The following is a 288,358-nucleotide window of genomic DNA, read 5'->3' on the forward strand; positions in this document are numbered from 1 at the left end:
AACACCTCACAAAAGTAGAGAAATAGGGTGAAAATATGCACAAAGGGTACTCAGCACCATCAGCCATCAGAACAATGCTAGTGAAACCACAACATGACAGCAAACACAGCCACAAAACCCCTCAAAATTAAAGAAAATAAAATACCAATGATAACTGGCAAAGCCCAGGGGGAAGGGTTAAACACATGTGGCTAATTCATCTAATGGAGTATTACTTGAATGAATTTAAAATACAACAATATGAATTTCAAAAACATGTTGCATGAAAACAGGCAAACATGAAAGAGCACATGAGGACCTTGACTTTGACCTAACTCTAGTCAGGTTCCTTTAAGCCCTCAAGATCCCAACTTGAGCTCAGTCCTTGGCCCATTAGTCCAGTGTTAGCAAGAATTGTGCTGGATCGGTTTAGAAAAAAAATTCCCCACCATTGATCTCTGATCAAATTCCTCACTCCCATCCTCCATGTCCTATCACCTGTCCTGCCTTCAGTGAGAATCCTGTAGAGTCCCCTCTAAAGCATATCCCAAGCCTTGAGGTTTCCTCTTGGTACTTTTTCATTCACAGAGCTCTGCCCTGCTCTTAGCCATCAATTCTCACTTGTCTTGACTGTGCGCAGAGTTGAATGCAATCTCTGTCCCCTACCTGCAAAACCCCTTTGTAACAGTCCCTTGAATAAAGTCCACCTTACCATCTTCAACAAGTGTCACAAATAATAAGTGTACATGAATACCCAAAAGACTGTGACACAGGTTACTTCAGAGGCACCTGCACACCCATGTTTATTGCAGCACTATTCACAATAGCCAAGTTAAGGAAACAGCCAAGATGCCCCACCACTGACAAATGGATTAAGAAAACGTGGTATCTATACACAATGGAATTTTATACAGCCATAAAGAAGAACGAAATGTTATCATTCACTGGTAAATGGATGGAATTGGAGAACATCATTCTGAGTGAGGTTAGCCTGGCCCAAAAGACCAAAAATCATATGTTCGCCCTCATATGCAGACTTTAGATCAAGGACAAACACAACAAGGGGATTGGACTATGAGCACATGATAAAAGCGAGAGCACACAAGGGAGGGGTGAGGATAGGTAAGACACCTAAAAAACTAGCTAGCATTTGTTGCCCTTAATGCAGAGAAACTAAAGCAGATACCTTAAAGCAACTGAGGCCAATAGGAAAAGGGGACCAGGAACTAGAGAAAAGGTGAGATCAAAAAGAATTAACCTAGAAGGTAACACCCACGCACAGGAAATCAATGTGAGCCAACTCCCTGTATAGCTATCCTTATCTCAACCAGCAAAAACCCTTGTTCCTTCCTATTATTGCTTATACTCTCTCTACAACAAAATTAGAGATAAGGGCAAAATAGTTTCTGCTGGGTATTGAGGGGGTGGGGGGGAGAGGGAGGGGGCGGAGTGGGTGGTAAGGGAGGGGGTGGGGGCAGGGGGGAGAAATGACCCAAGCCTTGTATGCACATACGAATAATAAAACAATAAAAAAAAGTATACATGAGTGTGTCCTCATCAGTGTGGTGGTGATGAGGTGGTGGCCTAATGGAAGGACGCTGGGTCATTGTGAGTGGGGTTCTTGGAAGAGAATAGGGTATTTTTCATGCAACTCCTTGGAAGTTCCCACAGAGAGTTGTTGTAAAGCCTGGACAGGGTTCACCCCAGCTCTCCAGCTTACCGCTGTTTGCTGATGTAATTGCCAACTCTTGCCTATGCTCACAATGTACATGATGTGTTCTAACCAAAGAGGCTCTCAGCAGAGCTGAGAGCAACACTATTCCCTGGGACCTCCAAATTATGAGAAAAATAAACCTCTTTTCTTCCTAAGTAGTCTGCCTTAGGTATTTCATTACAGTAGTGAAAATTTGACTAATAAGACTCTTCCATTACTCCGTGACAGAGTCCCTCTTGCCTGAGTGAGACATATTGCCACAACCCACCAACAGTCCCTGCCCTACAGTGGAAGCACTTTGTAAACTGGGTTATTTCACAAGTGCTGCCATTGTACATCTTGCAACAACTCCTTACACCTTTCTTCTAAAGGCTGCCCATACCGTGCTATCTACCCTTGTACCATTATTTAACCCTTGATTTCATAGGGGTTTTTTTTTTTGAAGAAAATCAATTCACTTTTATTTTTAAAATATTATGTACAGATGCCTTGTACACTATGAGTGTGTATAGTTACTTGTTTTTTAATTTTTTCATTTATTCATATGTGCATACAATGTTTGGGTCACTATAGGGCTTGTGTTTTGTGGTACTAGAGTTTGGACTTGTGAGGTCGGTGTTCTGCAGCCTGAGCCACACCTCCAGCCTGATTTCATAGTGTTTTAGTGTGAAAATATATGCTTCTTGACCTAGCAATCTTAATTTTTTTCCATTTTCATCTCAATATCCAAGTCAGGTGCTACGTTGATGCTTGGTAAATATTTGTTGACAAATGTTCAACATTTAGTCCTGAATCATTCCCAACTCCCATCCTGGATCATGTTAACAGACAGCCGCATGGATGGGCCAAATGGAAAATGAATGCCTTATTGTAGAAGACCTGTTTGTTGGGCTCCATATCCAGGTTGCAAACAGTCTTCATTTTTTAGGAGCCTCAACACAAACTCAAGTTATACCTGGGTCTCTGTGCTTTGCTCTGAACTCATCAAGGGCTGACAAACAAGGAAAGGCCTAAGAACACCATCACTGAATGCTACTCTTTTTTATTACTTTGCTCCTTTCATTGCCACCCACTGGTGTCCTTTATCCAGGACATATTTCCTCTCTAGGAGCTAACAGGGAGACGGTTTGCCTGCAAATGAAAATATCGAAGTTAAAGCTGCAGGGAAATTGGAGGGGGTGGAACTGGAACGGTGAACAAAGATTTAGTGGAAAAAAAACACATGGAGAATAGATGGGTAATTCTATAGGGTGTGATTATTAGTTTTTGATTAACCAGTGTTGTACTGAGGATTTTCACATGTCTAAAAGCAAATATTTTCCTAGTTTCCTTATCTCATATAGGGGTCAACCTTGTTAAACGGGTAGGGGAGCTTTATGACTTCCCATCTTCTTGGAACCAGTGTGTTGTTTGAGGGATGGGAGGGAGGGAATGAAAAGGGAAAGAGTACTTTCAGGGGCATGAATTTGTTCATTATCATGAATGTGGTGATGGTTACAGGGATGTAGACACACACTCAAACACATCAAATTGTACAGCTTAAATATGCAGTTTATTATATGCCAATTATACCTCAGTAAAGGTGTTTTTTTTTTTTTTAAGCCCTCATCTTAGATCTGGGCTCTGCACTAAGGCCCTGAAATGCCTTGGCAGTGCCCTGGGTTCCCATGCCCACTGCACCCTGAGGAGTCACTCAAGCTTTACCACTTGAGAAAAGAACACCAGAAAGAGTGTCCAGAGGTATAACACAAGTATCAGGAAGGACAATCAAGAATAGCTCCCAGGCAAAATGGCAATTTCCAGCCAAAGAGACTGGGTTTTTGTGCTGCTTCAGTGTTTTAGACAGTCCACATATGTTCTAGCTAAAGACTTCACCAGCTGTCTGGAAGGGAAGCATGTTATCACAATGTTTTGTCAACATGTGTTAGGGCACCTTTTGGGGTCATAAGTGCCATATTACAGTTAGCACTAGAAATGACAGTGGCAATGACTTCAAGAAGCTTGTAGGTCCCTTGGGCCTTGAATACACAGCCTGTTAGGACATTTGGGGGCTAAAAAAAAGAGGATCTCACTCCAGCCTTCCTTGGGGTTCTAGATGAATGTGTCATCTTGGACAATATTCCTCTTACGATCTCTAAATGGATCTGAAATCACACCTTCAACATTTTTTAAGAAGGAGCCATGGAAGCCAACCTTAAATCATTTAAAGTAAGAATGAAACTTGAAGCAATAGAGAGAACCCTTACTGGAGCTGACCTGTGACTAGTAGAGTGGAAAAGGACATAAAGTTTATATCACATATGATGGCTGGGGAGGAACTTTTGACTATTGCTACAAGTGCATTTTTAGTGTATATTAATTGTAATATGATGGGTTTCACTGTGGCATTTTCATACATGAACATAATGTACTTTTTGATCATATTATACCCCATTCCCCTTTTTTTCTACAAGTACAATTCTGGAGACATCTTCCCAGTTGGGTAATGTCACTGGACAGATGTCTTACAACCATCAGGAAATAATATTCCCATTGCAAAAAATATAGCAAAAACACAATATACTCCTTCCTCTAGTGTTCAATGTGACCTTCGTAGAAAACTGCTCCACTCTACTAGGACAGCAGGTCAGGAAATCAAGTTGGGTTAAACCACCTCCCAGACTTCACTCTTCAGGATGAGTTTCTTGAAAATATTTCTCTGAAAAAAAAAAAACAAAAAACAGCATCCACACATCAAAGAGGCTCAGAATTAGAAAACAAGGAAAAGAATCTTTTCAGTTTTGTGTTCTCCTATAACCCTACTGTGTAAAGTTGTTATATTTATGAGATCTTGGACTTCCATTTGGCAAAGAATGGCGTTGCTGAGACAACTACAGCCTGTGTCGCTGCGAACACATAGGGACTCCAGAGCTCACCTGAATCTGAAGACAGCCCAGCAGCTGCCAAGATTCTCTGACGAGATGGCGTGGTTGGGGTGCACTAGCAGCCCCTGCAGACCCAAGAGGATGGTGCCCTCCAACTGGACCAACTGATCTGGGACTCCTCCATAGAGGAGACGTGGCAGCAGCCTCCTCTTCTGGGGAGGGGATAGTCTGTCCAACCCCTGATGATAAAAATGACAAAAATCACCCACGTACATACTTTCAATGAATGTGTGTTCATTTTTAAAATGCTTTTTTCCTGTTGTCTTATTCTAATGATTGTTATTTAAAATGCAGTTCCATTGTGCTGTCTGAAACTGATCCTTCGTCTCAGATAATTTGAGAAGCATCAGTTGAGAGGAAAGTTGTTTAACATCTGCTCTTCACACAACTCAGCTCCATGTTCGTTTTGTTTAGGTGAAGTGTTTATCTGTGTGTTTGTTACTAGGCACCTTTCCTTACCCTTTGATCTCAAGAGATATTTATATGTTGTCTTACAGATTAAAAGGGTGACTTAAGGCTCAGAGAAACAGAGCTGTAATAATGAAAGGTTGTTAGTGGAAGTGATTTCTACAACCAGCATATCTCACTGTTGAATTTAAAAGAAATACACTTCAGTATCTTGTTCAAATTAGGAGTTGGTTCTATACTGTCCTAAGAACAACAAAAGAAACATTGGATTTGGGTGCTACAGTGCAGCACTGAGCACATGGGCTCTGGAGTCAGCTTGCATAAGTTCAAGTCTAGATTCTGCTCCTATAGTGTAGACTACAGGACTTGGAGGAAATTACTGATTTCTTTAAGCCTTGTCTTCTCACTTGTACAGTTTGGCTAATCACCATCCACAAGAGTTGGTGAGAGGATCAAATGAGATTGCATATGGAAAGCCCATTAACAGGACTGGGACAGGAGTAAATAATAATCAGTAGTTCTTATCATTATTGTGCAGAGCACTCTCACATCTGCTATTAAATTCCACCTTCTCCACAATTCATAAAGAAGCAGGGAGAATATTCTTATCATTTTAGAAATAAGGAAACCTAAAGCCCAGAGCATTCAGTGACCTTTGCTTCCTCCACTACAAAACCCAGCCTCCCTGAAATGGCCGCCCGTCCCATGAACAGGGGTGGAGGTCCCCACTGTCCCCTCAGCATGAATCCTTACATTCATTTGGTTAAATGTCACTCGGTCTCCTTGGAGCTTCCATCCGATGTCCGGCCATCTCTGCAACAAGAGTAAAGCAGGTGGCTGACATCCTCAAATCCCTTAGAGGCACTAAACGGCAGGCGTGTCCCCCGCCCTTCTAAGAACCGCGGCGCCCACCGAGACTCGGGGCCACGGCAGGTCCGCCATCGGGTCCCCCCGGGACGGGTCCCCCCGTGGTCCCGGGAGCCGCCCCGGCCGACAGCTCTGCCCTCGCTCTCCCCGCGGCCACCGCCCCATCTCCGCCCGGCCCGAACCGGCTCGCTCTACTCGGCTTTGCAGCCGCCAGAGGGGAGCGAGCACCAGAGGGGCCGGCTGGCTGCACTCGGTGCCCCCGCCGGCTCCGCGGCTTCACGCCCGCCTCGCGGCCATCCCTAGACGCGGCAAGCTCCAGCGGCCGCTCACCTCAGCGTGGGGTGACGGCGACCTTCCTTCTACAGCTGTGGACGCATCCTAGAAAGACTGGCCGGGATTCCAAGTCCGAGACCAACCACCCAACCGTCACTCCAACTGCCACCAACCACCAACCACTGGCTCGGACCAGCCCCGCCCCGCCTGGCCGGCTAACGGCTCACGACTCCACCCCTCGACAGGCCCCGCCCATCTCCCCACGCCACGTCCACACCGGGCCCGCCCCCTCTGGACCCTTCCGGGGATTCCAGACCCGCTCTTCTGTGGCAGGCTCACTCCGCCCTCCTTATCCTTAGCCACGCCCATCACTCGCCCAGTCACCTGCCGAGCCCGCTTTCGGAGTGCACCTTTCCACAGCAGGTCGACTCCGCCCACCCCACCACCAGCCACGCCCTCGAGGACCGGCTCCGCCCCCACCTGCCCTCTCCGTCTTCTCCGCCCCGCCCTGCGGCCCCGCCCCTTGGTGCACCGCCCACCGGGCCACGTGGAGCACTGCGGGCTCGCTGAACTTCCTGCGCAGGGAGGTAGTGCTGTGGACAGTCGCTCCTGCAGCGGCACGGACGGCCGTCGGCCATCCCGGGCTCACTCGGGTCGCGCCTAAGCCGGTGACCCGAAATCAGCACGGGCCTGGGTCCGGCCACAGCAGGGTCCTGGGGAGCCCGGGCCGCGGTCACTCCTGGGCTGGCGCCCGTGGCCTCTAGGGCTCGCTGTCCCTGTGCCGGATGCACGACGACCACGGTGTCTGCCCCCCACGTGCGCCGTGCGGTCCACGAGAGTGTAGGGATGCCCACGCCCGCCCCATAAAAATGACCGAATGACTGGCCGAGTGAGGGTCGTTCCCAGCCCTGTTGGTGCCCTGGAAGGTCAGGAGGACGCACTCAGGACAGCTACAGGTGCTTGCAAGCAGGATGGCTCTCCATCGGCCAGAGCAGAGGGCTTATGGAAGCACCCACGTCTGCTCCAGGTCCAGTGCTGAGTTGTGGGAGACCGTGGAGAAGTGACCATTGGTCACTTTTGTCTGAGAATGTCTTTATTTCATCCTTATTCCTGAAAGCTCTTTTGACACTTTCACTGGACATAGATTTCTAGGTGGATAAGCTCTTTTCTCCTAGTACTTTAAACATGTGCTTCTGCTGCCCATTATTGTTTCTGCTGAAAAATTCATCAGTACTGCATCAATAGTTCCCTTTATATAATGTTTCAGTTACTTTTTTCTGTAGCTGCTTTCAAGAATTTTTTAGTTACTTTTGATTCAAAAGTTTGGTTATGTCTGGGATTTTTTTCTTTGAGCTTATTCTGTTTCATGTGCTAAGAGTCTTCTTTATTATTTTATTTTGATTAACGTGTATTAATTCTACAAAGTAATGGGGTTCAGTGTGCTATGCATTCAGCATGCTCTGATGAAATCCAATCTCCCTTTATCCACCATCTAGTAACCACAATTTTATATTTCAGGAACTTTTTAACTTCCATGTGTGAGAACATGTGGTTTTTGCCTTTCTAAGTTTGACTTACTTCACTTATCAGTGTTCTCCAAGTTCCATCTGTTTTGTTGCAAATGGTAGGATTTCATTCTTCTTTGTGTGTATTTCATTGTGTGTATGTACTGCATTTTCTTTATCCATTCATCCATGGATGACCACCTACATTTATTCCATATCTTAACTATCGTGAACAGAACCTTAATAAACATAGGCATATGGGTATCTCTTTGGTGTGCTAATCTAATTTCCTTTGCACATAGAAATGGGATAGCTGGATCATATGGTAGATCTGTTTTTAGTTTTTTGAAGAACCTCTATACTGTTCTCCATGATGACTAGACTAATTGTATTCTCACCAACAGTGTACAAGAGTTCCTTTTTCTCCACATCTTTGCCAGCATTTATTTTTTTGAGGTTTTTTTTTAAATCATAACTCTTCTAACCAGGCTGTCATGTTATCTCACTGTAGTTTTGATTTGCATTTCCTTCATGGCTAATGATATTGAGGGTTTTTTCATGTATTTATTGACCATTTCTATCTCTTTGGAAAAGTATTCAGATCATTTCCCCATTTTTAGTTGGATTTCTTGTTTTTTAGTTGTTAAGTACTTTGAGATCTTTATATATTCAAGGCATTGATCTTTTGTCAGATGAACTGTTGGCATATATTTTCTCCCATTCTGTGTTTCTCCTATGTTTCCTTCTAGTAGTTTCAAATCCTAACACATAGGTCTTTGATCCATTTTGAGTTGATTTTTTTTGTAAAGAGTGAGAGGTGGGGGGTCAATTTCTATCCTCTGCATGTGGATAGCAGTTTTCCCAGCACTACTTACTAAAGAGGCTGTCATTCCTCCCATGTATGTTTTTGGCATCTCTGTTGAGAATTAGTTGGCTCTAGATGGGTGGGTTTATTTCTGGGACCTCTTTGAATCTGTAAAGTGCTTTAGATAATAATATATTTTAACAACATCATTTCTTCTGAGCAGAGAGAGAGAGATCAATTTTTTTTTCTAAAAAATTTTTATTTTTATTTTATTCATATGTGCATACAATGTTTGGGTCATTTCTCCCCTCTTCCCCCACCCTCTCCTTTACTCCGCCCCTACTCCCTCCTTTCCCCCGCCTTACCCCTCACTATGTGGCAGAAACTGTTCTATCCTTAACTCTAATTTTGTTGGAGAGAGAGTATAAGCAAAAATAGGAAGGAACAAATGTTTTTCCTAGTAGAGATAAGGATAGCTACACAGTGAATTGACTCTCATTGATTTCCTGTGCATGTGTGTTACCTTCTAAATTAATTCTTCTTGAACTAACCTTTTCTCTAGTTCCTTGTTCCCCTTCTCCTATTGGCCTAGTTGCTTTAAAGTATCTGCTTTAGTTTCTCTGTGTTGAGGGCAACAAATGCTATCTAGTTTTTTAGGTGTCTTACCTATCCTCACATCTCCCTTGTGTGCTCTTGCTTTATTATGTGATCAAAGTCCAATCCCCTTGTTGTGTTTGCCCTTGATCTAAGGTCTGCATATGAGGGAGAACATACGATGTTCTCAGAATGATGTTCTCCAATTCCATCCATTTACCTGCAAATGATAACATTTTGTTCTTCTTCATGGCTGCATAAAATTCCATTGTGTATAAATACCACATTTTCTTAATCCATTTGTCAGTGGTGGGGCATCTTAGCTGTTTCCATAACATGGCTATTATGAATAGTGCTGCAATAAACATGGGTGTGCAGGTGCCTCTGGAGTAACTTGTGTCACATTCTTTTGGGTATATCCCCAAGAGTGGTATTGCTGGATCATACGGTAGATCAATGTTTAGCTTTTTAAGTAGCCTCCAAATTATTTTCTAGAGTGGTTGTACTAGTTTACATTCCCACCAGCAGTGTAAGAGGGTTCCTTTTTCCCCACATCCTTGCCAACACCTGTTGTTCGTGGTATTGCTAATGATGGCTATTCTAACAGGGGTGAGGTGGAATCTTGGTGTGGTTTTAATTTGCATTTCCTTTATTGCTAGAGATGGTGAGCATTTTTTCATGTGTTTTTTGGCCATTTGAATTTCTTCTTTTGAGAAAGTTCTGTTTAGTTCACTTGCCCATTTCTTTATTGGTTCATTAGTTTTGGGAGAATTTAGTTTTTTAAGTTCCCTCTATATTCTGGTTATCAGTCCTTTGTCTGATGTGTAGCTGGCAAATATTTTCTCCCACAGTTCTCTTCAGTTTAGAGACCATTTCTTTTGTTGAGCAGAAGCTTTTTAGTTTTATGAGGTCCCATTTGTCTATGCTGTCTCTTAGTTGCTGTTCTGCTGGGGTTCCATTGTGAAAGTTCTTGTCTATACCTATTAATTGCAGAGTACTTCCTACTCTTTCCTGTATCAACTTTAGAGTTTGTGGTCTGACATTAAGATCCTTGATCCATTTTGAATTAATCTTGGTATAGGGTGATATACACGGATCTAGTTTCAGTTTTTTGCAGACTGCTAACCAGTTTTCCCAGCAGTTTTTGTTGAAGAAGCTGTCTTTTCTCCATCGTGTACTTTTAGTGCCTTTGTCAAAGACAAGTTGGTTATAGTTGCGTGGCTTCATATCCGGGTCCTCTATTCTGTTCCACTGGTCTTCATGTCTGTTTTTGTGCCAGTAGTACCATGCTGTTTTTATTGTTATTGCTTTGTAATATAGTTTGAAGTCGGGTATTGTGATACCTCCAGCATTGTTCTTTTGACTGAGTATTGCCTTGGCTATTTGTGGCCTCTTGTGTTTCCATATAAATTTCACGGTAGATTTTTTCAATCTCTTTAATGAATGTCATTGGAATTTTGATGGGAATTGCATTACACATGTAGATTACTTTTGGGAGTATAGACATTTTTACTATGTTGATTCTACCAATCCATGAGCATGGGAGATCACTCCACTTTCTATAGTCTTCCTCAATCTCTTTCTTCAGAAGTTTATAGCTTTCCTTGTAGAGGTCATTCACATCTTTTGTTAGGTTTACACCTAGGTATTTGATTTTTTTGAGGCTATAGTAAATGGAATTGCTTTCATATATTCTTTTTCAGTTTGTTCATTAGTAGTGTATAGAAATGCTAATGATTTTTCTATGTTGATTTTATATCCTGCTACCTTGCTGTAGCTATTGATGGTGTCTAGGAGCTTATGAGTAGAGTTTTTTGGGTCTTTAAGGTATAGGATCATGTCGTCTGCAAATAGGGATATTTTGACAGTTTCTTTTCTGATTTTTATTCCTTTTATTCCTTCTTTTTGACTAATTGCTCTGGCTAGGAATTCCAGTACTATGTTGAATAGGAGTGGAGATAGTGGGCATCCTTGTCTAGTTCCTGATTTTAGAGGGAATGGTTTCAGTTTTTCTCCGTTAGGTATAATGCTGGCTGTAGGTTTGTCATATATAGCTTTTATAATGTTGAGGTACTTTCCTTCTATTCCTAGTTTTCTTAGAGCTTTTATCATGAAATGGAGTTAGATCTTATCAAAGGCTGTTTCTGCATCTATTGAGATGATCAAGTGGTTTTTGTCTTTGCTTCTGTTACTGTGGTTTTTTATGTTTATTGATTTTTGTATGTTGAACCACCCTTGCATTCCTGGGATGAAGCCTACTTGGTCGTGGTGAATGATCTTTTTGATGTGTTGTTGAATTTGGTTTGCCATTTTTTTATTGAGTTTTTTTTGCATCAATGTTCATTAAGGAGATTGGCCTATAGTTCTCCTTTTTGGAGGTGTCTTTGCCTGGTTTTGGGATAAGTGTAATACTGGCTTCATAAAATGTGTTAGGAAGTTTCCTTCCCTTTCTGTTTCATGGAACAGTTTAAGGAGGGTTGGTATCAGTTCTTCTTTAAAGGTCTGATAGAATTCAGCAGAGAATCCATGAGGTCCTGGACTTTTCTTTTTTGGGAGACTCTTGATTTCTGCTTCAATTTCATTTTGTGTTATAGATCTTTTCAGGTGATTATTACCCTCTTGGTTCAGTTTTGGATGATCATATGTATCTAGAAATCTGTCCATGTCTTTAAGATTTTTGAATTTATTTGAATATAGGTCCTCAAAGTAGTCTCTGATGTTTTCCTGGACTTCCATGGTGTTTGTTATCTCCCCTTTTGCATTCCTGATTCTACTAATTTGGGTTTTTTCTCTCATTTTAGTCAGGCTTGCCAGGGGTCTGTCAATCTTGTTTATTTTTTCAAAGAACCAACTTTTTGTTTCATTAATTCTTTGTATGGTTTTTTTGGTTTCTATTTCATTGATTTCAGCTCTCATTTTATTATTTCTCTCCTTCTATTTGTTTTGGGATTTGCTTGTTCTTGTTTTTCTAGGAGTTTGAGATGTATCATTAGGTCATTGATTTGGGATCTTTCAGTCTTTTTAATGTATGCACTCATGGCTATAAACTTTCCTCTCAGGACTGCCTTTTCTGTGTCCCATGGGTGTTTTCATTTTCATTGACTTCCAGGAACTTTTTAATTTCCTCTTTTATTTCATCAATGACCCATTGTTCATTAAGGAATGAGTTATTCAGTTTCCAGCTATTTGCATGTTCTTTGTCTTTATTTTTGTTGTTGACTTCTAGTTTTATTACATTGTGATCAGATAGAATGCATGGTATAATTTCTATTTTCTTATATTTGCTGAGGCTTGCTTTGTGCCCTAGGATATGATCTATTTTGGAGAAGGTTCCATAGGCTGCTGAGAAGAATGTATATTGTGTAGAAGTTGGATGAAATGTTCTGTAGACACCAACTAGGTCCACTTGATCTATAGTATGTTTTAGATCTAGGATTTCTTTATTGATTTTTTGTTTGGATGACCTACCTATTGATGATAATGGGGTGTTAGAATCTCCCACGAGCAGTGTGTTGGAATTAATATATGCTTTTAGGTCCTTCAGGGTATGTTTGATGAAATTGGGTGTATTGTTATTGGGTGCATATAGGTTGATAATTGTTATTTCCTTTTGGTCTATTTCCCCTTTTATTAGTATGGAATGTCCTTCTTTATCTCAGTTGATAAATGTAGGTTTGAAGTCTACTTTGTCAGAGATAAGTATTGCTACTCCTGCCTGTTTTCAGGGGCCATTGGCTTGGTAAATCTTCTTCCAGCCTTTCATCCTAAGCCTATGCTTATTTCTGTCAGTGAGATGGGTCTCCTGTAAGCAACAGATTGTTGGATCTTCCTTTTTAATCCAGTTTGTCAAACGGTGCTTTTTGATGGGGGAATTAAGTCCATTAACATTAAGTGTTAGTACTGATAGGTATGTGGTGATTCCTGTCATTTAGTTCTCTCAGTTGTTTGAAGGTTTGATTGTGTGTACCTAAGTTGAGGTTACTCTCTACTTTCTTGCTTTTTCTTTTCCTGTAGTTTGGTGCTGCCTGCCCTTTCATGGTTATGTTGGGTTTCACTTTCTGTGTGCAGAATCCCTTGAAGAATCTTTTGTAGTGGTGGCTTTGTGGTCACATATTGTTTTAGTTTCTGCTTCTCATGGAAGATTCTTATTGCTCCATCTACTTTGAATGATAGTTTTGCTTGGTAGAGTATCCTAGGGTTAAAGTTATTTTCATTCAGTGCCCGGAAGATCTCACTCCAAGCTCTTCTTGCTTTTAATGTTTCTGTTGAGAAGTCTGCTGTGATTTTGATGGGTTTATCTTTGTATGTTATTTGTTTTTTCTCTCTTACAGCCTTCAATATTCTTTCTCAGGTCTCTGTACTTGTTGTTTTAATGATAATATGCATGGGGTAGTTCTATTTTGATCTGGTCTGTTTGGTGTTCTGGAAGCCTCTTGCATCTGTATGGGAATAGATTTCTCTAGATTTGGGAAATTTTCTTTATTATTTTGTTGAATAGATTACGCATTCCCTTTGCTTGCACCTCTTCTCCTTCTTCAATGCCCATGTTTCTCAGGTTTGGTCTTTTGATGGAGTCAGTGAGTTGTTATATTTTCTTTTCACAGGTCTTGAGTTGTTTAATTAATAGTTCTTTGGTTTTTCCTTTAATTACCTTTTCATCTTCGAGTTCTGAGATTCTGTCTTCTGTTTGTTCTATTCTGCTGGATTGGCCTTCCATTTTGTTTTGCAGTTCTGTTTCATTCTTTTTTCTGAGGTTTTCCATATCCTGAGTCACTTCCTCTTTAATGTTGTCTATTTTTGTCCTGAGTTCATTTATCTCTTTATTAATCATGTTCTTTGTTTCACTTTGGTGTTTATACAGTGTTTCTATGGTTTCTTTTATTTCTTCTTGTGCTTTCTCAAATTCTCTATTTTTGTTGTTGTTGGAATTTCTTGAGTGTCTCCTGTACATTTTTGGTTGACCATATCCAGTATCATTTGTATAAAATTCTCTTTGATTACCTGTAGGATTTCTTCTTTTAGATTATTCTTGTGGGCTTCAGTGGGTTCTTTGGCATAGTTTATCTTCATTTTGTTGGAGTCTGGATCTGAGTATTTGTTTTCTTCATTTCCCTCTGGTTCCTGTACTATTTTTTTTGCTGTGTGGAAACTGGTTTTCCTGTCTTTCTGTCATTGCCCTTGGTATTGTTATTGTCCCTGTACTGTGTGCAATTATTTTCTAGCTTGTAATAATAACAATGATGATATTTAGAATGGAAGGGTGAGAGGAGAGGGAAAGAAAAGAGGGTAAAAAGGGAAAAACAAACAAACAGCTAAAAAAAAACCCAAACCAAGCAAACAACAGAGAAAAAAAAAACAAACCAGTGCCAAAGAGAGTTAGTTTACTAATCAACAGAAAGCTAAACAGGCATTAGAGAGACAGAGAGAAGATTGAAAAAAAAACAAACTCCAAGTTCAAATGCAATAAAGTTTCAGGCTTAAAAATTTTGGTGTTCGTCCCTCAGCCTCCAATCCTGGAGATGGTGTCCTAGTAGTACTGTCATTGTCTCATCAAAGGGGAAAACAACAACAACAACAAAAAAACCCCAAAAAAACCCAAAACACCACAGTGTCCTAAATTCAAATGCAATGCAATTTCAGTAAGTTTTTCAGCATGCAGGTGTAGTTCAGTTGTTGTATCACCAAAGGAAGAGAGAAAAAAAAGTCTGGAGACAGCTTTATGAAAGTCTTTCTGAGGCTGTGGCTCACCTGCCCACTGCTGTCAGCCAGCTATTGCTGGAGGCTTTATTTATGCAGATCTCAGGAGTGAGCTTAACACTCACCTAGCCCCTCAGGCTATGTTTATTTAGAATTGTCCTTTACAAGCTTTCCCCTTCCAAGCACACTGGGGGAGCTGACGCTACACCCACTTTCTCAGGCCTGCATGTTTATTTACAGTTCACGTGGGAAGTGGGCCTTCCCCCCTCTCCTGTGTTTTCCTCCCACTGCCACTTTTACAAGCTTTCCCTTCCTGGTTGCTGGGTGTGTGCTGCTGCTCCTGCTGGACGGCGTGTTTGTTTACAGTTCCATGGGAGATTGCCCCTCCCCCACTCTTTGGTGCTCAGGGTGCTCCACCCTCTTTGCTATGTGTCTTTTTTGTTATTGTTGCTTATTATTCCGTTTTTTTTTTCCCCTGGGTGGGAGTCGGTCTGTCCAGGTGGCTATGCTGATCTGGCCCAGGGTTGTCTGTGGGAGTACTGCGTGCTGCTTAGCTCACCTTGTCCGCATCTTCCCAAGTGGTCTGGGTGCTGGCGTCTGGCAGCGCGGGAGCCCTCCTGGTTTCTCCATTTAATGTGGAGTGGGGATGTTATGCACAGGCTGGGGGTGTGGAGGAGTCAAAGTTTTCCCTCTTCTCAGTGGTTTTTCCTGTGATGTGTATCTCCAGCATCTTTCCAAGACTTCACTTCAGGAAGCATGCTTTCTGCTTCCTCCCTCTAATTGCCATCTTGGAATCTCTGTTGTTTACCAAGAGATCAATTTCATCAGTATTTTGTAATTTTCATTGTAGAATCTTTCTTCTACAATGGTCACATTTCTTCATAGGGTTTTTTTTTTTTCTTGGTAACTATTGTGAATGGGATTGCTTTTATAATTCCTTTCTCAGCAATTTTGTTATTGGTGCATAAAAATGCTACTGATCTTTGTTTGCCAATTTGGTATCCTGCAACATGACTGAATCCATTTATGAGTTCTCACAGTGTTTTGGAGGAGTCCTTAGGCTTTTCTGTACAGGGTATCATATGATCTCAAGCAGGGATCATTTGGCTCCCTCCTTTCCTGTTTATATGCTTTTTATTTCTTTCTCTTGCATTACTAATTGCTCTGGCTAAAACTTCCAGTCTGTGAGAGTGGACACCCTAGTCTTGTTCCAGATCTCAGAGGAAGTGCTGTGAGCTTTCCCCCATTTACTGTGGTGTTGGCTGTGGCTTTGTCTTATGCAGCTTGTATTATGTTGAGGCATGATCCTTCTGACCCTTCATCGCTCAGCCTGTAGGGGGGCAATTTTCATTCTTCCATCCTCAAGTTTATTGACCCTTTCCATTATCATCACCATTCTGCTACAGATTCCACCTGGCGACTTTTTTTTCACTTCAAATATTGTACTTTTCAGTTCAACAATTTTCATTTGATTCCTTTTTTGTTTTCAATTTCTCTGTTAATTTCTACCCTTTTATTACAATGCTTCTTATGTTTTTCTTTACCTTATAACACATAGGTAAAATCGCTGTTCTAAAGTCTTTGATAATTCTTCCTTGATATTGGCATTTAGGGATTTTTTTTCCCCTTGAGAATTGGTCCCCCACTTTCCTGGTTGTATGTTGAGGGACTTTGAATTGTGCCGTAGACATTGTGGGCATTACATATTGCAGACTATGGGTCCCATTGTAACCGTCTGAAGAATGTTGGTGTTTTCTCTTTTGGTAAGAAATCAACTAAGCTATGGTCAGACCATAAGTTCTACCTACTTGATATAGTTATAGACATTTAACTACATACACACTAACACACACACACATACCTTTCCACTTAATTTTGAGAATTGCTATAGGATCAGCACTAATACATTGATTTGCTTTTTTTTCATCTCGACAATCTTTCCTTTCTTCCCCACCCCCACCCAGTTCACTCAATTCCAACATAACACCCAATTAAAGGAAGAAAGTGGCCCCCTTTAGGCTAGCCTACTAAGAAATGCTTTCTGTAGTTTACTTCTGAGTCCCCCCACCATCAAAAACTTTCCACTGTCTTCTTCCAGGCCAGCCCACACATAAAGTGAGCTCTTACCTCAAAAGTAACCAATGCAAAAGGGACTGGGGATGTGGCTCAAGTGGTTAGAGCACCTGCCTAGCCAGTGTTCAGTGCAAGACCCTGAGTTCAACCCCTAGTACTGGAACAAAAAAGAAAAAAGATTTAATGAGTTTGAGAGGCCAAGATCAGAAGGATCCTGGTTTGCAGCCAGCCCAAGAAAAAGTTCAGAAAACCCCCATCCCCCATCTCAACCAACAAAAAGCTGGGCTTGTTGGGCACACCTGTTGTTCCAGCTCTGTGGGAAGTGTAAATAGGAGGATCATGGTCATCTTGGCCAGTCTGGGCCATACCAGGAGACCCTGGCTGAAAAATAAAGAAGAAGGGCTGGGGGCGTGGCTCAAGGGGTCCAGTGCCTGCGTGGCAAGTGCAAGGCCTGCCAGGTCATATTCTATTTTTCTTCTGTTTCATGTTTCTTCTTAAATTCCATGGTCAGGGTAATCAGCCCTCATGGGTATCCAATTACCTTTGAAGCACACAGGATTAATCACATTCACAACCTCCTGCCCACACCTAAACCCTGCACACCTTTCCTATCTAGGTGACAAAACTGGGAAGGGAGCTGCTGGGGTTTGTGTATCTGTTCCCCAGAACCTTCTATGTGCCCCCTACCTGATGCTCTTTTCCTAATTATTCTCTTCTGATCACTCGACAGGGACATGATTCAGCATTCTTCAATTTTTATCAAAGCTCTGACATTTTTCCTTCATAATAGCCAATCACACTTGGAATTTGGAACACATGCTAAAATTAAATTATTGGTGAAATGCTTCAGGTACATAATGATTCTGACTACAGCGAGTTGTCATAAATTTTACTCTTTTGTAGCTATGAAATCTAATTATGTAAACAGAGATCACAACTCTTCAATATTCATGCTGGAATCTGTACTTTTATATTTTATAATTAAGCTCTACACACTACATATATCGTGAGAAACAATATCATTTTCAATTGTGTTACTCAGAAGGGAAAAAGCTGAGTTCAATTATGTTCTGATCCAAGTCCTTGCTTCAGACAGCTGTCACAGGTCCCACTGCTGGACACTGAAGCAGTTTGAAAGCAGCACAAGCTATGCCTTTGTTACCCTGTGAAAAGATACTGATAATTTTGACATTTCAGAGTACATTAAGCTGAAATTTTTACTGCATCAGCCTGTATAACTGTTAAGTCTGTGGAACTCATTTTAGAAAAAGTGATGAACTTATAATATTCAATTCAACATCATTTACTAATCACCTCCTCCAGGTCCTCATTATGTTAACTCTGGAAGAAATGCCAAAGATACATCTAAACTAATATCAAGGAGCTATGAAACAAGTAGACATTTTTTTTTCTTTTTTGAGAGAAGGTCTCCACTTAGCCCAGGCTGACCTTGAATTCACTACATTAGCCCACGTTGGTCTCAAACTCCCAATCCTCTTCCCTCCACCTCCTGAGTGCTGGAATTGCAGGCGTGAACCACCATACCTGGTCAGCTAGAGGCTCTTTGAGGAGCACATACAATGTATGAGGGAAGATGAAGATAACTAAGAGCCATTAGGAGCCATTATAGATCCCTGACCAGAGCGGGCATGGTGCCATAGGGCTATCAAAGACAGCAAGATGTGACTGCCCACAGCAAAATAAAGATATGAAACCCCATGTACTTAAAATTAATGTGATAGTTTTGAAATTTTGAAAATTATATATGCTATAGTTTGAGTATGGTTTTTCCGGAACCCACTTTGGAATTTGTCTGCCTTTGTGGAGGTGTTGGGAAGAGAGGTGGGACCCTTAAGAAGTGATTAGGTCAGTAAGAGGGATAAATGCCTTTCTTGAGAGATGGGGTGATTAATTTTTTTGGTACAGATTAATAGGATTTACTGTGATATTTCCAAATATGCATATATCACGCATTGATTGCATCCATCCATCTTCTATATTTGCCTCTTATGCCTCCAGCCCCAGTACACTTCTCAGTCCTAGTAATCCCTCTTCTACCTTCAGGTCAACCCTCGTTTATTTTTCTGTTTTAGTTTCCACATACAAGATAGAACATAGGATACTTACCTCTGTCTGGCTTATGTTGCTTTACATGCTGTCTTGTTCTATCCATTTTGCTGCAATTAACAGGATTTCATTCTGTATGTAGAAACAATACCCTATTGCATAGGTACACCATATTTTCTTTATCCGTTCAAATGTTGATGGGTAACTAAACTGATTCCCTGTGTTCCTATGGGGAGCAGGGCATTCAGGCATCTTGTTGGGATGCTGTTTTCATTTCTTTTGGATACATACTCAAGGTGGAATAGCTAGGTTACATACATAGTTCTGTGTAATCTTAGTTTTTTTTAATGAAACTCCATGCTGTTTTCCAAAGTGTCTATACTAATTTACATTCCCACCAACAGTGTATAAGTGTTCCTGTTCTCCTCATCCTTGCCAGTGTTTGGTAAAAATATTTGGTAAGTATTTGGTCAATGAGATGGTATTTCATTATTGTGTTAACTTGCATGTCTCTGATGGTTAATGACAGTGAACGTTTTCTTATGTATTTATTGGTCATGTGTTTCTTTTCTTTTGAGAAATGTCTCCAGAGTATTTGCCCATCTTTGCACTGGATTCCTTGGCTTGTTCAAAGTTTTCCGATTCTTTGTATATTCTGGATATTAACTCTGTAAGAAGAATGGCTGGCAGATATCTTCACCTCTTCAGTAGGATGTGTCTTCATTCTGTGTTTCCACTTATGCTGTGCAGAAGCCTTTTAGCTTGTTGCAATCCCGTTTATCTGTTTTTGCTTTTGTTCCTGTGCTCCTTTGGACTCCTTTGGAATCTAATCCCCAAAAATTCATTGCCTGTACCAATGTCTTGAAATGTTTTCTATTAGTAGTTTCATAATGTCCAGTCTAAATTTAGGTCCTTGGTCCATTTTGAGTTTATTTTCATACAGGATGAGAGATAGAGGTCCAATTTCATCTTCTGCATGTGGATATCCAGTTATCCTACCATTGTTTATTAGAAAACTATCAGGTCTTCATTGCATGTTTTTGGCACCTCTGTGAGAATCAATGATTGTCAATGTGTAGATTTATTTCTAGGTTCTTTTTTCTGTTCCAGTGCCCTATGTGTCTAGTTTTGTGCCAACACTATGCTGCCATTTTGGTTCCTTTGACTCTATAGCATATATTGAAATCAGACACTGTGAAGCCTCCAGTTTTATTCTTTTTGCTCAGGAAAGCTTTGGCTCTTCAAGTCTTCTGTGCTTCCGTGTGAATTTTAGGATTCGTTTTATAGTTCTATGAAGGAATCATTGGTATTTTGGTTAGTTTGTTTGAACCCTCACCTGCCTCTCTCCATGGGCCCCCCTCTACCTGCAGCACCCCTCCCTTTTCTTTCTCTACAGCTTCTGCACTTCTGACCATACTACAGTAGTTTCATAATTGTGAATGGAATTGCGTTCATGATTTTTCTCAGCAATCTCGTTATTGGTGCATAAAATGCTACTGATCTTTGTACGCTGATTTTATGTCCTGCAACATCACTGAGTTTATTATTCAGTTCCTAATGGCCTTTTGGAGTCTTTAGGTTTTCTGTAGAAAGATAATGGTTTCCTCTCTTCCTGTTTATATGCCCTTTCTTTCTTTCTCTGACTAAAACTTCCAGTACTCTATAAAACAAGAATGATGAGAGTGGATACCCTTGCCTTGTTCCTGATCTTAGAGGAAATGCTTTCAGTTTGTTCCCATTCAGCATAATCTGGTCTTTGGGATGGTCATATATAGCCTTTGTTATGCTGAGGTATGGTCCTTTTATACCTAGCTTGCTCATGACTTTTATTATGAAGCAGTGTTGGATTTTACTAAATGCTTTTTCTGCATCTCCTGAGATGATATGATTAATCTTTGTTCTATTATATGCTATATTACATTTATTGATTTGTATATGTTGCATCCCTGGAATGAAATAAACTTGATCATGATGTATGATTTGATTAATGTGCTGTTGACTTCATTTTCTAGTATTTTGTTGAGGATTTTTGCATCTATGCTCATCATAGGTGGTCTAAAGTTTTCCTTTTTTTGTTGTATCCTCATCCAGTTTGGTAACAGCATAATACTGGCCTCAGAGAATGTGTTTAGATGGTGTTCCCGCCCTTTCAATTCCATGCAATAGTTTGAGAAGCATTAATGTTAGTTCTTCTTTGAGTTTGGCAAAATTTACAGGCAAAGTCATCAAGTTGTTGGCTTTTCCTTGTTGGGAGACTTTTTATGAGTTTCAATCTCATTGCTTGTTATTATATATTGAGATGTTTTATATTCTGTTGGTCCAATTTTTGTAGGCTATAGGTATCTGGAAATTTGTCCATTTCTTCTAGATTTTCAAAATTGGAAAGTTCTCTAATAAGTAACCTAATGATATATCTTGAGGTCTTAGAAAAGCGAGAACAAACCAAACCTAAAATCAGTAGAAGGAAAGAAATAATAAAAATCAGCATATAAATAAATGAAATAGATACTAAAAGAGTAATACAGTCAGGCATGTTGGCACACACCTGTAATCCCAGTACTTGGGGGCTAGAATAAGATCATGAATTTGAGACCAGCCTCGGATACATAGTGAGCGTCTGTCTCAAAAATAAAGAAAGAAAGAAAAAGAAAAAGATTGAAAGAAAAAAACAATATGGTGATTCAATGAAACAGAGTTGGTTCTTTGAAAAAATTAACAAAATTGACAAGCCTTTAGCTAGGCTAACCAATAAATACCCAAATAAGTCAAACTAGCAATGGCATTATAGGTGATACCACAGAAATTAGAAAGGATCACTGGGGATTATTTTGAATAGCTATATGCTAACAAATTGGAAACCTTGAAGAAATGAGTTATTTGTGCAGGACTGGACTAGTTATCCTGACAGCAGGTTGTTGTAAAAGTGAGTTTGTCATACTTGGCTTTCTCTGTGCCCACTTTTGCTTGCCCTTCCATTATAAGGTATTCACCAGAGCAGATGCCAGCACTGTGCCCTGGATGTCACAGTCCCCAAAACAGTAAGACAAATAAACTTCTTTCCTTCATAGATTACCAGTCTTGTTATTTCTACAGAAAATTGATGAAGACAATATTATTAATATGACTCAGAAATATTAAAGCTTCAAGATATACCTTCAGAACTTCAAGAAGAAAAATATGGTTGTGCCAGGTGTGGTGATGCACAACTCTAATCCACCCAGCACTTGAGTAGTGGAGGCAGGAGGATCCTGAGTTCAAGGCTAACCTGGAGTTAGTGAGGCCCTCTCTCGAAATAGCAAAAAAAAATGGTAAGTGGTTATCACCAGATGCCAGAGACATGCTAACATTTGCTTTGTCTTTTGATGCAGTGTAAGCTGGGAAAATGGTTGTTTCCTGCTCAGGCTGTGACTTCTTTCAGACAATTAGAACTGTGCTGGAGAGTTTCTATCCCATTAGGAACAAGTGGTTCTGAGGGTGACAGATAATAAAGTTTGTAGTGTGGAAAGGCTCCTAGGTCGGGTGCAGGGCAAAATCCTGCTGAGGTAGGTACTGGAGGATTGCTCCAACCACAGTGGTAGTTGCAGGCCAGCAGAAAAAGCAGGTAACAGTGTGGAAGAGAGTGATGGTAGCCGAGGAGAAAACAGATGGCTATAATGTGAGATCTGAAAATAGATAATCAGCCATTAAAGAGTTTCTCCCACTGGTGAAGAAAGGATGTCCCAAGGCTCCAAGTAGCACTGACATCATAAAATTTGATGAGAATCCCTTATCTCTGCATTGCTAACCACCTGTTCTCTTAAGAATTATTTCCTTTAGAAAATAAACCATATGGTAGCAGTGCCATTGCCCAATACCAAAGAACTAAAATACTGATGAGCACAGATTCCAGCCACTGAGCCCATAAACTTCTATATGAGCAAGAACCACACCCAGACCTAGAAGAGCTTAGAAAACATCCACAAGCACTACTGCCCAAGGAACATGTCTTTCCAGACTGGCTGCAGTTGTAGCTCTAAGGTCTGTCTTGATGTTTCCTCAGCCAGGGCTTAATGGTGCTTTTCCACTACCCCACTCTGTGGCTTGTCTGACCCCCCCATTCTTTGCCACCAACCAGCTAGGACATCTCTCAAGTTCTCACCATCTTCTCAAACACAACACATTCAAAACTCAGCTCATAATTTGTCTTATTTTCTCTCTCCTATTCACAATTCCACCAATCCCCATGCTCCGTGCTGAGCCTCGCAATCTTACTGCCTGCAGTGCACAGATCCAAGGAGCCTCTCCCATCCATTTTCTTCTTATCCCTCACCACTGCCCTGGCTGTGGGCCACCACCTCACGAGTCCTGCTCAGCCAGCTTGACTTACAGTGCATTTCCAGGCAGTTTATGATCTCAAATGCATCATTTTGTCACAAACACCCTGTGTGGGAAATTCTGCTACCTCACAAAGCATCCTGTCTAGGCTCCTTTCTAACTGCTTGATTAGCTGGCCTCTCTGTGCTCAGCCTGCCCACTGTTCTCTCCGCCCTCACCCTATGACTCCCAACAGTCCTCCTGCTTCCAGCTGGGCATTTGGACGCTTGGGCCTTGCTCCCACCTACTTCCCTTCTCCAGTCTAAACACAGCCGAGCCAACGGAAGCATGTTGTAATTGGGCTGTACCCCCAAAATGCTGCACATTCTGCAAAAAGTATTATAGGTAAGATGTCCCAAACCTACGGAGTCCTTGACTTGGAGTATTCTAAGGTAAAAACACATAGGCTTCCTGGTCCCAGCAGTTCTAACAGCATTTTATATATTTTTATCTCAAATTAAGCACCAAGTTAGTGCTTAATTCATAAGCCTACCAAAATGATTCCTTTTTACACATAAGAAAATTGAGACTTAAAAATGGTGCTGAGCATACAGTCAGAAAATAGTATGATATTCTTCAAAAAATTACAGCTAGATTTACCTGATGATCCAGCAATTCCACTTCTGGGTATATCCAAAAAGAATGGAACACAGGGATTCAAACAGGTATTTGTAGAGCAGTGTGCACAGGAGCACTGTTTACAGTAGCGAAAAACTGAAAGAAACCCAAGTGTCCATTAAGGGATGAATGGTTCATGAAAGTGTGTGTGTGTGTGTGTGTGTGCGTGCACACGTGTGCGTGTGAACAGAAAGCCTGCCTCATTCTCAGATTTATTACATATGGTTTTTTAATTATCATTTTATCATTGTACTGGGGGTACATTGTGACATTTATAAAAGTGCTTATAATATGTCATAAATTTATGCCCCCCATCATTCTCCATTATCTCACCCCCATTTTAGAATAGTGTCAACAGGTCTCATTTTTCTACTTTCATACATGAGTACATGGTATTTCCACCACATTCACCTCCTATATCCTTTCCTTAGATCCTCCCCCCTTCTACTGGCAGTAATCCTCACATAGGACCTGCTTTGCCTTCTTTTCAGTTTTTGAAAAAGAGATTTTTGTTTAAGATAAGGCGTTTCATTATGTTATTTCCATGTATATGTGTGTTATAACCCAAACTGGTTCATCCCCTCCATTTTTCTCCTATCATAGTCCCCTTGTTATGGTAATTTCAACAAGTTTTAAAATTCTATATTCATTCTTATATAGAAAGTACATCAATCAGTACTTTCTTTCTTTTGGGTTTTTCTCCTGTTTTTCATTTTGCCCTATGTTGTGTAGGTGTCTGTGCATTGGTCAGAGGGATTTTTCCCTGTACATGCATTGTGCTTAAGTCAGTGTATCCCCACTCCACTGCACTTCCTCTCCCTATCCCTCCATCCTGTGTTATTTAGCAGTTTTCAGCCTGTTTCCTTGTCTTGTTCCCACGCAGATCTGATGTACTGCATTATTCTTGGCTATCTTCCTTTCCTTCTTTCCTCCTCCCTAGGTCTCCTCTACCAGTCCCACTTTTGCGTACATGCCATATATACATATATAACATTGCTTGTATTTGTATTGCACCTGTATTTCACATGAGAGAAAACATCTGGCCTTTGGCTTTCTGAACCTGACTAATGTCACTTACGATGATTTTTGTCATTTGTACCTGCAAATGATGTAATTTCATTCTTTATGGCTAAAATTCCATTGCATACAAATACCACATTTTCTTAATCCATTCGTCAGTAGTGAGGCATCTTGGCTGTTTGCATAGCTTAGCTATTGTGAATAGTGCTGCAATAAACATGGGTGTGCAGGTGTCTTTATTATAACCTGACTTACATTCCTTCAGGAATATCCATAGGAGATGTATTCCTGGATCCTATGGCAGTTCTATTTTTATTTTTTGAGGAGCCTCCATATTGTTTTCCATAGTGATTGCACTAATTTGCATTCTCACCAGCAGTGTATGAGGGTTCCTTTTTCCCCACATCCTTTGTGTTCTTGATCATAGCCATTCTAATAGGGGTTACATGCAGTTTTGACTGAATGTGGTCAAAAAATTAATAAATAAGAAATCAAAAAGAAATTTCAAAACCCCAAATTAAAAATTCCTTTGTGGGCATTCTGCAGCTCAAAGGCTGCAGAGAAGCTGTCAGTCAGTCCTGCATTACCATCACTTGTGTTGAAATCTCTGTGTGATGTGCTCAGTGTTTCCCTGCCTTCATTTTGTGAAAATCTACCTCCCAGAAGGCAATGATGCCCCAAAAGTAAGGCAAAAGTTATGGGAATCTTTCCAAGCCACAAAAGGTACTCGATGTGTTTAACTGAAGTGATCAAGTGAACTTGGAGATCTGTTGAAAGGCAGTCTGGCTTTAGCAGGAGTTGGGTGGCATCCTGGGAAGAATGAATCAAGCATGGCAGTACAGCACTGAATTATGGGCATCAAGAGTATGTGTATGCATGGAGGTCTCCTTGAAACCAGACAACTGCAGGTGTCGATGGTCTCCTACTGTGTGTGTGTACATACACACACATACACGTAGTACAATATTATTAAGTTTAAAAGGAATTCTGATATATGCTATAACAGATATTATGCTAACTGAAATAAACCAGACACAGAAGGACAGATACTGTATGATTCTACTGATACAAGGTACCTTGGGCAATGAAATTCGGAGAGTAAAAAACTAGAATGGTGGTTGCCAGGGTCTGGAAGAAGCAAATGAGGAGTTAGTGCCTAATGGGTTTCAGTTTTTCAAGGTGAAGTTCTGGAGATGGAGGCTCGTCATAGTTGCTTGTCAGTATGGTTATACGCAATTCCATGGAACAAGACACTTAAAGTGGCTAAAACGGTCACTTTTATGTTATTGGTATTTTGCCACAATTAAAACCTTTTGGATTAATAGGTTGACTAAACAAAGCCTTCGGGCACCCACCCTAGGTTTTGAAAAAAAATTCTTGATCAATCCATGAAAGCATTATGGGTAAAATATGATCTCTAACAAATTTTCTTGCAAGTCCTTTAAGACGTGGATTTGTTTTTAATTTTGACAGTGAAGAAGGGGCACCATAATGTTTTGGGGAGATCTCTAAAGTGGGGTTGCCAGTTTTAGCAAATAGAAACAGGATGCTGTACAGTATTTAGGATATACTGACAATAAAAGTTGTTCATTATTTACCTAAATTCAAATTGAAGTGGGTGTCCTGAATTTTATCTGGCACCCCTACTTTAAGGGCCATAGGGTTAGGGACAGGACTAGGCACAGAAGGGGGACAGGAGCAACCCACAGCGGCCCTTTTTGTTTGTCAAGCTGAAATCCCCACAGACACAGACATGAATCTGTCCTCTTCTATCTGGGAAAAGGTGGTAGAGGCCTCTTGTCCAGTAAGCATTTAAAAAATGAAACCACTTTTCTGAAGCATCTGAAATAGAGTTTTATCACTAGCTGTGGCCACAGAGAAGAAACAAAGTACATCCAGGCCCCAAAGTCCTCAGGAATCTGGACTTGTGGCAGCTTAGTCCATTAAGAGAATACACTGATGTGGCCTTTAAGTTTTTCCTTTTTTAAATTATAAACATTCTCTCAGGTAAAAGTAGCCAATCAAGGTAAACTGTGTTATTATAAGGGGTGAAACTAAAATTAACAATAAAGAAGGAATCTACTTGCTGTGATGCTTTTATTTACCGCTGTCCTGAAAATCGTGCTTCTACATCAGGGCCCCCTAGAACAAGGTCATGTCTCAAGGAGCTCCTTCTCCTTCCCTTTGCCCTTCACCTTCCACAACTTGGTGGGCCCCTGAAAAGGGCTGCATATGTGGTAAACAGTGCCCTCTGCTGGAATGCAACTGATGATCTGGCTTGGCCCAGAAATCAGCTTTAAAATTTTCATAAAGAAATGAAAGTGTCCATACTCTGCTCAGATCTATTATGGGCTATAGTGGTATTTTATTTTTCAAAAGCTCCAAGTGTAAAGCATAAAATACTTTCAAGTCATCAATAGAATATTCAGTGCTTACAAAGCTCCACTAAAAAAGACTTTAAAAAAAGATAGCCGATGAGTTCAATTTACATTTTAGATTATTTAATAGAGGTATTTGTTGTCCGATGTGGTTTTTGTTTAATATAAACACAACACCTCTCTGTGGAAACACTTGACCTGAGTTGAGAATAAAATCCGAATGGAAAAAGACTTGAATGCACAAAAATATTTCTTCTCAAACATTAGCAACAATTCTAACTGAAGATTCTGCCACAAGTTTAGGGCTCAGGCCCAGGACAGGAATGAGGGAAAACTCCTTGTAGGTCGAAGGCTCTGCTGAAGTCGTAGGGCTGCACCTGTGGGCCCTTGGTCAGCGTGAGCCTTCTCAGACACCCCCGGAAGGAGGCCCGGATGCTGAGGCAGTTCTGCTTCACATCAGCTGCTCGGGAAAGAAGAGAAGACAAATGTTGCTGAGGGAGAATGTTAGGAACAAAAATGATCTCAAGTGAATCCTAGATCAAAATTGAGAATAGTTTTCCACATGTGTGGCTTCAGTGAATAGCAGAATTCATAGAAAAATTTAATAGATGATAATTTTAAAGCACAGTGACTTTAAAAACTCATACAACAGGTGTTTATTATTTGTAATAATTTCTGGGACCATCTGAAAGGTATCACTCTAAGGTAAAATCAAAGAGAGAAAATGATTCACAAGTTTGTTTCCTAAAATGATTCCCAACTCTGGGAGTCGTCTAAGGTGACTGACCTCGTAAGATCATCTGGCTGGCTTTAGATCAGAGCCAGTGCTCTCAGTGATTAAATTGTGTGTAGATAATTTTAATTTAGAATAGTATTTGAAAAATAGTATTTTCTAAAATGGTGATGGTTATGTCACCAAACTAACTGTAACTTTCTGGGTCCTATTTCTTGTTCCCCTAAACTCGGACCTCCCAAGTGACTGCGGCTGCCACATTACGTAGGGCAGGTTCTCTTACGTACCAGGATAGCCGCCGACATAAATGGGATTGTTGGTGTCTGCGGAGGTAGACTGTGTGTGAGGACTTTCAGCACCAACAGCATTCCCGTCAACAATTAGAACGAGTCGGTGCTTGCTTTTATTGGCTTGGACTGTGTGCCATTTCCCATCACAGAGAGCCCTGGCAGCTCTAGGCTCGTATGCAGCTGTTATGCGACCAGCACCGTTGTTGACATGAAACAAGAGCTGAACAAAGCAAATAGCTCAGTGAGTCTTTTCATAGTTAAGGAGCACAGTCCATTTGTCCAATGCTTGTAGAGGGCTGAACTCACACCATTCTGTTAAGAAGGATGGCTGACTAGGACAAACAAACACTGGTGGTATAAAATAGCCTCCTAAAGAATCCAGGCACTACTCTCTTCCCCAAAGTTCAGAAGGGGCAACTGGACCCCTCCATGGCAACAAGCCAGTCCAAGTTATCGTCCTTGTATTGGTGCCTTGTTTTCAGGCATTGCAGAACACTTCTAGGCCTACGGATCAGCAGGCTTACCGATCTGTCAGCTGATAGCATCACATCAGGGACGTTTACTTCCTTCTGAAACCGTAGATGTTATCCCACAGTGACCAAACTGCAAAACGTGGCGGTTATGTGCAGCACGGTATCCCTCTGAAATTTATGCTTTAGTCCTAATGCCCAATGTCCCTCAGAATATGGCTGTATTTGGAGATGGGGATTTTAAAGAAGTGATTGGATTAGGGCCACTAAGGTAGGCCCTAATCCAATCTCTGACTGTGTCTTTATAAGAAGAGGGAATTAAGACACAGACACAAACACAGACTAGACTGTGGGAAGCCACAGGCAGAAGGCAGCCATCTATAAGCCAAGCAGAGAGAAGAAACCACTCCTACTGTTCTCAGACTGGATCTCAAGAGTTCCAGTATCCAGAACTGAGAAATTTAAGTCACCCAGTCTGGGGTACTTTGTTCTGGTGGCCAAGTTGACTAAAACAGGAAGGGAGAATTTCAAGTGCACTGTTGTCAGGTTCTTATGCCATCTATGTAACCATTCAGTATTATTTCAACACAGACTAAGATAAATTAAACATATATATTATAGCTGGGTGCCCTGGCTTAAGCCTGTAATCCTAGCTACTAGGCAGGTAGAGATTGGGAGGATTGAGATTCCAGGCTAGCCAGGACAAAAAGTTTTCGAGACCCTCCCATCTCAATTAATAGTTGGGTACACGTGGCACGCACCTGTCATACCAGCTCCTGGGGGAAACACAAAGAGGATGATCAAGGTCCAGGCCAGCCTGGACACAAAGCAAGGCCCTATCTCAAAAATAACCAATGCAAAAAGGACTGGTGGAGTGGCTCAAGTGCTAGAGTGTCTGCCTGGCAAGTGTGAGGCCCTGAGTTCAAACCCCATTACTGAAAAAAATATATATTTATTTTAAATCTTTGGACAACTGCTAAAAAGTTGAAAAACAACAATAAGTAATACTCTAATAGAGAAATAAAACATACAGTGCAACATAAAAGCACAGTTTTTGCAGCTATTATGCTTCTGATAACATTTTTAGATGCCACATAAGAATTTTCAAATGCAATACAAAGTTTTTCAAAATTCTTTTTAAGTACAGATGAAGGGAAAATTTCACTCTAAGCCGTAACATAGAGAGGCAGCAATATGACAGAGGTGGTTTTGTTTCAACATGCAGTTATGCAGTTAGAGAAGGAGAAGGGGCAAAAGGCAGGAAGTCACGCAGGACTTTCCTAGGTCCTCTCTGCCCCCATTCTAGGAAATCATACAGGCCAAAAACCTAGTGGGGGTTAGAAAATACTAGAAACCAAGGGGAACCTTGCCTTCCAGCATCTTGCTTCTGCACAAATACAAATTGGTCACAATGCAGTAGAAATGGTGGCAAAAGGCAGTTGGATAGAGGGAAGATTTAAGAGACCATCGTCCCAGGTTCCCTATGACCTAAGTGTGGCAAAGCAGAAATTCAGAATACTCTGGGGGAAAGATGGATGGTGGCTGAAGATGAAGAGGCAGCAGTGCCCAAGACAACAAAGGATGGGAAGCCTGGTCCCCAAATGATACTGACCAAATGTTCCTTGAGCAGTGGCGATGCTGAGACACCAGGCCGCTCACTATCACTGCTACCTGAAGACCAGGAGCAGGAGCCATGCTTGACTGCTGCAGGGACAGAATGTCACAGAAAAGAGGGCAGTCTGGCTCCCACGTCCAGATGGCCCTGAAAGAGCGAGCAGAGAGGGGGAGCGCTGGGAGCACTCTGGAGGAAGCAGTGGGAGAGCCAAAGACATGAAAGTACTGCAAAGTGTTGAGTTCATTTTGCTCCCCACACAAGAGGGACAGGAGAGGCTGAGAAGAGAAGAGTCATGGAAAGAAGTGTATTTTTTGCATCAAAAAAATCAAGAGAACAAGAAAATCCCAAAAACCAAAAAACAAACAAAAAAATCAAGAGTACAGTCTTTCCATCCCACAGAGTGACCCTCCGCAATAAAAACAAAGAGCCATTGGTACACACAACCTGGATGGATCTCCACGACATCAGACTGAGTATAAAAAGCCAATCTCAAGGGACAACTAACTGCTGCATGAACTCATTCATGTGACACTCATGACACTAACCACCCAGAGGTGGAGAACAGGTTAGTGGCGGTGGGGATTTGGGGTACAGGCCTGGGGTTGTGGATATGAAGGGGCAGCTTGGAGTGAGGTAAAGGTACAATTAAGTGTCTTGATTGTGGTGATGGTTCCATGTGTGTCACAAGCCACACACACACATCCCACACCGGCCATAACTGAACAATCTCCGAGGCTTGTGCAGGTGCCCCTGACCTGGATTTAATGTGGTTCTGGTTTTTTTCATGGTACTACCACTAGGAAGCCTGGGTGAAGGGTGCATGGGGACTTCCCTTTACATTTCACTGCAACTTCCTGTGACTCTACACTCATTTCCAAATGAAAATTTGAAAAATTATTCGAAGGGGCAAGACTCAGATCAGCAGCTTATTGCTGCTAAGGTGAAAAGGGGAAAGTCTTTGCATTACAGCTGCAATTTCATTTAAGCTGAAATCAAATATACAAAAGAAGTTATTTTTAAGTAGCTTTTTAGGATTATCTGGTTTTCAAAGTACCCATGGAACCTTTTCTTGACTCCATTAATGAAGTGGAGGATGGGAAATGAACATCTCGGCTGCTTGATCTCTGACACTGGGCCATTTGGACCACGGAATGAAGCCCCTACCTTGCCATCTACAATCTCTAGGCCAATGGCATCCACTTTGGCACTGCTGATCCCCAGGAGGACGCCGTTCTCTGCAGAGGTCCGAAACTCGAGTGAGATGTTTAAATCCGATCGGACTTTGTAGCCTTCTTTGACTGAAACACACAAGCAGAGCACCAAGTCAGGTGAGCCCTTGCTGGGCCCAGGTTGGCCTGGGTTCAGAGAGGCGCAGACTGGACAGATTATGCATTTGGGCAACCAGTTGAGTTCAGGACCTCCCTCCAGCTCTTCCTCTGGATCCAGCTCCATTGCCACCAGTAAGCTGGTCGCCCTTCCCCACCATCTAGGCCTCAGCTTTCACATCTGTAGGAAGAAACCTTGCTTTTGAAGCAGACACTAAAGATCAGCTGGGACAAGCCAGAATGGAGTAGATGCGGGCACTCCTGTCATCTGTAGCCATGTGGGCAGCTGGCCCCTCGGGCCCAAGGACACGTCCATTTGGGGGCATCCTTCCATGTGCTGCTGAGGTTTGATCCCTACACACCCTCATCTTCCCAGAATCCATGGACCTCGTTATATTGTTATTTCCTGAGGGAACCCCAGTCCATGCCAGGCTTGTTGAAAGTGGGGACTGAACTTTTTTTTTTTTTCCTACTCAAGTGATAAATGGCTGAGAAAGCAAGTTGAGGTGATGAACAATCACAGGCTGCTGTGACCATGCCCAGGCCTGCAGGAAAAGGTAGTTACCAGAGCATGGCAGTAGGGGGTCTCAGAGGAGCTGAGAACACAGAAAGTGACTGGAGTCTGAGCCTCCAGATGACAGGAAGTGAAAAAGTTCCACTTGCTTTCCCTCTCCCTGCTCAATCTTCTGCCAGAGCCCCCCTGGCACAGGCTGTGCTAGACACTTCATGGTGCTGAATTTGAATCCATTGGCTTTTATTAACTTGGACAGTGAATGCACTTTGCATAAATTCAGGGAAAATACAGGTGAAGCTGGAAGTCCATGTCTGCCCTCTGTGAGGAGTAACACCAGTCCTGGTGGAAGAAACCCTCTATCAGGCCACCCAGACAGCACAGAGCCAAGAAGCCTTTTGCACAAACAGGCAAGAAACTAGGAAGAACCCAGAACACCAAACTAAATATTATTCTGCTGCAGCCTTTCCAGCTGCATCCTGTCCTCCTACCTCTTCCTTAGACCCATGTCATGTTGGAGCACACACTAATCTAAGGAGTTCTTTTGAGATGGTGGATGATACCTACCAAGAGCTGCATAGCCACTTCCTTCAAATAAAGTTCCTTCCTGGGCCACTGCATAGCATCTGTCCACTGCAAAGGCAGACACTGGGCTCTCCTTGTCCAGCTGTTTGCCGTTAACTGTCACCTCCCCGATGCAGGCAGGGATGCTGTGGGTGACCTAAACCAAATGACGTGAGAACAGGTGGTGTTTATAAGGAAACCAGGACAAGTTTTTCCTATACTTCATCAAATTTGTCTTAACAAAACACAGAACGATATTATCTCTCAGATTCTAAAATGTGCTTGCCACAATAGCTCACATGAACTTAGAGCTACCATTTGAGTTTCTGCTACTAATGCAGTTGAAGTGGCTTCCAGTGCTTCAGTGAAGTATTATGCAAATCAAGAACACTGCAGCTTACTGATGTACACATACAAGTTCAAGTCTCTTCAGTTTCCTAAATGTTTTGGAGCTAAGGAGCTTTAGAAAGGGAAGTATTCATGAACGGACAGGCAGGTAGGACAAGCTGGTAGGCTCTAAGAGGAACCCTGACACACAATCTCTGAACATGCTTTAAAGATCTGTATTCTGCAGGTGAGGTCCAGGTAATTTAAACATAAACTATGCTTGTCTACAAATAAACACGACCACAACAAAGGTAACAAGAGCCGGTCCAGAAGACACGCTTACATTCCCAATGTTCCTGGCCCTGTACTGGGCGGGGAGGCCTCCCAGATACAGCTTCCCTTCCACATCCAGCATGGTTACATCTCCCACAGTTGTCACCATGGGGGACTCCTGGCCATCAACAGTCATGAAACCTTTTCTCTTAGCATACTCCGTCTTGATCTACACCAAGATAAAAACATTCAGAATTTATAAACAACCTGAGAAAACTTTAACAGATATATCTTTGTGACAGGTGTCTATACCAGCCTAAATGAAGCCCTGAGGGATAGCTCTCATTTGTTGCACTGTTTGGGCTGAGAACAGGCTGAGCTTGGCAGAAGTGAGGCACACCATAAACTAGAGAGTGTTCCAGAGCCCTGGATATCAGAAAGCAAACACCATGGATGGGTAGGTTGGGCCTCTCAGACCATAGATGGGCTTTATTTACTTCTTGTCAGGTTGAGAACATTTCTGGTACCTTCTGCTATTAGTTGCTGAGCATCTATTGGGTGTTGGGCAGTGAAGAAGGCTCTGGAGCCCAGGAAGCAGAAAAAGAGTCCTGCCTCTAAGGACTTGCATCCTCTAGAAGTGATGTCAGACACAAGGCAAGCTGGACCCCAAAAGGCACAGCTTTCATCTGGGAAATGGAGTGAGCACCAGAGATTACTGGAATAAACCTCCTGAGAACATACCGTGTGCCACTTGCCATCGTTGAGCAAGGCAGGGTGAGAGACCCTGGTTCGGCCCTTCCCAAGGTCAAACATGAAATGCAGGCGGCCGTCGTGGAGCTGGAGTGTGGCATAGTCCACTTGGTTCTGATGAGCCATGAGGTAAATGAGACCACTGGAGGCAAAGGTCCGGATGCTCAGCTGAACCCAGAGCCTGGGGAAGAACAAACACTCAGCACCAAGAAGCCGGAACCTCCAGTGTTTGAAGGAATCTCCGAGAGAGCCCAACCATTGCCCTAGCATTTCTAGCTAATGCCTCAAGAAAGAGAAGCAGTGTAGAACTGCTGCAGAAAGTAACTTTGCTTATGGTGTGTGCCATCCAAGATGGAAGATATTACCTGTGAGGGGGAGAACACCATCCCCTTCCCATTTCCCACTGGCTACACTTCTATTTGATGCAGGAACATCTCATCAAGGGAACTGGTCACAGCATACACAGTGTTGTATATGTTGTAACTCTCTTCAGACATGGTCATGTCAAAAAAGTGCCTAACGTACCATTCCAAGGAGGCACTGTGTGGACAATTCTCCAAAGTTATACAGACTCAGAGAGTGAGCAATGAAAGGAGCACGGTAAAAATCTTCTGAGTATTTGGAAGGGTTAACTGTCCGGATAAAATCTGTGACTCCAGGAACGTCTTTATGGTGGTGTACGGAATGGCTCTAACCTGAAATATCTTCTATCGACTATGACAACTCAGGGAACTCATGAGCCAGACTTTCCCTGTCGTTAAGAAATTGCACTAAATGGAGAGGGGGGCAGACCTTCCTTCATGAATACATCCGTTAGGGGGATGGCTACTGTGTTCCTCTGTCTGCCAGGAACTGTTCTAGAATAAAGCAGTGGACAAGGAGGAGGACCTTCCATCATTAAACCAAAGCCAGTATATAAGAGAGTGACAACTGGCTCATGAAATGGCTACATTAAGTAGTCAGAGTGGGCAACTCTGAAAAGATGACATTTTGGCTGAGCTTTGGAAGACAGGCAGTAGGGATCAAGGCCCCACCAAGCTGAGCAGGAAAGCCCCCATCTGTTTTAGGATAATACAGAGACTTTAACCTAAGAGGCTTGACTGTGGCTGATAGTCAGGAATCCCACTCGTGGCCACTGTGGGCGCTGGAACCACAGGGAGTCTGGGGAGGTTGCATTTGAGTAGCTTCCTCAGAGGGACAATGTCACCACATCGCAGACTATCTAGCAATGCGAACCTCATAGGGGCTTTTGGAAATACCTACCTCTTTCTGACAGCTGACTGATTAAAAGGCAACACAAAGTGGCTGCTTTGTGAGAGGCCAAACTGGTGAGCACCGGGAACATGGTCTGGAATGGTGTCCACCACACACCGTTCCTGTAAGAGAAGCACAGGGATGCTCAGTCACCAGCACCAGAATCCCACTAATGGACACATTCTCCATGAAGAAACTGTCTCAGAACCCACTGTGGCAGAACAGCTGCCCTCAGTCATGTCTTTGCTCTAAATGATGTGTTACCAGCCCCTTTTCTTTTTTCATTGTTTTATTATTCATATGTGCATACAAGGCTTGGGTCATTTCTCCCCCCTGCCCCCACCCCCTTCCTTACCACCCACTCCACCCCCTCTCTCTCCCCCGCCTCGATACCCAGCAGAAACTATTTTGCCCTTATTTCTAATTTTGTTGTAGAGAGAGTATAAGCAATAATAGGAAGGAACAAGGGTTTTTGCTGGTTGAGATAAGGATAGCTATACAGGGCATTGACTCACATTGATTTCCTGTGCGTGGGTGTTACCTTCTAGGTTAATTCTTTTTGATCTAACCTTTTCTCTAGTTCCTGGTCCCCTTCTCCTCTTGGCCTCAGTTGCTTTTAAGGTATCTGCTTTAGTTTCTCTGCGTTGAGGGCAACAAATGCTAGCTAGTTTTTTAGGTGTCTTACCTATCCCTCACCCCTCCCTTGTGTGCTCTCGCTTTTATCATGTGCTCATAGTCCAATCCCCTTGTTGTGTTTGCCCTTGATCTAATGTCCGCATATGAGGGAGAACATACGATTTTTGGTCTTTTGGGTCAGGCTAACCTCACTCAGAATGATGTTCTCCAATTCCATCCATTTACCAGCAAATGATAACATTTCGTTCTTCTTCATGGCTGCATAAAATTCCATTGTGTATAGATACCACATTTTCTTAATCCATTCGTCAGTGGTGGGGCATCTTGGCTATTTCCATAACTTGGCTATTGGGAATAATGTACCATCCCCTTTTCTAAGAAGGCAACTAGGGCCTCTGACTCTCACATTCATCCCACTCAAGTTCACCCACATTCACATGAACACTGGAGTCCTTCCCATGAACTTTCATCAGGGCCTAAGGGGCAAAGACCTTCCTTCCTCCATGTTTTGGGAATGTCCGTGAGGACCTGTGACCAAGGAGCAGCTACAGCATAGGCACTGGAAGAGGAAAGTGCCCACAGGTGACAGATCCCAAGAGGCCTTAAGTTTGATGTTTCTAAATTGACATGGACAGGAGCAAGATGCAGACAGGAGAAACAGGACTGGCCTGGCAGGGCTTCTGGACCCCAGGGCTGAGGGTGGGGTGCACAGGGCAGGACAGGGGTAGTGCTGGTGCCCCACAGTGCTTCACACATGGACCTGACCCAAAGGAAGGGCCGAATTTCAGTATTATGGCTTGAGGTGGGCAGTCCTAAGCTCAAAGATGGCCCTTCTTAGAAAATACTGCTTTTGGATGACCAGGCCACCTTCCAAATCATTAAAGGGCACATTTCTAACCAAGGAAACAGAGAAATCAGAAAGGGAGAAAATGAAAAGATCACTGATTGGTATTTTCCAAATGGACCAATTTTGTTTTCCTAAGGATGAGGCACACATGGCGTCCATTATCTACTTATTTTCACATTTTCTGCCTACATTTAAGGTGATAAGGCATTATGGGATGCCTATCATAAAAAGTTTGTGGGATGTCAACACTCAGGGTGCTGAGCATTCTGACCTGCAAGTGGAAAGGCTGGGCTGTGTCACCAACAAGTTGGCTCAAAAAACCATCTCCACCTTGTTCCTGCTTTGCTGTTTATCACAGGGAGGGTGACTCTGTGAGCCACTTTCCCAGGCTCCATGGTCCAATGGCTTCTAGAGGCTCTGCCTGTGGGAGGCCTGGCTGGGGGACTGGAGAGCAGTGCAAGGGGAAGATACAACATTTCTCCCTTCCAGGTTCGGTTGCCTCCTTGGGCTCAGTTCCTGCCAGCTGGTCCTCTCTGCTCCTTGTCCCCTCCCTTGGACTGCCTGGCTTATGGGCGCTGGTGACGCTACCTCTTTCCATTGCTTCACAGCTCCAGTTCCAGCTTAGCCAATGCTTTTATGCCCAGATCCCCTTCCTACTTCTCTTGTCTCCACTATCTTTCTCATTGGACATGACTGAAACCATTAGAAGAAGCTGCTTACAGAATGTGGAAGAGTTGGGGGCGCTGGCAGGAGCTCAGTGTCCTCTCCATGAAGGACCAGCTTGGGCTGTTCTGCAAGCAAACAGGTGTCCAGGTCCACTTGTTCATAGCCAACCGCACTGGTGAAATCCAAAAGTCTACAGATAAAAAAGAGAGTGTCTTCAGAATTAAGGTATTGCAAGCCAGCATAGGAACCCACGTAATTTGATTATTGCACAATTAAAATCCATTAAAATTATTAATATATTTCTCTCTAGAGTACCTAACTTGATCACCCTTCACAGTGATTGAGAGTTATGTATATTTGCTATCTTACTTATCTTCCTGTTTGGCTCTTCTGCCTGAAATGACAACCCACACCCTCAGCCATGCCCAACCCATGTTGGTGATCTGGCCATTCCTGAGCACAGAGTGGGCTCCATGGTGTCACCTCCTCCTGCAGGCTTGGCTGAGTTGCTTCAGGAACAAGCATCTCTGGTTCCCACAGCACTGCAAGTGGCCTCCATTAAATGTTGACCTTTTTTTGGTGGTACGGGGGCTTGAACACAGGGCCTCATACTTGCTGGGCAGGCACTCTACCACTTGAGCCACTCTGCCAGTGCAAACACTGACTTCTTGTTTCTGCTTGTTAGGAGATCACGAGCTGTACTTGTCTTAAGTCATGCCCTGTCCTGTCCAGATTCCATGGGCACTTCCCCAAGTCAGGACTATGAACCACATAGTCTCTGTCCTATTGGATCCATCCCCTCAATGCATAATGGAGAAGCAGCCAGGGGGTGAGTGAATAGAAGACTGCGAACAACTAAACTAAAATTCCATGTGGTAATTGAGTTGGAACCCATGCTAGGTTTTATTCTTGCTAATTTCAGGGAGTCCTAATAGGTAAGTTCACAAAGACACCATGAACATGAGAGATGACCACATTTGCTCCAGGGCACAAGCAGGTCAGCAGCTCAGCCGGGTGGGAGCCTCTGTCCCCTATGCTGAACACACTTTCAGCATCCCCTGGGCAGGTGCTGGCCTGCAGGTCAGGGCACAGCTTCAACCCATGAGCAGCTGACCAAGACAGAGCTGAGTGAAGAGGAATGACCAGCACATGCCCTGAGCTTCACACAGGGAACGGATACTTCCAGTTCATGACTACACATGATTATTTTAGGGTGAACTATTAGCAACATGAAGCAGCGAGTAGTCCAGTCGGGATCCTTCACAGCAGTGCACTCAAAATGGCAGGACACAAAATCTCTGTGAACTGAGAAATGCATGTCTAAAATATGTTTTAACCTCAGCTATGGACAAACACACAGGGCTAATAGTCAGTGATTTTTTAAAAATGAAGTAAAAGATGTTTCCATCATTCTAATCCAATAAAATCTATTCAGGGAGATTTTTGTGAGAGAACAATGATGTTCACTTGTTATTCAAGAACTTGCAGAATGTATGGCCACCTCCAACAGCAAGAATACATTGCAAATAAAAAATGGGAAAATATGCTTGAGAGTCCAGCTACACTTACTCCAGGTTGAAGATCAAGTTTTTGATGCAGCCATGAAACGACTCCCTCATTTTGAGCGTGGGTGTGCCCTTGCCCTCGGGAAGGCCCCCGATATACAGGTTGGATGTGTTTACTGTCTTGTTTTCTGTGAGCAGGCCCAGCTTCATTTCCACAGGATTGCTCTCATCCACCTGGACAGTGACAATTCTAAAAGATCAAAGGAGAAAACAAATCTTTTCACTGTAACTCCATTTGAATACATAATTCCAGCAAGTTCTTGCTGAATAATAAATTTCCTGAAGGATACATTCTGACATGACATTAGATGCAAATAAAAAGGTGAATCTTGAAAATCAAAATGTACAACTGAATATTTTCTAGAAATGAATGGAATGCTTTTAAATACCGAATTTGGTTGCATTTTAGAGAAAAAAAATGTATTTTACCTCTTCACCTAGGATGAAAACATCCAGTATGCTTCTAAAAAATGTGGTTTACACACTGAGATTCCACCTCACCCCATCATCAGCAACACCACTACCAACAGGTGTTGGCGAGGATGTGGGGATAAAGGAACCCTCTTACACTGTTGGCGGGAATGTAGACTAGTACAACCACTCTGGAAAAAAATTTGGAGGCTACTTAAAAAGCTAAACATCGATCTACCATTTGATCCAGCAATACCACTCTTGGGGATATACCCAAAAGACTGGGACACAGGTTACTCCAGAGGCACCTGCACACCCATGTTTATTGCGGCACTATTCACAATAGCCAAGTTATGGAAACAGCCAAGATGCCCCACCACTTAATGGAATAAGAAAATGTATCTATACACAATGGAATTTTATGCAGCCATGAAGAAGAACAAAATGTTATCATTCGCTGGTAAATGGATGGAATTGGAGAACATCATTCTGAGTGAGGTTAGCCTGGCCCAAAAGACCAAAAATCATATGTTCTCCCTCATACGTGGACATTAGATCAAGGGCAAACACAACAAGGGGATTAGACTATGAGCACATGATAAAAGCGAGAGCACACAAGGGAGGGGTGAGGATAGGTAAGACACCTAAAAAACTAGCTAGCATTTGTTGCCCTCAACACAGAGAAACTACAGCAGATACCTTAAAAGCAACTGAGGCCAATAGGAAAAGGGGACCAGGAACTAGAGAAAAGGTTAGATCAAAAAGAATTAATCTAGAAGGTAACACACATGCACAGGAAATCAATGTGAGTCAATGCCCTGTATAGCTATCCTTATCTCAACCAGCAAAAACCCTTGTCCCTTCCTGTTATTGCTTATACTCTCTCTACAACAAAATTAGAAATAAGGGCAAAATAGTTTCTGCTGGGTATTGAGGTGGGGGAGAGGGAGGGGGCGGAGTGGGTGGTAAGGGAGGGGGTGGGGGCAGGGGGGAGAAATGACCCAAGCCTTGTATGCACATATGAATAATAAAAGAAAAAGGAAAAAAAAATAAATGAATTGAACAATGTTTAAAAAAAATGTGGTTTACAGTTTTTAGGAAAATGTACAGGAAGACTGATAGAATGCTATTTACAATCGATATAATACTATCTGTTAATGCTGTCGTATTATTTACCACTGAATTAATCCAATGTAAATATAATTTATGTTGAGTCCCAGTAAAGGGCGGTGTTATGGTTGCTCTGAAAAGCTGACAAACATCTTACCACAAAGTAGATAAAATTGACTCCCAAGGAGGTATTCTAGCAAGTCTCTAGAATTATTTTGAAATGACAAGAACTTGTCATACTAATTATTCCAATCACTTAAGTATCCTCAAGGTTTTCCTGAGGTCACCCTATTCTCCTGACACGAACACCCACCCAAGTGCTGCGGTACCTCTGATTCCGAACCAACGAGATGGAATGCTCTTGTCCGTCGCCATATGTCCCCGTGGGAGCGTGCAGGAGGGCCTTCCTCAGGCTGGTCCCATCCCCAGGGCTGACGTGCACTTCAATGTGGCCATCAATCAACATGATGGAAAAGAAGGGCTGGGAGGAGGCAGAGAGCAATTCCCATACAAAACTCATTAGTCAGTGGTTTTTAATTTTTCATCTTATATAGGTAAAATAGGCATATTAACACAAAGCAAGCAGTTTCTTAAGGATTTCACCATCTGTCACAACTATTTTAAATTTTGTGTATTACTTTCTAATCTCTGTTCATATAATTTACATTCCACATTACGTTGTCATCAATAACTGTATCAAAGATTCCCATTTCTCATAACCTCATGTACACGGTTTACTGCTGCAAGATGTTCCAACAAATAGCTATAATGTAATTTGTTTTTTAAGGAAATTTCTATTTTGGGTTTTGAGACAGGTCTCTCTATGTAGCTCAAGTTGGCCTCAAACTTGAGAGAGATCCTCCTGCCTAAACTTCCCAAGTGCTGGAACTGCAAGTGTGTGTCACCACGCTCAGCTTATTAATGAAATTGTAAGATGTTTATAATATTCTAACATCATACATGTGACCACTTAATTACAATTTTTTTGACCCATGACACTGTTTCTAATGTTTCTAAAAGCATGATTAAGAACCTGGAAGGGTTTGAACCAGGTGTGGGGCACACGCCTGTAATCTCAGTTACTTGGAAGGATGACAAGCTGAAGGCCAGCCAGGCAAAGTTAGCAAGACCCTGTCTTGCTAAAACACAAACAAAAGGGCTGGGGGCATAGCTCAAGTGGGAAGCAAATGAGAGGCCCTGAGCTTAATCCCCAGCATCACAAAAAAATTTTAAAAAGTTTGAAGTTCTTAAAACTTTTTTTGTTACACTGAAAAGAGTCAGTGATTTACAAAGCCCCAGCAGAACTGGAGTGGGACTGTTTCAAGACACCCTTGCTAACACTGGATGATCTCATTGCTTTTTCCTGGCTTAGTAAGAAATCCTTGATTCACAAGTAATTGATGAAGGAACACAGTTGTCAGCTCCTCAAAAAGGAAAACAGAATTACCACATGACCAGAAATTCTACTCCTGGATATAGACTGGAAGAATTAGAAACAGACTTAAACAAACACACATATACACATAAGAGCCAAAAGGCAGAAATAACCCAATATCCATCAGTGGGTGAATTAATAAACTGTGGTATGCACATACAGTAAAATATTCAGCCATAAAAAGGACGACGCACTGATACATGCTACATAGGAGACGAACCTTGAAAACGTGCGAAATAAAAACCACAAAAGATCACATCTCATATGATTCCATTTACATGAAATATACAGAAAAGGTAAATCCATCCACAGACAGAGACAGTAGACTGGTGGTTGCCTGGGGTGGGGAGAGAGGGGATAGGAAGTGACAAGTGACTCCTTATTGGTCACAGACTGTTAATTTGGGGTGATAAAAATGTTTGGAACTGCAGAGAGGAAGTGGCTTCACAGCACTGCAAAAACACTAGACGTTATTCTATCATTCACTTTAAAATGGCTAATTTTATGTTACATGAATTTCACTATCAGTGAAGCCCACAAAAAATTCTCAGTTATCATTAGTCCTTTGCTAAGTGGCTCATGTCATATTTGGGGTCTGCAGACTGGTGTTCCAGTCCCGGCTGTGTGACCTTGGTTAGGTTAACCAGCTCTCTGGATGATTTCTTGCTAACAACATAGAGGAAGCAGCATCTACCTGGAGTGTCCTACACCACAGAGCATACTACTGCATAAATAGTGGGCATGTGGACTGCACTTCAGTACGTCAACACACTGGTCTTCAGTGTTTTTCCCAATTAGGTGACAGACACAAGTTTAAGCAGAGCGTAGAGAAATATCTCCAACGCTCTTGAAATAGAGTAAGAACAACACGGAAAACCATCATCATTGCTCCCCTCTCCTACTGCTGGTCTGCTGTCCTTATGACAGGCTGCATTTCCCTTTCTGTTCCTTTTAAGGAAGTCCTGACCCAAACAGGATTAGTCTTAGGATGAAGAGTAACAGATACAAGGCATGGAAGAGAACCCCAGATGTGCCATCGAAGGAGCTTTAGTGAGAGACAAGAGAGCAAACAGCTTTTTCCTCAGCCACCAGGCACAGAAGATGGATTAGTTGCAAATGGAACATCAGTGAATCACCAGAAAAAAACATTCAGCAGTAATAGCTCTCACTTATTAAAAAATGCATAGCCATAAACAACTGGGGACACAACCACAACAAATGTTCATGAGTCAGAAATTTACTGCTCGGTGTTTCCAGAAGTTATTTCCCTCCAGAGAGCTACAAGTACTCACCACGTGTGCTTGCCGCCGGCCCTGCTTCTCTGAATCCTTGCCGAAGGCAGCCAGGATGATGCCACTGCTGTTCTTGGTGACAAATGTGGCCAGCAATTCAGATTCTGGTGACAAAGACTTGGGTGGTAACTCCACGTAGCCACCTCTCAGGAAGCTAACACTTCGGATAGGCTGGATATGGGGGAGAGAGTGTGGTGAGGTCCCACCTGCAGGTGGAGGGGACTGCTTGTTCCCTCCCTTTTCTTTTCCACCGCACCCTGGTTGAGATCTTGTCATATCGAATTATGTGGATAAACCAATGGGCATTTAAAGACACTCATTCCAATATCCAGAAGAACGATCCTCACCTCTAGAACACAGCCTTTCCTCACTCCATAGGAGTTTCGAAGCAAATCAAAGGTAGATCTGGATATTTCCAGGTTCCTGATGCAGCCCACATAGCTTTTGCTGGAGATGCCTTTCCTGTAGGGAAGACATGAGAACAGCCTCAAGGGGATTTGGGTTGTATAATTCCATTTTTGAAAGAAAAAAAAAAGCACCTGCACATATGGAAAATCTATTCCCATGGATTACTTGGCAGGAATGTCTAGGCCTCCCTAAGTAAACAGCATTGGTGAGAACTTCAGAACAAACAAATATCTCCTCCAAGCTAGAGAAAGGGATTAACTTGTTGAGTGTAGCTCTGTGATGGCTACCTATGTACAAATATGTTTCCTTTTTAAAAGAGAACTCTTACAGCCATTATAATCTAAGTACACTCATTAGAACACAGGCCGGTTATAAGAAAAGAAGTGACTGTCACAAGTCACTATAATCACAGAGATCACAATGCAGTCCCCATGCAGAGTAGAACATTCACCTCCCACGGGAGCACGTGCAGGTGACATCATTTCCTTGGACAGGTAGCTAGAATTCATTGGCTGTTATCTTTACTGCATAGTCACAAACTTCGTCCCAAAGGAAATAACTGGTGAAGTCTGGGATTATCCACAGCCCTATTAATTATTCTCCAAGTCCATTCCATATTTGTCTTCCCTACTCCTGACTGGGATCAGGCTGCAATGTGGTTAGGCTCTCATTGCCAAAATATGGGGACCAAGCACCTCTGCACTGTTCTCCCATGCATCAGTGCATGACAGGAGCACTGTGAGGTCACACAGCTTCTTGGTACAGTCACCCTACCTGGTTACTCTGTGTTGAAAAAGAGTTGTGGACCATTTAGTGGCTACATGATTAGGCAAATGTCTCCCTTCTAGATCTGTTTCTGGTGATATAAATGTGGGTGTTGGCCTGGATGGCACCCAAGTCCTTTGTACCACGAATGTTTGTCACTTGGGCTTGTCCTTTCCTCCAGGATCTATATTGTGTGCCAGTTAGGCAAAGTGCAGATAAACTATGTCACAGCTGTGGCTGTTGGGACACACTGGTCCCATAGTGGCAGGGAATGCTATTGGTGGAGACACTGTCTTAGCAGAAAGGTAACACATAACAAGTGACAGACTTCCTTGAGGTTAAATGGAACTTTTAGAGATTTCTAACAAAGAGAAAGGTGGAAGATATGGGCTACTCCTCCACTGCATATGCAAAGGCTGTGCTTCTGTGCCACAAATGAAGACACTGTAGAAAGAACTTGGCCTAAAGACAGGGCACAGCTCTAATGCACATTTGAGGTCCTCTGGGGCTTGGGGGGCCCAGTGGACACTTGATGTCCACTCTTTAGACTCTGTCTTGCCTTCACTCCTGGCCTTTCGTATATGACTGTTCTTTAAAGTGTGAAAGAAACTTCGAACTTAATTTATCCAAACTAAGATCACAAAACTGAGGACAATAAACCATGACAAGTTTATGTAAGTCATTAAAGTCACAAAGCTAAGCATCAATCAGTGCTATAAAAGCATCCATGGCTTCCCTCCTCCACCACCTCTCATCAGACTGCCTGGTGGTGGTCTTTCAACTTTCACATACATTATTCATTGCAGTCACATGAAGGGGGAGGCAGAGAAGTCTATAGAAAGCATGAACATGATTCTACCACATTAAATTATCTAGAGAGGAGAATGGAGTGTGTCAGGAAGAAGAATCTCCAAATATCACACAGTAAGAGTTTTTAAATGTTCTAAATGTAATAAATACAAAACCAAGAATCTTTCTGCAGAAGGCTTGCTTTACTTCTCAACAAACATGCATATAGTACTTAGAATAAAGGTAACAGTATGAGTTGTCACCCTAAAAGACCTTGCCATCCTAACCACCAGCACCCCTGAATGTGACCTTACTTGAAAACAGGGTCCCTGCAGAGATAATCCAGCTACAATGAGGTCATTGGATGGGCCTATCACCAGTATGACTAGTGTAAGGACAAATTTGAACACAGCATGGTGGCAAGGGCACGGAAGAAAGACAACATGAAGCCATAGGGGAGAGACACCATCTACAAAGTACAGAATGCCTGAAGCTATCAGAAGCTGGAGTTTGGAAGAGATTCACTCCACAGCCCTCACAAGGAAACAACCCTGCCCACACCTCAGTTTTGGACTCAGAGCCTCGTAATGGGAAAGAACACATTTCTGTTGTTTGCGGTGCTTGTTAACAGCAGCCCTAGCAAACTGATACAGTTAATAACTGAGACGTGAAAATCCTGCGTGATTTCATGCAACTCTCTCATCCCTGCCCCCCGACCTTTTTGGCGGTGCTGGTGACCAGAGCTGGAGACTTGCACATGCTAGGCACATCCCGGCCCTACCTTATGACTCTTGACGGGGGCAAGCCACCCACGTAAATCGGGTCCTTATCTAGTCGATTGAGGTCAGAGGCAGCTCCTGGTGTCTCGCCTTGCTTGGTCTCTTTGTCACTAGTGTCATATGCATCAATAACAGCCAGGAGTCCTAAAAGGAAGAGAGAAAGTAAGAATCACTTTCTGTGTTACAGAAAACACAAAACTTCTGCCAACAAAGTTCATTTGCAAAGACATATTGTTTTAAATTTTGACCAGCTGATGCTCGTCACTATTACAGGACATGTGGAAATCCTCACAAGTCAGTAAATCCAGAATACACATTGCTAAGTGATAGCAGCAGGTGTGCCAAAGAAAAGAAAATTCTTGGTTCCAACCTACATTTAATGTGAAATACAATTGTAGCATTCCTTCTACAGAACAAGAACCCCACGGCTTCCTATTCTAAGGACAGTGGTGGCTTTCAATTTGAAACTTGTTCAAAAGGTCAAAGGTCATTGTGGCTAAGTAGTGAAGGTGGTGGACTAGAATATCATCCAAGAACACCCAGAAAGCTACAGTTGGAATTAAGGCTTCTGATTTTGGAGGGATATCTGTTCTGATGAGGGCAACTGATATCAGGAGAGTCCATCATGCACCTACCCTGCTTCCGGTTTCTCTGGAAGGCGATTTTGTACCAGGTTCCATTGTTGTACCGTCTATCCGTAATGAGAGTGAGAGGGCCTGAGCCCAGGTCAACCATCACTTTAACTCTGCCATGGATCAGCTCGATAGACAAAAAGTCTTTCTGAAAAGAAGAGAACGGAGATCCTTTACCCATGGCTTCTTTTCCCTTAGGCAGGGATGGTAGAACCTTCTAAAGTCAGCCTGGGAGAACTGGGTCTGGCCCGATACAGGGCTGCTCTATGGTGGTGTTTTAGAGCACTACCTGGATATAAATGAGCTGCTGTTCACTACCACGAAATCCACAATTCAGTAAGATGACTGGAATCAACTTGTATCTTTTTCATTTTGACTGAGAAGGGGGCCAGTCCCAACAAACAAAACTTGAAGATTGAGAGACAGACATGATCAACATAGACCGGGTGTGGTGGAGCGTGTCTGTAATGCCGGCTACGTGAGCAGTGGAGATGGGAGGATTGCAGTTTGCGGCCAGCTGGGGCAAAAGTTAGTGAGATCTACCTCCAAAACAAGCTGGGCACAATGGTGCATGTCTACAATCCCAGCTATGTGGGAGGGAGAAGTAAGAGGATCACAGTCCCAGGCTGACCTGAGCAAAACCTCAATTTGAGACCCTATTCAAAAAAATAGCTAAAGCAAAGAGTGCTGGGGGTGTGGCTCAAATGGTACAGTGCTTGCCTAGCAAGCAAGAGGCCCTGAGTTCTAACCTCAGTACTGTAAAAAATAAAGAAAGAAGGAAAGAAAAAGAAATGACCAGCAATGAAATGGTCATTGTGAACTGGTGCTTGTGACTCACTCCTGTAATCCTAGCTACTCAGGAGGCAGAGATCAGGAGGATCGCAGTTCAAAGGCAGCCCAGACAAATAGTCTGCAAGACTACATCTCAAAAATACCCTTCACAAAAAAGGGCTGGTGGAATGGTTCAAGGTGTAGACCTGAGTTCAAACCTCAGTACTGCAAAAAGAAAAAAGAAAATCAAGACAATATTTGGACTAAAACTAGTAACAAGAGTTTGACATCTATAGTGGCAGTACATTTCTACTTGGTGCCATTCTGGATTCCCAAAGGTTCTTCATGGATTTGTACTGATACAACAAGTAACTGGTGTTTGGTGGGAAACCATATGGTGTTCCCAGACGAACCACACAGCACACAAGTGCACACGTCCTATCAGCAAATGCACACAAGCCACAGCCTCCCCACCGCGATGTAAATGGCCCCGCAGAGGCTCGGGCCCATCCAATTCTTACGGTGCCATTTGAAGCCAGGTAGAGAAGCAGCCCGTTGGGCGAGAAGGTGCTGAACAGCAGGGTTATCTGCGTCACAGTGGCCCGCAGTGTCTTCTCCACCACTGAGTACCCGCTCCCGTCGAAGTGGAAGGAAGAGTCTTCATTCTGGGGGCTGCAAAGCAGAAGTTGGAACCCATCAGCTCTGGGAAAGTAAGGGGAGTGACAGCCGACCATCTGCTGAGCTCTCCTCCCCAGCATGGCACAGCGTCACTCCCATCACCTGGTGATGCGGCTGAGTGTCCTTCCTCTGAACACCTGAAATCCCAATGCTCTACTGTCTCATGAACCACAGGTGGACAACTCCACACTGTGAAACCACACACGATCATTAAGAATATTGTGTACAAGAGTCTTAAGGTGTATAAGAAACAAAAGTTTGTTGCCCTTAACGCAGAGAAACTAAAGCAGATACCTTAAAAGCAACTGAGGCCAATAGGAAAAGGGGACCAGGAACTAGAGAAAAGGTTAGATCAAAAAGAATTAACCTAGAAGGTAACACAAACACACAGGAAATTAATGTGAGTCAACTCCCTGTATAGCTATCCTTATCTCAACCAGCAAAAACCCTTGTTCCTTCCTATTATTGCTTATACTCTCTCTACAACAAAATTAGAAATAAGGGCAAAATAGTTTCTGCTGGGTATTGAGGGGGTAGGGGGGAGAGGGAGGGGGCGGAGTGGGTGGTAAGGGAGGGGGTTGGGGGTAGGGGGGAGAAATGACCCAAGCCTTGTATGCACATATGAATAATAAAATTAAAAAAAAAAAAGAAACAAAAGTGAGCCAGGCACAGGTGGCTTACGCCTGTAATCCTAGTTATTCAATAAGCAGCGATCAGGAAGATCGTGGTTCAAAACCAGCCTGGGCAAATAGCTCTTAAGACCCTATCTCAAAAAAACACCTCTTCACAAAACAGGGCTGGTGGAGTGGCTCAAGGTGTAGGCCCTGAGTTCAAACCCTAGTACCACCAAAACCAACAACAACAGAAAAATCCAAAAAAACAAAAGGGAATTCATGTTTCAATTCGGACACCATTATGGGTTTCTCATTATGTATGTGCAAATATTCCAAAATCCAAAACCATCTTAAATCTGAAACAGGTCTGATCCTAAGCATTTCAAATAATGGATGATGCTCAACCTGTACTGGAAAATAACCTAGCCATGAGAATATGAGGACAAACGCCTGCCTGCTTCATGAAGAAAAGTTAATACAGGCGGAGTTATGGCAGTAAGATGAAATTTCTTCACAGGAAGATAACCACTATAAACATTCCTACTGAGCCAGCAGAAAACTTCTTCTTTACTTGTTTTAATTTCCTTTCTTTTTTTTGAGACATGGTCTCCCCCATACTATGTAGTCCAGGCTGACCTGGAACTTGGGATTCCCTGCCTCTGCCTCCTGGGTGCTGGGATTACAGGTGTGTGATGCTATCCGTAGCTGTTCTAGTTTCTTTAATGTAACTCCTTTCTAACTTCCAATGCTTTCAGAGGAAAGCTTTTATGTCAGAATGTTGTATTCTCTTCTGAGTTACAATGGAAAATAAGTATGTGTCCATATACTGGAAGGGCCATTTTATATATTAAAAAAAATCAGTGACATCCTCAGAAACCCGCTGATTGAGTGTAGGGAGTGTCACATCCAGGGCGGGTGTACGGCTTTCGGCAGAGTCCCATAACATGAGCTACAGCACTTTTAAGATAAGTGGGTTTCCTGCGTTTCTCCCCACAAACCTTAAAAGTCAGACCGGACTCACGATTCAATTATGAAATAATTCATCTGTAACATGATGTTACATGTTACATGTTACTCATGGAACATGGGTGATCTCTCAAAAACACCTCCCTAGGGTATAGTAGGCCTACACAGTGAAACGTGGAGGGGGGTGGTTGGGGTAGGAATTGGAACTTTTCCCAGTTGAAAGTGTCACAATCAAACTCAGTTTCACACCTTCAGTGAAACTGTTCCCAGTGACACAAAACCAAAACCAAACAAAAACCAGCACAGTTTTGTGGAGCAGCAGCTCTCATTTCCTGCATTTCAAAAACTGCCATTTTGCCATTTCTTTAGGAAGCACGGCTTAAAGGAAATGCATATGTTCTTAAAAGTCCCTGGTTTCATTCTTACGTCCTGAATTAAGCCTTTAAGTGTGTGGTTGTGTAGAAGCATGTCCCTTCCATGGCTCTGACTCTTGGCCAATCAGCATCAGTGGTAGATTACCAGGGTTCAAATCCTAGCTCCCCAGCTTACTAGCTGTGTGAACTTGGACAAGTTATCTAACTTCTCTGTGCTCCATTCCCTTCATCCATCAGACAGGGACAGTGGCAGAGACTTTCTGTTTCTCTGCAGGTGTTTTTTTCTAGACGATGGGATATTTGAGGCGATAAACTTGTGTGGCCATGCTGATATCACCAGTACCCAGGATGGGGACCAGGACAGGTGAGCTCACCAAAAGTCAGCTGTCTAGTAATAAAATGCAAGGTTTCCCACATTTATTTCAGTGAGAACTGTTAGAATCAGTGGTTAAATCTGTAATAGCCTTTAAAAGCTTAAGGGATTACTGTTTATAATTATAAACACATGCACACTGTGTAAGGCAGTCTAGTAATATATTCATAGAGGAATAAACAATTTCAATTTATTTGCTTGGTAAGATACAAGTGAATGTAAGTATCAACATTCACTTTTTTAAAAACCTGCTGGACATCAACAAACCACATCAATGACCTAATACACACAAAATTAAAAAGCACATTGAGTTCCAAGGTTTGCTAAAATGGATTGTGTGAAGCATTAGTTATTAACTCTCTGAGCAAAAGGTTTTGTTTAGTAGTAGGGGCTACCTAAAATGAAGTCAGTTTGTAAACACAGACATGGGTACCAGTTAGTGTGTATACTGTCCATGCAACATAAGCAGTTCCCAATGAACTCTTCAAAAGTGAGTCAGGAACTGGGGCAGGGGTTAATTAAAATCTGTGACCATCTCACACCAAAGAAACATGTTTGATTTTGTAGCAGCATTTTCCAAACATACCTTCTACTGCTGCTTCAAAAAAAAAAAAAGAGTATCTAGTCATATCCTACTGAGCTGGTCTTCACCACCATGCATTCTTGGAAGCCTTGGTCCATACAGTACAAGAATGGCCAGCTGATCTGTTTGGTGCCAAACAAAACATACTGGGTTTACCCTAGGCTGACTGAATCAGTGAGTCCATTTGGCCCACAGCCCAGCTGGATGGCCAGTCCTCAGCAGAAAAGCCAGACCCTGACCTCCTCATTCTTCACCTGGTGGGAGGGCAGGTGTGTCAGAGAGAACAAAACCAGAAGTCACAGAGAAAATGGACTTTGTCACCCCAATGGAAGGAGAAGAGTCAGCACTCATGGTTAAACTCGTTAAAGTGGAGGAGAAAGACTCTAAAGGTTAGAGCCTTTTCATGTTAGAATTACACGATTGCTGGGAAGACTTCCTTGCTACACTCATGACATAAGGAAAAAGTGAGAGATCACAGAGCAGAGCACATGCGGTCACTCTGCTCAAGTTCTGGAAGCAAGTGCATTACCTCAAATGGTTACAGCATTTTAGAAACTGTATTTATAATGTCAAAACCTAGGTTTCACCCCACATTTACTGTACAGACAGTAATCCTGAAACGTTTATCTAGAAGCAATACATCACCGCTAAAGACCAGAAATGCATATCACAGCAGTGTTTCACGTTTATATTTTCACGTACATCACAATTATTTTGGGAGGTGGCTAAGACAAGAATGATTAGCATTTTATTTTTCTGGAAGAAGAAATCAGACCATAGTGAGGTAAGGAGACAAATCAATCTAAGTCACCCCAAAAATGTGGTAGAAGACCTGGGCTAGGAGCCTAAAAAACTTTTATTTCAAACCAATCTTCTTTTAAGCCCTGAGGCTGCAATAACCAAGATTCTTTTGGTCATGAATTTTTTTTCCTCTATTTTATTTTTTGGCAGTACTGAGGTTTGAACTCAGGGCAGGTACTCTACTGCTTCAGCTGCACCTCCAGGCCTTTTTTCTGTAGTTATTTTTGAGATAGAGTTTCGATTTTGTTTTGGCCTGGGCTGGCCTTGAACTGCAATCCTCCTGATCTCAGTTTCCTAAGTAGCTAGGATTACAGGTACACGCTGGCTTCTGCCTCTGGGTATAACTTTCTGAGCAAACTAAGAGAGGGGAAAGCAGCAGACAAAAAATTTAAATTATAAAATCCCAAAGCAGGCCAGACAATGAAAACTCACCCACGAGTTTCTAAATTTAAGAGGTGCTTCTAACTGATCTTGTCACACTCATTGTTAATTACAGATTTGTATCTGGACACAGCAACCCTTATGTAGGATAATATATATCAGGTGTTACAGTTTTCTAATGGAAAAGGCAATATATTGTCTTTTTTCTTGGCAGCACTGGGGTTTGAACTCAGGGCTTCACGCTCGCTGGGCAGGCACTTTTACTGCTTGACCTACTCTACCAGCCCTTTTATCGTCTATATATTAGGTGATGTAGTTATTTTGTTCCAAAGGAGGTGTGGGGCTCAGTGAGATGAAACTATTAAATTCCTTTTATTACATCAATAAATGCAAAAAGATGTCAGCTGTCTCCATTTCCAGAAATACAGAATTTGGTTAGAAATAGGAAAGTACTTATCTATAAAAATCAACATACACCAAAATTCTCATTGTTGAAGAGATTTTCAGAATAAAATGTATAGTGATTTGCCTAGGACTTATAACTGTCTAGATTTTATGATCCATAATCAAAGAATACAACACAAGACAAAGCAAGAAAAAGGGAACATCCCATTCAAGGTTCAAAAATAACTCAAAAGCCAGGCATGGGTGGCTCATGCCTATAATCCCAGCTACTTGGCATATAGAGATTGGGAGGATGGAAGATTGAGGCAGCCCAGGAAAAAAGTTAGCAAGACTCCATCTCTACCAATGAGCTAAGTGTAGTGGTGCATACCTGTGATCCCAGCTATGCGGGAGGCATAAATAAGAGAAGTGGAGTCCAGGTCAATCCTGGTTTAGAAAAAAAAAAAAAAAAAAAAAAAACTCGAGACCCTATCCAAAAACAACTAAAGCAAAAAGGGCTGGAGCCTGGCTCTAGTGATAGAGCACCTGTCTAGTAAGTACAAGTCTCTGAGTTCAAACCCCAGTACCACCAAAAAACAAAAAAACCCAAACACCAAGCTTCTATTAGTAAATAATCTTTATCACTTATATTGCTTTATGATGCAATATCATAAACTATCCCTGTTGTGCAATAATTCTTTAACAGTTCTTGGATGTTAACGGAATAACGTTTTAAGTCACAAGGGTGCGTTACCTTCCAAAGCAGCCACGGCACGGGCCTTCCCTTTCAATGTAATTCCACAGGCCGATGGATCTGCCATTCAAGAAGGCCTCTCCCATGCAGCCTTTAAAATGGGTTACCTTCACAGCAGGAGATTTCTAAGGCGAAAACCAAACAGATACCCACATGTAGTTGGCATACAGGAATAAATTCTCTAAGTGCGGGGGACTTTGCCCACGTCAAGTGGTGTGGATCCAAATATTAAGAAAACAGTATTCAAGAAAACAGCTGATTTGTAACAACTGGATTTCCTTTCAGTTAAGAGCAGAATGAGTGACTAACACACAGGATCTTACAGATCATCTCCACTGCTAGGGTGGCTGGACAGAGGCCCCTTTAAAGAAGTTAGTAGTAGGGGCTAAGCTGGAACAGAAGCCTTTCACTTCAGAGCACTGAACCAAGTCCAAATAACTCCACCTTATTTGGCAAGAACATTACTGATACAGTAAAATAAACATGATGCACTGTTTTTTTTGCAGTACTAGGGACTGAACCCAGGGCCTCATGCATGCTAGGAAACACTCTACCACTAAGCTACATCTCCAGCCCAAACATGATGCCCTCTTTTGCTAAACACGATCTAGTATTTCTAGCACTAGAGTTAGGATAGAGATAAAAAAGCTTTACAGAAATATAGAATATTGAACTTCCTATGGCATCACTGGAAAAGAATTTCAAATAGCAAACTGAGCCCTTCGCTCCTTCTCCATTTATACCAGTGATTAAACAGGATCCTGTAGCCTTCAAAGCCAGCCCAGCTCTTCAGGTGAGCTGCCATAACCCGAAACAATAAAAAGAGAAAATTCTTCATTTTCCTAGAGTATATTTAACACTTTCAGCATATCATTTTACATACAGATGAGATCAGCCAATCAGTTCTGTTCCTCAACCAGTTACCCACCTTGATTTGCCCTCCGAGTCCCCCGACAAACACGAGTGTTGAATTGTTGATGTCCAGAACATTGGCTGTCCCAGGAGATCTACTTGTTTCCCTTGGTGGCTTTTGAGTTGAACCCATTTCCTTTACACTCAGTGAACCAGTGTTTCCAAACCTTATGCCACAAGAAATTGCAAATGGACTTTCAGGGTGGGATACCATCACGCACGTACACATGCATGTCTTACGCATAATCCCCTCTGCTTCTCCCATGTCTCCTGCGACAGCCCCCACCTGGCCTCCTTGCTTCCAGCCTTGCCCACGTCACCTCTCATTTACTTCTACAAAATCCTGTAGAGTAGATTTTGGGAAACATCCATTTCATCATCTTATTGTGATGCTTAAAGTAGTTATTCTACTTAAAGATAACCTACTACCTTGAATATTGCACCATTTTTGTAAATAATGAAGAAGAAAATTCTCATCAACATCTGTAATATTCCAGAAAAGTGAAAAGAATGATATACCTAAGGCTGGTGACAAGTGGTTACTTCTGGAGAAGGGGATTTGAAAGGAGGAATTTGGCTTTGTGTCTAAATTTTGAGAACATGCATTTCTCACTTGCACCCTCATCTGTCCTCGTCTACTTGCAGGCCCGAGAACTCCTCCCAGGCACTTCTCCTCTTCACTGGGAGGAGTAAGTTACCAGGCTGGTGCCTTGGGCTTATACCTCCTAAAACAACTTTATAAAAGTCATCGAAACTTTTAATATTACGATTCTTTCTACTGTTGATTTTGATAACAAAAGTTACTTCTTCTGTCATAAGAAAAACAGCCTTATTCCCTTAGTCAATGTAAACCAAGGATTCTTTGATTAGAATCCAACTTTCCAGAAGCTTCGAAGCCTACTCATTAGCTGATGCTACAGCCACGCATAAAGACACAAAGACAAGAGCGACGCTCTGAGGCGTTTTCTCTGCTACCTGGTGACGTGGATGCTGTGCCATCTGTTGTCATCAATGGAGACGTCTGAGAATTCCAGCCGTGTGGACCCAGATCCCAGATCCCAGAGGACGGCCACTTTTCCCCGTTGCATCTCCACCGCCATGAAATCAGACTGGAGGCGAGGACATGAGTGGAGAAGGGTTTACACACTGTTATTTACATGGTCACCAAAACACTTTAAAGTGTTTTAAAGAAAAAAAAAAAGCAGAAACTAAAAGGCCATCGTCTTTTCTTTTTCTTCCCTGAGCTGGGGATTGAATACAGGGCCTTCTGCTGGGCAAGCTCTCTGCCACTAAGATACATCTCCAGCCCCAAAGACCTTCTTCTTGTGTCCATAAATGTCCCCTTCCCTGGGACTGAAGCACAGGCTGGAGTCCTGAGACCAGAGGCCAGCTCAGGCACTAGTGCCTTACCACCCTCAGCTGCCCCGGTCCTCCATGCGTTCCCAGGAACACTGGACAGGGGCCACACAGCCCCAGAAGCCTGAGGGAAAGCCCTGCCTTGTTTGCTTGCCTGGTGTCAGAAGGTAATAACCGGATGTGAAATACATAGCAAGACAGGTGTCACAACATCCCACAGCATGGCACCTGCTTTCTACCCTAACATCCTCAAGGGTTCTGACCCCTTCTCCCTGATAAAGTCAAAGGGTTGATGGTCTTCTGTGGGGAACTCGCCCCCTGGGAGCCATGGGAATTCCGGTGACGGGAAAAGCAGGGGTGATGCTTGATGCCTGACAAGTCTGGTACTCGTCACCTCAGGGTCACTGGACATCAGGTGAAGTGCCACTCCTGCAACTAGCAATGAAGAGGGCAGAAGCGAGGCATTATTTAGAAATGTCACTTTTGTAGCTTATTTTCAATCTAATGCTACCACCATTTTGGCAAAGGTTGTTCCCTGCAGAGGAATTAGAGATTTCACAAAACCCTACAAAAAAATGTTGACTGTGGAACTACCTCTGTTCATACACACTTGTGCTCACTCTCACTTACGCCGGTGCCACCCAGGTAGAAGAGAAGGTTGTCAGGTTCCTGTGTCTTGACATTGAGTGTCAACGTGTTGTAGTTGGTGGAAGAAATCTGAGGCTGGTAGGCCCGGATACAGTCTCTGTCTGCAGCCACCGCAACTTTAATCTGAGAAGGAACAGAAAAGTGTCATCATTTAGTGACACACAGTGGCAGCTCCCAGAAGGTTGAAGATGCTACTCCAACTTCCACTGTGAGGCAAAGTTTCCTCTCTTGCCATATACAAGGTTTTGGGTTTCATAAAGTGGGAAATCCAGCTCTGACGAAAATGACTGCACTTGGTAAAGAGCTTAAATACAGGAAAGTTAGTTAAATTAGTTTTTAAAAGGTATTTTATTTAGGAAGCTGTCTCAGTTACATGAGACTTAATTCCCTAAAGACAAGGACCTTATCACCTAGGAATCTGTCCATCTAACCCACAAAGGATATTTGGTGATCATTTGTCAAAGTTATATACTCGCTCAGTAAATATTTATAGAGTAATTACTCACTTATGACATATTTCTTTGGTTAATAATAATATCATATATGTCTTAAATTAACCTTAATGATTCTGAGATTGTATTAACCATGGCATTTGGACCTGTCCCTTGGACTTCCATTTACTTAGTGACTGTAACTATAACAGGTAAAAGCCAGAGGTCATGTAAACCTGCATCATTTTCCAATTGTGAAGACTCTTGGGCAGAAAATGGAGAACCCAGACCTCCTGCTCTTGCCTACAAAGCTTCAGGAGGATTAACGTAAGACAGAGGTCACATTCATCTCTCCAGGGCCTGCTAGCATGATGACCCTACATTATTTTGAAACTCTTACCATTTGCTTGAAACCCCTCTCTTTACAGCAAAGCCAGAGTCACATGCCATGAGTGGCTCGAAAGCATTTTCTCCAATTTGCTTTTTGTATTTTTTGGTGTTACTGGGGTTTGAACTCAAGCCCTTGCACTTGCTAGGCAGGTGCTCTGCCACTTGAGCCACTTTGCCAGTCCTTTTGCATTGGTTATTTTGAGATGGGGTCTTGCTTTATGCCCTCTTGTCCTGACTACAATCCTATTTGCGCTTCCCCACCTAGCTGGGATGACAGATGCATACCACTGTGCCTAGTCATTGGTTAAAGTGGAGTCTCACAGATTTTTTGCCTGGGCTGGCCTCAAACCATGATCCTCCTGATCTCTGCCTCCTGAGTAACTAGGATTACAGGCTTGAGCAACTGCACTAGGCTCACATTTTCTCAGCTTTGAACTTCTCTGGGTGTCAATGTTCTACGCATTTGGTGATGAGGATTTGTGTAGACACCTGTGCAGACTCTCGGAGGGCGAGACCCAAACGCACATCCTCCAGAGGACTTACATGTATTAGTAAAATCAAACTGGTAAAATGGAGAACCAGAACCCCATGCAACAATGAACGCAGAGTGATACTAACACTTAGACTTCATGTCTTCTCCACTGTCTAGGCTAACGTTAGGCTCTAATTATAAATCTCCAGAAACATGCAGAGCAACTTGCTTTCAGAAACGTGTTTAATACAAGCAGAACTCAAAGAAAACGAGGTTACTTATTGGCTTTAGATACACAAAGACAAGGCCAGGAGGAAGCAGGGATATTTGAGGTGTGGGCCTGCAGAAGTCCTTGGGGAGCCTGTGTTGTCACAGTGTGCCAATTCCGGAGGAATTCTCTGCAGCCTGGGTCACTGAGAAACCAGGCTGTTGGCATGTGGGTGTTGCCTGGCCACGAGCCCCCACTCACCGAGGCTGCCTGCTTCCGAGCCTGGCTGATCAGCAGTTTAATTTCTGATAAGTTTCTGCTCAGGTTTTCTTCCAGTGTCTTCAAAGGCTTCAATCGGTCAAATAAAAGGTTGGCTTGAGTTTCCATGTCTTTAACTTTTCTTCCTGCCAACAGAGCTAACAAAGGCAAGAAGGCAAGAGAGTTAGGGAAGAGGAAAAGATGAATAAATCATTCATTACTAATGCACTGGATAAAACCGGACATCCTAGTAATCTGACCCTTGAACCATGAGAAATACATGGAAAATGCACCGGCAAGGTGGTCCTCAGTGCCTTCTCTTTTTTCATAAATGCTAATCCAGGATGGGTGCATGCTTGTTTTGTGCAAGGCACCATCGTGCACGCAGCAGGCTCCTAATCTGCACGGTGCAGACATCTGTAACTGGAAGGGAGCCCACTGACGTACTGGTTGCTGTGGAGTCGCGCAGAAGTTCATTTGTCTCTCGTAATGTAGCGTTCATTCTGGACAGGTCAGCAGATGTGTTAAACAGCTTCTGGCTCAGTCCCACCACGTCTCTCAGCGTTCTCACTGCACTCTGGTTGGCAGACATGGCCAGCTCTTTGGTTTTGCTTTTCTTGTCTCTTCCACCTAAAATAAACGTGTACACAAGCATGCATCCTGGAGAGACCCTCTGACAGGAGTGTACAAGTACAATAAATGTAATGTTACACAGAAACATGTTACGGTAATCTTCACTGCTGGCCACCAAGTGGGGGTTCTTGTTTTTCAATGGCAAATAGGAATCCTGCATGTTATATGCTCTGCTGACCCCGTCAAGAAAAGTGAAGTCACGGGGCAAAACGGTAATACTGGAAGACATTGAACAAAGGTATACAAGTGTCCTTTTCACTCTTCTTGCACCTTTTCTATAAGTTTAAAATACTTCTAAACAAAAGCTTAAGCATTTTATCAAAGTACACCAAATTATCCTTGAAAAAAAAAAGGAAGAAGAAACTTCCAGAACATAAAATACTCACTGATTCAAGTTAAGACGTAAGCCCACTGCACCCTAAGTGTTGCTTCCCTGTGTAATGTCTACACTGCAGACTTTGAGCTTCTGGGACCATGTGTAAGGAGTGTGTCTGAAGAACAATGGAGAAGTCTGAGGTGATGTAAATAGCACACCTCAGCACAATTCTTTTGTATCATACTTTAAAAACTATCCTATTGAAGGCTGGGCACAGTGACTCAGACCTATAATCACAGCTACTCAGGAGGTGGAGAGAGGAGGATCCCACTTTAAGGCCAGCCCACACAAAAAATTAGTGAGATCCTATCTCAAAGAATAAGCCAGGTGTGGTGGTGCTTACCTGTCATCCTAGCTATGCAGGAGGCCAGAGGTAGGAGGACTGAGGAGGATCAAGGTTCAAGGCTAAGACCCTATCTGAAAAACAACTAAAGCAAAAAAAAAAAAAAAAAAAGGCTGGGGTGTGGCTTAAGTGGAAGAGCACTTGCCTAGCAAGCATGAGGTCCTGAGTTCAAATTACAGTACTACCAAGAAATAAAAAATAAAATAAAAATTACCCTATTTAAAATTTAATGAATAGTGCATTTCCAAGCCATCAATATTAAAGTGATCAGCTTCCTTGCCTCAGGAAGGAAGATTACCAAACAATAATTCTCTAATTTTTCACATCTATATAATGGATCTGGCATTCTCCCTGAAGCAGGCAAAACATATTCAATCTTCTCAACTCCTCCACGTCTTTGATCAGCCCTTCTTTAGTCTAAGAGAGGTGTCAAGACCATCTTTAAAGTAAGTAATTAAGAAGATGGGGTGAAGTCTCAATGGAGTTTTCTGCATTGTTTGGTCTAGGGATTGAATCCAGGAGCCCATGCCTGCTACGCAAGTGCTCTGGCACTTGAGCTATGGACCTAGCCCAAGGCACTTCTTTTTTTTTTCTTTTTTTGCAGGACTGGGGCTTGAACTCAGGGCCTTCACCTTGAGTCACTGCAGCAGCCCCATTTTTGTGAAGGGATTTTCGAGATAGGGTCTCGAAGAACTATTTGCCTGGGCTGGCTTCGAACCTCGATCCTCTTGATCTCTGCCTCCTGAGTAGCTAGGATTACAGGCGTGAGCCACTGGCATCTGGCTACGGCACTTGTTCTTAAGAGTTGTTCTTAGGAGTTGTTCTGAAGTTATTCCTCAGGGATCTTCAATTCCAAATCATGTCCCATTGCTTGATCAAAGTCAGTTCATCATTGAGCAAGCGCTCCTAGTTAGACTCCAGGCAGGATTTCCTCATGTTCTTGTGTAATACTTACACAATGAGAAGACATGAATTAAATCCAGAACAGCCTTTCTACTTACCTTCAGGAGTCTCTCTAAGTATCAGGAAGGACTCATTGGTCTGCCTGATCATTTTATCTGCATTCTCTTGAAATCTGTTTGTCGAGTTTTTCAATATATTCAGCTTCAGTGTAACACCTGGTTAAATGGGAAAAGTGTTCCCTTTCAGGTTAGCTTGCTGACATGTTCTCTAGGCAACAGTTTTCTTTATCATTCCTCAGTCATCTGAGAATTCAGAGCTTTCTACAGACATCCCAGTATTGAAGGTTTTTCCAGGAAAGCTTAGCACTATTCATTACAGAAATTAGGAGAGTGTTTTCAGTTTGATCAATAGTGTTTTCTACTTTGCTTCTTGCTTTTTTCACTACTATTTCTTCTTGAAGTTCATGAGCAAATTTATTAGAACTCAAGGGTAAAGAAATGTTTAAATCACTCAGTCTCAATCAGACTCTCTAGCTTCCAAACCACACTGGAATCTTGGCCACCTTTTTCTACAGGTTCTCAAACCCCCAATGTGGGCTCCTTCCTGGGAATCTTCCTTCGGGTTCCCTGTCCAACTTTCCATCCCTTTCTGTTCCCTTCTGAACACCCTACAGGGACTCCACTCAACTTCCTTCAAGTCTAATCAATGCTAATCAATTGAAGCTTTGACTTTTAAATTTTCTGTTCATAATATACAACTATGTCTGGATTTTGAACACATACTTCAACTATGACATTTTAATTGCCGGGAAATTTACAATTTCATACCTTACAAAGTACCTTTACTTGTGTAAACTGAAACCAAAGCCCACCAGCATTGATCCTGGAGTTTGTAATTGAGCCTGATATTTAGCTACACTGTTGGATGACAACAAAAATTCTAAATTGTCATTCATAAAAAAATAATGCACACATTCAAGCCTTTGGTTCAGATAGCAATGGAAGGAGCCAGTACTAGTTCTGGACATAGTTTAAAGGGAAATGGGCATTAACCACGTCCACTATTACTCTTGTAGGGGAAGTCTTGATGTTTTTGATATGTTACTGTGAAAATCACACTGTATACTATGAAAAATGGTATGCCTATGTGGTTTCTTTTACAACAGATTTCTGGTGCATCTTGTGTTATGCTTACTGAATAGCTCTTAACACATGCTCAGTAACTGCTTCTTGAAAGTTTTAAGACACATTATACTATATAGGTATTTTTTGAAAAGTTCATGAATCAATTTTGAAAAAGTCTAACTTGGTACTCACCCTGGGAGAAAGATAAAAGAAGCATCAAATGTATTTCTTTAAGGAACTTGAAATCATGAGACAAAGAGAAGAGCATCTGCAATCAAAGATATCCCAGCACACACCAGTTTGACAGAGACAGCTCCAAGCTCAGGCAACAAGTGGGGCACTTGACCATCAAGGAAGGCTTAAAGATGGAGGGGCATGCACACCCAAGTAAGTGATGCCCCTAGATAACATTCAAAACTGTACTGGGTGACAGGAAACTAGAATGTAATGTAACAAAGACAAGTGAGGCTTCCAGTTGCTCCAAGAAAGGGGACAGTCCTCTGAGGTGCTCAGGGCTTTGCTTGCATCCATGCATATGGACCCAGACTATGTGCATACTGACCTTGCCACCTTCTGCCCAGGCTGCTGCTCTCCTTTAGAAATCTGGAACTACGCTGCAGAGCTGCTTTGCCTCGAGAAGCGAGGGATTCTGAGAGCTGAAAAGTAGAAGGATTTCCATGTGGTGACTGAGGAGAGAAAGCAGCCCCATCACAACAGCCTCGAGCCCAGCTCCAAGCTTGTCACTCCCAACAGTCAATCAAGAATGGGAGGGGAAAATTCAAAAAGTCTGAGGACCTAGCGTGCAAAGCCATTTTTTTTTTGTATTATACATTTTTTTGGACTGGGATTTGAACTCAGGGCCTACCCTTTAAGCCACTCCACCAACCCATTTTTGTGATTTTTTTTCAAGATAGGGTCTCACAAACTTCCAACTGTGATCCTCCTGCTCTCACCTCCTGAGTTGCTAGGATTACAGATATGAGTGACTGGCACCTGACTTAGTTACACTTTTTTAAAGCATAAATTAACTGTACAAAGGGGTTTTGTTGTGGTATTTCCATACATGCATGCAATGTGCTTTGATTAAATTCACCCCCTTTACTACTCTTCCTTACCCCCCTTTTTAATGGGTTTAATTATTCTATTTTCACGCATGTGCATGAAGTACTTTGATAATATTCTCCCTCCCACAAAGGCATGTTTAGTGCCATTACAAAGCTTTTCAACACTAGCAAACAAAAATGTCTCAAGAAGACAGCATTAGGCCAAGTGCCAGGTGACTCACGCCTGTAATTCTAGCTACTCAGGAGGCTGAGAGCAGGAGGATCACAGTTCAAAACCAGCCTGGGTAAATACTCCACGAGACCCTATCTTGAACAAACCCATCAGAAAAAAGGGCTGATGGAGTGGCTCAAGGTGTAGGCCCTCTGCCAAAAAAAAAAAAAAAATTACTACTGTCATTTTTATCATAAGAATTGTGAGATTTTCCTCATATTTAATACTAGTCTTTAGTCTTCATAAAGAAGTATTTACAGGGATGGCGGAGTGGCTCAAGTGGTAAGTGTTCCTACCTAGCAAGCGTGAGGCTTTGAGTTCAAAATCCAGTTCTGCAAAAAAAGAGAAGTATTTATGATTTAAAAAGAATTAAAACAAAGCCAGGCACAGTGGTATATAGTCCCAGCTACTTAGGAGGCTTGCTTGAGCCTAGGAGTTTGGGTCCAGCTGGGACAACACAGTGAACTAGACACTATCTCTTTGAAAAAAAAAAAGTTAAAAAAAAAAAGTAACCATCAATTGACTCCACTAGAAAAGAATGTTGAAGGGCGTGGATTTGAGCCATGGAATCTATGCTCAAGAACCTTCTGGAATAATCTTCCATAGTGCCCAGAAAAGGAAGGTGCACACGGCAGGCTCCCCACATTGCTTACCAGGCTCGTCTTATTCCCAGTCCTGAGAGCATCACCAGCCAGCTTCTCTGATTGTTCCACCAGGCTCTGAATGTCAGAATGGACATGGGCCGCACTGGTCGCATCCAGAGGCAAGTGGGTGACATTTTCAAGGGCACTATCAAATCAGCATATTTCGAGAAGAAAAACAAAGTCAAATTTGTGGATTCACTCACAAAAATGAAAAGCGCTTGCTATTCTTGAAAGCCTTCTAGTTTCTTTCTTTTGAGGAAAAAAGAGGCTGGTGGAGTGGCTCAAGTGGTAGAGCACCTGCCTATCAAGTGTGAGGACCCGAGTTCAAATCCCAGTGCTGAAGAAAAAAGAGCAAGGAAGAATAACCTGTGGATCTCACTCTATAGCTAAAGGTAATTGCTGAGAGGTGGCAGCCACATTGTCACCAAGGTAACACTCAGAATTGCTATTTAATTAACACAGAAAGGAGAGATGATTGCTGCCCCCCTTCCCCAGCCCATCACTTCCACCGGCTGTTCAGCATATTCCCTGGTTCCCTGCACATTTGGGGCACCACTGCTCGTTTGCCTTGGCCGTTATCTCCTGCATCACACTTGTGAATGCTCAGAAAGCTTTCCCTCACACACTCAGGATGCTGATCTCATCTCCTTCCAAGTTGATGAAATTCACTAGAGATTTTGCAGAAGGATCAGATAATATTTCAATCCACTGAACTTCATTCAAACAAGTGGGAAAATCACTTAGGAACTTGTCACCTGGTCCTGGTGCAATTCCACCCAGCTCTCTCTGCCAGGAAAATGAATCTGACAATTGGCACATCTTTGTCTGTGGAGTAACTCACTTTATTTTCTCCCCAAGGTTATTTATCTGGGCGATTCCTCAACCAGACATCAGCAGATATTGTCTGCTAGTATTTGATTGGCAAAATTCAGTGATTCATAAATAAAAGATGATAATGTTATCTAACCTTGCAGATCATACCAATTTGCATTTACTGCTCTGCTACTAAGCAACAGATTTGGGTCTTGCTATGAATAGAGTTCAAACATGTTTTTTTCTTTTGGGAAATGAAGGAAGATGATAGAAATAAAGTGAGAATAGAATTCTCACTCTAGGAATTGCTGCTTCCTAGATGTGTGAGGACAGAAGCTGTCCTGAACACACAACATATGCAGCAGACAATCCTAACATTTTAATTAGTTTTGGTGTGTGAACTAATCTTTGATGGCAGCACTTCTCAAATGGGGAGGAATTTATTTTTCCCCTTCCACCAAACATATCCCCACCAACACACACACACACACACACATACACACACACGTTCCCAGTGTGTTTGGACTTCTCCAACAATTATTTATAAAAAATTTTAAAGAAATGAATTTACTAATTTTAATGCCCAGGATTGGGAAAATCACAGATAAGACCTAAAATCCCAGTTACCACATTTGCTTCACCTTAGAATCACCTGAGCACTTATAAACATTCACAAAACCCAGGCTACATTCCAGAGCACTTAAGTAACAATCTTGGGGGAGGACGGACAAAGGACAAAGACATCAATATTTTAGAATGCCTCAGGTTAGTACAACCTGCATTGAGTTTGGGAATCACTGGCCTGATGTTTGCTTCATGTTTTAAGGCATTTTTAACAAGGTGAGGTCATATTTAACAAATAATCCAAGTATATAAGTTAAAATAATTGTGTTACCATGGTAGACCTCCAGGCAGTAGAAAATAATCTGGGGTGGTATCTCTGGGGCCTGGAAAAGAGACTTCCAGCACTTCTAAAGGTACAGCATGGGCAACTATATCCTCCACTCAAATCACAGACTCCAAAAAGGCAAGATCTATAGAAAAATTACAATCCTCTACAACCCACAGGCAGCCAACCCAACAAGGCACTGAGGATCTGGTAAGAGCTCAACAAAACCTCATAGCTTCTATGGTTTCCATTCCTGTCCAGTTCCATTTGCAGTTTTCCATCATCGTTTCGCCAATGGCAAGCTACATTAGCAGACGTGGAAGGAAGTCTGACTTGCCACACAAAACAGAACAGGAGTCCTCATTTTTACACAAAGAAATAAAAGTGATTCAACACTGCAGTTATCATAGTCATCCTTATTCCGATCAAGGGATCACATCTCTTGAATTCCTGGCCTCACCTGACCAGAGCCCCTGCCTGTCTCTGGAGCTCAGTGGCATGATCCTCCGCTCTGTGCACAAGGTCAAGGGCTCTCCTTTTGGACATCTGCATGACCAGCTCATCGACATGGTGCCTGATTTTGGCAGCCCACAGAAGTAGCTCATCTCGGTGATGCTCCAGCTGCTACATGGGGAAATTAACTGAGTAAATATATACGTGCATCTACTGAGTGATATACGTGCATGCATATCAATGAAGTACACGATTACTCTTTGGTTTTGACTAGGAACTTACTGCTAGAGCACTTGGTGCAGCTTCTGCATGAGCAACGGCAGCATCTACCAATCCTCTTCCCTCGGCAATTAGCTCTGAGATCAGGTTTTGTTTTTCTTGGACACGCAGCTTTCCATCCTGCAGCAAAAACCACCTTTTAAGGATGCTTCATAAAAGCAAGTCAGCGACTGACTTTGTGCCTAATGCCACATGACGAAGCCAAGTAACGTGGGGCTCACTTTGTAAGAAGCTGAAAATGACTCTGTCCACACAGATGGTGTGGTTACCGGCCCTCACTGAGAAGGAGGGGTAGTAAGACTCACACTGAATTCTCTCAGGTTGGCCTTGACAGCAAGCAGGAGGTGGCTGCTCTCCTGGGTCTTGGCCTCCACTTCCTTCAGGAGCTCTTTTGCGGCCTGGAGTTCACGGCTGTGCTCTGAGAGGAGGCAGCTGGCTGACTTTGTTAACACCTCCAACTCTTCCTGTGGCTTCTGGAAATTTTTCTGAATTTCTGACAGTAAATCCTCAGCAGCCCTGAGAAATATAAATAGTTCCCACAGTAAGGAAATGAGTAACGAGGTGCTATCTCTGAACTGTTAGTGAACGACTTTTACATATTCACACTCGGTTTCTTCTTGAAATCTTAAGTGCTTCATAAGAACTTTTATTTTTGAGATGAGGTCTCGATATTTGGCCAGGCTTGCGCTGAGCTCACAATTCTCCCCTTTCAGCCTCCTGAGTCTCTGGAATTATAGTTCATACCACCATGTCAGGTATATAATCATAGCTTCTTAAGAGGGGAGTAAGGGTTTTAAGACAGGTGTTAAGTATGGCAGACTTATACTTTGTCCTTAAAAAACTATCTTTACTCACAAACTTCCTAACACATTTGAGTCATGGAATCAAGAGAAATCATGTCATTGAATCTGGACTCAGAAGATTGGAACTACCTGCTGTGTTAATGATGGAAACTGCAATAAAGCAGCTCTTGAGTGATTCGCTATGAATCTACCAGTTTATATAACTGCAGCCAGTTAGGAAATGGATTGTAAAAAAACTTTTCAGTTCAAAGTCTTTCTTTAAAAAAGATGTAATTTATACCATTAATAAAGGCAAGCTTCAGGAAGCCAAAAGATCTCTTTCCCACCCTTGATAAATGTCAAATTGCTTGTTTAAATCAACTGTGAATTAATAATTACACAGAATAAAATTCCATACTACAATCCTTCCAGTGGTCAAATCTATCTCATTAATTCATTGGTTTCATTCCAGATGAACTTTGAAAATTTTCATGGAAAATGCTTTGTAAAATACTCTCAGCTTTCACAGGTCACGGGGTTTTGAGAGGACAGAAAACACTTTCCAAGCACTTACATTTGATCTGTGATATCATTAGAGTCACATCAGGAGTGACTTGAACATAATTACGGTTTTAATTATAATAAAGATGTATTATGGAACAGTCAACAGGAACTAAAGCAGAGTTCATTGATAACCCACAAGTAAACTGAATATATCTAATGTCTGGTCATGATTCTATCATTCTTTATTATTAAATCTCTAAGAAAGTTTAAGATAGTGTCACATTTCATCTATGAGATGACCTGATTCTGATGCAATGACTTGGAACAAGATTAACAACAAAACACTCTGCATGCTTCATTAGATTCTTCTGGCAAAATTTGTCGGATTAATTGAATTAACCAATGTTTCCCCAAGTACATTTCTTCACAATTCCAGTGTCCCATTAATCATTATGCAAATATCATGAGAAAAAGTCCTGAGGTGAAAGAAGCCTAGGTCTATATCCCAGGACCCTGTGACAATTTTAGTGCACTAAGAACTTTCCGAAGACTTGCAATAAAGAACCTGTCTCTCCTTAGTAGACAATGCATTTCCCAAACTTGTCTGATCATGGAACACATTTCTTTAGTGAGATGTCTCTCAATAGCCCTGGGAAACCAGTAGAGTAGAAAACAATTTGGAAACATAGCTACAAGCCACACTCCTCCTCAGTGTGCAGAAAGGAGTTAACATGGCAGCTGAGAAAGGCTACCTGGCAAGGCAAGAAGGATTGTCACTGTTCTCTAACTGATCACAGTGCCTGGATCTCACTAGCGGGACTGTTTGTGCAAGCAAGGCGGTTTATGCTGAACACCTGCTTCTCTTCTGGGAATCTGGCATTTTGGTGCAATGCTAGGTGTACCCAGCTCCCTGCAAAAACCATGGATGCTGAATCTCTAGAATTCCCTGGACAGAAACATCACACACACTGTGTCTTTGCTGTTGGGAGATAGTGTGCTTGGTGACTTCCATGGGCTTCTTCCCATGGATTCCTCCACTCTCACATCCTTTTCCTGGTCAATCTCTGCACCCTTAAAAAACATCTTGGCTATAAATTCAGTCGTATGCTACATCTTGAGTGCCCTAGAGAAACACTGAATGTAGTGGTGGTGACAGAAGCATGTGAAACTGGGACATGTGTCCAATCTGCTTACCTATGGGACTGGCAACCTCGAGCACAAACCCCAATTTTCTAATAACTATAATTAAAGATCTGATGATAAATGATTCCTAAAATAATCCACGTAGTTTGACATAGGGATTATCTATGGAAAATAGGAAAGTGGATACATTTTGAACTCTTAATTGTTTTAATAAGATTTTCTTTAGTCGTAGTTTCACTTACATATGAAAGAGAAAAGTCAGTAATCTAATTAGTAACTTTATTCTAAATAGTAACAGAAGAGCTGCAGTGACAGAGAAAGAGGCACAAGAGGACCTAGCCAGTAGGGGAGGCCATGGGCAACCTAGGGAACTGGGCAGAGAGAGGGGCTGACCCTGCCTTCCCCACTTCACATTCAGGAAATTAACTTTTCCTGACAGGACTAGGAGCTACTAGTTGGTAAAAAGGCTCTATTGCTCTTTGGGCCCCTAGTTCCTGGCACCATGGTTGCCACATGGGGCTCTACTTATTCTCTAAGTGAATGAACAAACTGACCATGAGAGGATGGAGGGAAGGGACAGCCCCACAAGGTGACTTCCAAGGACCTCCAGAGCAGGCCTGGGAATCTCCTTCCCCAACAAGCTTAACAGGTCAGGGGTTCTGCCCTTCCTGGGAAGGTGGCCCAGATGGCTCCTGACATAGCATAAAAGGTGAAGGGTGACATGCACCCTCACATGGGAGGGGTGCTCTGTACACTGTCTCCTGGGCTTTATCCTCCTCTCATCTCCTCCAGGGGCATTCAGTTCACAGTTCTCTCAGGGCCCCCTCCAGGCTCTGACTCACGTTCCAGTAATCAGATTACTAGTCTTATCTCTGAACCCCCTCCAGCTTCAAGCCCTTCAATTTGGTTCACATAGTGAATCAACAAACATGCCAAAAATTATGTTCAATGACAAACATTGTAGAGCTAGCCCTCTTGTGTGTTGACAAGGAAAGTATACTTTGCTTTAAAAGAAGATATTTTAGAAAATAGTTTGAAAATGCACATTGGTAATCCTCAAAAAGCAAATTCTTTGAGTAAATGATTCTAATTCTAAATATCTCCTCTGAAAAAATTAGAAATATGTATATAACATAAATATGTAAGTATTTAATATACAGAAATATAGAAAAACACAGAAAGATACCCATTACAAGATAATTTAAAATAGCAAAAAAATTACAAATAGTTTGAAAATGCTAGTAGAAAGAACAGAGCTTTGATGGAATACTATACAGTTATTTAAAACAGTCCTTAAGACATTGGTCACAAACTGGCTGGAAGACAAGTTGCATTGCTGCATCAAGTCACAGCTTTGTGAAAACACACAGAAAAAAGCCCTGTGATTGTGCAATAATTCTTTGGGACCTCTGTGTCATTTCACGTGGTGGTTTGCAATGAGGGTTGGAAAACTGAGTTCAATTATTCTGGTAGTGTCTGTCCATCAGACTTAGTTGATGCTCAGGTATCTTTCTCTTTTTTCTTTTTCTTGGCTGTACTGGTGGTTGATCTCAGGGCCTCATGTTTGCTATGCAGGCCCTCTACCACTTAAGCCATGTTCCCATCCCTTTTTTGCTTTGGTTATTTTGGTGGTAGAGTCCTGCTTTACGCCTGGGACTGGTCTAAATCTTGATCCTTCTACTTATGCTTCCCATATGACTAGGATGTCAGGCACGTACCACCACACTGGTTGAAATGGGTGGGGGTGGGGTCTCACAAACTTTTTGCCTGGGCTATTCTCAAACCCAGATTCTCCTGATTTCTACCTCCCAAGTAGTAGGATTACAGCTGTGAGCAACTGCAGCCTCACAGACCGTGTTTTCTATGACAGACTGGCTTGTACTTGATCTACAGTAAATACAGTGTCCCAAGGTTCTTCTTTGTGGTAGGTGAAATGTAATTCCAGAGTCACAGAAAAAGCCAGAACCTACTGTACAAATACATAAAGATGGACTGCACCGATTGTGTTGATTACACTTTGTGTATTTGGAGGGGCTGGAGAACTGGGAGACCTCACATCTCTCACAATATTCGTCCCCAGTGAGCACTGTTTTCCATTATTCCTCCTTCTCCCCCAGCAACCACATCCCCACCTCTCCATGGTGCTGTTGAATGGAGCTAGGAACTTACTTGAGTTCAAGGGTGGCGTTTTGGTACAACTGTGTGAAATTCCTTTTCTGTATAATTTCTAGCAAAGATGAAATGTGCTGCTGCATATTCTGAAGAGTAGAATTGGGAAGCTGGAAATCTTCATCCATGGTCCGATTTAAAGTGACTGCCTTTTCAAGGACTTCTGTGGGAAAAATTAATCATTTAATAAGTTTCTTCAAGATAGACAGTACTAAATAGAAGAATGTAGATCATTCTTTAGTGAGTTCTGCTCCATTCACCTGGACTGGGCTGGACCTCCAGGCCAGGCCAGGGAGAGCACCTGAGCATCCCGTGCACTCTGGGCCTTCCCAACAAAACACTGCTGAACTTGGGAGTCCTGGCTTACTTAATGCCAGTCTTCCTCAGGTTCCACAAACTCTCACAAAAGAGGGGACTGTGCTCATCTCAGCCTTTCCTTGAACCTGGAGCAGATACAGAAGCTTCTCAGTAAGTATTTTCTACATGAATAAACCACTGACACTCGATACTACTCTTTAATAAAGGATTTTTCCTAATCTTTTACTTCCTTTTTGCTCTTTCAGGTATGCTTTGCATTGAATTCTATACTTCTTAAGCCCTCACATTATCACCCCAAAAGGACTGCAACAGCATGTTTCTGGTAGCCAGAAAACTGAAAACAGCACACTTAAAGCCATATGAGGCTCAACTGCAGGGTGGCTGAAGTACTGCAATAGGGTGGATGAACTCTCGCACCAAACTGAAGCCCCAAATCCTGTCAGCTTCCTGTGCTGAGCAACTTTCCTGTGATGGGAGTTAAGAATTAGAATCCAAGTGTAATGTATAAGATATCACAGAACTAAGAAAGCAAACATGCATTGTTTAAAAGAGAAAACTATCAGCAAAAGACCACAGCCTGGAATATTCCAGTCCTTTTGGTCTAGGAAGCCTAGTGCAAGTCACAGATATCTGTTCGTAAGTTTAATAAAGTGACGGTGACACTTCTTACTGAATAAGTAGAGTCCTCAGATGCGACCCTGCACACGCTACCTTTGACATTTATCTGAAGTCGCTCAAGGAACTTGGCCAGGTCTTGACTCTCGTTGAGAATTCTCTCCGTTGCTGTATTTACCCGTCGGCTACTTGCTAACACTCTAGTGAGCTGACAGAAAAACAGTCTTGGGTTAGTGCGACTCTAAATAAAATGTAAGCTGCAGTATTCCAACTGATGCCTCTTTTAAGTCATAAAATATATCCCAAAATATACAGTAAAGATGTATACGATCATGTAAACCAAGGTTTACATTACCAACTTCTGGGTTGGAAGTCAATTAAGTAGTTAATGAAATAATTTACTACTTATTAGCATGAGAAAGGATTTTGCATATATATGTGTGTGTATATTTGATGCAATTATATGACGTGTGTATATGCATGTATAATACACATATATGTACATATATAACGTGTATCTTATACACATGTATATACAATATGTATAATGCATGTATAATATGTATGTGTGTGCATATAAGTACACACACACATACACACACACATACATATATGTTCATTTTTTGAGACAGGGCCTCTATGTAGCTCAGGCTGGCCTCAAACTCACTGGGTAGCCCAGGCTCGCCTCAAACTTATGATCCTCTTGCCTCACCCTCCCTCACCCAACCCAGTACTAGGGATTGAACTCAGGGCCTCCTGCTTACGAGGCAAGCCCTCTACCACGTGACTCATTCCCTCAGCTTTTAGTTTTTTTCTCAGATAGCATCTTGTGCCTCCCCTATCTCTGCTTCCTGAGTAGCTGGGTATACAGGCAGGTACCATCACGCCTAGCCCAAGATGGCATATTTTTATAAGCAGCCTAACTGACTATCAAACCCTGGATTTTCCACGTCTATACTGTGAAGACCCTCTTTTCACTTTAGAATCCCAGGACAGCCACTGAACAATGGGGATGTGTTCTGAGAAATGCACCTTCAGGAGCTACTTCACCACTGTGCAAACATCACAGAGTATTTATGCACACCTGGGTGGTATATAAGCTATATGGTATAGCTTATTGTTCCTACGGAAAGACAAGCAAGAGACTCAGTAGACATGGGGTGAGTACAGCTGTTGGCATAGCAGTACCCTGTAATAAGGAGAAAAGTGTAGTATTGCAAATTCATTGACCAGCTCCGTAGCCATGTGTCCTCACTATCAAGTATCACGCACTAAACGTCACTGTGTGTGCTGTACTTTTAGACACTGACAGCACTGCAGGTCATTTATGTTAGCACACTACCATGAACACATGAGTAATGCCTTTTGACACAATGTTAGGATAAGGACAAGGTGACTAGACTAGCTAATTAGCATTCATCAGCTCCGTTGTAATCTTGAGATTACTGTCATATATGCAGTCCATTGTTGACTAAAACACCATTATGCAGGGCAGATAAAATGTGGAAAGTCAAATATTAATGATCTGTGTGACCTATGAGAATTTAGTCCTTAGGAGCTATGAACAAAAAGCCAGACAAATGGGTTTTTATACCTGCTTCTGCCATGGCGTAGACCTGGACATCTCTCAGTTATCTATATAACTGGGTTTGGATCAGCACGTCCCTCATGTGGCTGTTACGAGGGTGAAGTGAGCCAATGTCAGCAAAGCTGAGAGAGTAAGACTTAGCTGTGCTCTGCTGCTACTTTTATTAAGGATTTAATAATTTGTAGCTGGGCACGGTGGCTCACACCTGTAATCCTAGCTACTCATGAGGCAGCGATCAGGAGCCTGGGCAAATAGTTCCCCGACACCCTACCTCAAAAAAACCCTTCACAAAAAAGTTCTGGTGGAGCGGCTCAAGGTGTAGGCCCTGAGTTTGAGCCCCAGTATCACCACAACAAAAAAAAAAGAAAAGAAAAAAAAAAAAACAATTTTGTAATTTGTAAAAGAAAGGTTTTTTTTTGTAATTTCAAAGAATGTTATATAACTCATAGTGGGCCTAAAAGTGTTTTCTTATCAAGATCAAAGAGAATCTTCTTTAATGGTTAGGGAGGGTTTATTTTAATCAGCTTATCACTTCCTGCCAGATGTTTGCCTGCTGAGGTACCCATACTTAAACCCTAAAACTCTTCCCAAATCATATTAATTCTAAATTAACAGCAGCCAAGCTGGTACTCTTTTAGGGTGCATGACCATGTATGTGTATGCACGTTGAGGAATTCCTAAGTGACAAGTTACAAATATGATCACAGGCCTCCTCCCCATCTGAAAAGAGGATTACCAAAGCCCATTCATCTGGCCTGAGCTAAACCAAATAAACAGTTCCCTGCTGACATGAAGATAAGCTTACTTGGTATCCCAAGTCCTAAAATCAGAATCAGCCCAGCCTAAAGGCTGTGCATCACAGGGACAAGGCGTTCTGAGTCCCTGCTGTTGTTCTCCATCTGCCTGGTGAGTTACTGGTTCAGCAATGGCCTCTTGCTCACCAGGCAGAGGAGGAAAAAAACCTCAGCAATCTTTAACTCCACCTTCCCACTCTGGCCCAGAGAAGACAAGGGTCAGACAGCAAAGCAAGCACCCAACTCTCCTCCTCAGCAGGGGTGGCAACAGAAATTAAGTCAGGGTCCATTTCCCACTAAACCATGGAGACTGGCAGGCTGAGAACCAATCTGATGAATGCAATTCCTGGGAAAAGGAGGCTGGTCTAACCTACTCAGAACCTTCCAGACAGCCCCAAGGCAATCACTTGAGCTAGTTCTTCAGGCAAAGAATTTACCTCCTTTTGCAGACTGGTTGTTTGTTCTGCAACACCTTCAAGGTGAATTTCTGCCTGATTCTTTTGGATTTTTTCTTTTAATAAAGATTCCTAAGAAGAACAAAGGAAACATTACAAACGCGCCAAAGTAAAATGTTCCAGTTCTTAACAAACAATCACTTAATTCTCTTTTGTTCACAGAAAGAAATTCCACTTTATTTGAAAATGTCATGTAAAAATAAAACAGTTCACATTTACTTATAACTGTCAATCATAGCTACATGAATCGGAGACTGCTGGGTTTCTTAGATAAAAGTCTGGCTTTATTTCAATATTGGAGTTATAAATTTTAACTATAATTTCTTACTAGGCTAAAATAAAAAGTATTCAATAAAGAAAAGCCTTCAGAATTGTTAACAATTAAGTGCTTAATTTATGCCAGCACTTTAGTTTCTTGTTTGATTTAAGCCTTAACAACACTATGAAGTAGTTCATTTACTGTTTGGGGGGAGATGGAGTAATTTGCCCAAGATCTCTGTGTTTGTAAATAATGACAGATCATATACTTACACTCCTAACCTCACTGAATACTTTATGTAAATATAAAAAAGTTACTTAAGGGAATGGACAAATGGTTTAAATTAGAGCAAATTATTCAAAGTTAGTCAAAATTTAAATCAGGCATTTACTTCACTTGATAAATTCAAGATATAGTTACATTCCTGGCAGAAAACAGAATTTATTGATTGTCTATGTAGTGGTTGGGAAAAAATTAAGTATTTCTTCCTTTTGTTTTTTTAGAATTTTTTAATGGATGCAGAAGTTTTCACCTTTCAAAAACACTTTTTGCTATTTGAGAAAAATAACATAAAAACATCTCTTGGGGTCTTTAATCTTTCTTTGTTACAATTGTAGAGAAAGGACTATGGTAAAGAAGAATAGATCATAAAACCAGCCCCTCCCAACACACACTCAGGCCTGAGCACACAAAAATGCTGTCATCTACAGAAAGTCATTTAGGAAAGATGATCCTTTTTATTACCATCTGACCTGGTGAACAGATGATCTCATAAGGGATAAAGCATAATTTAAGAGTTGTATTTTTTCCAATTAGAATTAAAGTGTCAGAAAAGGATGGGACCAAGTCAATTTCTTAACTTCTCATCCTTTCTGGGCAGACCTTGATGACAAAACTTAAACCTAGCATTTACCCATTGAGACTTTTTGGATTTTTTGGGTATTACTGGAGTTTGAACTCAGGGCCTCAAACTTGTTACTCACACTTGCTACCTCACACTTAGGCCACTCTACCGGCTATTTTTTGTGTTGAGTCTCATGAATTATTTCCCCGGTCTGGCTTCAAACCATGAACCTCCTGATCCATCTCCTGAGTAGCTAAGATTACAGGCATGAGCCAACCGTGCCTGGCAATCTGCTGAGGTTTTAGCCACCTTCTTAGGAGGAAGACTTCTGTGTAACATAATTCTAGTTAACAAGAGAAAATGTTTTGTCTTTGGTATAATCCAACCTTAAAAAAGATACTATCCAGATTTATTTCTGTATTTATATTAAGACAGTTTTCAAATACCCAAAGGGAGGCCTGAAGAGGATGGAGGGGCTGTTGTCTTATTTGAGTGCAGAACAAGGACCATGGGGCAGAGTTGCAAGGAGTGACTCCTAACCATCAGAGTCAGGGACACCAGTCCCTCAGGGACACCAGTTAGGTGTGAGATGATGAGGTCCCTGTCACTGGTCACCTTTAAGTAATGCTGAAACCTCCCAGTGGTGGATGGTAGAAGTAAGACTCCTACACTGTGTGCACATGGGGGATGCCCTGACTTTGTGTAGGGGCACAGTCAGACTGACTCTTACCACCTCCTCTGATGCTCTCTCTCTCTGAATGATACATGTGCCTATCCATCTCTGTATTCCCAGTACTTACCTGGAAATACTTAGTTTGATTTTCCAGGTTTGACAAAATCCCATAGGGGGCAGGGAAAACACCAGAGAGGTTCACAGACAGAATGGCATGAGTACCACCATCCAGGCCATCCAGCAGCACGCCCACACACTCATCGTCACAGGCTAGAAGAGAAGGAAAACAGAGAAAAAGGGAAGGTGATGCTAGGTGGCTGGCCTGTTGTCCCATGGACCTGCATGAGCCATTTGGTGGTGAGAACCTCGGTGGGCAGAGAACATGCCCACAGACCACAGCTGTTCTCCTTCTCTCTTTAGCTGTGGCTGGTGGGTATAGAAGGAAGTGCTAAGCTGATACTCTCAAGTGATCTCAGATCATCAGTGACATCTCTGGGGCCACACAAGTGCAAAGTCTCTCAGAATTTCCTCCTAAAACCCAGTCTGTTGCTTCCTCAAACAGTTTGCAGACGCTCACTCAGCGAGGACAAATGAAGGGCCATGGAGAAGACAACAGGGGTGTTTTTGCTTATAACAAACACAAGCAAAAGGGAAAAACCTCCTCAACATCATGATCGTCTTTCCTTCCTAAGGCCACCATGAGCCACTGAGAAGATATTCTAAGGTGACCATGGCTTGCACTCACTGGTAACATAAGTCAAGGAAAAACAACAAAAAAGAGCTGAAGCCATAATGAAATTTGATCATAGCAGTGTCAACCAATGACGACCCCACTGTGGCATTTCTTCTCCTGTACTGTGGCTTCCACTAAAGGGAATACCAACACAGCCAAACCATGAAGTCGAAATGATCGTGCTGTACTGGGTGCCAGAGGAATAAATGCCACTCCACAGCTGCTGCAGGAGCAGTCTGCGCTCAGTAAATAACAAAATCATGATGAAATAATAAAACAAAGCAGAAAGTGTAAGAAGACTGCAGTGTCCTGCTGACCCAGTAGGGCACTGTAACCACTTCTCCCCTCACCCAGTTTTAAGCATGCAGGGGAGAAGCACTCACAAACACAGTTGCTCTCCACCAGCATGTGCCTCGGTTGACACTCCTCGCATCTGAGCCCTGTGGCCCCTGGCTTGCAGACGCATTGCCCGGATGTGCGGTCACAGTCACTGTGAACAGAGCCTTGCATGCTGCAGTCACACTTCTGACAGCTGCCACCCAGCGTTTGAGGGTGGCCATGGTAACCTGCAGAGCACCTATGAAAGGAAGAGAATTGGTACAGATGGTGCAATCAACACCAGTAGTAAATACACACGCCTGCCCCTGGCCAGGGAAGATCATCATTTCTGCTGAATGAAATACAATGCACACATTCACCTCGAGAGACTTGTTTTGGAATAGCAATGAGGTCCCACAGCAACTATGCATTTACAAATTGATAAAGACTCCCAAGTCACATTGGTAAATATGTCCCCATATTGATTACCATATGCTTGTTCAGCAGCTTACCTCTCACAGTACTGTCCTTCATAGCCCAGGAGGCAAGCATTGCAATGGAAATCACTGTCACCTTCCATGACACAAGTGGGACTGAAACTGGAAGAAAAGATTTTTTTAATTGAATTTTCAGATATTTCCCTTCAAATCTTTCTTAAGATACTTTTTCATCATGGTTAAGGTTCAGCACACTGGTCTAAAAGTTAATCAATTACATTGGACAATTAGACAAGCTTCTTAGAGTTGAAACCTGATGGGCAGAAAGAAGGAAAATAAACATGCAAGCAATGTTAATTATGCACTTCTTGTATCCAGAAGGGATTTAAGAGGCCAGTTCTGGAATGTGACAGACATGTGAGTGCTAAGTAGAAGACCTGATCTTAACGAGTCATGCAAGAAAGTTTCCCACATAAAAGAGGATCTTGCTCAGAGACTAAGGTGGTAAGAGTTGAACTGTCTATGAGCAAGCATGAAAAATAGCAGGGAGAAGGCTGAACCATTGCTGAAAAATGAAACATCATTGCCTGTAATGAGAGGCGAAGAGGACAGCCAGAGGAAAGAAAAGTCTGAGTCTGGGAGAACTTGAAAATGAATGATCTACAGTAGGGAGGGAGTCACGCAGTAGACTAGCAGAAGCAGAATGACAGACAGAGCCCTTCAAGGTTTAACAATCTACTCAGATGTTGATCTTTACAGAGTAGCTTTTGGCTCATGCCTTCCTCTTCTAGGCGCCACCTACAGACTAAGCTAGGGACCTATAAATTATTGAAACCCAACCAAACCCAATCCAACCTAACCCAGGTGGAATCAAGTCTGGATCCTTACTGGCTACTGAGATGAAATATCTAGCAAGAATTATCAGCCTCACACCAATTCTGACTTCTTTCTCCTCCTTAAATAAGGGGACAGACTTTCATGGAAACGCAAAATATGCAGAGAGTAAGACATGTGCTTTGGGGCCTATCAGATTCAGAGCACACATAGAATGCTGACATCCTCACACTCTCTTTTAGTTCTAATAATATGAGTTTGGGGGATAAACATTTTTACAGAAGAAGTAAAATGCAGTACTCATACAGCACAGCAATTACAAAGTAGAAAGGCGAAGCATCCATTTAAATATAGCCAAGTGGCCATGGATGTGGATATACACATGGAAATGAATTATTTCCCAAATGTCACCACAGTACATATTCAATTACACACTTCCATTTGTCCTGGTCCCAAAAATTCTTTACTGTTTTCTCTGTGTTTGCATGATAGCTTACTCTAGGAAATGTATCATAAAGTATGTATTCAACCCCCTATAGGTAGATATTTCATTTTATTCCCAATTTCTTATGATGATGAGCAATATAAAACACACCCACCTTTACATACATATGCAAGTATTTCTATAGAACAAACTATGGAAATGGAGTTGATGAGTCAAATTTTACATACAGATTTAATACCAAAAACAACAAAAGTTTTAGAATGCTTGACAGTTTACAAGGTAAGTGTATATAGTGCATGCATCATCAAACATCACTTACTTGGAGATAGTAAAAGAAAATTCCAACAAATACTAAAAAGCAAACTTCAGTTTAATATATCAAAAGTTGGCATTTGATCCTTTTATGTTCAATGCCTTGCCAAATAATCTAAGTGATAATAAAATGTTATCTATGAATTATAATTTCAATTTAAACCAAAGAAAATCCATTGATATCTCAATTCCCACTCAAGTCTCTAGTTCTTTTGGCATGCTGGTTAATTCTTTGCAAATATCATGAATATGAGGTAAACTCATTCTGATTTTATCACCAGTAGATTTTAGTACTTTATCAAGCACTAGCACATACAAATTCTAAGCCTATTCCCTTAAATGAAATAAGAATTGCATTCTTTTGTATCATTATTCATAATATACATAGCTGGACATATAACTGAGGGGTAAAGTTAGTCTTAAAATAATCCTACAAAGTTCTATTCTAACACCCAAGAGCAACACGGATGCTGTTTTTGAAAAGATCTTGTTCAAATTCTTATGAAAATGAATGCTGTTTCTTAAAATTGGGTCATGTCACCACATGGAGAAAATGAATACAGAGTGCTAGAGACCCTGTAAGGCGAGGCTGGGTGTGGAGCCCATGGGCAGGTTGCACCTGTGCAGGCTCACCTGGCAGGGGGGCGGTGAGGACAGGCACACGGAGAACAGTCTTGGGCCGAGCCTGTCACCTTCCCATAGTAGCCTGGAGCACACACATCACAGTGGTCACCAGCTGTGTTGTCACTGCAGTTCTGGAGTCCCACATTTGGAAAGAAGTGGAAAACAACAGAAAGGATTAGACATCATTCTTATTGCAATAGCTAAGAGCTACCATGTTCCATGTCAGCTAGCTTTTCTTTTTTAATTCTTAAGGAAGGGGCAGCATTTTGTATACCATTTTGAAAATCCTGGAACCTCTCCAGCTCTGTGGCCTTCACTCATCATAAGACTGCATTTATCTAAGACAGCCTAGACATTACTAGCCCATTCTTCTGAAGGGAAACATTCCAGACCCCTAAAAGCACCAGCTTTTAGAATCTTACAATGGGGATCTAAAATATACAGTGACCCCAAAATAATTTCAAGCCCCAGTTGGGCCTCCATGACCATGTATAGGAAGTTGAGACAGCAGAAGTGAATGGATCTATGAATCCGGGAGCAGACAACAACAGGAGACAAAAACTCAGAGTCTTAGAGCCCCACCAATCGCTTCCTGCAATAACCAAGTGAACTCCACTAACTCTGATGTCATCAGTGGGACTTATTAAAGAAGAGTACACCTATTTTTTTTTACACTAAAAGCACAAGAAATTCTTATCTTCTGATGCTAATTTCAAGCCTGTTTTTGCTCAGTTCATCACTGCTCAGCCCCAGTGTGCAGGTCTCCACATCTGAAGCAGCTGAGATGGAAAGACAACAAGAGCAAGCTCTCACAATGACTCTGCCTTTCATCCTTGGCAGTCAGAAATTATATAGAAAGAAATGTTTCAAAAAGCCATTTTGGTAAACCCTTTTCAATTAAAAAGCATTCCAGTATTTTTCTACTTAAAATTATATTCCTATTTCAGTTGACGAAAATCAACTTTACTGGGACCCACTTGGATCCTCAAAGGAATCTTTCTTTACAAGTAAAATTTGCAATCACTTAAAAACAGAAGTGATAAATACTTGTTTTCCTAACATAGCATGATGCTGACAAGAAATAATTATTAGATGAAGAGAGATGGTGGAAGCAGCTGATCAGGAGTTCCACTACTAACACCAATTCCAGCACGAAAATCTCCCTTCAACATACAATGAGTCATGGCCTTTCTGCTGCCATGAGTCTAGGGAATTGGAGATGACTGCCCAGAAGGGTGGCAGAGAAGAAGGACCTTCTGACGAGAACTGAAGCATGGCTTCTGTTGGTGTAGGAGTTGTAGAGAATGCCTGCCAACTTTTCTGGAATGTAAAGAGATTCAATGTCTCCAGACGGGGATGGTGGGCATAGTTAAGGGATAAGGGACTTCTCGCCCTTCCACATCATTCTTCTGACCAATCACTTTTTTGGTAATACCAAAAGCCCAGCAGCATGAAGCAGGGGAGAATACAAAGTCAGATCCATAAAGGTCTTGACACCCAAGCCTAGGACAGCAGGGCAGACAGAGTGCTTAGGAGACTGTGCTAAAGGGAAGCGAATTACTGTGTCAAACCACCAAAGTAATCTAATGAGGTGACGACAAGGAGGACAGGTAGGGTCCCCAGCTCAAAGAGGAAGGTAGAAATGATAAGGAGCTGTGTGGGTGGGAGGAATGCATGTGCTTAGTGTGTGGTCAAGAGTGGGAAGCAGAACTGAGAAGGCCAACAATACTCAGGCGTCGTCGTGGGGATTCAGCCCCCCCAGTTGGAGGATGTCCTACTCCCCACCCTTGGATAAAGGGGTTAGGCTCTGGCATGATGTGAAAGGTGGATGGCTACCTGGGTGGTGAATGGACCACAAAAAAAACTACTCCCTATGACCACCAGGTATACAAGGTAAGAGGAAGTAAGCCTGGACGGCTGGAGATTTGGGATCTTTGGGTATATGAAAGACAGATTGGACCAAGGAGTTTTGCAAGTTAGTTAAGATACTGCCAATTTGCACAAATAAACCAGAACTAGGCGCTTATCTCAATGGCTCCACAAAATTAAACTGTATCACCAGGTCACGACCCAAGGGCACTGGTTCCAGGACTAATCAGAGCTGCCAGAAGGTAAGTGAGCTCCCAAACAGGTGGAGGTGTGGAAATGGACCATACATAGCCACTTAGCATGGAAGCTGTGGTTCAGAGTTCATGACAGGACTCTGTCAGACTACAAGGATCACCATAACCAGAAATTCTGCATTCTAAGCCCAGACACTACTTGCTGTACAGAATGATTTTGGTGATAGTAATTGGTAAACAGTGGTAACCAGACCTGAGAAAAGGAGGAAAAACCAAAACCAAAATGTGTTCTGCTGAATGCCATGGGGTTGCAACAGAGTCATCCAAATTTAGAACCTGTGTCCAGTCTTGCAGTAGCAGGCACAGCCATTGTTGTGTACTGCAAAATTCAACTAATAGGGTCAGGTGAGGTCTCCATGGACTCCAGGTAATATCCAGGTAGCAGCTAGAAAATCACTGCCCCTGGAAAGTGACAGCAATCAATCATTGTTTACTCTACAAAGATTTTTTTTGCCATGGACTAAGATGGTCTTTCATACACTGGCATAAGTAGGCTGAGTTATTTCTACCCTACAAATCATAGACCAGCTGGTAATCTTATAATTTTGTTCTGACAGACTTGGGCCAAGAGAGACAGAGCAGGAACTGAAGACCCTATGAATGCATCATCTTGTTAAAATAGTTGGCTGCACCAAGGAAAGATGTAGCATGAAAGAACCAATCAATTTAACAGCTTACTCTATTTGCCTGAAATCAATTCTCCTTAAATCCTTGAATGAGATCTTCCCATTTTCTTTATTAGGCCATTGCTTTGCCTGGAGCATAATCTAATTAGAGGGAACCATTTTTTAATAGTGATGTAGCTATGTCATCTTTATTAAGACCAATTTACCTTGTGTGACTGAAATAACTGATTCCTCACATACCATGGAGCTGGCAAAGGTTAACAACAGTCTTTGTCATACAGAAATGTGGTACTTCTTTTCCTAACTTCACCTGCTACTACTAAGTACTCCTATCATGTAAGACTCTTCCCAAAGGAAATTGCCTTAAAATTCCTTGTATAAGCACCCACTGATTGGAAAAGGAAGATGGTAGGGTGTGGCTGATGGCCAGTTGGGACCCAAAATTCAGTCCTTGTTTCCTTGTGATCAGGCCCCACCCATGATGTCTGGGGTTCTTGTCTTTATTGGTGAGGACTTCCCTTTCCTTTCATTAGATAACTCTACCTGAGCAATTTGGTCTTGGCACAATTTATACAAGTAACCAACGTTTCCACGTGAGGTACCGTGATAAATGAGATTTCATCAAACCTTGAATTGTAGACACTTAGGAGGCAAAGATTGGGAGGATCTCAGTTCCAGGCCAGCCTGGGCAAAAAGTTTGCAAGACCCCATCCCAACCAATGACTGGGCATGGTGGCATCTGTTATCCCCAGCTATGAAGGGAAGCACAAGTAAGAGGACTGCTGTCCATACTGGCCCCAGGCATAAAGCAGGACACCATCTCAAAACAACCACAGCAAAAAGATTGGAAGTATGGCTCAACCAGTAGAGCACCTGTCTAGCAAGCACAAGGCCCTGAGTACAAACCCCAGTACCACCAAAACAAAAAAGAAAGAAAAAAAAGAATGAGATTTCAGAAGTAGTGAACAGATATTAGATTATTTTGTGTTATCAGTAAGTCCTGGTTGGCCTAAGAAAATCACAGATACATGGCTGCTGTGTGGTTTTTTTTCCTTGTGCCTTCAATACCAATCTGGTATAGGGAAAGTGCATATTAAGAGATGAATATTTGATTGGGTTATCCCCTAGTTGAAAACGCATTTTTTAAAATGTAATGCAAGGGCCCTACTCTCCACAGAAAAACACATTTTCACCATAGACAGTAAGTTATTTTAGACCTCCAGGTGAGTCTTCAAACACTTTGAACAATGCTCTCATCTACTTTGACTATGGCCACCAGTATTGCAAATTAGAACAAGACACATTGAACTAATTGTCAGTTGATGCCCACCAACAAATTCCTCAAGGAAGTAAGATTTATAAAATAATTTCCACTGGCAATGGCAAATTACTGAGTTATGCCTTTCTTATTTGATATTTATGTAAATGTAACCTCCCATTAAACCAAGGAACTGGTCTATAGTCAGAAGTACAGACCAGACATTCAAACACTCAAGCATCCACCCTGACTCTAAACTTCAGTCCAGTGCCCACGCAAGCAAGCATACCAGACACTTTCCAGTTTCAGGGTCACAGGTGTCACTGTGATTGTTGCAACTGCAAGGTACACAAGGAGCAAGTAGAGGATGGGGTCCCCTGCCACCATGTTCCGGGAGCTTCCCTCTGTGGTACCCAGCGGCACAGTCCTGAAGGGATGAAAAGAAACAAAAAATGAACAATCTGTTTAAAAACTAGATAAAGGACTTGAATACATTTGGCTGGTGAAAACATACAAACAGCCAACAAAGAAAGTGGTTCAACATCTCTGCCACTAGGGAAACGCATATCAAAGCCACCATGATACAACGTCTCACACCCACAAGGCGTCTCCTAGCAAAATGACAGAGTAACCAGCACTGGTGAGGCTGGGAGAAGTTGGGACTCTTGTGTACTGCTGGTGGGAATGTGAAATGGTGCAGCTGCTGTGGACAACAGTATGGAGGCTCCTCCAAAATTAAAAACTGAATTCCCACGTGACCCATCAATCCCACCTCAGGTATATCCAAAAGAATTGAATGCAGAGATATGAATGCGTATTTTCACTCCCCTGTTCATAGAAGTATTCATAAATCAAACGGTGGGAGCCCTCCAAGTGCCCACAGAAGGACGAGTAGGTAAGTAAAATAAGTACATCCATATAATGGAATATTACTCAGCCTTAAAAAGGAGGTCCTGTCACATGTTAACACATGGATGAACTTGAGGACATTATGGAAAATAAGAAATGTCACTTAAAAAACTACAAATACCTATGGCTCCACTCCTCTGGGGGACTAAGAGTGATCAAATTCACAGAGATAGTTACTCGAACTGTGGCCAGAGGGGCTGGGGACAGGGGGAACGGGGAGTTTTTGAGTTGGGAGTAGTTTCAGACTTGAACATTGAGAAGCATGCTGGAGAATGTACAACAATGTGAACACACTTAGGACCTCTGATTGCTATGCTTAAGAACGGTTAGGACGGTAAATCTGACATTATGTATATTTTAGTAAATTTTTTTAAAAACTCCATCAATTCATGAAGAGATAAAAATTGGTACTACAGATTCACACATGTTCTGTTCCTCACTTGGAGTTGCCATAAACAAATCCATTTCAACTTGAAATAAGGAAACAGATTTTAACTAAAGTTGTCCTACCTGACAGGAGAAGCCAGCTGTGCCAGGAGGACAGAGACAGTTCTCTAACAGAGATGCCACCTCTCCCTCGGGATGCAGCTCAACTGCCTTTCTGCCAACCTCCATCGAAATATTTGAGATTCTGTGCACACAGTGTGTGAAGAAGTGAGGGGGAAAAGTTAACAGTTGATAAATTCCTTGGAACACTCCATGTGACATAATATTTGCATATATATTAACCCAGAGATCCCCTCCCAGCTTGGATTACTTATGATTACAAACAAAATACATTAAATTGCATTAGCATATCATTACACAGTGAAGGTCCTCAGACAACACTTTAGAGCTTAAAAATGTTACAGAAAGTGCACCCAAAAGCCCTCTTCAAGTACTGGATTGCTCTATTAACTTCTATGGGCCAAAGAATAAAATGAGTATGACATTATTCTTTATACATCATTACAAAAAAATGGACATTGTAGCTTTCAAGGGCAGAAAAGAGTAATGTCTCTTATTTTTTACATTAGATCTTCATCTAAGATTCCACCATGATGGACTTACAGTTTATATACACACTAGCATGGTAGGTGGGTAATTTGTAATTCACACATTCCATTCTGTAAGGACATTGTCATACTTTGGATCTGAAATGCACAGAAAGGTGCATGGATTCTAAGCATGGTCCTCAGCTGACAGTGCTATTGGAAGATGGTGGAAACTCTAGGGGTAGGACCTAGGTCACTGGGGCTGTGCCTTTGAAGGGCTTATTCTGTGCTCAGACCCTGGATCACTCTCTCTCTCTGCTTCCTTGCTGCCACTAGGTGAGCAGTTTTTTTCTGCTTTGCCCTTCCGCCATGATACTTCTGTCTTGTCACAGGCCTAAAAGCAACGGAGCCAGCTGACCATGGACTGAAACCTCTGATGCTGTGAGCCAAAATGAGCCTTTCCTCCTTTTGAACTGTTTCTCTCAGGTGTTCTGTCACAGTGACGAAAAGCTGACTAACACAGATATTAATACTTAACCAAGTTCAGATAAGAAATAGATAACAAATTAATGAAGATGTAGGTAATGGAAGTGAAGTGAATCAAATCCTTTTGGTTCCATGTCAAATGGAACAACCAAAGTTCTAGAAGCTTCCAAGTACCTGCTTTGCTGTAATCCTTGACCATACGATGCCTTGATAAGAATGTACTCAATATTGCTGAGGACAGACATAAAATCTGAGTGTGTGACTGGTTTCTCAGAGACAGAGTTAAAATACTTCCAAAAATCCTGTGGATGAGAGATATACTAAATCAAATTCAGAGCACAAACTTTCCTTGGCATCTGACCTCACAGCACGCATGCCTAGTTCACTAATTTCTTCAGAAATCAGCTCTATGCTGGGCATGCCATTAAGTTTAACTGACAAAGAGCTGCACTTTTCAATAGACAGATACCCATGGCCCAAGCCAGGGCCAGCCACTCAGTGAACACTCAACAAACATCTGCTTAAGAACAGACACTTTCCAAATTTAGCAAGTCTGAAGACTTCTCTGCCATTAGATAGACACAAGTTGAAGCTAGCATACCAAGATCAGATGCGACTCCCACTAAATCAACCAAGTCCCCCCTGAATCTGGGGGGCACATTCTGAGATCCCCAGTGGATGTCTGAAAACTCACCTAGTACCAAATAGTATGTTTTTTTCCCCTATGACACAGTTTAATTTATAAACTAGGCACACTAAGAATTAACAATAAGTAATAGAGCAGTTCTCTTGTTGACATAGAACGTCGCTGAAGTGTGTTGGTTGGATTTGCTTCCTCCTAATTTTACTAAGTCACACTTTACTAGATTGACCTGGTAAAATTGTTAAAAGAGTAGGTAAGCCTACTCTTTTGCTTTGGGGCCATTATTAAGAAAAATAAGAGTTACTCAAACACTGGCACAGTGATTCTGTGACGGCTGATCTGGCATTGTTACTAGGTGACTAATGGGCAGGTAGTCCACACAGGGCGAACACACTGGATAAGTACAACTCCCGCAGGACAGAGCAGAATGGCATGAGATTTCATCAGGTTCCTCAGCATGGTGTGCCATTTAGAACATCAATTGGTTATTTCTCGATTTTCCCAGTTAATATATTTGGACCTCAGCTGACCGGAGTGACTAAAACTCCGGAAAGCAAAATCAATTGCAATTGCATCACACTGACAGCACAGTTCACATCTTTAAGGAACCCATGTGAAGAGACCACATCATCACCTCTTTCATTCCCACTTCTTGATCCTTTCTCACTCCGTTGTCTGGGGCTGGAGCATCCATGTAAATGACTTGCTTCCTGGTCCGGCCTCCTTTGATGAGAACTTGAGGCTCGTAATTAGAGGTGCCAATGCCATCAGAAGAGTAGAAGGCCACACTGTACCTTAGTTTGCCACCATAGGCCAGGAGCTAACAAATAATAAACACTTTGTTTATTTCTCTGGCACTGCCTTGGTTTAAAAACATTTTAAAGAAAGCCTGGAAGCTAAAAATACATCCTCCAGCTACTTGGGAGGTGGAGATAGGAGGACTGCCACTTGAGGTCAGCCTGGGCAAAAAGTTAGAGACCATTATCTCAAAAACAAAGTGTGGTGGCACACGTCTGTACTTCAGCTACTTAGGAGGCATAGGTAAGAGGATCATGGTCCGAGGCTAGCCCTGGGCAAAAGCATGAGGTGCTAGCTAAAAGGAAAAGGACTATGAGTGTGGTCCAAGTGCAAGGCCCTGAGTTCAAACCCTGATACAGAAAAAAAAGTACAATGGGTGAAATGTGTTGTTTGAATTTGCTTCCTTTTAATTTTACTTAGTCACACTTTACTAGATTAGCCTAAACTGTACTTCTTTTTTTTTTATTCTTATTTTTTTATGAAACTGGGGTTTGAACTCAAGGCTTCAACTGGCAAAACAGGGGCTCTACCACTCGAGCCACACCTCCAGCCCATTTTACTCTGGTTATTTTGGAGGTAGGTGTTGAAGAACTATTTGCCACGGTTGGCCTCAAACCATAATCCTCCTGATCTCAGCCTCCCAAGTAGCTAGGATTACAAGCATGAGCCACCAGTGCCTGGCTGCTATACTTCTGCTTGATATAACACAGGTGAGCTCCAAAATGACCCAATGCAGGAATGATTCTAGGTATTTTCAAGGTCTTTTGAATTCAAAATCATCTATATTTTAAATATTTTTGAGATATATTTGCAAATTTTAAAGATCATGGTGAATTCACACATAGGCTCTGATGTCTGTATAAAGAAAAAATGCACACTCTGACTTTCATGACTTTTTTCAATATACGTATATGGAAATCATGACTGTTTTATAGTAAGCCCCTCCCCCTGCACATACAGCACCTTCGCTTGCACTGAGCTAGCAAATCTGTGTTTGTTTAATGTCTGCTTTAGGATGGAGAAAAACAGTCTGATTCAAACTTTTGCAAATACTTGAGAAATTGATGAAAAATGTAAAGATCCATGCACATGTAGAGACTGTTGTAAGTGTTGAACACCTCCTCCTCGCTTAGAAGAAGAATCAGTGGACTCAAGAACAGAATGGCAGTCTTGTGACTGCAAATGGCATCTATTAACCCCTAGGAGGGGGGCAGCTCTGGGCCAGGTGTGTGCTCACCTGGTCTCCCTGGAACTGCTCTGGCAACCGCCAATAAAACGGCTCTGCGTGGACGTGCTGATGGACAGTCTCAGCATCCAGCAAGATGTCAGGGGCCTGGAAATACACCCCCTCGGTGGTGCCCCTCAGGTCACTCAGTGACACCACATGCAGAAGAGGCCCATCAGGAGCCAGTGTCACCTAGTTGTCAAGAGAAGAAAGATACACTTCTGATTAGGAATGCAGCACCTGTGCTGGAGCTGTTGGATTCCCCCAGCCTTCCTCAGACACAAGAGATCACGACTCACACAGGGACAGGAAGGGCTTGCCTTTAAACTAGCCATCTGTACTAATATATCTGAAAGAGCTCCGCACTTCTGCAGTTAGGGCCCAGCTCTTGCTGCCCACAGTGGATGTGCTAGAGTTTTATCTTCTCACCCAGGGAAGCCTCTGAATAGATCAGTAAGGAGCAGCATGGAACATCCTCAGTTCCAGCCCGTTTATCTCCCTGGACAGCAGAGAGGAGCTCTGACTCACATCCTGACCCAAATCTGCAGCCCAGAATTAATAACTTACCTGACCCTCAAGGGCGAGAGGTTAATAGGACACTGCAACTGCGTGACTCACCGGGGTTCTCACGTAACCCTCCAGTTCTGAGCAGAGCTGTGACAGCCCAAAGCAGAAGCAGGGGCTGCACCCCAGAGGATCATCTGCACGCAGGGCGAAGGTGCCAACTCGACACTGGTGGCACTGGGGACCAAAGACATTCTCCTGAAGACGGACAGAAAACAGACTCCAATGACTCAGACAGAGTGGGACGGACAGACAGAGAGAAACTAGAGAGAGAGTGAGAGAGAGAGAGAGAGAGAGACAAATTTCTATACACACAGAGATAAACCACAAAAATAATTTTATTGATTTATTTATCTATCTAATACTCACTAAACAATTGCTCCACTACTTGAGCCACACTCATAGTCCTTTCGATTTTAGTTTGTTTATCAAGGAAGGTCTTGAGCTTTTGCCTGGGTCAGGCTCAGACTGATTCTTCTATCTCTGCCTCCTGAGTAGTTGGGATTACAGGCATGTACCACCATGCCTGGCCTACAAAAATAATTTCAGATCCTCAAACATCAAGAAACTCCCTGCTTCCTGAGGCAAGGTCCCCATCTCACCTCTGTAAGCATCAGCTCTCTCGAAGACTCAACCAGTGATTCCCAAAGATGACTGACTATCAAAATCATATCGTCTCGGAAGCATGGAAATAGAGATTTCACAAGAGAAGCTCCTGGGATGGCCTGAAATCCACCTCGATTCCTGAGGGTCACTGGTTGGGAGACCCCTGACCAGATGATTGCTGAGCCAGGCCCCTACTTCTCTTTTTTGTAATGATGTCTGTTGGCGTGAGACGTGGAAGCCAGCAGACATAACACATCGCTGCTTCCAGCCACGGCATCTGCATGACTTTCCTGTAATCTCCTGTCCCTCGTCAGCCCGTCACCCTCTGGTGGCAGCTCTCCTTTCTTGCAGAGAGCCCCAGAGAAGGTGGCAATGACTTCTAGTCACAAAGCACCATGGGAAAACCAATGAACACATGGGAGATTGAAAATGTCAGTGAAGTCTTGCCTCCTGAGGAAATAAGACACACGCATTTCCTTTACTCTGACTGGCCTATAATTACATGGCCAAGAGCACAATTACCTCATAGCTACAAAATCACAAATCTTCTTGAAACCCTCTTATCAATTTTATCCATTTATTCAAGACAGACTGGCTACTCAGCCCACTGGAACACATGTTAAAAAACTCACGTGTTAGGCTGCATGTGGTGGCATAGACTATAATCCCAGTTACTTGGGAGACCTAGATAGAAAGATATCAGTTCAGGGCTAGCACAGGCAAAAAAGTTAATGGGGCCCCTATCTCAATAAATAAGCCAGGTATGGTGGTGCACATTTATAATTCCATTTATGAGGGATCGTGGTCCAAAGCTGGCCAGGTGTCAAAAAGCATGAGGCCCTATTTGAAAAACAATTAAAGCAAAAAGGGCTGGAGGTGTGCCTCAAGCGGTAGGAACACCTGCCTAGAAGGCATGAGACCCTGAGTTCAACCCCCAGTACTGCCCCTCAAAAAGGGAAAACAAGTCAGTGTTTAAGTAGCTCTATCACCAGACACTTGCAATAAACAGTAAAAAAAAAATCCATCTTAAGAATCTTCCATCATGTCAGAAGAGCATACACGGATTTCAAAAGGCATAGGAGTGTGAACCCATCAGAAGAAATATTTAAAACCTCTCTGCTTACTTAAACAGCCCGAACCCACGATGGCAAGGAAGACAAAAGCCGAGGGTCCAGGACACACACCTTGCAAGAGCAGGCACCCGTGTCCTCTGCACAGCTGCAGACACCCTGTTCCAGGTCACAGGTGTCAGCCTGAGTGCCCCTGGGGTCGCAGTCACAGGATACACAGTCAGGAAAGCCTCTGTGACCCAAGGAGCACTGCTCGCAGTGCCACCCGCCAAACTCAGCCTTGCACTGGCACTGGCCAGAGAGCAGGTCACACTGGGGACTGGCGGAGCCCTTGTGGCTGCAGTTGCAGGCCTGGGAGAAAGACAAAACAAGTAAATGGAAAGGTGGCTCTGTGGTTTTTATAACTCTTGGATTCCAGGAAAGTAACAATGGTTGGATGTGGCACTGTCACTCTATGGGTTCACTTCTTCATGTGCTAATGGGGGACAGAGACTACATTCTGGGACATCTGTGCACCTTCATGACACCTGCACACTGGGCCAAAACTGTGAGCCAGAATTAAATCTAATAGGTCCGAACAGCATAGCAAAATTATTTCAGAGGCCAAGTAATTTCCCCACTGTTTTAAAACACAAACAATGCCTATATCTAAAGAAGAAAATGACTCATGGAAAACCAGAGCTCTCACCTATGTCACGTGGTCCCCTGTAAAGGGACTTTCTCTTGGGAAATATGACCCACAAAGACATATTTAAAGGGTAATAAAAAGTTTACATCTTTATACTTAAAGAAAACCCAAAATAAGGGATCTGAAGGGTGTTGTGTGTTTTATGTTTATTCCTACAATCTCTCTTGAGTTCTGTTTTATTTTTTCATTCATTTTCTTTAGATGGTGTCTCGTTACGTTGCCCAGACTGGCTGGGAACTTCGAGGTTCAAGTGATCCTCCTGTCTTTAACCTCCCAAGTAGCTGAGACTGCAGACATGTAGTCTACCTAGTTGTGCTGAGTTTTAAATATAAACCACTCAACTACTCCACAGGTTAAAATCAAGTGAGTGGATAGAAGAAAAGGAGAGGAAGTTGCTTTAGCAAGGCGACTCTCTGGCTGCACCCACCTGGCAGCCCCGCTCCGGGTCCCGGCCCCAGTGTGCCTCTTCGCACTCCTCACATTGCAGGCCCTGAGTATGAGGTGGGCAGAGGCACTCTCCAGACTCGGGGTCACAGTTATTGTGAGTATGAGCACAGTCACAGGCTAAAACAAAGATAAGCATCATTACAGATCTGGAGGATGTCGGCAATTAAAGGGGAAGAGCACTGACTTTTAAGTTATTTCCTTTTATTAATAATCTAAACCATTCTTCTGGCTCCTAAAACAGACTTCCTAATTCCCAAGATCCCTCTGTGTCTCATGGAGGATGCTGGTCCTCTCTGCTAGCACATCTTCTGGAAGAGTGGGACTGAGGGCAGAGAGGGAGAAATGGAGAAAAGATCCCAATGGCTGGCAGGACAGATGGAGCTAAGAATGCCATATGCCAAGGCCCATGTTAAGGACTGGCACACAGCCCTTACAATACCCACTCGAGGCAGGTTATAATGAGCACTGCCATGTTACCCGTGAGGAAACTAAGACTAAGTGAAATTTAGTAATTAATCCTTGCTCACACAGCGGGTCACAGAGCCAGGACCAACGTTTACTCTTGTACCCTGAAAAGGACCAGAAACGGCCAAACGGTGTAAAACCCTACATGCAAAGAAGAGAAAAAGTAAAGAACTTCATAGAAGTTAATCTGAAGTCAAGGAGGTGTCAAGAAAAGTCTGGGACAAGAAACAGACAGGGGACTCGAGACTTACGTGTACAGCCACCATCCTGGTAGGCATAGAAGCCATGTGAACACCTGTTGCACTTTTTCCCAGCTACACCTGGCATGCAGTGACATTGACCTTCATCGGTGCAGTTGTCTGATGTGGAGCCGGCAACGCTGCAGTTACAGGGCAGGCAGCCAGGCCCTGTGTCCAACCCATAATAGCCAGGCTACGTCACAAGAGGGAAAGAATCATATAAGCCAACATAGAACTGAGTAAATGACCACATGCACTAGGATGTTTTCTAAATCACACACAGGAAGTCCCCTAGAATCATAAAATACTCATGACAAGACACTTCTCCTTCGCCTGGTGAGCATGTGCTATCTAGGCGAGAAAGGATGCCAAGCAGCAGCCATGACCATGAAGTCAACTGCCTCTCGACCCAAGCTAAGGCACCAATCACATGTTCCCGACCAACACTCTCAAAGCACACACGATCAGTGAGCATCTTACCAGGCACTGGTCACACTGCCGTCCGGTCACGTAGGGTTTGCAGTCACAGAGTCCAGTGTCAAGATGGCACATGTAAGAAAGGGAGCCATTTTCATGGCACTCACAGGCTAAGGAACATGCAAGTGACAATTAATGATCATTTCTAGGTATGGTTATAGTAAGAGCCTTTAATTCCCAAAGAAAGAATTTTAAACATGAAAATGAAAACTACTGCAGGAATGGGGGGAGGAGGGTTAAAGGAGAATGATGGAGGGATAAATTCAACTATGATATATTGTAAGAACTTTTGTAAATGTCACAATGTATCCCTAGTAGAATAATAATAATAATAAAAACAAAGTACCAAATCACATAACATATATATGTGTATGTATATATAATTTTGTGATAACTAAAATTTTTGCACTTTTTAGATGAATAAACCAAAATAGGGTTGGTGGAAGTTATTAACATAATAGTTTACATAGATAATAACACTAAAGATAGTAAGATAATTACCTAATGTATCAATTTCATGAATATCATGGAATTTTTAAACTGACCTATAGATGTATATCAGAAAATTTCTATTATAAGATTTCTATTACAAAATTAATTTAGGACCCAGGCATGGTGCATGCCTATAAAGCCAGTACTTGGGAGGCTGCAAAAGTACTGAGAGTTCAAGGCCAGCCTGGGTCACACAGGGAAATCCTGTCTCAAAAAACACCAGCAAATAATAATTTAGCCATTCATTCTATTTCCAATTATACAACATACAGTTAATATCTTAAAGTGGAGCTACACCATAAGCTACGTAGTGTATAAATGAATACTATATTTTATAATTTAATAAGAACATCTCCTTATAGTAAATCCTATAGTTTCAGGCTAGACATTTCAGTTTTATCCTGTTATATCATGAATATTTGAAGTTACAAAGTCCCCCAACTTTTCAGCAAAGCCTGGTAATACCAGCTGTGTGTATGAAATAATTTTTCTGTGTTACTGGCACCCTCTTGTGTCTCCAGGTTGTAATGTTATATTAACATCAGCATTTATATAACATTATCAACATTTATAATTGCTACTTTTATTCACCCACTTCTTTAAGGCTAGGCCAAAAAGCAGTTCTGAGATCTGAAATATCATCCCCATGGCTAGCTCATCTCAAGATGTGACGACTGACTTCTCAATGAGCAGTTCAAAATGCTCTGTAATTTCAAGACTCCAAGAAGACCTAAGCAAAGTGACATGGGGGTGGTAGTTCGTCTGTGGACCACCAAGATGTGCCAACACATCTTTAGTGACTTAGTGATTTTAGGGTAATAGTTTAGTGATTTTAGGGTAATAGTCTCACCACTTTCCACTCTCCATCGTGAAATCTCAACTGCCTCATGCAACCACAGAGCATCTCCTCACAAATGTGATCATGGTTCACCCCTTATTTCAGTCACTGGGAGCAGAGCTGGGACCCTGGAAAGAAACCCTTCTCCTCTAATGGACAGGTGTGTCTTTCTAGACCTCTGGCCTTCATGGACAGTAACTAGTCAAACTACCGTGAAGAATTAGATCTTAGATCCGTGTCTGATCAGAGACCAGCATGAACACAAGCAGCACTCAAGGTTCCCTCGCAGGCTGAGCCCATCTTGATGCATGTAAGTAGATGGATGCAGACTCCTAGTGTGACAGATAATGGCCTTGACCTCCCAGCCCATTCACTTACCATGGCAGTTTTTGGCAGTCACAGCATCTCCATAGAAGCCATCTGCGCACCTTTCACAGTGGGCACCGTCTGTGTTCCCCAAGCACTTCAGGCATTCCCCGGTGACAGAGTCACAGTGGCCAGCCTCAGAGGGGTTGACGTTGCCACTACAGTCACACGGTACACAGGATTCCCCAGGCACCGTGGGGTTTCCATAGTAACCATCTGCACATCTGTATCCAAGATGGAGAGTAGGATCAAATCACTGCAATTGCTCAAGACCTTACCCTATCTCCAGGGCCTCCCTGGATGGCTAATAAATCAGACTGGCTCTTTTCCAGATGATTTTCTGTGGAAAGAATGCAACTCCATGGAGAGGCCATCACAGACCTCCTTCACCCATTGCAATGATGGAGCATGTCCAAAATGAGCCATAAATCCAGTGTATGCGCATCTGGCTCTGGAGACAACTCCAACCCAATTCTGCTACTGGGGATGTCACCAGCCATCAACAGGCTGAGCCAGAGCTGAGCACTGAGATTTATGCCTGAGAAAAGCTGCCACAGGCTCTCAGAAGCAGAGCAAGACTACTGAATAAGACGCCTACTACCTTCACTACTACACACTGCAACGGACATGAAAATGTGTGAGCCCTAATCAGTGGCTTCCCTTTGCTTCCTACTGTTATTGAAAACTTGGACAAACTCCAGGAGACATATGCTCCTGGGTTCTCAAGATCCCAACCAAGTTTCAACATTAATATTTTCCAAAATTTATGCAGTCTTCTCTCTATGATTCTCTAAACTAATAATACACCAACACTTCAAAACTATACTTAATTACATATTTAAAAAGTTTGATCATTGTGCATTGTATACAGATATTGAATGATCGCACTGAATATGGAGAATTATTATGTGTCAATTAAAATTAAAAAGATTTAACAAAAAGCACATTAAATTTATATTGAATTAGAAGCTGATGTCAATGCTGCCTTCTGAAGTCAGCAGGGAGACACAGAGTACCTCTCGCACCAAGCTCCCGAGTAGCCCAGAGCGCACTGGTCACACACCACTTCGTCTCCATCTGTGAGGTGGCAGGTGGGGCTGAAACTGTGAAAAGATTAGAAATGAGTGTAGTTTTCCGGTGGACACTGTCAATTTCTAAATATTTAAAATGTTTACTTTCTTCTGCTGATACTCCTGTCCTTAAAACTTTCAACGAATTCTCAGTCCACAGCCCAGAATCCAGTCCTCTGCCACGCAGCCCACCCCGTGGGTCTCAGCTGTCCATCATCCCATGTTCCAGGCAAGGGATATTCATTGCTTCCTGCTCCTCTGTCCCTCAGCCAACAGTGCGCTTGCTCCTCCTGTCTCTGCCTCAGTCAAGGGGCTCATCCACATTGCTCAGCTCAGCCACTGCCTCCTATGGAAGGACTGCTCGGCTGCCTCCGGTATGCTAGGTTCCTCTGTCTTGGGAGGGTTTCCAGGCACCATCTGTTTCTCCTTTGCAGAGCTAGCCCACACAAGGGAAGGGGTGAGCTTGCTCAGACACAATGCAATAATGATTGGGTTTTCTGTGCCTCCCGAAGGACCCTGTGACTAACAACAAAGTCCACTGCCGAGCGTCAGGGACATGTGCGTGGGGACAGTAGACAGCACCCTACCACCTCATCATGAGTGTCCTGCTATCATTTGAGTATGGTGACTGGGTGCCCCAAAGTTCCATGTGTTGGAAGGCTGGTCCCTAGTGTGACAATGTTGACAAACGGTGGCCTTTAGGAGGTGGGGCCTGATGAGAGTTGGTGAGGTAATTCGGGGGCCCTCTGGAATGGAGTAAGGTAGTTCTCATGTACCCTGAGTTGTTATATGAGAGTGAACCTGACCCCTGAACCTCTGCTTCCCATGCTGCCACAGGGTCTCCCTCTGACACAAGTTCCCACCGCTGTGACACCATCCACCATGAAGTCCTCGGCAGAAGTCAGCACCATGCCCTTGAGTGTCCACAATGGTGAACTATATAAACCCATTTTCCTCATAAGATTTCCTGGGTAACTTATAGGAATACTGGTCTTTCATGATAGCAACAGTAAATGGTCTGACACAGCATTTGTGTTATATACTGGGGTTTCAAAAATACCTTCCCGTGGGGAGCTCACCAGGAGAGGGTGGAGGAGGAGTGCCAATGGTTAATCAAAGAAGAGAGAGAGAGAAGTTTCACACCACCGGCCTGCAGGGCACACATGCCCCAGCAGGACGTAATGGCCTTGCTGCCACCTCCCTGCCTGCTTTCTGTCATACAGTCATCTGCAGCACCTCAAACGGGCATGCATGTCCGTGCGATCCTGCCACAGCGCCCTCAGTTTCTCCTTCCTGGGATGCCCTTCCTCAGTCATCCTTGGACGCCCCCAGATAGGCTTGCCACTGTCCCCTCCACACCACTGCCTGGTGGACCAGCCTCCATCACAGTCCTGACTGCTCTGTGACTCCCCAGGGTCAGCAGCCATGGACAAACAGAAAGCTACTCAGACCATCGGCTCTGACACAGTGGACATGTAATAAATATTTGCCGGATCCATGAAAGAACTCACACCTCTCTCATTTAGCCTCATATTTTTGCTCATTAGATCAAAAACTTGCTAAAACCAAGGACAACATGGTAGTACTTATCTCTGTATCCAGTTTACCTCCTGGCCTGGTGGTAGATGCCAAATGTCCATTTGCAAAAGAAATTATGAAACATTAGAGAAGAACAAAGTAGGCACCTCTCCTTGCTATCACACTCCTTTCCTTACATAATTCAACACAACAAACTTCTTTAAAGAAGATAACTCACCCCCTCCTTCTCCAATCCTAATCAGATACCACTGGGGAAGATTCACACTCATAGCACACCCAGTCTGGCTCTGGGGACACTTGAACACATCTCACTGGGAACCCCAGCCCTGCCAGGCAGGACCCTCCAGTGGAAGAACGAGGGCTTACTTGTTGGAGGCTGTGGAGAGAGGGCAGGCGCAAGGCTGGCAGTCCCCAGGTGTGCCTCTTGAAGGCATTCCATAGAAGCCAGGCAGACACTGCTCACAGTGGTCCCCGCTGGTATTGTGTGCACACGCCTAGGACATGAGCAAGAAAAGAGCAGTGAGCTCAGGGTTCCTTAAAGGATTTTCAGATGCATCTACAAAGAATCTCGAGTCCGAGTTAAAAAAAAAAAAAAGACACAAGACTAAAACAAGTTGCCACTTTAAGTGAGGAGGTAAGGTTACTTGTTTTCAGATGGACTCATTGTTTTAAAATGTAGTAATTGAGTATTTTATGGGAACTTGTGTTTTCACTCTATGTCAAAGCATCTGGTAGCCGACTTGTCTATCCTTAGGAAACAACTAGAAAATGGAGTCAAATAGAGCAACACTGGCTTCAGATGGGGGACAATAGCTAGCAGGTGTGTGATGACAAAAGTGTCTTTCTACATGAAGACACCTGCTGGGTGGGGAGCCCAGGCAGAGCATAGAGGCCAGGCTGAGTGGAGGAGATGGAAATAGAGGAACAGAGGTCAGAGTTTGAAGGGGCTGGCTTTGGGGGATGGGGACAGAGTGCAGGGGCTTTTTAGAATAAGAGCTCCAGAATTCTGCACAGGGAATTCCTTCAAATAGTTAAGATGCTTTGAAAAGAATGAAACTACACATTGCCAAAGAAATACAGGTGAGCTATAAAGAGGAAAACTCAGAACTCGCATGGGGCCAAGGGACATCAGAATCTGACCAGCCAGGGTGGAGAGGCCCTGAGAAATAACCCATGGAGACACCAAGAAAAAGTGGTGTCTAAACCTCCTACAGAACCCACCACAACAAAGCTTACAAGCAGTCCTTGAAACAACGGAGCTGCCTTCGAAACCATTTCGCTGCCTGTCAAAACAAACTACCACGTTCTTTAAAGGAAAACAACAAAATCCAGAAACTCAGCAAGGCAACAGTAGTCACTAGACAATATTCATCAGGCCATGAAAACGAGTGGATCTACTCCCAGTGGCCAGTTCCGGATTGACGAGCAGCAGGGAAGTAAAGGAGCATGGGAGAGGGTGGTGGGAAAGGATTCTGCCACAGTGATGCTGCAGGCCACTGTGAAGCATGGGGGAAAGGCTCAATTTGGAGAGTTGTCCTTTTGCAGCTCTGATGTAAATACCAAGCAGGCAAGACTCACCAGACTGCTAAGTGCAAAGGAAAATTCTGGTAAGGAACAGCACATTTGCACGTGCTTAAAGTGTCTCCCTCAGATTGTCTGCTAATTGCAAAAAGGAAGAAATAGAGCTAGCACCTCAGTGAGGGGGAGGACACCATGGACTTCCCTGGAGGAGGAGGGTGTGCTCTGGGAAAGACTCATCAGGAACGAAGCATTCTGACCTGAAATGCACTCTGACTCTACCCATAGGAAAACAAAAGGAAGCAAAGTGAAGGGCTTCATTCTTCAAGGTGCCAGTGTCATAAAACACCAAGGCTAGGGAAATAGTTCAGATTCAAGAGGCCAAAAGAGACATGATGATAAAATGCAGAACCTGATCTGCCTGGAGGCTATCCTGGAGGGACAAAGGCTACACAGGACACACTGCTTAACAGACAAAAATGAAAAATGGATGGTAGATTAGAAAGAGAGCACCAATGTGAAATTTACTTAAGAGTTGATAACTATATGATAGCTATGTAAGAGAACACGCTGGAGTACTTAGAGATAAATGGACTTGGTGTTTGCGGCTTACTCTCAAGTAGTTTTCAAAACAGATCTGATTAGATGGATGGACAGATGGATGGACAGACAAATAATGAAAATGATAGTTTGAATTAGGGCAATGTTAACCATAGGGGACTCTGGGTAAAATGTAGGTGTTCTAATTCTATTCTTACTCTTTTTCTTTGGAAGTACTGGGGTCTGAACTCAGGGCCTTGCTAAACAGGCTCTTCACCACTTAAGCCACTCTGCCAGCAATATTATTCTTAAAACCTCTGAGTCAAATTAAAATTATTTTCAAGGACAAGGTTTTTAAAAATGGGGAACAAAATCTACAAACCCACAAATTCTAGAGGCTCAACAAACACAAGCAGACTAAGTAATAATAATAATAATAATAAATGCCCCAAAGCACATAATCAAATTGTTCAAAACCAGGGACAAGGAGAGAATCTTAAAAACAGGCAGGGGAAAACAAACAGTATAACACTGAGAATGATGGGTCATTTCTCATCTGAAATAAGCCAAGCCAATGTCAGCAGAATGACTTTAAAGTACTGGGGGAAAATTCTGCAAAGATAGTTTTCAAAATCGAAGGCAAAACAAAGCTTTTTCGAGATAAAAGAGAAGAGAATTTGTCAGACCTACCTAGAGAAAGCTAAGGACAGTTGCTCAGGTTGCAGAAAGATTACACATATTGAGTATCACTTATCTGAAATGCACAGGATCCTCGTGTTTCAGACAGCAGGTCTTTTCAGGATTTTGAGGTATTTGCATATATGAAATAAGATGTATTGGGGATGGGATCCAATTCTAAACAACAAATTCACTTATGTTTCAAGTATGCTTTGTACACATAGCACAAGGTAATTTTATACAATATTTTTAGTAACTTCATGCATGAAACAAAGTTTCATGGTGTGGAATTTTTCACCGTCAGTAGGATATGGACAGAGGAGAGGAGAAAGGCGATGGCCAGGTGTGAGGGCCAAGTGTAGGGCAACCCTAACCACCTCACAGCTGCCTGGCTCAAGGCAATGCTAGGCCTATTCTCACATGCTTCTAGGTCCCACTTTGCCGTGGCTCAGTTTCCCCAGGTCCATTGCCTGTATTGACTTTACCTATCATCTCTGCATACTCTGCCTGTACCCAGTCTTGAGCCCCCACCTACAAGGCCTCCCTTCTTGGTGGCTCCTCTGAGTCACACATTTTATATACTTTGGTTATTTCTCATCTATCAATTTAAATAGTATGTCCAGTTTCTAAACTATTTATGTTTCTCTAATTCCTGAGGTGGAGAGATGTTTTCCCCTATATTAAATTTAATTTTGTACAATAAATAGCTGGTATTATATCCATTTATACCAGGGTTTTCCCAGTTTTATTTAGGGTCATCCTACACCACAGCTTCTGAACTCAAATATGGACACAAACTGCCTGGGTAACCTATAGATTCCAAATCAGAGATGGGCCCTGAAATGCTGCATTTCTTATTTCTTTTTTCTTTCTTTCTTCTTTTTTTGGGGGGCAGTAAGAATGAGACCTGAGGCCTCATACTTACTAACAAAGCACTCTTCCACTTGATCCCCAGTTCCTTTGTTTTGTATTTTGGTGTTGAGATAAGGTCTTGCTAACTTTGCCTAGACTGACCTCAAACTCGTATCCTGCCTCCCAAGTATGTGCCACCATACTTGCCAAGACTAAATTCCTAACAAGTTTCCAGGTGATACCCTCATGGAGGAAGCAACATTTTAGCCTTTTTTCCTCTCCACACCCCCATATGACCTTGGCTTTGATCATTAACCCACATTTATTTAAAATGCAATCAGCTTTGGGAAATGACGACATGGTTGAGCGAAGAGTATTATGCAAAATAACTGCAATTTTGTTTTAAAAATACCTCATCATTCATTTATAACCTGCACATAGGATGTTGTCTGATCAAAGAGGGAGACTGGGCCTTCCTTCTCTTGTAGTAAACTCTAGGCAATCCTTCTGAAAAACCCTCAGAGTCCCAGGCTCAGTGTGTTCTCAGGCCTGTGCTGCCATCCACTGACATTGTCAGTGGATCTGTGGTAAGCAAAGTTATAAAAATGATCAGCTGTCTGGGAGGAGAAATGGCTTTTCTCCACTGGAAAAGGAGACACGGGCCCAAGACACGTGTGATACGTGGCACTGCTTGATTTTCTTGAGTGCTGCACCACACGGGAGCAAAATCAGGTTCTCCAAACCCGAGTGAGAGCTTGGGAGCAACAGGACCTTCTTTCTAGAAGATGATGAGAAAGAGTTAAGTCCTGAAGCCGGATACCATGCATGAGGCCCTGGGCTGTGAACAGTTCTTTTCCAAAGAAAATAATAGAAAGAAAGTTGAATTAAACAGGTAAACGATACTACTGCTTTTATAGTCCCTTAAATTCTCATCTAAGTTTTTCTTGTTACCTCCTCTCCCCACTGCAAAAAAAATTGTTTAAAAGGAAAAAATAGTAACTTGATGGTGGAAAGTGCCAGTGTCACGAAAGGCAAGGAAAGATGGAGCAGCTGTCCCAGAGCAGAGGAGACATGGCCACAAAATGCCCAGTGGGGTCCTGGGTTCGATCCTAGAGAGGAAGAGGGACAGGAGCGACAACACTGGTGAAATGGGAGCAAAGCGTGGGATCAGTCAGTCACCTGGTGCCAACACGAATGTCTTAGTTTTACAGTGACCCTGCTGCAGTTATGCATGACATTGACAGAGGACCACTGGTATAGGGGACTGCTGGTAACGATGACCCAGAAGCTCTCTGTATTATCTCTGTATTATGCCTGCAGCTACCCTCTAAGTCAAAAGTTGTTTCCAAAACAATGCTTAAAACTCTAAAAATTACTTATTATAAGTAGAGCTTTAAGAGCATCTGCTATTTATACTAAATATATACCTCCCATTGAACAAGAGTTCAACTATTATCTAATGTTAGGTATATACCATCTGTATACTCAGTACATATTTTATGTTCTTAGCATATACTTCTGTAAATACACATCGATAGAAGACGAGAAATCCACCCTTTCAGACCCAACTGTAACTAAACCACCAGGGACACAGTCCCAAGATCAAGATGCTGACCAAGAAATGTTGGCTGGAGACCTGGAAGTCTGGCTTGCCAACTCAAGTGGCAAAGTAAAACACAAAACCAAACAAAATGCAAAAAGAAAAAAAAACAACCTCCCCAGTCACTGGGAGCTATACCCCAGAGGAAGCCCGTCCTTGAGGAACCAAGTCACCTGCAAACCAGCCCAGCACTGAATTTCTACAGAGGCCTCATTTCCATTCTGGAGAGAGGAACACAGAACAAAGTGAAGCTTTACTTACAGGAGAAAGAAAAACTGGGCTCTAACAAGATAAGTCTTCCAGGGCCTCAGGCCTCAGATCCTTTCTATGGGTCTGGTAATTAACTTTCCCTAGCACTGTGACTCAATCATTCGCTTTCCCAAGGAGCATGAATGCTCCCCTGCCTGGAGAGTACAGCACACAGCTTATTACCATATGCATTCACTCCATCTCTGTGGAGCGAATCCATTAGAACCCACAGGGTGGCCAGGCTTCAAGCAGAAAGGCCTGTAAGAATTCCTGATTGAGGATAAAAAAACAAGTCTTGCCCTTACCTGCTCCCAAGTTTATTCTCAAGATAAACTACATATTTGTTGAGTCCTGTTTCAGCTCCTGTTGCTTAGAAAGAGGTGCTTGTTTGAGGAGTTTTTCTGAACTATCTGTAAAGCGTCATATATTTTACATAATTTGTAGTTACTAGATATTTTACTATTCCTCTTGAAATTTACGATGTACTATGTGATGTTAAAAATACTAACACATTCATTGAAAAGATCAATCCTTTGTAATAATTGGTGGGCAACTTTTGTACCTTTATACTGCTTTGTAATTCTGCTAAGTAGGTAACTATTTTTCATGGCACTAATGATTAAAAAAAAACAATATTACATACACCTTTTCCCCTGTAGGTTGTGCCTCCCTTAACCACAAGTGCTTTGGATTTGTTTGCTTGTTCATTTGTTTTTCCTGGGATGAGGGTTGGGAAGTATTTGCAAATGCACAAAGTGTCATTTTGGGGATGGGATCAAAGTCTAAATATGAAATTAATTTATGTTTCATGTACACCTTATAAACACAGCCTGAAGGAAATATTACAGGATAATTTTCCTCTGGCTGCATTTTGACTCTGATTTTTCACACAAAGCCAGGCATGGAATTTCCTACTTGTGGCATCATGTCATTCCTCTCAAGGTTTCAGATTTTGGAGCTTCTCAGATTCTGGATTTTCAGAATACAGATTTCAATTTGTTCTAGTAAAGTAGCTTTTTTTTTTTTTTCCAAAAAAACCAAAAAAGGTTAAAGAAAAAGCAGGAGAGGTTTTAAGATACAACCTTGAATCTGCAAATTTCCTTTGGAGTCTCCAAATTCACTTCTGCACCCCAAGTGATCTGGAGTGGGTGGGAGGGGGGAACCTGAGGTTTCAGCAATAAACTCACAAAGCAAATGCCGTGAATGTCGCACTCTGAGGCATGGCCATGGCACTGACACGGCTGACAGATTCCTCCAAACAGTATTCCATCTACTCGATAATAGCCGGGGAGGCAGGACTGCAAGAGAAGGGAAGGAGGCGATGTGTTCGTGAGTCTGACAATGTACACTGTACCATGAAAAAACATGCCACTCCACTTCCCATGAGCACAGAAACATTTGTTTCTATTTTTTAAGCATCTTCATTGAGATGTCACTTTCACGTCGTAAAGTTCTTCCATTGTAATAGCAATTCAGTGATTTTTCGGTGAACTTACAGAACTGCACAGCCAGCACTCTAATCCAGTTCCATTTCATTTTAAGGGTGGAAACACACACACACAAAACTTAGTGGCCATGCCATGTGACAGCATGCTCCTTAGTGGCACCTCACTGTCACACTCCTAACTAGAAATGACATAACACTGTCCGGCCAGTGTCTCCTTCAGAAGTCTTTCCTTTTTCTCTCTCAACTGCATTTTTGTCCCCTTTGCCTGCAATTCATTAAAGGTCACCAACAAACTATAATATACATGTTTAACAGCAGGTCTAGGTCAGGCTGCATCCGTTTAATTGAGCAAAGGCTGCAGGTGTGATTTCCACGGGATCAACCCAGAGAGGCAGGTGGGCATCCAAGGCCTGCCTTTCAGGAGTGGGAAGCCAGGCACACACTGCAAGGCATTAACTCCCATGACACCTCTGCAAATCAGCATCTCTGCTTTATAAATAGGGAGTGTGGCACACAGATAGTTACACAGTGCCCAGTGTGTCCATGGATAATTCAGTCAGGTGAGTATACCTTGAAGGTCATGTCCATAGCTGCTAAGGGCTAAGGCTCCAGCAGACACAAAACACCTTTACAGAGCAGGCGTGGGAAGGATTTATGTGGAAGTCAGTACCCTGCCCGGGAGGAGTGGCAGGAGGGGGTTGAATTTGCTTTTTGTTTTCTTTAGGAACTCTTAAAGAATATTTTAATTATACAAATATCATTTAAATACATTCATTCTCACAGACACTATGAAAGTTCCCACACTTCTTGGCCCTGTTGTGCACCCCTTGGGAAGGGGGCTCACTGCTTGGGAGGCAGTGCCTTGGGGTCTACGTGGTGGCTCCCAGTGGAGAATTTCCTCCCCCAGCAAAGCTGCCTGGTTCTTGAAGTCAGCTTCTGAGTAACAGTTTGATTAAAGAATGGGTTCTTCTGACAGACAAAAATGCTCACAGATGGGTACAATCCACCCACCATAATCCCAGGACCCTGTCCAGGGAGACTCCTCCCCAGACAACCATAGGAACGCCTTGTCTGCACTGAGCACGTAGACTTTCTTTTCTTGTCACTATTTCCTAAGCAATAAAGTAGAACAACTATTTACACAGCATTTCCTTCCATAGGCATTTTATGGAACCTAGAGGTGGCATAAAGTGTATCAGGAGGAAAAGTATAGGATCTGTGCTCAGGAATGTAACTTTGTGAGTGTGTAGGTTATATGTAAATGTTACACCTCTTGCAAATTATCTATAAATGCATTTAAATTGTTTGGACATAGTGTTGATAATAACTCTCTCTGACGGAGAATACCCTATTTTATTTGGCAGTGTTCGAAGGTCTATCCACACGTCACCTCATTAAATTCTAACAACCATGTCTGCTAAGTACTCTAGATACACAGCCTCCTATATTTTTTAAATAGTCTCTCAATGACCTCTACTACCTACTACAATGTAAATGCCAAGTAAATAGTTTTTGTACTATATTGTTACAAAATGATGACAAGAAAGTCTGTACATGTTTAGTACAGACAAAGTTTTTTTTGGAATGTCTTTAATCCATGGTTGGTTCAATTCATGGATGCAGAACTTGTGCTACATATGTGAAGTGGAGCCCACCAGAGTAAATAGCCAGGGACTATAAAAAAGTCTCAAAATAGGCCTGGCTTGCTTGAAGCTGTCCTTGTCTTGCACAAATTATAAATGTTCAGATAAGCAAATTCAATCCTCCTTAGAAATGCAAAATCTGGGCCGGATGTGGTGGCACACAGCTATAATCCCAGTCACTCAGGAGGGAGAGTTAGGAGGATCATGGTTTGAGGTCAGGCCAAGCAAAAGTGTGCGATCCAATCTGGAAAAATAAACTAAAAGGACAAGGACTGGGGTGAGGCTTAAGTGGTGAGCACTTGTCTAGCAACCACGAGGCTCTGTGCACTGCAGAAAAAATAGACAAACATGCAAAATCCAGCACAGGGATTGCAAGTTTCCGATGGACTGAGGCAAGAATGCTGCACAAAGTCAGGTAATTCCAGTTACTCCAATGCACCCCTGGCAGAGAAATCTGATTGCTTTAAATAATGCGATGCCCAGTATTCCTGTAATCCGATACAGTCTAAAGCACACACTGTTTTCTAAAGTTAAAATTCCAAAGTGCATCATTAAATCAACTTCTGTATACTCTTTCCACTTGGGAAAGAACAAAACAAAAGGAAGGAGACAGGCAGGGAGGCAAAGTCATACCTCACAGGAGGTCCCTGTGTGGCCATGGGGACATTCACAGTGCTCCACGTCAGTGGCTACTGCCAGGTCGATAGCATTGGGGCTCGCCGTGTCCACAGAGACAGAATCCAGCCTACAAACAAATAGGCAAGAGTCCTATGTGACTCACACACTGCAAATGACATCTCTCATCTCAGTGAACTGAGACTCCTAAAAGATTTAGTTTAAACAAAATGGTCATGGGATTTTTGTAAGTCCCTAAAGATTGCCACAACAATTCACCCTGGGGAATACATCATTGTTCTCAGGAAACACTTTCAACGTTTATTGCAAAATGTGCTACTGCCAGTACACTGCTGGGAGAAAGGTCTGATGTCGTCTGTTTGGAGCTAAATCATTTCACAGAAATTCATCCATTCCATCACTTTTTCATGAATACAGAGAGGAGCCTGAAGTGAGATATCCCATGTTTGCTTTAGTGGCATCTGACTTTTATGCTTCGCTAGGAATTGTGAGAAACTGACCTCTTCAAAGTAATAAAATGACCAAAGATGGACACATTAGCTTAAATAACTGTACAAAACTAAGACCCTTAGCACCAGGAGAGAGAATGAGATGCAACACAGTCCAGGCAACGTCAGCTCATCAGGCATTCACTGGAAACACACTGAAAATCTCTGAACCTAAAATCAAGTCTGTTTCCTGCTAGATACATTTGCCATCACACTTAGTCTTATGTATTCAATGCAATTGCATTTCTAAAAATAACAATACAGCTGGTTCCTTTAACTGTGCCCTTATGATAAGCTCAAAATATATAACAATAGAGACAAGATTGTAGTCCTTCCCCTTAACGTCCCTTCCCATTTCAGTACCTACCTGTAAAGAGCCATTTTCGCAGAATTGTAGTTGGCTCTGATCAAGAGATGTGTCACATTGGCAAGGAGGGTCATGAACTGATCGCGATCAACCTCCTTTTTGGTGTTAAAGTCTCGGAAGTTCTCAGGCACAAGTCTAACCATGTTGAAGTACTCTTCATAGGGTTGCAGTGAGAGGCCTTCAGCCTGGGTGCTCAAAGTGAGTCCATTTCCCTAGCATTTAAGGACAAGAGGAAAGACACCTATAATGCAGCTGGGCACCAGTGGCCCATGCCTATAATCCTAGCTACTTGAAAGACTGAGATGAGGAGGATTGAGGCTTGAGGCCAGCTAGGACAAATCATTCTCAAGATTCCATTCCAAACTAACCAGAGTAAAATGGGCCGGAGGTGTGGTAAAGTACCTGCTTTCAAGAGTGAAGCCCTGAGTTCAAACTCTGATTCCACAAAAAAAAAAAAAGACATCTGTAATTCAGTTTAATGACCCAAAATAAACTTTTTATCTAGCAACGTGGTTTCCATGATTCTTGTGGCAAACCCTCAAATCCTGAGTCCAGAATGACTTAAGAAAAGGTGCTTGATTGCATTCCTTGCAGACAATCCCAACAACCAATCTGAAGACAGTATACGAAGCCGGAATCGTGGAAGACACGAAGTCATGCATTTGCCTATAGTTTTCAACAAAGCAGCCATCTCACATCCTTAATCCTTACAACAGAAACAGAGAAAACTATGGACAATAACTCTAGCTCCAATTTTTCATAAATTTTCTGTTAACTAAAGTGATTTACCAGCTGGGTGTGGTGGCTCAGGCCTGTAATCACAGCTATTCAGCAGGTGGAGACTGGGAGGAGTGCGCTTCGAGTTCAGCATGGGCAAAGTTTGTGAGACCCCATCTCAGCCAATAAGTGGTGCATGCTTGACATCCTAACTATGTGAGTAGCATAAATGGGATAATCACAGTCCGGAGGGGCCAGGGTACAAATCTGAGACCTTATTTGAAAAATAACTAAAGCAAAAAAGGGCTGGAGGTGTGGCTCAAGAGATAGCAAGGCTGAGTTCAAACTCCAGTACCACCAAAAAAAAAGTGATTTACCTTTCCCAGTTTCCAGCTGTTCAGGTTGGCACTACTGAATGGTCACCTGACCACACTGACCTTGCTGGGACCTCCTGTCTCACCATTTGCAGTCATCAAACTATCACCCATCCTGAGCTCTACCACAAAAGCAGTGGTAATAGTCACCTTGATGATGACGTCGGTGTGAGACATGAGGTCACTGTCCACTGTCTCCACTGGAATGTCGTAAGACACAGTGTATTTCAGGAAGCCACCAAATGCAGTCAGCTGGAACAGTTAAATGAGAGTGAACACCAAGGAGTACAATGGTCATAGCTCCGAGTCAGAGCAAGTGTTGAAAGGACACACCTGGATACAGCTAGGCTGCAAGCTAGCCCAGTGGCCAGCACAGCCAAAAGCAGATGATACAAAATTTCATTTAACTGATATTACTATGTTGCAGGATATAAAAATGGTCTCCTGCTTTTTATGCAGGAAATGACTACACATCTTTGTTAATGTGCAACAGACATCTACTCTACTTAAATGATTTGGGGTGGATTTGACCCATGACTACAATCTCAGCATTTTGATTTCATTGCCAGCCTTGCAGGAAAGTAACATCCTAGATCTGCTATTTAAATGAAGGACTGAAAGCATTTCTTCCAAATCAGATGTCCTTCCATGTAAACAGAGACTTTTTTCTTGATGGATGTGTCACAGTGAGATAATGTTCAGAATCCAATTTTATAGTCACATAAACTTTCAAGAGAAAAAAAAAAAGCAATGAACCTTGGTTATAAGATCATATTATAAAAAGAGCATAGATCTCCACTATATGATGGAAAAATAATCATTTTCAAAAATAAATACTCCTTAAAAATACACGTTAGAAAATATAATAATCAAATTAACTAGAAACTTATAAAACTGTAAGACTACACTATTAGGAAAGTATAACATTGTCTTAAAACAAATTAAACTCCCAAGGGAGTGGGGAGCTACAGTTACTAAGATAGGTTCTCCCAAATATCTCTCCCAATCAATCAGAACCTAGAGAGGAGGGGACAGGGACACATCGTTGTAGGGAAAGTTTAATCTCCAACTTTGTAGGTGATCAGCATCATAGATCATCATCTTGCACTCTTACAATTAGGACAGACAGCACTCCATCTGTTTCTATCTGGACTTTTATGTGAGTAACAGCCTGTCCTGGGACTGAAACAGAGGGAGCAGAGCAAAAAGACCCATTGCAGGAAGCTTCCCTGAGTGTTTTCTGTGCACCAGCCCCTCCACTAAGCCATGGGGTACTAGGCTGAGTGTACCACTAACTGTACAAAGTGGGAACACAATGAGCACTTCATAAAGCCCCAAGTGACCCAAGGACATAGAGGAAGAAAGTCGGCCATGGCAAGAAGGTTGCCCACCAAGTACAAGGTCCAGTGCTCAATCCCCAGTACCAAAAAAAAAAAAAAAAAAAAAAAAGTCAAGAAAGATCAAAAAGATCCTATATATCAGATATAAATAAAGACTATGACACGCTGTCCCCAAACTCAAGTGACCCATAGGACTACTTAAAATGCAAACAGGTTCTCTGACCTTTACCACAAAGGTGATGGCATGCAGATACATACCTTATTTCCCAGGTAGGCCTCGGGGGCTGACCAGTAGGACTTGGAAGCCAGCCTCTGCATGACCACTGTGTTGTTGATACTGATCTGATGGCGCCCACCCCGCGTATCCTGCTGAGACTGGATCCTATTTGGACTGATCAAGTCAGTGACCAGCCACCCAGACATATCGCTCACCTTAAAATAAAATTTAAAAACCTAAAAGTTTTAGATTACGAAGTACAGGTCAACTTATATTTCACATAGTCCAGTGCAAATATCTTCACAATGAAGAGACAGACTCAAAGCCTAACTAGGGATGAAATTAACCAAACTTGCTATTGAACCACATGGCATGTGACCTTTCCTCTTGTCAAAGAACCCAGAAAAGCTGAGAACAAGTCACACATACAAAGCCAGATCAATATGAGCAAAAATAAAGGGACAAGATCATAAAAGCTGTAGGTATATATTTTTAGATATTTTTTAAATATCAAAGACTTCATTATAGGCTGAGCATCCTTAATCTGAAAGTCTACAATCAAAAACTTTTTGACCCAGGGTAGAAAATGTCACACATGACTCCCTACGATGGGTCACAGTCAAAATGCAGGTGCACCATGATAAACAGGTGATAAATCAAAGCTGTTGTAATGTTCAATGAAGGAAATCAGGAATCAAATGATACAAACAGCCTATCCATAACCAACAGTGTACTTTTTTGTTTTTTAAAGCTGGTGCCAAACAGCAATTGAAAAAAAAATGCAGTTGCACTAAAAATAGTATAAAATTACCTTCAAGCTATGTGTATGTTACATGAAACAAATGAGCGTCATGTTTAGACTGGGGCTCCTCCCAGAAAAATATCAGATTATATATATGCAAATATTCCAAACATTTGAAAAAGTCCCGAACCCAAAACACTTCTGGTCCTTGGTATCTTAGGTAAGGGATACTTAAGCTGGAAATGCACTGAATAAAATGTCTTTTGAGAATTCTGACTCTCCTTCCTCGTTGCCCAAATGCTGGAAAACATGTAACAACCATCTTCAGATCCTACACTCCCAGTTTTTCATTTACACAGAGATGGCAAATGCTCTGCTCAGGGTGGTGGCCACTGTAGTCAGTGAACCAGACAGCTCCTCCCTCATCTCTAGCCATCATATGCTGTCCCCTCTCCTTATCACCATTTGTCACCCTGATCTCATCCCCTCCAGAACTCCCCAGTCCCAAAACAACCTACCTACCTTCATAACCCCCTTCAAAAATCTCTCCAGCCTTCATAAACCCCTCCTACCATCATAGACCCTGTGCCACCTGCTATTGTTCCCACCCTTACCTCTGGAGTGCCTCCCCCCCCACCAGCTCTTTAAGGCCCCAGGTCCCAGTGGCCCGAGACTGGTGTGGGGGGGTGAGACCTGACCTTCCCTCTGGGCACAATTTCCCACAGAAGGAATGCAAACAGGACACATCTACTGTGTCACAGCATCCTATTATTTTGATAGGAATATGCATGTGGGAATAAACACAACTTAGAAAATACAGGGACACTTTTAGGAGTGGATAGCCTTTGATCTAGGCCAGTGTCGTTCCAAAATGGAGGACAGTGGTATTTCAGGGCAAGTCAGCTTTAAGGCAATGTAACACAGCCATAAGAGCTCATGAGGCCACCTGCTAATTAACCCACTGTGCCCAGTGCCTCCCACCTGACCGATGGGCCAAGAAAGGCTGTCACAGACATCAGAGACGCCGAAGCAGAAGCACTCAGAACAGCCCTGGGGATTTCTTTCCTTCAGGTTATAGAATCCTGGCTTACAGCGATCACAGTTTTTCCCCTCGACATTGTCCTGCAAGTTATAATAAAACATGAGCTGGTGAAACCGATGTGCCCAGATAGACAGAAGAAAACATCATTCATATGACGTGACTGAGAAGCAGTTTGGCAATGCACGGAAACGAACGAATAAATAAATAAATGCACACATGAAGCCTCAGGAAGTCACTATTTCCAGAACAGATATTTGGAAATAACTCTCATTTGATTTTGTAATCAAGAATAAGGCTGGGAATCTTACAGCCTGGTCTTTACATTTAAATGGATTGTTTGTTTTAAAGCTTTCATTTTCGCTGATTTACAGATTTTTTTATTTGCATGCTTGTTTCTTTTTTGAGACAAGGTCTTGCTATGCAACCAAGACTGGCATCATATTGTCCAGTGTCCGTCCTCAGCCTCCCATGAGCTGAGATTATACCACCATGCCCAGCTGGAAGAGAGGTTTTAAAATCTGAAGATGGCTATATACTTTTTGTCCTGCTCCTACATACTCAAGATTATTTTTAGCCACATAAAAATGTGCCTGAGACTACTTCCATGGGAATAAGCACATAGGTAAGGGGGAATCCTAGGAATTTCGGGGAAGTTGTTATTAATATCATATGACAATGACTGGGACCATACGAAAGCACTTCTTATGATTATACAATTCCTTTTTAGCAGGAATCCAAGATGACAGACCTGCATTTAATTAGTGTTCTTGGAAATTTAGTATTTACCTGGATCTCCTCCAAACACAAAGCTGGAAAAGAATGTCATAGAAGAATTAAGGCAAGGCCAAAGAAATGGTATTCAGTGTTGGATTTCACCTAAGAAGTTACAGAAATGCCTCGGGAATATATGGCCACTACCCTGAGGTACCAAACAAAGAAAACCAGGTGACAACCCAAGTTCAAGTACATACAACGAGCCAGCTCACTATGACATGGTACACTTAGGATGGGGAAATTTCTGCTTAAACCTTTCTGCTTTGCACAAGACCTGATCATCCCAGTTAGTGGAACATACTGTGTTTTCAGAGAACCACAGAAAACACTCAGGGGCATCTTTGACCTTCAAACTTACCTTACAAAGACACGGCTCTATGCAGGGATCCTCGTTCACACTGCCAGCTGGACTGCAGTCACAGCGGATGCAGCTTGGGTAACCCCGATAGCCAAACTGGCAGCGGTCACATTTTTCTCCTGCATAACCTTCCTTACATGGACACTGGCCCGGCCACTTCCCTGGGGAGAAAACAAAGGCAAGGACCCAACATGAAAGTAAAAGAGTTTAAGGCAGGGGTCAGCAAGCTTTCTCTGTATATTTTAGGCTTTTGGCCTAAATAGAGGCTCTGTTGCAACTATTCAACCCAGCCATTATTGCTCTAACACAGCCATAGACAATACATATGCAAATAGCCCCAGCTCTGTTCTAATAAAACCTTATTCATAGCAAGCAGAGTGTGAATTTGACCCATGGACCATTATTTGCCAATTCCTGATTTAAAGAAAGAAAACAGAAAACCCAGAGATGCTGGTGGCCATGCAGAAAAATATAGCAACCTTAGAAAACCCCTTGGTGCTTCTTCAAAACATTATAGAGCAATTATAGAATTACCACAGGATATAGTAATTCTACTGCTAAGACGTATAGCCACAAAAAAACTTGTAAATAAATGTTTATAGAAGCCTTATTTAGGGGGTTTGTACCAGTGGGAGGGGGGAAGATATAAGGAAAGGGTGTAGGGAGGTGAATATGGTGGAATATTATGTACTCATGTATGAAAATGGAAAAATGAGACCTGTTGAAACTATTCCAGGAATGCAGGGAGGAGGGATAAAGGGGAATGATGGAGGGGTGAATTCAACTGTGATATATTTTAAGAACTTTTGTAAATGTCACAATGAACCCCCAGTACAACAATAATAGTAAAAAAAAGAAGCCTTATTCATAATAGCCAAAAGGTAGGAATAACCCAAGTATGTACCAAGTGATGAGTGGATATGGAAATGTGACACACCCATACAGTGGGACATTGTTCAGCAATAAGAAGGAATGAGCTCTGATGCATGCCACAGCATGGATGACCCTTAAAATATTATACTAAGTGAGTGACATCAGTCACAAAGAACCATCCATAAGATGGTTCCACTCGCATGAAAATCCCAGAATAAACAAATCCATATGGAGAAAGGAGATGAGTGTGGGAGTTCTGCCCACACTGGAGAGGGTGGGGACAGAAAGTAGGAGTGAGGGTTAATGGGTAAAGACTGTCTTCGTGGGGTGAAGACAACATTCTAAGATTGTGGTGATGAACATCAAAAGCACTGAACTGCTGCTTGAAGTAAGTAAGTGATAGAAACAGTTTTTTAAATAAAGCACAGAGGCAAAAAAAAAAAAAACAAGAAAAGAAAAAAATCAGCACCATTAGCACCTCTCTGAATCTCAGCTGTATAACCTTGGGTGAGTGTCTTACTGCTCTGAGCTACTTTCCTTGCCTGGGAGACAGGTGAAATCATTTCTGTATGCTATGGTTGAAAAGCTTAGGTGACATTTTTTTTAATAAACCCAATCAGGGTAACTGTCACCACCACCACCATCATTATCATCACCATCCTAACAGCAGTGACACAGAAGAATCAATTCAGCGTGCAACACGCCCTCCACTATTCTGACAGGCCCATCCTTTCCTGTTGGTCAGCAGTCACTTTAACTGCCAGTGGCTGAGAACCGGAGGGGGTCACAGAAGGCTTTGGAAAGATGCAACCCCTTCAGGGCGCTGTGGCATTTGCAGGTCCATTTACTAGTTTTTGAAGGGAAGGAACACTGACATGGACAACATTAACTGGAGGGTTTGCTTGCTTTGTGAGATGATGGATGAAGAAGCCCTAGAGCATCTTCTAAGAGCTAAAGACAGCAACTGCTACTTCCTGCGCTCCACATATGGCTTAGGCTGTGCCCTTCCTCTTTCATCAGGTGCTCAGTTATCTGCTCAAATGTCATGTCATCACCCCAACACTGGCATCTCCACACCCTATCTCCTTCCAGCCACTTAGTCCCAAGTTTGCTTTTCACCTACAGCCCCATCCCTGCCTGGCATTACATTGTTCTGGCACTTTTTGGTTAGTGTTGCCTGTGAGCAGGGGCCTTGATCACCATCTTCTTCAGACACACCCACACACAGAAACACACACACACACACACACCACCCACACACACACACAGAAACACACACATACCACACCCCTACACACAGAAACACACACACAAAAACACACTCAGACACACAGAGAAACAAATACACACACAGACACACACACAGAAAAACACATACAGACATGCACCACCCACCCCCCCCCCACACACACAGAGAAACAAACACACACACAGAAAAACACACACACAGACACAAGTTCTAGAAAACTCCCTGGCATGCAGTAGATGCTTAATAAATGTCTGGTGAACAGAGTCTGTAAAGAATCACACCAAACTGTACCACCAAACCGGTACACAGTGGTAATCATTCCACCAGACACCAATCTTCCGCGGTCACAAAATGAGCCAAGTGTTTACCATTGTGGAAGTCAGAATGTTGGTCGTCCTTGACACAGACAGGACCAAGGGAGCCCACAGGGTCACAGTCACAGGGATGGCAAGGCTCATCTTCATAAGGAGACACCTGAAAGGCAGGGCTGGCCTATGTTATCCTGCTAGAGACACCAGCAGTATTAGCAATGATCCCATGATAACATCGACAGGATGTCAGCGTCCCGTTCAAGACGGACTCTTGCAGTGATTTTGTGTAACAAGGGGATGTAGGTATCAGGAGGATAAAGTGATCTCAAGCAGGAAGCTACAAAGTATTTTTTTTGACATACACGTTTTTTTTTCGAGGTACTGGGGTACATGCTTGCTAGGCAGGTGCTCCACCACTTGAGGCAGTCCCCAGTCCTTGTGTATTCGGTTGTTTTTCAGATAGGGTCTTGCTTTTTGCCATGAACTATTGTCCTCCCACCTCTGCCTCCCATGTAGCTGGGATTACAGGTGCATGCCAACATGCTCAACTTGCTGGTTGAGGTGGGGAGGATTAGGTCTTGCTCACTTTTTGCCTGGGCTGTCCTTGAATCATGAGCCTCCCAATCTCTGCCTCCTGAATAGCTGTGTTTATAGGTATGTGTCACAGGCCTAGCCTGCCACAAACATCTTTTTGATGGTGACAGGAGTTAGCAGCATTAGCAGAGTATCATTCTTTCCCTCTTCCCCACCACCACCACTACCGCTACCTTGTCCCTCTGCTATCTCTCAGAGCAATATTTTAAGCATTACCTATAAATAAGCCACCCAAGGACCCATGACACAGCTATATATCAGGTCAATTGAGGACTGATTGAACACATCCTATGGGAAAGACACAGCTACTTTAGTCACTGACTGATTCTTCACGCCTACACTTATTATTACCCCAGATTCCTCAGCTAACAGGACCCTGAATCCAAGTTAAGCAACAAGCCACGCAGGCACATTTTACTTGGAGCAAGAAAACCCAATGAAGTAGGAGACAGGAATCTAAGGAACACTAGAAGCAACACAAGAACCCGCAGGAAGTATTACGAAAGGAAACAAGGCTCCCATGTAGAGGCCGAGACTTGGTGGAGGCCCTCTGCCCCGTGGAAGACAGTGGAGCTGAGCTACAGGGCGAAAGGATGCTCACTTTGTGTGGCCGGTAGTACCCATCAATGCAGGTCTCACAGTTGATCCCCGTGGTGTTCTGCAGGCAATTGATGCAGACGCCTCCTCCCTGGAACTGCCCTGCCGTGTTCAAGCTTCTCTGCTGACTCGCGACACTTTCATCATAGTAACAGTCTTTGGCTTTGTTGTGACAATTACATTCTAGGAGCATAATTTAACATCTTAATTAATACACGTAGTATGTCCTATGGAAAGCAGGTCCTGATTTCCCAAAGTAAGTTTTTAGGATTAGACGTTAGATTAAAATTTTAGAATAAATGATTTTAATAAGGTATAGACAGTATCACAGAAGTCAATTGGGAAGCACTATCAAAATAACAAGTGTGCAGGCTGGGCATGGTAGTGCCTGCCTGGAATCCTAGCACTCAGAAGCAGGAGGATCACCAATTCCAGATAGCATGAACTACATAGTGAACCCCTGCCTCAAAAAAACAAGGTCTGAGAATGTAGCTCAGTAGGAGAGTGTTTGCCTAGCATGCACAGGGCCCTGGTTCACTCCCTGCACCACCCAATAACAGTAAAACAGCAAATATGCGTGCCATCTGCTCCAGCAATCCATTTGTGGGATTACACTGTGCATAAGTGCTGACATACTTGTGGACGATAGGCACAGGCTAATCATTGCAGCACTGTTTGTAGTATCAGACTGGTAGCAACTAAAATATCCTTACAGTGGAATTCCATGCTGTTGCTTTTAAAAACAGCATTTCGCATTGTTAATATGGAAACTTTTAAAGATATTTTGTTAAGCATTAAAAAGCAATGTGGGTTGGCACGGTGGACTGTAGCTGTAATCCCAGCACTGTGGAGGCTAAGTCAGGAGGATGGAAAGGTCAAAGCTAGCCTGAATTACATAGAAAGCAGGTCAAGCTACAGAAGAGACCTCGTGGTGAAAAACAAATAAACTGTACAGGGCCGGGGTGTAACTCAGCAGGAAAGCAAATGTTAGCATAGTATGCCAGACCCTGGTTTCAATTCCTAACACCAAAACCAACAGAAGTCAAGTACAGAGAATGGCGTGTGTAGACTGTCACCTGCGTAAGAACTCCATGGGGAGTGGCATGTCACTATATGCTTTACATTTGTGTACAGTTTTAGGAAGAACACGGTAGGAAATAATAAAAAAGTGACAAGATGGTGATGAACTGGAAGTAATACTTTTTGCTCCACACTTTCACATACTGCCAGATGCTGGGATCTTGTCATATACTCCCATTTAGAAGTTAACTCCAAATTCATAAATCATCAACGTTCACATGGGAAGGAGTCCTTAGATAAAACAGCAGTCACAAGGAGACATTTACTCCTCAGTAGTTTGAACTTTATTAAGTTAAACCACAGCTGTAGGAACTATTTGACTATGTGAAAAAAAAATAAGTCTTACTATTCATTATAAAAGTGATTAAGAACCCAGAAGCTTAAAATTACATTCATTATATTGTAAGTGTTTTTACCTTCACACGTGTTGCCAGAGGAAATGGTTCCAGGCCTCCAGGGCTGCTGATGGTACCCAGGACAGCACCTGTCACAGCTCTCCCCACAGGTGTTGTGTTCACACTGACACTGGAGTTGCTAAACAAAAAGGGATGCTCATCATCAGAAGAGTTTACTTGCATAGACTCCCTAATCGTGCTTAAGAGAAGAATCCATCATGGTCAAATAGGTGGCAAGATTTCCCACTGGGAGATACGTGACTGTATCAGAAACGCTGGCATTTGACGTTCAGAGAAGAATAATACCTACAACCTGCCAAAGTGTCAGTTAATTAGCAAAAATGGTCTTAAGAAGATACATGGACTTTACAGGTTTGAAAGCAACTGTTAACAATTTTCTTAATTATTAAGAGATTTTTCTCATTATTTTCTGAAGTTCACTAATGTATTTTTCTGCATAAAAATAGAGTAATCCAGACTGGGGATGAAGCTCAGTAGGAGAGCACTTGCCTAGCATGCATGAAGTCCTGGGTTCCATCCCCAGCACCACAAAAATAAGTAAGTAAATAGAAATAGCCCTACAAGAAGTACTGACTTGATGAGATTGAGAGAAAACAAGAAGTAACTTCCTGTGTTTTGAAAGGTGACAATGCCATATTATTCACTTAATATTATTCTAAAACAGGTAAACTTTATTCTCATTTAGTACCACAGAAATGGAGGAGAAAACAGAAGTGGACAACTTTCTTTTAAAAAAATGTAAACATAATTTATAACAGCACATGGTTTTGGTTTGTGCTCTTTTTGTGTTTTTTATTCATTTATTCATATGTGCATACATTGTTCGGGCTGTTTCTCTCCCCTGCCGCTCGCCCCGTCCCTCTCTCCCCCACTGCCCTCACTTCCAGGCACACTCTTATTCAGAACAGAGCTTCAAAATACACAAGACCACAGAACTGTACATCTTATTATGGTAACTTTTATGTTGTGGATATTTTACCACAAAAATCATGGGCAGGACTTAATTATAAATATATCCTCCAAACAAAGCAAAATGATGAGATTCTTTTAAAAAATGAAACCAGATAAATTATCTGAAAATGTTTTTTTTATTTTTAGCATGATTTTATACCCTTCAATGTCTTCTTTGAATAAGAAGAGTAATGAAAACCTTCTGGCTGAAACTTCTGTGTTGAAGTTTCAGTAAATTGCAAACTCCCAGGGCTCACCTTTGTGGTTTCATCCCATGGACAGCTACGAGCATGGCCATAGCAAATACACATTCCTCCAACAGAAATGTCTTTTATCGAATAGAAATACTAAAGAAAAAGAAAGTTACAAACAAGTTAAAAATCTCTTATCTGAGTGAAAAGAAATGCTGGCTCTCCTCAAAAATTTCCAGTGGTTTAAGAGTCATTGTTGGTAATTAAAATATAATTTGATGTGCATTTTGAAATAGTATGTCATGCCCAAAGAATCTTTGTGTTCAATTAAAATCAATAATGCTCAGCTTAGCCCACCAGCAGAACCCAAAATTCTAGAAGAATTTTCTAATTTGGCTACATTTTTAAACCAGAACAGCCAACTTTGAAATGCCTAAAAATACAAGTAAGGTTAATATACCTTTATATAAAAAGGTTAACACATCACCAACAAGCAATATGTATCCCCAAATGCAAAGTTTGCCTAACACAAAAATCAGCAGATGGGAATCACCACATTAGCAGAATGAAGTCTTCCACTTAAGCCTGCTCACCCACTTCTTGCTTCTGCATGTTAGCATCAACAGACTCTTTTAGATTTTATTTCCCTTTGTTCATTGATAGTAGATAGAAATGTGATTCATTTTTGTAAATTGCAAATTTTGTATACTGCTAAATTCACTTATTAGTTCTAGTCGTTGTTTTGTAGATTTTCTATGCACACAATTGTCATCTACAATGAAGCCAGTTGACTCTTACTCAACACTTTGTTTGCCTTTGATTCCTTGTTTTTGCATTATTGGACAACAGCTTTACCAACCAACAAAATATTGCCAACAGGAATTAAAGAAGACCTAAGTAAGTAGAGAAAGCAGCATGTTCATGGATTGATGATTCAATATTGTTAAAATCTCTTCCTAAATGGATCTAAAGAATCAATGCAATCCCAATGGAAAGCTTGGCAGGCATTTTTTTTCCTTAGGTAGAAATTAACAAACAGATTCTAACATTTATAAGGAAACACAAGGAATTTAAAATAGCCAAAATGATCTTTAAAAAGAAGGAACCATTTAATGGGGGAAACAAAGTATTTTAAACAAATGGTGCCGGATTACACATGTATACGGGGGGAGAAAAGGGCCCTGAGTCCTACCTCTCAGCAAACACAAAAACTGATTTGAGATTGGTTATAGACACAAAAGCTAAACTATAAAATTGCTAGAGGAGCAAATAGGATAACAACATTGTGAACCTGGGATAAGCAGATAGTTTTCCCAAAGGACAGAGACAGCACTAACCATAAAGGAAAAATGGCAAGCTGGAGATCATGAAAATTGAAAGTTCTGCTCATCAAAAGTTATAGTTAGAAACGTGAATAAGCAAACTCCAGACAGAGAGAAGCTATCTGTAACATACACAAATCTGATAAAAGACTTATACGTAAAACACATGAAGATCTTTTGTAACTCAGCAACAAGGAGATGGGTAGTCCGACTAGAAAATGGACAAAAACATGTGATCCGATATGAACAAGTTCAAAGTCAACACGGGTAATCAGAGGAACACAAGTTAACTTCACCAGATGACAAGACATGCACATGCATCAGGTGACACCAAAATGAATGCTAACATTACATGTTTGGAAATGTGTGACAGAACCAGAGCTCTGACATGTTGCTGTTTTGGCTGCAAAACCTACAACAACTTTTGATCATGTTTGGCATATAATGTGAGAGCTGGCAGAGGAAAAGGCCAACCTGGAAGAACAACTGAAAAGAAAAGAAGAAACAATTATGTCCCTGAAGCACTTTTCACAATGGCCAAGGTGCCACCTTGTACTCACACGTCTTGTGACTATAGGGTCGAGGTCTTTGGGGTCCCTGTGGCTGAGGGTCATGAGGTCTGCATTAAGCGTGCGGATGCGCTGCAGGCGAAGGCGGATGTAACGTGCAGAGGTGAATTCCAGCAACCTGGGTGACAGATCATCAGCACTTGGTCTGCCATTGATGAGGGACGTGTGAATCTGGAGACAGCAAGATAAAATGCCAATTTTAAGCATGCAACAACGCAGCCCTGGTGGTTTCACTCCAGGACATAATATTTACAAAGACACTATCTAAAATCAAAACCCCATTAGGTTCTTGTAAAAAATCTGTCTAACATGTTAACTGCTCATGAATCACCTGCCTCACTGCATGTTCAATGCATGGAAGCTGGTCATTTCAGTGTAGCGTTGGCTGGAAAATACTTTAACAGGATACTTCTCCCACAGTGGAGAGAGTATTTTAACACCTATCATTAGGCTCTGGCTTCAGAAGCAAATTCTGAACAGGCTGGGGAGGGCAAGCAAATGGCCTGCCAAAGGGGCTTTAAAAATTCAGCTCTCTTCTTTAATCTCTGCACTTGAAGCAATGAGGAGCTTTCTGCAGAGTTCCTGGGTGAAGGGCACTTCCCAGAGTTTCGGCAGCTTTCTCTCATCAAGCCAGGTGCTTCCAAAGAGTGGGCTGTTTTCAGCCCATCTGCCTCTCCTGAGGTGTGTGCTGAGCACCCAAGCTGTCATACTTTGTGGGCACCTCCAAGTCCTCCACACCCTCCAAGGAAGGACAACATGGAGAAAACTAGGAACTCTATCTTTTAGAAGCAGTTAATTTCTCTCTTTAATATTTCAACAGACGTTCTTGCCCTGGTGTTCTGGAGAGCTGCTCTGACAGGGATGATGGAGTCATTCAGTCACAGCAGTGAAGTCTGAGGGCCCTCCAGGAAGGAAGGAAATCAATATGGTAAAATGATCTGTAGTGGAATTAATCACAACAGACACACTCAAGGCTACCTTAAACAGAGCGAGGGAGCTATATGGCAGATCTTTGTACTGAGAGTCACCAATTTTGAGTGTTCAATGTTGACTCCTACAATGGCTGTTTTGGGCTGCTGATGAGCAAAGGGCATCACCGTGGTGGGTACAGTACCTCTCCATGTTCCAGTGGCACCAGTCTGGAGTAATAGGAGGTGCAGATCACTTCATCATCAGCTCTGTAGGTGGGTGGCCCCCGTCTTGGAGTTATGTTATAGCGTGTCAAACACTCTGTGTCACTGACTGCGTAGTACTGCCAGGGGCTGAACGTGGTGCCATCCACAGAACGCTCCAAAATCCAGTTTCCGGGTCGTGGGGCATTGGCAGCTTTAATGATCACATACGCAACTTGAAAGACCTGAAACAAAGGCACTGGCAAATAACATGGGAAGACAAATACTGCACAAGCTCATTGGCATGTGGAATCTAAAATGGCCCAACTCACAGGAGCAGAGAATGGGGGTTAACAGGGATCCCTTGCCTCCCCAGGAAAGCACAATGGGGAGATGTAAGTGAAAGGTGAAAAATTTCAGTTATGCACCAGAACTAAGCTCTGGGGATCTCAGGTACAACAACAGGATGTGGGTGACAAGACTGTACTGTGTGCTAGAAATTTACTAAGAGGAGAGTCCTTATGTGTTATCACACACACACCACGCAGGTGACTCTGTGAAGAGTTAATTTTCTTGATTGTGCTTATTATTTCACAAATCATCAAGCTGTACAGGAAGTGTATGAAATTGAAAATAACAGATTCAGCAGCAATGAGCAAAAACCAAAATGCTTCTTGAGAGAATTGCTCTGCAATGATTGCCAATGTCTTTCTATGCTCTGGAGAATAATGGCTAACACATGTCAATCAGAAGTGTGTCTCCTCAGATGCTCCTGATTGCTTCTGTTTTCAAAACAAACTCAAAAGGCACTCACAAGTCAATTTGTATTATTACTACTAATACATTCAGCACTCAGATTATTTTAAGAGCTTCTCCTAACCTGTTTCCAGTACCTTCCTCTATCTGGATTCTGATAACAGTAGTGTTATATTAAATTAATAGGCATGCTAGATGTATTTCTCATAGTGGTTTGGAGATCACACATCTGAATATGAGAAAAGTCGGTCACTCACGTGCCTAATAGAAGGGCTAAAAATCAAGAAGTCAGGGCTGGTGAAGTGGCTCAAGTGGTAAAGCACCTGCCTAGCAAGCATGAGACCCTGAGTTCAAACCCCAATACCACCACAAAAAAAAAAAAAAAAAAAAGAAGAGCTAAAATCTAAAACACTAATAACACCAAATGCTGGCAAGGATGTAAAGAGAAGAGTCATTCATTGCAGTGGGAATGCCCAATGGGGTGGCTGCTTTCGAATGGGGTTTGTCAGTTTTTTATAAAACTAAACACACTCCCTAGATGATCCAGCAATCGTGCTTCTCGGTATTTACCTAACAGAAAATTTGCACGTGGATGTTGACAGACGCTTTGTTCATAATGTCTCACACGTGGAAGCACCCAAAAGTCCCTCAATAGGTGGATGGAGACACAAAGTATTTTGTACCCAGACAATGAAACACTACTCAATAATAAAAAAGAATTGTTAAGCCACAAACAGAGCTGGAGGACTAACTGAAAAGAGGCCAATCTGAAGAGGTCCCTTCCAGGGACAGCAGATTCACTGGCTCCTAAGTTGGCCCTTCTGTCTTCTGACCACTCCCCTGTTAAAGGACCTGGTTTTACACTGATTTAAAGTCTCCAATAAATTCTACAGTCTGGTGCTACAGAAAGGATGTGGAATTCCATTTTCACGTAACTGGCTTCAAATACTGAAATATTACACACTTTCATGTTTGGCTTCCACATTCTGGTTTCCTGAAAACTGTCATCATTTAACAAGCTGTCATTACCTCACACTCCACTGCATTTGTGAAACTACATGTTACAAAATGGAAGTGCCAAGCAGACGCAAGGCAAACGGGCAGCCCACTGGACAGGGACACAGACCTCTAAGATAGGAAGCATTTGCCATCTGTCATCCAGTTTCACTTCTGGAAATGTAAAGTGCCAACAGCCTCATCGAGTGCATGTTACTCAATCCCAGGCAGTCCCAATACAATTTTCTGCCCATTTTACCGATTTGGAAACTGATGTAAAGAGACGTCAAAGCACAAACTACCGAGTTGCAGGTCCCAATCAGAAACCTGGTGCTCTCTCCTCATTGTCTGCGGCCACTCACTGTGCTCAGTGTACTCTACACCCACCCTCACCCCAGAACTTTCTTTTGGTAATAACAACAAAAAGACTCCTATGTTCTCTTGGAACTGGGTTCTTATCTAAAAATACCACAGTGGCTGGTGGTTGTTACACTTACTTCTGCGGTTTGTCATGACAGTTCAGGATGAGGGGTGGGAGAGGGTGGAGAATGTGCAAGAAAGACAATTAATAAGTACTAGTTTGCCAGGAGCTGGTCACTCAAACCCATAATCCTAGCTACTCAGGAGGCAGAGATAGGGAGGATCTTGATTCAAAGTTAATCTGGGCAAATAGTCCACAAGACCCTATCTCCAAAAACACTTCACAAAAATAGGGCTGGTGAAGTGGCTCAAGGTGAAGGCCCTGAGTTCAAGCCCCAGTACCACAAAAAAGTACTAGTGTAATAAATACTAATAATTGCTAATTACAGGGCACTTACTGTGCCCCATACAAGGCTAAATGTTTCATTAGAATTAGTAACTCAGAATCCTCACAATTATGGATTTCTTATGACATACCATTTCCCCACACTTTACAAATGAGGAAACTGAGGCACAAAAAGGTTAAGTAACCTTCTGAGGATCTCACAAGCACAACATGGCTTGAGCCAGGCACTCATCACCATTACGCCATGCTACTTCTACAGATCATAAGGGAAAGGGAGACAGAAACACGACTTATCAACCCAGTTTCTGTAACCTCTCACTTCCACCAGCAGCAACTGTCTCAGTGTCACATTCTAGTGCCTTGTCAAACCCTTGCAGCTTTTATACTGAGAGTCAAATGGAAGGACAGACATCGAGGGAGAGGTTCAAGAGGAGGCCTCCAAGGAGAAGCTGGTTGACACTTACCTAGATCAAAGTCTTTTGTTAAGAAGGTGGCTACTGTTCTCATAATCTCTCCCTGGTCCTCAAGGTCCCCACACTGGGGGCTAGGAAACAAATTAAAAAGGAACTGAAGTCTGACAAAGAGGGAAAGGATACTATGAAAGATCTAAATACAACCTGTCTTCAATTTAAGCTTTATGGCTCAATTATGTCTGTCCTCTCCAGTTTCCTATGTTTAAGTCCAATCCCCAGTGTCTCTGAAAATGACTATATTTGGAGATGAGGCCTTTTAAAGAATGATTCAAGTAAAAACAAATGATGAAACCTACTATTTTGTACAATTAATATATGCTATTGAGAAGAAAAATGAAGTGAAATGAGACCTAGTCAACATGACTAGTCCTTATAAGAACATAAGGCACAGACGTACAGTGTGGAGACACAGGGAGAAGAAAGCCATCTGGAAGCCAAGGAGACAGGCCTCAGGGAAAAAACAACACCTACCCACACCTTCATGTTGCACTTCCAGTCTCTGAAGTATGAGAAGTAAATTTTTCTGGTTTAAGCTGCACAGTCTGTGCTCTTTGTTACAGCAGCTGAGCTGACCGATACAAGCCCAATCACCCTGTTTGACAAGCAGGTTTTACACATGAGGTAGCAAAAGTGAGGGAGTCTCTGCTAGTACATATAATTTTAAACCTTGGTCCAAATGAAATCCATGGCATCTCTGTTTCCCTTTTTTGGCCTAGCTGACTAAACTGCCTTTTCTCTCCACATAAGGTTGGATGAGCACAAATAGTTGATGCAGGGATTTTTGCCAGACTCGGAGGAGTGACAGTTTTGCCAAACCTGCAGCTGATGCAGCCATTTTTAAATCCACTTTCTTCACCGGGTTTCCACCCAGTAGCCTTCGTTAATGATCACTGGAATGCACGTAACAGTGCCACATAAATAACATAGGCACACATCAAACACCACTTTCTACAAAGGAATCCAGACAGGAATTTTCATGTGAGCCTCAATCTTAAACACAGTAAATCCGTTTCAGACATCTGTGTCAGACACAGATGTCTGAAATGGAAATACAGATAGCCTAATTTTCCAAGGTCAGCTTCCCACGTGCAGGAAGAGGTATAGTTTCCTTATCTCATAGAAATGCAGGGACTGATGGCAGGCATGAGTCCCTCCTGGAAATTCTCCCTGGAAGAACCCACCTGCCACCAAGGTGGTGACCAAACAGGGAAAGCGGGAGTGTTTCTGCTCTTACATGAGGGAAATGAACTTCTCACAGATGATGAGTTTAGTGTAACGATAGTTAAGTGTATTTGATAAATAATATTGCTTGATGACCTCTACAAAAGCAGTGCTTTACAATTTCAAACAACTATTAGAATTAATATTTATTACTCAAGAATAAAGAAGCAATTATTTAATAGGAGGCTCATCGACAAAGCAAATATGAATCACTTCTGGTTTTATAGAGTATCCATCATTAAAACACCTAGTAGACTGATTGGTGAATGAAGAAGCTGACAAGTTTGCTGGGGAAGGACATGCACAGTACACATTTCAGAAAAATCTCTTATGGGCACTTAGCTTAAATTTTTAGTTGACTGTTTTATTGTTGTCTGTTCATTTAAGACCAATACACACAATTAAAGACAAAACAAATAACTTTGGGGCTCAGGCTGAAGCTCAGCTCAGTGGTAAGAGCACTTCTTACCATGTGTGAGGCCATGGGTTTGATCCCCACCAGCACCAGAAAAAAAAAATTTTAAAGCCTCATGAATGAGAAGAGAATGTTGGAATACAGGATTTGTCTTCTTTAAATTTGGTGCTGACACTAAACATGCAAAGCAAACGTCAAAGTCCAGTAACTTCTCCCCCTTCCTGTCTTCTTTTTGTTTTTTCTTTTCCTTGGGGAAGAGGAGGAACTGGCTGCCAGTAGTGATAGATAAACTCAGATCAAGGTTTCTTTCCTTAAAATTTGAGCCTCAGAACATCAAGGAAGGTTCACTTTTGATCTGAGCTGAGTAGTTGAGCAGACATTGAGGAAAAGCCAAAGGTGATTACCAAGAAGACAGCATAGAGATAGAAGCCCATTTCAAAAGCAGACATCACCCTTTAATCAGTAATCCAAAGACGGGAAAGGAATTTTTAAGACACCTGTCAGAGTGGTTCTGTTTTCCATCACCTGCAAAAGCTGTTTCAGAAGGAGCCCAAGAAACTGTCCTGTGGTCTAGGCACCACTCTTTCCATGTAAACTAACACTACTTGTGTTATTTCCAAACAAAAATGTTGAGTCACTTTATCTAAAAAGTTGCACCCCATTCCTAATCTCAATGTGTTTCTTCATATATACTGACCAATTTCACAAAGTGTTCTGCATGATTTCGCTAAATTTGTGGAAAATGGGTCAGAATTACCTCAAAAACCCTATTAGACATGTTACCAAATTCATGGTGAAAGAGGTAAAATTATAGTGTCTCTTTCTTCCCCTGCTGACTACAGACATAAAAAAAAAAAAAGAAAGAAAGAAAAGCCAGTGTTTCAGAAAAAAATCAGAGGTAATGACACAACCGGATGTAGACAAGGCTGGCTGGCACACTTTCTTCGGTGCCACTGGGGCATAAGCTGATCTCTGCCCTGAGTTTCAGGGACCTGTGCACTCAGAAAGCAACCTGCCCAGAGAAAGGAGGGCACACATGAGCCCTGGCTGGCAGGGTCCCCTCTCCCCAGCCAGGAAAATGACTTGCTCCTCTGTGAGGAGATGAGAAGGACCCCACGTGAACACATGAGGCTATGAACTAATCAACTTTCCAATGCAGCAAGTACCTGAGACAAATCGACTTTAAAAGAGAAAAGGTTTACTTTGGCTTACAGTTTTAGAAATCTCAGTTCATGGTCACCTGGCTCTATGGTGACACCTTATGGCAGGAGTGCCTGGTGGAGGAGGCCTGTTCACGTCATGGTGCCCAGGAATAAAAGAGAAACAGGAAAGGTCCAAGGCTTCTAATGTCTCCTTCAAGGCCACACCCCAATGTCCTAACTTCCTTCCACTAGGCTCTGTCTCCTAAAGGTCCCACCACCTCCCAATAGCACCACAGGCTGGTAACTAAGCCCTTAGTACAGGGGACTTTAGGGGATAACCCAGATCCAAATTAGAGCCAACTGGAAACAAGGGATGTCCCTTAACAACTTTTTTATTTAACCCTCATCCAACAAACACTGATTAAACACCTGCTTTGCTACAGGTGCTGCAAACACAGCAGTGAAATGGGGCAGGGTCTGTGGTCTGTGTGGACTGAGCACTCTAAGAGAAAGACGGGGTTGCCCTAGTCACTGGGGAGAAAGACAGGGGCTGGGTTGACAGGGAGGCCAGTCCAGACTACAGAAGGTGCAGTGGTCAGACAAGGTTTCTCCACAGCAAGTATGAAGAGAGTACGGTAAGCCTTGTAGAGATGTCTAGGTAATGGAAGGACAGGGAGGGACACACCAAGGGTACCAGAGTAGAGATACTAGCAAGCAAGTCCTAAAGACTTTTCTGAAAGGTCAAAATGTGAGTGGGAAAGAAAAACAAACTGGCCAACACGGCTTCAAATTGGCATTGCTCCCCTTCTGCCCAGTGGTCTCCCTTGTATCAGGAGGGGGCTTCCCTGACAAGGCCCCCTTTTATTCTTGGTTGCAGAGGATTTTGGGTTGGAAACTCAACATCTTTTCCCTCCATCTCCCAGTCCACATGTGAGCTTATGGCCTCACATTTCTTCTCACCCCTCATCACGAGGAAACACTAGCATCACACCTAGTGAAAGCAAAAGGGGTCCTTAATCATTAAGCCTCAAAAATCCAACAGGGGACACATCTAGAGAAGCTGAGAAAATCTGTACTGAACCAACACCATGAAACATTAACCCATCGGTTATACATTTACGACTCCCAGAAACAACGACAGGTTTTCTTTCCTTTGGCCATTGGCTGAATCATTTACAGTTTTTGCACTGGAGGGATCAGAAAGCGCCCTTTCATGCAGCAGACTTCACTCTAGATGTGGACCCTTGGTCCATATACTCTTCAAAGACTCTCCTTTTTCTTCTGAAACATTCGACTTCATTGAGTATCTACTATTTGCCAGATGTTGAACTGATAAGTCATTACATTTAAAGCTTATTAAGAAATAATACTCAAAGGTACATAATATGCAGGAAAGTTTTTGATTATTAAAAAAATATGTGGTGGGAATAGAAAAGTTCTGTAAACACAGAACTACTGTATGGCCCATCAGTTCTACTTATGGGCATATACCCAAATGAAGCAAAAGCAGGGATTCGGTTATTTATACACCAGTGTTTTTAGCAGTGTTATTCACTCTACACAAAAATCGGAAACAACCCAAATATCCATCAATGAATGACCAGCTAAACAAAAATTGGGATATACTACACAGTAGGATGTTATTCATCCTTAAAAACAATGAATTTTTGATACATGCTATAACATGGGCAAACATTGAAGGCACTGTAAAATAAGCCAGACACAGAAGGACAAATGAATATCATTCCACTATATAGAGTGGTCAAATTCATAGACAGTAGACAGCTGTTTCCAGGAAATGTGGAGTTGGTGTTTAGTAATTACAAAGTTTCAGTGTGGGAAGATGAAAGAGTTTTGGGGATAGATGGTACTGAGGTAGTGATGGTTGTAATACATTGAAATGGTTAAAAATCTTACATTATGTTTCTTTTATAAGAACAACTAATAAAAACAAATAGGGAGAGAAAAGTGAATGATAAGAAGACTCAACTTTTCGTGGAAAACTGACATACGCCTACATTGAAAATAAGTAGGAATGCTGGATTCCAAGCAGGGGCCAACTCTAGAGAAGCCAGCGAGCTTGGAGATCAAGCAAACAGCTCAGGGGGATGCTTGCAATCTTATCTTTCCCATGACCCTATTTCTGTAGCGCTCTTAGTAAGTTCTGGCAAGGCCTGATGACACGTCACAAAATACACACTCAGAGCCCCAAACTGCTAGAGTCTGTAAGTGGGCGGAAGGAAGTCCCAGAGAAGATCTGGTTGAAGCCCCACAGCTCAGACACAGTGCTTGCCTCCTGGTGCCATTTCCTAAGTCAGAAGCTGATAGGGCCATGCGATAGTAAGGCCAGATGGTGCCAAAAGTCAGCCATCTTGATGAAGACCTACTAAGTGCTTATTTAACTTGCTTTTTTGTACTATCACATGGAAAACAAAGGTAAATATCTTGATTCCATGCATCTCTAACTAGAAGGGAAAACAATTTTTAAATTATAGGACTAATAGTTTTCATGATTACCTTCTAAATACATTGGGGAAAGAGTTTAGAAACTCTCGAAACTGCACAAGATCAGTCTGTGATGATTTACTTCTAACAGGATGATTAAAAATAGTCTAAATTTGACCCAAAAGCTATGATAGAGGGAAGATACATATGGGAAGGAACTTTTCCTATTTTCCACCCGATTTTCCTACAAACGTCTCTAAAAAATAAAGTCTATTAAATTTTAAAGAACAAACAAAATTATTATACACAGATTCTTATAATTATCAACTGATAAGAATACTTAAGATACCCTGTTGGGGATTTTATAAGCTACAGGGGTTTTAAAGCCTCACCAAGTTTCTCAGGATCTCTTGGTTTATACAGCTGTGCCACCCAGCTAATTATCTGCAGGTTTTAATTTGATCTCACAAGTTTCCCAGGCTCCATTTCCGCTGTACCTTATTCAAGATGAAGGGGAGGCTACAGCTAGTCAGTGACGCATCGCTTAACATTGGGGACATGTCCTGAGAATGCGTCATTAGGCAATTCTGTCACTGCATGAACATCACAGAATACTTATGCACACCTATGTGGTGTAGCCCTCCGCACACCTAGGCCATATGGTCTAGCCTCGTGCTTGTAGGTGACTTGTGTGTCAGCATGTTATTGGACTGAATACTGAACACTGCAGGCAGCTCAAACGCAATGGTATAGGAATTTGTGCTTCAAACAAAACTGTGATAGAAAAGTTAGAGTAGAAATACTGGGTAATAGGAACAAATGGGACCAAAATGCGTGCTTGGTTGAAATGTCATTTCATGGCACACGACAGCCTCTGTGTACAGATTTCAAAGGGACTACAGGTCTGAGGAGATGCCCTGGCATCAACAGGCAGCTGTCCCATTCACCAGCGACCTTGTGCCTCTGTTATCATGTTGGCAGTTTTATCAGTTAACCAAAAGTAGCACAGAGTTAGACTTCCACTGTGACTCGTGAAGTCCTCCAAAAAGTAGTAAATGACAGGTGATTAATGATTTCCTACAATCCAAGGAATTATAGACCTCCACTTGGTGTTTTTCCCTGAGTCAGCCTTGAAATGATAAATGCAAAAGGTATCTTCTCTACTTCTTTTGCATTATTCACAAAGAGCTGTGAATGTGACTTTCATGCCGCCAGCGGAAGCTGAAATGACGGGCAGCACGTCCCCAATGTGCCACACAGAGGCAAGGGACCAGATTTGAACCCCTCTCCCCAAGTTCTGCACTTATTTGGTAACTGGTGCTTCTCAAAATGATGACACAGAGTTAATTCCATTTCTCCCTTTTGGAAATCCTATCCAGTCTCTGACACTGATATTCAACCTCTAAAAGTGTTGTCATCTTGTAAGAAAGCAGTAATCATGACACAATTTACACACGTGAAGATAATGAACAGACAGACCAAAGTGGAGAAGCATCCAAAGTCAACCCAGTGCTCCCAAAGGAATGTCCAGAGGATTCAGACGATGTAATAGCTCAAAATTAACTGTCTGCTATTCAATTAGCAGAGAACAAAAGAAAAAATTCTAATCTCCATGATGCCAAGAAATTGTGAGACACGCTTTGAGTCACTGTTCAGTGAGCAAATACACTGAACAATATTTTGGAAAAAAATAAAGCCATAAGATCATTGAAAAATGTTTTAAATGTTTAACTCAGTAATCCTATTTCTTAGAATTTACACTAAAACTCATGTGGTTGGGCTCAATCCTATAATCCTAGCTACTTGGGAGGAGGATCTTGGTTTGAGATCATCCCCAGCAAAAAAAATTGAGAACCCATGTCAACCAACAGCTGGTCATTGTGGTGCACATCTGTTGTCCCAGCTATGGCAGAAAGCACAAACAGGAGGACTGAGGTCAGGCTGGCCTGGATAAACAAGACCTTATCTCAAAGATAACCAAAGCAAAAAGGGCTGGGGGCATGACTCAAGTGGTAGAGCACCTGCCTAGCAACTGGAAGGCCCTGTTCAAAGCCCACCCCCTAGGATCACAGCAAGGGAAAAAACCACCATGGCAGACACAAAAATATTCAAATATTTGTTGTAGCATGATTTATAATGGCCCCAAGCTGTCCAACATTGGAAGTAAGTTAAATAAATTATTGTGTACCCAGATAATGAAATATTGTTCAATCATTAAAAACTATTTCAGAAAAAAATTCTTTCAGAAATTTATCTGCTGGCCATGAAGATTAAACCAGTACTGCTTTGCCCTCCTGCAGATACTAACTAGGGAATGGAAAAGTTAAGAAGAATACCTTCAAACACTGCACTTGCAGGTACAGTGATTCCTGACTGAAGGGCCCCAGGACCAGGCTGCTTTCTGACGGGAAGAACTTTCCAGATGGGTTTGTCAATGTCTTATAAAGTTAAATACACATACCCTTTGGATAAGTCCCCTCTTAAAGAAACAAAAACATACACCCAGCAACAGACTTTTATGAGTGTTCACAGCAACTTCTTCACAATAGACAAAAGCTGGAAACCACCCAGCAAGAGAAAGGATAAACAAGTTTCAGTATACTCCTAAGTGAAGGGCTACTCAGAAAGAAAGAGACCAAACCAGTAACCCACAAATGCCAGCTCAATCTCATGGACAGTCAATACTCAGAGAAAGAAGTCAGACACAGACAGGGACACTTGCATGATTCCATTTCTAGGAAGTTAGATAACAGGCAATATCATCTAACATGAAAATTTTCCAGCAGTGGCTGGTCTGGCCATTGGGAGGGAGGGGGGCGGCAGGGGGACATCTGGGGTGATAGAAATATTCTGAAGTTTGATTAGAGAGTGGCTTACACATGTATATTTACCAAAATTCATCCAATGGTACAGGTGGTGTTCACACCTGAGCCTAGCACTGTGCTGCATCCATCTCAATGGTGATGCACAGGCTACCGAGTCACCACCACCACCAAGTCCCAGGTCCTCCATCTCTCCAGCACTGACTGTTGAGCATCGGTTCTCCTGCGTCTTGCTCACGCATTCTGTAGTTAGCCCTATAATGGCTGGGTCTTTTTGGATCATACGGAGGCTTTTCTTGGCATTATGCCCTCGACGACCATGTACACAGCATAGACATTGGGTTAGGTGCTGTGTTTAATCTAGAGGTGATCTGAAGTAGATGAGAGGATTGCAGCTTACAAACAATAGCACACTGTTCATGTAAAGGCACTGGGAATCTGTGGACTGAAGTGTCTGTCATGGAATCGATAGCCTATGGATATCAAGGGATGACTGTCTATCTCAGGATGTGGGAGAAAATAAAAAAAAGCCCTATCGTAAGACGGAACATACTATTTGAGTTCCACACACGTCAGGCTTTCTCTTCTGTAGGCCTTTCCTGACCCAAGCGTCCTCCCTCCTTCAGCAGGCCCTCGGTGGGTTGCTCCCTGAACCCCAAGTGGCCTTCCTGGGGGCTTTCCACACATCCTCAGTCCCCACACAGCAGAAGCTGTCTGCCTAGTTGCCTATTGCCAGCTAGACCAAAAGCCCCTGAGGGCCCATGTCTGCCTTAAACTAACCTTAGAGGTGACACTGCCTTGGTGGTTACAGGTGATAAGGAACCACCGCCTTGCCTTGTGCATTATAAATCCTGAGATCCCAGCCTCCAACAAACAGAGTCCATGACTTGCTAAATATATAGAGAATTCTCTAATGTAAGAGAATGGAGCAAAAGTAATTCCTGGTTGTCAGAATCACAGGTTTTTCTTTTAGTAACTTTTGTCTTTATTTTTCTACATTTCAAGTTTTTTCTGATACTGTTACTTCTACATCAGAATTTTAAAATTTCTATATGAAGGTCAATTTAAACCCCTTGAGATCTTTTGACACAGGGTATTCCTAAACCACACTGTTGGTTTTTTTTTTAATTTGTTACAGTTTTCTTTTTAAAGATGGAAATGTTATGGTCTGAGTAGAAGTCTACACATAAAAAGATTTAAAAAAAAAATGAATTAGAATGAATTCCACACTGCTCTGATGTGTCTCAAAAAAAATTTCTTCAGAAATTAAACTTGTCTCTTTTTTTCCAGCCTCAATATAACAGGAAGAAATAATAATTTCAGAACGGATTTCCCTTTCTTTCCATAAATATACAAGAGGCTTTATTTTGATGCCAAAATAGTTGGGGATATGAAAAGCACATTGTGACAGAATCTTACTGGATGATCCCCACTCTTTTCCCAGAATCCTCCCCAGGTCCTAGCCAGAGCAGGAGACATTGAGACAAACAGAATGGCCAGGTCCTGTCCGTCAAAACCAAAAAGGGAAAAGAAGGTTTGGTGAACTCCGCCAAAAGGCAATATGGTATCCCTGACTGTTTGGCAAACCACCACCGCCAATACACAAATAAGACAGTTTGCAAATAAATCTTGTCAAGAGATGAAACTTCATGTAATTCTTGAAGCCTGGCCCTGATTGTGCTCATTTAAACAGCTCACTTGCTGTTAACCTTGACGAGATGAAAGTAGAATATTTAGGTCCCCATTTGAATAGTACTCCTCACTTTACTTGAAGATAAGGGACCCTGAAAGAAAAGACAGGCAAGTCTGCATAGCTTGGACCCCCTCCCAGAGAGAGCCCCCCCTTCAGCAGTCACCCCCCCCAGAGAGAGCCCCACCTTCAGCAGCCAGGCCATCTTAGTTTTCATACAGGTCTCAGATCCTCCACTTCTCCTCCCTCTCTCCCCTCCTGAATCTCTTGCCCATCTTAGTGACTTGGAGGATCCGCTGAACACAGAGGAATTACATCGTGTGACAGTGGAGACCAGGTCTAAAAGGGAAAAACTTTCTGTGGAACACTTGCACTGAAGCTCTGAAGTGTCCTGGGAGCAAGCTGCCTAGAGGCCATGCTGTGAGTTAGCCCTACCCGCCCATGTGAAGAGAGCACAGAGATGCTCTGAGACCCAGAAGACAGATGTCCCTGGGACTGCCTCCCAGGTGCCCCAAGGCTCCCTCCCCGGTGGCCCCAGTGCCCTTCTCCCTGTTTCTCCTCCTTCAGCCCCAGGATCTGAAGCCTCAGACACACTCAGCTAAGCCCATCTTGAAGTCTTGATCCACAGAAGCAAGAACAGGTATAAAATGAATGTTGCTGCTTTAAGCCAGAGTTTATCAGTGATTTCTTACACAACAACAGGTAACCAGAAGAGAAGCTGCGTATGAAAAAAAAATGAGACAGTAAAAATGTGAAAACACACAACATATTTCCAAGAACAGCAATTTCACAGGGAACATGAGGAAGAAGAAAGGCAATGCTGACGGTCAGGAATTGAGTATGGCTTACTTCCAAATCATAATGAAGAACCAAACACTTCTTTCTCATCCATATTTTTGCCAAGCAAATTCCAGAAAAAACTTAATATCCAAAATTGGTGGAGACCAATATGAAGTAGGAGAAAATGAAAATAGGATCATATTAACAAAATATGAGTGCACAGGACTGGTGATTTCTATCAGAGAGTCTCCAGGAAGGGTCTCACATAACTTTTTTTAATGAAGGGCCAGACTCATTTAAATAAGGAACTCAATTCAATTCTTGTCTTAAAAGCCTTTAACAATGTCTTAGGAATGTGCAATTTGCCTGTTTTCTTGACCTTGTCAATGTGCTAGGCAAACCCTGCATACCTGGATAACGCAATAGCAAATCTCAACTAGTTCCGGTTAATTTTTCAGAAATTTTTTTCGGGGGGAACCCAACCAGACATCTGAATTAGTGAGGTTTTTACAAAATCCAGGAAACAACTAGATCTTGTCTGAAGGTTTGCATACAACAATGCCCATCTGTGATTGTGTTCCCTCAACAAAGAGCCACTTCCTAATTAAAGCCACACAGAAAAAAAGAGTGCAACTCCAATTGCCAGCCTGATTGTCAGCGCCACAGGAAACATGTCCTTTTTTGAGAAACAGATGTTATCTTCTGAAGGATTTTTACTCATAAATCTGATCATCTTAGTAAAATTTTTGCCTAGGTTACAAAACATTGATTTATTTTACTGCTTCTCAGCTAAAAAAACACATGGGTAGGCAGTACCCGGTTCTATCAGTCAGGGTCACAGGAAGAAGGAAACGCTGGGGCTCTGGCATCTACAGGCCTGAGATCTCCACTGAGCTGCTGGGAGGCAAATGGAGCAAGCTGGGAGAGAACAGGAGCCCAGCCCCCAACATTAGGAAGAAACTGAAGAGCTCCTGGCAACCGCCCACACAACTGGAGTTGTGACTCCAGTGACTGGAGACCAGGGTCCTAGCAGTGAGTTGGGGCTGCACAGGGTAGGAAGGATCTAGAAGTGTTGGTTTCCAATCCTTGCTTTACCCCACACAGCCATGTGACCTGGACAAGAGAGTAAGCCATGGGCTCTGTGCTGCCATTTTCCTTCCTACAAAGAAGAGACAGTCTGTCTTCCAGGACTGTTGGAGAGAGAGGAAGAAACCTACACATATATGTGTATAACCTACACATGCAAATTCCTATACATATTCCAGGCACATGTCCCTGGGGTTTGAACTCAGGGCTTCATACTTGCCAGGCAGAGCTCTGCTGGTTGAGCCACATCTCCAGCCCTTTTTGTTCTGGTTATTTTGGAGACAGGGTCCTGCTTTTTGCCCCTGCTGGCCAGGACTGCTATGGTAGGCCATCCTACCATAAGGATATCCTCCCATGGTAGGCTTCCCACCATCGCTGAGAATACAACCATGCACCATGGCACCCAGCTTTTTTCCACTGAAATGGGGTCTTATGAACTTTTTTGCCCAGGCTGGCCTGGAACCTTGATCCTCCCAATCTCAGCCTCCCAAGTAGCTAGGGTTGCAGATGTGAGCTACTGGTGCCAGCTGCAAATGTTCCTTTTTAAAGGATAGTCAAAAGAAAACTGATCGCAAATTTGCAGTGCTAGCCTTGAAAATGATTTCTGTTCATTATATTTCTTCAATACATTTTTACTGCAAGTTCAAGTTATTATCCACAAACACAAAACAACCAAAATGTCAGGCCTGGAAGTTACTATGCAAATGATGGGTAAACCATATAGAAGACTATTAATGCAGCTTTAATAGTTATTAATACTGAATTTTAGTTATATTGAGAAATGCTCATGCTAAAACGTTAGCCAAAACATGAGGACTCAAACCTATCTATGATATTATCTCAGCTGGAGGGCCAAGCGTGCAGAGCACAGGCTCTTGACTGTCAGGAGTCCCACCCTTAGGCAACTTACTGAACCTTCCAAGTCTTGGTTTCCTTATCTGTCAAAGGGGATATGGTGACAGGGCCAGGCTCCTAAGCTGACGAGGATTCAGTGATGCAATCCTGATCAAGTGCATGCATAGCACAAGGGTGTGGTCCAGGAAGTATGTAATAACTGACGGCATTCTCTATGCTATCAATGCCAGTATCTAATGAATGTGGCATCAGTAAATGCATCATACTGCAGTCACAAACACTAAAAGGAGGGCTGGGGGCACGGCTCAAGTGGTAGAGCACCTGCTTAGCAAGCACGAAACTCTTAGTTCAAACCCCAAAACTGCAAAAAAAACCCTAAAAATAAAGATGACAAAATATTATCAGAGTGAAGGGATTGTAAATTTTTCCGCCTCTTTACACTCTTTTTCTTTATTTATTTTTCCTTTATTGTTGGGTTGGGTGGGGAACACTGTAGCATTTACATAAGTTCTTATAATGTATCAAATATATCATACTTGAATTCACTCCTCCACCATTCTCCTTTATCCCCCCTTCCCTGATTCCTGGAACAGTTTCAACAGGTATCATTTTTGCATTTGCATACATGTGTACACCGTATTCACCCTCCTATCCCCTTCCCCTACCACCTCCCCCCTCCCACTAATGCCACCTCCGCCCAGGACCTGTTCCGTACTCCTGCTCTCCAATTTTGTAGAAAAAAAAAAAAGATAAAAGAAAAACATGACTTCTGCACCTTGGATTTTTCTATGAAGATCTCAATATTATTTTCCCAACCAGAAAAAATAATTAGTTTTTGAGTATTGGCTAAAAAGGACACAGTTGCACTTCTTAATCAATCCTATTAGCTAACGCTAATTAGATTATGCTAAGGTCTGGGGCTGGGTGTGATGTCACATGCCTGTGCTGTGATCCCAGCACTTAGGAGGCTGAGGCAGAATGGTCAAAAGTTTGAATTTAACCTGGGCTAAACAGGGAGACCTGGTTGGGAGGAAGGGAGAGCGGGAGAGGGGAAAGGGAAAGATGGCATTAAGGAAAATTTCCCTTGGTGATACCTGAAGCTCTTGGGGAATCTAAAGTAATTTGTGGATTAGAAACAGAAGGGAAAGAAAACTCACATTTATTGAGGATGAAGAATTTGTTAAGTGCTCTGTATCATTCTTTGTTGTATTTATTTGAAATGGAGTCTTGCTATTTAGCCCACACTGGCTTTGAACTCTCAATCCTCCTGCCTCAGCCTCCCAAAATGCTGGAATTACAGGCATGTGCCACCACACTTGGCTTTATGTCATTCTTTTTATTACTATATATAATTATACAATATAAATATATTATGATAATTCCATACATGCATATAAGGAACTTTGATCAAATTCAGCCCCTCAATTCTTTTTTTACCCCTCCCCCCAATTTTTAGTGGGTTTAATTTTTCTGTTTTCCTACATGCATATAAAAGCCCTTAATGCTATCACTCTACTTATTAAGTTGCATTAAAGTATATCATGATATCCGACTGTATGCATCTCCACCACACAGCGAAATATATAAATAGAACTACTGTCTTCCACGTGTGTCCTGAGAATCACACTAAGACCACCCGGTCTGAGAATGTACTAGAAGGCAGGCCATCTATTAACCGGGAGAATTCTCAAATTTGCATTTTCCTTCCAAAGTTAATTTAAAGAATCTTGACATGAGCATATTCGGGATCTGGCTGAGGGCCGTGATAACAAAGCACTGTCACAGGAGGTCAAGGGCTGGTTATGTCACTGCATTGGGGAGAGTGACCACCTACCAAGAAGACAGTGCTTGGACTGGACTCTGCAGCAGAAGACTGGAGCTATAGGAGGGAGGCTGGAGGCTGAGGCTGGAACCTGCAAAAGGAGGTGGGGTCGCTCCTGCATGAGCCCTTCCTGAGGGCCTTAGGCCAGGAGCAGCCCTTGTATTTCTGTAGCAGCAGCTGACTCCTGTCTCCAGCTTCCCAGACCCTCAGAAGCCTCCCCATCGCAACTGGTCAGGGTAGGCTCCTCCAAGGCTCTGGGTGCCAAGAATGAGTCCTTCTCCCAGGGTCCCCCCTTGGCCATCTCTGTCGTCAAGAGACCCCACTCTTTACCTGCTCTCCCACCCTACTTAACCAGTCCTCATTAACTGTCCTTCATGTGACTGAATACTACATCCTGAATTCGTCTCTCATATGACCGGTGTGGCCTTTGTGGTCCTGACTGGAGCCTGGCTGGCACAATACACCAGACATTTCACAGCATCTTATTTTCATTTTATTTTTTTAAACTGGGCTAAAAATACATGCAACAAAAAAATCACCACATTAGCATTCTGTGTGCTAATTCAGTGACACTAGTGAAAATTCACACTGTTGTGTGACCACCCCCATCCATCTCCAGAAGTTTTCATCGTCCCAAATTGAAAGTCTCATTAAACTCAAACCTTGTCCCCAGGTCCTCCAGCCCCTGGCAAACACCTTTCTTCTTCCCATCTCATGACATTACTCTAAGCTCTTCGTGTAAGCGGGGTAATACGTTCTCCTTCTGGGTCTTGACATGCTGTTTGCAAGGTCTGCCATGCTGTGGTAGGCGTCAGCTTTGAGCTGTTCCACATTTGGCTACCGTGAAGAATGCTGCTATGAAGATACCTTAAAAGCAACTGAGGCCAATAGGAAAAGGGGACCAGGAACTAGAGAAAAGGTGAGATCAAAAAGAATTAACCTAGAAGGTAACACCCACGCACAGGAAATCAATGTGAGTCAATGCCCTGTATAGCTATCCTTATCTCAACCAGCAAAATCCCTTGTTCCTTCCTATTATTGCTTATACTCTCTCTACAACAAAATTAGAGATAAGGGCAAAATAGTTTCTGCTGGGTATTGAGGGGGTGGGGGGGAGAGGGAGTGGGCGGAGTGGGTGGTAAGGGAGGGGGTGGGGGCAGGGGGGAGAAATGACCCAAGCATTGTATGCACATATGAATAATAAAAAAATTTAAAAAAAAAAGAATGCTGCTATGAAGAGTAGTGTTCAAGAATTTTTTCAGATTTGGGGTACATACCTAGGAATGGAATTTCCGGGTCATATGGTCATTCTTTTTTAAAAATCATTTTTATCAGTATACCTCAATTGTTTAAAGTGAGGGGTTTCACTGTGGTATTTCCACACTTATATACAATGAACTTGGTTCATATCTACTCCTTTTATTACTCTTTCTTATCCTCCTTCCCCAAGTCCCCCAGTTTTAAACTTTCTTACAATTTTTTGGCAGTATTGGGAGTTTGAACTAAGGGCCTTGTGCTTCTAAGGCAGGCACCCTCCCACTTTGCCCCCTGCTCTTTTTTACTTGCTATTGTTCAGATAAGGTCTCATGCTTTTGCCTGGGGAGGCCTCAGACCATGTTCCTCCTACCTACACCTTCTGCATAGCTGGAATTGCAGGCATCAGCTACAGTGCCTGGCTTATTTGTGGAGATACAGTTTCACTAACTTTCTTCTGGTGCTGGCCTTGATCCTCCCCATCTCCATCTCCTAGTAGTTAGGATACGGTCATGAGCCATTATACCCCAACCACAAATCTTTAAAATGGGTGTCTTTATGTCCTTTTCAAGCTTGCATACAATGTATTTCGGCCACATTATCCTCTCATACTCTCCCATTCCCGGTTGCTTCCCCTCTAAATATCCCCCATTTTATGTTCCCGTCCTTTTGTTTTTAGATCCAGATTTTGTATGTGAGGGAAAACATGATTTTTGTCTTTTTGAGTCTGGCTTCCTTCACGTAACATGATTGATCTCTAGTTCCATCCGTCATTTCCAATGTAATCCACTCTTCTACGTGACAATAGTACTCCAGTGGGTATGTATCCCAATTTCCTTTATCCATTCATCTGTTGATGGCACCTGGGCTGATTCCACAGCCTGGCTGTGGTGACCGGTGCTGCAATAATCATGGGTGTGCAGGTGTGCCTACTGCGTGCTGGCTCACGCTCCCTCAGGCAGATCATGGTGCCATCACTCTTTATGAAATTTCTGAGGCACCTCCCATTGTCTGTCGCAGTGGCCACTCCGTTTTACATCCCCCAGTGGCACACTGGGGCTCCAATCTCTCCTCACTCTCGCCAACACTTGGTATTTTCCATTTCTTTCAGAACAGCCATCCCAGCGGGCATGAAGTGGTGTGTCATTACGGTTCTGATTTTCTTCCCTAATGGGTAATGATGTCCAATATCTGTTCATTAACTTTCAGTGTGGTGTTTCTCAAACTGGAAATACTTCTATTCTTCTAATGAAATAATGCTACCCTAGGAGTAGCATTTGATGCAAGCAGTGAGGCCTAAAACAATGTTGATCATCGTGAAATTCAAAGTCCACGTGCCTCAGAATGACTTCCTTTCAACTCCAAGTCATCAGGAAAGTCATCAGGAAAAATCATGAAGTCAGTTCAGTGTCAAGGCTAAGGAACAGCCTCCCCCATGCTGGACCGTGAACAGCATTTTAATAATGCAAGCCACTGTATAAATGTCACTCTTCCATTTGTTACACTTTACTCAGCTTTATTTTACTTAAAACAAGAATACCGTGTACATTTAATTCTCATAAACTTTTTTGAGACAGGGTCTTACTATGTAGCCCAGGTTGGTCTCAAACCTGTGATCCTTGTACATCAGCCTCCCAAGTACTGGGATTCTAGGCATATGCCATCACACCTAACTCTCATGATTTTTTTAATGTAAGATATTACTAAACACTAAGGTAGCTTCTAAACGATCACGAAATCAAGAAAAGAAATGAATAGCCAGGGTTATTTCTAAAAAGTAAAGAAATAAATGCAATCATTCCTCTTGCAATGTTACTAAAACAAATACTCTGTAGTTAAACCTTACTGCAAATCATACATTTACAGACTTTCTGACATTCCTTTTTATCTTTAATTTATTCTCCAGATAACCAAACATTGTACAAAGAAACTAAAGCCACTGTGATTTTAACAGCTGTCATCAACTAGAGAACCAAGAATGAGATCGGTGTCCTTAGAATAAGATTGGTGACAACATGATCAAAGCTAACTTGTAATAAAACCTCAGGGATGGCATCTTTGCTAAGTTACATGAACATAGGCACAAGTTTTGCAACTCCTGGTAATATTAAGGTCTATCAATGACTCTGCTCTAGAAATCTGTGCTTTAGATGTTGTTTTTACAGGACTGAAACAAAGGAATCAAAGGCTTGTTTGTTCATTGCTACATTTTAATCAGGCTTTGAGCAAAAGAAGTAAAAAAAAAAAGAAGAAAAAAAAGCATTGGTTCACCTGATGGTTATTTGCTCCCTGCCTGAAAGGTGTCAATGCAGGAGACAGCAAGCCATTCCTGTCATCCTAGCTAGGCAGGAGGCTGAGATTGGGAAGATCGTGGTTCCAGGCCATCCCAGGCAGAAAAGTTCAAGACCCCATCTCAACAGATGCTCCAGATTGAAGCATCAGCAAGGTCTCAGAAACAGGAGAGACTTGGGAGCAACAGAAGATAATTATGGGACGAGACTATAGACAGCTCCCAGACAGGAAGCCTTGCCTCATCCCCTGACCCAGGGTGCCTGCTAAGGCCAGGAAAAAAGCAGCAAGCCACCATCTCCCATAGTGCTATTGTGCCAAAATATTTAATGGAAATTAATTGGGTATCGGAGGTGTATTCAGTTGGTAAGAAATACAGGTGTTGAGGAACATCTTAGGTAAAACTACCTGAGATCATCCAGCAAAACCAGAACATGGGTGCTCTGCACAACAAACAGCCTGATCTAGTCAAAGATTCAACCTCATTTAAAACAATTCAGAGATAAGAAGAGGTTAAGGAGCATAGCTATGAAATGAAAATGAGTCTTGGCTTGAAAGAAAACAGCTATAGAAGACAGGAGTAGAAAAACTGGATGGATAAGCAGTTATTAGGAAATTACTGTTAGTTTTCTTAAGGGGATGAAAGCATAGTGGGTATTCAGAACAAATGTCTTTATTTGAATAGACAAATGGAAGTGCTGGTGACATGTTCTCATGATTGCAACGTTAAACATGGCACAAGGCTTAAAAATCCCTGGATCTCAATTGTGGGGTATATGGACGTTCACTGGAATAAGCTTTCTACATATTAAAAAATACTCATAATTAAAAGGTTCACTAAATAAATAAACCTGAGAAAGGTTGCCCATATCAAGCACAGTGGAATTTTTGTACTGTGTAAAAAGGTACAGAAATTCTGAGTACCAATTATGTTCTTTTAGAAGCTTACTCCCCATGTTGGAAATTACCCAAAGAGGTTTGTCACAATGCAGCCATCCTTGTTTTTGAAATATGCCTTAAAGATCTAACAGAGATGCTCCCTTCAATTTCTCATGCTGGCTGCATCCAAATCAAAGCAAAGGGGATTCCCTCAGGAGGAAGTCAAGCAGAACCAATGTCAAGACAGACACTCCAGCATGGGTCTGAGGTCTGTATGTAAAACATCCAGTTCTTAATTTAGCCAAGCTCATTGTGATAGCTTTCTGTCTCTGTGACAAGATACCTGAGACCAAAGCCTTCATGACCTTTCATGATCCCTTCAAGGGCATCCCCCAATGACCTAACTCCTTCCATTAGGCCCCACCTTTTAAAAGTTTCACCACCCTGGGGAACAAGCCTCTAACACAGGGGCCTCTGGGAGACACTTATCCCCATTCACTCACACTATAGCATGCTCAATAATGAGCTGGAGTATACTTCCTTTAGAAAAAGAACAGAAAATTAGAAAGGAAATGGGCCTTTCATGAATGAACCACTCTTACCACCATTCTTTCTCTTTTTGTTTGAGAGAAAAACAAAGGTCAAGACAACTAAGGGGGCTCTTTTTTCTTTTAGAGGGATTTGAAAATATTAAGGTATATCATATTAATTCAAATGCTATGGCTGAAAGCTATTAAAAGTGTTATTTTACTTCCATAAACCTGTTAACCTAAGCTTGGAAAACGTCTTATGAGCTTCCAATTTTGCTACTATATTCACTACAATTTTTAGAGCTCGGAAGCTCCTTGCACATGAATAGCCACAGCATCACCCTGTTTTCCACTTAGAATTAACAACTATCACCTATTCAAAGTAATCTGATTATTTACCTCTAAATCGCTAAAACTCCCACTTCAATCCTACAGTGCACACCTGATTCATCCGTCTCTTCCAACCAATCTGTGTTCCATGAAGTCTACGAGTTCCAATGCAAGAGGAACTGAAAGAATGCAAGTAATCATCTCGTGAAATGGCTTTCCTGAGAACTCCAATCAGAAGTTGGGATAACAGTTTCAAAATATGTGCCATCTCTCTCTTTCTTTCCTTCCGCACACTCTTCTTTTCCTTAACCCAAAATATTGGGGGAGCAGGGCCCCTGTCATATTTCTCCTCTATGGGCTTGAGTTCAGTTAGGAGGACACGAGTGGTCAGAGGCAGTTCTACCTGGCTTTTCCTGCTGCAAACAGCCCTGGCAGCATCCACAGCAGGAGTGAGACATGATCAAGAGGTCAGCACTATCACCTTTGGTGTCCCCAGCCTTAGACAGCCCTTATATGACAACTATCATGATGACAACAGCAAGGCAGTAAGGCTGGGCATTTTACCCCTGTCCACTCCCCAGGGCATCTCTGTTCTTCCCCAAAGCTTCTAGCACATGGCCTAGTATAGCATCCTGAGCTACGAGCACACCCTGCTGCACAAGTGCAAAGAGCATCAACCACACAGAAGCAACGTCACTCATCCCCTTGAAGACATGGGGAAGGAGAGATAAGAAATGGCTTCGTGGACTACTTGGTGTGTCACTTACTTCACCTAGTGGAACAGAGTGAGCGTGGAATATAAACAGCCAGGTGTCCCAAGAGTCATTAGAAGACTATGGGTCACTCCAGAGGATGAGGCTTGACCTACCTGTCTCAAGTCCAGAGTGATGGTGACCCAGTGATACTCTCGTCCATTTTGAATACTGGGACTTTGCCACCAGTTATTGGTGCCATCAATCGCATTTGATATTGGGTGGCGTTCTATTAAAAGAAAAAGAAAACATGCATTCCTCTCAGTTAAGGCTTTAAATTCTTGAATTCAGTGCAAATGAACAGCAGTCAAGGTGAACACGGGCTCATGGCCTCCTGACAGACATCTTTAGTTATTTCAGAGGATAAATCCCCAGGAGTAGGGCTGGGAGTATAGCACACAGGTTACCTTGGGCTCAGTGCCTGGCATGCATGCAATAAGCAAATGAACAATAAATAGATAAAATAAAACTAAAAGTGCCCAGAAACAGATGTTTTGCTGAGAACAGGGCGAGGTGCACTTGCCTCTGGGGTTCGCACTGTTGCCATCACAGACCCGGCACTGTGCGTTCCGTGCAGGTCGGCCAGGCACGTGCTCCACGAGTTTGCAGAACATCTCAGGTCCCCTCTCACCACAGGTGGCATTGGTGCTGATGTGAGCACTGCTGGCCAGATTGAGAATGGCAGGGAATAGGCCTGAAAGTAAAAAGTCACCAAATCAGCTGAGCCAACCAACCACCTCATAGGCAAATCCAAAAGAGTTCATAAAAGTAAATCTCTTGACAAGGAAGTCAGTCACAAAGCAGGACGCCCAGAATGGTTCCAGTTTCAGTAACAGGAAATCCTAGGATAAGCAAAATGTCATCAGAAAAACTGGGGACTCTGCTGGCAGGGGTAGAGACTGCAAGAGACACAGGACACTTTCTGGAGTTTGAAGTATTTCTAGATCTTGGTAAATGTTTGCGTTTCCTGTGCACATGTAGTTGTGAATAAAAAAACATATCACAGAATGAGAACAGCTAAGGTTTGGGGGTTTTGTTAGATGTGAATTTTACCTCAAATAACAAAAAGAATAACTATTGAGACCCATGCTGGAATTTTTAGAAGTGATGTGTCTCCTTATGCTTTCAACTCATTATGAAATGCAACAGAAAAGAAGCTGGGTGAACAGAGAGATGGACAGACAGACAGACATGAAGAAAACAGTACAATGTTACAGAACCTAGGTGGAAGGCTAGGTATCCATGGTATGATTCTTTCTACTCTTCTGGCTAAACATTTTCAAATAAAATGTTGGGAAATAGTTGTGTTTTGTTTTTTAAGACACAGTCTTGCTGTTGTCTCACAATCCTCCTGCCTCAGCCTCCAGAGTTCTGGGATTATAGACATGCGGCACTATGTCTGACTTGGGAAATAGGTTTTAAGACAAGTTTCAAATGGACATATTGACCAAAAAAATTCACACGTTTCCCTTAGAAGGCCATTAATTCTGTATTCATTTTGTTCCAGTGTCTTCCTCTGGTAGGGCTTACAAGGCCTTTCCTGTAATTTTCTAGGATTTTTTTTCTTTTCTCTTTAATTGTTGCCCAATTTCTTTGGTGAATAAAGCTTTAGAACACAAAGACCCAATTTTCAAAATTCTCTTCAACTCACTATTAACATTTGCCTTTGTACAGTCTCTTTGTCTGGACTGATTTTTATCTTCGAGCATCTGGGATGAGTACCGGGTCCAAACTATTCAGAAAAGTATTTCTGCACAACTCTGAGAAAAGTCTCTCTACTAGGTTCTTTAGAGACTTCACTTTATCTTGGCAAAAGAGGATAACAGCAGTGAAGAATCTCAAGATCCAGAAATTACAGTCCCCATGAGGTGGAGGAGGTAGTTTATGGTGACAGACATTGTAAACAGGCAGAGTATTGGGAGGGTATTAGCTTAGTGGAGTTTCTCTAATTTACTGGAACTGGATCTTCAAAGATTACAGAATATAATATTTTCTTTGTAAAGAACATTTACAGGCGTGGAGATGTAACTCACAGGCAGAGCGCTTGCCTAGTATTTGCAAGGCCTAAGATTCTATCCCCCATGCTGCAAAACAAACAAACAAAAAACACACACAGTCAATATTATTTCTGAAATGCTTGCTTTCTGGTGACATTTGAAACAGCATAGTATAATTTTAATTCTGTAGAAAAAAGTTCATGTCTTTACTTTTTTTATTTTTAGATACTGCTTAATATACTCAATGATGTTTTCTGTTATAAATATTTGAATCATCTAAATTATAAAACAAATCAGATATTTTTGTAAGAGCTGTCACATTAAAAAACTTAATATGCTCCTTTATTCAGTCATGAAGAATGAAATTTTGTCATTTGCAGGTAAATGGATGGAATTGGAGAGCATCATCTTAATTGAAGTTAGCAGGTCCAGAAAGCCAAAGGCTGCATGCTTCCTCTCATATGTGGAATACAGGCCCCATGCAAACACAAGCAATATTATGAAAAACAGGCCATGCTAAGGTGAGATCACTAACAGGAGAGAAAGGTAAAAGAAGGAAGAAGGTAAATATGACTTATTTATTTTCTATGCAAGAATGAATGTAGAATTTTTAAGCCTGTTGAAATCACCATAAGGAGACTAAGGTACAAAGGAGAAAAATAGAGGAGATGAATCAATTAGGGTTATAATACATGTATGCGTGGAAGTGTCACAATGCAACATCCTGTATAAAACAAAAGTCTTTTTTTTTCAATAACAAGAGAATAGAAAGGTAAAGCAGGTCTTATCTGGGGCGGGGGGGGGGGTTGGTATCAGTGAGAGTAGGAAGGATGTAAGGAAAGGCTGTAGAAGGGTGAATGTGGTAGAAACTGTTCCAGGAATGGGGGAGGAGGGACAAAGGAGAATGATGGAGGGGATGAATTCAACCATGATACATTATAAGAACTTTTGTCAATGTCACAGTTTACCCCCAGTACAACAATTATAAAAAATAAAATAGTAGGCTTATGGGTAAAATAAAAAACAAAAACAAAAACCACAAACAACCATCAGCTGCAAAGAAAAAAAAAGGAGCTCTACCATAAGAGAAGTTCCCTATTCAAGTCATCAGACACTAAGTCTCTGACTAGAAAAGTTATTCAACATTCTAGAGAATCAGTCTTCATTTTGGAACGTGACACAGACAATCAGACATTGTTTAATATGCTTATTGTTGTTCGTAATTTGGAATTGCTTATTTTCATCATATTCCTTTAGAGGCACTTCTTCTAAAAGGGAATCAAAAATGCTTTTTGAGAAATCAAATGAATCACTGTATAATTTTACAGTTCCCCAGATTATTACTGTCACTATCTAGTAGACCTTTTTTTGGTGGTGGTACTGGGGTTTGAACTCAAGGCCTTGGACTTGCTAGGTTGAGTTCCACCATGTGAGCCACAACCCCAGTCCTGCTTGCTCTTACCTTATTTCTCAGACAAGGCCCCAAGCTATTGCCTGGGCTAGCCTCGGACCATGATCCTTCTACCTCTGTCTCCCAGGTAGCTGGGATTACAGATGTGAGCCATACACCCACTTATTTTTTGAGACACACCTTGCTAACTTTTTTTTTTTTTTTTTTTTTGGACAGGACTGGACTTGAACCATAACCTCCTATCTTCACCTCTTTTTTTTTTTTTTTTAATGGCAAAGTTTCAGTATTTTGCTCAGGTTGTTGTTGAACTCCGGGGGCTCAAGCAATCGTCTTGGCTCAGCCTCCTAGGTAGCTGAGATTATAGGCATAAGCCGCTGCACCCAGCCGACCCTTACATTTTATATGCTGAGGTCACTCCTAAAGTGACTTGTGAGTTCCTGGCGTGGTACCTGACTGGTAGCAGCAACTGACATTTATTGATCATAACTGAGACAAATAATGTGTATCTTCTACCTTTTCTGACCATATTGTTCTAGTAACATGGTACAAAACTTTCCTATGAGTTAATAATTTCAGCTGCAGTGTTTTACCCAAATAGCTAAAATGACATTTTCTGGTTCTGTATGCTCTACACAAATTAATATTTTCAGTACAATCTACTATAAGCCCTTCTCTTCACTAGTCAAGACAGGACAAGAAGCCAAGATTACAAAATCTGATTTAACAGTGCATTCCTCTATCAAGAACAAATTATTCACCAGTTAACAGATGTCCCACTTTCTCTTCACTCACCCACTCAGATAGCTGAACATCAAGAGAACGCCCATCTCCTACAGAGAGCTCCCTCCCACTCTGGGAACTGCAAAGGCTTTGCTTTACTGGGGGTGGAAGGGGTGAGAAGATGCCAGGGGGTCATACCTCTGTCCCCACTCGCTTAGTCTTTGTCCTGAGTCATGGAGAAAACACAACTCACACCTCATGCTTGGAAACAGAACATCATTTTGGTGAATAACACCTGACCGTAGTAATCAACCAGGTAGTTCTTTGTGCTAGGTAGATTTTAAAGAAGAGCACTTGCCTAGCATATATGGGAGGGAGGGAGGGAGGGAAAAAGGAAGGAAGGAAGGAAGGAAGGTAGAAAGGAAGGAAGGAAACATTAATTCCCAGTTTTTTCCTTATCATGCTAGTCTTCTACATATCCTTTTAACAAAAAGAAAGATAAATTGTTTTGTTAGCATGACCAAGCAGAAAAACCTGTAAATGATTAATTTCATAAGAAATATCCAGGTTGTCTTTCACTGAAACAAAATCTTCCTTCTCAGAGAAACTAGTATGTGAAAAAAAAATCTTCACTAAAAGTTATGCTATCCATATTACATTTATTGTCACTTCCCAGAGTTATTATTTTTCCTCCATGCGTGGGGCTACATCTGAGAGAAGACCAAAGAGTTGGAGGTAGTGCTGGAGAAGGCATGCTGAAAGAATTGTCATTTCAAAGATGATTGACAAATTTCAATACAGGATACTACATGAGCATGAAGCAGGAGGAGGGACAGGAAATGACAGAGCAGGAGACAGCCTTAGGATCAAAACCCTCCCAAGAAGAAAAGCTTGGTCTTCCATGTAAAACTTCATTGACGGCAGGGGAAGGTTGTATCATGGCACGTGTGTGACACTGTTTTCTCATTACTGAGTCACACACTTAATAGTCTCCACAATACATTTTTGTTGCGATGTTATTTTCTTCAGCTATTATTCTATGATACTAATTTGCACTTTTCTCACATTCAGGCACAGCACAGATCATTCCCCTATCCGTGCATTTAACTAGCAGTAAAGAATTTATTAGTCCAAACCCCACGAAGCATGAAATAAATTCCTTCTCATTCACCAGTTGCTTTTGTTTTTGGCCCCTTTCTTCACATCCTGAGTATACTTGGCCTTCTAAAATGTCTTTCAGGACCTTGTTAATCTTCTGGAAAGTTCTCTTATTAATAGGTGAAAAATTGCCACCAAGCTGACAGACAACAGTGCTACCACAGAATTACCACAGCTTCTTCTGAGAACACTTCCAGAAAGTTTGACAATTCATTTCTAAAGCTATCTGGATTTGTTTGTTTGTTTTCCCAAGGCAATATATTTTCCTGTCATGAAAATAAAGTATCTAAAATGATGACCAAGGCCACAGCTCATTACAACAGCTCTTCATCAATATTTTTCAAATGAGATTTGAAAAGACGGAGGAGAGACCCAGGAACACTGACTGATTTCTCATGAGCCTGAAAGAAAACTTCAGGTTCGAGGTGACAAGGGTAGGGGAACCTGGCTACTCTGCCATGTAAGATTTCACCAACACATAGGCAGACCAAATACATGACAGTTAACCTTTAAATTAACTTTTTATAGCACAAAACAGCCCATAAAAGCCTATGGCTGTCAGCTGCCACACTGGACCACTGGAGAGAAGTTTCTTTTTTAATTTTCCCTTTCTATTCAAAGAGCAAAAAATCAACACAGAGGACTGCACAATGAGTTCTGAAAGCACCTGGGTTGTTCTGGGCCCACCAAGAATAGAGGACACAGAACTTCTGACTGCTGCCTGCAAGCTGAAGCTGGGTCACTGACCTCCAATACCACCGAGGATCTACAACCCATTCAGGTGAGTTGCCACACCTTGCACCATGGAGGAAACCTTGTAGTCCAGTGCACCTTGTGGGCACTGATTGTCCACCTCCTGGACAAAGCTGTTGACCTAATAAACTGAGCAAACTCTCCTGCTCTGCTGGCTGCAGGAGGGGTGGCTCAGCCCAGGACTCTATATATAAAGTGCTTGGCTGATCCGGCCTCTGGGGGAGGGGTGGCCCAAGAGCAGCCTGGGGAAAATAACAACGCATTCGACCACCTTGGAGAAACTGGTAGTGAGCTGAAACTAACAGCCATACCAGAGAAAAACTTTCCACCAAACAGCTCAAGTCCAGCTTCCAGGCTTGCTTTACAGGTGGGATGGGTGGGCCACAGCTCACACATCAGCTCCTCCAGGGAGGACAAAGAAGAACCTGCTTATTCAAACAGGCTAACATGGCTGCCCACCCTTCCCCAACCCCCAAGAAGAGCCTGGGCTTAAACTCCTGAGTAGATCCCCCTACAAATTCCTCTGGGAAAGAGGCACCACTGATTGCCACCCAGCCTGCATATGGACCCAAATAAGGGACAGTACCAGGATTAGAAATCAGAGGAAAGCACCCAGAGCACTCACTGAACTCAGGGGAAACCCGTTCCTCTCCACAAGGAAGAAATCTGGACAACAAATACGTATTTTTAATTGATTTTACTTACTTCTTTTTTTCCATTCTGATGAAATTTAAATATGCTTAGTTCTCTTTAGTTTCATTTTTCTTTTCCCTCCCCCTGCTTTTCTCTTTTCTTCTTTTTTATTCCTTCCTTCTCCTTATCTTCCTCTCCTCCCTCCTCCTTTTCCCTCCAATGTCCCTATGCTCTCCATGTTAACCACTCACCCAGTGGTCTTATTTTGCCAACTTCATACATCACCCCCTCCTTCCTACCCCTCCGCAGTCCCTAACAATAGCAGCCCCCAACAGCTGAACTATTGCTTTACATACTAGTCCCACCCTCACAGCCCATACCTTTTCTGCTCCCTCCCCATTCACCTTCTTCCTTATCTCCTCTTCCACTCCCATTATTCTTACTATAAAGTTTTAATCTCTCTGCACACAGTGTTTATTTCCCTAAAACCCCCATGTTTGTAGAGAATACTGCCAAGAGTTTTATATACTGTGTAAATAACTGGTTCAGCAGTGAATCCATAAACTTGTTATTGACAAGTTATATCTCCAGTTTCTTTTACAGAAAAAATACAACCTACTTAACAATGAAGCTAGACAAAACATAGAAATTAAGTCAAGTGAAAAATAACAGATGATTAAAACTAATCAACTACACATGAAAAAAATCTCCGAATAGAAATATGGGGAATAAAAGGCAGCAGGGAATATGACTTCTCAAATGTCAACAATCACACAATAGAGGATTTGGTGGACAGTGAACGGGATGAATCCTCAGTTGCTGAAATCAGAAGAATGATAACAGGAATGTTTAAGGAGCTTAAAAGAGGACAACAGAGCAACAAAATGAATCCCAAGAGAACATGGATAAACAAATAGAGAAGACACAGAAATAGCTACATAAACTCAAACAGGACCTGAAAAAACATTGGAACAAAAATCAAAGAAATTATTTTTTAAAAAAGACAGAACCTATGGGACACAGCAAAGGCATTGATAAGGGGAAAGTTTACAGTCATGAATGCATACGTTAAAAACACAGAAAGATCTCAAATAAAGGACCAAATGCTACATCTCAAACTCTAGAAAAATAAGAACAAGCTAAACAAAAAACCAGCAGGAGAGAGATAATTAAAAATAAGAGCAACTATTAACAAAAAGAAACCAAAGAAAAACATGCAAAGAATCAAGGAAACAAAAAGTTGATTCTTTGAAAAGATAAATAATATTGATAAACCCCTTGCAGGCCTGACTAACATGAAGAGGGAAAAAGAGTCAAATTAATACAATTAGAAATGAAAAGGGGGAGATCACAACAAACACTAAGGAAATCTAGGTGATCATTAGGGATTACTTTGAAATCTATATTTAAATAAACTGGAAAATCTAGAAGCAATGAACAAACTTCTAAACACACATGACCAATCAAAATTGAACCAAGAGGATATAAATCACCTAAGTGGATCTATAATAAATAATGAAACTGAAGCAGCAATAGTCTCCCAAAAAAGAAAAGTCCAGGACCTGACAGACTCACTGCCAAATCCTACCAGACCTTTAAAGAAGAACTAGTTCCAACACTCCTCAAAATTTTCCACAAAATAGCAAGAGAAGGAACACTGCTTAACCCATTCTATGAAGCCATTTTTACACTCATCCCAAAACCAGACAAAGACACAACAAAAATGAGAATTAATGAACTTAGAGGCAAAAATTCTCAATATAATACAGGCAAACTGAATTCAATAACATATCAACAAGATCATACACCATGATCAGGTTGATTTCAGCCCAAGGATACAGGGATGATTCAACATACGGAAATTAAATGTAATACTGCATATTAACATAAGCAAAGACAAAAACCACATGATCACTTCATTAGATACAGAAAAGCCTTTGACAAAATTCAACATCCCTTCTTGATAAAAGTTCTGATGAAACTAGGAATAGAAGGAATATACCTCAACATAATAAGGGCTATACGTAACACAAGCCTATAGCCAATATCATACTAAATGGGGAAAAACTGAAAGCACCTCCTCTAAAGACAGGAACAAGGCAAGTGTGTATACTCTGTCCACTTTTATTCAACATACCTTGGAATTCCTAGCCAGAGCAATGAGACAGGAAGAAGAAATATACGGAATACAAACAGGAAAGGAAGAAGTCAAACTATCTCTATTTTCAGATGACATGATCTTATACTTAAAAGACCTGGAAAGCTCCGTCAAAGAAAGCTCCTAGACATCATAAATACTTTCAGCAAAATAGCAAGTTACAAAATCAATTTACAAAAAATTGGTAACCTTTCTATGCATCAATAATTAACAGACTAAGAAAGAATATAGGAAAACAATTTCATTCACAAGAGTCCCCCCCAAAAATATACCTAGTAATAAACTTAACAAAGGAAGTGAAAGACCTCTACAATGAAAACTACAAACCAATGAAGAAAGAAATTAAACACTACAGAAGATGGAAATATCTCCCCTGCTCATGGACTGGCAGAATCAATATTGTGGAAATGGCTATGCTACCAAAAGCAATCTACATGTTCAATGCAATCTTCATCAAAATCCCAAAGACATTCACCACAGCAATCGAAAAATCAACCTTAAAGTTCATATGGATTCACAAAAGATTGTGAATAGCCAAAGAAACACTGAGCAAAAAAAGAGAGCAACCCTAGAAGTATCACAATACCCAATCTTCAGAGCCATAGTAATAAAAACTGGATGGTAGACTGACACAAAAGCAGACACTAAGGCCAATGGATCACAATAAAGGAACCAGATATGAATCCATGAGCTGTGCCCACCTGATTTTTGACAAAGATGCCCAAAAACATACACTGGAGAAAAGGCAGCCTCTTCAACAAATGTTGCTGGGAAAACTGGATATCTGCATGTAGAAAACCAAAACTAGATCAATGTTTGTCACACTGTACAAGTATCAACTCCAAGTGGAATAAGTACCTTAATATAAGACATCAACATTTGTACCTAATGTAGGAAAGAGCAGCGACTTCACCGGAACATTTAGGCACAGGCAATAACTAAAAAATAATTCCTAGACAGAAGTCCATTAAAGCCAGGCACGGGTGGCTCCACCTCTAATCCTACCTAATCAGGAGACAGAGATCAGGAGGACTGCAGTTTGAAACCAGCCCCTGGGAAATAGTTCCTAAGACCCTATCTCGGGATCCCCGAGGAGGGGGAGCTGTACAATGGAGTCTGTCTGGAGGAGTGGATGGGGAAACCGAGGTGATTTCTAAAACGTGCAAGTATAGCACCCGCACACATGCCCAGATAGAGCAGTACCTTTGCCCCCCATCTCCCGTCCCTTCCCTCCTACCCCTCCCCGTGACTGCCTGAGGTGGGTGGGGGTTGGGTCAGGGGCTGCTCTGTGCAGCTCCATTGTGACAACATCCATTCCACCTGGCCCAGGGGCAGTTTGCTCCGCCCCCTTTCTCTTTCATCTTTCTCACCAACCAATGGGATGAAAGACTATTGACCACGCCCACATTCCATGACGCCTCCTAATGCCCTGGACACCCCTCTTCTCACACCAGGGCCAGTGCTGACCAAGGCAGCTCGTGCTGACAGCTGAGGGCAACTGTGGTGAGTTTTAGGGATCCTGGAGATGTGGCCCCACACCTTCCCAGCACTGGCATGGCGGAAGAAGTAAGACGGAAAATTGATTGCGGCCAAGAAAATGCTGAGGGAGAACCAGCAAAGGAACAGCCCTGGTGTTCCCCTAGGCGCCAAGAGGAAAAGGAGACCCTGAGACAGCCGCCTCTGGGGGTTGTAGCTCAGCCGAGGATGCACCCCAAGACCGCGGTGCACCCGCACCTCCATCTGCGGATGACACTGGGTTGCCTGCCAGCGTCCCTTCCCCTGACACCAGTATTACCAAGGACGCATCACCTCAGAGACCGGTGCCCGGCCCACCTGCTGCGGCACCTGGCCGCTTAACCAACCACTGACCTCCGACACTGCAGGGGCAGCAGCTGAGGCAGACCCTGCTCCTGGAGCAGCTGCAGCTGGAGGAAGGGCAAGGCAAGATGGCCTTGGAGATGGCCTGCCAGGAGTTGACGACGACCCAGGAGCAGCTGGAAGCCACCAGCCAGCAAAACCAGCAGCTGCAGGCCCAACTGAGCCACCTGGCTGTCCGTGATGAAGGAGATGGAGTTGATAAGATGACAATGATGAGGCTCCTTAGTCCGATCCCACCATCCAGAGGTTAAGGACAGCTCCAAAGCCATGGTGGCATTTCTCAGTGACACTCTCACCCTAGCTGAGGAAGAGAAGGCCCAGCTGCAGAAGGGGCAGCTGAGGAAGCAGAAGGCACCCTTGCCAGTGCCTGGCCCCTGGGAGTGGAGGTGTGTGGGCAGAGCCACCAGGCTCTACAGGTGCCCATGGAGAAGCTGCAGACACACTTCCTGGAGGGCATACAGGAAAAGCTTGAGTTTGGGAAGCAGTTGAAGCTAGAACATCGATATGTCCTCCTGTCTAGATCCACGGACACCATGGCAGAGTCCGGTGCCCTTTGTGAAAAGGAGAGGGCAGTACCAAATGCACAGCAGGGTGACCTTCAAGAGGTGAGCCTCAGAGATGGTGGAGCTCCCACAAGGCAAGGGTGTGGCAGCTTGCCCCCCAGAGAGCCCCACTGATATGCTGCAAGAAATCCAGAAGCCAGAGAAGCTGGAAAGCATCCCCATCTTCTACCAGAATCATGAGGAGGGGGCAAGGCTCATGACGATCTAAAACAGACCCCAATCCTGGAGAAATGGGGCTGGGTCTCTGCCACCCTGTATGTGCCATCCCTGGCCCTGCCACCTCAGGCCCTGCCCTGCCTTTCCAGTCACCCATTAGAGTAGTAATATCAACCCCATTTTAACAGGGTGCACACCCAGCTTACAGACTCTTCACCACCATGGTGAGGGCTGAGTCTTCATTTTTAAACTTCTGTCCCTGGAAAAGAGCCAGCTGCCTCCTCCTTAGACGCCCTTTGGGGCTGGATTAGCCAGGCAGCATTAGGAGCCTCCAGGCAGCCCTGGCTAACCACAGGCCAGGAGAGGGCAGAGTCCACCTGCATCTTCTTGTATAGGAGGTATTTAGCACAGAACTGGAAAGTTTTGAACTAGTAGGTCCTAGTAACGTTTTGTTTTAAAATTGAATTTTTATTTTCTGCTATTTCTTTCTTAGGCACACACTCACACACACATTATACACACATGCACACATAGTGCACACACAATCTACAAACATGCACATACACAATGCACACACGAGGGCACAGAGAAACACACATGCACACATGTTAAGCACACAAACATATGCACTCTCACTCGTGCATATTCAAACACACACGCACACACACATGCACACGCACATAAACCTCTAATGCTTGTTCCTTAAAAGAAAAGTATCTTTATTGCTATTCTCCCATATGTGAAAATATTTTTTCTTTTTTCTCTTGTAACCCAGATATTGTTAGTTTAAGTACAGCTTCCCTTTAACTCCAATATTAGGAACCATAAGTTTAACATAATTCAAGCCTCAATTCAATGAAAAGAATAAAATGTTCTTAACATGGACATAAAGGAAAGGTTGCTACATTCCAAACAGATCAGACCTTAGATGTACAAAAATGAATTCTCCACCCCACATGTTCAAATTAATCTGCATATACCATTGATGTTTTGTTTCAGTGAGTTTTGCTTTGTTCCTGTGGTATGGTGTATATACACCTATGTGGAGGTAGATATGAACATGTGCGGCTCAATCCTATGTATGTTGTTTGTGTACATACCTAAAGAACAAGCCAAATTCTCAGCAAACGTTGCTTGTGATTTTATACAGATCACGTATTTGAGGAGGAGTGTCATCTCTCTCCAAGAATATGTAAAACTGCTGGAATATATAAAACTCAGCCATAAAGAAGTGAGTCAGGCCAGGCACTGGTGGCTCACGCCTGTAATCCTATTTTCTCAGGAGGCCAGGAGACCAGGAGCATAGCATGGTTCAAAGCCATCCCGGACAAATAGTTCAAAAGACCCTACTAGAAAATACCCAACACAAAAATGTCCTGGCAGATTGGATCAACTGGACATCCCAGTTATTCCAAATATAGCTAGGCACACCTGTCAATGTCCCTCACAGGAGACTGGAACCACCACTAGCACCAAGAATAGCCAATAGCACAAAACTGACCTAACCTGGTACAATGACTAACTTTGTCAACATCACTAGGTCATCGAGTGCTCAGGTGTTTGGTTAAACATTACTCTAGCTCTGTCTGTGAGAGTGTTTCAGAATGAGGTTAATGTCTGAATCAGTGGACTGAGTAAAGCAATGGTCCTCACTGTGGAGGTGGGCCTCGTCCAGTGTATGGGAGGCCTGAATAAAAGGGGAGTTGAGGAAAGTGAGATTCTGCTGTCTGACTGCCTGTTTTCCTACTGAAACATCAGCCTTCTGCACTTGGTGTGGAACTTACACCACCAGCTCTTGCATCTCAGGCCTTAGACACAGACTGAAACTGCACCCCTGACTCTCCTGGGCTCTCGTTTGCAAGCAGCACATTGTGGGACTTCTCAGCCTCCATATTTGTGTGAGCCAGTGAGCCAAGTCCATGTCCACGCACAGACACGCACATAGTCATGCACTGCTCGATGACAGAGGCATTCTGAGAAATGTGTTATTAGGTGAGCTTATGTGAGTACATCCTAGATTGAACTTACACAAACTAAGACTGCTGTGACATCGCCAGGTGATATGATCTGTGGAATCACCATCGTCTGTGTGTCCTTTTCTGGCCAAAGCATTAGTATGTAGTACAGGACTGCTTGCATCATTACAGGTACTTAGCATCCTGGCTCTGTTTCCCTGTCTCCCTGACCTCATGTCAGAATCCACCTGAGTGATGAATACAACCTTTTCCAGAAGCATTGAGTCCATTTCCTCTCAGAGTTATTTGGAAGCCTCATCTTTCAAGTGAAGGAAGCAGTCAGATCTTTAATATTTGAGAATGTAAAAGGCAAATATCTTTTACTCCTGTCTTAAAAGGGAATCATGTGAAAGTAGCCCTTGGTGGTGAACTGCTAGGGGTGCCCTGCACGGTGGCAGCCATGAGAGCTGGAGCCCAAACATGGAGCCTTTGGGGTCAAAGTTAGCACCCACAGAATGTGCTTTTGTGTGACAGACACATACAGCTGTTTTGCCAAGATTTGGGCCACAGAATTCTAGTCTTGGGGAAGGACACCTCATTTGTGAGAGGGCAGGAACCACTGGGCAGCAACTGCAGCTGCGTGCTGGCCTGTGTCTCAGCTGGAACGTGGAGGCTGAACTCACTGACAGTGAGACTTCCCCAGCTTCTTAGAGTCAAGATGTGCAATTATCTAAGGAGAACTCTAGGTAAGGAGGTAGGTAAAGGAAACTTTTGAGGGGGTGGGGGCGTAGCTCAGCGGAATTGCATGTGCTTAGCATGCATGAAGCTGTAATTTCTATTCCCGGCCCCACCCCAAGCTCCTAAACAATTAAACCTTTGCATCTTGAGTTTGCAGAGCAGTACATCCAAGCTAACCACAGCAGGCTAACTTGTGTGTTAACCATGACACAAACAAAAGGGCTGGGGTGTGGCTTAATACTAGACTGCCTGCCTAGCGAGTGTAAGACCCTAGAGTTCAAATCCCAGTAACATCACAAAGAAAAGACACAATTAAAAAAGCAACATTTCAGTAATATTTGAAAAAAGTAAGTCATAGCCCAATCATATAATTTTCAAGATCAAAAGCATGTAAGTCAACTGAAATTCCATGTGGTTGAAAATAGTTTTATTAAACACACACACACATTACAAAGTTTTCTCTTTAAGTGATTTTAAATTCTTAAACATTATTCCTACTATGTTTCTCCATATTCATGAAGTGTTTCAATTTTTGACGTGTTTGTATGTAACTCAGAGTTTTCGCATTTCCATGAAACACAAAAATCAAAGGACAATACAAAGAAGAAGGAATTTTAATTGAAAGTTTTTTATTTTAGAGTACCCTCAAGTATTTAATTTGAATGAGGAATTAATGCCAATCTAGCACAAACCTTCCAACAGGTGTTTGACTTTGATTTTATGGATGAAAATTCTAGAACAATCCAAGGCATGGATTACTGACAGTAAACCAGAGTAAGTTAGCTTTTGATACCATATAAATTTTCATGAGCTTATTGGTTGAAATATTGTTCATTTCTAAAATTTTTAAACATGTAACAAGTGGAAACTAAACAACTAACTCTACGACAAAGACAGTCTGGACCACACTTAAATTTCTTTTCTGCTTTCCAGGGGCAAGACAATAAGATTCTATCTTTTATGATTACGATAATTGACAGTGATTATATTTAGTTATATGCTCTATTTGTTTGTTATTTGAGAAATTAAAAAGTACCATGTTCTAGGTATTGTCTAGGGGATAGGTACCAATGGGAAGGGGGAGGATGTAGGAAAAGGGTGTAGGAGGGTGAATATGGAACAAATATTGTGTACACATGTATGCAAATAGAAAAAAGATACCTGGTGAAAGTATTTCAGGAATGGGGGGGAATAAAGGAAAATGATGGAGGGGGCGAATTCAAGTATGATTCGATATATTGTAAGAACTTTTGTAAATGCCACAATGTACTTCCTGTGTAACAAAAAAGAAGTATGTTGTTCTAGATGAGAATTATAAAATAGAATATGTGTATTTTTTCAGAGAAAAAAAGGATAAAGTTACTTTATAAATTTTATACTTTTTTAGCATCCTTGATATATAGATTTATGTATTTGTGTAAGTGCATGTGTATGTGTGTGATTATATATTTGTACTATATGTTATATATGTAAACATATTAAAAATTTTGACATGCTGTGGCCAAGACCTGAAGGCCCAAAGATCTATGAATGCTGCTATAAAAAATAAAACAAGACATTTTATAAAAACCTTCACCACCAGTATGTCTTGGAAAATTCAAATCTAGTAACAGTCTCACATTCTTTACTTAGATTAATTCCATATGATTTTATAACTTTGTTTCTACTGAAGTCATCCTCAATTTTTATTAGAAACACTTGAAACTGCATTTAAAAATGAGTTGGTTTATTTCCAGTGTGCAACCTGTTTTTACTGAGACAGACCCATTTTATTTAGGTTTCAGAAGTATTTATTTATTGGGTTACTGTTAATTTAAGTAGCATTTTAGGAAGTGTTCATCAGAGATTATGGGATATATACAACATGGAGCTGTTAAATCAATTATTCTGTGTCAACAAAACCAACATTTTAACAAAATATTCTTATGTAGATCTTTGTCAGTGTATATTTCTAGCTTGTTAGCATGATATCATTTATATCCACACAATATGTTCATATGTGGATTAGTTTAGAATGGAAAATGGATTACACAAGTACCTATTTGTTTGTGGGGAGACAAACAAAGGTGGCATCTGAGAGTTCTAGAAGAGAGCCTTAGTGTGACAGAGGCAACATAGGAAAGCAGGTAGATTTAACTTGTGCTAAGGAGTTGTGATAAATTGAACATTGGGATTGAATGAATGCTTAAGATGAAAAGGTAGCAGATGTCAAAGATCTCTGGTTTTAAACTTAACAACAGGTTTGATTATGTTCAGTTCGCTGAGACATGCAATAATGGAGGAGCAGATTTGGGGAAGACCATGACATTTTATCAGGTTTTGAGTCTAATTTACCTGTAAAAATTTGCATCTAAAGTCAGGACCAACTACATATTTCTGAGGTCCAAGGAAAAAATGAAAATGTGGGTCCTTGTTCAAAAGTCATTGAGAATTTCAAGACAGTGAACCCAAAGCACCAAACCACGCACCGGGCACTCTGAACACTGGGCCAGCCCAGGTGCCAATCCCTAAGCCTGGTCAGGATTAGAAAAGCATGGAGAGGCCTAAACTCAAATATAAACTTGGAAGTTGCTGAAGAAATGACATTAAATGAACGGTTTCAGGAAAGAATGAATACTAAAAAGAAAAGACAGCCTTGGGTTATGCCTTGAATTGTCTTGATCCCAATTTGAGGTTCTTAACAGGGAGGGAGGAACAAATAGTCGCAACTATAAAAATGAAGAAACATCTGAAGAATCTGATGCTGGAAATGACAAAGGAAGATGTGTTCTAAGGAACAAGGATCATTCAACTCTGCCATTGCGCTCAGAGACATGGGATGGGGGCATGCTTTGACTTAGTAGCAGGGGATCACTGGTGATCTCCAGGCATTTCACTGGTGCTACTGGAGATGAGAATGAAAAAAATTCAAGAACAAGGAGTGAGTTAGAAGTCAAGGAGAGGCCAGCGCCCAGACGGCTTGGGAAGATGCAGACCACAAAGTGAGCTAAGCGGTACGCAGTACTCCCACAGACAACCCTGGGCCAGATCAGCAAAGCCCCATGGACAGACTGACTCCCCACCCAGGAAAAAAAGAGAAACTGAGTAATAAGCAATAAGAACAATAAAGACACGTGGCAAAGAGGGTGGGGCGCCCTGAGCGCCAAAGGTGGGGGGATCCCTCCCGGAACTGTAAATAAACAAGCCAGGCCTGGCCGGAGAGGGCAGGAGCCCAGTAACCTGGAGCAAAAAAGCTTGTAAAAGTGGTGGTGGGAGGAAAACTCCACAGGAGTGGGGGAAGACCTACTTCCCAGGAGAGCTGTAAATAAACACGCAGGCCTGAGAAAGCGGTGCGGTGTCACCTCCCCCAGTGTACTTGAAGAGGGGAAAGCTTGTAGCAGCAGCTGGTGCACAGGAGAACTCTGAGTAAACAAAGCCTGTGGGGCCAGGTGAGTGTTAAGCTTACCCCAGAGATCTGCATAAATAAAAGCCTCCAGCAACAGCAGGCTGATAGCAGTGGGCAGGCAAGCCACAGCCGCAGATAGCCATTCACAGACCTGTCTCCAGACTCTCTTTTTTTCTCTCTCCCGACCTTTGATGAGACAACAACCGAACTACGCCTGCATGCTGAAAAACTTACTGAAACTGTATTGCATTTGAACTTGGGACATTTAGAGGGTTTTTTTTTGTTTTGTGCAGTTTTATTTTATTTTATTATTCCCCTTTGATGAGACAACTACAGAACAACATCTGAGGCACCATCTCCAGGATTGGAGGCTGAGGGGCAAAACCAAAATTATTAAGGCTGAAACTTTATTGCATTTGAACTTCAACATTTTTTATATTTTTTTCTTAACATTTATTTATTTTTTATTTTTATTTTTATTTTTTATTTTCAATCCTCTCTCTGTCTCTCTAATGCCTTTTCAGCTTACAGTTGGTTAGTACACTGTCTCTCCCTGTTTATATCTTTGAAACTTTGTTTGTTTGTTTCTTTGTTTTGTTTTTTTCTACCTGTTTGTTTTTTCCTTTTCCTTTAACTTCTTTGCTTTCCAGCTCCTCTCACCCTTCCATTCTAAATATCAAGTGCTATTACTACAAGCCAGAAAATACTTAATTGCACACAGTACAGGGACAATAACAACACCAAGGGTGATGAAAGGAAGACAGAAAAAACAGGGAAACCTGTTTCCCCACAGCAAAAAATTAGTACAGGAACAAGACGGAAATGAAGAAAACAGATACTAAAACCAAGACTCCAAAAAAATGAAGATGCCAAAGAACCCAATGAAGCCCACAAGAATAATCTAAAAGATGAAATACTAGATGTATTTGATAGAATTTTACAGAGATGATACTACATATGGTCAACCAAAATGTACAGGAGACACTCAAGAAATTCCAAGAAAACAAAAATAGAGAATTTGAAAAAGCAAAAGAATAAATAAAGGAAACCATAGAAGCACTGTATAAACACCAAAGTGAAACAAAGAACACAATTAATGAAGACATAAATGAACTCAGGACAAAAATAGACAACATTAAAGAGGAAACAACTCAGGGTATGGAAAACCACAGAAAAAAGAACGAAACAGATTCGCAAAACACAACGGAAGGCCAATCAAGCCTGGCTGTATGACAAACCTACGGCCAGCATTATAGTTAATGGAGAAAAACTGAAACCATTCCCTCTAAAATCAGGGACTAGACAAGGATGCCCACTATCTCCACTCCTATTCAACATAGTACTGGAATTCCTAGCCAGAGCAATTAGGCAAGAAGAAGGAATAAAAGGAATACAAATAGGTAAAGAAACTGTCAAAAATCCCTATTTGCAGATGACATGATCCTATACCTTAAAGACCCAAAAAACTCTACTCAGAAGCTCCTAGACACCATCAATAGCTACAGCAAGGTAGCAGGATATAAAATCAACATAGAAATATCATTAGCATTTCTATACACTAATAATGAACAAACTGAAAAAAAATGCATGAAAACAATTCCATTTACAATAGCCTCAAAAAAAATAAAATACCTAGGTGTAAACCTAACAAAGGATGTGAACAACCTCTACAAGGAAAAGTATAACCTTCTAAAGAAAGAGATTGAGGAAGACTATAGAAAGTGGAGAGATCTCCCATGCTCATGGATTGGTAGAATCAACATAGTAAAAATGTCTATACTCCCAAAAGTAATCTACATGTTTAATGAAATTCCCATCAAAATTCCAATGACATTCAATAAAGAGATTGAAAAAAAATCTACTGTGAAATTTATATGGAAACACAAGAGGCCACAAATAGCCAAGGCAATACTCAGTCAAAAGAACAATGCTGGAGATATCACGATACCTGACTTCAAACTATATTACAAAGCAATAACAATAAAAGCAGCATGGTACTGGCACAAAAACAGACATGAAGACCAGTGGAACAGAATAGAGGACCCAGAGATGAAGCCACACAAGTATAACCAACTTGTCTTTGACAAAGGAGCTAAAAATATACGATGGAGAAATAGCAGCCTCTTCAAAAAAACTGCTGGGAAAACTGGTTAGCAGTCTGCAAAAAACTGAAACTAGATCCATGTATATCACCCTATACCAAGATTAACTCAAAATGGATCAAGGATCTTAATATCAGACCACAAACTCTAAAGTTGATACAGGAAAGAGTAGGAAGTACTCTGGAGTTAGTAGGTATAGGTAAGAACTTTCTCAACGAAATCCCAGCAGCACAGCAACTGAGAGATAGCATAGATAAATGGGACCTCATAAAACTAAAAAGCTTCTGTTCATCAAAAGAAATGGTCTCTAAACTGAAGAGAACACCCACAGAGTGGGAGAAAATATTTGCCAGCTACACATTGGACAAAGGACTGATAACCAGAATATATAGGGAACTTAAAAAACTAAATTCTCCCAAAACTAATGAACCAATAAAGAAATGGGCAAGTGGGAATTCCAAGATGGCGGCTAGAGGTAGGAAGCAGAAAGCGAGCCTCCTATAGTGAAATCTTGGAGAGAAGCTGGAGACACACTTTGCAGGCATAATCACCAAGAAAAGGCATAACTTTGACTCCTCCACACCTCCAGCCGGCGCAGAGAATCTCCACTTCACGTTAAACGGAGAAACGAGGAGGCCCCCGGGCTGCCAGTGGCCGGCGCCCATACGGCTTGGGAAGACGCGGACCAGGTGAGCTTCGCGGTACCGCGGTTCCCCCCACAGACAAGCCTGGGCCAGAGCAGCACAGCCCCCTGGACAGACTGACCTCCACCCGGGAAAAAAAGAGAAACTGAGTACTAAGCAATAAGAACAGTTAAGACACGCTGGAAAGAGGGTGTGGAGCCCTGAGCGCTGAAGATTGGGGGAAGGGAAGCCTTCCCGGGACTGGAAATAAACGAGCCGGGCGGGCCGGAGAGGCTCTAGCGGGAGCGGGCGCGCCCAGCAACCAGGAGCGGGGACGCTTGTGAGAGGAGGGAAGACCCACTTCCCACGTGAACTGTAAATAAACACGCAGGCCTGAAAACGCGGGGCAGTGTCGCCTTTCCCAGTGCTTGGAAAGGGAAAAGCCTGTAGCAGAGGCCCCCCTCCCCCGCACAGGAGAACTCTGAGCAAACAAAGCCTGTGGGACCAGGTGAGTGCTAAGCTCACCCCAGAGATCTGCATAAATAACGCCGCCAGCTACAGGCGGAGAGCAGCAGGCAGGCAAGCCACAGTTGCAGATACCACTCTCAGAACTGCCTCCAGACGCTTTTTTTTCTTTTTCTCCCTACCTTTGATGAGAGAACAACCGAATTACACCTGCAAGCCGAAAAACTTACTGAAACTGTATTGCATTTGAACTGGGGACACTTGGTGGGGCTTTTTTTTTTTTTTTCTTCTGTGTGTGTGTGAGTGTAGTTTTGTTCTACTTTATGCATCCCCTTTGATGAGACAACTACAGAACAACATCTGAGGCACCAACTCCAGGACTGGAGATTGAAACGGACATCCAAATTATTAAGACTGAAATTGCATTGCATATAAACTTGGAAGTTTTTTGGTTTTTTGGTTTTTTTTTTTTAATTTTCTATTTTCCATTTTATTTTAATTCATTTTTATAAATAGATATTACTTTCATATACTTATTTTTTATTTTTTTTTATCTTTGATTTTCAATCCTCTCTCTGTCACTCTATTGTCTGTTCAGCTTACTGTCGATTAGTACACTAACACTCCCTGTTTATACCTTTGAAACTCTCTTGTCTGATACCTTCTTCTGCTTTCTCCCTCTTGTCTGTATATTTGTTTTCCCCTTTTCTTTAACTTCTTGCTTTCCATCTCAGCTCACTCTTCCATTCTCAATATTACCATTGTTATTATTACAAGCCAGAAAATACTTAATTACACACAGTACAGGGACAGTAACAACACCAAGGACAATGACAGGAAGACAGAAAAAAGAAGGAAACCAGTTTCCCCACAGCAAAAAATTAGTACAGGAACCAGAGGGGAATGAAGAGAACAGAAACTCAGAGCCAGACTCCAACAAAATGAAGATAAACTATGCCAAAGGACCCAATGAAGCCTACAAGAATAATTTAAAAGAAGACATACTACAAGTACTCAATGAGAACTTTATAGAGATGATACTGGATAGGGTCAACCAAAATGTACAGGAGACACTCAAGAAATTCCAAGACAATAAAAATAGAGAATTTGAAAAAGCAAAAGAAGAAATAAAGGAAACCATAGAAGCACTGTATAAACACCAAAGTGAAAGAGAGAACACAATGAATAAATGGATAAATGAACTCAGGACAAAAATAGACAACAATAAAGAAGAAAACAGCCAGGATATGGAAAACCTCAGAAAAAAGAACGAAACAGAACTGCAAAACAAAACGGAAGGCCAATCCAGCAGAATAGAACAAACAGAAGACAGAATCTCAGAACTTGAAGATGAAATGGTAATTAAAGGAAAAACTGAAGAACTACTAATTAAACAACTCAAGACCTGTGAAAAGAAAATGCAAGAACTCACCGACTCCATCAAAAGACCAAACTTGAGAATCATGGGCATCGAAGAAGGAGAAGAGGTGCAAGCGAAGGGAATGCGTATTATATTCAACAAAATAATAACGGAAAATTTCCCAAATCTAGAGAAAGATATTCCCATACAAATGCAAGAGGCCTCCAGGACACCAAACAGACCAGATCAAAATAGAACTACTCCACGACATATCATCATTAAAACAACAAGTTCAGAAACTAAGGAAAGAATATTGAAGGCTGCAAGAGAGAAAAAACAAGTAACATACAAAGGTAAACCCATCAAAATCACAGCAGACTTCTCAACAGAAACATTAAAAGCAAGAAGAGCGTGGGGTGAGATCTTCCGGGCACTGAATGAAAATAACTTCAACCCCAGGATACTCTACCCAGCAAAGCTATCATTCAAAATAGATGGAGCAATAAAAGTCTTCCATGATAAGCAGAAACTAAAACAATATGTGACCACAAAGCCACCATTACAAAAGATTCTGCAAGGGATCCTGCACACAGAAAGTGACACCCAACTTAACCATGAAAAGGCAGGCAGCACCAAACCACAGGATAAGAAAAAGCAAGACAGTAGAGAGTAACATCAAGTTAGGTACACACAATCAAACCTTCAAACAACTAAGATAACTAAATGGCAGGAATCACCACATACCTATCAGTACTAACACTTAATGTTAATGGACTTAATTCACCCATCAAAAGACACCGTTTGACAAAATGGATTAAAAAAGAAGATCCAACAATTTGTTGCTTACAGGAGACTCATCTCACTGACAGAAATAAGCATATGCTTAGGATGAAAGGCTGGAAGAAGATTTACCAAGCCAATGGCCCCCGAAAACAAGCAGGAATAGCAATACTTATCTCTGACAAAGTAGACTTCAAACCTACATTGATCAAACGAGATAAAGAAGGACATTCCATACTAATAAAAGGGGAAATAGACCAAAAGGAAATAATAATCATCAATCTGTACGCACCCAATGTCAACGCACCCAATTTCATCAAACATACCCTGAAAGACCTAAAAGCATATATAAACGCCAACACAGTGGTTGTGGGAGACTTTAACACTCCATTATCATCAATAGATAGGTCATCCAAACAAAAACTCAATAAAGAAATCCAAGATCTAAAATATGCAATAGATCAAGTGGACCTAGTAGATGTCTACAGAACATTTCATCCAACCTCTACACAATATACATTCTTCTCAGCAGCCCATGGAACCTTCTCCAAAATAGATCATATCCTAGGGCACAAAGCAAGCCTCAGCAAATATAAGAAAATAGAAATAATACCATGCATACTATCTGACCACAATGCAGTAAAAGTAGAACTCAACAACAAAAGTAAAGACAAAAAACATGCAAACAGCTGGAAACTAAATAACTCATTACTTAATGAAGAATGGATCATCGATGCAATAAAAGAGGAAATTAAAAAGTTCCTAGAAGTCAATGAAAATGAAAACACAACCTACCGGAACCTATGGGACACAGCTAAGGCAGTCTTGAGAGGAAAGTTTATAGCCATGAGTGCATATATTAAAAAGATTGAAAGATCCCAAATCAATGACCTAATGATACATCTCAAACTCCTAGAAAAACAAGAACAAGCAAATCCCAAAACAAATAGAAGGAGAGAAATAATAAAAATAAGAGCTGAAATCAACGAAATAGAAACCAAAAAAACCATACAAAGAATTAATGAAACAAAAAGTTGGTTCTTTGAAAAAATAAACAAGATCGATAGACCCCTGGCAAACCTGACTAAAATGAGGAGAGAAAAAACCCAAATTAGTAGAATCAGGAATGCAAAAGGGGAGATAACAACAAACACCATGGAAGTCCAGGAAATCATCAGAGACTACTTTGAGAACCTATATTCAAATAAATTTGAAAATCTAAAAGAAATGGACAGATTTCTAGATACATATGATCATCCAAAACTGAACCAAGAGGAAATTAATCACCTGAATAGACCTATAACACAAAATGAAATTGAAGCAGCAATCAAGAGTCTCCCCAAAAAGAAAAGTCCAGGACCTGATGGATTCTCTGCTGAATTCTATCAGACCTTTAAAGAAGAACTGATACCAACCCTCCTTAAACTGTTCCATGAAATAGAAAGGGAAGGAAAACTGCCAAACACATTTTATGAAGCCACTATTACACTTATCCCAAAACCAGGCAAAGACACCTCCAAAAAGGAGAACTATAGGCCAATCTCCTTAATGAACATTGATGCAAAAATCCTCAACAAAATAATGGCAAATCGAATTCAGCAACACATCAAAAAGATTATTCACCACGACCAGGTAGGCTTCATCCCAGGGATGCAGGGGTGGTTCAACATACGAAAATCAATAAACGTAATAAACCACATTAACAGAAGCAAAGACAAAAACCACTTGATCATCTCAATAGATGCAGAAAAAGCCTTTGATAAGATCCAACATCATTTCATGATAAAAGCTCTAAGAAAACTAGGAATAGAAGGAAAGTTCCTCAACATTATAAAAGCTATATATGACAAACCTACAGCCAGCATTATACTTAACGGAGAAAAATTAAAACCATTCCCTCTAAAATCAGGAACCAGACAAGGATGCCCACTATCTCCACTCCTATTCAACATAGTACTGGAATTCCTAGCCAGAGCAATTAGGCAAGAAGAAGGAATAAAAGGAATACAAATAGGTAAAGAAACTGTCAAAATATCCCTATTTGCAGACGACATGATCCTATACCTTAAAGACCCAAAAAACTCTACTCAGAAGCTTCTAGACATCATCAATAGCTATAGCAAGGTAGCAGGATATAAAATCAACATAGAAAAATCATTAGCATTTCTATACACTAACAATGAGCAAACGGAAAAAGAATGTATGAAAACAATTCCATTTACAATAGCCTCAAAAAAAATCAAATACCTAGGTGTAAACCTAACAAAAGATGTGAAAGACCTCTACAAGGAAAACTATACACTTCTGAAGAAAGAGATTGAGGAAGACTATAGAAAGTGGAGAGATCTCCCATGCTCATGGATTGGTAGAATCAACATAGTAAAAATGTCTATACTCCCAAAAGTAATCTACATGTTTAATGCAATTCCCATCAAAATTCCAATGACATTCATCAAAGAGATTGAAAAATCTACTGTTAAATTTATATGGAAACACAAGAGGCCACGAATAGCCAAGGCAATACTCAGTCAAAAGAACAATGCAGGAGGTATCACAATACCTGACTTCAAACTATATTACAAAGCAATAATAATAAAAACAGCATGGTACTGGCACAAAAACAGACATGAAGACCAGTGGAACAGAATAGAGGATCCAGATATGAAGCCACACAACTATAAGCAACTTATCTTTGACAAAGGAGCTAAAAATATACGATGGAGAAATAGCAGCCTCTTCAACAAAAACTGCTGGGAAAACTGGTTAGCAGTCTGCAAAAAACTGAAACTAGATCCATGTATATCACCCTATACCAAGATTAACTCAAAATGGATCAAGGATCTTAATATCAGACCCCAAACTCTTAAGTTGATACAAGAAAGAGTAGGAAATACTCTGGAGTTAGTAGGTATAGGTAAGAACTTTCTCAATGAAACCCCAGCAGCACAGCAACTAAGAGATAGCATAGATAAATGGGACCTCATAAAACTAAAAAGCTTCTGTTCATCAAAAGAAATGGTCTCTAAACTGAAGAGAACACCCACAGAGTGGGAGAAAATATTTGCCAATTATACATCAGACAAAGGACTGATAACCAGAATATACAGGGAACTTAAAAAACTAAATTCTCCCAAAACTAATGAACCAATAAAGAAATGGGCATGTGAACTAAACAGAACTTTCTCAAAAGAAGAAATTCAAATGGCCAGAAAACACATGAAAAAATGCTCACCATCTCTAGCAATAAAGGAAATGCAAATTAAAACCACACTAAGATTCCACCTCACCCCTGTTAGAATAGCCATCATCAGCAACACCACCAACAACAGGTGTTGGCGAGGATGCGGGGAAAAAGGAACCCTCTTACACTGTTGGTGGGAATGTAGACTAGTACAACCACTCTGGAAAAAAATTTGGAGGCTACTTAAAAAGCTGGACATCGATCTACCATTTGATCCAGCAATACCACTCTTGGGGATATACCCAAAAGACTGTTACTCCAGAGGCACCTGCACATCCATGTTTATTGCGGCACTATTCACAATAGCCAAGTTATGGAAACAGCCAAGATGCCCCAGCACTGACGAATGGATTAAGAAAATGTGGTATCTATACACAATGGAATTTTATGCAGCCATGAAGAAGAACGAAATGTTAACATTCGCTGGTAAATGGATGGAATTGGAGAACATCATTCTGAGTGAGGTTAGCCTGGCTCAAAAGACCAAAAATCGTATGTTCTCCCTCATATGTGGACATTAGATCAAGGGCAAACCCAACAAGGGGATTGGACTATGAGCACATGATAAAAGTGAGAGCACACAAGGGAGGGGTGAGGATAGGTAAGACACCTAAAAAACTAGCTAGCATTTGTTGCCCTTAATGCAGAGAAACTAAAGCAGATACCTTAAAGCAACTGAGGCCAATAGGAAAAGGGGAGCAGGTAGTAGAGAAAAGGTTAGATCAAAAAGAATTAACCTAGAAGGTAACACCCACGCACAGGAAATCAATGTGAGTCAATGCCCTGTATAGCTATCCTTATCTCAACCAGCAAAACCCCTTGTTCCTTCCTATTATTGCTTATACTCTCTCTACAACAAAATTAGAGATAAGGGCAAAATAGTTTCTGCTGGGTATTGAGGGGGGGGGAGCGGGAGGGGGTGGAGTGGGTGGTAAGGGAGGGGGTGGGGGCAGGGGGGAGAAATAAACCAAGCCTTGTATGCACATATGAATAATAAAAGAAAAATGAAAAAAAAAAAAAAAGAAATGGGCAAGTGAACTAAACAGAACTTTCTCAAAAGAAGAAATTCAAATGGCCAAAAAACACATGAAAAAATGCTCACCATCTCTAGCAATAAAGGAAATGCAAATTAAAACCACACTAAGATTCCACCTCATCCCTGTTAGAATAGCCATCATTAGCAACACCACCAACAACAGGTATTGGCGAGGATGCGGGGGAAAAAGAAACCCTCTTACACTGTTGGTGGGAATGTAAACTAGTACAACCACTCTGGAAAAAAATTTGGAGGCTACTTAAAAAGTTAAACATTGATCTACCATTTGATCCAGCAATACCACTCTTGGGGATATACCCAAAAGACTGTGACACAGGTTACTCCAGAGGCACCTGCACACCCATGTTTATTGCGGCACTATTCACAATAGCCAAGTTATGGAAACAGCCAAGATGCCCCACCACTGACGAATGGATCAAGAAAATGTGGTATCTATACACAATGGAATTTTATGCAGCCATGAAAAAGAATGAAATGTTATCATTTGCTGGTAAATGGATGGAACTGGAGAACATCATTCTGAGTGAGGTTAGCCTGGCCCAAAAGACCAAAAATCGTATGTTCTCCCTCATATGTGGACATTAGATCAAGGGCAAACACAACAATGGGATTGGACTATGAGCACATGATAAAAGCGAGAGCACACAAGGGAGGGGTGAGGATAGGTAAGACACCTAAAAAATTAGCTAGCATTTGTTGCCCTTAACACAAAGAAACTAAAGCAGATACCTTAAAAGCAACTGAGGCCAATAGGAAAAGGGGACCAAGAACTAGAGAAAAGGTTAGATCAAAAATAATTAACCTAGAAGGTAACACACACGCACAGGAAATTAATGTGAGTCAACTCCCTGTATAGCTATCCTTATCTCAACCAGGAACACTTGTTCCTTCCTATTATTGCTTATACTCTCTCTTCAACAAAATTAGAGATAAGGGCAAAATAGTTTCTGCTGGGTATTGAGGGGGTGGGGGGGACAGGGAGGGGGTGGAGTGGGTGGTAAGGGAGGGGGTGGGGGCAGGGGGGAGAAATGACCCAAGCGCTGTATGCACATATGAATAATAAAACAATAAAAAAATTTAAAAAAAAAGAAATGATGGAAAATTTGCTTCTTTGAACGGATATGAGATAATTTATTAACATGAATAGAGACATTAAGAATAAAATTTCAGGATATTTTGTATGAAACTTTAGGTAAAAGAAAGAAATATTAAAATAATCTTAATTTTAGAGTACTTGTAGATTACAGAAAATCTGGGAAGGCAGTACAGACACTTCCCATTCATGCCACAGCTGATTTCTCCTCTTATTTATAGGGCACATTGTGCTATAGTTTGGATCTGGAATGCCCCCATCTGATGAGTTGACTGCTTGGTCCCTAGGGCAGCAGGGTTCACAGGTGGAGCCACTGAGAGATAACTGGATCATGATGGCTCTAACCTCACCAGTGGGTTAATTCATGGGTGAGTAAGTAGCTTAATGGGCTATTGAGAGGTAGGGCCAAGTTGGAGGAAGTAGGTCACCAGGGGTGTCCCTTTGAGGGGTGTAGTCTGTCCGTGGTTTCTCTCTTTCTCTGCTTTCTGGCCGCCATGAGGTGAGCTGCTTTGCTCCTCCACCTGTTCCCTGCCATGGTGTTCTGCCTCACCAGGCCCCGGAAAAACACAGCCAGAGGCCAATGGACTAAAATCCCTGAAACTGTGAGCCAAAAGAAATCTTTCTTTCAGTTGTTTTCCACAGATATTTCATCACGGTGATGAAAAGGTAACTAGCACAAATTAGTAAAATTACAACATTCGTCATGATTATTGAACCACTATCGATGCATTACTGTTAACTAAAGTAGAGAGTTTATTGAAATGTTCATGTTTTTTCTTTTGTTGTTTTGTGCAGTGCTAGAGATGGAACTCAGGGCCTCACTCACGCTAGGTAAGTCCTCTATCACTGGGCTACATTGCCAGCCCAGATGTCCTTAACTTTTACCCAGTACCCTTTTCCTATTTCAGGATCCCACCCAGGGTACTGCATTACACTACATATTGCTCCTTGGCTGTGACTGATTCTCAGGTTTTCTTGTTCTTTTGAGGAAAAAAAGGTAACTGTGTAAGTGAGCAAGAAGACTAACAGGAAAGAAGAGAAAGTCAAAATTCTAGGCTGAAATAAACAAAACAAAAACCAAACCAGCACCAAAAAATCTAACTACCTTCACTTGAGAATTCCTTGCTTTTGTACTGAGGAACAGCCTATGCATAATCTTAAAAAACTCATTATTGTTTCTTTCCATCATAATGCTGGGAATTCTCCCCTTTTCTTTTGTTCATTGTATTTATAAAGAAAATTCAGACAGAAATCTGAAATTTTTCATGTCAATAGGCAAAAAGCATCCTGTCATGATAAATGAAACATAGCAAAATTTCTACACAGAACTCTCCCCCCCCCCGTGTCAGCTATTGTTCTAACTAAGAATAAAACCAAAGTGTCATACCCTGTTTTATTATTGGAATGAATCACAAGACTTATTTATTTATTTAAATTCATCTAGCCAATGATCTGTTCATGATAATAAATAATTCATGTTTGGCTTACTGAGAAAATATATTTCTAAGCCTTGGTTGCTAAATTTTACGTTACAGACAAACAGTACAATATGGTGTCGTGGAGGCACAGCCTATGGAAAAGCCATGTTAGTTTGTAATTTTACATAAATTTTATGTGATTCAGAACCAGGATATGATAAAGAGAGCCAGTGGCCAAGACTACCTTATAATCATAATTTTTCCAGGAGGAACAGAATTGAAAAGTTATCAACATGCAAACAACAGTTTAATTAGTTTTAGACAGAAAAGAGAGAAGTAACACCTTTCCGATTAAGCTTTATTATAAGTTCATGGTGGAAGAAGATAATAAAGGGGTGAGAATATGGTGTTTGTCAACTGTAATAGAAGTGCTGTCAGAAGAATATACTCATCTTTTGCTTAAGAAGCTGAAGGGGAGAAGAATATGCCATTCCAAAGCATGTCACTTTGATGTAAGGATGATTTTGAGCTGAAGCACCTTGAGAAGCAGATGCAAGGAAAGTTCTCTGCCCTCCTCCATTTGTCTAAAAGCAGTGCATTCATTTCCAAAGGTGTCCCTCGACTCCTATCTGCCACGAAGAACAAGTTAATAAGTGGACACAGACTTTAGAGCAGTCAGACACCACCTGGAGACAACAGCTGAGTATTTCACAGGACAAGCCTGACCAGCTGGCCTGTATCCATTCCCAGAGATCTGCCTTCCCAGAATTTGCTGCCTCAAAGGTCCTTTGCCTTTGTCTTGTTGCTTCTGGAAAAGTGTTCTTTGTTGCAAATGCTACATAAGCAAAATAGTTGCAAACCACCTCTTTGAGAGTTACTCATTCCCTGAGAAACATAGTGCAAACAAGCTTATTTTCTCTTATTTATTCCTCTGTTATAGGAGTCCCAGAAGGGTAAAAGGAAACTTACTTTTCCTCCTCTGCAGCCTACTGGATAGCAATGATATCAACATTTTTAAGATTCTTCTTTCATAAAAAAATAATTTCAGAATTTTTGCCAATTTATATTCAGGGTATCAATCTGCCAATTTTTTTGGTACTCTTATGGGCCTTAGTTGGACATAGTTTTACTCAATTAACAAACAAAAGTCTGCTAATCTGATAAATGAAAATGGAGTATCACGTTCCAGTGTGAATAAGATGGAGTAAGCATGCTTTCTTCCCTCTCTTTCCCTTGATAACAGCTGTACACCATGGACAAAGTAGATTGGGAGACTGTTTGCAGACTCTGAAAAGTCAATGTCAATAAGAAGAAGGGAGAAGAATACCAGAATTTGAAGTATCAGAAAACTAATTGTGAGTTTATCATTTTATTTTCCTCTAGTATTTCCTAATTTAACGTATCCTGAAACATGAAGGAAGCACTTGATGTAGACAGGAGTCCTCTGATTGAGGCCTAAGGAACGGGAAAGCAAGTCCTAACAAGCAGTGTTATTTGTACCTAAACTTGTGAAACAATGCAATATTCTTGCCATTTTACTTAATGGATTCCAATTTCTGAATTAATCACATTTTAGTAATAGCTACATATAGAAACACAAAGCTGGAACTCAGCGTACCTAAGAGATTAAAGAGGATGTGCTGGTAAACTTATTTCTCTGAAGTGTGTCATATCGTTGTTCACTTTTAAGTCCATAAGACATGATCTATGTCACTTACTCATGTTTTGTAAGGTATTTATTGAGGTATCATTGACAGCTACACAAACTGTTATGACACAGGTCTACACACGTGAAACCGACACCACAAACAAGACAACAAATAGATGTACTGCTCCCAAAGCTTTCTAATTGTTTCTCCTATCCCTCCACTCTCTGTGTCCTCCTCATCCTCAGGTGACCATGAATTTCTGCCATTATCCTCTCATTTACATGTCCTTCAATTTTATATAATTATAATTAAGCAGGTTGTGCTCTTGTGTGTGACATCTTTCACTCAGCATGCCCATGGTTCTTCCATGTCCTTGTGTATCATAGTTCATTCCTTTTATTGCTGAGTAGTTTTTTATTGAATGGCTACAGGAAGATTTATCTGTACATTGATCTGATGGACAAACAAATGGATACATTTAGGTTGTGTGCAGTTTTTAGTGACTATATACAATGGTGCTATAAACATTTGCTTTCACATATTTTATGGACATATGTTTCTCTACTCATGAGTGAACACCTAGGGTTGAGATAGAATTGCCTTTAGGAAACTGACAATGTGCTTTTCCCAAATCACTGTACCCACACTCTACATCCTCAACTACAGGGTGTGAGAGTTTAGGGTCTACATCCTCACCAATACCTTAGTATGATGAGCTCTATTAACCAGCTATTCTAATTGGCGTACAGTGGTAGTGAATTATGTATGGTTTAAACCACAGTACCATGAAAAAAAAAGTCAGTTTACATGTGTTTGCACTTTCATAGAACCTAGACCTAAATGGTGATGATGATGACAACTGGACATGAGTATGAGTAGCAGACAATCTGGGGGTGATTAATGGAGGGTAGAGGGGCAAAGGAAAGGAGGGGAAGAAGATCAAAATATGGCACATGTGTATGTGCAAAGGGGAGAACTTGTTTAAAGGTCACTGTACACATGTACAGAATTACCACAAAGACACCCCCTCATATTATTAATGTGGACTAATTCAAACCACTGAGCAAGAAGCCTGGCAACTACTAATCATTTTTGATGCTGAGATGGTCAATGGAATTATACCATGAATCTCCCTTAGAAAGTGGCTTCTCTTACCCAGCGTAATGTCTTTGAGATTCATTTAAGTTTTGGATATATCAATATTCATGATTTTTCATTATTTTTACTCCAGTAATAGTATTGCATTCATTGTTGTAATTTCCATTTTTCAAGTAACTAATGATAAGCACATCTTCACATTTCTGACATCTGCAATATCATTTCTTCCAAATGCCTGCTGAAATCTTCTGCTCGTGTTTTTATTGGCATTTTTTTCTTATTGAGTACTGAGTATTTGTTATGCGTTCTAAATGCAAGTTATTTAATATATATATATATATGCTTGGCAAATACAATCTTAGTGGGTCTTTTTATTCAGTGTCTTTTGAAGGCAAAAAATCTTAAATTGTGATGAAATCCAATTTATCAATGCTTTTTTCTATGGATCATGCCTTTAGTTTCATATGTAAGAAATTTATGCATAACTGAAAGTCACAAAGATTTATGGTTTTAGGATTTACATTTTGGCATATGACCCATTTCGTGTTGATTTTTGTTTAGGCTGGACAGTAGCAATTAAAATTCTAATTGTTCCAGAAAGTCTTTTGGAAGATTGTATATTCTTTCCAATGAATTCCTTGGTACTTCTGTCAGGAATCCATTGTTCATACGTTTGTGGGACAATGTGTGGGCCATTTATTCTGTTATATAATTTACTTGTTTAACTTGATCTTTATTACGTCTTTTCTTATGCAGACATTGAGATTAATTTGTTCTTTTTCTATTTTGAGTTCCAAGAGGCATAAGTTATTTGTTTAAGATTTCCTCCTCCTTCTCCTTTTTTTTCTTCTTATCTTCATCTTCATCCTCCTTTTCATAGACAGGGTCTCACTATGTAGCCCAAGTTGGCATCAAGACTCACGATCCTTTTGCCTCAGCCTCCCAAGTGCTGGGACTACAGGTGTACCCCACACCCCTTGGCAGTGTTTCTTCTTTTTCTAATAGGCATTTATTCGTATAAGCTTCCCTCTTAGGACTATTTTTTGCTGTATCCCATTAGTTCTGGTATGTGGTACAGCCATCTTTCTTTGTCTCAAGGTATTTTTAAATTTCCCTTTAATTTCTTCATTGACTTAGTGGTTGTTAAGGAACATATTCTTTAATTGCCATGTCTTTGTGAATTTTACCAAAATTTCTTCAGTTTTCTAGTCTCACCATCATTGTCGTCAGAAAACATATGTAATATAATTTCAATCTTTTTAAATTTGCTGAGGATCTTCTTGTGGGCTTGTGGATGACCCGTGCTAGGAATGATCCATGTGTACTTGAGAAGAACATGTATTCTGTGGCTGTTGGATGGAATGTTCTGTAGAAGACTATTAGACCCATTGGCCTAAACTAATCTTGAAGTTCAGTGTTTCCTTTTTAATTTTGTGCCTGTATGGTCTTTCCGTTATTGCAAGGGGATATTGAGTTCCCCATTATTGTGATGTTGTAATCTACCTCTCCCTTCAAATATTTTAGCATTTGCTTTTTGTATTTAGGGGATCCAATATTGAGTGCATATGTAATTATAATTGTTATATCCTATTGATGATTGACCCTTTAATCAACATAAAATGTCCTTTTAAATCTCTTTTTACAGTTTTTGAATAAAACACTATCTTGTCTGGTATAAGTGTGACTACTATTGTTCACTTTTGGTTTCCATTGATATGAAATATCTTTTTAAATTCTTTCATTTTTAGTCAACATAATTTTAAAAAGTGAGATAAACCTCTTTAACATAGCATTTATCTAAGTATTACTGCTTAATCCATACATTCACTTGATGTCTTTTCAATGGAGGATTTAATTCATTTATATTCAAGGTAATGATTGATAGGCATGAAGATACTGCAACTGTGCTAGTTGTTTTATGGTTGTTTGGTAGATATTTGTTTCTTTCTTCCTCTCCTACTGTCTTGCTTTGTGGTTTGATGGTTGTCTGTAGTGACATGCTTTGAATCCGTTCTCTTGTGGTTTGGTGTTTTTGCTACAGATTTTCACAGTGTGGCTACCATGAGACCTTCATAGAATGTCTTTTACATTTAATAGTATTGAAACTGACAGCAGCATAACACTCATTACATAAAGCAACTATAAATCTTCCCACATATGTTTTGTTTTGATGTCATAATTTCTATCATTTCTTGGCATCACTGACAATGTATTTCATATAGCGAAATGCTTATGGACAGATGGCTACAGAGTATTCCACCCTACAACAGCACAATATACTTAGCAACTCATGAAACTTTGTCCAACTAGATCATATTTTAGGTCACAAAGCAAGCCTTAACTAATATAAGAAAACTGAAATAATCACCTGCATACTGTCTGCCAACAACAGAATAAAGCTAGATCTCAACAACAAAAGAAACAGCAGAAAATACTCAGACATCTGGAGATGGAACAACAGGTTGCTCCGTGACTAGTGGGTCATTGAAGAAATAAGGGAGGAAATCAAAAAGTTCCTGGAATTTAATGAAAATAAAAGTACAATCTACCAGAATTTATGGAACACAGCAAAGGCAGTGCTAAAGGGAGAATTTATAGCCATGAATACATATGTTAAAAACACAGAAAGATCTCAAATAAATGACCTAATGCTGAATGCCAAAGTCCTAGAAAAACAAGAACAAGCGAAACCCAAAACTAACAGGAGAGAGATAATTAAAAATAGGGGCCAAAATCAAGTAAACAGAAACAAAAACAACCCATACAAAGAGTCAACAAAACAAACAGTTCTTTGAAAAGATAAATAAGATTGATAAACCCTTAGCAAACCTAACTAAAACAAACAGGGAAAAGACCCAAATTAATAAAATTAGAAACCAAAAAAAGAGATTACAACAAACACTAAGGAAATTCAGGGAAACATTAGGGATTACTTGGGAAAACTATATTCAAATAAATTGGAAAATTAGAAGAAACTGACAAATTTCTAGACACATATGACCATCCAAAATTGAACCAAGAGGATCTAAATCAACTCAATAGATCTACAACACATAATGAAATTGAAGTGGAAATAGTCTCTCAAACGAGAGAAGTCCAGAACCTGACATACTCACTGCTGAACTGTCACATAAAGAAAAACTAATATCAACATTCCTCCAACTCTTCCACGAAATAAAAAGGGAAGGAACATTGCCAAAATCATTCTATGAAGCCAGTATTACAATAGCCCCCAAACTGGACAAGGACATAACAAAAAAAGAATTACAGGCCAATCTCTTTAATGAACATAGATGAACAAGACTCAAGGGAAAATGCTGAAAATTGTCTAATAAAAATGGACAGCTGGGCACTGGTAGCTCACACCTGTAATCCTGGCTACTCAGGAGGCAGAGATCAGGAGGACCACAGTTCAAAGCCAGCCCACAGGCAAATAGTTCACGAGACCCTATCTCAAAAAACCCTTCACAAAAATAGGGCTAATGGATTAGCTCAAGGTGAAGGCCCTGAGTTCAAGCCCCAGTACTGGAAAAAAAATGGACAGGGAGAAAAGAGTGAGGAAGTACAGTAGGGTGGGGTTACATTGACTTAAGCACAATGCATCCACAAGCAAGAATTCCACTGACCAAAGAACAGAGGACAAGAACAAAAAACAGGTTACATTAAGGGGAAGGCACTAATGGGAGAGAGTAAAATAAGGAAGTAAAGAAGGTGAGTATGGGTGATCTACTTTCTATACAATAATGAATATAGAATTTTCAAAACTGTTGAACTCATCATAAGAAAAGGACTAAGGTAGAAAGGAAAAAAATAGAGGGGATGAACCAATTCGGGATACAATACATATATACATGGAAATGTCATAATGAAACTCTCTGTATAGATATCTTAAACAAAACTATCTTTTGTTCAAAAACAGAGGCTAGGAGAGCTAAACAGGTCCTGTCTGGGGGTTGGCACCAGTGGGAGGGGGAAGAATATAAGGAGAGAGTGTAGGAGGATAAATATAGTGGAAATATTATACATTCATGTATGAAAATGGAAAAAATGAGACCTGTTGAAACTATTCTAAAAATGGGATGGGGAATAAAGGAGAATGATGGAGGGGATGGATTTAACTAAGACATATTGTAAGCACTTTTGCAAATGTCACAATGTACCCCTAGCACAACAATAATATGATAACAAAAATTAAAAAATAAAATGTATTTTTCAAATGATTCACAGCCAACTATTCAGAGCCTCAATCCACCCATGTGTAAGAGAAGTATGAGGTTTATTTCCACTTACGAAAAATTTAAAGTTTTTTTTTTTTACTTCCACAAACTGTCTTATTTACCTAATCCATACTCAAAATTAATGTGATGGTCTGCAAACAAAATGATCTGAAATTCTTACCTAAAAGATCATGGTCAATATTTTCAGATCATTTTTACACAGAATGAAATAAAGGCTTATAAATGTTTATATGGTGGATTAATGAAACTGGCTTCTGGCAACAGGTACTGATTCAATAGAGAAAGCTGGGGAAAGTAGAAATTAAGTTTGTAATTGAAAATTAAAATCCATTTTGTTCTTCATTTACCCAATGTTCACTTCCTTAATCTTACCCATTTGTCCTATAAACATCTATTGATTGACTCAAGTCAGGTACAAGAAATAAGCTTCCCTGGTCCTCAGCACTTTTTTGGAGACAAGGACACGATCCTCACCTGACTGAACAATAAAATTTACGAAGTACACATGGCTGTATTTAATGAGATCTGGGAGAATAGTATTGAGGTACTGTGATCACATGATATGAAGATGTTCTGATCACATGATATGAAGATGTTCTGATGACCTGAGTTTTACGTGGATGCGTGAGCTCATGTGTAGAACACAACCACAGGTTATACAGGGGTCAGAATGAGGAGCAGGAGACAATGAGACGAATGACCCAACTTCCTGACCCAGGGCTCTCCCAATCAGGAAAGAGAAGCATCCACTCAGGGACCTTGCTAAGTACAACATTTAAGATGCAGACATAATTCAAAAGGGACTGGGGAGAGAACCCAGAGTGAGAACATCAGTTCAGCACAACCAGGCAGAAACACTGTTCCCGTGCCCCAACAACAGAGGCTCATTCTGAGAAGTGTATAGCTGGGCGACTTTTCACTGTGGGATCATCACAGAGCGTGCTCACACACACCAGATGGTGCAGGTCAGCCACTGGGAAAGCCTCTGGAGACGCAGGAGGCTGCTACCAGACACAGCATAGGGGTTTACAGTCAGCTTTAAGTAGATGGAGGATATCAGAAAATAACTATAAAAAGTAAAGTAACTTACATAAGCCAATAACACTTATTACTACCAAGTGTCACATTCTGAGTGTAAGGGCCGGTGCTATACTCTTCTTCTGCTGACAGCACACTAGGCTTATCCACACAAGCATGACCACAAACCCCTCATGTGTGGGGCTGTGACGTCAGGACAGTTGCAATGTCACTGGAAGACAGGAGTTTTTCAGATTTATTAATAACACTGAGGGAATTGTCCTATCCTCAGTCCATCACTGACTAAAGCATGGTTACGTGGTATGTGACTGAGGGCGTGTGCCCAGATGGGGAGGTCTGGGATCCTTTAACAGCTCCTCTCATTGGCTCAGATTGTTTCCAATTTCTTTCCCCTTGCCACCTTTCACATGTCTCCTCATGCCCTACTCATCCTCCAAACCAAGCCCAGAACTTTCTGGAACTCCAGGCCAATGTAAATGTCCTTTCCTGGTCCTACTTTAGGCTAACATGTCCCACCTCTGCACCTGCATTTATACAGAGATCCTTAATGTACTGACCAGTCTCAGGCCAGTGTTTCTCCCCCACTATCCTCCTCCAAAAAATAAAAGCACCTCCTGACTCTCTGTGAGCTCCTTCAGGGTAGGAGCCCGGTCTTCCCTGCCCTAGGTCAGCACCTGGCCCATGAGAATGCCTAAAAATGGCTGAGTGAAAGAATGAACAGATAAAGGAAGGAGCACTGTCTCACTCAGGGGTCATGGGCAAGTGCACAGAAGGGATGTCTAAAATCTAGACACTCATCCTGGTTCCACCACTAACTGACTATACACCTTTTGGGCAAATCGACCTCAGCGCCTCTATCTCCTCAATGATTAAATGAAACTCTCTGTAAGTCTTTTTTCTGAGACATTATGATTCTGGAATTTTACTTTAACAGACTATCAGGAAAATCTGCCCACCCTTCCCTTTCTCCTTGTTTGGAAAATGAGATAAAAGCTTTTCTCCATTCAATGGGCAAAACAGCAAAGAAGAGCAATTTTCTCATTGTTTTATGTCCTTGTATCAAAGAACCAAACAGAAATGTAAAGCAGTATTATTATTCTTTGTTTTTTCTGCTTCACATTGAAATTGACTCTTTTATTTAAAAAAAGTATTCTGTACTCTCTTCAGGAGGACGATGAAAATGCCACTGGGGGGCAGGGGGTTGGTAGGTGTCACAAATTCTGGTTAAGGAACCTCAAGTCAAATTCAAGTTTATCAAGCCTGTAAACTTCCAACTTGTGAAACTGATTTTATCACTGTATTTCCTTCCGCAAATGGATGACTACAGTGTGGAACACAGGAGAAAGTCACTCTTGACAACTCCCACCTCAAGAGAGGGTGGAGCAGAAACAAATGATGATACAGGACGCCATGGCTTACAAAGCTGCAGCTTCTCAGAGCCTAGCTTTGCTCCCAGGGCCTTACTCGACCCCCTCCTAGGAAGCGCTAAAGGCTCCAGCAGGTGCGCTTATTCCCAAACTAGAGGCTCTGCTTAACATGCATCCTTGTGTCTAACCTGCGTGTGTCCAGGCTGATGATGGGAGATGCTGCCTGTAATCACGTGGCTGCTATCAAATCTATCACAAGCCAAGTTCTTTTCTATTTGTCCTCATTAGTGAATATAAACTAATTGTGGAAAGGAGTTTTATAGTGGTATTTCCACACATGTATATAATATACTTTGATCAAAGTCACCCCTCTATTACTCTCCCTCCCCCCTAACACTTTTCAGTGGGTTTCACATGCTATTTTCGTATATATAAAGAACTTCGGTCCAAGTCACTCCCCATCACCCTTTCTTCACTGGTTCCCCTAAATAATCTCCCTTTCACAATCATGCCTAACTACTAGCAGTTGTATCATTATGTCTAGTGAACCCATGTTCTATTAGAGCCCCCAGGGCTTCATGACAAGTGACGTCAGGAGGCATAAGAACATAGGCTTCCCAGTCACACAGCCATGGGCTTAGAATCGAGGTCTATATGACCACAGCTGAGGGGTTTCATCCAAAAAAGGAGGAGCCAGTCATGCAGGGGCAGCACTGGATTTTCACACACTTGGCTTTCCCTGTAATATAGTTATGTATAAAACATGCCTAGAAGAGGTCCACAAGCTTCCTAAAGATATGTCTGCACCAAAACCCCAAAACCCTCTGCTTCTGCTGAAGAGAAGTGAGCAAGAAAAATGGCAGAGGAAGAAGCAAGGAGGTGACAGATGAGAATCCATTAGTCTCCTGTCTCCTGCTCCTTTGTCCAGGGAGAACCTACGCCTCCCTATACTAAGTGGCTAGGAGGCCCACTGCTCTGGGCCCAGGTGAATTATGAAAGGGCAACTGATTGCCCACTACAGGTGTCACATCAGACCTCATGCAAGACATGGTCCTGTATGATTGTAACAGAAGCAGGGTATGGCAGCACACACCTACAATCCCAGCACGCTGGATGCTAAGGCAGGTGGGTCATGATTTCCAGGCCAGCCTATGTTACAAAGTGAGACACACAAAAATAAAAGCCAAGGGTCAGGAATGTAGCTCAGTGGTAGAGAACTTGCCTGGCATGCAGAAGGCCCTACTTCCATCCCCATCATGGCTACTAAATAAATAAATAAATAAAATAGATCTGAGCCTTTCCAGCCACCCAGTGTGGCATCATAACCATTACTCGTGTGTTTGTGGTGATGCTGATGTAAACAAGCTGGCTGTGCTGCCAGTCATACGAAAGCAGAGCACCTGCAATAGTGTATCCTAAGTGGTATTTGATAATCAATGTAAATGACTGTCACTGGTTTATATGCCCACACACTGCACTCCTCATCATCATTTTAGAGTTATCCCATCTACTTAACAAAAAATAAAGCTTACTATGAAGCAGTCCATCGTGGTACACCCGCAGCAGACTTACACTTCTTGTGTTTTCAAGAGGCCTACTAAAGTGACTGACCCTGACCGTGCAGGTGTAAGCACATGCTATGATGTTCACGCGTGATAAGATCATGTGAAGGTGTACTTCTCAGCCTTGCCCCCATCCGTACATAGTGCATGACTGTTATAAGTTAAATTTATTTCTAATCACTACCAAATAAGCTTGTTTTGTATACCAAAGACCAGTATTTTCAAAATGTCTGACTTAGACAACAAAGCTAAGATTTAAATATGTGAAATACATACAAGTCTTGCTTGTTTAATATAAAATGGGCCTTTCATTTCCAAGGACAATCATTCAATTCCAAGAACAATTATTTAAAAGTTAGAGTTAGTTATTTTATTAAATAAGGAAATATCCAATGTTTGAGGGTGTTTTTTTGTTTTGTTTAATGAAGGTAAGCTGATTCTTCTCTAGCATTGACCCTTTCAGCTCGAAACAGACCCACTAGGAAGTGAATGGCTACTGCCTTCCCCCAGAAGCAAATAGTTTGTTTCTGGACTAAATCAATTGAATCACTGATGACTGTTAGTAAAAGAAAGCTTTGAAAAATCCTAGCGACCCCACTGGGTGAGCATCAGATCCTTTCCAGTGTACAGAAAAGGAGGGAGAGAAATGACGAAAGGAAGCTACACAGACTGAAAGAGAAAGAAAGAGAGAGAAGAAAAGGGGAATGAGAGGGAAAAAAAAGTGAGAGAGAGCAGGAAAGAGAGAGCAAGACAGAAAAAGGGAAAAGAGAGTTGGGGGAAAAGGAAGGTAGGCAGAGAGAGAGAGATACACACACACACACACACACACACACACACAGAGGGAAAAGCCAAACCAAACTCACACACACACACACACACACACACACACACACACACACACACAGAGGGAAAAGCCAAACCAAACTCACACACACACACACACACACACACACACACAGAGGGAAAAGCCAAACCAAACTCCTGAAAGTCTGACCTGTAACACTGTTGACTTTTTTCCTTCCTCACGTGGGCTGATGAAGAGAACTTTAATGTCAGAAAACAAGAGGGGTGGTGAGAAAGGCCTTGGCAGGCTTTTGCTCAGTCATATTTCCACAACACTGTGCTCGAGGTGTCCTTGACAAAGACAGGTTTTTGCCGCAATATAAACAAGTGGCACCGACAAGTCAGGCGCAAATGTTGTCTGCAGAAAAACTGTGTTGTTCCTAACTTCCTGCCCCTCCAATATTCTAAAATGATCCCCGCACAAAGGCAAAACACAAAAGCCACACAGCACACATACTTAAAGCCTCAGCTCCTTCCCAATGCCCTGGAGGGCTCACAGCCCTTCCTCTGCCCAAAGCCTTGCAGGTCAGGAAGCAAGTTCAGCCTCAGTTAAACATTGATATCCCTGTTGGATTAAAATACACTTCTTTTACACTGTGCTTGTATCCTTCATGTTTACAATATTTATTTCATTTAATTAATACTTAAAAGTATCAATTAATTCAGCATTTTCTAGCCAGCCCAAACATTTGCAAAAGCCACGAATTTTTCTACAAACCCTTCAAGGTCTTGGTTATTTCTTCCCCTTTCTTCTGCCACGTGTGCACCGATGTATAGATTCTGCTGACCTACACTTAATGGTAGCTTCCCTGCCACACTGTCCCAGGCGTGTGCTGAGGGTGGCTTTCTGAGCCAGCAACACACACATCTGCTCTTGTTACAGAGCTCTGTCCATATAGCTCCACAGAAACTGCCTTCAAGTTTTTAATAATTTAAACAAGGGGCCACCCAATTTCATTTACGCTGGCCTCTCAAACTGTGTGACGATGCAACGTTCCAGGGACCACTCAATGCCCCTGGGCCAGAAGTTCTAATCAAATCATCTGGCATTCAAGATGCCAAATGCACCACCAGTGCAGTCACTTCGAGGTGGCCCAATCCAGGTCCATTTTATTCCACACATCTCATCTGCATCTTTCACCTGATGGATGAACAGTAGCAAACATACTTAATAACCAGAATGAGCGCTCCAATCAGAAGGACAGACTTAGATGACCTTGGTGTCACCCTCGCTGGGATGGGTAGGACATGTTTTCTCAGGTCTAGCACCACACCTCCCACCCCAAAACTGGGCTGGCTCTTTATATAGATACATACACTTAATGGGGTAACTAGATTCCCATTAACTCTTTTCAAAAAGCTGTAACTAGATCAAGCACGTAAGAACTATATTGTATTTGCTGTCTCTAATTCTTTGCCTCATATTCTCTCTTCACTCTGCCCCAATTCTCTTTTTTAAGTACTAAAAATTCCCTTCTCAAGGTTCTGATCACCTTCCAAACCCAACCAGCACTTCACCTTCAGTGTACTTGACTTCCCAGCAGCTTTTGTCAAAAACGACCTTTCTCTGCCAGGCAAAGTGGCTCACACCAGTAATCCCAGCTATGGGAGGTGGAGATTGGGTGGATTAAAAAGGCCATCCCGGGCAGAAGGTCTACAAAGCTCTATCTCAACCAATAAAAGCTGGGAACAGTGGCAGGTGGCTGTCATCCTAGCTATCAGAGCATATAAACAGGAGGATGTAGTCCAGGCTGGCCAGAGAATAAATGTGAGACCCTATTTGAAAAATATTTAAAGCAAAATGGCCTTGTGCATGGCTCAAGTGGTACAGTGCCTGCCTGGCAAATACAAGGCCCTGGGTTCAAACCCCAGCACCACCACAAAATCCAAAGAACCCCTTTCTCTCTTGCTTAAACCCTGCATCTTTTGGTCCCCATTCCACCCACCACATGCATGCATCACAAGTCATAGTACTGGATCCCAGTCCTCCTCTTGTGTCACAATGCCATGCTCTGTCTCTTCTGCAGCTGTCCTAAAGTCATGCTCACAAGAGCTGATCTCCTGGGGAGAGTGAATATCACTCATTCACCAAACAGGCACAGGGGAAGGAGGAGCAGGGGAGCGCTTTCCCAAAACACTATTACTAGACACAAGAGAAGCGATGTGAAGTGTACTGGATTGGGTTTTCCATCCTGTGTGCCCAGCACTTCTTTGCTCAGTATTTTAAATCTTGACTTAGACAATGATATAAAAAAGGCAACAAATGCATGAGAAGTGAATATGGCAGGTCATAGATTCAGTAGATGCCACCAGTGACCAAAGTAACTTCCACTTCTTTTCTGAGATACACCAGCAAGCACAACAGTCTTGGCAAAGGTAGAAAAGATGCCCTGGCTCCTTGTGACAGATGTACAGCAGTCCTCCCTTACCCATGGCCTGGCTCTTCATGGTTTCAGTTAACTGCAGTCAACTGTGGCCCAAAAATATTAAGTGGAAAATTCCAGAAATAATTTGTAAGTTGAAAATAACTTGTACTGCACATGTATTGCTGTAATTGTTCCAGTTTATCATTAGTTATTATTAATCTTTTACAATGCCTAATTTATAAATTAAACTAGCCATACATATGTATGTAGAGGAAAAAAACAGGTACACCTATAGGGTTTGGTATGATCCATAGCATCAGGCACCCTCTGGAGGGTCTTGGAACTTATGGTGTCTGTAGATAAGGGGAGACTTCCGTTCACAGAACTGGACGATGCTGGGTTAATAGTAACCATATTATTAAAGACAGACGAGGACCCTTACGTCCATAAATATGGTCCTGTGACTGAGCTAGGCACAAGGTAGATACCGCTGAGAATCAAGCAAGCCCTAGCTCACAGGGACCTTGTTGAATCAGATTCTGATTCCGCGATCAGGCCGGGGCTGCAAGGCTCCGCGTCTCACCAGCTCCCCCACTGTACCTGGCGACTGTGCTGCTTTGAGTTCAAGACATTGGATTGTCTCTTGGACTTTTTCCAGCTCCAACAATCTGAGTTTAGCCACTCCAGCCAAGCATGGTGCAAATATTACAAGAGATCTTGTCTCCTCCAGCAGTTTTTTTTTTTTAATTCTTCCTCTACCTTTTAAAATTTATTTATTTATTTGGCATACTGGGGGTTGAACTCAGGGCTTCATGCTTACTAGGCAGGCAGTCTACCACCTAAACCACTCCACCAGTTCTTTTTGGGTTGGGTATTTTCCAGATAGGGTCTCTCATACTATTTGCCCTGGGCTGGCTTTGATCCTCCTGACCTCTGCCTCCTGAGTAGCTAGGATTACAGGTATGAGCCACCAGTGCCCAGCCTCCTCCAGCAGTTTTCTGTCGCTATTTAACCAGAACTCCAGAGTCCCCAATTTGCATTCAAGACTGGGAGACCTTTGGTAACTATTATTTAGAGGGGTTGCAGAGATCTCATGAAAAGCAGTTTCTGGTTTATTGATAAGAGGGAAGCACGTCCTGGGTTCCAAAGCAAAGACACGTCTAAGAACAAGGTCCATGACCATCAGCTGAAGAAATTTGCCAGAGCAAAGCTGTGTGGCTCAGGCCTCGTCCACACAGCCAGACCTCACACCTGAAACCATGGATCTCCTGGGCTTTGGAATCCTTCCTTTCTCCCTCCCTCCCGCCCTCCCTTCTTTTCTTTCTTAGTGTTCAAGATCAAACCCAAGGCTATCATATTGTGTGTGTGTGTGTGTGTGTGTGTGTGTGTGTGTGTGTGTGTGTGTTAGAGACAAACAGTTAGAGACAGAAACACAGAGCTAAACTTAGGTTAAACCATGGCCAGTATTAGATACACAGCTAGTATTAAAATCACCTGGCGTTCCACTCAGGAATAGTCCATGTTATCTGTCTCGATCAACATGAACACTTTTTTTATTAGTGTGGAGGACATGTGTCATTTGTCAAATTAGTGGTTTGTTAATAGCATGATGAACAACTTAAACGTATTATTATTGGAGAAATTGGTAGTCAATGAATCTACATCAACGAAGATATTCTAGAGGGATTTCTGTCTATGGCAGAGTAAAGAGGTTGACAGGTCCTCCCACCAGGTATGGAAGTGGATAAATGTTCAAATACACCATTCAGAACTCTGAAAATCAACTGAAAACAAACATGAAATAGGGGAGCTTCTCTTCACAAAAAGTTGCTAGAGTTTCAGGTAAGACCAGTTGGAAGAGAATGGTCACCCAGCTGGGGCCACTACTTCCTCATTCCAGCCACCTGGAATGGTGGCTCACCAGGCACAGGCTGACATGAAAGCTGGAGGGGCTGGCTTCATCTGAGCAGACTGGGCAAACAAAGGTCCAGAGGTGGTGTCAGCAAAAGCCATAAAGTTGGCAGAAAACAAATGAGGAAAGCTCCCAGCTGGGGCCACCTGCAGTACTGGTCTCTGTAGGAGCAAGTGACAAACAGCTGGACCTGCCAAAAATGTAACAAGGACATGTGGGAATAAGCACGGGAGCCCCAGAGGTCTCTGTCCATCCGCAGCTTTTTTATTCAGAAAGAAGAAAATGACAGGAAAGTTAAACAAAAGAAATTCAAGACCAATACACTTCACCTACATTTTGGGGAGAAATGAAAGAAGACCTAATGAAGAGAATTTCCTGTTCACAGACAGGAGGGCAATATTTTTAGACAGCAATTCTCTCCAGCATCATCTATAGAGCCAATCCAGTTGCCATCAAGATCTTGGTTGGCTTTCCAACAGAAACGGACAAGCTGATACTAAAGCAAATGCAAAGGACCAAGAACAGTCAAAGCAAGCGAGAGAAAGGATACGAAGTCAGATGGGTTACAGTACGTACTTGAAAATTACGGTCAACTGATTTTTGGCAAAGGTGTTAAGGCACTCTTACCTGGGATCACCGGATATCCATACACACAAAATGAACTTATACCCTGCCTCCTTTCCAGACACTAACATAACTTAAAATGGATCTCACTCCTACATATAAGAGTCAAACCATAAAACTTATAGGAGAAAATCTCTGTGACCTTGTTAAGTAAAGAATGATATAAAAGAATAATCTATAGAAAGAACACAATTGGCCCAATGGACTTTATCAAAATAAGTTTTTTTTAAAAATTCATTTTCATTAAGAAAATGAAAAGATGAGTCATAAACTGGGAGAAAATATTCTCTAATTACATTTCTGACAAAGCACTCATATACAGAAACTATGAAAATCTCTTATAACTCAATACTACGATTACAAAGAACACAATTAAAAATTTGTAAGTATATTTGAATAGACATCTCCTAAAGGTATATGAATGGCTAAGAGCACATGAAGAGAGACTCATATCATTAGTCATTAGGGAAATGCAAGTTAATAACGTGAGATACATTTCACACCCACTAAAATGTCTATCATCAGAATCATATAATGGTCAAGATGTAGAGAAATTAGAGCACCAACATACTGCTGACAGATATATATAATAGCACATCCAGTTTCAGTTTTTCTAAATAAATTAATTTAACATAAACTTATCTTATTCTACTCCTAAGAATTTCACTAAAGAGAAATGAAACCTGTGCCCAGCCAAAGGTTGGATGCGGATGTTCACAGCATTACTTCTAATATTTCCCAACTGGAGCCCATCAAAATGACCATCAACTGATGAAGAGATAAACAAAAAGGGATGTATGTATACACAATGGAATACTCTTCAGCAGTCACATGGAATGAACTACTAGCATATACATCACACAACACAGATGATCCTAGAAATGTTAAGTGAAAGAACAAGACACAAAAAACTATGTATTACATATGAAGCTTCCAGACAAGGCAAATATTAATGCACAGAAAGTGGACGATTGCTGGGGTAAGGTTGGCAGAAGAGGCTGAGTACAAACAAATACAGGACACGCTTTGGAGTCCTGGAAGATGTCCCACAGTGGATCGTGGTGATGACTATATAACACTGTATATTTACTAAAAAATTACTAAACCATACACTTACAATTGGTAAAAGTTTATGGTATATGAAATCTACTATAATCAAACTGTTAAATTGTGGATACTCTCCTGAGCCTTGCAGTACAAGACATAAATTACAGTTCACAATCTGAAGAAAGACTATGGCAACTGAGGTTGACTTCCAAAACATCCTGCATTCAGCCATGGGATTAGGAAGGCGTCTCACTTCCTGGTGCTGATTTAAGAGCTAAGGCTGAGTACCTAAAAAGATGGAAGCTGCACTCTCTCAAATTGAAGGATATGCTGTTTGCCTTATTTTGGAGCTGTCTGCTAATAAGAGTATGTTGATATGTGTATTGTTTAAGTCTATGTTTGATCCAAGCTATGCTTTAGGGACCATTGTGGTAAGATGGTAGGGAATGAATCAATCTTAATGCACTTCTAACTTCTTCAGTGGGTACCATTATTCACCAAAAAGACCTCAAACTATTTAGTTGCATGATTTAGCTACATGGTGTAACTAAACAGACTTAGGTCTTCTGGCAACATTAGCCAAAAGATTGCTTATAGTCTTTACCAGTTTTGATTTTTGATTCCTTCAAATATTATTTGGGGATTATCTTAATAATGAATTTGAAATTATTTCATTTACAGAAAACTATCTTAGGCAAAAAAATTTCAGTAAAAGTTTGGCCACACAAAATGAAGTCCATTTTAATTCAGCCAATTATAGTAATTAAAACTAAACCAACACAGTTAAGAACTACCAGAGACACAGGAAATACTATGCTCCTATTTCTAAAAAGAATAGGCCATTCTTTCACTCAGTAAAGTGATCTTTATCAAACACAAATCCATCTGTGACATAAATTCTGTATGCCTTTATTCTGTTCCAGAGCAGGAGAGGATGTCTTGGCCCAAAATGCCTGAAGGGGAACAGCTGTTCCCCCACTTAAACAAAGTGCTTTAAAGCCAGGCAGGTAGAGTTCTCAGAAAACTTCCTAGGAAAATAGAGTAATTCAGCAAATGTCAACATGCTGGTCAACCAAGGCCAAGTGTGATGTTACAGTGCACTGAAGTTATGCTCTTTGAGAGCGAAAGAGAGAGGGACCGACTCCATGCAGTGGAATCAGAATGTTTAACCTGAACCCCCTGTGTATAGGAAACACACATGGCAGACGATCAGCATGGCCCCTGTGCAAGGATGGTGCACAAATTCATGACACGTTCCCTATTCTCAGATTGACCAGCATCTGGTAAGAAGCTGAAACCTTCGAAATTCTTGTGGCACACTGATGCTGTCGTGTTGATTTTGCTCCTGGTGGGCCTGTGTCTCCTCTGGGTTGTTTCAGTGTTTGTGATATGAGACAGACAGCACTGTGGGTAATCATCCAAGCAGTGGAGAAGAAAGCTGCCACAACTGGTAAGGTCACCAAGCTGCCCAGACAGCTCAGAAGACTGAATCAATACTGTCCTTCACCCTGCCACCCCAGTCTTCCCCAGCAGTGGTGGAACAGGCTGGGCACTGTTTGCATTCGTGGTCCATTCAAGTTTAATAGTAACACTGGTTAATGACAACAGGGTCTCATAAAACCTTCAGAAGGAGAATAGCGTGTGGACCATTTGTGAGTGTGTGTGTGTGAGTTTTAAGTTTTCAGTTTTTTTTTTTTTCTCGTGCTATTGGCATTTGAACTCGAGGCCTAGCACTTGCTAGGTAGGTGCTCTCTACCACTTCAGCCATACCTCCAGTCCTTTTTTACTTTAGTTTTTTTTCTGATTGAGTCTTGCGTCTTTGCCCAAGGCCTGCCTTGGATTTTAATCCTCCTACCTACACCTCTTGCAGAGTTGCAATTACAAGCATGTACCATCATAACCAGCTTACTTATTAGTTCTTAAATTCGTTACTTTTTAATAGAATATTGAGACCCATTAAAACAAAGTTTAATGGGAAAAAAAAACTTTCTATGGATGATGACATATTCTAGAGCAATGAGTGGAGTTATACGGTGATTAAGACATTCAGAAACAGAAACTGCTACCAAATCTCATGTGATGATCATGTGGAGGAGATTCCTGGATATTTCTCATGCCTGCTTGACTACAATAAGCACTAGGATATAAAAGGGTGCTTGTTACCAGTGTGCAGCACATTCAGGCATCTCAACAGACACTGCAGGCTGCACAAGTTAATGAACTGCTACCTTGAGATGCCCAGAAGTCAGTACTCCAAGTCTAGAAAGAAAGTTTTATTGAATAGAATCTAGAGTTTAAGGATGAATGGAATATTCATTATTGGTAAATAACAATTCAATTACACAAGAAGACTTCATATTTTTCTTTGTATTGAGTTGGTGGATGGGGAAAAACCAGGTTAATAATCTGTGCAAGTCATCAAGGTCCTCCCAGGTGCCCGACTCTAGGCTCTTTCCTGTCCATATCTGGACCGCACTCATGAGCAAAGATTGTTTTGGGACCTTTTATTTCTTGGATCATGTGTTCAAGCTGAGACTTTGGTCTCAAAAACACTTGTCCACCCTCTGCCCTGGTCTGGTTACCTGGATTCTTCCTTCCCTATTTCCAAGTCCTGTCTGGGACACCCACCGAGGTCTCCAGCTTTCCTGAGCTCATCCCTGTCTTCTCCTAGAAAGACTGTCCCTCGGGTCCCTCATCAGTGACTCCCCTAATCCTAACCTCCCGAACTGAGCTAAGTATGAGAAATGCAAGTGAAATCCTCTGCCCTTAAGGAGAGATGGCCAAATGAAGACCTAGACAACCACGTGCTGGCCAGATGCACAGGGACATGCTGGAGACACAGCAAGAGGCATTATGGGTGAACTGGAACAAGTTAGAGTGCCACAGATGAAACAAGGGGCTCATTAAACAAGGCTAGGGAGCAGGGGACCCCACCCACTACAGAGTGGAAGAAGCTGTATAAGGTAAATTGGGTCAGATCCTAGAGGGTCTGTAAGTCCCACTCAGGAGACAGTGAGAAGCCATGAACTAGGACTGAAATAATGTGACTGACTTCGCAGTCCACTCATCCTTGGGAAACTTCCATGCTAGCAGCTTCCTGGGCTCTACAAAAGCTGTGTTCTGGGCAACGTGAGATGCCAGCCCAGCACCTGTAGCTGAGTCAGACCTTGCAGGAATAGCACCTGCCCAACCCCAGCAGCAGGGCAATACCTGGCCAAGAATCTGGGGCAGGGAAGCCAGAGAGATCAAAGTTGCTGTGTGTGCATGTGCATGTGTAGTGTACCAGACAAGTGCAAAGAACAGCTCTTACTGTGCTGGGGACAGCTAGAAGGGAAGTGGCAAACCAAGCTGATGAAGGAAGACCAGGAAAGCAGGCACAGGATGGATTGTCCACTGAAGACAGAGCCAAACTTAAGAACATCAGGTGAATGAGGACACCTGGAGTCACCCAACTTGAGACAGTGCCGGGAAGATGAGCACCAGGTACAGAAGGGGAAGCTCAGATAATCCCACAGTAAAGGCTCCTGTGGCCTTTGTGGTTTAATAAAGATGTTGGAAATGCAATGCAGAATAAGCCTGAATATGAAAGCTATTTGACAAATTTTGTTTGAATGAACACTTCAATCGACTACCCAATCCAGCAACCCCAGATCTTATCTGAAAGCATGAGGGACTCTCTAAGGGTCATGTGTGGTCAGGAGAATTTCTGAAAGAAAAAAGGACGTTGGTGAGTGGCCAAGTCAGCAAAGCAAGACTGTGCTGTGCTCATGGAAACATCAGAGCAACATTTAAGCATCAACCAAGCGTTTGCCAAGTGCAAAACGCTACACCAGGGCCCACAGGAACATGAAGAAGGAAGTGACTTTCCCTGAGAAACTTCTGGCTGGACTTTAATATAGGGATCGCACACAACTGTGAGATGCACATTATCCCCACTTCAGACAGGATGCACCAGAAGAGTGCTCCTTATCTGTGACATGCAAAGCTCTGGACTGTTGGCTGTGGCCACCATGAGACCAATGTCCCAACTTGCACTCAACAGCACAGCAAGGGGCTGCTGCAGGTATTGCCTGCCTGTTCCACACCCTTGTGCTGCTGTGTAATTGCACTGACATCACAGCGGATCCACTGGGTGGCTCTTAACTCCGGCCAACAGAGAGATCAACTAGGGAACACCTTTTAAATGAAAATCACCGGGCCCACCCCAGACCAAATAAATTATAATTCCTGGGGTTAGGACCTAGACACTGCCGTTATTAAAGGCTTATGTGCAGGCTGGAGAGGGAACTTGGTGTAACTGTACGAATGTGCTCTCCTGGCACAAAAAAGAGCTATCCAAGCAGGCAAGCTCTGAGTTCCCCAAGGAAGAAAGGAAGCCTAGGGGACAAGTGGAATTAGCCATCAGCCAACAGTGATGTCTAGTGTAGAAGTTACCCCTCCAAGTCCAGCGTCAAAGCCTATTGGCTACTGAGGCTCTCTGCCTCTCTCCCTGCCCCCTGACTTGGCCTACTCATTTCACTGTAACCTTAAGTGAGCAAAGGCAGGTATTAACTGCCACCATTGAGACATTCATCCTCAATTCCTTTCTTGAGCATTATGTGCTATGGAGAAAACTACTTGACATGTATATACTTCCCAGTTCCTTGGACTTCCAAAACAAATCCATCCAGAACATCAAGGGAAGTCCTTGTGCCTCTGGAGTCACAGTGAGGAAGGCAGCTAAGAACAGAGTCTCCAAGATGCACCACCTTGAACAGATAACAATGTGTGCATGAGTGAATAAATGAACAAAGAGATAGGAAAAAACAAATAGAAACCAGTTCCCCATATGTGAGCTACTGGCCTTAACTATTGGATTTCAAAATACATAAAGTCAAGAATTTAAGGCCAGGCATAGTTGTTCAAGTCTGTAATCCCTAGCTATATGGGGAGCAGAGATCAGGATGTTCACAGTTCGAGGCCAGATCCAGCAAAAAGTTCACAAAACATCACCTCAGTCAATCAAAGCTGAGTTCAGTGGCATGTGCCTGTCACCTCAGCTAGGCAGGAAGCATAAAAAGAAGGATCATGACCCAGGTTGGCCCTGGTATAAAGCAGACTCTATCTCAAAACTAACCAAAGCAAAGAGGGCTGGGGGTGTGGCTCAAGTTATTGAATCCTGAGTTCAACTTCTAATACTGCCACAAACAGAAAACCAATTTGACCAACATTTTGATAGCCCAGGCTGCAACAAAGTGATACCCCTTTCACTCTGTTGGCCGTGGAGTTTTGAAGCCTCACCCCCAACAGCAGCACTGCCCTCCAACATCCTGGGACTTCACATGTCACCGCTATTTCCATTGTGATGGTCAAGACAGCTTTTCCAGAGAGTCACTCACAAAGGTCACCTCAAAGTTAATTTCCAGTGAAGTCTGCTTCATTCTAACTGAGCAATTGGAACTCACTCACTACGTAGCCTCATCTTCCATGTGAGACTCTTCATGTCAGTGTCCCCCTTTTTAAACACTGAGTCTGAGAAATGTTTAATAAATCACGTGATTCGTGACGTCATACTCCGACCATCTCTCTTACCTCCTTATCTCCCCCTTATGGATCAGAGGGAGATGCCACCCTCCCCTTGCCAGGAACCAGGTCCCAGCACCAGGACCAGGCCTTATCCTAAGAAATGCTGAGAACCAAGGTTTTGATCTTTGAAAGAGAAATGTTCCTTCTTTTTGATCCTGGCTGATAACACTTTGGGCAAGGCACCCAAAAGAGGATAAAGGGAGAACTCTGACTGGGTGGGACCCCCAATTTATCAGGAAATCCAGTGCCACTTCAGAAGTGAGGCAGCTAACACAGGCCATAATAACACAGGTTGCTCCTCAGATAATACACTCCAGGCTGTGCATGAGTGGTCTGGTTAGGTTTTAGGTAGGAAATGGGGGTGCATCTCAGGTAGGGAAATTGTGACAAAATCTCAAAGCTGCAAGCCCATCTGCCTCTGCAGTCAGACAGGAAGCAGGCCACTGCAACGGAGCAGAGACTGGGCACAGAGAAAGGTAAGGCTGAGTGCTGGTGGCTGGGAGTGAATCAGGAGGGATGATGGGGGACTGGCAGGTGGACAGGAGGGATGATGGGGGACTGGCAGGTGGACAGGAGGTGGAACCCCTCCAGACAGAGGCCCACATGATCAGTGTGGTATTTCAGTAGGATTAGTCTAACTGCAGTGTGGGACCAGTTAAGCAAAGAACTCTAGCTAGCACCAGAGCCTCTGGCTGACTGTGGTAATTAGCTGCTGATCTGCAGTGTAAGAGAAAAAAAATAGAGGAAAAGTGTGAAAAAAAAAATTCAAAGACAAGTTGACAAGATAGATTAGGATATAAGTTGGACAAAAAGAAAACAAGAAAAGGAAGATGAGACCAAGGTAACTGAAAAAGAAATGTTATAAATAAATACAAACCAGGAGGGGAGCCATCCTGAGAAGGATGTATTCCTTGCCCTGTGCCTGAGACAACATGGTAACCCCTTTCTGAGGGGAAAATTCAGTCATTACCAAAAGGCCGGAGTGTGTACTAATGGGCAGAGTATGTATTCTAATCAACAAAGTGATGGTGGTTGGTTCTTTTTTTTTTTTTGCAATTTGAACTCTGGGCCAACTCCTTCAGTCTCTCCACCAGCCCTTTTTTTGTGATGAGTGTTTGGAGGGTAGGGTCTCACCAATTGTTTGCCCAGGTGTCTTTGAACCTCAATCCTCCTGATCTCTGCCTCCTGAGTAGCTAGGATTACAGGTGTGAGCCACCAGCGCCCAGCACGGTGTGGTTTCTAAATGCTCTCTTTTAACAAAAACTGATCCACTAAATTTAAATATCTTTTTTAACATCTTTATTATTGCAGAGACTCTCCTGAGGCTCTGGCAGGAAATTATGGAGCCATGAAACAAAATGCAGGAAATACTCTCTGGAATAAGAAAAGATGGCACTTTCCATAAATAACCATCTATCTAAATTCGACATTCCCACCAGTAGTATAGGAGGTTGTCTGGCACAAGAATTTAAGGCACACAGCCTGCTGGGTCAACAAATCAGACTTCAAAGATAACTTCTGGAATGAAGAGATTCAAACTTCAAATGACTGATTTTTTAAAATGTGCACGCACACTGAAATCATGCTCGTGACATCAGGGTAGCTGGCATTTCCCCGTCGCCATTACTGAATTAACACTTTGAGATAAATGCTTACCTAGACAAGAATGTCCTCCACCAAGCTCCACACTGCCTCCATTGTCTGCCTCCTCCTCCCCCAAGCAAGGCTGGGAACAAGTTAACCCCATGAAAGCGCTCCTGACCCAGCCTTGAAAAAACAAAGCTGCAAGTGGAAGGATTCTGTGCTATTTATTATGAAATTGTTACTCTGGGCACTGACTGACTGTCACCCTCAGTATAAAGGACACAGAACGCAATGAACCCAGCCATCCCATGGCGTTTCATGCTGAAATAGTTCTTTGGCAGGCGTGCTCCAACAGAACCAAAGTTCACGACCTTAACTAAATTACTTCTATGAAGGATTTGTTCCTCCTCATTAATTTAGCAATGCATTCATTTACCTTATTGTCCTGGGATGCATTATTATTATTTTAGAAATAAAACAAATACAAGAATTATTTGTGATTATGTAGATAAATTGCATACATCTTTTATAGGACACGACAGTTTACCTTGTTCACCCAATCATTTCTCAGGAATGTAAATGAAAACTTCAGGTAATGTCTAAGTTCCAGAGTTCTTACTAGTTGCCTCAAGTTAATTTTTGTATTCAAGGTACAGGCTTAACTTTAATAGGAATTGCATCTTAAAATTAAGTTTTTCGGTGTCTGCCATAGCATTCTAGCAATAAGTCACAGGAATTGATAAAGTTAGTAACACAGTACTCTTAACTTAAAACAAAATTATTCTCAAACTTGATTTCTCTATATCATAAATCTCAAAAATATATTTAAAAAAATTCTTTATGGGCTAAAAATAGCTTACTAGCACGATAGAAAACAGTATCTTTAGGAGTATAAATCAACGATCTAGTTTTCAAATCTGAAAGATCTAAAAACACTGGTCTGATGATACCCTTCTGCCAAAGACCACATGGAAGGGACATGCTGGAAGGTGAAAGGTGACAAGTATGGAAAGTTACTAAGCGATGCACAAACCTGCACAAGGTGTGCTGACGAAGTTAGGATGCCGAGGAACCTTGAAGGCAGGGACACTGTCCCTGTCTCCATGTATGCTATCAAGAAATAACCGGCACTTCCCCCTACAGATTACATGAAGAGCTTGTACAAAAGTTCCATGAAGAAGCATCAGTGGAAGGTGCCCAAGAAATGAAAAGTGGTGGCTGTCTCAAAACTTTTTCTATATACTCTTTATACATTTTGAATCTTGAACCATGGTCATAGATTACCTAGTCAAAATATTTTTACCGTACTCAATCCCTAAATCTAGTTGTTAGTTTCTATTTAGCTCAACAATGCTGAGAGTCAACCAAGTGCCAGGAGCACTGCCAAGCACTTGACACACAGATATGAATAAAACAGTGTGTCCCAGGTCCCAGTTAGCAGATGAGACAGACAAAGAGCCAGGCCAATCACTGACAAACACAGAAACAGATTAAGTGGAGTAGGCTTCGAACCAATAGTGCAGCATCCAGAGGACCGGGAAGGGTTTGCAGAGGTTTAGAACTCAAAGGAGTTACTGTACAGCCATGTACCTGAAAACCACAATTAGCACTCATGTAGGTGTGCAATGAGAAGGACCCTCAGCTCTGGGACAGCAGGCCAGGGAGGGGCCCAGCTTCCTAGTTACCCACAAGACATTTGTTGTGCATCTTATAAAGTGAGAGATTTGGAAACAGTTAAGTTCCTGGGGTGGCCCCAGTGAAAAGGGGGGAGTGAAAAGGGCATACCCAAATCATGCAAGGGGACTGCTGGCATAGACAGGAAGGAAGGAAAGCAAGTCCTAAATTGAACTGGGAACGTGAAGGAAGTTGGTAAGGAAATGGTGAGACGGGAGAGTTTTACACGAGGGTGGGAGTGCTTCTCAAGACAGCCTTTCTAGAACAATCACAGTGGTGGCAAGGCTGAGGAGGGAGAAGAAACAAAAGAATGACATTCACAGAGGTTAAGAAACTGAACCACTGTCACAGCTAATCAAAGTGACACATCTGGGCCTGTGAGCGAGCCCAAGACTATTTGATTCCAAATCTAGGGTCCAAATTTCTAAATGATCATGCATCCTAGAGAATAAAGTTTGGGAAAGGGCCCTCTCCCTCCTAGTTCTGTATAAACAGTAATAATAATAATGTCCATAACTAATGTTTACTGAAGGCTAACCCTATACTAGGCACTGTTTCAATTTTTTTTCCTGCATTAACTCATTTAATCATTAACATTCCTTTCAGGTAGGCCCTGTTATTATCCCCATTTCACAGACGGTAAAACCAAAGCACAGAGATTTAAAATTAACTCATTCAATTTATCACAGCTAGTACAGCCAGAAAATTTAATCATCTGAAGACCGAAGGTACAGCTTTTGTCACTTCCCATAAAAATTGACTGCAGGTGATTGTTATTATCCCTAGGACTCTCTGAATGAACTATTATAAAGTGGTAGGATGGCTCAAGGATCATTCCCTTGAAATGAGATGACGCTGGTTTGTAAAGCAACTCTAAGATGAAACAAGACACTGAAGAACAGTATACGTCCTTGTTGCATTTGAATTCTCAATCACAGCAGATTAACTACAGATGTAGGCTTTATATTTAATGTTCAGAAAACAGGAAAGGGAAGGGGGACAACCCCCAAAGTCTGGGGTACATAAGAGGTGGGCAGAGATGTGTTTATTACACATAGCCTTGTTTCCAACTGTAAATAATCAACATTTTTTATTGACCCTTCCTTGGAGCATAGTTACAGAAAAGAAAAGGTTCCCTTTGAAATCCATCCAGGAACACACGCTTTACTGTGGTGTAATTACATACTTGCTAAATTCTAACACTACACCATGTATGAGAATGAAATGAATATTCTTCTACTCATAGACGGCTTTCTATACTTCGCTTTTTAGTTTAGAAAAACAACAAAGGATGTCTGAAGCAGAAACAAACAAATCGAAGACAAGGCAACCTGTGCAGACTACAATTCAACACATTACTTTTAGAAACCCAACACTCTGTGTATGTGCATGTGTGTGTGCATTGTGCTTCTGCAGACTGAACCCAGGACCTCATACATGCTAGGCAAGTGCCCTACCACCTGTGCTACACCCCAGCCCTGGAAACACAACACCGATTATTCAATACTTAGGAATAGCTCTCTTTTTTTTTTTTTTTGGTGGCACTGGGGTTTGAACTCAGGGCTTATGTGCTTGCTAGGCAGGCACAGGAATAGCTTCTCTTTTAAGAGGTCCCATTTCAACTATTGGGTCATATACTGTGAGTTGGAGAGTTACCCAGCAAGGCTTCACAAATAATAGAGAACTTCTAATAATTTGATTATTAGATAATGATCGGTTTCAAAAATAGAAGCACCATGCCAGGCATGGTAGGTCAACATGTAGTCCCAGCTACTCAGGACACTGAAGCAGAGTAAGTTAAGCCCAGGAATTTGGGACCAGCCTGGGCAACACAGTGGGACCCAGGCTGGCTATAATATATAGCCAAGTGTATATATATATATATATATATATATATATATATATATATATATATTTGATACACACACATATGTGTTATGTATATATAAGTGAATCAGATAGCTAACTCAGAGGATGATTTGCAGGACAGGATTATTTTAGTCTAAGTTGTACCCTTTCACTAACCATACATGCTATATCCAGGAGACAAAAAGGGTTTCTTAAAAAAGGATGCCCATTAGGAAGGGTGATGATTAGTGGTTGTGAACTCACAAATACAATATGGCATGGATGTGAAAGATTCAAAGGCTGCTGCCCTGAGTGGTTTTCCGCAGCATCTCAAAGCAGGAAAGCCCCCGTGGTCCACTCTCTCCAAACATCATTCATAAAAGCCCAGGCCAAGTGCCGAGGCTTGGGGGCCCGGAAAACCCTCAGGACATCTCCTGAGGCTAAGACTTTCAATTTCTTGGAACAATAAACTGAGTGTGAGAAACCGGGATTTGGTCACTTCAGCAACCTGACAGACTGAGCTCCTAGAGTCAAAGGCTTCTCTCCCAAAGGCTGACTGCTTTCTTTCCCTGATCACTATGTAAATTCCCCTTTTGCTGGCCCAGCTCTGCACTGAGCTATTCAAAACTGCATTTCCAACTCGGTCCAGCGCTTTCATCATGAATGCCTGAATGAATGGGATGGTCGCGTTTCTGCACACTTCACAGCTCCGCACAAAATCCAAACAACATTTTTTTTCCCACGGGAGCATTTCGGATTCCCGCCTACTACTTTTGACCTGTACTTTCTAAAAATGAAATTCGTGTTCGTGGGAGTATGCCCGATGTCACGTGTGGCATACATTAAGTTGTTCTCCAAAGATATTTGTGACCGCCTCGCCAACAAGAAGCTGGGGAGACAACTTTGTGGGTGGCGTGGGGACTGGGACTGTCCACAGCAAGGGGAAAAAGACCCTCCTCTCTGTTGGCATGGCCAGAAACTGAAAATTACCTCTCGGTTTCTGTTCTTAAACCTAGAGAGGAGAGCCACTGTCCCCGTGGGGACAGAGCACGCGAAGTGCTCCTTTCCCGCCGCTTCCCCTGACCCACCCACCCACGGTTAAAACATGGGTGGGGAATAAGTCGCTTTGGTCTCTTCGGAGACTGCACAAAGAGCATATCTGTGCCTGAGAGGCTGTGTTTGGGTCCCCGCCGACCTCGACAGTAGCTGGCGAGGGGCGCGCTTCCCACCACGGTCTCCCAGCTAGCCCACCCGAGGGGCCCCAAGAAGCCCGCCTTTCCCGGCCGCGACGATCGCGCTTTCCACCACGGGACAATGAAGGCGACTTCGGAGAACTCCTTTTCCATTCATTCCCCGCCCCGGGCCAGCAGCCAGGTCAGCAGCCAGGCCACCTAGGCCCACTGCAGCAGGGGAAATGAACGCCAGGGACGGCGCAGTAGGGTCAGAGTCTCCCCGCCACCCCAGCACCGCTCGCTTCGAGGGTGCTCCTGCGTCGCCAGATTCCGGTAAAAATGGGTGACCCCGGGGGAGCCAAAGGAAGTTAAAGCCGAAGGCAGCAAAGAGCGGCCAGTGGTGGCGGCCGGGGCCAGCGGGCGCCGGGGCAGACGCTCCCCTGGGGCCGCGCGGGGACCCACGTGTCCAGGGTGAAGCAGGATGCGCGCACCACTCAGCAACCCCTCAGCGCCCTGCTTTGTCCCGTGGCCGCCCCTTCACGTCCGCCCGCGCTCCCGCCCGCCGGGAATGGGGTTCCGGGACGGGGGACTCACCTCTCTGGTGGCAGTGCACAGCCACCCAGAGCAGCGAGGCCAGGAGCGCGCCCACCGCGCCGCCGCCGCGCATCTTGCCGCCGCCGCTCGGTGCGCACCGGGAGGACGCTCGGGACGCGGGCTTGCTCGCTTGCTTGCTCGCTCCAGCAGGGCGCGGGTCTGCGCTCCCTTGCGTGCAGTCGCCTCGAGCGCGCTGGCCCCTCGGACACACCCCCGGCGACCTCCACCGCGGCCCGCCCCTCCCCGCCCCGCCCCGCCCCGTCGGCCGCCGAGACCCCTCCCCCAGGGGGGACGCCGGCTCTGCCCCGGGGACCCGCCGCGCGTGGCCGCGCTGGTACAGTCGGCTGGGGCCCCGCGCTGCCACCTCGCGATCCTGAGCCCCGCGGGGCGGCGAGCTGGCTGGCTGCCACTGCCAGGGTCCCAGTTGGAGTGTGCGGAAAAACCCGCTGGGGAGCGGAGCCCTGCTGCTGAGTCTCCAAAGTCCCCTGGATTCCCAGAAAGTGTCCGCCCTGTTGACCCTGACTTCCCGCGGCGCTCTACACCCAGGCCACGAGCCCCGCGCCAGACTGGCCCCACGCGCCCCAGCACAGACCTGGCCGAGCCCGCTGCCACCCGGGCTCGCGGGACCGCGGTCCTGGCTGCTTGCAGCAAAGGAGGTGGCGTTTGTTCTGAAAATGAGTTATAACTTGTTTTCCACTTTGCCTGTGGAGGCCAAAAGAGTCGCTAGGATTTTATTAACTACGACAGAAAGGTTTCAATGTTTTTTGTTCTTCTTTGGTCCTTGATAAAGAATTTTTATTTTTTTCTAGCAAAAGTATTCGTTGCCTTTTGCAGTTCCCACAGTTTTTACTCTATAAACATGCAAGATAATAAGCCTCTTATCCTAAGCTATTTTGTCTTTTTTTTTTGCATGATAGGGAAATAATTTTATCTCAGTTGTGTGAATCAATATGACAGCTCCAACAATTTCAGTTTTTCTAAGCACACATCCCTAAACACTTGCTCAGTAAAATTCGCTTAGTGATTCTTAACTATTAATTAAATAAAAGATTCAGTACAAGGTTTCAGCATTCACGTATTAAGATATAGAATTATGTGTTTCTGCTCTGAAATAACTGTGCATGCACCCACACTTACACATTAGCTACAAGTATCTTAAGCATCTCTTAGTGTACTCATATACATTACATCATGTGACTTTCACAATTCTGTATGTTGGGCAGATGTTCCTCTTCTTCAGTGACCTCAGGGGCTTAAGGTCCCAGTGTTAGCAAATGTCCAGTCCGGAACTCAGCCCAGATCTGATTTCTAATCAGAAGTCCTCCACCACGCTGAAATCATGGAGGGGATGAGATCAAAGGCAAAAAGGAGGAATTGAAAAGAGTTCAGTTCCCCCATGACCCAGGTTTTCAGAAATCAGTTAGACTTGTCTTTGAACCACAGTCAGGGAAGACAAGCTTGTCATTTCAAGGGCAACTGGCAGTCAGCACATTTGGGGAGAAAATAGGAAGCACCCAAAGTGACAAGTTAAAATTTATCACCGTTCAAAATAAAGCAGAAAGATTTCAGCAAAACGAGAATTTCAGAAGTCAAGATTATGAACAAATTGGAAAACGTGGGTGAAAATGTCACAGTTCTATGTGTTATCAAACCTTACAGTACAAATGTTTCCATTCTTTAGCATGTTTGGAAAATATCTCCATTACCTACAATGCCAGGGGAGTGGGCTAGCCTGTTCATAATGAAAAGAGTAGAATAAGGTTTATGATTCGTGAGGACACAGAAGTCCAGCTCACATGGGCTGAAAATGGCTAGCTTGCTCTAGACACTGCCTCTCTTCTTCTCAGCGTCTGAAAGTCAGGTGTGACTTTGCCTTTAGCTCCACCACCACAGCTAGGGAACAGTCCTGGAGGGTGGGAAAGGAGATGAAAGGAAGGTGCTAAATTTGTGAAAAAGAGCCGCCTTCTGTCTGGACTGCATTACAGCTGAAAGAAATGAAATGCCAACTAAGTTTTGTGTTTTGGAGTCCCTTGTAAAGGCCACCTAGCCTTATCTACCATATACCATACTTTAATGACCAGCTCTCCCTGTGCAAGTAACAAAAGTAAAACAAAGATTCTCTAGCAGATGATTTACTTAAAATTAAAAACAGAAATGTATTAATTAAATAATGAAGTAACTACTCTACAAGATTCAGTTTCAAAAGAAAATGCACATCGAAGCTGAATTTTATCCAAGCCTGAGTTGAATGCTTCTTTCTCATTCATACTGAATTTCTTCCCTTTAAATTAATTTTGATTCCTATATTAGGTCCTCATTTCACTATTTCTTTATCTGGGTGTCCATGGCTTTTCTTTGCCTCACACATTTTGTTTTATGTTGTTTTGAAATCCTTCAAAATCCCATTGTTACCATTTATTTGTAGAGTGCAGAGCTGCACAAGTACAAATAAGATTAGTATTTGGAGGCCTCTGTCCTGCCTGCCCCACAACTGCCTTACCCAATGAGGACCCTTTTCACCATTGCATTCAGGCCTTGCCTTTGACAAACTCTCTTAGAGAATGGTCCCTAAAGGTATTTCTGAGCTTCTCCATTGTACTGGACATCAATGGGTTGGTCTAACCACACATCCACATACTTTCTGACAATTGCCTTAACATGGCTCTGTGGTCAGCAGAAGAATACCCAATTTGTACAACAAGAATCTACTACCACACCCTACTCCCACCCAGGCCACCACCCTCTCTAGCTTGGACAATCAGTCATTAACTGGGCTTTTGTTTAAGACAAGATTACTAAACGTCAGTACCATCTTGGTTTTTCAACTCTTCCTATGTCCAAATGCCAGTGAACTTTCCTCTTTGTTTAGCTATCTCAGGTTGGGTTTTACTTAACTAACTCAGGTTGGGTTTGCGTCAATTGAAGTTGGATCCTAATACACCTTTTATTGATATTAACATATCTACCTTCTATTAATTATCATGAAGAATGTTGGACCATCTGCTTTCTGATGTTTAATTCTCTCTTACTGGGTTTACAGTATTTCATATTTACATATCTGAGTTTCCAGTACATAATGTAAAAAAAAAATTAGAATGTAACAAGAATTTCACACAAGAAAAAATATGGTAAACCGGGCACCAGTGGCTCATGCCTGTTATCTTAGTTACTCAGGAGGATAGTGGTTCAAATCCAGCCTGGGCAAATAGTTCCACACGAGATCCTATCTCGAAAAAACCCTCCATAAAAAAGGGCTGGTGGAGTGGCTCAAGGTGTAGGCCCTGAGTTCAAGCCCCAGTACCACACACACAAAAAAAAAAAGGTAAAAACTTTCAGGAATCAGCCTGCCTATCACAAATACCAGCTCCCACATACACTTGATTGATTGGTCTTTAAAAAATTATTTCATTTCTTGACTTCAGTTTCCTCACCTCTAACATGGGAATAAAAACAAGACCAAAAAGTGAGAGAGGAAGGCCATAATGAACATAAATTTCTTAGCATAATTCCCAGTATCAAGTAAGCATTCAGTAGTTGCTTTCCTCCATTGTGTGCTCAACATCACCAAGACTGGGAAGCAAGGTGGGGCACGGCCGTGAGACAACTGTGGGACGCAAGACCGTGGGACTCGAGACCGAGGGACGCGAGACCGAGACCGAAGGACGAAAGACTGTGGGACGCGGCACTAATACAGGTCGGCAGATTGGGCAGCACAGAGTTTTGAAAGGCATTTGGACGCGTGCAAGGATACAAACTATCCAATCTGCCTCTTTGTTTATGCCTGGAGAGAGGGAAACTGAGAAACAGCATTTCCTCCAAAGCCAAGCAATGCACAGAGGTTGCAGTAAAATATCTGCTAGCTGTATTAAAAACTAAAATGATTTTTTAAGAAAAAATTTTGGCATAGAATTGGTCATTAGGGAAGTTGGCGAGTATGTTTTTCTTTTATAGAGGAAGAGGAAGCCAAATTGGAGGAGGTAGAAGACAGCTGTTCATAGGGACATGAAAACAGCATTTGTCCCCTGGACTCTGCAGGACATCCCTGCCTGCTGGGTGTCTGGAACAATAAAATCCTTCAACAGGAAAGTTAGACTGGGAAATCAAAGCTTTCAATGGGAGCAGTACATGATAAATTTGTACCTGAACACCAATTATCTGAAATGTCAAGGTATACATTCATGAAGATACCTCATCGTTGCTTGTCATGTGTCATTTTGATCTGCTGTGCTTTTGGAGAAGATGCACATTATCAGGACATTATGCTACTTTATTAAGTTCTCCATTAATTCCTGATGGATGTAAATATTCTAGGGTATTCTCCACTTCTGGTTCTTTGAGAGCTTTTTGCCACTTTTGCGCTAACCCTTATGTCAAGAGGCAAACCTAGAGTGAAATAACCTACAAACCTGGCATTGGTCCAATGGCAAAGACAATATTCAAATGTTAGAAGGCACTGCTAAGGATTTATTGGCTGAATAGACAGCATTCTTTTATCAAAATGATTTTAAAGAATACAGAAGTATTTAATCTTGAGAAGCAGCATGGGATACTGGAATGTCACACAACAGAGCAAAATTGTATCTCTAAAATGTATTTGTTTGATTTTTAGAAAGGTCATTTGTCTTCTCTGAGCTTCAGTGTCCCTCTTCTGTAAAATGTGAATAACATCTCTTCCTAGAAAGTAGTAGCTACTACCTCTAATGACAGAAATAGTAACAGCTGTCATATATTGAATCTTAAAATAGTACTTTACATCCATTGTCTCATTTATTCTGCTTAAACCACTAACTCCATGCATCCCAGGACTGATCATGGTGATTGAATATGGTTAGAGAATCATGCTGACCTGTGCCACTTCACTGCCTGCTCACAGTCATTAAGCAGACCTCTAGAATTGCCTGGCACTCTACCTGTTCTAAAGGGTTCACTTTCCCACAGAGCAAGCACATTCTTTCAGAGCCCAGTTGCATCTCTGTGTTGTCCAAACCTTCTTTCTCCACCTTTGGATTCCTAGTTATCCCTTCCCACCCAAACCAAACATCTCCTCCCATAGGCACCCTTCTGATTCCTCCAGAACTCAGGGACCACTTGCTCCTCTGTGCCACCAACATACTTTGTTATGCAATCTCTGTTGTAACAATACTGTTGTGACTGTCCTGTTGATTTCATTAGCATATGTTCCCCATTACAAAGGAACTCACACTCCTTGTTTTGCTGTCATCACTTCCTGAGTGTCTGAAACTTGACAATAATATTATTGGTTGTAGTTGTGTGTTGCTATGTTTCAGGCCATGTTACATAAATTATCTCCAAATGCTATAAAAAATCCCAAGGGCAGATGTAATGTAACCTACAAAGTATAAAGAGTTCTGCGTTACAGTGAACACTGACTCTGGCCACTTTAAACAAAAGCAAGTCTGTGTCAAGGAGATAGGGTTCATGGAATCCACAGGAACCTGGAGGATAAGGCTTAGAAAACACACAGGAACCAAAAGATTTACAGATGCTAAGCGACAGAATCCACAGCCAAGGTCACCAGCTAAAAACAGAATGGCTGAAGCAGACAGCAGTGGTGGGAGCTGTCTGACCTTCAGATGTTCCTGGCATCTTTGTTTCACTTGCTCAAGGTTCAAAGCTTGGGGAACCAGTCACCAATTGGCTGAGCTCACATGGTGAGCATAAGGTGGGTGTAAGAGAAGCATGAACCCCTCCTCTTCATAGGAGGAATGGGAGGTGAGAAAGAGAGAAGTGAGGCTTTACATGATGGGGAATTCTCTCCAGAGAGCAGAGAGCTAGTAGGAGGAGAGTGATGCTGGAAAAAACCAAAATAGTGCCCATCTTCTATTCAAGGTCAGGTAGAGCTTGGCGAAGGAGTGAAACTAACTCTAATCACTGGAGGGTAGGAATGCTGTTGGTGCTCTCTATCTGCCAGTCTCAGATCAGCATGTTCCAACAGCCACAGATGTCAGTGCACTGAGTAGTTAGGCAGATGTTTGCACCTGTACTGAACAGGTACAAATGGTTTTTCTTGTTGTGATTCCCTAAATTCAGTATGGTAACTGTGTACATGGTATTTGCACTGTATTAGGCATTATAAGTCATCCAGAGATGATTTTAAGGACATGGGAGACTGAGTGGCAGTTCCAGGCAAAAACTGAGCCATTCTTTGTGAGGGACTTGGGCATGGTGGACATTGGTATCCACAGGTGGTGGTGGCGGTCCTGGAACTGACCTACTGTGGATACCAGGAATAACTGTAATTTGGAAAGGTGAAATCTAAACGGGAATAGCAAGAGCAAGGACACAGAGGTACCACTGGAAGTGAGACTGTCTGGGACACAAATCGACTGGCCAAATCCTAAGGACTGGACCAAGCAGACCCATACTGAGGCATCCATCAGGCCTTTTCCTGAGGGCTGTGGAGTTTCTCCCCTTCCCCAAAATGCTCAGCTTGGCTGAAACACACACACCTACTCACCTAAGTAAGTTCTTACGTAAGTACTCCAAGTAGCAACTGATCAGAGCCAATTAGAACAGATCATGAACCCAGAGGTGAGGGAAGAATTTTGACCCCTAAGAAGAAGTCTAGACTCTTCACCAAATGGCTGTGTCAGGCCCAGTTTCCCCGATAGCCACCGGGAGAAGTCCAACATGTGGCCATGCCTGCCCAGCCCCCTGGGGTTTCTTCAGGTCTCATCATGAAGCATTCTCAGGGCACAAAGCTGCTTCCTACCTCTTCTTTGCTCCTTTCTTCTTTGTTGTCAGGATTTGCAATTCCAGTACAGCATCAGCAGTTTAATTTTTGCCTCAGAATCTGTTGGGGGAGATGCTGGACTAAGAAAAGACCCTTGTGAATAGAGCAAGGACTGACAAGTGGAAAATAGGTTTAGATACTACAATGATGCTACCAGTGTGGGAAGAAACCCCAGGTGAGGAATTTGAGCTTAAAGCAGAGTCACTGCAAAAGGATGATAAATTCTAAAGCAGAGAAACAAAATGGAAAATCTGTCTGCAGCATTGGAGCAGACAGAGTGGAATCAAAAGAAGTCAAAGGTGGGTTATTGTTCCATTAATGTGGGACGTGGCGGGAGGATTAAGAGATGAGTGACAGCAGGAATGAAGACAGAATGATGCTATCTTACACTGGTCACTAATTGGGTACAGATGATAAAGGAAATTGAGGATTTACATTTTTCTTCCTGAGAATGGAAAAAATTAGATAGGAAGGTGAGCGGACGGGAGAGAAAATCATGAGCTCAGCTTGATTGTTGTGATTTAGATTTTCCCAGATAGCCAGGTGGCCATGTTAGAACAACAGCTGGAAATTCAAGACAGATGGCGATTGAGGCCAGAGCAAGAGTTCATTCTTCCCTGCGTGCTCATGAAGGGAGGCTGCGGCAAGGCACTCTGCTCTGGAATGTGGTAGAAGCTTTCATTAAAGGGCTCCTGGTATGAAGGTGAGAGCTGGATCAGGAAACTCAGAAGGAAGGAGAAAGGACAGAGGAGGAAAGAATGGTCAGGCTCAGAACATCAGAGAACCCAGAGAGGATGATTGACATGTATTTGAGCATTTACGATGCCAGTTGCTGCAGCCCTCATGTGCAAGGTAGATGTTATCCTCATGTTATGGGTAAAACCATAGAGACTTGAAGAGGTTAACTAACTTGCTCAAGTTGCACAGCTAAAAGTGCTGGGCATGGCGATGCATGCCTGTAACCCCAGCATCAGAAGGAGGAGGCAGGAGGATTGCAAGTTTGAGGACAGCTGGGTTACATAGTGAGATCCTTTCTCAAAAAAAAAAAAAAAGCAAAAGTTGTATCAGTGTCATAGTCTATCTTATATTGCTATAACAGAAAACACGAGGTGGGGTAATTTATAAAGGGAAGGTTTATTTGGGCTCATGGTGCTAGCTGGAAGTTGGGGAGCACCGTATCTGTTCATGGAAGAACACAGAGAGCAGACAAAATACACAGGGTGCCCTCGCTTCCTAACAACCCAATCTTTCAAGAATGAACCTCTCCCATGAGAAAGACATCAACCCTTCTTAGTGAACTAATTAGTCACCTCTTCATGGTGCCACCTCTCACCACCACCACAATGACAATCAAGTTTTTCCATTGAGTTTTGGAAAGGGTAAGCCATATTCAAACCATGGCACTCAGTTGTCAGTTTTTGCTATGTCACAAAGCGCCCCAAATGTAGTGACGACAGTAACACTTGTTATTTTCCCTTAAGTTGAGTCTGTGAGTTGGTGGTTGGACAGGTTCAGCTGCGTGATTTTCTGACGCCTTCCTGGGTTCATTCACCTGTCTGCAGTCAACTGCAGGGTAAGGCGGTAGGTGATTTGGGGGGACCCACAATTGGGATGCCTGGAGCTAAAACACAATAGCCCACCAGAACCAAAAGGAGCTAACAGACTGAGAAGTAGACATGAAATTATTAGAATTAAGACAAAATATCCAAAATAACAAGAATGAGAATAAATCTGCAATGCGTGGTAGAAAGCAGTTGTGCTCTCTGGAGGGCCCCCAAGCTAGGAAGCTCTGTCTGTGTTAGGCTGGGGAGGTTCTTTTTCTCCTACTCCAGGGGTTCCCCATGCCTGGCCTGAGACAAAGCCCAAGCAATTCAAGGAGTAGAATGAGCTTTTCTAGGGGCAGGAGAGAGCTTTAAGAAAGAAGTGACTGGAGTCACCTTATCTCTGACCACTTGCCCAGGGCTCGGATGGAGACCATTTTAAAAGCTACACTTATCATTATGATTCTGTGCTAAGTTTAGCTTTTATGTCTTCTGACAACTAAAGCTAAAATGAAAAAGTGCTAATGGCTACATAGTTTTCCTTTTCTAATAAAAAGAAAGCATCTATCTGCAGCATTTAAGTGTAGATAAATTCAAGAATGAATTTATTATCTCAATTACTGGCAGAATGGGCAATATTTTAGATACAGTTTCCAAGACCCAGCACTATTCAGTTCGATTCTCAGAGTCACCTTCTAAGCCCAGGGCAAAGCTACATGTTTACTAGCTCAGGGAGGGCACTCATGAAGGGAAGAGGCAGATAATGAGGCCAGGCTTGTTTGTTTTCTGATTACTTACATTCCTAAGGTTTTTAGGGCTAAAGAATCTCAGAGAAGGCCCTGATCATTGTTCTGTTAGGTTATCTCTCTTAAATGGCAGCTGTTCTGATGAGTGTCTACCAGATATCAGCTCACTTATGCCTAAACTCTTTAACAAGTACCACTAAAGCATCAGGAGTGGCAGAAGAGAAGTTACGCATAGCTCTGTAACTCACCCTTTAAAAGCCACAGTACGAAAATCTAGATAGAAACCAGGGAACATCTGAGGCCCATTGTAATGAGAACCATTGGTATCAGGCAGACTTCTTCAATTTCAGCACAGACATCAGAGAAGGAAGCAAAGCATATGGACTGGGGGAAAAATAAACACTTCAGGAGCAAAGCAGCATGTCTTTCCTCTCTGAGAGTCAGGCCAAGAAAGTCCTTTCTTCAAGGCCAGAAGGGCAAGTCACATAGCCAAGGATGAAAATAAAATAACCCATATGGAAAGGAGGGAAGGGGAAGTTTAAGGAAGGTCACACACCACATGTGCTGGTAGCAATGTCACAACTTCGTCTACTCTTGTGAGTTGGCGCCCTTGGTGCTAGAGGATTTGTTTGGTATGCAGCCTGCAATTGAATATTGCATTAATATTTCTCATTAACCTTCCACTCAGTTCTGGTTATCAGCAATGGTTCAATAGGTAATTATAAGTCATAAAAAGTTGGATTTTAATTATGAAATTATAATATAGCATTAATTTTAATAAGGGCATTTGTGTTCTCCAAAGTCTGAATAGGTATGGCCATGAGCAGAAGACACAATGCTGGTGCAACCCATTTTCCTTTTTTTTTTTTTTTAAATTGTACTGGGGTTTGAATTCAGGGCCTCACACTTGCTAGCTAGGCAGCTGCACTACCGTTTGAACCATACCCTCAGACTATGCCCCCCCTTGCCACCTACCTTCTTGGTAACAAACTCTCATTTAATCCAAGTTCAGATGGACTGTACTTGAGGGAAGGCGGAGTGCTTTCCCACCCAGGGAGAAATTCTGGATGGACTGAAGTTGGTCAGGTGATTCCATTCCATTGGCCCAGGACTGGCTTAGATACAGACTCTGGACCCAATTTTTTTTTTTTTTGTAATCAGCATTATTGAGGTTTATCTTATAAAACAGAAAACTGAGCAATTTTAAGTGTCTGATTTGATAAGTTTGACAAAGGTTATTTAACCAACCCACATTCATGATAACAAGCTTTTTCCTCAAACATTTTAATGTTTTATATATATTTGAAGTCAGTACCCCCACACCTTCTGGAAACCACTGCCCTGCTTTTATTCATCATCATCAATTATTCTCACATATAATCGGCCATCTGTAACCATGCACTCAAACATCCATAGATTGAAAATATTTGTGAAAAACAAATTTGTCTGCTGAACATGTACAGGACATTTTTTTCTGGCCATTATTACCCAAACACACAGTAAAGCAACTATTTACGTCTAATTTGTACTTTGTGAGGTATTATAAGTCATCTAGAGCTGATTTAAAGTATTTGGGAGTATGTTTGTAGGTCATATGCAAATATTCTTAACATTCTACACAAGGAACTTGAGGATCCATGGAGTGGATCAGTTGTGCATCAGCTTTTACTCTATTTATCAAGGTAATCACATAAATCTTCTTTTTAAAGTCTTCCAATGTGTTAAACTGATCTTAGATTCCTTGGAGAAACTCCAGTTACTCATGATGCATTATTCATCTAATGTATTGCTGTATTCAATCTGCTGACATTTTCTAAGGGATATCACTTGGAAGTGTTCATTTATTACAATGTATTTTTATGGTTGTGGTAGCAGGGTACTGCTGAATTGTAATACCCTGGAAGCCTTTGTGTTAAAAAGATGCTCTTATTTCTCATTTAAATGTTTGGTCTAATTCACCAGTGAAGTCATATGAGCAGTTTTCCCAGTGAGAAGGTTTTACACTTTAAGTTTCATTATTAGTGCAGAGTAATGGAGGTTATCTATTTCTTCCATAGGGATGCCTTGTAGGGAATTTGTTCACTTGATTTAAAAGTTCTGAATTTTTCTCATAAAAGTGTTTCACATTAGTTTTCTTATTATCATGTTAACATTGGTAGTTTCTCCACGAATATGGCCTCTTCTCATTTGTGGTAGTAATACTTTATTTTCTCTCTCGGTTTTCCGATCAGTCTGCCTAAAGGTTTTACAAGTTCATTGCTGTTTTCAGGGAAACTGCCTTGGGTCTCATTGATTTTTCTCTACTGTTTCACTGCTTTCTCTCGCACTGATTTCTGCTTTGATAATATTCTCATTCTCTGCTTACCTTGGTTTAATTTGTTTTTCTTTTCTAGTTTCCTTAGGCAGACAGCTAGGTTATTAATTCTCAAGAGTGTTCTTTTCTGGCATAATCTTTTAGCAATAAATTTCAACTTAAGCACTGTTTACAAGTAGCCCACATGTTCTGATCTGTTTTGATTTAGTTTTTGTCCTTGAGCTATTTAGAAGTGTGTCATTTAATTTCCAAATACTTGGTTATTTTCTAGATTTCTGTTGTTAATTTTGAGTTTAGTTCCATTGCATTCAGAGAACATATTTTGTATGACTTCAATTCTTTTAAAATTACTGAGACTCGTTTATGTTCCATGATGCAGCCTAATTTGGTGAAAGCCGTGTGTGCTCCTAAGAGAACATGTGTTCTGTTATCGAGCAGGATATTTAGTAATTAGCAATTAGATCAAATTGTTGATAGTGGTCACATCTCTCATCTTGACTCACTATTCTTGGTAGTTATGAAAAGGGAGCATTGGCATGTCTGACTGGAGTGAAGATTTTTCAAACTTCCTTTCAGTTTAGTCATGTTTTCTTTCAGATACATTGAAACTCATTATTAGGAAAATAGACATAGTCCTAAATAGGTGTTCTGTCCTCTTAATGAACGGACCGCTTTATTATCTTGAAATGTCTCACTTTATCCCTGCTCATATTTCTTATTCTGAAATCCACATTGTTTAATATGAATATAGATGCTACTGCTTTCTATTGGATTCATATTTACATGGCATATCTTATTTGATCCATTTATACAGCCACGTTTGCGTGTTTACCAATAGTTTCTCACAGACAGTGCACAGTTGAACCTAACTTGATTATTCCATCTAATGACCTCTGCCTTTTATTTGGAGTATTTGTATAATGTACAAATGATGTAATTACCAACATAGATGAACTGAATCCTTTCACCTTCCTGCTTCTTTTCTATTTGTCCAATCAATTCTTTGTTCCTCTTTTTCTGACCTCTCTTGGATTAAAAAATAGTTTATTGTTCCATTTTATCTCTAACATTGGCTTAAGTTATTGCTCTAAGATTTACAATACAAAAATCTTTCCTATATACATATCATAAACCTCAAATACATGTTTGTTTTTTGCTTTAAACAAATATCTTTTAAATAAATTTTAAAACAAAGTATTTTATTTTACTCAGAATTTTTCTGTATTTGGTGTTACAATTTTTGTTGCACAAATCTAAATTTTCATCTAGTTTAATTTTTTTCCTCTGGGAGAATTTCTTTCTTATTGGCATATACTGAATTATACATAGCTAAGGGGCTTCATCATGGTATTCTCTGCCTGCATAGCGAGCACGTTCATCATATCACACCTCTGTTTCTGTCTTTTTGTTTTGCTTCCCCTTAACTTCTACAATAAGAGAAAATATGTGACACTTGTTTCTGTGGGAGTGGCTTACTTCTCTTAACATGTTCATCTTGCCTGGAGAGTTTCGTTTACCACATCTTGTCTTGCAGATTTCCTGGTGATAAATTTTCTCAGCTTGTGTTTTCTGGTAAATTTGTTCATTTTTACTATTGAAAGATGATTTCCTTGGGAATAGCATTCTATCCCAAGACTGTCAGCTGTTTTATCTCAATACTTTAAGGATGTTTTCTATTGTCTTCTGATTTGAATATTTTCCATAATTGAATATTTTCTATAATTTTTTGTTCCTCTGTGTGTAATATATCTTACTTTTCTTCTTGCTTTTAAAATTTTCTTTATTGTTGGTTTAGAAAAGTTCATTATGATGTATCTTGATGTGCTTTTCTTTTTTATAAATTTGTGTGGTGCTCATTGAGAGTCTTAGATTTGTGTATAATTTTCATCTGATTGGAAAAATTAGAGTCATTATTTCTTCAAATATTTATATATTCTCCCTAAATTTGTTTTTCTTCTAGGTCTCAAATGACGTGTGCTGCACAGCTTGATGTTATCTTGGAGGTTACTGATACTCTGTCTGTGACCTTCAGTCCTTTTCTCTCAGTTCTTACTTGTGTAAAGTTTCTGTAGCTCTGCCTGTAAGTTAATTGAGCTTTTCTACTGCACTATTTAATCTTCTTAAAATCAATTCCAAGTATACTATGGGTTTTAGATAAAGCAGTTTTCATTGCTAGAAATTCCTCTTGGGTCTTTTTATGTCTTTCATTTATCTTTTCATCACATTCATTCCCCCTCCACTTTTTTGAATACATGAATCATTTTTTTATATATCCTTGCTGCTTTGTCACTTCTGAATCTATTTCTATTGATTGATTCTGTTATAAGTCATGTTTTCCTTTTTGTTTGCATGCCTGGTGTTTTTCTAACACAATCATTGGGTGTTTTATTTTCTTCTGTGCCAGGTTTTGTTCTTTTTCTTCTGATAGTGCTTTGGTTTGTTCTGGCATGCAGTTGAGTTACTCTGGATGAGTTTGACCTGTCAAAATTTGCTTCAAAGTTTTGAATGGTAGTTCCATTGGTAAGAGGCCTTGACCTGGGTTTCCTAAGTTTTAGAAAAGCAGCTGGTGTCTTCTGTCCAGCTTTTAGATCATATGGTGTGAGAATGTGATGCGTAGAACTGTGTAACTATCCTGCAACACAGAGTAGAAGCTGGCACACTGAAAATGGAAAATAGAAATAGCTATCTTTCACTTCTTGGAGTATGTTTCTTTTTTATTTTTGGTGACACTGGGGTTTGAACTTGGGTCCTCACACTTGCTGGGTAGAGCTCCAGCACACACAATGGAGTTTTATTCAACCACAAAGAAGAATGAAACTATGTGGTTTGATGGTAAATGGGTTGGAATTGAAGGATGTGATATTAAGTAAAATAAGCCAGGTTCAGAAAGACAATGTGATGGAGCGAGATCCAAAAGATAATTGTATACACAAAAACAAGCATGACCACACACACACATTTATATGTAGAATATGTTTGTAATAGTGCACTCAAGGGAGGAGGGAGAGGAAAAGAGAATGACAGAGCATCAGCAATCTCGAAGCACATTGCATCTGTGCAGTAGAAGACGTAATGAGATGTACTGAAATGGGGTGGGAGGTAAAGGGGTAAGGGAGAGTAATGGAAGGGGTTGAAGGGACCGAAGTGAAGTATAGATTGAGAAATCCCTTTGGACTTTGGAATTAAAAATGAAGGACAGGACTGTACAATAGATACAGTGTGAGTGGGGGTACTCGTGGGAGGGGGGAGGGTGAATGGAAGAGATTAAGGTGAGGGTATATGATTGATGGGCTTCATACACTTATATGAAATAGAACAAAGAAACCTCTTGCAATTGCTTTAAGTGGGGTGGGGAAGGGGTTGTGGGGAGGAGATGGTGGGGGTAATCTAACCAATGTACAATATAAGCCCATTTGGAATTGTCACAATAAGTCTCCCTGTACAACAAATATATTCTAACAAAAATGAAAAAAATGTGCATATTTAAATGAATGAATAAAATGAAGCAGAAAGCATGACCTTCCCTACTAATAAGGTCAAACTCATAATATGTTTTCACTTCAGATTCTGACATTATTATCAAATACAGCATTTATGTAGGCAAAGGAAGAGATAGATAGTTTTACACATATAGAGATGTAGTCAGAGTCAGATGTGCATTTCCTACTGGTGTTATTATCTGTTTCAATTAATGGAAAAATCCTAAAGACATCCTCTGCTTTTTTGAAACAAGTATAAAAACAATTTTATTTTGGAAGTCATTACTGTATGCTATTGTTTTCCAAATTAGGTTATGGACTAGAATATAATGAATTCCTTTTCAAAAAATCTTGATTCTTTTTTTGGAAAAAAGAATCTGCTTGAAGAAAGCATGAGTGTTGGTCCTTGCTTGTCTCAAGAATCTAATGCTGACAATGCGCCTTCTTTCCTATTACGTGCAACTGGTCAAAACTTGTCTACAGATGGGCTTAGATACTGTGGAAAGTGTAACAGAAAAATTGCTAGAGTCCTAAGTTCAGTGGAACGATTTCCCAACACCCGAGGACAAAGAGAAAGAGTTAGTAACCCAGGAAGGCTTGGAGTGAGGTACAGGAAGCCCTGGTGATGGCAGAAAGCTGGTATTTTGGCAGTGATACCAACAGAACACAGGAAGTAAGTGACCATGAAAAATCAACTCTGACCCAGATAATTGAAATGCAAGGGACAAGACCATCTTCTCACATTTGGCGGAGAGAAGACAAAACCTTTGAGAACAGTATACTCTCCAACAATCCAACCCTCTAAGGCGAACTCAGTCTCAAAAGCCTAGAACTGTTTGCCTTTGAAAAATGGACATGAGAGGTTTGGTCTGGCCTGTATGGTTTTGAGTATGGATTACAAAGACTTCTGACCTGGCCACTGTCCTCTCAGCTCCCACCTTAGTTATAATCTCACACTGCCCCACTCTTGATTGGAAAAAATGAAGGTGCCCAGCCAGCTGGACACAGGTCAAGTACGTGATCAGTCATGTCAGCGAAAATACTTCACAGTTTTCTTTAACCCCCTGTGATCCACAGTTTTCCCACATTGTCTCATTTATACCACACAATGATGCCACGTGGTGTTAGTGTCTCTGTTTTACAGATAAGACCCCTTCAGAGAGTAAGTTATTGTATTAGTGTTTTTCTTCTTGCTGGGCTACAAGTGATTACAAATCTAGTAGCTGAAAATAATATTCAGTTATTAACTCAAGTTCTGTAGGTCCTAAGTCTGAATATGGTTCTCCAGTTAGGGGCTCAAAGGCTGAAACTGAGGTGTCAGCCAGGCTGGGCGCCTACCTAGAAACTAGGGGGAAGCTGCTTTCAGATTCACTCAGCTCATTGGCAGAATTCAGTGCCATGGGCTGTAGGATGAAGGTCCCCTTTCCATGCTGGATGCTGGGTAAAGGTCACTTTCAGCTCTTAGAAGCCACTCTCTCTGGTCCTCCTCTTGGAGGATGGATGCCACCCAGTCCATCTTCAAATCAAACACAGTGCACCTTTCTTACCAGTTGCATCTTCTGACTTCCCTCAGGGCCAACCTGAGGAAGCTCTCTATGTTTAAAGAGTTCACATGCATGCTTGCTATTATATTATTATTGCTATTTTGTTTATTTGAGACAAGGTTTCACTATGTAGCCCTGGGTGGCTTTGAGCTCGCAATCCTCCTGCCTTGACCTCCCAAGTACTGGGATTATATGTTTGTGCCACTATGCTTGGCTGGGTTTATATGATTAAATTGGACCAGTCAGCTAATTTTTCTTTGGCCATGAAACATAGCATAATCCCAGGTGATACTTCATCATATTCTATCTTTACCCACAAGAGCTAGTGTGCCTGACTCTTTTTTAATTTAATTTTTTATTTTCAATTATCATACCACAATTGTACATCTTCATGGGGTAATGTGAGATATTTCAATAGTACTGATTAAATCAGTTACTAGCATTTCTATCTCACTTGGAATAACACCAAACTTCACAGGCCTATAGCCTTCCACCCGATTACCCTCACTTCAGTCACAGTTTGGGGATCCTCAAAGCTGCCCTCATGTTGTGACCAGCTAGCTGCAATTTTGGGGTCCTCATGGATTCCCTCAGGTTTGCTAATTCATGAGAACAACTCACAGAACTCCCAAGAGCTCTACGCTTGTAATTGCCGTTTTAGTATAACAAAAAGGCACAAGTTAGAACTAGCCAAGGAAAGAGATGCATGGACTGTGGTCTGGAAGGGTTCCCAGGGCCAAGCTTCCCTCATCCTCAGGGATGCATTACCCCTCTTCCACCGAGCATAGAGGTGTGTGACCGTTTGGACAGAGTACATGTGCTCCTTGATGTAGGTCAGGTTTACATCTAATAAGTCCACCATAAACTGAAAATAGCATAAGCTGACAATGCATCTAACGCACATAAACTAACCAACCATCCTGGCTTAGCCACGTGGCACACGGCAGAGTGCCAGTTGCTTCCCTCATGATTGTGTGGCTGTCTGGGATACTCACTTGCAGCCACTGCCCAGCAAGCACCAGGAGAGTATCAGGTCACATGTCACTAGTATGGGAAGAGAGCAAAACTTGAAATTTAAAGCCTGGTTTCTATGAATGTGTATTGTTTTCACACCATCACAAAGTTGACCATTGGTACGCAGAACCACCGTAAGTTGGAAAGCACCAGGGAAGCTACCCTGAGCTACCCTTGGCATCCAGATGTGTCTCCTCATGAATCATTACCCATGTGGTTCAGTCTCCCCAAAGGTCAGGCTGATGTCATGCAGCTCAAAGATCCAACCTCCTGATCACATGGTTGGTCTTCCTGACGTGGCCAACCCACATCCCAAGTCATGTGTCCAGCATGAGGTATCAAGAGGCCCACCATCAATCACCTTGTTAGCATAAGCTATCAGGTGTGGCCCCATGGCCTACCAAGAAGGACTAGCAAAGAAAGTTCAGTCACTGAAAATTCCAAGGGTCTAGAAGTTACCTCCCAGGGACTGGGGGAAAAGATTAGCTAAATTCCGTACTACACATATGGTAAGATGCTGAAAAATATCACATTCTGAAGATAAATCAAGAATATGGCTGATTTGTGGTCCATTTTGCCAATGATTTTGCCTCAACAATATCCAAGATGTGTTACTGCTTTGCTGATACTTCACTGACTTTGCGGGCTGATAGAGCGGCTTAAACGGTAAGAGTACCTGCCCAGCAAGTGTGAGGCCATGAGTTAAAACCCCAGTGCTGCCAAAAAAAAAAAGGATTGACTTTAAAAATGTCTTCACAAGTTGCCAATTCTTTACCAATTATATTTGAAATATCACTCAGAACTTTTAATATATATATACATATTGTTTAAAATGTATCAAGCTTTTGTACATATATATATATATACACAAAATATACAATACACATTATGTATCAACAGACGAATACAAATATCACTGGAGATTTTAAATATTAAATTGTTATTAAATTGAATATTAAGCTGTTATCCTGGCAAATAATTTCAGATACATCTTTTATTTCCTTAGAATGACTTTCTGGATGTGGGATGCTTGTGTTAGAAGCCGCACTGTGACGTGGCAGTTACTCAAATAATTAAACAGAATTATAAATGATCTAGTAATTCCAATTCAAGATATATACCCCAAAGAATTGAAAGTAAGATATTTGTACACCAACATTCATAGCAGCATTATTCAGAATAGCCAAAGATGAAAATGACCCAAAGGTCCATTGATGGGTGAATGGATAAACAAATTGTGGTAATATACATCTGATGGAATATTAGTCACCCTTGAAAAGGAGGAAGTTCTGATACATACTACAGTATGGCTGAACTTTGAAGACAAGTGAGTGCTGAAGGCCCAGCAGCAGAAATCTTGCATGATTCTGCTCATATGAGGTCCTAGACTTGTCCATTTCATAGAGACAGAAAGTAGAATGCTGCTTCCAGGAGCTGGGGGCAGGGGAGAATGGGGACTTGTTTAACCAGTGCAGAGTTTCTACTCGAGATTACAAAAATGTTCTGAACATGGCACTTGGAGATGGTCACACGATAATGTGAACATTCTTTTTTGTAGTAAAAGTAATAGTAAAGTTCATTAGGGAAGGAATCTAGTATAACAGGATAAAAATGGGGGGAAATGAGGAAAAGGGGAAAAATTTCTCAATGCAGTTCTGCATTTCCCATGCAGAAAATGGGAGAAAAAGGAGCTGGTCTTGCTTTTCTATAATAGCCTCCTGAGAGTACTAACTGGCTTTACAGGAACTTCCTTAATCCTTGCCAAAGGCAGTGCCTCCAATTGACCTAAGAATCATATCCAAACCACAGCATCATAGAAAACCCTCACTTCTCATTCCATCCTGTGAACCCATGTCCACCTTTGTAAAGCAGTTATGGTCATGGGAAAGCAGAGCGCATGCCAGAGACCTGGTGTCAAGCCAGGAAGGAGCCAGAAAGAAATGTCCTTACTCCTCAACTCTCTCTCTTGCAGGTGACTCTGAAGTCTGAATCCTTGAGATGCAAGCCAGACAGGGAGCTGGGTGAAGCATTCCCAGGGATCAGCCTCCTTCAGCATGGAGCCCATGGGGACCAAGTGGAGAACACTCAACTCGATAGACAATAAGACTGGATTAATTCACATATTTAACTGCTACGTGCTACTTTCCCTTATACCATTACATATAGCAAGAAAGCCATCTGAGCGATCCATTGGAGCATAGAAGTGTATGGTTTCCAGTACAGTAGGCGTTACTGACATTTTGATGTTTGTTGATGTCTGTGTACCAGCAGAAAGAACCAGCACACAGAGGATCACTACATACTTACACTTCCCATTTCTAAAGCTGAGTTTTGGCTAAAGAGTCAAGCACTTGGTCAGAGAGTTGGAGGTTGTCACGCAAAATACTGACCTAGTTACTTGGCCACCTGAAATGAAGTTTTTTTTCCATTGCCATTAGGCAATGGAAGCAGTTTTATTTATTAATATCCAAGAGTGACCTTTAATCAAAGAGCTGTTTTAGTGTCAGGTGAGGGAAACAGATGATTAAACCATGAAGGAGTGAGATTGCTGCATTAAGAACTGTCTTTGAGGGCATTTAGTCTTGCGTTAGAAAAGAAGCCATGTGAGGACTCCCCCTCCATCACTTCCTAGGATTTAATTAAATTAGTGCAGCTGATTACTAAATTGGTACCTTGCAAGGGAGCAAGTCATGAAGCAGGGGGCAAGAAAAGGAGGAGGGAGTTCGAACGCCAGAGGTGCTGACATGTAGCTCTCGAGGGATCTCCAAGGAGCTCAAAGGGATCCTTTGCTGGCCAGGGTCCAAAGAGCCAGTTCTGAGCCCAACCTTGGGACTCTTCCTCCATGTTTCCAGAGTGTTATAAATTACAGTATAGTTGGCTTGGTCTGAAAGTGAGGGGACGTGTGTGTGTGTGTGTGTGTGTGTGTGTGTGTGTGTGTGTGTTAGAGAGAGAGAAAGAGAGAAAGAACCGGAGAGAGAGAGAGAATGATTTTAGTGGCGAGGCCCTTAAGTCTGTACTATGCAGACTTCCCCTCATTTCTAGACAGGGAGACCATCTGCCTGTCCTGAACCCATCAGCCTTAGCAAGGGTGATTCCTCCAACTTCCACAGATGCTGGCTTCCTTCGCTTTTGATAAAGGCCCCAGCAAAGCAAACCAAAGCCCTGCTTTAGGATAAGCAGACAGGCTTTATTGAGACTACTGCCAGGAGCTTGGCTCAGTTCTTACTTCAAGAGGAGGGGCCCTTGGGGCAGGGAGGCCAGAGCAGGGCTTCGTGGTGCTGCTGACTCTTTGAACCACCTTCTGGGAAAAGGTGGTCCAACTCTCTTGTGCACTACTGCCTTCAAACTCTTCCCATCATTTAAAATTAATGATCAGAGCCAGGCATGGTGGCACACACTTGGGAGGCAGAGGCAGCAGGAGGATCACGAGTTTGTGGCCAGCTTGGACTACACAGTGAGACCTTGTCTCAAATCAAATCAAATCAAGTCAACTATCACATATATTTATTACCTTTGACTGATGGAAAAGGTGACCATTTTGGAGAACTCACTCCCAGTACCAAAACTACGTAACCGCTGGGGTGACTGTAGGGAAACAGTGGAGGCTGGAGGGTGTCATCTGAAGGCTGGGATTGGAGTGAACAGGGACAAGGCAGGTGTGGTGTGTGGATCCAAGCCAGGAAGGGATGCAGGTAGCTGAAGGAGCTGGAAATGCAGCTGTGCACGGAGGCAAAGACGTTGGCCTTCCTCATGGCTGTCATGTTTGTCTCCCCCTCTCCTTCCTTCAGACACCAGCTGGAATTTCATGGCTGCACAGAGCATTGGGAAACTCTGGTTCTGGCTTCTCGGACTAGATTATCTGAGGTATTCTCATGATAGAACAGTAAGATGGACCCAGTTAAGTACAGGTCTCGATTACTCAAGCTCAAATCTCAGCCCTGCCACTGGCTGTTACAACTTGCCAAAGTCTTTCATATCTCTGAGCTGCAGTTCTTTTGTTTATAAAATGAGCTTTTCTGGGGGGTGATATTGGGGGTTTTGAACTCAGGACCTTGCTCTTGCTAGGCAGATGCTCTGCCACATAAGCCATGACCCCAGTCTTTTTTTTTTTTTTTGCTTTAGTTATACTTTTGGATAGGGTCTTGCCTTTTGCCCGGACCCATCTCAGACCACATTCCTCCTACTTATGCCTTCCATGTAGTAGGGATTACAGACTCCCCATCATGCTCAGCCTGTTTGTTAAGTTGGGGCCTTGCTAACTTTTTGCCCTGACTGACCTCCAACAGTGATCCTTTAGATCTCTGTCTCTTGAGTAGCTGGGATTACAGGTGTGAGCCACCCAGCCAATAATGTCTGTATTGAAAGTTGTTGCCATTATATGTAATGTAAATAAGTACTTAATATATAGTAAATAATCAGAAAATTGTTTTTATTATTACCTCTTTGTTATGGTATCTATACCTGTGCCTGTTCACCTGTATCTGTACCTTTAACTGTATCCACAAGAATCAATATTATGGAGTAAATCTGTTATTTGCTCAACAGATTTAGTGAGTTATAATTCGTATAAATTAAATTCATTTATTTTAAATACACAGTTCAATGACTTAGTAAATTCAAGTTATGCAACCATACGCACAATCGAATGTCAAAACATTTCCATCATCCCAAAAGGAAACTTTGTGGTCATATGCATTTCAATCTAGTCAATTATTTTGCACAAAATTCAAATGAACCTACCTTGGGTATGATAGTCAGCTTTCTGTTACTCTGATAAATACCCCAGGTAATCACCTTATAAATATAAAAGACTTATTTTGGCTCACAGTTTTGGAAGTTCAGTTCCTGGCTGATTGGCCCCTGGGGTTGGGGACACTGTGACAAGGCAGCATGTCATGCAGGCAGCATAAAGTGGAATGAAGCCATTCACCTTGTGGCAGCCAGGAAACCCAACAGCAAAAGGAAGAGATTGGGGTCCAACCCCACTGGTGGCAAGCCATAACCCCAAACCTTTCTCTAGGCCACTTCTTAAGGTGTCCATCACCTCCCAAGAGTGGCAGAGGCTGGGGACCAAGCCTTCAGCACATTGGCCTTTGGGGACATTCCAGATCAAAACTACAGCAGTAGGAATTACTCCAGCCCTTTGCAAATCTCTTCCAAGTAAAGATACAAAATAATTAAGGTTAGGTTTTACCAAATCAGCCTTGGATTTTATTTTTGTTTCACCTCTTCAAGTTTTGCCAAATACAGGCGTTCCCACAGAGCACTTTTCTGTGAAGTTGGCATTTCCCACCTGCAGAGCTTGTACCGATGCTCACCTGTTCCCACCGTGACCTTGACCTTGGCCTCCAGGAAGAGTTTGCTGAAGAAAAGACTGAATAGTCATGTGATTCTTGTTAAAGCCGTTTAAAAAAAAAAAGAAAACCAAACATCTTTAAGCTGAACGTCGACATGGTCTGAAAGTAATATAAAGTTAGTTCCTCTTAATAAACTTAAGAAACAGTTCTTTTTATGGCTTATAACTCAGAGTGGCACGGGAGGTTCACTTAGTGAACCAGTTCAAATGAGCTTCAGTTGATTCCATAGTTGACTTTAATGATTACAGAAGTAAATTTAGATTTCTGTGCAGCCTAACTAAAGAATCATTCATTGAAAAGTGAGATAGTATTGACTAAAAATAACTATAATTAGGAAAATGTATTTTCTTCTTTTTTTGGTGGTACTGAAGTTTGATCTCAGAACCTTGCACTTGCTAGGCAGGTGTTTTACCACTTGAGCCATGGCCCCAGATCGTTTTGCTTTAGTTATTTTTCAAATAGGGTTCCACATTTATGCCTGGACTGGACTGAACCGTGATCTTCCTATTCTGACTTCCTGCATACCAGGGGTGACAGGTACACCACTGTGCCCAGTTTTATTGTTTAAGATGGGGTCTCTCTAACTTTTTGCCCAGGCTAGCTTCGAACCTTGATCCCGTCAATCTCTGCCTCCAGACTAGCTGGCATTACAGGTGTGAGCCTCCTGTAATGTATTTTATTCTTGAGGAAGATTTTAAAGTAAAGAATTTTAAGTGGAGCCAGCCATTGCGGTGCACACCTGTAACCCCAGCGCTCAAGGCTGAGGAAGGAGGATTGTCTATTCAAGGAGAATGAGTGCTATACAGCAAGACTCTGTCTCAAAAAATTTTTTAACTCTGTTAAAATTGTGTAAGAAAAAAATTTCAAGTGATTATTTATTTGTTTTCTTTTTATAATTAACTTAGTAAGAAAATTCAAAAGGGAAAAGTCAGTGGGAAGTCTCTCCTTGTTGGGGTTGGTTCCCTAGGTTAACACTGCTTGCCTCTGAAAAGGACTGCTTTGAGTGGTGGATGGAGACTTAGACCATTTTTCCCAATTCCCTCTCATTACCCAGAACCCGGCTGTCCCATAAGCTAGCTGCCACCTCTTGCTGCTGGCTGGTGAGCTGCTGAAGAGTGGCTACTGTGATTGGAGCTGAATTTTTTAATTTAATTTGAACTGAACTAAATTTTAAAATTGATAATTCAGCTTTTGGTAATATTGAAGTATGTTTGGAACCTAACTTCTAAATAAATAAATATAGAAGCCTACTTTTCAACTATACATTTCATTATACATAAGTAAAGATTAAGCCTTTCCAGTGAAAATTTAGTGTCTAAATTGAAATGGACCAGGACAGTAAAATATGAATGAGATAGCAAACACTTATTGCAACAAAGTGCACTATCTCATTTATAAATTTTATGTTGGTTATGCAAAAATAATATTTCAAATATATTGGGTAGAATACAAATATATTGTTAAAATTTGTTTTATCAGTTTTCTTTTTGAAAATATGGCTACTAGAAAATGTAGATTTATATTTGTGGCCCATGGTATATATCTACAGGAGACACAGATCTAGAGAAATACTGTATGCTTTTCCTCATTTGATCTATTATTATGTTGAAATGTATTGATTTCTTTTCAAATAACTACTTTTTACATTTCTGGCATAGCCAGTACTTTATCACAGCATTCTGGATAATTTTCCATAATTTTTTATTTAGTTCCATTTGCTTTGATATTCATATGTGAGATTGGTCTTAATTTTCTTTTATTGGGTTATTATCACACATCTGGAAGCTGTCCTTACCTATTTTCAGAATGGCATAAGGAACACAGAAGATGTGGCTCTTTAAAGAGTGGTGGTTTTCTTCTGACTCTCAGGGCTGTGTGCTTTGAGGAGGGTAACTGCCAATTTTGCTTAACATATACAGAATTTCAATGAAGCATAAATTAATGCACAAGAACAAGTAAAGTGTGTTGATATCAAGTGCATAGCTTCATGTATTTTATACACTTTTACACCCATTTAAGTATGGCTGGATTAAAATGTACATTTCCAATACCTCAAAAGTTCTTAGTACCCTTTCCTAGGAAGGATGTCTGCCAGCAGATGACACTGCTATTCTGATATCCATCACTGTTGATTAATCTTCCACATTCTTGAATTCATATAAATGAAGTCACATAGTAACGCTCTTTTGTTTCTGATTTCTTTCACTCAACATACGCTGTGCATATGTAGTTCACTCTTTTTTATTGCTGAGTAGTTTTCCACTGTATGAATATCTGTAACTCATTCATCCACTCTGTGGATGAACAGATTTGTTCATTTGTTAGTCCTCAAGCACTATAATGAAGAGAGCTACTAAGGATATTCTCATATGCATCTTTTCATGGACAGATGCACTTAGGTTTCATGGGCACACCTAGGAGTGCAATTTCAGGGACATGAAGTGGGTGTGTGTTTAGCTGGAGGATCAGGTACTGTCAAGTAGCTTCCCTATTGCTGCTGTGCCAGTGATGTCAGATCTTGCTGCATCTTCACTAGTATTTGCTGTTGTTAGACAGCTTGACTTTAGTCTTTCCTGTGGGCATGTAAAAAATATCACACTGTGATTTTGATTTCATTACTGATGGGTAATCATGATTGCCACCTTCTCATGCATGTATCAATTTTTGAATATTTTCCTTTAATTTTGTCTTTTACTTATGGATTTATGGAAGTTATTTTTTCTGGTTATTCTGATTACATATACATATATGTTGATGGTATGGCTAATGACTGAAATTTAGGAACATTTTGCTTACCTCAAGCTCCTAAACATGCTCCAAGGTTTTATTCTAGAAGCTTTATTGGTTTACTTTCACACATTTAGCTGTAAGATCTATTACATATTTGTAAATGGTGTGAGAGGTCAAAATTCATCACAGATATGCATACATACACAGCAAAGAAACAGACATAGAGTTTTTTGATGGTACTGGGTGTGAACATAGGGCCTTGTACTTATTAGGCAGTGCTCTACCACCCGAGCCCCACCTGTACACCTAGATACAGATGTAGGTCCAGGTAGAGCTATCCAATGCTGCAATACTTATGGAAAAGGCTATCTTTTATCCACTGAGTCACACCATGACCTTTTCTGTAAGTCAAGTGGTTGTGCATGGGTGGATTTGTTTCTGAACTCTGTTCTGCTCTCCGGATCAATTGGTCATCTTTCACCAACACTTCATTTTGATTAATGAAACTTGAGTAATTGTTAGAGTCTAAAAGTGTACATCCTCTGACTTTGTTTTGCTTTTCTTGGTTATTCTAGAACCTTTGTACTTTCATACTCATTTTAGATAAACTTCCCAATTTCCACAACTTTTTATTGGAATTATGATAGGATTGCATTGAATGTATAAATGAATGTGAGAAAACACATATTTTATCAATATTGAAACTTCTGATCTGTCACTCCATTTATTTAAGTTTTTAATTTTTTCTTAGAATATTTCTAGCTTTCAGAGTAGAGACACAGAACATTGTTGTTAGATTTATTACTATATACTTCTTTCTCTCTCTCTTTTTTTTTTTGGTGGGACTGGGGTTTGGACTCAGACTTAGCACTTGTAAAGGCTGCTGTGATCCAGGCTTGGGTCAGGCACAGCTCATGTATCCCTGTCTTCAGGCAATAGGTTGTCAGTGTGAGCCACTTGGGGGTCATAAAGGGCAGGTCACAGCCATTCCACCTCTCCCTCTTCAGGACCCACGGCAGGACAGCCATGTTAGGTGACCAATGAACATAGCAGTAGTTATTTGTGTCACTACTGGGTGGAAGATGTAAGAGGTTGTGTGTGAGTTGCTCTGCCTCCTTATCAGGACTACAGAGGTTTTAAATGCACGTTGATATGGAACCTCCATCAGCCCGGGACTCCACAAGACAGCAGTGAGCTGAGATCCAGCTGACCTGCAGGTACCTGCAGTGGAGTGAATGCAAACCTTAGCCAAGTGTCACTAAGATCTGTCCATCGTTTGTTCTGCAGCATAATGAGTCTACCCAGAACGACAAACTACCTGACCAGGCCTGAAGTTAACGTGGTGGCAGCTACACTTCCTCTGGGATTGGGATGGGGGAGACCCAATTTCATCCTTGTCCCTCACAGCCCCACCACGTGACAGTTGCCATATCATCTCAGGTACACACCAGGCCTCATCCTGCTCTCCTGGCCTCTGCACACCACCATTACTGCATTCCCACACTGCTGTTCTTTGCAGGCTGGCCTCTTCTCCACAGCTACAAGCAGCTAGAAAGGAGCAATGAGTAATTCTATACATTTTATCACATCATCTAATGAACTTTTAATCAAATTTCCTAACAGGTCTGTGCCTCAATTCCTTTATCTATAATAGTCATGCTTAACTTAGAGTGGTGGTGAGGATTTGACTCTATTAAATAAAGCAACACACTTCAGTCGTGGTTAAGGCATCATTAGAACAGTGTCTGCCACACAGAACATTTTATGTAAGAGTTAGCTTGTCCTTCATCATTTCTGTCTTCCTTCTGGGAAGAATTCCTTTGAGTAAGGGTAATACACAGGCTGGGGGATGCTGGTAAATATTTAGCAAGTGACTCCCTAGGGACAAAGCCTTTATTTGTAGTATTTGCCTATTATCATGGTGTAAAAATTCCCACTGTGGCTGATTTCAAGCTATCAACATAATATCACCACATAAAGAATAAGGAAGCAGCATGCAATGACACAGTCCACCTCACGTACACAGCAGACAAACATAACCTTCAGCACACAGATAAAATTGAGATGTAGTGAGCTGGTGGAGTGGCTCAAGTGGTAGAGCACCTTGCCTAGCAGGTGTGAGGCCCTGAATTCAAACCCCAGTGCCACCAAAAAAAAAATAATAATTAGGACACAATAAATTCTGAGTACTTACTATGCTTGTTTTTAATATGTCATAAGTTTATATAATTTAGCTTTTAATAATGGGTGTGTTTAACAACAAGCTTGAAAAATTCATGTCCCAGCTGGCTTCAGCACACCTCTGAATATGTGCTGCCTAATTCCTCCCCATCCCCAAGTGGACAACCCAACCTTCTGAGCTCAGAGGTCAGCCCCAACCCAGAGCCCAGAGCAATGTCCATCAATGTATTCTAGTAGACAACCTAATTGAAACTTCTCTTTTTGTATGTGGCCTCTCACATTAAATATATTGTAAATTTCTATGCTGTAAAAACCTACAAAGTATGTCCTATTATTATTTTAAAATTATCTGGCAACCATTCATTTGCTTGATTTGTGACAGGTTGATTCCAGCATCATCCTACATGCTTAGGTGTTCTTATAAAGAAAATGGAAAGCCAGGTGTAGTGGCACACACCTATAATCCTAGTGCTTAGAGGGCTAAGACAGGAGAATCACAAGCTCAGGGGCAGCCTGGGTTACATAGCAAGACCTTGTCTCAAACAGACAAACAAATAAAAAAGGAAAAGGAATTTCCTGTAATTTTAATGTAATCAAATGTTGATGAATACGAGATACAATTGCTGAAGTTGACATGGTCTCTGTTTGGTAGTCATTTATACATTTATTAATGTCCACCTTGAAATGACTTTTTTCCATAGCAGGTGCACTGGCTGGAACCCTGAGATATGGGTGAAGCCTTTGAGCTCTCCACAGTCCCTGCCCTGTGCCTAGCAAGGAAACAGCTGAGGATGCTAGAGAGAAGCAAGTCAAAGACCAAGGAGCCAGAATTTCTGACTTAGGGAGACCTGGCAGGAGTTTGTTATTAGCCAAGGAAAGAAACAGGCTTATGGGGAGATACTGAATTGAGTTTGGAGGCTGCAGATCATTTAGGTGGAGGAGTCACAGGAATTTGGAGTAATGTTGGGGCAGCAGAGATAATATTGACATTGTATAAACAAACGCAAGGTTCTCTCTTTGTAACTTCTTAGAATGCCTGTTGTGGGCAGCACCTTCTACGCAGTGGAACATGCACAAGCAGCTACCGGCTTCCCTGTCACATGTGCCTGTGCTGTTCCCCTTCCACCAGCCTTGGTGTCTGCTGGGCACTCAAGATTTGTTGATGATAAAATGTTGTAGGACACTGTAGACTCCCTCCCAACAGTTTCAGACGAAAGGCAATATTGCTGTACAGAAAGTCTTTCCTCATTACAGTTTTCTTCTAACCTGGAATAAGTTGTATGAAATACATATTAATGTGGTCATTCTAGTTTGGGTGTGAAGGAAGACTTGGGTCTTTGGTGTGCTGAACCATGACAGTTCACTTGAAGCGCCACTAGATGGCGCTGCTCATCTGTACCTTGGGAGGAGGCAGCCTTAGCTGGTTTCCTGACCTGGTTGTGTGAGAAGTGTGGATTCTTGGGTGGAATCAGAGCGTGATCCTATTAACTCATCTGTCTTTGGCAATAATCTGAATTTCCCAACAACAACAACAACAACAAAAAAAAACACTGTCTCCTGAGAGTAACTAACTTCTGTATTGCGTGTAACATATCAGAACATGCTAGCTAATCTCACCCTACCTAGGGTCTTGCTAACGATTGTAAAGAAAAGTAGGAGCCCAGGCAACACCTCTGCCTTTCCACTGGTAGACACCATGTCCTGCCCTCCTCTTTCCCATTTCTGCCTCTCTCCCTCAACCCTGTTGCTATCCTAACCAGACAGAGCCCTTGACCTCCTTACCTTTCACTCCAGGCTTCCTGGCGGCCAGACCCTACCTGCCAACACCTGGCCTATGCACTGGAAGCTCCCTGCCCACCATGTGGACAGGGCCGTCTTCCTCTGGTCTCAAGTGGAAATATGACACGGCTACTTTTGGATCAACATTGTTTGCCCAGTTGCCAAGTTAGCATTTTACTTCACTGGGTTAGGGGGACTGGCTGAGAAAAGAAACGCTGTTTTGAGACCTCATCACCTGAGGACCCCCAAACATGAAGAGCAGAATTAAAACAGGGCAGGGGCTAGCTAGTGACATTCATACTGCATGCTGAAGATGAGGAAAGGGGAGATCTAAAGACCACGCTGCAGTGGGAGGACTCATCATTCCTTAGGAAAGAAGGCTGAGGGGAGGCGCAGCAGAGAAGGTGACATTGAACTTGAAATATGAAGAGTTTGCACAGCAGACAGAGCAGGGAAGAGAAAGCACAATCCACAAAGCCCCCGTCTGCTGTTCAAGTCCATGGAGCTTGAGGATAAAGCATGTAGGAGGCTGACTGATGAGATGGAATGGAGCTGAGGACAGGCTGTGGGGGGACCTGTCTGTCCCCCAGTATTGAGACTGCTTAAAGCTGGCGGCAGCCAGCAAAGGTCTGTCATGGGTTCAGCGTGTCCCTGAAGAAATGTAGGAAGTCCTAATCCCAGTGCCTTAGACTGTGACCTTATTCGGAAATAGGGCCATTGCGAATGTAATTGAAGGTCAGATGAGGTCATACTGGAGTAAGGTTGGCCCCTAATGTAATATGGCTGGTGTCCTGTATGAGAAAAAAACACACAGGGTGACAGAGGCAGAGATGTGAGTGATGCAGCTGGAGTCAGGGAGTAGCAAAGCTTGCCAGCAGCCACCAGAAGCTGGAGACACCAGAAAGGACCCCCGTGGGCTTCAGAGAGGGCGTGGTTGGGCCACACTTTGATCTTGGCCTCCAACACTGTGCGAAGATAGGTTTCTGTTGTCTAAAAGCTCAGTCTGTGGTTTTTTTGTTATGGCAGCTGCAGAAAAGTAAGACAAGCTCCCTCCCCCGATGCTTGCTTGACTGCTTGAAACTCACAGAGCTCACCTGGAAGACCTGCCCTTCCCCTGGCCTCCTTCTGTGTGCTCTTCCACACCCCCATCACTGCACTCACAGCTAACTCACAGCCCACATCCACCCTAACCTGACAGCAGTCTCAGCCTACTCACCCTTTCTGTGCACAGACACTGCTTTCCCTGTGAGACCTTGGAAGACTTGGGGACCACATGAGGCTAAAGTTTAAGGTAGGGCCCACCTGTTATCGAGTTGGTTGATTCCATTATGTCAAGGTGCTGTGGTGTGAATATGGCTTGAGGGTGTACCCCAAAGTTTCATATGCTGGAAGTGTGGTTCCCAGTGTAGCAAGGCAGTAGAAACTTTCAGGAGGTACTTTAAGGGTACTTAGGTCAGGGAGCATCACCCTTGGAAGGGATTAATGCTGGTCTCTTAAAGTGAGTTAGTTCTTGAGAAAGCAGACTACTGTAACATGAGGCCATTCCCTGGACTTGTCCCCTTCTGCACACTGTCATTTCCTCTTTCCACTTCTCTACCACGTTGTGACACAGTCAAAAGTACCCTTTCTAGAGTCTGAACAGATGAAGTGGCCTGATCTTTTCACATCAAACCTATGAGCTAAATAAACCTCTATTCTTTATAAAGCACCCAGCCTCAGGTATGTTGTTACAACAATAGAGGTCAGACTAATGCAAAGGGATTTAGAAGAATTAGGCAATAGATGACAGCAGTCTCAAGCACTGGTGTTAGTGATACCTTTATAATAATTCACTAAGTCAGAGGACATACAATTGAACGGCCTCAGTCATGCTCTGCACTCCAACCCCAACTCTACCACTTAGAATCTAGGTAACCGTGGGCAAGGCACATGGTGTCCCTGGATCTGTTTCCTCACCTGGAAGATGGTGTGTATTGCTCTGGGTTGTGAGGACTGAATGTCCATAGGATCATTTGTCAACGAGGGGTCTTTCCCACAGGGCCCTATATATGGCATGGTGATCAAAAGCACATACCATTTAGCCTCCCTGTATTTGCAGGAGCCAATGGTATCAGAATAAACCTGCAGAACTTGCCTTCTGTGAATCTGCAAAGACCATCCCCTGGATCATAGCATGAATTTCATAAATCATGGACTTTCTCTGTGGTCCAAGAACTTCAAGTGCAGTCCTCACACTGTGAATGGTGGGTGACCATGTCCCCTGCATTTTAGGAGGTGGTGCTGGGATATTGGAGTGGAAAGCACTACACTGGCCCAGAGCTAATTCTGTAATGTTAATTCACACCCACCTTTATCCACTTTTAGTCTAAAAGAGATGAGAATGACAGGAAGAAAGTGATGAAAAGAGAACTTTTTTAAAACAGTGATCAGTGGAAGAGAACAGACCACATCCACTCCACTTCCAGTGACAGAGAGCAGGCTGCATAGCTCAGATGTCTCTGGAAGGGGAGAATCTCTAGGGCAGGTGGGGAGGGAAACAAAGCAAGGTGAAGGGCTTCCTGGGGACCAGGTGGGGCCAGATGGCACCTGGATGTAAGAGACCTGGGGTTGGCCCAGAAGCAAGGAAGGGGCTATAGTGGGTGGCAACTAAGGGGAAGGGGAAGGTGGGCAGACTTTGAAGACACTTTGCATGAGGCCACCTTCTGGTGTGTAGGGACCCACAGAGAGGAGCTCTGTGGCATGGAGCAGTATGGAAGAGTCCATCCTAAGAAATCACTCAGAGAGAGCATGGCTCCTTCCAGGGAAGGACCGGGTCAAGTGTGCCCAGTTGTGTGTGTCCAGAAAAACAAGTCCAGCATCATGGGACCTCTGCCACACAGAGGACGGCATCAATGCCAGATGCCACAGCTCCATACCCATCTGACCCCACCACACACCAGATATAGGCCTGGTGTGTCCTCAAGTTCTCCGAGCCTGTTCAGCCCTGAGCTGTGGGAAGATTTTGATCCATTGAGAGAGCTCCATTTGAGTCATAATCTAGGTTTCTTAGTCCTTGAAAGTCACAGGGAAAGCCTAGGGACATCTGTAGGACCTTGGGAACGCAGCTTAGATGGTGGTGAGGATGGGGGTGGTCGGGTGAATGGGAGGGGGACACAGTCAGGGGAAGAAAAAAAAGTTCCTTGAGCCTTGTTCCTAACAAGGTCAGTTCATCCAAACCCCTTAAACAGCGAGTTTTCTCCCTGCTGACTTTATTATCTCCATTTTTTGAATTGTTGGCATTTTAAACGATCCTGATGACACCAAATCTATCTTAATTATAACCTTCCCTCTCAGGGCACAGAGTTGTCTATGAAAGAATTTTCTAAATTTCTTAATTAACCTGCAGTGACTTTATTTTGCCAAAGGTTGTGCTCTGAAACGATTATGGGATGTTCTCTATCTGCCACCCCAGAGTAGTTACAAATAATAATCATAAAAACTACACCAGAAAGAAAAAAAAAGAAAAGAAAAACCTGGAACAACAAAGTGCTTCAGTTCAAGGGGTCAGAAAGCCTAAGCAAACAGCCCCTTACAGGATCTGAAGTCACAGGCTCAGAGATGAGTGTTTATTTTCTGCACACATCATTTCCAAGGAGATGTTTGCGGATAAATTGCACTTTTTAAAAAATCTGCCTCAAATCTAACTTTTGATGATGAGATTTTTACAAGCAAGCTCTAACTCATTAGTATGTGGCTTTTTACTATCTACTTTATCTTCTAAAGACAGCAGTTAATCCTTCCTTCCAGAGACCACATCTTGGGTTCATAAATAGAACTGAGCGGGGATGCAGTTGGGAGGACAATGGATTCTCTGGCATATTTTGAGAGTTTAGTCCCTTTCATGGAGGAAGTCTTACCTGGAAACTGATGAATCTTTTCACATAGTCATATATTTGTATCAAATTGGTAGAAGATAATTTCACAGCAACGGTTGAGAGCATCCTTTCTAACATTCTGCCTTGCCCTTTCCAGAACTTTGTTGGGGTTTGATTACATTGGTAGCTTCAGGGAACTTGAGCTAACCTGGTTCAAGAGATGAACGTCTGGGATGTTGTTGGGGAGCCCCTTCTGGGCCAGGTCCTAGGTGTGTGTTGTCCCTAGGGCAGGTGCTGTGGATGCTGAGGACACATGCTCTGTGACCATTTGAGGTTTGCTGAACAGGATTTGGGGGTAGGTGTCCTGGCCTCGGCAGTAACTCCCTCTACCTCCACCTCTCAGGGCCTGAGCCCCTCTCCCCCTGCAGGGCTCCCAGGAACCCTCTGCAGACTCTGCCCAGGTGGGCTATTACACCCCTGTTGGGTATCCTGGGCCTGACCGCCCTGGATTCTTGTCTGGAACAGTCACCATAGTCCTTCCTTCCAGGAAATTGCTACTGCTAGTGCTCTCCTCTATGTGCTTCTGGAACAATCCCCATGGGCACAGTGGCTGGTGGGTGGAGTGCAGTCATCTCTCCTTCGCTGTTGGAGCAACCCTGAAACAGGAAATCAGGAGTCTTTTTGTGCTTGCTTCTTTCTACATGTCTCTCCTCCCGTCTTGTTTACTGACCAACTGTAGACCATCCCCTGCCTCATGACATGATGGGTGACACTTATGAGGGATCTAGCAGGTGTCCAGGAGGGATAGGTACAGTTTAAGTGCTCAACATGCATTAACCCATTTACCCTTCACACGTGTTTCATGAGGTGATCTCATGTGCTCCTCTTCTCTTCATGAAGGGAGACACCAAAATGCAGGGAACCAAAGAGACAGAGTCACAGCCAGGCACCCTGACCAAGCTCCACCTTCCAGCGCCACTCGGAGGTTCCAGGAAGTGTGGGCTTCCTTGCTGGATACTGTTAGGGCAGGGCAGAGGGTGGGGAGGATCCAGCCCCTCGTTCAAGCCCATAGTTGTGCTAAAGGAACAAGAGCTGTCCACACCATCCTGTGACCTGTGTTTTCTTTAATTTAAAAAAAATTAATGTTTTTACATGTATTCATATGTGTATACATTGTTTGGACCATCTCTCCCCCATACCCCCTGAGCCCCTACCCCTACCTCCCTACCCCCTCCCAATTCAGACAGATCCTGTTCTGCCCTCTTCTCCAAATTTGTTGAAGAGAAAACATAAGAGATAAGAAAGACATAGCACTTTTGCTAGTTTGAGATAAGGATAGCTATACAGAGAGATTCCTAGCGTTTCTTCCATGCACGTGTGTATTTCAACCTGAATTGATTCATCTCTACCAGACCTCTTCACTACTTCCTGATCACCAGGCCTCTGCCAGTCTAAGGTGCTATATTTGCTCTTCTACAGTGGGCACATCAACCACATTCAAGTTTTAGGTTTCCTTCCCTTTCCCTATTCCTCCTGTGTGCATTCTCCCCTTAGTGTGTGACCCATGCCCAATAATATTACTACATTTGTTTTAGGTCTATAATCCTCATAAGAGGGAGAACATATGATTTTTGGCCTTCTGAACCTGGCTAACTTCGCTTAAGATGATGTTCTCCAGTTCTATCCATTTACTTGTGAATGACAAAATTTCATTCTTATTTGTGGCTGAATAAAATTTCATTGTGTATAAATATCACATTTTTTAATCCATTCATTGGTAGTGGGGCATCTTGGCTGTTTCCATAACTTGGCTATTGTGAATAAACATGGGTGTGCAGGTGCCTTTGGAATAACCCGAGTTGCATTCCTTCATGTATATCCTTAGGAGTGGTATTGCAGGATCATATGGCAGATCTATGTTTAGATTTTTAAGAAGCCTCCATATTGTTTTCCAGAGTGGTTGTACTAGCTTACATTCCCACCAGCAGTGTATGAGGGTTCCTTTTTCCCCACATCCTCGCCAACATTTGTTGTTGGTGGTGTTTTTGATGATAGCTGTTCTAACAGGGGTAAGGTGGAATTTAGTGTGGTTTTGATTTGCATTTCCTTTATGGCCAGGAATGGTGAGCATTTTTTCATGTGTTTTTGGACATTTGGACTTCTTCCTTAGAAAAGGTTCTGTTTAGTTCAGTTGCCCATTTCTTTATTGGTCCATTGGTTTTGGGGGAGTTTAGTTTTTTGAGTTCCCTGTATATTCTGGTTATCAGTCCTCTCTGATGTATAGCCAGTGAATATTTTCTTCCACTCTGAGGGTGTTCTCTTCAGTTTAGAGACCATTTCTTTTGTTGTGCAGAAGTTTTTAATTTCATGTAGTGCCATTTGTCCATCCTTTCTCTTAGTTGCTGGGCTGCTGGAGTTCTACTAAGGAAGTCCTTGCCTATACCTATTGCTTCCAGAGTATTCCCTGCTCTTTTCTGTACTAACTTCAGAGTTTCAGGTCTGATATTAAGGTCCTTAATCCACTTTGAGTTGACACAGGGTGACACGCATTGATCTAGTTTCAGTTTTCTGCAGGCAGATAACCACTTTTCCCAGCAACATTTGTTGAAGAGGCTGTCTATTCTCTATCATATGTTTTTGGCGCTTTTGTCAAAAATAAGCTGTGTGGATTTATATCTGGGTCCTCTATTCTGTTCCACTGGTCTTCATGTCTGTTTTTGTACCAGTACCATGCTGTTTTTATTGCTATTGCTTTGTAATATAGTTTGAAGTCGGGTATCGTGATACCTCCAGCATTGCTCTTTTTGCTGAGTATTGCTTTGGCTATTTGCTGTCTCTTGTGTTTCCAAATGAACTTTAGGGTAGATTTTTTTTTTTTTGTGATGTAAGTCATTGGGATTTTGATGGGAATTGCGTCGAACATGTAGACTGCTCCATTTTTACCATGTTGATTCTGCCTATCCATGAGCACAGGAGATCTCTCCACCTTCTATAGTCTTCCTTGATTTCTTTCTTCAGGGGTTCATAGTTCTCCTTGTAGAGGTCATTCACATCCTTTGTTAAGTTTACTCCTAGGTATTGGATTTTTTTTTTGAGGCTATTATAAATGGAATTTTTTTCCTATGCTCTTTCTCAGTTTGTTCATTGGTGTATAGAAAGGCTACTGATTTTTGTAAGTTGATTTTGTATCCTGCTACATTGCTGAAGCTGTTTATGGTATCTAGGAGTTTTTGGGCAGAGTTTTTTGGATCCTTGAGGTATACAATCATATCATCTGCAAATAGGGATACTTTGATTATTTCTTTATCTATTTGTATTCCTTTTGTTTCTTCTTCTTGCCTAATTGCTCTGGCTAGGAGTGAGGATAGTAGGCACCCTTGTCTTGTTCCTGATTTTAGGGAAAATGGTTTCAGTTTTTCTCCATTAAGCATGATGTTGACTATAAATTTGTCATATGTAGACTTTATAATGTTGAGGTGCATTTCTTCTATTCCTAGTTTCTTAGAGCTTTTATCATGAAGTGGTGTTGGAGCTTATCAAAGGCTTTTTCTGCATCTATTGAGATGATCAAGTGGTTTTTGTCTTTTCTTCTATTAATGTGCTGTATTACATTTATAGATTTGCGTATGTTGAACCACCCCTGCATCCTTGGGGTGAAGCCGACTTGGTCATGGTGAATGATCTTTTTGATGTGTTGTTGGATTTGGTTTGCCATTACTTTATTGAAGATTTTTGCATCAATGTTCATTAAGGAGATTGGCCTATAATTCTCCTTTTTGAATGTGTCTTTGTCTGATTTTGGACAAACTCATTCTCTGGCTTCACAAAATAAGTTAGGCAGTGTTCCTTCTATTTCACGGAAAAGTTTATGGAGAGTTGGTATTGGTTCTTCTTTAAAAGTCTGGTAGAGCAAAAACCCTTGTTCCTTCCTATTATTGCTTATACTCTCTCTACAACAAAATTAGAAATAAGGGCAAAATAGTTTCTGCTGGGTATTGAGGGGGGAGAGGGAGGGGGCGGAGTGGGTGGTAAGGGAGGGGGTGGGGGCAGGGGGGAGAAATGAACCAAGCCTTGTATGCACATATGAATAATAAAAGAAAAAGGAAAAAAAAAGTTATTCCACATCAGCTGTCACCAAAAGCATCTGAATTCTTTTTTGTTTGACCGGGGCATTTTGCCAAGCAACTAAAAATGTTCTCTCATGGGCAGTTGATTTCCTAATAAAGCTTCTAGTTCATATCCATGAAAAAAAAAAGTCTGGTAGAATTCAGCAGAGAATCAATCAGATCCTGGACTTTTCTTTTTTGGGGGACTCTTTATTGCCGCTTGAATTTTTCTACATGTTATAGATATGTTTAGGTGATTAACATCCTCTTGGTTCAATTTTGGATGGTTATAAGAATCTAGAAATTTGTCCATTTCTTCAAGATTTTCCAATTTATTGGAATATAGTTTCTCAAAGTAGTCTTTGGTGGTTCCCTGGATTTCCTTGGTGTTTGTTATTATCTTCCCTCTTTTTCATTGCTGATTTTACTGATTTAGGTCTTTCCCTCCTCATTTTAGTCAGATTTGCCAGGGGCTTTTCAATCTTGTTAATTTTTTCAAAGGACTAGCTTTTTATTTCATTGATTCTTTGTATTTTTTGTTTTTTGGTCTCTATTTCATAATTTTGGCCCTTATTTTTTATTATTTCTCTTCTTCTGCTTGTTTTGTGTCTTGCTTGTTCTTGTTTTTCTAGGAGTTTGAGATGTAGAATTAGGTTGTTTATTTGAGATCTTTCTGTCCTTTTAATGTATGCACTCATGGCTATAAATTTTCCTCTTAGGACTGCCTTTGTTGTGTCCCACAGGCGCTGGTAGGTTGTGTTTTCATTTTCATTAACTTCCAGGAAACTTTTGATTTCCTCTCTTTTTTCTTCTATGATCCACTGATCATCGAGCAATGTGTTGTTCAGCTTCCAGTTGTTTGCATAGTTTTTGTTGTTGAGTTCTAGTTTTAATGCATTGTGATCAGACAGAATGCAGGGGATTATTTCTATTTTCTTGTATTTGCTGAGGCTTGCTTTGTGCCCTAAGATATGATCTATTTTGGAGAAGGTTCCATGGGCTGCTGAGGAGAATGTATATTGTGTAGAAGTTGGATGAAATGTTCTGTAGACATCAGCTAGGTCCATTTGACCTATGGTGTGATTTAGTTCTAGAATTTCTTTGTTGATTTTTTTTTTTTGGATGACCTATCTATTGGTGATAGAGAGGTATTAAAGTCTCCCACTACCACTGTGCTGGAGTCTATGTGTGCTTTTAGGTCCTTCAGAGTATGTTTGATGACATTGGGTGCACTGACATTGGGTGCATATAGGTTGATAATTGTTATTTCCTTTTGGTCTATTTCCTCTTTGATTAGTATGGAGTGTCCTTCTTTATCTTGTTTGACCAATGTAAGTTTGAAATCTACTTTGTCTGATATAAGTTTTGCTATTCCTGTCTGTTTTCGGGGGCCACTAGCTTGGTAAATCTTCTTCCAGCCTTTCACCCCAAGTCAGTGTTTGTTTCTGTCTATGAGGTGGGTCTCCTGTAAACAACAGATTGTTGGATCTTCCTTTTTAATCCAGTTTGCCAAATGGTGTCTTTTGATGGGGAAGTTGAGTCCATTGACATTTAGTGTTAATATTGATAGGTGTGTGGTGATTCCTGTCATTTAACTGTTTAAGGATTTGATTGTGTACAGCTGAATCAATGCTACTCTCTGATTCCTTGTCTTGTCTTCTTCTGTGGTTTGATACTTCCTGTACTCTTGTGGTTTTGTTTGCTTTCATCTTCTGTGTGTAGAATTCTTTGTAGAATCTTCTCTAGTGGTGGCTTGGTGGTCATATATTGTTTTAGTTTCTGCTTATCATGGAAGATTTTTATTGCTCTGTCTATTTTGAATGATGGCTTTGTTGGGTAGAGTATCCTAGGGGTAAAATTATTTTCATTCGGCGCCCAAAATACCTCACTCTATGCCCTTCTTGCTTTTAAGTTTTCTGTTGAGAAATCTGCAGTGATTTTGATGGGTTTGCCTTCATATGTTATTTATTTTTTCTCTCTTACAGCCTTCAATATTCTTTCTCTGTTCTCTGTGCTTGTTGTTTTAATAATATGCCATGGGGAGGTTCTGTTTTGGTCAAGTCTGTTTGGTGAACTGGAGGTTTCCTGTACCTGAATGGGCAAAACTTTCTTGAGATTTGGGAAATTTTCTGCTATTATTTTACTGAATATGTTTTGATTCCCTTTGCCTTGCACCTCTTCTATTCAATGCCCATGATTCTCAGGTTTGGTTTTTTGAGGGAGTCGCTGAGTTCTTGTATATTCCTTTCATAGCTCTTGAGTTGTTTGACTAAGATTTCCTCTGTTTTTCTTTAATTTCTATTTTATCTTTGAGCTCTGAGATTCTGTCTTCCACTTGTTCTAGTCTGCTGCAGTGGCCTTCCATTGTGTTTTTTATTTCCAGGATTTCTGTTTGATTCTTTTTTTTTTTTTTTGAGGTTTTCCATATCTTTGGTCAACTCTTCTTTTATATTTTTTATTGTCACCTTTAATTCATTTATCTTCTTTTTACAGTGTCATTTATTTCACTTTGGTGTTTGTTTAAGTCATCTCTGAATTCATTTGTTTCTATGTCTTCTCATGTTCTTTATTTTTGGTATCTTGAATTTTCTTGAATGCATCTTGTACATTTTGGATAACCATGTCTAGTATTTTCTCCATGAATTTCTTGGTTGTTTCTTGCAGGATTTCTTCTTTGAGGGTGTTTTTATGGGCATATCTGGGCTCCTTAGTGACAGTTATCATTGTTTTGTTGGGGTCAAGAACTGGGTATCCAATTTATTCATTTCCCACTGAATCCTGTATTGAATTACTTTTTTGAGGAGAGTGGTTTCCATCCCTTCTTCTTCCCATCACTGCACTTGGTGCTGTGCAACTAAATTCTTGATAGGCTAGTTGGTGGTTTTAATTGCCTGCTTTCTTTCCCTTGATTTAATTTTTGTGTTGTGACTGCCTTGGTTATTAGCTAGGTTGGTGTGCTATTTCTGTCCCTGGCCCAGAGGTGAAATTAGCAATAACTAATTCATAGGTTCAATGCCAGGCTAGTTTATATATTATATAGAAAACCCCTTGGTGATATTATCTATAAACAGTGGGAGTTGGGAGGGGGGAACGCTTGTTGGGATAGATACAGAAATTTGGGAAGTTGGTAAAGATGGCACTAAAAGGGAGGGCGGGATGTGAGGTGGATAAGTGAAGGAAGAGCTATAGTGGCTGATGACTTTTGTGGCCACTGTGTGTGTTTGGGTGTATTTCTGCTGTTGTAGTGTATGGAGCTTGTGTCAGGGATTGCTGGGGACTGGGGTTGTGTAAAATTGATGCAGTAGGCTAGTCAGCAAGTGGTGAGTATGTAGGAGGGAGGGGTAGTGTGTTGACATGTTGGGGGAGGGTAGGAGGGAGAAGTAAAGATGGGGGAGATAGTGGATGAGAAGGGGCAGAAAGAGTAATTGGGAGGGAGAACAATGGATTGTAGCATAGGAGAAGGAGGGAGAGTGAAGGGGGTAGAATAAGGATAAGAAGATAGTGATGCTGAAATTGATAATACAGAAAGAAAAAAGAAAATAGAGACAAAAATAAAATAAAATGAAATAAAACCCACAATAAACACACACACACACACACACACACACACAATAGAAAACACCAGGTTCAGGAACAATAGAATTTCAGTCTTTGGTTTAAGCTCTGGAGTTATTCCTCTGGCATCCAGTCCTGGTATTGGCGTACAAGCAGAAGCTCTGACGTGGTCTCTGAGACCACCAGATAACTGGCTTGAGAGTGGTGTTTTGTTCTTCTGTCCACCGGGTTAATTGAAATTGTGAGGTGAGGTGAGTCTGCCAGTTTGTGCAGGGTGGTCAGAGCTGTTGTCTTCACCAGCTGGCAGCTGTGTTATCCTTCAGCTGCAGCTCCTCCCCCAGCAAGGTGGGACAGTTCAGTTTTGAATGCTGTCTCTGGCCCAGGAGATCAGCTCTGGGATCCACTTCCTGCCCTACTTTGGGAAGTGACTTGTCATGCCACCTCCACTCTCAGCCTTTGCTGCCCTTCCTGCGTTTGTTCACTGAGAATTCAGCACTGAGAATTTAGCTCCTTGCCCTACCTCTGTTCTCCAGGGCAGACACAGTGTTCCACCCACACCTCCACTATTGGTGTTAGATTGCAGTTTGCCTTTTACGTTTTTCAGTTTTGTTGGGGGAGTTCAGTCTGCCCAGGGACTGTGCTGGTTTATGTTCCTGGGGGGTGGGTAGGGGAGTCGTGTGTGGTGTGTGATGCTCACCTGTTTGTTCTGCCAATTCACACACAAGCAGGTTTGGAGCTGGCAGCAGTGGGGAAAAATGGCGCCAACTTTTCTCAGTGCAGTACAGCATGGGGAGGCTTTCCATGGGCTAGGGGTTCAGGTTGTCGCAGACTTTGATTCTGGTTGATGCTCTGTCTTCTGCTTGATGGAAGAAGGAGAAGAGAAGTAGAGAGAGAGAGAGAGAGAGAGAGAGAGAGAGAGAATGAAACAGCTGGGGGGGGGGCAGTTTCCCCTGGGCTGGACCAGCCTTGTTAGTTGTGCCATGGGTTGCAGCTGTTAAGTGCAATCAAAGTCTGATTTAAGTGTCAGTTTTTGAATTTTTTCCTGCACCTAATATGATGGCGGTTATTCTTTTGGCCAGAAGCAGTCAGAATTACCCAAGTATAGCTTTAATGTCTCAATGGAGGTTTCTGGAGTCATGGAGCTTAGGCTTTCTGCTTCTGTACCCTGACCACCATCTTGGATCTCAACATGCGTTTTCAGTGAACAGTCTCTTCCTCTCTGATGAACGTTCATCTCATCTACCACATTCTATAGTCAAAGTTCACTGAAAGTTCTCAAAATTCCTTTATCCCAGCCAGTGTCCAATCTGAGCTCACTTGCATGTGCTGAGTCTCTTTTAATCTAGAATATTGCAGAGTCTTGCCCGGGGCTCTGGGGAATGTCCCTCCTGGGTTAGTCTGTGACCACTCCATGAATGGACTTGGTTCTTCTATCCCTGGTTTCCAGCACTGGCTTGTTGGATCTAAAGGCTGGGTAAATTTTAGCCAGGTGTGATGATGCATGCCTATCATCCCAGGTGTGCATGAGGCATAGGTAGGAGGAGTCTGGTCCAGGCTGGCCCCACACAGAAAGTCGAGACCCAACCTGAAAAAATAACCAAAGCACAAAAGGGGCTGGGAAGAATGACTCAGATGGTAGAGCAAGTACAAGGCCCTGGGTTCAAGCCCCAGTACTGCAATAAAAATAAAAAATAAAAAACAAAGTCTGGGTAAATTCCAAGGAGATGTTTTGGTGGAACAGGTGGGTTCTCTCATGTGAACTTGTGCTTAGCATCCCTGACTAACTATGAGATAAAACTTGGTATGGGCCACCCCAGATCCCATACAGGCTCCTGAACGTGGATCCTCTTTCATCTTTTCAGTGTTTTTATGCTTGTATTTTATGCATTTTGGAGCTATTTTTAGCATTTAGTTGGTGCCTTCCTAGATGGTGCTGTGTTTGGTCTGTTTATCCGGGATCACCCCAAATGAGGGAAGTCTGGAGTCAGTGGAACACTATTGAGGAAAGTGAAACCCCCTCCCCGCCACGTGGGAAGTGTCTCAGTGTGTAGGAACCTCCAAGTTCATGATCAGGCAAGTTATCACATTATCACAGAGACAAGGGACAGAGATGCTCTCAAGCTAAACTAAAATTTTTGAACACAGAGTTTTTGCAAAAGAGAAAGAATTTATTTGTGAGGAGATGGGAAGACAAGTTTTCAATCCTGAGGCTCGGGCTTAGGGGTATTTATGGGATGGTCTAAGAGGTGGGGAAGGTGACACAGGTGAGGAAAAGAGAAGCAGTGGTGGTCGCTCAGGTGTAATCACACTCCATGGGTCCTCATAGGTGCATGATCAGAAAACGGGGCATTGGTGACCTGAGGGTGGGGCTTTCACCCAAGATTGGACACTTGTGCAGGTGCAAGTGAATGAACCGGTTTGAGCTAGACAAAAGTGGCCCCCACACTCCTTAGCATCATGACCCTGCATGTTGGAGGTGTTATTTGTGGCAAAGCTCAGGGGAGTCTAATTCATATTGTTTAGCTCTAAATTTGGTAATTTTTAAAGGCAGCTAAAAGCAAGTGAAGCCCATTCAATCCCAAAGGTTTATTCAGGATTTCTTTGGGTTCTAGTTTCATCTACCATCTCTATTTATTTCTCTTACTTTCTCTAACCTAATGGAACATTGTTAAACAACACAGTGAATCCTGCTCCAGCCATTGCACCTGCCCTCCCAGGATGCCCTCAGCTGGATGCCCCTTGCCTATGTGCCCATCTTGGCCAGTGTCCCCTGGACATGCTCTTGCTCCTGGATCTAATTAGCAGCCCCCAATCACCTCTGCCCCAGCACCCCTCCCCACCCAGGCCAGGTCCCACCACAGTCTCTCCATCCTGAAGTCACTATTCCTCCTTTCCTGTGAAGAGTGCCCAGAGGTAGCACTTCTAGTTTCACAACTGATGCCTAAAAAAGGAGTATTTCTGAGCCCTGTCCTCTTACGGTTCCGCTTGGGTCCCTCCTCACCACCAGCCAAAGGAATGAGGCAGGCAGACATCATGGCCTAAGAGCCTGACACAGGGAGAACTGGGCTTGGGAGGAAGCAATTGCACCAGTGAGTTGTTGAATATTCATCAGTCTTCTCTGAGTGTCAACATTTCTTTCTCACATGCCGCTATGAATGTGCCTTTGAAGTCTGGATCCATTGTAAAATAGCTTTCTTACTGTGGAGGAACTGTTGACTGTCTACCCATTGCCCCTCCCCTTCAGCCACAGCAATGGAACCTTTGACGGCTTTGGTGGGGACCACTGTGTTCTCAGGGAAGGGGTCCACCCTACCCTAGCTTTGTGCCTAAGAAAGTCATGTGACCCAGTGATGCACGAGGTGGGGGTTCCTGAGAGTGGCTACTGGAGAAGGCAGGCAGGGTAGTGACTGCTCTTTGGGGAGACATTGCATTCCCTGATAAGAATGGGACTCCCCAGAGTTTCCCAATACATACATGAACAGGACATACATGTATACACATGAAAAATACACACCTCACAATCACATGCACACACAACACAGCAACATATATATGTCCTGCCTGCAACACATACAGCACAACACACACACACACACACACACACACACACACACACACACACACACGCATCGTCCTGCTTTGAATGTTGGCAGTAAGGATGTGTTCGGAAGCTTTGCTGCCACGTTGTGACCATGAGGACACCTTCAAAGGTAGCAAGAAGATGCTGCACCAGAGTCCCCATGTTGTGGGCCTGAATTAGGCATCTCTCGACACACCTGTCTCAGACATTCCATTGTGAAAAGCAACTGTTTCTTGCATACGTTTGAGTTTTGTATTCTGCCCTTTGCAACTGAAATCAGCTTAAGCTACCTCTGAACTAGATTATAAATTTGTAGAGCTGTGTCATGGACAGTTTCGATCTTGTCCTGCTCCCACGGGACCATCTTTCACTGATTAGGTGCCAATGAAACATTGGTTGAATAGGTAAGTGAATAAAAGAGGTGGATACAACAGGGTGGGAAAGGATTGTTTCATATGCGTGATGCCCCAAATTTTAAAAATAACACATGTATAGTCACTGGCATAAATGCTTTACCTTGATAAATTAATTTGATCTTTGCAATTATCTAATGAGACAGGTGCCATACCACTACCTGCACTTCACAACCATGGAAGCTGAGGCACAGGGAGTTTAAGTCACTCAGCAAAGCTCACACTGCTAGGTAAGCAGAGTAAGGCTGGAAGCAAAATTTAAGAGGATGCCAAAGAATTTAGTCATCAAGATAAACAATATTTTAATACAATATTATTAAAATAAAAATCACAAAGTCATGAAGAACAAACTATCGGTTTAGTAAATAAAGGAATTGAGCCTGCATTTGCACACCCTTGCTGATAAGATTTTCTAAAATAGAGCATTAAAATATTGTCTCTCCTGGCCGGGCTTGGTGATACACATCTGTAATCCCAGCACTCAGAAGGCTGAGGCAGGAGGATAAAAAGTTTTAGGCCAGCTTGGTCTACAGAGAGAGACAACCCTGTTGCAAAAATTTTTTAAAGGTGCTTGTCTAGTAAGAATGAGGCCCTGAGTTCAAGCTCCAGTTCAGAGAAAAAAGGGGCAGAGAGGCTAGGGTATAGTTCAGTGGTAGAGCGCTGGCCTAGTAAAGAGAAATCCCTGGGATCAATGTTTCAAAATAAAAAATATAATCTTTATAGCAGCTTTTGGTGCTCCCTAAAATCTTCTACCAGGGGTAGTGCTTCACTCCCAGGCCTTACCTGGTCCTGGCCTGGGTTATGGAGCCAGGATTTGAACACAGACAGCCAGAAGGTTGTTTTCATTGTCCCTACAGATCCACACAGCAGGCACTCTCATTTTTAAAATGTGGAATCAGCCCAAGGTGGCGGTGCTCGCCTGCAATCCCACTGCTTTGGAGGCTGAGGCTGGAGGATTGGTTGGAGATAATAAAGTAAGACCCTCTCTGAAGCAATCAACAAGACAAAATAAAGATGTGGGATGGGATGGTGCCACAGTGAGCCATTTGCCTCAGTCTGCACTATTAGTGTGTGTGTGGACGAGTCTGCTTCAAAGCTGAGATCTTCCCATGAGCCCTTAGAGAGGTTAGGTGCTAAACATATCTAGCGGTGTTCACTGAAACTAGGCAGATGTAGGCCTGTGATGAACAGAAGCCAAAAGTACACTGGATACACAGAAGAGGTAAACAGAGGCACAGGCGAGGTAGAGGGGGAAGCAGAGGATGGGGAGAAGGACGTAAGAGAAAAGATGGGCGTGTGGACAGGGAAGCACTTAGGGATGCTCCAGTTAGCAGAGGACTTCAAAACTGACCCTACAGCTTTCATTTGGTCTCCATAACAACCCTATGTACATATACAGTATGGGGCAGATGGTTCTGTCAGAGCCGTGAGGCTGAATATCCAGTGACTTGTTAGCCCAAGGTCACATGGTGGTCAGCTGTGATGCCCAGACCTGCAGATGGTGAGCTGAGCTTCCGATTTTCTCTCTAGGGAAGGAGCGTGGGTTTGGAAATTTGTGTCCATTGAGGCTCAAAGGTCCCAAATGTCAGGCCATGGAGGAAGGAAAGAAGAAGGCAGACAGCAATGAAATTCCAAATCACTCAGAAGGAAAGACAGCCCTCTCTGTCCCTACCCTTAGCTGTCACCCTCAGCATCTGCCTCAAAGCTCCGCTGATTGCCTGTCCCTTCCTTGGGCTTCTTCTAGAAACCCCAGCTTGGTGACATGTTGGTCACCTTTGTGACTACTGGTTCCCCACCTTGTCTTCAGTGTCACTTTCTTGTGTGCCTACCTGATTTTTCCACAAATGCTGAAGTTCTTTGAGGATTGAGAATAGATTCTGATAAGATGAATGGAAAGAACTTGTATCTTCCAGGAGCTTGTTAGGTAACTAGGCCTGGATCCCACACATATAGGATCTGGGGGAAGGAACCTGGCGAGCATGAGCAGGCTCCAGTGGACTTTCCTTGTCCCGGAGCCACCTGCACTACACAGCTCACTGTCCACACTAATGGGACCTCACACCTCCACTGTCTTTTCAATGTTAAGTCCACTATTCCAGGAGCCTCTTGCACAGAGAGTTGCAAAATAAATATGGTCCCCAACTTCTAATGGTTCAACTTAGGATTTTTGGCCATATGATGGTGCAGAAACAACACACATTTAGCAGAAACTGTACTTGGAGGTTTGAAGTTGGATCCTTCCCCAGACTAATGTTATGCATTCATACTGTCGTCATTTTTCTGGGTGGCAGCAGGGGGCTGCAGTGCCCTGTCAGCCCCAAGATCATCAGGTGAAATGGTCGACCACGCTCAGGACGAGTGGTTACGTGAGGCATTAATCCATTGTTTGAGTACCATATTTTCAATTTGTGATGGTAGCCCCATTGGAAATCAAGCAGCATCTGTGGCATAGTCTTTCTGGAATCCTCCTGAAAAAAGTCTATCAGCTTTTCAGTAGAAAGCACCAGATAGACAGCCCAAGACCCTCATCTCTGCCTCAATTTACTGCCTTGCTGTTCAACATTCCTAACCTATTCCGTCATTGTCCACACTGAATCCTAATCGGTGTCCCTTCAATGAAAGACCTGCCCCAAACCAGACTCCCAAACCTCAGTAAGGAGCTTGTCTTGCCCCTCTCTCTGATTCCTGGCCCTACAGCCAGAGTAAACACAGCTTTGTCTACTTGTCAGCAGATAGTTTTGGTGATGGCTTTGGGGAACTAGCATTTGATAATACAGAAGGAAAAGACAAAAAGAGGTAAAACAAAGAAGGACAAAAGGGACATTTCTCTTCAGATAGGTGATCATGTCATGGTCCAGTAGTGACATTCCAGGGCACGGTGCCTGCACGGTACACGGACGTCTTTGCACGTAAAGCAGGAGAAAAGATAGCCAGGTACATGTAACTCCAGGGTTGCCTTGTGTCACTCATATTGGAAGGTTGCCAACTTAGTGTCCCCTCCCCAGTAGGAGGGATAGTTACACCTGTAAAGAATGGTCTTTCAGGGTTTTCAGTCTCCTCACAGGAGAACACTCACATCTTCAGCATCCCACAGGCACAGTTCCTTCTTATTCCAAGACGGCTCCTGGGCTACAGGAACTTTCTGGGCTCTTCTGGAAGAAGTGGAGCCCAGAAGCCATCAGCTATGCACCCAGGGTCTCTCTGCTGTCCTACAAATTCACAATGAGCAATGGTGTCTCACAATGGCCACTGTTCACCGGTCACTGGTCACTCTGGTGCCAGGTGCTTCTGCTGACCTACTCTCTCAGTTTGGCTGGCCCAGCACCCCTCCCTGCTAGCTGTACAACTTTTGCTCTTCAAGGAACACAGTAACTGACTCCTACATTTTCCTCCAGCTGGTGGAGGGGCCCAATCTCTTATCTTGTCCTACAGAGTCTGTATTGTTCCCTCACAGCAGCCACTGCCTTCTTCAGGCTGTCCTCCGGCATGTGAGTGATGTTCTGCATCCTCCACATGGTTCATGCAAGTGCTGGGGACCTTGCAGCCTTCATGAGTGCTGAGGGCGGTGTGGAAAGAGGAGTTTTTGCTCTTCCTTGACCTACTCTGCTACTAAATGCACACAAAACTGGACACCCCAAATGGATGTTGAGGCGTTTTTTTTCCCTAGAATCCTATGGGACAAAAGACCTGTGCTGTCAGTGTCCCTTCAATCCATTCACATGTCGCCTTTCCTCTAACATGTCAGTCAGGGGAGGGAAGTCAGGCCTGTATCACTTTATCAAGGCTGCCATGACAAAGTATCCCAGACTGGACCTCTTAAACAACAGAAATTGACTTCTTTATGGGTCTGGAAGCTGGAATTCTGGGATGAGGGTGTCAGCAAGGTTGGTTCCTTCCAAAGACTGTCTCCATGGCTTGTAAAAGGTGACCTTCTTCCTGTGCCATTACTCCATCTTCTCTCTGTGTGTGTCTTTGTGTCAGTTTTCCTCTCCTTATAAAGACACCAGTCATATTGGCTTAGAATCAACCTAATGAGCTGTTTTAACCTCAGTCGCCTCCTTAAAGGTCCTGTCTCTAACATCAGTCACATTCTGAGGTACTGGGAGTTTGGATTTTAACATATGAATTTTAGGGGGTCAGCCTAACAGAGCCCTTCCCTACTGTTCCCACATGCTCTACTCAAACCCCTGCATGGAAGCCAGAAGCTCTAATTGTCACCTTCCTTTCCTTCCTAGGCAATCAACCTTCTCCCCTTTCCAAATGGAAAAATGGCTGCCAGAGGATGTGGTTTATAGGGAGAAGAAATGGGAACCGTGTGGAGGTTGTGGATACTTAGGGACAGGCTTAGAAAATGAGGTTGAGGAAAGGAGCTTGATAAAAATTGAGCTCCCAAGAGGAACTGCAGGGCCCCTGGGAGTGAGTATGCCTCAAGAAAAGTGTACATGTCAGGTCTGCAGGGCTTGAGGGAAGCATGGGACTGCTTTCTTTCCTACACTCTGGAGAGAGAGGCTTATGTACTGGCAGAGGAAGGTTGCTCCCTGTGCTGTGTCACCACCTGGACCCCAGCAAAACAGAACCATAGGAGGAGTCTTTATCCCACCAGAGAGATGGCCTGGACACTCAGGGACTCTTCTCCCATGGGGTGGGGTAGGGGTAGGGATAGAGGAATACTTTTGGTGGGGCCATGACTTCTGCAGTTCCCCAGTAGGCTTGTCAAACTAACACACATTATCCGTCAGTGTCAGTATCCCCTCTTTTGCACCTTGAGGCTGATGGGGGTGATGTATAACCAGGATCTTTGAATTGGATTAAACAAAAAAAAAGACTGGTTGATTGACATTTCATGGGCACTTGCACTTTAATAAGCAGTTTTGAGGCCATTCATCTTGCAACTTTACCTACTCTCCCTTTTATCTTTAATGAAAAGTGTTTCTCATGTGGAATTTTTGTAATTACACTTTCTCTAGTAGAGTGAGTGTTAGCATTTGATGGCAAGCCTCAAGGCAGCTGAAATTCATTCTTCAGAAGTGTTTAAGGTATCTCATTGAGTTTATCGGTTTCTTTACTGCCTCTCTGAGATCTTTCATAATTGTGCCAAGCTTGAAGAGATAAGGAGTCATTCTTTTTTTCATTATTTTAATTTTATTTTATCGTTTTTACACTTACTTACATGGTATACATTATTTGGGCCACCCCCTTCCAGGCAGAACCTGTTCTGCCTTCTTGTTTTATGAGTTTGTTGAAGAGAAAACATAAGAGATAATGAGAAAGAATATCATTTTTGCTAGTTGAGATAAAGATAGCTGTACAGAGAGATTCCTAGCGTTGCTTCCATGCACGTGTGTATTTCAACCCACATTGGTTCATCTCTACCAGACCTCTTCACTACTTCCCTTCCCATAGTGACCTCAGCCAGGTTAAGATTACTGTATTTGCTCCTCTACAGTGAGCACATCAACCACATCCAAGTTTTAGGTTTCCTTGCCTTTCCTTATTCCTCCTGTATGCATGTGACCCATGTCCAATAATTTTACTGCATTTGTTTTAGGTCTATAATCTGCATATGAGGGAGAACATGCGACTTTTGGCCTTCTGAGCCTGGCTAACTTCACTTAAGATGATGTGCTCCAGTTCCATCCATTTACTTGCAAGTGACAAGATTTCGTTCTTCTCTGTGGCCTTCACTCTCAGTCAGAAAGCAGCCTTACAGGCTCAGGTGGAGGCCCAGCAGTGTACTGAGAACTGAAGGGCCAACATCGCCCCCTCGTGGCAGATCCGAGATACTAAGTGTTCATCCTTTCTAAGGCAGGAACTCTGGGACCTTGGCACAAATTGGTTTTAACCTCCTTTTTTTGTTTTCAGGGTTTTTTTTGTTGTTGTTTTATTTTTTGGGCCTTTTTTTTGCAGCACTGGGATTTGAACTCAGGGCCTCGCACTTACTAGTCAGGTGCTCTATGTGAGCCAGGCCTCCAGTCCTTAACCTCATTTTTTATTGCAGATTTTTATAAACAGAATAAAAAAGTGATAATTATAACTATCAGTTGTGAAAAACTTAATATATTACATTCTGCTTGCAACCAAAAGACTTTATATCATCATACATGTACCTCAATAGTCATAAATTTGGAAAAAAAACAGATAAAAGTGAGTCTAATTATCTTAGAACGATTACCCATCTTATTATTTGTTTGTTTATTTATCTATTTTGGTGGTGCTGGGGCTTTGAACTCAGGGCTTCACACCTGCTACCACTTGAGTCACTCCGTCAACTCCAACTACCCATCTTAATTTATCAAAGTACCATTACCAGGACTTATTAAAAGAGTATCAGATACTGATTTATTAGTGATAAGTCCAAAATATGTTGACTGGATTTTCATGAGAAATTAATAAACATTATTACAAGTACTTTTGGAAGACAGGATAAAATGCGAAGAAAGGAACACAGATCTGATTTTTCTTTTAAAAATGTCTGCAGGTCTGAACATGCCTAGAAAGAATTTGTGGCATCCATTGCTGTCTTTCCTGGTTATTTCACTCATCTAACTGGGAAATTACTGTGCATAATTCTGAGTTAATATAAGACAAGAGAAAAAACAGATTCCAAGAAGGATGAAAATTGAAGTGAAAGACATTCAAAGTCCAAAATTATATGAAGCCACAAATTGCATGGAGAAGTCAAATCAATAAAGATTTGATAAGTGACTGGAAAATGCTGGCTGGCCTGAAAAGAAATCGCATCTGTAGAGCTTACCACTGGCTGGAAGTGAATGTGTGGGCATTCCCTCGCAGTCTGGTTGTATTCAGGTAACATGTTTAGAGGCAAGCTACCACCAAAGTAAATTTAAAATGTAAGCCAAGGAGAGTAGGCTGACATTTAGTAATCACCTACCTTTTTTTGTGTGTTCCACAAAATGATGAAAGACCAAACAAGCTTTGGGCAGGAAAGTGAAGCATTCAAAGTTGTTTGAATTTGCAAACAGAAATACAAATCCAATAAGCCAGGGTTATCTATAGAGTTTCTGATAGAAATCCCTAGAAAAATGAGTTTTAAAGCAATAGTGTTCATTAACAGAATCTGATGGGTCAAAAAAAAAAAACACTCACACATTAATGTGTGTAATCTCTGGAATGTGATCCAAACTTGGAGTCCTGGCTATATCCACAAATGCTTATTTTGGGATATCTGTCCTGCCTTTCAAACACACCCATCTTGATTCACCATCTCTAGCTCAGGAATTAATTTAAATGAGCCCTATTTGCTCTATTTAACCTTCCAGGTTTCATGGATTACCTTGATTTTTTGATTCTGGGATATGTTTTCCTTTTCGTACATATACTTTAAAAAAACTTTACAATGGGGACAAAAAAAAAAAGGAAGCAAAATTTCCAAAAAAAAAAAAGCCTCTTTTCAATTTCTGAAAATTAGTCTATATTGACATAATAATACGATAATTGTTCAGATGGAGATGAGAGGACAGGAGAAACTCGTGATTCCAACAGTCTGTGTTCTAGACAGCTGCCAGACTAAATGCGATGCGGTACAGAATTAGAATTAGAATGCATTGATAAACCAGCAAGCAAGAAAGGCACCCATAGTGACCCAAACCAAAACGAATGTACACCCTGAGGTAGAAAGTAGAAAGGAGGCCTGGACTTTACTCCAGTTTCATGCGTGGTTCAAGAAGGAGAATGCAGCAGGAGGCCCCCTGGGATGAAGCTGGAGTCTCAGAAGGATGCTTGTTTGGCATCCAGGTGGACCCAGGACCCTGATCCCCTGCTCCAGAGAACTGCAGGCTAATGGCCTGGCTTGAATCCCTGGCAACAGTAGACAATGATCTTGCTTGAAAATCTCCCTTTACCAGGCGGGCAGTCCCATGAAGGTATATGCCTTGAATCTACTCCACGTTAGTGGCCAAAGCTTTCCCAAGCTGCAGTGTAGATTCGAGTGGTCCAGGGTTGGTGGTGCTCTGAGCTAAGTGGCAAAGCAGACCACGTTATCTGTGGAGGCGTCCACCTTCAGTTGAGGCCTGAAAGAATTCCCAGAAAAATGAACTCAGTGTTAAAAATCACAAACACATGAGGAATCAAGGTGCCATGATCAAAAGAGCCAGTAAAAACAAAGTCAGCAGAAGGAGCCCACATAGATCTCAGGTTCTAGAGCTGTCAGATACGAAATATGAAATAAGAATGTCATCTAATAGGTTTTAAAGAGATAACAGAGTTAAAAAGTTTTAAAAGGCATGATGATGGCCACATTAAAACAATTGAAAGGTTGGCAATGGTTTATATATAAGTAAGGAGAATTTGCTAGATGAAAGTTAGATCTGAAGAAATTATTCACGTGCTACCGACTGAAGGGAAATGAGGCAGAGAGGGCAGGAGGACCTGGGCGTGGGCTGGGGAGTGGCTCAAGTGGTAGGGCTCCTGCTCAGCAAGCCTGAGGCCTGAGTTCAAACCCCAAAAGGAGATGTGAATGGGTGGATAAAAGGCCTAACGGGACCAAAGGCAGTATTTTAAGAGATAATAGTCGTGGATAAATGCCATCAAGTCAGAGATTCATTAAACCCAATTTCTAAGTGCAATTAAGAGAAGGAAATCCACATCTAGCTACATTATAAAGAGACAAAGACAAAGAAATCGTTCAAGAAAACTGGTGAGAAAACACAGATTAACAAATGACTGGCATTTATCCTGAAATCTGATCTCTCACTGCAGCAGGGGAAACCCGGATGGTGAAATAGAATTTATTTTCTATGTCCTCAGAGAAAACAGATGTCAACTTGGACTGTATTCTTAGTAAAAAAACAAAATGTGGCTCATAAATGAATGTAAAGTAAAATCATTTTCAAATTAATAAAAACAGAATTTCCCAGTCACCAAATTTTGTTAAGGAAATTCTGAAGGATCTATTTCATGAGAAGGAAAACGAGTTCAACCATGGACACCACAGATGTAAGAAAGAATGCTGAGAAAGCGGGTTTAAGCACCGACTACAGAAAACGTGAATAAACCCTGGAGGATTACACAAAAACAAAGAACACAATTGTGCTACATAGGGAAGAATGATCAAAATTAAAGCATTTCAAATTCCTTGTATATTTAGGAAAACTTAAAGATATTGTATTAGAAAGCTTTCTATCACTATGACAAAGTATTGAGGTAACTAACTCATCGAGATAAAAGGTGGCTGGCTGTGGTATAAGCTCATGCTTGTAATCCCAGCTACTCAGTAGAAAGGTCAGGAGTATTATGGTTCCAGCCAGGTGGAGCAAAAAGTTAGTGAGGCTCCATCTCAATAGACAAGCCCAGGTTTGGTTGTGTGCACAAAGATGTCAGCTATGCAGGAGGCATAGATAGGAGGATTGAGATTTGAGGCTGGCTCTGCACAAAAATGTGAGACCCTACCTGAGAAATAATGAAAGCAAAAAAGGGCTGGGGGCATGGCTCAGTGGTAGAGTGCCTGCCAAGTCAGTGCAAGGCCCTGAGTTCAAACTCAGGAACTGCTAGAGAGAGCAAAAGAGAGGGGGAGAGAGGAAGAGAGAGAGAGAAAGAGGTTTATTTTGGTTCATGGTTTTAGAGGTTCTAGTCCAAGGTCAGGTGACCCCATGATTTCGAGCCATCGTGGTGGGAGTGCATGGCAGATCAAAACCACTTGCATCACAAGGCAAAGGCTGTCACACAGGCTGCCACCCCAGAAACCTTAACATCAGTGTTTAACTCACCCAGGGAGAAAGGTGACCAGTATCTGCCATGTCCACCAGAGGTCCCCGTGCTAAAGGCTTGGCCCCCAGGGTGGAACCTTAAGGAGGCAGAGCCTAGTGGGAGGCTCTTAGGTCATGGAGGGTGTGTGCTCTCAAAGGACAATTAATAACCAACCATAACCTTAAACATCTATCATTTCTATGTTGGGAACCTTCAAACTGTTCTAGTTATTTTGAAATACAAATTATTGTAGAATAAACAGGTTTAAAAAAAAAGACAAAAAAAACCACCCCAAACCAAAAAAAGTAAAGCTAATTATTGCAGACTATGATTATCTCACCGTGTCATAGACCACTAGAAGCAGTTCCTCTAGCTTAACCGTGAGTTGTTATGTGTCGCCTTCCTGTCTCTCCCCCCAACCCTAGCCCCCAGCTCTGGGGCTCATTGTTCCACTGGATTTCTATGAAGTCAATGTTTTAGTTTCCGCAGACGACTAAGGACATGCAGCATTTCCCTTTCTGTCCTGGCTTCACTGACCTTGATGTCCTCCATCCTCCAGTTCCATTTGTGTCACTACACATGACCGAATTTCATTCTTTTCTCTGGCTGCGTAATATTCCATGGTGTGCACTCTCTCTATATAAATATATAAATTATATTATATATATTTTTTTTAAATGATTAAGTTGGAGCATTAGTCTCCTGCTAAAAAGTCTGAAATGGTTTCTTCCCCTTTCACCCAAGAGTAAATGCCAAAGTCTTTCCACAGTTCTTACCAGAGCGCACGTGATCTGTGCTCTCCACCTCACCACTCCAGTCCCCTCGCTGACTTCTGCACTTTGCATGGTTTCCTGCTGTGTTGTGCTGGAATGTTCTGCTCCTTAAATGCTCTTGAGCCATCTGTGTGGCAAAGTCCCTCACCCCACTCAATCTGCTCAAACCTCTTCCTGTGTGACCCTCGCGTCCTCTGTTCTGTTTTCTTGTTCCTGACCCGTGTTACTTGCTAATGTAATTTAATTTCCTTATTTATGGGCCTGTGGTTTGTGCTCTCTCTCTCTCTCTCTCTCTCTCTCATACACACTCACGAGTCCCAGGAGCCCTGCACAGCCACACGGATCCCTCTGCTGATCCACTGATGACTGCGCCCTGGCTCCCGTTGACACGAAAGTGACTCCTCCACTTCCTGCTCATGCACAGGGCTCTGGTCACGATACCTGCCTTACACTTCAGGGTGACACTTGCTCTGTCCCCTGGCCTGAGTGTACCACAAGCAGCACTGTGCAAAAGTCTCAATTACCCTAGTCAAACCAACCAACCAAACAAGCCACAACCACAACCGTGTGGTAGGATTTCATTTTCGGCAGGGAAGTGACTGCTCATTGTGAAGATGAGCAACCGACAATGTAAGACAACGATCACCTCTAGGTGAAGAGAGGAGGTGACAGGATTTGTGAGGGACGTACATGGGACATCTGTGGTCGTGACGATGTCTTTTCCCACCCTAAACTGTGGGTGCTGCCGTGAGCTGTGCCCATCTTCTTCCCCGTCTCCCTCTTCCTGCTCGACGCTATGGGATTGTCAGGATGAGCGGGGTGTCAGCCACAGCCAAGGAGTGACAAGTCCTCGAGTGAGGACAGCACAAGGTAAGAAGCGATGAGCCAGCAGCAAACTCGCAGTGCCAGGGGTGGGTGCCCCAAGTTCCATGATGGCTGTGTAGTGGTCAGCATAGCACGAGAGCTCTGCCGTCATGAGGGGCTGCCACTGTCATCTGGGAGTGGTCGGCCATGACAGCAGGCTTGTGGCGAGAGTGGCTCTCCTACTTTTTCAGAATCTCCTGCTCCTCGGCCTTCCACCATGGGATGATGAAACCCCAGTGTCCCCACCGGATGCTGGCACCTGCCTCCAGAACCATGAGAAAGAAATGATTTTTCTTTATAAGTCACTTTATAAGTGCTGTTGTGTTACACAAATAAAACCGACTAAGATGTACATCCCGTAGTGTGAGGAGGGACAGGACGGGAGGCACAGAGGTCTCCAGGTCGCCTGAGAAGATTCCTGAAGATCTGAAGAGCAGCTTGAGGAGGGCGTGACCCGAGGAGGGGGTCTGAGGGGACTGGGGACACATGGGAGAGGCAGGGGACAGGCAGGGCCGAGATCAGAGGGGGATGGCAAGAGAGACAGGAGAGCAGTCCAGTTCGCCAGCAGAAGAGAAAATGCTATTGTGGACAGGACTGTGGTGGAAAGCACAAGGGAGGGACAATTTTATTTGGCTTAGAAATTTCAAGAATGACAGTTTAGGACAGAACATGGAAAAAAGAAGTTACAATTTCAGTGATAACCGATGCACATTTCATCATTCCTTAGAAAACTTTGATTGAAAGACCAATGTCATTCTATACCGACATGTCCCCAGATAGGCTTCTGTGTGGATTCAAATCTTGCCGTGTAGACCTGGAAGTAGATATAATTTACAGTAAAAGAAAAGTCAAAGCGACAGTTAGGAATTTGGGGGTTTCTAAGCAGAGCATGGAGTTCACAGAGAGGCCTTCCTGTATGGACTCTGGTCCTTTAGTGGGAGTGACATCCATTACCAGTGTTCGGTCCCTGTGCTCCAGGGAGCGCCAGACAGTGATTGGCTTCCACCATCAATCAACTGGCCATTGTTCCTCCGTGTGGCTGCAGTGCACAATTCTCTGATCTTGTGACAGAAGGCTCCCTCACATGGTCACTTGTATCTTTGGTTTTTTCCCCAGATCTAGAATCCTGTTAAAGCACAAAGATCTTGGAGATTGATGACTGGACTTGGGCTGATGAGAATGGGTTCTCCAGCAGGGCAATTCCAGTGTTTCCCTGTGGACCTGGGAACTCAGCAGGGCAGCGAGCACAGTTGCTCCAGTCATCAGAAAACCTGAACGGTGACCGTGTGTCTAGCTCTGCTTGGCCAGGTGAACTTGAACCAGCTCACCTCTCGAAGTGAGCAGTGTTCTCTCAACACTGACACAGCACTGTCTGACCTCCTGGATCCACAGCATTGCTGGAAAATCAGAAAACGAAAGCAGTATTTGTTTGAAAGCTTAGAGGTTTCATTAAAAAAGTACTTATTGTTTTTTCAAGTCAAACAATGGGAGATTACCTTTTTAAAAAGTGTTATTTTTGTATAATCAACATACGATAAACTACATGCTTAAATTCTTCCACTGGATGAGGTTGGAAAGATGTGCATGTATGCACAATTAACAGTGAACACACCCTGACCCCACATTATTTTGAGATCTTTCCATGTTGTCATGTGCACCAGTAGTTTGCTCCTTTTACAGTGCTGAGTAGTATTCCATTGTGTACCCGCACCGCAATTTGTTCATCCTTTCCCCTGTTGGTGTACATTTGCCTTGTTTCCAGTTTTTGCTTATTATAAGTAATTGTGCTGTGACTTTTGCCTTGTGGAGTACTGCACATTTTGTGTTACTGTGTTTTTGAGCTGTTCTAGAATGCCATTTAATTACATGGAAACAATGTAAACCTTTTGGATCTCTTTTGAGCTTTCTGTCTGGCCAAGCAGTCTTCATTTTAAGGTTTTTCCACCGCTGAGGAGCCCAGGCACGTGCTCTACCTGGTCTGGTGTGGATTACAAGACTTTCCCCTCTGGACACAAGCATTGTGGGACCAGGAGTGTTGGCACGACTGCTGGTGAGGATGCCGTGGGTGTCTTGTCACATGCACACAGCTCTGTGCTCAGCATAGCCTGGAGGGAGGAGGGGCCCTTGCACATCGCTGGGAATTTCTCTACGTCTGCTGCGTCCGGGATTTTTGCCCTGCAAACAGCAGCCTCTGTGGCCGCCCGGCTCCCAAGTTCAGAGAGATGGTGAGCAGCAAGTGGGGTGAGCACGGGGCTCCCGCCTTTGTGTCCCGTGTCTCAGGAGTCTTGTCCTGCATTGGGCAGTGTCTGAAGTAACTGAAAACCTTTGCTGCAGGTATTTTGTCCTGATTTTTATGCATCCCATCTTGGCCATAAGAGAAGCTCCCCACTTTGCTGTTTATACTGATTTTGATTTCCTTTTTCCTGTCTTTGCTGCGTGGCTGTCCACTTCTTAATCAGGTGCTAAGATTTCATTGCACCAAAGCCATATTAAATGGGAATCACCCTGAGCATGGAAGAGGAGGGGAACCCTCCCAGAACTGTAAACAAACAAGCCAGGCCTAGCCGGAGAGGGCGGGAGTGGGGGCGGGTGCCCAGCAACCAGGAGTGGGAGAGCTTGTGAGAGTGGCAGAGGGAGGAAAACTCCACAGGAGAGGGGGGAAGACCCACCTCCCACATGAGCTGTAAATAAACACGCAGGCCTGAAAAAGTGGGTGCAGGGTCACCTCCCCCAGTGTGCTTGGAAAGGGGAAAGCTTGTAGCAGAGGCTCCTGCACAGGAGAACTCTGAGTAAACAAAGCCTGCGGGGCAAGGTGAGTGCTAAGCTCACCCCAGAGATCTGCATAAATAATGCCTCCAACAGCAGCAGGCTGACAGCAGCAGGCAGGCAAGTCACAGCCACAGATAGCCATTCACAGACCTGTCTCCAGACTCTTTTTTTTCCTCTCTCCCTAGCTTTGATGAGAAAACAACCGAACTACACCTGCATGCTGAAAAACTTACTGAAATGGTATTACATTTGAACTTGGGACACTTTGTGGGTTTTTTTTTTCTTATGTTACCCCTTTGATGAGACAACTACAGAACATCTGAGGCACCATCTCCAGGATTGGAGGCTGAGAGATGAACACCAAAATTATTAAGACTGAAACTTCATTGCATTTGAACTTGGAGGTTTTTTTTATTTTAATTTAATTTTTTAATTTTTAATTTTAGGTTTAATTTTATTTTTTATATAAATACATTTTTTTCATTCATTTACTTATTTTTTTATTTTTATTCTTATCTTTATTCTTTTTCTTTTTTATTTTCAATCCTCTCTCTGTCTCTCTAATGCCTGTTCAGCTTACTGTCGATTAGTACACTAACACTCCCTGTTTATATCTTTAAAACTTTTTTGTTTGATTCTTTGTTTTGTTTTTTCTTGCTTGTTTGTTTACTGTTTTTCCCTTTTTCTTTAACTTCTTTGCTTTTCATCTCCTCTCACCCTTCCATTCTAAATATCACCATTGTTATTATTACAAGCTAGAAAATACTTAATTGCACACAGTACAGGGACAGTAACAACACCAAGGGCAATGATAGGAAGACAGAAAAAAAAGGAAAACCAGTTTCCCCACAGCAAAAAATTAGTACAGGAACCAGAGGGAAATGAAGAAAACAGATACTCAGATCCAGACTCCAACAAAAGAAAGATAAACCATGCCAAAGAACCCAATGAAGCCCACAAGAATAATTTAAAAGAAGACATACTACAGGTACTCAATGAGAATTTTATGGTGATGATACTGGATATGGTCAACCAAAATGTACAGGAGACACTCAAGAAATTCCAAGACAACAAAAATAGAGAAGTTGAAAAAGCAAAAGAAGAAATAAAGGAAACCATAGAGGCACTGTATAAACACCAAAGTGAAACAAAGAACACGATTAATAAAGAGATAAATGAACTCAGGACAAAAACAGACAACATTAAAGAGGAAACCATCCAGGACATGGAAAACCTCAGAAAAAAAGAACGAAACAGAACTGCAAAACAAAATGGAAGGCCAATCCAGCAGAATAGAACAAACAGAAGACAGAATCTCAGAACTCAAAGATGAAATGGTAATTAAAGGAAAAACTGAAGAACTATTAATTAAACAACTCAAGACCTGTGAAAAGAAAATACAAGAGCTCACTGACTCCATCAAAAGACCAAACTTGAGAATCATGGGCATAGAAGAAGGAGAAGAGGTGCAAGCAAAGGGCATGTGTAATATATTCAACAAAATAATAACAGAAAATTTCCCAAATCTAGAGGAAGATATTCCCATACAGATGCAAGAGGACACCAAACAGACCAGATCAAAATAGAACTACCCCACGACATATCATCATTAAAACAACAAGCTCAGAAACTAGGGAAAGAATATTGAAGGCTGTAAGAGAGAGAAAACAAGTAACATACAAAGGTAAATGCATCAAAATCACAGCAGACTTCTCAACAGAAACATTAAAAGCAAGAAAAGCGTGGGGTGAGATCTTCTGGGCACTGCATGAAAATAACTTCAACCCCAGGATACTCTACCTAGCAAAACTATCATTCAAAATAGATGGAGCAATAAAAGTCTTCCATGAAAAGCAGAAACTAAAACAATATGTGACCACAAAGCCACCACTGCAAAAGATTCTTCAAGGGATTCTGCACACAGAAAGTGAACCCCAACTTAACCATGAAAGGACAGGCAACACCAAATTACAGGAAAAGAAAAAGCAAGACAGTAGAGAGTGACCTCAACTTAGGTACACACAATCAAACCTTCAAACAACTAAGACAACTAAATGACAGGAATCACCACATACCTATCAGTACTAACGCTTAATGTTAATGGACTTAATTCACCCATCAAAAGGCACCGCTTGATGAAATGGATTAAAAAGGAAGATTCTACAATTTGTTGCTAACAGGAGACCCACCTCACCAACAGAAATAAGCATAGGCTGAGGATGAAAGGCTGGAAGAAGATTTACCAAGCCAATGGCCCCCCAAAACAGGCAGGAGTACCAATACTTACCTCTGACAAAGTAGACTTCAAACCTACATTGATCAAACAAGATAAAGAAGGACATTCCATACTGATAAAAGGGGAAATAGACCAAAGGAAAAAACAATTATCAACCTATATGCACCCAGTTTCATCAAACATACTCTGAAGGACCTAAAAGCATATATTAACTCCAACTCAGTGGTTGTGGGAGACTTTAACATCCCATTATGATCAATAGATAGGTCATCCAAACAAAAAATCAATAAAGAAATCCTAGATCTAAAATATACAATAGATCAAATGGACCTACTTGATGTCTACAGAACATTTCATCCAACTTCTACACAATATACATTCTTCTCAGCAGCCATGGAACCTTCTCCAAAATAGATCATATCTTAGGGCACAAAGCAAGCCTCAGCAAATATAAGAAAATAGAAATTATACCATGCATTCTATCTGATCACAATGCAATAAAACTAGAACTCAACAACAAAAGTAAAATCAAAAAACATGCAAACAAGTGGAAACTGAGTAATTCATTACTTAATGAACAATGGGTCATTGATGAAATAAAAGAGGAAATTAAAAAGTTCCTGGAAGTCAATGAAAATGAAAACACAATCTACCGGAACCCATGGGACACAGCAAAGGCAGTCCTGACAGGAAAGTTTATAGCCATGAGTGCATATATTAAAAAGACTGAAAGATCCCAAATCAATGACCTAATGATACATCTCAAACTCCTAGAAAAACAAGAACAAGCAAATTCCAAAACAAACAGAAGGAGAGAAATAATAAAAATAAGAGCTAAAATCAACAAAATAGATACCAAAAGAACCACACAAAGAATTAATGAAACAAAAAGTTGGTTCTTTGAAAAAGTAAACAAGATTGACAGACTCCCGGCGAACCTGACTAAAATGAGGAGAGTAAGAACCCAAATTAATAGAATCAGGAATGCAAAAGGGGAGATAACAACAAACACCATGGAAGTCCAGGAAATCATCAGAGACTACTTCAAGAACCTATATTCAAATAAATTTGAAAATCTTAAAGAAGAGGACAGATTTCTAGATACATATGATCATCCAAAACTGAATCAAGATGAAATTAATCACCTGAATAGATCTATACACAAAATGAAATTAAAGCAGCAATCAAGAGTCTCCCCAAAAAGAAAAGTCCAGGACCTGATGGATTCTCTGCTGAATTCTATCAGACCTTTAAAGGAGAACTGATACCAACCCTCCTTAAACTGTTCCATGAAATAGAAAGGGAAGGAAAACTGCCTAACACATTTTATGAAGCCAGTAAAAGACAAGGACAAAACCAGGCAAAGACATCTCCAAAAAGGAGAACTATAGGCCAATCTCCTTAATGAACATTCATGCAAAAATCCTCAACAAAATAATGGCAAAGCGAATTCAACAATACATCAAAAAGATTATTCACCACGACCAAGTAGGCTTCATCCCAGGAATGCAGGGGTGGTTCAACATACGAAAATCAATAACCGTAATAAACCACATTAACAGAAGCAAAGACAAAAACCACTTGATCATCTCAATAGATGCAGAAAAAGCCTTTGATAAGATCCAACACCATTTCATGATAAAAGCTCTAAGAAAACTAGGAATGGAAGGAAAGTACCTCAACATTATAAAAGCTATATATGACAAACCTACAGACAGCATTACACTTAACAGAGAAATACTGAAACCATTCCCTCTAAAATCAGGAACTAGACAAGGATGCCCACTATCTCCACTCCTATTCAACATAGTACTGGAATTCCAAGCCAGAGCAATTAGGCAAGAAGAAGGAATAAAAGGAATACAAATAGGTAAAGAAACTGTTAAAATATCCCTATTTGCAGATGACATGATCCTATACCTTAAAGACCCAAAAAACTCTACTCAGAAGCTCCTAGACACCATCAATAGCTATAGCAAGGTAGCAGGATATAAAATCAACATAGAAAAATCATTAGCATTTCTATACACTAACAATGAACAAACTGAAAAAGAATATATGAAAACAATTCCATTTACAATAGCCTCAAAAAAATCAAATACCTAGGTGTAAACCTAACAAAAGATGTGAAAGACCTCTACAAGGAAAACTATACACTTCTGAAGAAAGAGATTGAGGAAGACTATAGAAAGTGGAGAGATCTCCCATGCTCATGGATTGGTAGAATCAACATAGTAAAAATGTCTGTACTCCCAACAGTAATCTACATGTTTAATGCAATTCCCATCAAAATTCCAATGACATTCATTAAAGAGATTGAAAAATCTACCGTGAAATTTATATGGAAACACAAGAGGCCACGAATAGCCAAGGCAATACTCAGTCAAAAGAACAATGCTGGAGGTATCACGATACCTGACTTCAAACTATATTACAAAGCAATAACGATAAAAACAGCATGGTACTGGCACAAAAACAGACATGAAGACCAGTGGAACAGAATAGAGGACCCAGATATGAAGCCACACAACTATAACCAACTTGTCTTTGACAAGGTGCTAAAAATATATCATGGAGAAATAGCAGCCTCTTCAACAAAAACTGCTGGGAAAACTGGTTAGCAGTCTGCAAAAAACTGAAACTAGATCCATGTATATCACCCTATACCAAGATTAACTCAAAATGGATCAAGGATCTTAATATCAGGCCACAAACTCTAAAGTTGATACAGGAAAGAGTAGGAAATACTCTGGAGTTAGTAGGTATAGGTAAGTACTTTCTCAACGAAACCCCAGCAGCACAGCAACTAAGAGATAGCATAGATAAATGGGACTTCATGGAACTAAAAAGCTTCTGTTCATCAAAAGAAATGGTCTGTAAACTGAAAAGAACACCCACAGAGTGGGAGAAAATATTTGCCAGCTATACATCAAAGGACTGATAACCAGAATATATAGGGAACTCAAAAAACTAAATTCTCCCAAAATCATTGAACCAATAAAGAAATGGGCAAGTGAACTAAACAGAACTCTCTCAAAAGAAGAAATTCAAATGGCCAAAAAACACATGAAAAAATGCTCACCATCTCTAGCATTAAAGGAAATGCAAATTAAAACCACACTAAGATTCCACCTCACCCCTGTTAGAATAGCCATCATCAGCAACACCACCACCAACAGGTGTTGGTGAGGATGGGGGGAAAAAGGAACCCTCTTACACTGTTGGTAGGAATGTAAACTAGTACAACCACTCTGGAAAAAAATTTGGAGGCTACTTAAAAAGCTAGACATTGGTCTACCATCTGATCCAGCAATACCACTCTTGGGGATATACCCAAAAGACTGTGACACAGGTTACTCCAGAGGCACCTGCACACCCATGTTTATTGTGGCAATATTCACAATAGCCAAGTTATGGAAACAGCCAAGACGCCCCACTATTGACAAATGGATCAAGAAAATGGGGCATCTATACACAATGGAATTTTATGCAGCCATGAAGAAGAATGAAATGTTATCATTCACTGGTAAATGGATGGAATTGGAGAACATCATTCTATGTGAGGTTAGCCTGGCCCAAAAGACCAAAAGTCATATGTTCTCCCTCATATGCAGACATTAGATCAAGGGCAAACACAACAAGGGAATTGAACTTTGATCACAAGATAAAAGCGAGTGTACACAAGGGAGGTATGAGGATAGGTAAGACACCTAAAAAATTAGCTAGCATTTGTTGCCCTTAATGCAGAGAAACTAAAGCAGATACCTTAAAAGCAACTAAGGCCAATAGAAGAAGGACACCAGGAACTAGAGAAAAGGTTAGATCAAATAGAATTAACCTAGAAGATAACACACATGCATAGGAAATTAATGCGAGTCCTCTCCCTGTATAGCTGTCCTTATCTCAACTAGCAAAAACCCTTGTTCCTTCCTATTATTGCTTATACTCTCTCTACAACAAAATTAGAGGTAAGGGCAAAATAGTTTCTGCTGGGTATTGATGGGGGGGAGAGGGAGGGGGCTGAGTGGGTGGTAAGGGAGGGGGTGGGGGCAGGGGGGAGAAATGACCCAAGCCTTGTATGCACATATGAATAATAAAAGAATAAAAATTTTAAAAAGGGAGGGAGGGAGAGCGGAAGGAGGGAAGGAAGAAGGGAAAGAAGGAAAGAAGAGAGGAAGAGAGGAAGAGAGGGAGGGAGAGAGGGAGGGAGGGAGGGAGGGAGGCTTTAGAGAGGGAAAGCTGTGGTGATTGATGGGAGAGAGGACCAGGAAGAGGGAAGAGTTAGGAAGGGGTCATAGTTTGCCAGTCTCTGTTTCTGGTGGAGTGATAACAAGAAATAAAGAAATTTGGCCTAGAGAGAGGAGAGGAGGAAATACAGGTCCATGTTAATTCCATTAACTTTGAGATGCTCTGTGACAACAGAAGGGACATGCAAAGCAGAGATGGAAAATGTGGTTTTGAAACTCTGGAAAAGGCCAGCCTGAGGGGTCTTTGGAGTCAAGCAGTGCCAGCAATGAAAGCCGGAGAGAAAACGCCGGTGAAGAGTGCAGGTGTAGCTTGAAAATTTCAACAGGCCCAAGCTTTAGGGAAGGGAGAACAAAAGGAAAAATGTTTCCAGACAGTGACGACACAGTGCAAAGTGTCTAGGAGGAGAACCTACAAATGCCAAAGAGAACAAATGAGTCCCAAGAAATGGCCACTGAATTGAGTGAGCAGAGAGGTGGCCTTTCCAGGAACCCCTCAGTGACATGAGGCTGAAAGGGAGCTCTTAGTGAGTGGCACAAATTTCAGCTAGCTTAAAAAATATTTTGTCTTATTTTTATTAACAGGTGTTAGTGTAAGTACTAACAGAGTTCAGTGTGACATTTTGACAAACACACACAGTGCGTACTAATGAAACCCATCTCCCTTTACCCATCTTCCCCTCTCAACCTCTAGTAATCACTGCAGCCACCATTCTACCCTCAGACTGACTTTTTTTAACTTCCACATTTGAGTGAAAACATAAGGTACTTGTGTTTCTATGCCTGGCTTATTTCACTTAGCATAATCTCTTCTCCATCCATTCTGCTGCAAATGGCAAGATTTCACTCTTCATTATAGCTGAATAATATTTCATATTTGCAGCTAGCTTTCTAAGCTAATAGTCCAGGGGTTTAGTAGGATAGCATCTACAGTGGGAAAGGCCAGGCCAGAAAATATCAAATGTGCCCAAGGGGTGGACAGCATTTCAGAGGGAGAGCTCTGTGCCTGCACAACCAGGCTGGCCACAGCCACTGTGCTGGCACCTCCAGCATCCAACCTCTGTCCAAACACTCGATACACATGGGAGGAAACAAAGGTGCACAGAGAACAAGTGACTTGCCCATAGTTACAAAGAACTCTATGACTAATCTAGAATAAACAATAGGTCACAATGTCTTTTGGAATTTGATAAAATATTTTATTTTTACATCTGTTTCAGTAAGAACCTATGCCATCTGGGGTAAACTCTTTGATTGCTCTAAGTCTTGGTCTCCTTGTTGGTAAGACAGAGAGAATTGCAATTAAAGAAAGGGTGTGTCCAAGTTAAGAGAGGTGAATGGTGAGAGCAGATACCAAAGCTATGCTGATTATTCTAGAATAATCACCACTGTTATTCTTCTGTTCGCACCCTGGATTTTTTCAATATCATGAGCATGACACAGAAACTCATTACAAGTTCTCACATGGCTTTGTCAGGAAACTCTGTATCTCCTGGCTGAATTCCATGCTACAACCTAACTGGCTCTGTCAACAGAAGCTTCCCCTTACCCTGCCAAACTGTGTCACACATGTCAGTCTGCTCGAGCTGCTATAACAAAATGTCTTGGACTGGATAACTTGCAAACAAGGAGATATACTCCTCATGGTTCTGCAGGGTGGGCAGTAAAGACCAGGGTCCTGGCAATTGGGTACCTAGTGAGGGCTCTTCCCATAGATGGCACCCAGTGTCCTCACACAGAGGAAGGAGTGCATGAACTCTTTGGGTCTCTTATAAGGGCACTAATCCCATTCATGATCTCTACCCTTGAGACCAAATTGCCTCCCAAAAGGCTCTATCTCCTACTACCATAACCTTGAGAGTCAGGAATTTGGGGGAAATTAGCTCGTAGCTCTATTTTGAGGGAAATAGCTCATTGAGTTAGGCCATAGGTTATACATATGTATTACTAAGTGGTGCGTAAGTTTACACAAACACATGTACATATGGTGCTGTCAGTATGTCCAACACAGCCTTCTAGCATTGGCTCAGCAATGCAGTGAAGAAAGAAAGGGAGGGAGGGAAGGAGGAAGGAAGGAAGGAAGGAAGGAAGGAAGGAAGGAAGGAAGGAAGGAAGGAAGGAAGGAAGGAAGGAAAAGGGGAAGGAAAGGAAAAGAAAGGAAAGTAAAGGAAGGAAAAGAAGGAAGACACATGGCGGACTCAAAGCAAGGAGCCATTCAATGAACAGGTAGGCTCTCTTTTTCTTGACACAGTGTTCTGAAATTACTCCAGGCCATTCTTCTATAGTTGAGACAAATATCTCCCACCACCCTGCCACTAAAAACATCAACCAGAGAGAGGGGCCAAGTAATCTGAAAATTTTGTTTACCTGGACTTTTCCCAGGGATGGAGCACCAACAGGTTTAAAAAACCTAGATCACTTGAATTGGGAGGAAAACAAGTTCTATTTTGTAAATGTGTTGGGTTAGCCAGATGACTCTTTAGGAGAAAAAAAAAATCTTAGTTGCATCCTTACCTCACACCAAATACACAGATGTCTGTTGGATCAAAAACTTACAGGGTTCAAAAGTTAAAACTAAAAACAAAATGTACTAATACAGCTGCAAAAAACATGGACAAATTTGTCATCTCTACAAAAAGAAGAGAATCATACAAAAGTGAGACCCAAAAAACAGAAGCCATAAAAGAGAAAGTCACTGTCCTTGCTGCCTTCCTGCAGAGACACAAGTGGTGGTTCAGGCTCCCTCCTATTCCTTTTATCCCACACCTTCTCCCCTCACTAACTCACAAGGAACATTTGTTTCTCAGGAATTCTCACAGCATGGGAGGGAAAATCTTGCCAATGGAGGCCACAGATCTTGTAAAGCATCAAGTAACACAGGCTAGACGGCTATTGGAAGGACCAGACCACCTGCTGTTTCATGTATAGCCTGCACTCTAGTGCAATTCATCCAACTTTGGTGTTGGGATCTGGGTGCCATCTCCTCTTTTCTTTGGTTAACTCTGCTTTGTCTTGTCTCTACCATTCTATCTTTATACTATCTGCCTCTATATTTTTATGCCATTTCTTCTACATGCCCATATATATATATATACACACACACTGATATATATGCATATATATATGCATTACTGGTGTTTGAACTCAGAGCCACACCTCCATCACTTTTTGCTTTAGCTACTTTTTTAAATAGGATCTCACTTTTTCCCTGGGCTGGCTTGAACCCAGATCCTCTTATTTATGCTTCCCACATAGCTGGGATAAGAGGCACGTTCCACCATACTCAGCTTTCATTAGTTTGTGATGGAGTCTTGTAAACTGTGTGTCCGGGCTGGCCTCAAACTCAGATGCTCTAGATCTCTGCCTCCTGAGTAGCTGGGATTACAGCTGTGAGTCACTGTACCTGGCAGACTACTCAACATTTTGAATGCAGTTAAGTGTGTGTTAGCCTTGAACTTAGCTCTGTGCATGAACTATTTCACTTATTCTTCATGCTATCCTGAGAGATGGGTGGTTTTGACATGTCTGTTTCACACATGAGGAATCCAAGCCTAGAAAGATGGGGAAAAAGGTGAAACAGATTTAAAACCCAGATTTGTCAAATGCTGAAGCTCTTTCTCTTAACTCCTGCTTTATTCCAACCTTCTCACACGGGACAATTCCACTGAGTTGCCCACTGACTCTCTGGCAGGTGCCAGAGAGTTTTTGAGAAACGGTACCAGTTAACAAAGATGATGATATCTTAAATCTAGAGAGTGAATTGTGGTCTACAGTAAGTGACCATGTCTGTCACCTCACTGGGTCATTTCCACTCCTCCCAAGGCCAAAGCTTTCTCTACAAGGGGGTACCTGAGGCTGGGCCCTCACTGGCAGCCAGCCTCAAAGCCAAGTCTCCTCACTGCACAGCAAGTCCTCCACTCAAGGCCCCTTGTCATGATGACACACATTCTCCAGGCTTATAAGAAACCATGTGGACACCCCAAAGCTATTCTTTGTAGGGAGATGGGCAAATGTCCCTCCTCATGGGCTGATCTCAGGTCACACTGACAACCACGCTATTTTTACCTACTTCTAAAGCCTACAAACCTAAAAGCTGCAAGCCAGTTAGAGCCTTTTCTCTTTTATTTTGAAGATTTCATCCTGCTTAAAACAAAATATCTGTGAGAAGGTTGTCTTTAAGGTGTTTTCAGGAAAGGGCACGTATGGCTGGGAGTGCTGTGGAATCAGGAGTCAGACGTGGGGTGTGGGAGCCCAGTTCAGCCTGGCTTATGGCTGTCTGTACGTAGGCCATCAATAGCCCTGGGCTGCACTTCAACGATAAGTAAACTCAGAGGCAAGAAACCAGAGATCTGAGAGTTCTTCCAGCTTACCAGGGTAGATTTTTGTGAAACTTAGTATGTTCTCTGTTGATGTTTAGACATCTTATCTATTTGGAATGATAAGATTAAAATCAGCAATAGAAGAACACAGACACCTGTTTGATGACTGCTTCAGAGTCCTCAGTGTCGGCTGGATAAAAATAGTTTGGCTGGCTCTCAGAGGGTAGTTGTGAAACACCTTGGCAGGACTTTATGTGAGGACTGGACCAGCGTCAGCCCATTTCAAAGGCCACTTACTGAGTTGCTGGAAAATAAAATCCTCCCTGAACACTCTTCTAAAAAAAAAAAAAGTGATACTGTGTCACTTGATTCTGAGTGTAGTCACACTCCTGCAATTGTGGCTTTCAAAGACTGTGACATTCCAGGCCCTTCTCTTTCTTTCTGTGCACTTCCCTCCCTCTGGTACTTTGCTCTTGTCCTCCCATCCTCCTCCTCCTCCTCTCTCTCTTCCTCTGACCTTTGCCCTCCCTCCTTTCCTTGCCCCAACTCCGTCTCTCTTCTATCTCTCTCTTTTCCCTCATATATTTTCTGTCCCCTCCACTTTAACCTCTTTTCTTTCATTTTCCTTGGGGAATGCCTGTGGTCTTTCAGCACACTCGAGCTTCACTGTGTACTGGGCGCTAATGCAGCTAGTTGGTAGGAGCGCTGAGTCCATTCAGCCTGCAAAAGGTTATTCCTGGGATTATGCTAAACTGCACTATTAGTTAATAAATCACCACACTGCAAAGTCTGTCGCGCTCTCCTAAATCCAAATGACACCTTCAATTTCCACCTACCGTCCCAGCCCCCACCCTTCCTCCTGGCAGTTGCTCCAGGGTCACATCCATATCCTGTGTCCCACCCTTGTCATAGCACATGGCACAGTGTCACAAGCACAGCAGTGGGGTTGAAACAAGGGCACCAAGTGACATAAACAGACTCTGATGGGAAAGACTGGAGGAGGAGGAGAAGGCGATGGGACCCACTTCCCTGACAGCAGACTGTCCGAGTTTCCCAGTGGACTTCCTGATTCCCACTGGCCTGCCCAATTTCACTTAATTAGACACATGAGAATCCACAGTCACCTCTATGTTTTCATATGGGAGGAAAGGGGAGACAATGACAATGACAGCAGCTTTCTTTTATGAGCTTGTCCTGTGTGCCCGACTCTGCTACAGGACAGCAAGCCTTATAATTACAGAGAGAAAACCAGGGTCCCAGGAACACAGGGGCTTCTGGCCCATTGGGAAAAGCAGCTTCTTTTTGTCATTGGAAAGACTGTCATTCATTTAGATTAGCAATCAATTTACAGGGAATTGATTCCAAAAGAAAGTGAGCCTGCTGAGCCTTGAGTGATTTCTTCATTTTCCCATTCTCAGACTTCTCAGCCCTCCTGGAGGGTTTAGGAGAGACACATTAGTTCTCTCCTGGGAGTCTCTCGTTCAAGCCTGAAGAGTAAAGGAAACTCAAACATTTTCTTACCAATATTTGATGTACCAAATAAAATAATAAAAGATGAAGAGTCAGAACCAAACTTCCCAGAATCCAATTGTGCATATTTTTTTAAGGTAGTTGTTGGACCCTGAAGATCTCTTCTTCAAAAGAGAAGAAAATTGCTGCTGCGCTGTATATGCCTGTAATCCCAACCCTTAGGAAGCTGAGGCAGGACTGGAAGTTTTAGGCCAGCCTGGGCTATACAGCAAGACCCTGTCTTACAGAAAATTCTTGGAAACATTGACAAGGTCATTGAAGGACAGAGGGAGGAGAGGCCGGTGTCTGTGAGAGTTGCCTCATCCCCTGTCCCTGTGGCCAGTCTGTTTTCTCCATCCTCTGGAGACACCAGGTGTGGACACAGGAGTGAGATGCCTATACGGGGCAATCTGGACTTGGCCACACAGTGAACTAGTTTTATTTTCTCCAGCTGCTGCCCCTACTCTCCTATCCCCAGCCACTGCCCACACAACCTGAGCAAACCCCTCGGCTCTCACATCCAAGTCCACTCCAACTTACAATGGCAGACCTGTCCTCTTGCTTTTCCAATAAGAGATTCTAAGAATTTGCTTCTTACTGACAGAATATTTCAATTTATTTAATTGTTCACCTTTAACACTTGTGTTTTGTGTTCCATCACTTAAAATAAAACCTTTTAAAGGGTTCAATTTAAAATAATTGTAGATTTAGAAAAAAGTTGTAGAATGGTGCAGAGTTCAATGTAGCCTTAACTTCTCATGTTCAAATGGTAACATTTTACCTCATTTGTTCTATTTTTCTGCTAAGTATATGTACATATAATGCTTATATTATATATAAATATATATATTTATACTCAACCATTTGAGAGTAAATGAGACTGTTTCCTTAAATATCCCAATATTTTTTAAAAATAAAATTCTCTCTATAACCATAATACAATTTTCAAAGTATAAAATTAACATTGATACAATGCTATTTAGTTTCAGACTAACCTCACTAATATCCTTATAGTAAACTATGAAGATCACCTTTTTTCTGGCCTAAGATCCAGCCAAGGGTGACACCTTGATTTGGCTTTCCTTTGTCTTTAGGCTCCTTTTACCTAGAACAATTCCTTAGTATTTTTGGAACTTTAATAATCTTGATATTTTTGAAGAGTACAAGCCATCTCCATTATCAAATGGTGCTTGTTTAGGGCTTTTTCATTCATTTTTTTAATATTAGTGTAAATTAGTTGTACAGAATAATGGTTTCCTTGTGATATTTTTATACGTGCATATGTCCATTCATTTTTACTGAATTTTTCTCTGTATGTTTTAGTTAATAGAGTTAAGGATGATAAAAGAAGATATTCTTCCTACATTCAAATCAGGAGTCTATGGTTTCTTATTTGTTATACTAAAACTTTCTAAAATATTTTTTTTCAAATTGTATTTTAAAAGGTTTATTTGATTTTACCAAAGAGGTCATTTCCATGAAAAAAAAAAGACAAGGAAAGAAGGAGGAGGAGAGTGGAAGGGAAGAAGGGAAAGGAATATGCGCAATCCATTCATAATTTTATACATTGCATCGTTGAGTCCTGACAGAAAAGGACTTTCATTTGACCAGGCATGGATGAGGACCAAGTCCACTGCTTACAACTCTACATGTCTGTATCAGTTACCTGTTGCTGCATAACAAATAACTCATTTATTTGGTCATGATTCTGTGGAACAGCAAGTAAGACTTGGCTCAGCTGAGTGGTTCTTCTGGTTGTACCTGCTATCACTCAGGAAGCTATATGGCCTGGTGGCTCAGCTGGGTCTGGATGGCTGAGATGGCCTCATTTGTGTACATGGTGGCTGGTGGTGGCTATCAGCTGAGCATCTTTTAACCACTCTGATACCACCAAGGGGAAGTGTGACAGAGAGTGGTGTGGTTTGGGTTCATCCCAGTTTCATGTATTGGAGGTGTGGTCCCCAGTATGGTAATGTGAGAGGTGGTGGAAACTTTGAGAGATGGAACCTAGTGGGAGGTAAGTACATCATGGGGACACTGGCCTCAGAAGGGATTAGCATAGTTCTTTTGGGGCCCCAGTTGGTTTCCTCAAGAATGAATTATTACCAAAGAGGCAGCCTGGCCCTCCTTGTTCTTGGTCAGCCTGTCTTACTGTGTGATCCTGCTCAATTCACTCTTGCAATAATGCCTTCTGCTGTCTTGTGATGTGGCCAAGAGAGCCCTTACCAGAGCACAAATCTTGGGCTTTCAGCTTCTAAAACCATGAACTAAATAAATCTCTTTTCTTTATGTGTTTCCCAGCCTCAGATATTGTTATATCAGTGGAAAATGGACAAATTTAGAGTTAAAGTAAATTGTAGCTCAAATTCCTTTCTTTTATATAGTCCATTTAAAAAAATTCACTATAATGAATGGCCAGGGTCTCACCTGGTGCCTTGAAAGCATCCCTGGGCACTGGAGTTTTAAGTTGTGTTATCTTCACAGTAAATCCAGCAGTGCCTGGAAAGGAAGCGCCTTAGAGGGCTTCAGATGAGCACAGAGTGGACTCTTCTTTGATGGAAAGTCTATGCATGTAGGATCAGAAGCTGCTCACTGTTCTGGAGCAATGAGTTCCAGGATCTTGGGCCCATGTGTTGAGGGCTCATGTGTTGAAAGCTTGCCTGCCAGTCTACTGAGAGGTGGTGAAACCGTTAAGAGGTGGGACCTAAAAGAAGGAAGTTAGGCCACTGGAGCATGCCCTTGAAAGGACTATTTTAGAACCCTAGCCTGCCTTCCATCTCTCTTTGCTTCCTAGCCCCCATGAGTTGACCAGGCCTCTTCTACCACACTACTGCCATGCTGTTCCGGGTTACCACATGCCCAAAACAACAGGGCCAAGGGACCTTGGATGGAACTCTCTGAAACTGTGAGCCAGTTTCCTCTTTTAAAGTTAGTTATCTTCTGTGCTTTTGCACAGTGATAGAAAGCTTACTGGTATACTTCTGAAAGAAAATTTGATTCTATGTCTGAGTGTTTTGTATGCTTACAAATGACAGAAAGGCTTTTGAGGGCAGAAGTTACTTTTCTAGACTCCCTCTTGTGCTGTATATTTGCTTAGCTATTTACAGGGATGTGAACAGAATCAAAGCCAACACAAACTGCTCCAATTTACTGAAATACAGAAAAAAATAATCCAAATATACAGATTTTTATAGAGCTATGAATTATGGCGAAGATTGATTTTCTTGCCCCCCTTTTTTTTAAAGTGTATTTTGCTTTCTTTCCCTAATGTTTTCATTAGGTTTGTTTTTAAATTTTAAAAATCTTTGTAGATACAGCATGCATGATTTTCAGCCATACTGAGCTGTGCACAAAATAAAATGTTTTGTTTTCTTACACTGGAGCTTAAATCAATCCCAAGCCCTCCTAAAAGAATACACAGAACATTCATGAAAACATTGCCAAATTCAGTGCTTTTGTATTAATGTTTAATTTAAACTCAATCAAATTCAAAACATTTTCCCTCCTAACGCCTTGGAGGGCTCTGTTGGCCTTACCACCTCATAGACAAGCAGGGGGGAAGTGGGCAAAACACCCCTGAACTTGTAGCCCCTGGCAAGGGTGATGGACATCCCATGGATTCCCAGTAACCCATGCAAGCTCCAACCACGGGAACACAGCTGGGTCAGCAGGCAGTGCAGAGTCTCTGGGAAGTACTTAGGACAGAAGAATATGGCCTGGATGCAGGAACCTGTCCCCAGTGTGCTGAGTGAGCTAGCAAGGGAATGAACACAAGAGATGAGAGCATGCAAGCCTATAAAATGCGTTCCTATGCAAATAAAGTTCATTTAACTGGATGTAATCTGTAACTGGGAGCATTTCGAAGCAATTTTACTGCTGGTTTATGATGTCTTTCTATTCCCTTGTAAGAAGACAGTTGAAATCCATTATAGTATTTAATCACTAAATCTTGCAAATCTCTGAATTATAGTCACTAAACCTCTGGCACAGGTAGCCAAAACTACACATCTTCTGAAAGTGTGAAAGTAGTCAATGAAATTGTCCTCAAACTGAAGTTGGGCAGAGTTACTATTACAAAAAGCAAAGTCGTTAACCAACTCAAGTCAAAGAACCGTGAGCGATGCCCTCGTCTGCAAGACACAGATGGACTGCATTTCCCATATCTTTTCTACCATATTGAATCTGTCAACAGTGTCCACAGTCTGCTGCCTCTCCTCCCTCCATCTGCCTCCCACCTTCCCCAGGTTTCCCCAGGTCCTTGCAGCTCCACTGTGCACAGAACCCCTCAGGCTTCTCTTCTGAGCCTCATCCCCTAGCTCCTTCCTGGCTTTCAATCTTCCATACTAGCCCCATCCCAGAAAGCTTATTTCTCCTTCTATGTACTCTTATGACAACTCGTACAAATTTCAATTTCAGCACAAATAAAACAATTTGTTTAGACTTAGAGTAGAATTCATTAAGGATGTGAACTTGGTCTTTATCTTGCTATCTGCTCAGTGGCTTTCTCACCCTTGCTTTCCTATGACCTTGCACTTGTCGGCACACAGCAAGTGCTTCATAAATGCTGCTGAACGAGTAAGCAGAACCACAGGCATGAACCCACCTCAATTTCTGCCGATTACTGTGGACCAGCTGGTAGTTTCCACTGTGTCCTTTCAGGTTCAGTGTCACAATCCTCACCTACTTATTCTAGGTCAGTCTTATTGCTTCCTTCAGTCACAGAAGTTATTATTAGTGTCAGCAGTGCTGCCTTGAATTTTTCTTCATGATTAAAACTAGTTATTATTCATAGAAGGTAGAATAAGTAGATGGGGATTTACCTTGCCATTTATATAATTTTAAGAATGTTTGAACGTTATTATTACATAGTAATAATAATATTAGTAAAAATCAAAGAAAGAGTGATGATGATGACCATCACATCCATCTCTATCAGTGTTGCACACACTCTGTTTCTAATGCCCAATACACACTGAGGATCAGTGAGGTAGAAAACTTGTCCAAAGTCACAAAACTGGTAGGACAGTGACAGTACACGTCACCATGAGTACTTACAAATTACTTCAGTGTGAGTGAGCAAGACCCATGTTAAGTGGCTTACCTGCTTCTCCTCATTTACATCTTACAGCAATCCCAAACTAGTATTTCACTCAAGTCCTTCAGGGGGAAACTGAGGGTAAGAAGGCTTAAATAACTGGTCCAAGTTCACCCAGCTAGAAAGTGGCTGGACTAGGAACTGACCTTAAGCTTTCTGAATCCAAAGCCCAACTGGTGACCAAGGATTTGCGGCTGGAGTTGGAATCTACCTCTAGGGTCTCTAGGGCCTCGGCTCTTTTGTGTTCTTTCTGCCTCCTTGGGGAGGGGTTTCTTCTTGCTAATTGTTCAGACCAAGTCTGAAATTAAAACAGTAATAGTTCAGAGAGTTTTAAAATAAGATGCCAACTTAAAATTTATGAAACACATAAGCAAAATGCACGCTATGCATAATTTAAACTTCCTATCAGAGAGGCCTACATTCTCCTATAGTTCACTTAACTGAACTTTGTCCCTTGCTTTCTTTTTTCAGCCATTCATCATTTTGCTCCCCTAAAATGTCATAATAATTTATAACTTCTTAAAAAGAGACTTGATTTTTAACAAGCTCTGCACTTTGGCCTATTTCACTGCCCTGAAATTTATGACCTTCTTTCCGATATGAACTCAATGTGCAGAATGCTGATTTGGTTTTTTGATTACTCTCTTGACTTGGAATCAAAGCATCTTTTTATTTCTCCTTTCCTCTGGTGTCATTAGCATGAAGCGTGCATTGATGGATCAGGCCCAATGGAGCAGGGCTATAAAGTCCTCGCCTGGATTCTCACTCCATGGAGGACAGACAGGAAAATGCAGGGAAACAGAAGCCCAGAGGACCAGGCTCAGCACAGCTGAGGAACTTCCCAGGAGGAAAATATGCTGGTAAACAAAATGGATCTCTTTCTGGAAGCAACCTTTTTAAAAGCTAACCTCGAATTTGTGGGATGATTTCGTAGAATGTTGATCAGGTAAGGAGCAGATTCCGTGTTTTCTTAGGGTTGTGCCAGCCCTGGCCATGGGCTAGAGCTTCTGATGGTTGGGTTCCCCAGAGATGAGGTGACCTTACTGTGGGTCCTCTATTCCTGAATGCAGACAACCACAGCGTCACTCTGGGAAAACCCAGGATTGATATCAGCTATTTATGTTTATGGCCAGGTAAGTCCCCTAGTAGGATAAAGAGGCAGTATCCCTCTCAAAGCAAGTGGGTTTGACTCATAAATTAGAGGACATAGGGTGGAGGAACTTACATGGGCCAATGTCCCAGGCTCAAGGGGAACTAAAATGAGGCATAAGATTCATCTTCTCCCTAAAAATATGTTCATAGTCTTAACGGAAGAGCCCAAGACCTACACAAAGGGGTTTCTCAACCTTGCACTGTTGAGATGTTGACTGTGGCCTGGATCATCTTTGTGGAGGGGTGGGCCTGGCCTGGGCACTGTAGGGTATTAGCGGGATCCCTGGACTCTGCCCACTGGTGACGATAGCACTCCCCACAGTGGATGGCCAAACATATCTGCAGACACTGCTAAATGTCCCAAGCGCCCAAAAGGTAAGTCCCTAATGCTGTGGGAATGAGGAAGGACCCCTAAGGGCCTGGAGGTCTGTGGGTGGTCATGGAAAGCTTCCCTGAGGAGGTGGCCTGTGCCTTTTATGGAAGTGTGCATGGTGAGAACCATGTCTACCTTAGTGGTGCTGGGACATTGTGCATGTGTGTGTGTCTGTCTGTCTGTCTCCAGGGGTGCAGACAAGTGTGTGACCATGACCTGTGTGGACAGTCCATAATAACAGGTATGCAATGGAGGTCCTTTCAGCAGTGAGTTGACAGGAAGTGACTTCTAGAACATTCTAGAAGTGAAGAGATGGCTGACTGTGGGCAGCTGCAATGGCAGCAGATGTTGTGCTACTCACTCTACTTAGGTCCTCCTTATTAATCCACCTTGTGGGAGTAGGAAGTACAATTTCCCCCAGAGAGGTGATGCCAGTGGGAAGGACACAGGCCAACCACCTTCTGAGCAGAAGCTGGATGCTGTAAGCTCTGTCCACACAGCCACTGGGAGGGATTGAATCAGGGGTTCTGTGGGTCCCTACATATAGGGGACATGGGTCCAGCCCTCCCAAGGGACTCCTGCAAGGACAAAGATCAGAATGTGGTCACAGAGAAGCAAGAAAAAGCCCAGGATATCCAAGGGCCTTCTGCATTGTTCTTTCTCACACCAAATTCCGCCAGGGCCCAAATGTTTGTTCTTTTCGATAAGCATGTATTGAGCACCTGCTGTGTCCTCAGAACTAGTCCAGGGCTCTGAGGCAACACAAAATGTTTGCAATCTAATTACACTTTCGTGAGCAGTGAGGTAGTACAGATGCAGAGGACAATCGATTTTGATTTCCGAAGAGGATCTTGACTTTCAGAGAAGAGCCTTGAGAGCCCAGAGGCAGCTGCCGAATCCACTGTCTTCCTTGTCTGGAATGCTTGCTCTGCGTGAGGTCGGGCTCTCGGTGTGTTCTGTATATTGAGCACTTCTTTTCTGCGCCAACCTTATACAATAGGCACTATTTTTAATCTCTGTGTTATGTAAGTGGAAGCAGAGCCCAGATAAGCAGAATAGTGTGCCGAAGATCACACAGCATTTAAGTAACAAATCCAATATTCAAACTCCAGGTGGTCTGCAACCAGAGATTGTGACATTGACAGTGAGGCTAGGGTGCCCCTTGCTGCAGGGGCTGTGTGCTGGACCCCTGTGGCCTGCTCTAATCAGGTATCCACATAGTAGAGAGAACAGTGGTCAGAATCAGAAGACCTGGGAGCCGATCCTGCACGATGCTGACGAGTTCTGTAACACGGAGAGCCATCTAACCCCCCTGAGACCCTGTCTCTTCCTATCAAAGCTGAGGTTAATCACAGCAGCCTTGCAAGTCACAAGTATCACGTGGAACCTACAGAAGTGTGGGGTTCCGTTTTGGAAAGTGAACAGCAGCTACACGAGGAATGCTGCATAGCTATGGCTTGACTGACCTTGCCAAGAGTAAAGTCCATGAGCAAGAAAAACAAACTCAAATGCACAGAGCCTACTGCCTGTAGGGTGTGGGTGGGGTGGGGTGGGATGGGGTGGGGGCTACATGTGTGTAACAGCTAACACTTTGGAGCAAGTATTGTTTACTGAGACTGTACCATGCACCATCGCTGTAAGTGGGCTAGCCATACCATCGGTGAGGACGAGTTGGGCAATTTTGCAATGTACTTTGAGTTTTACCATTGTGTGCCTTTTATAGATGCTTAGCTGTGGGTCGTTCTGAGTCACAGTGGCTTAATACTGTATCTCTACAGATGTCAGCAAAAGTTAGCAAAAGGCTGTGCATGAGGCAGTGATGTGGCCAGCCTGGGCTGCATCAGTTCTCTGCTCCCCTCCCCTGTCCTAGTTCCCGTGTCTCCCCTCCTCTCACTTGCCTGGAATTGTGCTCCTCTGCCAAACATTCGCCCCAGCAACTCTTGCTTTAGGCTTTGGGTACATTAGTTGGCTTTTTCTTTTTTCTTTTTATTTTCAGTACTGGGGTGAACTCAGAGCCTACACCTTGAGCCACTCCACCAGTCCTTTTTTTGTGAAAGCTTTTTCAAGATAGGGTGTCGTGGAACTATTTGCCCAGGCTGGCTTTGAACTGAAATCCTTCTGGTCTCTGCCTCCTGAGTAGCTAGGATTACAGATGAGCCACCGGTGCCTGGCAAGTCAGCTTTCTGCTAATATAATGGAGTATACCTCAGCAGACTACTTATGAAGGAAGGAGGTTTAGTAAGCTCACAGTTTTGGAGGTTTCAAGGGCACCGTGCATCACCTCAGTTCTGACAAGGTGTGTCATATCATGGCCGGTGACGATGGTGGCACAGCATGTAGCAGCAAGTATCACATGGAGAGACAGGAAGGAGTAGAGCTGGGTCAGAGCAGGCTCAGGCTTTTGTCACAACCTTTTCCTGGGAATTACCAAGGGTCCTATGAGAACGAACTTAATCCTTCCAGTAGGGCAGTGCCCTAGTTGACCTCAAAGTCTCCTGCTAGGCCTGCCTCTTAAAGGTTTCATACCCTCTCTTAGTACTTCCTTCCTGGAACAAGCTCTAGCACACAGACTCCTGGGAAACAAACCACAGCACTGGGTAAGACAGATTTAATTTAAATTTTTTTTGTAAAAGAAAACAGATTGAAATAGATATGATAGGGAAAAGATATAAATGTATACATGCCAACATTAACTGGATTGTCTTTCTTCATATTTTCTATTTAAAAATTTTAATCACTAAAAAAGATTATATTAGTTAACTGCTTAGGCAGACGTATTTCTTTCTCCTGAAATTAATAGACAGGATGTATAGACATAAACTGAGAAAATGTAGTGAGAATGAAAAGAATTTTTTTTTGTTCATATTGTTTTATTTTTTTCCTGCATTTTTTTTTTGAGACAGGGTCTTGCTATGTAGCCCAGGCTATCCTTGAACTTGCTATCTTTCTGTCTCAGCCTCCCCAGTACTGGGATTATAGGTGGGCACCACCACACCTGGCCTAAAAGAACTGTCTTTAATAGACATCCTATTACTGTGAATTCATAAGTAGCTTCAGATGTTTTCATAAGCTACTACTTGGTGCTTTATCATTTCAGTTTTATTTTCCTTAGGATTAAAGAAATAATACTGATTTTCACATGTTGGAGCAACAATCTATCAGAATATACAGAAATGCAGTGAAAATATTGGGCATAGTTAATACATTTTAGTTATTCTAAAACTCTCTTAGGTTTTTAAGATACTTTACTTACCAAAATTTCAAATATGTGTAAGAGTGTTTCATCCTGAGGTTCATCCCAGATGAAATCCACTCAGGGATCCTCAAAAAGTCTCTTTTGGCATAATCCAAAATGCCCAGTCTATGAAGAGAATCCTAAAACCAGCAGCATTCCCCAGAAGCCAAAGTCAAGCTTACCAAAATAAAAACTACCTTGAAGTTTGGGAGCATTTTTCTGAGAAAGGGTTAAATTTGATTTCCACTTCCATACCAGTGGTCTCATTTGTGGTGAGATGAGGCTGGCAGAGCAGGAAGGGACTCTGGACAGTTATCCCCTCCACATAGCCTGAGGCCAGGCCATTGAATGTGCTCAGGTTCTGAATGGATAGCCATGACTGAGCAGGCAGTACTTACACTTCAAAAAACGACCAGAAACCAAGTCAGCTATTCACACAACTTGTCTATTTGATATATGAGAACCTCACTATTGAAGACTTAAACTCTTTTTAGAAAGGATTAAATCTAGTACTCTAATGTTTTCTGGAATGATCTTTTAACTTTTGCTCATCTTGGCTGTGTTGGAGGAAGAGTGAGAGCAACTGGTGCCTAATTATGTTGTTATTTCCCCGAATGTGTTCATGGAGTCATTTTAAAATCTGTTTCCTCCAGTCCCATGCTGTAAAGCACTTGAACACAAGGAACCATGACCTATCCATGGCAATTGCATCTCTATAGGGCTAGGCCCAGTGTCCTGTGATTCCCAGCCGGGGCTATGGAGTTGGACTTACTGGGCTTGAATCCTGGTTCTGCCATTCACTGTCCATTTGCCTTTGAGCAAGTGAGTTGATTTTACATAGGGTAACTTGACTTCTCTTTATCTTCATTTCCTCACCCGTGAAATGAAGGTGATTTTAATATCCACCCTGTACAGAAAGTGCCTAGTAAATAACTTTCACATAGCAAACTTTCATTAAATGCCGACTACCCATAGGTGCTCAAAAGTATTGGAAAAAATGTAGTAAGGAGAGAGATGGTCATCACAAAGAAGAAGGGAGTGATTCTGAAATCTTCTGAGTCCCGGTTAGTTCACATTGCAGACACTCAGCCACATTTCTCACGCTCATGGAAGGAAGAGGACATGTAGTCAACCTTAAAAAATTTTTTTAACAGCAGCTCTGCATTGTACTGTGAAATTTGCATAAATAAGGCATTGTCTGCTCTAAAAACTTAGGGTACATACTTAGTCACATTATTTTTTTTTCCCAATTAATCTCTGAAATACTCACATGCCACATGAAAAGAACGTATGAAGTCTCCACCTTCCAACAAGAGTCCTGGCCCTGACTCAGTCTGAAGGGTCAGATCTTCCAAACGCCAAGTGCAGAGAGAAAGGGCCTCCCATTGTCATACACTTCCCACTGCTCCTGCTGCCCAGAGATGGCCCCTCAGCAGGGATGGAATTGCAGGTTTCTGGGCAGCTTCCAGGCAGGGCACACTGGAGCTCCTGGGCTGATGCATAGCTCACAAGGTCAGGGTCACAGCAGTCTCGCTCTCCAGTCCAGCAGCTGCTGCCAGTGAAACCCACACGCTTCCAGGTCAAGTCAGCCCACGCTAGGATGC

General features: G+C 42.2%; 1 protein-coding gene and 2 long non-coding RNA genes across 3 annotated transcripts; 1 reads left to right on the forward strand and 2 right to left on the reverse strand.

The window, feature by feature from the left end:
* Window positions 1-3,229: 3,229 nt before the first annotated feature.
* LOC141422519 (uncharacterized) lies at window positions 3,230-6,380 on the reverse strand. Its single transcript, XR_012447128.1, has 4 exons — window positions 6,223-6,380; window positions 5,779-5,838; window positions 4,609-4,796; window positions 3,230-4,391 (listed from the first exon to the last, which is right to left on the reverse strand). It is a non-coding gene; the product is annotated as an uncharacterized lncRNA (long non-coding RNA).
* A 20,597-nt stretch (window positions 6,381-26,977) lies between these two features.
* Lama1 (laminin subunit alpha 1) lies at window positions 26,978-205,712 on the reverse strand. The gene is made up of 63 exons (XM_074070313.1): window positions 205,534-205,712; window positions 146,232-146,402; window positions 145,825-145,937; window positions 122,408-122,650; window positions 121,285-121,464; window positions 119,469-119,558; window positions 118,261-118,378; window positions 116,769-116,947; window positions 115,631-115,736; window positions 113,141-113,301; window positions 111,948-112,088; window positions 110,266-110,439; window positions 108,818-108,919; window positions 107,577-107,788; window positions 106,719-106,830; window positions 104,183-104,293; window positions 97,925-98,052; window positions 95,966-96,052; window positions 94,962-95,173; window positions 93,257-93,363; window positions 92,789-92,969; window positions 92,053-92,189; window positions 91,052-91,288; window positions 89,316-89,459; window positions 88,710-88,889; window positions 87,309-87,494; window positions 86,206-86,333; window positions 85,082-85,202; window positions 83,952-84,089; window positions 79,665-79,786; window positions 77,516-77,602; window positions 77,069-77,262; window positions 76,080-76,222; window positions 74,159-74,248; window positions 71,436-71,547; window positions 70,407-70,569; window positions 66,114-66,324; window positions 65,812-65,928; window positions 65,537-65,700; window positions 63,384-63,519; window positions 62,018-62,111; window positions 60,430-60,546; window positions 58,524-58,706; window positions 58,080-58,234; window positions 56,300-56,440; window positions 55,289-55,422; window positions 54,330-54,480; window positions 53,402-53,526; window positions 48,015-48,165; window positions 46,726-46,870; window positions 46,093-46,234; window positions 43,697-43,811; window positions 43,350-43,520; window positions 40,952-41,103; window positions 39,106-39,291; window positions 37,591-37,726; window positions 35,397-35,509; window positions 34,125-34,314; window positions 33,454-33,612; window positions 32,787-32,940; window positions 31,548-31,681; window positions 28,296-28,518; window positions 26,978-27,735 (listed from the first exon to the last, which is right to left on the reverse strand). Exons 1-63 carry the CDS (start codon window positions 205,604-205,606, stop codon window positions 27,575-27,577), a joined length of 9,243 nt encoding a protein of 3,080 aa, XP_073926414.1. The 5' UTR covers window positions 205,607-205,712; the 3' UTR covers window positions 26,978-27,574.
* LOC141422520 (uncharacterized) lies at window positions 174,406-227,598 on the forward strand. The gene is made up of 4 exons (XR_012447129.1): window positions 174,406-174,600; window positions 174,730-174,765; window positions 176,596-176,707; window positions 224,898-227,598. It is a non-coding gene; the product is annotated as an uncharacterized lncRNA (long non-coding RNA).
* The last annotated feature ends 60,760 nt before the right edge of the window (window positions 227,599-288,358 follow it).

Source organism: Castor canadensis, chromosome 4 (assembly GCF_047511655.1).
Source record: "Castor canadensis chromosome 4, mCasCan1.hap1v2, whole genome shotgun sequence".
Classification (NCBI taxonomy): Eukaryota; Metazoa; Chordata; class Mammalia; order Rodentia; family Castoridae; genus Castor; species Castor canadensis.

Coding starts and splice junctions, on each gene's coding strand:
- Lama1 (XM_074070313.1), bottom strand. CDS start 205,606: ATGCGCGGCGGCGGCGCGGTGGGCGCGCTCCTGGCCTCGCTGCTCTGG. Junction 107,789..108,817: donor ACACCGACGTCATCATCAAG/GTGACTATTACC, acceptor CTTAAATGCTAG/GGAAATGGACTCACTTTGAG. Junction 98,053..104,182: donor ACATTCACGGCATTTGCTTT/GTGAGTTTATTG, acceptor CTCATGTCCTAG/GCGTGTGCACACAATACCAG.